The sequence below is a fragment of the Sceloporus undulatus genome, chromosome 4, assembly GCF_019175285.1.
Source record: "Sceloporus undulatus isolate JIND9_A2432 ecotype Alabama chromosome 4, SceUnd_v1.1, whole genome shotgun sequence".
Taxonomy (NCBI): Eukaryota; Metazoa; Chordata; class Lepidosauria; order Squamata; family Phrynosomatidae; genus Sceloporus; species Sceloporus undulatus.
The window spans coordinates 222,521,103-222,801,684 of NC_056525.1; the positions used below are offsets into that span (position 1 = coordinate 222,521,103).

The 280,582-nt window shown below is 40.4% G+C and overlaps 2 protein-coding genes across 2 annotated transcripts; one reads left to right on the plus strand and one right to left on the minus strand.

Annotated features, from left to right (window-relative positions):
- Positions 1-40,667: 40,667 nt before the first annotated feature.
- Positions 40,668-155,681, plus strand: GRHL2 (grainyhead like transcription factor 2). Its single transcript, XM_042465969.1, has 16 exons — positions 40,668-40,739; positions 66,244-66,433; positions 67,251-67,321; positions 68,370-68,766; positions 71,878-71,933; positions 76,421-76,577; positions 77,330-77,441; positions 83,411-83,505; positions 109,991-110,149; positions 122,547-122,634; positions 122,735-122,871; positions 129,524-129,555; positions 131,334-131,425; positions 136,393-136,478; positions 148,565-148,629; positions 151,605-155,681. The coding sequence occupies exons 1-16, from the start codon at positions 40,720-40,722 to the stop codon at positions 151,717-151,719; spliced, it is 1,872 nt and encodes a 623-aa protein (XP_042321903.1). The 5' UTR covers positions 40,668-40,719; the 3' UTR covers positions 151,720-155,681.
- A 15,415-nt stretch (positions 155,682-171,096) lies between these two features.
- On the minus strand, positions 171,097-245,748 carry NCALD (neurocalcin delta). Its single transcript, XM_042465737.1, has 4 exons — positions 245,597-245,748; positions 183,978-184,374; positions 174,511-174,616; positions 171,097-171,211 (listed from the first exon to the last, which is right to left on the minus strand). The coding sequence occupies exons 2-4, from the start codon at positions 184,353-184,355 to the stop codon at positions 171,114-171,116; spliced, it is 582 nt and encodes a 193-aa protein (XP_042321671.1). The 5' UTR covers positions 184,356-184,374; positions 245,597-245,748; the 3' UTR covers positions 171,097-171,113.
- Between the last annotated feature and the right edge of the window lie 34,834 nt (positions 245,749-280,582).

Here is a 280,582-nt window from a genome sequence, read left to right on the forward strand (position 1 = left end):
GGGGGAGACTTTATCAGCCGGCTTTGAGATTGATTGAATTAATTTAGGTTAAGAGCGAGGTGATGTTATAAGGAAAGGGCGGCTATTTTTTTGTATTCTTCTCCTGCTAATTTATATTGAGTTAAAATAAGTTTAAATAATTCTGCTGAAAAACTTCATAATAGGTTTCATCTTAGAGTCAGAAATCACTTGAAGGCACACAATGAAAACAACTTGCTCAGCAGCCATCAGTGATAGTGCTTTCATACTATACAGTTATTGAGCTATGGTTCATCTTTAATTGTCCGGGAATGCTGCCAGCAGAACCTTGACTAGCTGATAACAGAGCCTTAGCACAGTGGAAGTGAAAGTAAGCAGACCTTGCAAGGAACCAGTCTGAGAGCAGTCCGAGAAAACAAGCCGAGTTCAGAATTCCAGAAGTCCAAACGTTCCAAGAGTCAAGCCGAAGTCAGGATACCGAGAAACAGCGTTGGTCAAACAGTCCAGGTCAAAACAGCCAAGAGATAACAAAGTCCGGTCCAAGGTCAAGGTAACAAAGATCCAGATATAGGAGCTAGTGCTAGCAGCAATCACGCCGAGAGATCATGCAATAGCAACCAGCATTAGTCCTCTCTCCACTTAAGTAAGGGAAACTCTCCCTCGTGCCACCTGAGGCTGGTTGGCTAATTGCCTCTCGGCAATTCTCTGTGATCTGCGCCTGCAAGCACTCTCTGCTCTTCTCTCTTTGAAAGAAGGCACCTGCATGCAAGCTTCGTCCCCAGAGTCCCCACTAGGCAGTGGTACCATAGAAGGTCTCTCTTCGGCACTAGGACCTGGTTGAACCTCCTCCTCTGGGGTTGGAGGATCACAGCTGGGACCTGGCAGGGCAGGAACAGCACCTGGTGTTGCTCAATCAGCCCTTGCTCTGGAGGAGGCTCATCCTCCTCCTCATCCTCCGAGAGCTGATCTTGGCTGGCCATGACATTAATTGCCATGGGTGCATCCTATGGAATCCTGGGATTTGTAGTATGGTGAGCTACTACAGTTCCCTGGCTGAGAATTCTAAATACAGTGGACCCTTGTTATACGCTGGGGTTTGGTTCCAAGATCCCCCGTGTATAAAAAAATCCGTGTATGCTCAAGTCCCATTAAATATAATGACATAGCACAATGGTGTCCCTTATAAAAAATTGAAAATCAAGGTAAATTTATACTTTTTTGGTACATTTTCAAACCGTGTATGCTTGAATCCGTGTATAAAAAATCCATGTATAAGAAGGGCCGACTGTACCTCTTTCTAAACTGCAAATCCCAGGATTCCATAGGAGTTCACAATGGCAGAGGAATCATGGTGCTATAATAATTCCCAAGGACTCATCATTTGAACTGCTGTTGTTAACTGTGATAATATGAGATCTGTGTGTGCTTGTGGGTACTCTGCGTGTGCACTTGAACAAACCTTGCAGGTTGCATAGTAGTAGACTTGCAAATATATTTGGTTCTGGATTGGGCAATCAATTGTCCATGCCTCATTTGAGATTCTCTTGCAGTGTTCAGTGTTCATTCCTTGAATCATCAGTTTTCCACTTATAAAAAACCCACTTGGGTCGCTGGGATTTCTCTCTCCATATATGATTGGAGACTATGTTGCATAATTTTAAGCATGATGTTGCTTTGCGTGGGGGAATTAATTATTATTATTATTATTATTATTAACCTTTATTTATGAAACGCTGTAAATATGCTCCTATATTTGCTGCATTTTTTGTGCCTCCTTTTCTGTGAATGGGGATGTATATAATAATAATAATAGTAATAGTAATAGTAGTAGTAATAATAATAATAATAATAATAATAATAATAATAATAATAATTCATCTATATTTTCCTGCCTCTCCCAGGTGGAACATATTGATCATTTCCAGTCTATTGGCCATCCTTTTGTTTTCCATATTTGTTGGCATATTTTTGTGAGGCTGCAAACCCCAGGATTCTGTAGGATGGAGTCATCGCAGTAAAAAGGGTGTCAAACTGCATTATTTCTAAAGTGTAGATACACCTGAGTCAGTTGCTGGGTGGATGAAGGGAGAAAGCAGCTACACAGCCAAAGAAGAAGAAAGTGCACATACCTTCAACGGGGAGGAAGAAGAATGATGCAGGCTGATGGCGAGAGAAGAGCAGGGTAGCTGCCTGAGCTGGTGGGTGGATGAGTGAGAGAAGAGAAGAGAAAGAACAGCAATGTGTCTGGTAAGGAAAGAACAGGAAGAGCAGTCACTAGGACGTTTCCATCTACCATGAGGCTGGACATGCCAACTACTCACAAATGTAACAGAACCCATAAAGCACCCAATAGCCTGGGGCTGGCTTATCTAAAGGACTACCCTGTTCCAACATAAATCTGTTAATCAATTCAAATGGTCTTTCTCTTATGTCCCTGCCTTTTCAGGTTAGATAAGGCCTTTTTTGCTGGTATCCAAACTAGTACCCTCCCTAAACATGTTTATTTGGCATTGTCTGTTTTCTTTTAGGTGGAAGGCATAGCCCATCCTGTTCTCCTATCTGAAGACATAGGCTGAAGTCTAGAAAGCTCATGGTACAAGTTTTTTTCCCTTTCATTTAACCTCAGCTACAAGATCTCTTTGCATATATTTTTAATGAAATTTGAAATCACACACACACATATATACACACAATTGGTTTAGTTATTATACCCATATTTGTGATTTCACTGATGGTTCATATTGTATCTTTATTAGATTCTGTCCTAATGTATTTAATTTATATCCCATCTTTCTAGAATCTTTCCTGGTACTGATGCCAAGTTAACTGGGTAGTAATTGTTTGGGTCCACTTTTCCCCCTTTTTGAAGATGAGGACAACCTTTTCAACAGGGAGAAATGTAAATTACTACTGTGTGTGTGTGTGTGTGTGTGTAGTGAAGTTATAGGATCGGGGACACCAGGCTTGACAATAGTATATGTGAAAGGGCTCTAGGAGTTCTAGTACACCACAAGTTGAACATAAGTCAACAGTGAGATGCAGTAGCTAAAAAAGCCAATGCAATTCTTGGCTGCATCAATAGAAGTATAGTGTCTAGATAGAGGGAAGTTATAGTATCACTCTATTCTGCTTTGGCCAGGCCTCACTGGAACACGGTATCCAATTCTGGGCACCACAATTCAAAAAGGATGTTGAGAAGCTGGACCATGTCCAGAGGAGAGCAACGAAAACGGTGAAAGGTGCAGAAACCATGCCTTATGAGGAGGGACTTAGCTGGGTATGTTTAGCCTGAAGAAGAGAAAGAAGGCTAAGCAGTGATATGATAGTCCTGTTTAAACTTTTGATGCAAACTTGTTTTCTGCAGCTCTAGAGAATAGAACATGGAGCAATGGATCCAAACTACAGAAAAAGATATTCTTGCTCAACATTAAGAAGGACTTCCTGACATTAAGAGCTGTTTGACAGTGGAACAGACCCCCGCAGAGTTTGGTGTAGTCTCTTTCTTTGGAGGTGTTTACACAGAAGCTGGAGGGCCATCTGTTGCAGGTGCTTTCTTTGTGTCTTCCTGCATGGCAGGCAGTTGGAATGGATGGTCCTTGAGATCTCTTGCAGCTCTGTTATTCTGTTCGCCTTATATTGGATCCAAAGTGGCTTATAAGCAATTAAAAACAGAGTACAGCTAAAAAAAGTATTTGTATAAAAGTTTTAAAATAATTAAAGAACAGTTTGGTTAAAAACGTAATGAAAACAAAACACACCACCATCAAAAGCCCTATCTGCTGTAAGAAGATAGGCCAAAGCCTGAATGAATGATGCCATTGTCAAGAAAAGGTGGTTTTAAATTGTTAAAGTTAAAAATAAAAATTCCAGATACAAAATACTATAATATTATTTTACTGATACAGCAACTTACATGTTTAGATGTATGTACAGTCAGCCCTTCTTATACATGGATTTTTTTATACACGGATTTAAGCATACACGGTTTGAAAATGTTCCAAAAAAGTATAAATTTACCTTGATGTTCCATTTTTTATAAGGGACACCATTGTGCTATGTCATTATATTTAATGGGACTTGAGCATACACGGATTTTGTTATACACGGGGGATCTTGGAACCAAACCCCAGCGTATAACAAGGGTCCACTGTATGTTGTATGACAAACAAGAAACTGATGAAATGTGCTCTTCTCACAAGACAGCTTAGGAAACCTCCCATCAAGCATGGCTGGTGTTTATACTGGCTATGGGATGTTGCGAACTGTAGTCCAAAATTGTAACTATACCGGCTCTCTGTATCAACAGATTCTATGTGTGCCTTTATGCTGTCTCCAACTGAAGACAAGCAACCCTAGGTTTTTCTGGCACTGAGAGTGTGTGAATTGCCCAAGGTCACTTAGTGGGTTTCCATGGCCGAGCCAGGATTCAAACTCTGGTGTTCCAGTGTCCTAGTCCAAAGGTCAAACCACTACCTCATATTGGCTCTCTACACCATGCTGGCTGTTGAAATATTTATGATTTTATTATTATATTTCAATACAAGTTCCACTTGGATGATCCTAACTTCTTTCTGATTTTTCCTTCCCTGAGATCTTCCTGAAGTAAACAAGCTATTTTTTTAAGAAAAAAAACAAACAAAACAAAATCCACAAAAGAGTGATATCTTTATTGGCCAGCCAAATGCACAAAACACAAATGCATGGATGTATCACTCTTTAGTGGATTTTGCATTTTATTTTATTTTGCTGTATGTCCAGCAAGACTACCCCTGAATATGTATTCTGGAGGTAATCTTCGGTGCATCTGGGAAAGAATGTAGAGAAAAGGAATAAAAACTGGTCGAGACCGCATGATACAACATGCAGAACTCAGGTATGCATAATGAGAGGTGAGGAAAAATTGGCAAAGCAGGATGGAGCAAAGTTAAAAAAGTGCCTCGGGGAGTTAAAACAATGATTTGGAAGTGTTATGCAATCATGAAGCATTAACTACTGGAGATTCTACAGGCCTTGATATTCCACAGAGCTGTGAAGAATTTCCTTCCAAACCATGTTGAGTCATCCAGTAATCTTCTATATGGGCTTCTTTTGATGTAGCAGCATTTGTTGCTCATGTATGGATCTTGTTTTGCTTTGGGTAAAACAATTGTGCAATAGAAATGGAGAACCCTGTTCATCTGCCCACACATCCAGGAAATATTAAACAAATTCTCATGTATGTGATTTCTAGGTTTAACAGTAAGCATGAAGTGTTGTGTTGGAACAGTTCTGTGATATACAGGAATACTGGCTTGCAAAAAGATTTATTGTTGTTACTTGCCATCAAATCAACCTCTGGTGACCCTGTGAATAAGACACCTCCAAGATCCCCAGTTATCAACTGCCATGTTAAGGTCTTACAAACGCAGAGCTGCACCTTCCCTGATTGAATCAATCCACCTGTAGTGGAGTCTTCCTCTTTTCTTACCACCTTCTGCTTTACCATGCATCACCATAATTTCCAATGAGTTATGGCATTTTGTTATATGTCCAAAGTACTACAGCCACAGTTAGTCATTTTTACTTCTAGTAAAATGAAGTTCAGTTTTCATTTGCTCTAAGACCCATTCATTTGTCTCTTTAGCAGTCCATGGTATAGGTAGAATTCACATGGCTGAGCCTCATTCTGATCTCAGAATGAGTGACCCATGGCAGCATCGGTAGGATGCCTGTGCAGACAGCTGCCACTGTGCAAGAATGAAGTAATAAGTAACTTTTTAAAATGTTATGGAGGAGGTATAGCCCTTTTCTGGTGCAGAATATACCAAACATTGGACCTTATCAAATTATACTCTTAAAATGGGGCTAGGTTGCTTTAACAGCCTCCTGCTGTATTCTGAGGTTTGTAGTTCAGTGAAGCTTAAGAGCTCTCTGGCTGAATATACTAAATGCCCCTTCCTAAACTCCAAGTCCCAGAATGCAACAGGGGGCTGCCACAGCAGTTAAAGCAACCTAGGAATTAAGAGTGTAATGTGATAAGGTCCATTGTCTGGACTACTTGAACCAGAAACAGGGGTTGGGACATACAACATCCAAACAGGCTGACATGAGAACTGGGGTGTGTGTGTGTGTAATGGGCCTTTTAGCCCATGTAGACAACAACCTGAGTGTGGGCAACTGTGGCCAGATATCACTGGACAGCAACTCCCATTAACCCCAGTCTATATAGTCAATGATGAGAATTGTTGTCCAACAACATTTGGAGGTGGCATACTGTCCACTCCTGATAAGCACACATAAAGGCCAGCTGGCTGTAGTGGTCTGAGCATTAGACTATAAGACCAGAGCCTGAATTCCTGCTTGGCCATGGATGCCCATTGCGTAACTTTGGGCAAGTCACACTTTCTAGACCTCAGAAGAAGGCAAAAGGTAACCCCCTCAGAACAACTCTTGCCAATCCCCCCCCCAAAAAAAACAAAACAAAACAAAACCCTCCTGATAGATTTTTCTTAGGGTTGCCATAAGTTGGAAATGACTTGAAGGCACACAACAACAAGGTACACACTAGCATCATTAGGTGTGAGGGGTGCAGCCTGCACTGGGTGACACCTCAGAAGAGGGGTGCTACCTGGTTGGGCCCTCCTCCTGCTGTGGAGGTTTTCCAGCTTTGGCATAGTGGTCACTTTCTCCTCAGGAGGAGGCCACTGCCATGGAAAAGGAAAAGGGCAAGTGTGCCCTTCCAGGCTCTGCCACAGTGGTTGCTTCCTCCTCAGGAGGAGGCTGCCATTGCACTGAAAAAGAAGTGCAAGCCCATTCTTTTGACTACCACCCATGGTAGCTCCCCTGGCAGTCCTCCTGCACTAGGTGACACCAGGGGTGTGGATGCCACTAGGTACACATTGTTTTGAATAATATTTGAAACATTGTAGTCAGAGGGAACTGAAGTACAGAAAGTACAGACAGTGGTGATTAGATTTAACAATAACCAATTGTCGCGCTCTAACATAACCATGCTGGCAGTGATGAACTAATTAATGCATATCATGATGGTGGTGGGGATCCTTTAGATTATTTTCTCCATTAAATTTTCTGTTGTTTTATATTGTGATATTTTTTAAGTTCCTTTCTTGAAGAACAGTTACCATACGGTCAGTGGTAAATGTTTTGGAAATACTCTATTTTTTTCATGACAGATTTCTGTCTAGTATTCAAACAGCCAGAAGTTGTCTTCATGAATTAATCATGTTGGACAGAATGTGGTCCCATTTAGGACTGTTGGTAGTGTGTGTGTGTGTGTGTGTGTGTGGACACATTTGTATGGGCAGATTATTTGAATACCTGGATTTGAATTTGCCTTTATATTTCACTTCTTTATACAGTTGGCTTTCTACATTTGCGGCTTTGACTTTTGCGCATTTGATTATTTGCAGTTTTGATTAATGTGTTTTCTCTAGGAATCTCTAGGTCCTGTAGAGAGCATCTCTGCCAGAAGTTAACCATAGAGAACCTAGAAGTTCCTAGAGAAAATGCTTGTAGGTCCTCCAGCATGATTCTATGATCACCTTCTGGCAGATGTTGACCATAGAGTTGTAGTGGAGGACCTGGACATTCCTAGAGAGGTGTTCTCTCCGGTAAAAAAAAATAGTGTTTTTTTTATTTGCAGTTTTTCCACATTCACAGGGGTCCTTCACCCCTAACCCCAGCCAAAGTGGAGGGACCACTGTAATCAAATATTTTATTCTGATACTGTATGACAATATCACTTCATTCTGGTTTTATATTATGGTCACTTCACCTTTACAAAAGACTTGAAAATGAAAAGAGAAAAACAGAGAATATTCCAATTAGAAAAGTTTTAATTTATTTATTTATTTCATTTTTATGCTGCCTTTCTCTCAGAAAGGGACCCAAAATGACTCACAAATAAAAACATTTTAAAAAATTACAATAAAAGTTTTTAAAACAATTACAAACATCAAATAAAAACAGTATAAAAGTACATACATTAAAAACTACAATACAAACCCCTTATAACAAACACCCGATATGAAAGCCATCTCATGATTATGTATTAAAAGGCTGCCTGAATATATTGATGCTTAAAGTCATTTAGTAAAGAACATAAAGAGAGAGAGAGAGATGTTGGAAGGAGGAAAGGTCATTTTATTTTATTCTAGCAAATATCTGTATATATCTAGAGAACAACTTTTGCATCAGGAAAACAAATGTATTGAATGATGGGAACTCTTCCTAAACCACAGAGTGAAAGACTACTGTATCTCTATATCTATGACCAGCATATCTATCAGTTACTTACAGAAATACTATGGAATTCCTGGGGTCATCCTAAGTCAACCGGTGACTTGAAGGCACACACTCATACAGAAAATATGCTCTGAGGCACAGACCCAGTTGTCTGGCTTTTAATTCTTTCCCTCTCTGCATAAGAATGGAGGCCAGTAGGCGGTAATTGTTGCCATGTCTAATCCCTTCATTGAGCCTAACCTTAGGCAGTAGTGTAGGGGAGGTCAGTGCTGTTAAATTCTTTGTTTACACTGCGGCAATGATGAGATTGAAACCGGTGGGATGTCTCTTTGCAAAATAAAAAGAACACTAACGAAATAAAAACTGATGTTATTTGAGATTTCATTGTGGGTGGATTATCATAGCTCTGAAGTCAGCAATAAAACTGATGATTTCATTGTGAAAGGGACAAGCAGGTTTCAGTAAAGGGGGTCAAGATTCTCAGCAAGGATACTTGTCATTGTTATTAAGATGACAGTGCACTCAAGAAAGGGTGTGGGCGAAACAGTGCACTTTAGGAATATTTGCTATACAGTTGGCCCTCCATATCCACCCATCCTTTATCCATGGATTCAAGCATCCATGACTTGAAAATATTAAGAAAATTTATAATTTCCAAAAAGCAAACATTGGTTTTGCTGTTTTATATATGGGGCACCATTTTACTATGCCATTGTATTTAATGGGACTTGAGCATCCACAGATTGTGGTATCCATGGGGGAGCCTGGAACCAAACAACAGCAGATACCAAGGGCCCACTGTATTTGATTTTTATACCTCATGAAAACCTCAGTAATATTATCACTCTGGGTCAAACAGTTAACATGTCCACTTTTGGATTGTTTTCTTTAATAGTATTTTGATTCTGCATTGTCTGAACTGGGCAGCAGATTGCTGCAAATACTGTATTTCACAATACAGTACAACATATTTGGTGCAGTATCTTCTCAGTGGCTGCTCCCTGTCTGTGGTATTCCCTTTTATAGGAGATCTAACTGGCCCCCTCTCTGCTTGCTATTCATTGGCATGCAAAAACCTTTTTATTTAGACAGGTCTTTGGCTCTTTCATGTGGCAGAAGGTTCTTTTAATGGTATGCACAGTGCTTATATCGTTTTAGTTATAAATGTGTTTTAAGTGTTTTAACTTGGTGCTTTTAATAAAAATGTTTGTCTAATTTTAAAATTTATAAGTTTTTTAGCTTTACTTTATTGCAAATCAGCATGGTGTAGTGGCTTGAGCATTGGACTATGACTCTGGAGATCAGGGTTTGATTCCCCACTTGGCCATGGAAACTCACCAGATGACCGTGGGCAAGTCACACATTCTCAGCCCCAGAAAACACCATGATAGGGTTGCCGTTAGTCAGAAACTACTTGAAGGCACACAACAGTAACAAGCCACTTTGAGTCCTGTGTTGGAGCAAGGTGGGATATAAATAAAATCAACCCAATCAATAATAAATGTAAAGGATGGGAAAGCTGGCCATGCTGGCTAGGGATTCTGGGAGTTCTGATTCAAAGAAAGTTACTTTCTCCAGCTCTGCTTGAATTTGTTGTTGTTGTGTGCCTTCAAGTTGTTTCCAACTTATGGCAACCCTAGGGTGAACTTATCATGCAGTTTTCTTGGAAAGTTACTACAGAGGAGGTTTGCTTTTGGCATCCTTTGAAGCTGATAGTGTGACCTGGCTGGAGTCAGCCAGTGGGTTTCATGACTGAGCGGGAACATTTTAGTATAAATACTATAAATAATTACATATTTACAGGCATACAAATATCATATAAATGCACCTTATTTTGACTGTATGGTGGTGGCTCATAGCCAGTTTTTATTCTGGTTATGGCTTTAAAAAATGACACAAATGACTTAACCAGCAAAAACATCAAGGGACAGGTTTCTCTTTCTTTTTTTCCTTCATTAGTTCACAGGATTGATGGAGCATGTCTAGAGTTGTGTTTAGAAATATCATAGGAATGATTCTGAAAATACTGCAGTAGTCCCAAAAATAAATTCTACAATTTACAATTTGCTCTCCTTTCCATAACCTTCAATATCAGCTGCTTATGATTGGTAAAGGCCAGTCTAGCAACTTATCATAGCATACTTATACAACTGACTTCATGTCAAATAATCATCCCCATATGAATTGATCACCAGCGTTCATCAAAATTTGTTCACATTTTGAGCAGATCTTAAAGTTATTACTGGATTTATTGCAAACCCATCTTGTGTAAAAACTGTCCCTTTATTCTTGGAACTAATCACTTTTCCTCTTCCCAGCCCAGTCATTAGACAGAATGTAGTGGCTGCTTCCTCAGGCAGAAGATCGACATCACAAAAAGGTAGCAGTTAGTTGTATAATTTATTTTTATTGTTTCTATTTTTATTGTTTCTAACCATCAAAACAGAAAGAGATGCTTATGAGATTTTCTGTCTCATGTGCCAAAATTATTCAGCTGACTTTGGGCATCCTGCACTTTGTGAGCTGGGTGAGGATGCTATCTGCTTCTCTCCTTTGAGCTTGACATTGCCTTTGACCCTGTTCCCAATCATTTTTGGGACTCTACATCTCAATCTGAAATTTAAATAGTTTTGTACCCTTTAAACATGCACATTTTATGTATATCTCAATTGACATTTTTATGATACCACACCCTGGTAGCGGTGATCACAAATTCCCAAAATAATATAAAATAAAATAGGTGGGGAAAGACTCAAATAATTTTTTAAAATGAACAAACTAGTAAGAAAGAAATATTTCCTGGAATGAACAGTTGTGCATGAAACCAAGGGTGTATCTACACTGCAGAGTTAAAGCAGTTTGACAGCACTTTAACTGCAATAACTGTATCATACAGCATCTTGGGATTCGTATTCAGCCTGGTCTGTCAAAAAACTCTGGTGCTTTACCAAACCACAATCCCAAGATGTTCTATGATAGAGTAATGTCAGTTCCGTCCATTGATGCCCCTTGTTGTGGGGAGAGACTTGCCACTAATAATAAAAATAAAATAATAAATTTATTATTTTTTATACCGCCCTTCCATAGATCAGGGCGGTTCACAGCAAATACAATAAAACAATTAAGAACATAAAAACACCCCTCTCTCACTGACCCCTCCCCCTGGTAAAAACCACCACAGCGGCAAGACAGTCCTCCTCTCCACGTCCCCTTTCCTCTCCCTCACTCCCCTCCTCTCCCCTTGTTCCCCACCTCTACCCACTAACCCCGTCTGCTCCCTCTCTCCTATCACCTTCCTCTGGCCGTTCGCGTCCTCTCTCGATCCACCTTTCTCCTCTTCAGCTCGCTATCTCCACGCTCGTCGCCTCTCAGCTCAATTCTCCCCTCTCCTCTATCCATCCTCTCTGCTCCCTCCTCCCACCGCGTCCTCTTCCGCCTTCTCCCAATCCCGCGCTTCAACAGTCCTCACCTCACTCCTGCCTGCTTCTTCTCCTCCCTCCTCTCCCTCCTAGTCCCCTCCGCTTTTCTCCCCCCCTAGACTCCTTCAGCTTCTCTTACTCATCTACCATTCGCTACATCTTCATCTCCCTGTCCTCACGGCCCTCTCGCATACCCGCTCTTCCGCGCCTCTCCGCTCTCGACTCCCCCACCTCCTATCCGGCTCCTCCGCCCACCCTCTCACACGCCTGGCTCCCCGCCTCCGTCCATCCCATCCTCCTCGCCTGCCCACTCGCCCCCGTCCGTCCCTTCCAAATCGAGTCGCAACCACTACAGCTACGTCACACTCAGCTCACTACCCGACCTTCCCCTCTCCCACCATCTTCTCATCCGCCCCACTAGCCTCGCACCTTTCCTGCCCCCACTCTAACCCCTCGACTCCCTCCCTCCTCTTCCCCTTCCCGCCCAACGCTTACATTCCCTCATCTCACCCCCCTAACCTTAACCTCTCCCTCCCGCCGCTCGCGATCCTCTCTCCGTCTTCTCCCTCCCCTTCACGTCCCACCTCCCTACTTATCCTCTACACACCTCCGCCTCGCCGCATTCTGGGAGCATGCTTTCCCAGGTGACATGGGGGGGGCAGCGGCAGAAGAAGTCCTCCACCCAGCTCTCAGCCGGCTCCCCGATGTTGCTGGGTCTGCCTGATGGCTCCCTCTGAGGCCGAGATGACAGTTGAAGAGGGAGGGACCCTCTTCCTTCAGGCAGTCCTGATGTTGCTGGGTCTGCCTGATGGCTCCCCGGAGGCCGAGATGACAGTTGAAGAGTTTATGAAATTGTGGACTATGCGGGCGGTGGTATAATAGCCACTGGTAGGGCCCCCATGCCAGACTGGTCACAAACAAAGAGTCTGACCCAAGAGCGCCAAAGGGCAGGATGGGCTCTCTAGCCTATGGCACCATCCTAGGAGAAGAAACTCTAATCCCAAACCTGGGCAGATGAGTTCGTCAATCCTGTAAGTCAACCACAAAGAGAAGGAAACTCTAATCAAACCTACGACCTGAGGACCTTACTGCCACCGCCATGCTTGTCAAGGCCACAGCAGATGAACCTCGGGTTTAAAGGGTGAGGCCAGTTCTGTGCATGGTGCTCTCCCACCAGAAAATCCATGGCACACTCGAAGGATCAATCCACAACTCAAAAGAATGTCAGTTAAAAGTAGTGTCAAACTGCTTTTTTTTTTTTTTTTTTTGCATTGTGGCTACAAAGCAATAGTCTTCCAGATCTTCTTCTGGGTTTTTTTTTAAAAAATGCTTCCTCTGTAGAGCTGGAAACTTACTTTTTGGGAACAATTCTTCCCAGAATATCCTAGCCAGCACAGTCCATGGCCAAGTGGCTTGGAATTCTAGGAGCTGTAGTTCAAAAAGTAACTTTTCCAAGCTTTATACTTATTTCATAAATCAAAACCTTGCCACCTTTTTACTTGAGCTAGTTAGTCATTCAAAGACTCTGCTCAAAAAATCTGCTGCCAGAAGGACTGGCTCCTCTCTTCCCTCCTACTTCATAACAAGGAACATGTTCTAGCTCTCACCCTAACCCTTGCATCTTCTGGAATGAGATGAATGGTTGTGGAATCAGCTCTATTTTCTGCTTTTTATTTCCAGACTATTTGAGGCACTGCTCCTTCCAATAGTAATACAATCTTAAGAGTTACATATAGAGGAGGTAGCAATTCAGTTAAGATCTAAGTACATGAGACTTCTAAAAAAATGCAGTTTTAAAACCTCCTTCTGAAACTTGAATAAAGTGGACATTCTACTGCTTTAGTTACTGAAGATAAAGGTTCAGATGCCTGTCCTCTGCATGGTACCAATGGAGGGCTAAACCCAACTGGTTAAACTGTAATTTGGAACAATTTGTATTTTAATTCAGCAAACATTTTGGAAAGATGGCAATTCTTTTAACAAATATGTAAGACAAAAACATGGCCCATAATTGAAAGGCACAATATACATCCATTCCCAGGTAAAGGGACACAGGCCTGCTGCAGTAACCACAGGACCATTGCATAAATTTCACATGCATGCAAGTAATATATAAAGTGAGAAATGTCAAATGTCCAGCTGGGGTCAGTAAAGGAAGAGGCACTTGGGATCATATTGCAAACATGTTGAATAATGAAGCGCAGCAAAGAATTTCAGAAGAAAATCAACTAGTGCATCTGTTCATTGGCCATCTAACTGAAATTTAAAGTTTAAGCATTTGGAAGATCAAAGTTTGAGAACCATTGCTCTAGGCCATGTAGTTAGCCAAATGTTGTTGGACTGCAACTCCCATAGCCAATCAATCAATCAATCAATCCTGCAACTGACACTACTTCATGCCTAGAAAACAACACAGGACCTCAGAATTGATGACTATATACATATCACAAGCATATCGCAGACACAGTCTTTTTCAACCTAAAAAGATACAGCGGTTCTTTGGTATCCACTGGGATTTGGTTCCAGGACCCTCCATGGGTACCAAGGACTGTGGATGCTCAAGTGCCAATATATACAATGGCCTAGTAAAATGGTGTTCCTTATATCAAATGGCAAAATCAAGATTTTCTTTAAGGATTATTAAAACAATATTTTCAAGTCATGGATGTATGAATCTGTGGGTGCAGAATCTGTGTATATAGAAGGCTGATTGAATAAAGCAATCCTATATACCTTTGAGAATGAGAAAAATAAAATTCTAGCACTGGAAATTTATTTTTCTGTTAGTCTCAAAGGTGCTACAGGATTCCTTTAAATTTTAAAAAAAAGCACATTAAAATATGTCTTCTGTGGGCAGAGCAGGGTCCTGGTACCTCAGGCCTAGGCTGCATCTGCACTGCAGAAATAATGCACTGCCATGGCTCAGTGCTATGAAATTCTGGGATCTGTAGTTTTGTGAGATATTAGCATTCTCTTTCAAAGAACTCTAAATGCCACAGCAAACTACAAATCCCAGGATTCTATAGCACTGAGCCATGGCAGCTGAAGTGGTGTAAAACAGCATTATCTCTGCAGTTGCAGATGTAGCCCTAGAATGTTCAGTCTACCATTTTGTTTCATGTGCTGGCAAAGGAAATGACTCTGTGAAGCCTGCAAATAGAGATGGAAGGCTTTGAGCCAATCTGGATTTTTAATTTCAGCTGTTGTGGCTAATAACCACAGACATATTTATTTGCCAGGAACCTGTTTTACCTATCTTTAAAGCACCCAAGACAGAAATCATCTCGATATCTACTGGTGTATAATCGTATAAATCTATGCTCTATGCAAGAGCTTTTCTCCCTTGTCTGTCCTGACAGGCACTAGGTATGGAAAGGGAGGAAAGACAGACAGACATGGGGGAGGGGGGATTCCTTATTATCTTCAGATTCCTTATTATCTGAAGTGAGAAAATGTGCCTTTTAACAAAAAATCAGATAAACTTCCTTGGTTAAAAACAGACCAGATAGAATAATGGGAATGAATGCTTCAAATCTGGCTTAAAAGCAGATTTCATTAAGCACAAGCCATTGTGGTGAACTCTGCTTTTAGAGGGAGAATGTTTACATTAAATTTCTGCCTTCTCCTAGCCATTGTGGGTTTCATGTTGGAGCATGCCAGATGAGTCCTCTTACATCTCAGAAATTTTCCCCTCAGCTCTTCCTATAACCATAAAAGCACTGGTTTAAAGGCTATGAAAGTACATGGGAATGAAGCAAGCAGTACTACTACAGAAAGCTTGCAAATCGCCATTCACTTAGTTGCTTGTGGCAAGTAAGGTCCACTACCCAGTGGCTATGTGGGCTGTCATGTGCAAAATTCATTTATTTATTTTATTATTTACTAATTTTACAGAGAATCTTTTAGCCATAATGACTCCCAGTGGCTATTAATCAAAAACAAAATTAAACCAATTCACAATGACTGCAACACAAGTCTATAAAATAAAATAAAGGTTAATTAGAATATAGTTTTTGTTTAAAATAGATATATCTCACTCTTCTGTGCAAATCAATAAACTCAGCAAGACGTAACAGAAGCTTTTTTTTAAAAAAAGGAAAACATGTGATAAATAAAAGAGCAATAAAAATAAATACAGTCAGCCCTCCACACGTGTGGCTTTGCAAGATTTGATTATCCACAGATTTAATTTATATATTCTCTTTAGGAATCCTAAGGTCTTCCAGTGTGGTTCAGCTGGAAGTCACGCTTGAGGACCTAGAGATTTCTAGAGAAAATATTTCTCTGGGCATTTGTAGATCCTCCAGTGCAATTCTGTGGTCAACATTTGGATGATGCTGGCCATAGAGTGGCACTGGAGGAGCTAAATTCCCAAAGAGGTGTTCTCTCAGGGGAAAAAACAACCACAGTGGTTTTTTATTTGCGGCTTTTCCACTTTCATGGCAGAGGTCCTGTGGAAATGTGGAGGGGCCACTGCACAATCTGTTTTCAAAGCTACTGTATCCAAATAGAGTAACCATTCCGCATGGAATCCCATCATACATCTACTTTCCAATGCAATTTCACCTCTTGATGATTAGGGCTATCTACATCTAAGTGTATGATATTAATTGCTGCGGACTTTTGCAATTCTCTTTGACCCTTGTCCTCATTTTTCTCTGTAAATTTGCATTTGTTCACCCTCTCTCTGCTGAAAATGTGTGGCCATCTAAATTCATGGAAAGCAGATGGACAACTGCACAATCGATAATGTGTATCCTTGTAGACACTCTGGCAAAAGCCATCAAACCTTTTCCTGCAGAGTTTGTGGAGTTATTTTGACTCCTCAGGCCAAATTTCTATGAATCCCACATGGTGGGATCACATTCTATTAGAATGAAGAGTATTTTAATCATGTAGACAAGCTCTTTGAAATGTTGATGCATGTTGAATTAGTTGTGGATTTAGTTGTGGATTTCTGCATGGCACGAAGTTGGATAAGAATGAGATGGACCTTGTGGTCCCTACAAACTATAAGAGTCTAAGATTGGCTGGCTCCACTCTTGGAACACATCCACTATTTCCAACCAACCAACCAACCAACCAACCAACCTTTATTACAGTTTATAAGTAGCACTGTAAAAGAGAAAGCATACACCAACATTAATTAAAACAACTTGGCAATACAAGGAATAAAACAGATTACATTTCCAAGAGGGGGAGGGGAATGGCTTGTAGAGAGGCTTGCTGAATTGTGTATGCAGCAACACAAAATTTAATGACACTAAAAGTAGCAGATGCATTTTCATCAGAGAGCAGGAAAGAAACATAAAAAAGAATTGGAACATCCTGACAATTGAATTAAGGCAGATCCAACACAAGTTTACACAATGTTGCAGTTTAAAAAGAAAAAAAAAAAAAGATGGCTCACTATTTCAACTTGCCCAGAGCCACAAGGACACATGTGATCTTAGAAGGGGATTTTGCTATCTTTTCCTAATTATTTCCTACCATCAACATGAAAAGAATATAAGAACAGCAGTGAAATACTGTTAAGTTTTGAAGGGCACTAGCTCTTAATGACATCACAACAAAGGAGTTTTTTTTTAAAACAGCTGATCTTTTGTAAAAGCCAATGGGCCTTAAATATCTCTTCAAGCCACTTCAAAATACTTTGCATTACAACAAAGATAGCAGCGCACAACAATGTATTACTGCTAGCAAAATTAATTTTCCCTCAAGCTATTCTATGGATTATAACTGAACATGGAGGAAATGTTGTTGTTGTGTGCCTTCAACTCATTTACAACTTATGCTGAGCCTAAGGCAAATCTATTGGCATGATTTGTTCAGAGGAAGTTTGCCATTGCCTTCCCTTGAGGCTGAGAGCATGTGACTTGCCCAAGGTCACACAGTGGGTTTCATGGCTGAGCTTGGAACTGAACCCTGGTTTCCAGAGTCATAGTCCAAGACTCAAACCAGTATGCCACACTGACTTTCGAAACAGCAGTCTCTCTGCTATTTTGCTAAAATCCATTCATGTAGGTTGGCCAAATAATGTAGGTCTTTGACCGAGATCCGTCTGTCATACAGTTTACATCAAGAAAAATAATAACTGCAGCATCAACAGTTACATGCCCTCTGAGCTTGGAAGCCAAGCAGGGTCAGCTCTGGTTATTACTTGGATGGGAGAACACCAATGAACACCAGGCGCTGTAGGCTACATTTCAGATGAAGGAACTGGCAAAACCACCTCTCAGTATTCCTTCCATGAAAAAAAACAAAACTATGAAATACATGGGGTTGCCATAAATTGACAGGTGACTTGGTCTAAACCAGCTGGCCTGCCATAAACTTTATTATCTCACTAAGCAGTGTTGCAAATAGAGATGCAACTGTAACTCTAGTACTATGATGCTATCTTTAGGAAGCACAACATGAAGGTTCTTAATGAACTCTAGCTGCATTAGCCAGTAGTGAACCACTTGGAAATTTTACCTTTTCTGGACTAGTCCACAGAACACACACTCAAAAGGGCCAAGAATTCTCCCTGTATGCTATTGTGCTGCATCCTGATGGTTACAACCCATGAAAGGATTATAACCCATGTAACTGAGGATGGAGCTGATGACAAAAATAGCTCGACATTTGTGCCTTCAAGTCAACTCCAACCTATGGCAACCCTCTCATATGGTTTTCTTGACATGTTTTGTTCAGTCTCCCAGAATCCTTGTACTCAAACCACTAAAACATGATGGTTCAAAAACAGTGTAGGCTTAAAAATAAGAATTAGCCTTTACCACACATCTATTTATACATTCAATTTCCATTGGGATGCTCCAAATTTTATTCTATTTATGCATTGCTCTGTAGCAACATATTTTTTTGAAAAATCAGTACTTTTTTTAAAAAAAAAAGAATCCAAATGTACATGTACACCTTACTTAAGATAGATGTGTTCCTGAACACTCCTTATTTAACAGAATATTTGGTATCAGAGGCAGAAATAATGTGGAAAAAATAGGGATATGTTCCTCCACCACTAAACAACAACAGAGTAGTTCAACATGTTTCAGCTACCTCACAAATCTAACAATATGCAAATGTGAAATGAAACAATCAGGTCTGGTAAGCTTTGCATAAGCAAACAAAAGCCCTTTGAACCTTCTAAAGATCACCTGAAGGCTTCTTCCAAAATGCATCTAGGGATTTTCCTTCCACAACCTCTACTTTTCTTATGATTTCCATTTCAATTGCCAAACTCTGATTTTTTTTAAGTATGTAAACCTGTCTGAAGTTTTTTAAGTATGTAAACCTGTCTCTGCAGCTACTTCCAGTACAGACCTCAAGGCTTACCTGACCTGGTTGTTTCATTTCACATGTGCTTATCGCTAGTTTTGAATTAAAAGTTTGGTGAAACATGTTGAATTGCTCTTCTTTTTTGTGGTATAGAATCTTATTCCTGTTCTTTCCATGTTATTTCTGCCTCTGTTTCTGTTAGAGAAGTAATACCAACTAATAAATTTACTTCATTAATCGAGTAAAGGCATTCTAAATGCATTTATAATCTAAGATCATCTATAATATAAGATATACATACATTTGTATAATTGTGTCTTTAGTTTATAGTTTAAATTACTCATTCCTGAGAAAGGACTACACTTCTATTTCAAAGGGAGATGTTAAAAATTATACATTTTTAATAATTGTTCAAAAGTTAATTTACAAAGAGTTAGTTTTTTTAAAAAAATCTGAAGTGTGTGTGTATTTGTTTTGGTTTTAAAACCAAGTACAAAATGTAATGGAGGAAACAACCTTAAAGAAGTGTTCTTTTTTTCCTAGTGTATTCTAGAAAAAGTGGTAATAAAATGCACTCTTTTCCAGCTGATGTAGCAAAGCAAAGCAAATAATCACTTCCACCATTTCTTCTGAGGCAATTAAAAGGTGAAGCCAAGACTCAAGTGGGTTTGGAGAGGCAATATTAAATGCACCAGTGGTTCATTTAGTTTCTAAAATGTACATTTAGAGAAGAGCAAACTTCCCCACCCTAACAAATACTGTGTAGTCCAGAATCACAGGAAAGCTGCCAGGAAAAGAACCAGTGCATTTTCAAATATGCTAGAGAAGACTTTTATGGAAACCTTGGACTACCAAAATGACCAATACATGTGTCTTAGAGCATAGAACCATAGAATGATAGAGTTAGAAGAGGCCTCAAGGGCCTTCCATCCCAACCCCCAGCCATGCAGGAACTCATAATCAAAGAACCCCCAACAGATGGTCATCCAGCCTCTATTTAAAAACCTCCAAAGAAGGAGACTCCACCACACTCTGAGGCAGCATATTCCACTGTCTAACAGCTCTCACTATCAGGAATTTCTTCCTAATGTTGAGGTGAAATCTCTTTTCCGGAACTCTCCCTAGAAGTCAGAATGACCAAGCTGAGGCTTTCATACTTTGCTCTGAGAAAACAAGACTCATTGACATGTAATGACATGACTTATTAGTCCCAACTAGAGGAAGCCATTGAATTAATCTACATATCCACTCACTAGTCAACAACTGATTCAGTGGGTCTACTCCTTGGATCTCAGAACAGGGGAAGCAAGTGGACTGAAACCCCCACACCAAAATCAGACTGGGAAGGTGGCATCCCCTGATGATCTGGCCAAATTGATCCACCAGATCAATTTACTTGAAGGTCCTCAGGAATTATCAGTCAGAAGGGTATTAAATAACTAAACAGCAAGGACTATTAAGACAGCCATTTCCCTTATTATTCTTAAGAATAATAACATCTGCCTGCTATCTATCCTGTATACACTTACTTTGCAATAAGATACACTGAACACATGGAGCACACTTCTAAGTAGTCATTGTGCTTTTAAGATTTCAGAATATTTCAGTAATACTGAATGGGAAAAGCTGGTTGGCAAGTTTATCAATAACCTGCCTGCCAATGCCGAGTCCCTCCCAGCTTAAAAACAGTTCCAGGAGCTGTGGTCTACTCTAGTTTGGACTAACAACAGGATTCAAGCTATAGTCCCCCAAACAACATATGGATAAGTTCAGACCAGCCATGCAAACTTTTAGATTCAGGGGAAATGTTTACAGGCTGGTGAAAGATGGGAGGAAGAAAGTATCATGTATGCCCTGTGTATGGTATACAAAAAGTACGCTGAGATCACAATTTGCACAATCATGAGCCAAACATTTGTTCTTCTTACCAGACTAGAAGGAAAAAAAGAGGGGGGAAGGAAAGAGAAAAAGAACCCTTGTGTGGCTGCCCCCCCCCTTATCTTCCCTGCCACTATTTATTTTGCTTCTTTGCCATGCAAATAACCAACCATCTTCCAGGGAGGCTCAGCCCAGCCCATTTGTGCCCTGCAGCCATAGCTGTGTCTTTTAGGAGAAAATTGATTCTTTGGAATGCTGTGTGTGCACATACTTATCTGAGCCCTACAGCCCACACCTGCTGAACAGGTAAACCAGATCCTCAGCAATGGGCCTCAGCAGCGACATTCCATCTTGGCAAGCTATTACTCTCTAATTGCTACCTGTCAAACAGGTAAACTAAGCTTTTGGGCCAAGTCCAAACAAGCGCATGTTCCCACGAAATCCTAAACCTCCCAACCTTTGACCTTAACTAGTGCAGGCTACAAATGTTTTTAACCAGGGTTAGTTGCAAAATTTGGTTGAGCTCTTAGGCTTTGTTTCTGTCTGTGGCAAATGCATTTTTTAAAAAAATAAAAATAAAATAATGATCCAGCCTTACAAGCATTCCTGTGGCAGAATGTAGCATGATTACAAAATGCCAGTAAGGAGCAGCCATTTGCTAAATGGAATATGAACAGACATCTTCAAAACCAAAGCTCTTTGTATTGGTGACTGTAGCTACCAGCAGCTTATCCCACATCTGATTCACTGAGATTGCCTAAAGTGCTGTCAAGTTCCCTGTGGCTAAACAAGTTCTGCTAGAAAACAACTTTTGGGAAAGGTGGAACAGGCACTTCTTGTTCCCTTTCTTCCTTCCAGTTCAGGCTTGCCCTGCAAGTAGCAAAACAACAGGATCAACTTGCTCTCAAGAACTGGGTCTTCAAGCAGAGGTTATGCAATCGCTAAGCTATTGTACACTTAGTTTAAAAATGAACCTCAGAAGAAGGGCTAGAATCCAACTGTGGCATCAGGCAATTGGGGATAGTAAGCCAGGCCCCTGCCTATAGAAAGCTTTATTTGCAAATGTAGATGCTAGTTAGTATTGTTGTGTGTCTTCAGGTTGACTCAGACTTTTGGTGACCTTATGCTAGGCTTTTCTTGACAAAATTTATTCAGAGGTGGCTTCTCTTTGCCTCCCCCCTCCCCCAGAGTGTGACTTGCCCAAGGTCACCCATTGAGTCTTCATTGTTGATCAAGGATTCAAATCCTGGCCTCTTGGAGTCCTAGTGCAGTACCCATACCACTACACCAAGCTGGGTGCTAGGCAGGGAGCAAAAGGTCTTGAAGACAGCAAGATGTATTGAGGCAAGGTTTTATAATGTGGTTTTGTTAGTAACAACTGTCCAAAAGAATGTTTAAGTTCAAGTCCTTATTCAAGACTGAATCCCAAGAGTAACAAAATGGGTTCTTTTTGTTATGCCTTTGTCACTCATTTCAGCAGAGCTTGGAATGTTTTTTTAGAAGCAATATGTTGTTTTTAAGATTAATTTTTTTTTAAAACGTGAACAACTGAAGGTTACTTTTAGATTCATATTTTCAACTATTTTTTTAAAATTAGAAAACTAGCAATAAAAACAACTCCCCCCAAGTCAACATCTTGGAAATAGTGAGGAAATGTTTACATTGAATAATATAAAATATAATAATATTATTTACTTATACCCTGCTCTTCAGCCAAAAGGATATCAGAGTGGCTTACAAATATACATAGAAATTCCCCCATTTTGCTCTCACTACCTTATTAGCTGTTTACTGTTTAACCATATAGGGCAGACCACCCACTACTACTACAAGAGACTCAGCTCACTTCATAGGAAAACCAATAACCTTGAACTAAAACCTGGAGACATATTAATCAGCTTTTGATGTGGTCTCCCTGTTCACCAAAGTCCCCATAATGGAACCATGACACTCATCTGACAGATTTTTCCATAGACATCAAGCCCTGTTCGAACATGCCTCACACAAGCTATTTCCAGTGGGACAATGGATTTCTATGAACAGAGAGATGGGTAGCAATGGGAAGTCCTCTAAGCCCAGTGATAGCAAACTTTTACATGGAACACTCTGAAACAGCACCAAAAAAGCCACAACGGGGTTCGAGTATGTGGATGACACTTTCATCATCTTGGAGCCATGGAAGAAGACCTGGCTGTATTCCTGACCATCTGAACAACACACCCAACATCAATTCACTATGGAAAAAGGAAAGGAAGGAACACTGCATTTTTGGATGTCCTTGTCACCGCAAACCGAACCTACATTTGGGTCACATAGTATACTGAAAACCCACACAACAGATACCTGCACAAGAACTCCAACCATCACCCAGGACAAAAAAGAAGCACAGTAAAACACTGGTAGACCGAGCAAAACGCACTGCGAACCCCACTTCTTGGAATGGAACGGAAGCACCTAGACCAGGCTCTACAGCTAATGGTTATTCCAGCTCAGACATCAAAAGGGATACAAGCAGAAAAACCCAGAGGAGTGAAGATAAGCAGCCACCCAAGGGAAGGTATTTTTACCTACATCAAGGAGTAACAGACAGAATAGGCAAGTGGTGAGGAAGCACAACTGCAAATGGTTTACAAACTGACAAAGAAAATCCAGCAAATGCTTTGCTCAGCCAAGGACCAGAGAGACCCTTTCAAGCCGCAGGAGTTTACCACATACCATGCGGCTGCAGACAAGTCGATATAGGGACCGCAAACACAATGTGCAACAAGAATCAAGGAACACAAGAGACACTGCAGACGGGGCCAGCCAGAAAAATCAGCATAGCAGAACAGTGCACAAACCATCCTGGGCATAAAATACTGTTTGAAAACACTGAAATTCTGGACCATGCCAACCACTACCATGTCAGGATGCATAGGGAAGCCATGATATCCACAAGCACCTGGACAATTTCAAACAGGAAGCGGAACCCTAAAGTAAACAGGTTTGGCTACCAGTCCTGAAGATAAAAGATCACAAATGCAATGAGAACCCCCCAGCAGACATGAGCACTATCAAGCAGACATTAATCCTTGTGCAGACCCTCACACCCTGAGGCCTGCCATTAGAAACAAAACAATATATATGCAACACTTCTGCCTTTCAGGTCACACAATTATATAGCCAAGTCCTTTCCAGGCAAACATTCTCTGAAGATGCCAGCCACAGATGCTGGCGAAACGCCAGGAAAAACTCTGCTATAACATGGCCACATAGCCCGAAAACCCACAAAAACTATGTTTAACGTGTCATTACCCTGAAAAGTAACACATTACATCAATGTCATTGCTAGTATCCTGTTACTTCCAAGCCCTCATTTGGAAGTGGGAGAATTTGCTTCTTAGGCGACAGTGAAAATCCTCTGGGTAGATAGTCACCCTATTTGTTCAACTTGTATGCAGAAATATCATATGAAGAGCAGGTTAGACTTGGGAAAGGAGGAGTGAGATAAGAGAAGGAACATCAACAATTAAGATATGTAGATGACACCATAATACTAGCAGAAAACTCATAGACTTGGAACAATTACTAAGAGTTCAAGAAAAAAGTGCAAAGGCAGGATTACTGCTGAGTAAAGGAACAAAAAAAAAAATGACTGCGGAAGTCTAAATAAATTCAATCTAGACAATCAGAGAAAGCTTTCTCTGATAGAGAAGCTTTCCCGTATTTGGATACAATATTGATCAAATGGAGACTGCACTCAAGAAATCAGAAGACTAGGAATGAGAAGGGCAGCTATGAAGAACTAGACAAGATCCTAAAGTGTGAAGATATGCAACTGAGCACTACTATAGAATCATTCAAGCCATTGCATTTCCATAACAATTAAAAACAGATTCATGACAGGTAATATCTCGCTGCCTGATCCTTGAACTTTCATGAGCTGGCATCCTGTTAGTGACACCAAGGTAAAGGTTTTCCCCATTGACAAGGTTGTCAAGTCGTGTCCGACCATAGGGGGCAGTGCTCCTCTCCATTATTAAGCCGAAGAGTCAGCATTGTCAGAGACTACTTTGTGATCATGTGGCCAGCAAGATTGCACAAAATGCTGTTTACCTTCCCACTGGAGTGATAGCTATCTACTTGCATTTGCATGCTTTCGATTTGGCAGAAGCTGGGACTAGTGATGGGAGCTCACCCCATCATGCAGCACCCGGGTCTTGAACTGCCAGCCTGCCAATATTGCAATCAACAGAGTCAGCATCTTAACCACTTGAGCCACCAGTGGCATATGCAGGTGTAAACTGTGCTATGGATGTGAAGGGATATTGGGGGAGGGTATGCATAATGATCATATCTATCTGATAGCAGTATGTGGAGTTGTGCATGTGGGACTGTTGCACATGTGCCAGGAGATCAAAGAACACAGATTAAGGTGTGACTGGCCATTGCCTCTATGCATTGTTTTTGCACATTATGTATTGCAGTTACACAACGGGTTGCCTGCCATTTGCATTGCCTGTTAATGCACACATGTGTTACATTGATATTCAGTATAGGGGTTGTGTAATGAAACTCAGCTGGCAGATATTTATGTTATGGTGAATCCGTGTAGGATCTCAGCCTTGATTTTGCTTTCATAGGAAACTGCCTTACACCATATCAGAACACTGGTCCATCTAGTCTAGTATTACTGTCTCTACACTGAGCAGGCAGGGTTCCAGCTTTTCCTAGCTCTGTTTGAAGATACCCAGCACTGAATTTGGGATCTTCTGCACACTAGGCAGGCACTCTACTGCTTTCATAAATGTATTCATTGGCTGGCTGACTTTTTGGAACTATGGATTCCTCTAAAATGTCCTGTTAGCTCTTGGGAAGCCAATTATTTCTGAGTAGCTCCTGCGTGGATGGGAGAATGTTGAAATGACCCAATGATACAGGGAGGACTTCAATCACTGGGTCGTTCCACTGAATCAGCACTGTGCCTGGATGGTGGTATGCTGGGTGTGTGGGAAAAACCCACAAGATCAAGTCCCACTCTTGCAGTTGGCTCATTTAAGTGTCTCTTCAGCTATGCAGGAACCTCTCATGGAGAAAAACAAATAGTCTTGAGATATCTTAAAGATTTCCAAGTTTTCTACTATAATTTCCTGGCAGAGCTGTATCAGAATAAATGCATTAGCCTTAAAGGTGTTACAAAGCTCTTTGGTGTCTCTGCTACAACAGATTAAGATGGCTACCCCTCAAATTGTCTAATAGAAGAATAACTCTTAAAGGATGACTAAAAGAGGACCTCAACTGGGTTTTGTGTTTCCTCAATTTACGATGAGTGAAGAACTTTCTACAAGCATAGGAAGGCTAAATCACCCTGTGAATTGCAGACAGAATTTTTTTGCTGCTTCAGAGACTAGGACCCGGAACAATGGATGCAAACTAAAGCAAAAGAGATTCCATCTCAACATTAGGAAGAACTTGCTGACAGTAAGGGCTGTCCGACAGTGGAACACGCTCCCTCGGAGTGTAGTGGATTCTCCTTTCTTGGAAATCTTTAAGCAGAGGCTAGCTGGCCATCTGTCGGGGATGCTTTGATTTGGATTTCCTGCATGGCAAGGGGTTGGACTGAATGGTCTCTTCCAACTCGATTCTACTGTAAAATATCAGACATGATAGAAAATGCCTAATGCTCACACAATTATGCCAAATCAGAACCTACAAAACAACAGCTCTTATGTAACTTCCCTCCCCCATTTTTACCAAGGATCCAGACTATTACTTGTCTGATGCCTTGCTTCATTCAAACAAAGACTGCTTTGTAATTTTAGGCCATCTTTGCTGACATAGCAATAGCGTTAACTAGGAGAGGCTGACATACACACTATTTTTATAGAGATAGGATCAAAACCAAGCAAGCTTTCAGACTTTTTAATAATGGAAGATAGAGTTGTATATTTCTTTCTTCATCCATGAATGCTTATGCTGGTGGCTGAAAGTCAATGTGAGGACTTGATAGTCGTTTTTTGGAATTGTCCTTATCCAGTGGTTCTAGCGGCAGTGCAGATAATCAGATTATAGCAACATTTAGACAAATGAGAGTTCAATATAATTCATAATATTCATAGAGGAGTCACTTGTATATACGTTTACATATGGGTGTGGTAATTTAAGCAAACTTCTAAAGTGTAATGCATATGCAAAAGTGAAAATGGAGCATATTTCTGATTTTTCCAGTAGAAGAAAAGTAAGGCTTGTTTTCAACATGCTACTTAACATAGAATAAACAAGATCTGTGCACAGTAGGTTTATATGTCCAGTGCTTCATTTACAGACTTTCAGTTCTTATAGTGCTGGCAAAGCATGAACCTTGGCCATGTAAAGCCAGAGAGGTAGAGACTCCTGAACTTACAATTTGTTTGGATAACAGTAACACTTGTAAATAGGGTATCTCACTAGTTTGCAAGTTCACTGGAGGTCAGTCATTCAGGTGCTGGGAAACACAAGAAATCTTTCTGTAGGCATGAGCATCTTATTTTCATGAGGATATTTTAAAAATTCTGTATTGAAGGCTAGTGAATAAAAGGTTTTTCCTGCCTCACACTTTGGGATTTAGATTCTTCTTTATATTTTATAAGTTCTGTTCTTACACTATGAATCATAGAATCATAGAGTTCAACAAGACCTCAAGGGACATCCAGGAACAAACAATCAAAGCACCCCTGACAGATGACCATTTAGCCTCTGTTTAAAATATGAAATTAAAAAAAAACAAAACAAAATAACAATTTGGATTTTCTGGTAAAAAGCATTTTTTTTGTTACTGTTCCACAATTTTAAAGCTGCATAATGTCTGTGTAAGCTTTTAGCATCATGTCTAAACATATAGTTCATTGTTTTGCTCATTGTGTAAAGCAACACACTTTTAGTACTCACATGACACTACAGTTTTTGTGTTGCCAAATTTGCTTGCTTAATTGGTCTTAGCAACAGTAATATTTGAGCACCTGGGGCCTCTCCAAGTGTGCTAAGCTTGGTTTAGGTGGGGACTGGGAGAGGCACAGTCAATTGTCAGCCGCTAATTAGTGACTCATCCTGCCTAGTGAAATTCCCACATATCATCAAGGCACCATTTAGCAACTTTCCAATTAGCATCCCAACACATTGGAAAATATGAACTATCCATGTTTCCCTTCCCCAATTCCCTGGGCTGACATGGAGTAATCCAATTTGCAACACACAAAATGCTGCGGCTAAGAATGAGAGGAGACAAATGCTATGTGATGGTCAAAACTTGTTTTATTTATTTTTTTAGGAAAATAAGACCAAATAAAAGTTTAAAATGTAAAAGTTTAATTTTTAAAAAAATACAAAATTTTGATCATTGCATAACACGTGGGACCTTGTCTCCCTTCATTCTTACATTGTGAATATATGCTTTCCAGGTTTTTTGTTTGTTTGTTTGTTTTCTTCCCAATCTTTGGCCTTTAGGTGGTATGAATTCCATCTGAAGCCAGTCAGATCCCACCCACCTGTCCTGCAACTCAGCTCAGCTGTAGTGTAGGTGGAGAAATGTTGTTCCCTTTGCTGGGTGCTTTTTGGTTACCACTCTAGCAGTGAGTAAACAGCAAATCATGGTAGAAATGAATGATGAGTGGGAGTACTGTATACTGAGACAAAGAGGAGACTATGCATGCACATATTAAGGTGTCTTAGGAAGAGAGTATGTCTATTTTTGTGTGTGCAAGTACATGCATATAAGCCTCCCCAGCTCCTAGCACATACAGGATTTGGGCCTTACAACAGAAAAAGTTATGCATCCTGATCTACAAATGTGAAACAGGACATGGCAGCCATTAACCAAGGGAAGTCATTAGACTCATTTCTCTTCAATTGAGAATTTGTTGCAAGTTCCAAAGGTTGTGTTAACCTGTTGTAAATTGGAAACAAACAAAAATAGTCTTACAGTGAATGTCTCTTCTAAGTGAAGCTTAATTACATGCCGATCTTCCCTATGTAACTGGAGGAAAGCCTCCCCGCTTCAACACAACACTGGGTGGGAAAAGTTTTAAATACTATAGAATCACAATGCATGGAGGATAGTTGTGAGTCATAATCACCTGACCACTATTTAACAACAGCGAAACTGGAATGCAAAACAATTTGTTACATAGATTCTCCAGGTTCAGATGCCATAATGCCGGTTTTTAGAAGTTGCCAACAGAAAGGAAAGAGTTTGTGCCCTCATATTCTGCTGGTGAGCTTCCCAGAGGCATTATCTTGTCTGATATAGGAAGCAGGATACAGAAGTACAGTATTTGGGGGTTTTGTTTGTTTAAGCAGAGACTTTTCAGCATCCACACCAAATCACAATTCCCAAAATTTATTGCAGGAAAGCTACTGTTAAGACAGTTCAAAACCAGAAATGATACAATTAAAAAAGAAGATGTGGTCAAAACTGTGATTATCATTGGTTCAATTAAGTGTTCCCCTCAAGCCTAGGGTTCATACCATGTGCAACTAGTGATCATGGAGTCTGCAAACCTCACAAGTAGAGGAAATAAATACAGGTTTTTCCTTCTAATACTGTACCTGAGCCACTTTCCTGATTTCCAAAGGCCATTATCCTGTATTGCTTTCCTGAGGTAAGGATTACACTTACTTGGAGATGGGATGAGGAGTGGCAGAGAGAGGAAGAGGACTACAGAAGGAACCAGCTGCTCTAGTGTTCATAATAAACACTAGAAAATAAATAAACTACACAGATAAATAAGTCTGTAGAGATGTGTATACTGACTAGGAGCCATAGCGTAGCTTCAGAAGCTCTAGCTTGTTCGTGATTAACAGTGAGAAGTCAGGTTCTTCCACTGAATTCCAATACTGTATTATGTTATGTGGATTCAAAGCCAAATGAAACAAAGCAAGGTAGAAAACATCAATCTGTTCTTTAGAACTTCAGAAGAGGTACCACATACTTTTTCCTCCAGAGTAAAAGTAACTTTTACATTTTATAGTCTGCAGTAGTTCAAAGGCAGTAATAACCATATTAACTCACTTGGCATTGATATATTAGGTTGCAAGAGCCCAGGCTTTTGCATGATTGCACTGACACCTCAATATTAAGTAAATTTACATGGAGGAAATTTGATTTTGTAGTATGTGCAGCTTCAACAAAAGCAACAGGAAAAATAATGGAGGAAAAAGCTAATATCTTTGGGTGATAGCCAAAAGGTAATGTTGTGTAAACACTGAAGGAATACACTTTGTTCATGCATGGAAATTCCAAGTAAAGCTTGATGTAATAAAATATATTCTAGGAACAAATACATATTTTTCCCTCTTGCCTATACTGCTAGATATTCTCACAAGAGTCTAGCACAGAACATCTTGGTATTCTCAGCCATCTAAGAATCCCCTTTAGCCCAAGCACTGCATGGTCCACCTATCACTGTTATTAGGATCGACCCCTTGTTCCTGCTGTGTGGTCTTATCTACATCATCTCTCTCCACCTTACTTCATTTGCCATTTATATTAGATCCAGGCTTATCTTTCCAGATGGCTGAAACAATATTCAACTGGGGCCAGAGGCACTTTGACTTCTGAACCAGTGTTGGGCTATTGTTAACAGCAGCTGAAAAGCAATTTCCGAGAAAACGAGTTGTTTTCTTTTAAAAAATAAAATAAACTAAGCAGACCTCACCAGTGTGCTCTACTTGGCTTCAGCACATCCCTTCCTTTACTCTTACCTGCATGAAAAGTGCCCAGTTTTAATCCCCATTAGAAGATATTTTTTTCAGCAAGGAGCAAATGAGAATCTACAAACTTTCTACCAGCTTCCAGGAATTTATCTACCATGGAAAAGTTCAGGCAAAGCTATTGATAATGCATATGTTTTGCAATCCTCCATGCCAGTATCTCTCTGCATATGGATACTTTCTATGGCCTGATATAGGCGCGTTACAGACCGCCCAAAAGCGGGCGGTCTGCCGCTGCCGTAATTAGCTACGCCTAGAAGCCCCAGTGGCCAGACTGCGAGGCTTCCCGGCGCAGCTAAAAAGAAGCACCAAAATGGCGCTTCTTCTTGGCACCCAGAAGTGGCGCCACGAGGCACGAGGTGCGCACTCGCGGTGTCACTTCCGCCGCGCCACATCCAGACACTGTGTGTCCGAGATGTAAAGATGGCGGTGCCCATGTGGATGGGCGCCACCATTTACTACGCACTCCGCGCGTACTAGGGACAGGACTGGTTAGGAAGGTAAGACCCTTCCTAACTCTAGCACGCCCCTTTCTAACCCTAGTATGCGTGGAGCGTGTATTAAATGGCTGTTTGTAATGCGCCATAGACAGGCCAAAATAAAGCTGCTTCTAGTCACTTTGGAGGTATGCTGTTTCAATGATACATGCGTCCTAAGAGTCCGGAAGCCGCACCAAAGCCACACTCTAGTCCTAAGGACTGGAGTGCGGCTTTGGCGCAGCTTCCAGACTCTTAGGATGCATGCATCATTGAAACACCATACCTCCCAAATGACCTGAAGCAGCTTTATTTTGGCCTGTCTGTATAGGGCAGGGGGTAGGCAACCTTTTTGAGCCGGGGGCCAGGTTGCTGTCCCTCAGACAACTGGGGGGCCGAAGCCAAAAAATAAATAATTAAATATTTTTCCCCCAAAAAATTAAATAAATAAATAAACCAGGACAAATGTAGGACAAAAATTTCAAATGGAGGGCACTTTTTTTTAAAAAAAATGGAGGACACGCTAAAAAATTTGCTGATTTTAAAAAAAAATGTTAATATAAATGAATGTTTCGGAGGCTTCTATAGACAATTTCCCCTCTTGCCCACCGCTTGCCCCCCTTGCCTGCCGCTTGCCCCCCTTGCTCGCCTCAAAAGGCCCCACACCCTCACACGAGAGGCCAAAGGCTCCGGCAGCAATCGGCGGCAGGACCAGGCTGGGGCCGGTCCGAAGGCCTTGCCGGGCCGCATCCAACCCGCAGGCTGCAGGTTGCCTACCCCTGGTATAGGGCCTTTGAGAACATTTTCAAACAAATCAATCCTACATGTGCATTCTAACATCGTACACTTGGTCAGCATAAACCACAGCATTATAGTGAAGATGTGGTATGCTTGTGTGTATGTGGGACCCATGTGACCTCCCTAGTTCATGGGTAAGATAGGCATGAAAAGAATAACAAAGAAATAAACCCTTTTTCAGCAATTATGCTCCAAGGACCATGTCAATGAAAAGAACAGCCATCAAAGAATAAATTAAAGCATTTGACAATAATGTCTAAATGTCTTCCGCCAGTAAATAACCCTAAGACAGAGCTATGTGTTTGTTATTGTGCATCTACACTCTGGCTAGTCAAAATAATTCTAAAACCAACATTTTCATGAATATGACAGACTTCCAATTAGAAAAATCTAGCTGTACCTGTAAATCATCATGCTTCTCACATATGCTGTTGAATGGCAGAAGAGCATTGATAGAACTGAAAAATATGCAGTGATTTCTTACAATTATCCTAAAACAGTAATATTATTGGGAAAAAAATCTGATGTATACATTTATAAGTTCATGCTTCTCATTATATGGTTGACATGGAAGTTATGAAACAGCAAGCCAGATGCATAAAATGGGTATAGATGAATATCTTTGATGGCAAGTTGGTGCTTAGCAATAATGCAGTAAAATGTGTATGCTTTTTCTATGTGAGGTACAAGATCATTGTAACTGTGGATAGTATCAGGCATAAGAGTACAGAGAACTGTTCCTTGTGACCTTCTTGGACACTTGAATTGGCTGTTTGTTACTCCGGAAGCAACAAAAAATAGATGCATGTGAAGGATGCTCCAAAGTGCATTTATTTGTAAACGAGACTTGTACATCAGGTTGCTGGTAAATGAGGGGATTGTGTAGAGTGCAGATAGGTCCCATCCCTTCTCTGTGCCCTATGGGAAAACTATGTGGGCTGACAGAAAAAGGAAACACTATTATCAGCATAAAAATACAGCCGGTTGCTGCAGGTGCTATGGAGCTCTTCAGTCTCTTCTGCCAGCCCCTAGTAGGCTAGTAACTTTTATTAGCTTCTTTACAAACCTTAAGTAAACATAGAAACATATTCACGTAGACCATTGGCTCTTGATGTTCTTGGAGAATTATAGAAATGGGGACAAAACTACCACTTCTCCACCCTGTTTAGGTAATTAATGCCTTGTCTGATGAATTCCACAGAAGCATACATTTAGAATATCTGTAGGACAGAACCATATCAAACCACTTCTGCTTATTTTATTGAACTCAAACTGTCTCCATGAAGCAACAAGGAAGTTTGGAAAATTAAAAAATAAATAAAATAAAAGTGGAAGCACAAGGAGAAATGTGGCAGGTGTAAATAGCCTTTGTTTATTCAGAGGTCTTTACTTTTTATACTGGAAGCAAATTCTTCTATACAGCCGTTGTTTATTTACAAAGCATCTTGAGGCTTTATTCAGTTTAAAGGGAAAATGTTTGACCTGTTCAGACTGCAGAGTAGATGCACTGCAGCATTATCAAACTGTGCTCACCATCAGGGGGACCAAAGGTTCCAGGGAGTGTAGTTATTCTCAAGAGTACCAAAGGACAATTAATACTCCTCCACAATAAAATGCAGAACTGGTCTCTATGACAGGACACTATATAGCCTGCATAAACCATTCTCTTTCCCATCCTGAGCTCTCCATCTGCAGTAGGGAATAATAAGACTCATATACCACACAGGACTGTTGTAGAGATTACACAATAATGAATACAAATCTATGTAAACATCAATACTCTACAGATGCTAAACATATGATGTCAGCTTTACAAACTAACGCACAATGGAAATGATCCCATGGCAAGCTCACACATAAATGTTGTAGTTTGGAAGTTTAGAGTAGAGCGCAGTTATATTTCAAATATTTTGATCAAATCCATTTCTTTTCATAGAAAGGATAAGTGTATAACTGTAAAAGGCAATCAAACATGATCAAAAGTGTTGACCCTTTCCCTGTAAAGGGTCTACATGTCCACACAGCATTTATTTATTTAATATCCTGCCCGCTTCCCATTACAGAATCCAAGGTGGGCTACAATACAGATTAAAACAGTATATAGATAAAATGAGTCACAATTGTAACAAAGAGTTTTGAGTATTACTTGCATAAGAAAAACCTATAAAATGCAGGGTGTTGCCATAAGTGAGCAGACAACTTAAAGCAGGGGTTGGCAACCTACAGCCCGCGGGCCGCATCCGGCCCACAGGCACCGTAGGAGCGGCCCCAGGCCGGCCCTGCTGCCAATTGCCGCCACCGGCGCGCCTGTTCCCCGCCCCTCAGGGCCGGCTTCTGCCCTCCCTGAGGGGCAGGGAAAGCACTGGGGCAGCCGGAACTGGCTTTTCCCCGCCCCTCAGGGCCGGCCTCTGCCTGCTCTGCGGGGCGGGGAAAGCGCTGGGGCAGCCGGCGCTGGCCTTTCCCCGCCCCTCAGGGCCGGCTTCTGCCCGCTCTGAGGGGCAGGGAAAGCACCAGGGACACCGGGGCTGGCCTTTCCCCGCCCCTCAGGGCCGGCTTCTGCCCGCTCTGAGGGGTGGAGAAAGCACTGGGGCAGCCGGCGCTGGCCTTCCCCCCGCCCTGTGGGGAAGCCTTGGCCCTCCCAGAGCGCGGGGAGAGGCAGTGGCCCCGGGGGCCTGGGGAGAGGGAGGCGTGGGTCCCCCTCGTCCTTCTCCCCAAGCCTGCGGTTGCTCCACAACCATGGGCCTGGAGAGAAGGAGGAGGGGGTCCGCAGGAGGAGGAGCAGGAGCAGGGAGGAAGGAAGGAAGGAGCAGGAGGAGGAAGGAGGAAGAAGAAAGAAGAAGAAAGGAGCAGGAGGAGAAGGGAGGGAGAGAAGGAGGAGGAAGAAGAGGAGGAAGAAGTAGGAAGGAAGGAGCAGGAGGAGAAGGGAGGGAGGGAGGAGGAATGAGGAAGAAGAGGAGGAAGGAGGAAGGAAGGAGCAGGAGGAGGAGTAGGAAGAAGACATGCAGTCTTTCTGAAGGTGAGACAGTGTGACTTTCCAAAGTGCATTTCTGTGTATTTTCAGTGCTTTCAATGCTAAAAGGGCTGCTTTAACAGTGAGAGTGGTTTCGGCCTTCCCCTTCGGCCGAAAGGGCCCCTTGGAGCCCGTTCGGCCGAAGGAAGAGGCCAAGGAGGAGAGGGCAGGCACAGGCCTCCTCCTCCCTGCGGGGCTTTGGCAGCCCTGAGGTGTCCTTCGGAGGACACCTCAGGCCTGGCAAAGCCCCGAGGACAGGAGCAGGGGGCGTGCACCTGTTGTTCCTGCCCCTCATGGGCCCCTACTGGTTTTCTGGGAGGCAGCTGGGGGCCAAGGAAGGGCAGGAGGAGCAGGCGCGCGCCGGTCACCCCCTCTCCCAATCCCCCCCCCCTCTCGCCGTCTCTCCGACAGCTGGAGGTCGGGAAAGGGAGCAGAGAAAGCCCCGCCCCAGAGGGTGGAAGCCCCACCCCTGGTACGTGGCCCCGCCCCCGGAGGGTGGAAGCCCCCCCTGCTTCGGTCCCCCAGTTGTCTGAGGGACAGCAATCTGGCCCCCGGCTCAAAAAGGTTGCCTACCCCTGACTTAAAGGAACATGTATATGCACATACATTGTCATAAAGACTACTTGGTAGTCTCAGAGTAGTATTATTCTAAGGTGATGCAGAGGAAAGGTGTGAAGCTAAATAATACTTGGAGCTCTTGGAAAAAGGTTAGGATAAAAATGTAAACCCTTCCTCCCTAAAGCACCCAAAAAGCCAAATCACTGAAAAAGACAACAGCATTCTTTGTGTTCTTTAAATTTCTTTAAGTTTGAAATATTACTGGTATCTTTTCTTTTCTTTTTTTTTTTTTTGGCAGCAGATGTTGTCTTCTGTGAATTTTTTTATAGTGCTGACTGACAGAAAAACAAGACAAAGAAAACTTTACTTGCTGGTTAGAAACTTTCCTGCCTGATTTCAGGACTATGGCTAAAGGCACCTTGTAAAATATCCCCACAATTGTTTCTAAAAGACATTTTTTATTGGCCTAGTAAGAAACTAAGTAGCCCAGGTTTCCATGCGAGAGAGAAGAGACCCACTTTCTACAGCCAGCATAGAAACATGAGGCACTAGCCTTTTGGCAGACTGGTTTTAAAGTCAGGTAGAAATCAAAGACATACCCATGTTAGTCTGAAATACCAGTACACAAAGCACCTGAGAGATTCTGGTATTTGTCATCCAGAAAACAAACTTTTCCAGTATCTGGCACTTTCACATAACTTCCCCATCCTTCAAAGATGACCCCATATAATCCATCTCAGAGTATTCCATAACCCTACCAAGTACCAGGTAGCTCAAGAAATTAATCCAGGCTTACATATTCTAGAAAGAAAGTAAGATCCATCTTGACCTTAATGAGCCCTAAAACCCTCCAATAAAGATCATATATATTATATATACAATGAGGATAATAAAAGAAGATGCTTATTAAGATACAGGAAGGATTAACTTTAAGTGCCACCTGTTGCAAAATTAGCAGCTACATTTGTGTCTGGTGCTCCTAGCTGGAATCTGGCACAAGAGCTGACGGCGACATAGCACCACATAAGCACAAACATATGGTAAGCCTGCCTCTGTACAATCAGTTTGCAAACACCTGCTCTTTCGCACTGAACTTGCTAACAGCACTACTTTGATATAAATGCAAGCCTTTAGCCTCTGCCACCCCATAGATTTGTTTTAGCAGTTTCCACAACACATAATTTGACGTACCTGTAATTTGTAATGTTCCTTAAACCCTACTTGAATACCTGATTGTCCTCAGCTGGCATGTCCAAACAATACTACTATTTGAGCAAAATATGTACAGTTGAGGCAAAGCAAGTTGCATTTTAACTTGGCTCCTTTCTGTCACAGCAGAATTACAGCTGTTAGTAAGAGAAACCATCCAAAGTCAAAATAAAAGAAATAGCTGTGGACTGGAACAGTAACTAGATTTTTCAATTTGTACCTAAGGAAGTCCTACTCTACTGTATTTAATGAGCCTTACTTCCTCTTAACTTGTGTTTAGGCTTGCAGACTTGGTTTAGCTGTTCTTGTAAGCATCAAACAATTTTTAAGTGGATAGACAAAGCTTTGATCTCTCTCAGAACTCTCTCCAATTACAAGTTTAGTTCATTGTTGAACTCATTCAGTGTCAAATATGCAACTAACTTAGCAAGGACTTGATAGATGTCTGCAAAGAACAAACATTTTTTTTTACCCTGGATAGGACTTTCTTGCTTTGCAGATTGATTGATGAACAACCAAAATATTTAACTCAACAGGCAGCAGGATCCTAAATTTCAGTGAGACTTGCATCCACACAGTGTGCTTTGGACTGAACTATTCTAAAATTAAACTTATATTATTTGGAAATATGATATTGCAATAAGAACTTACTTCCACATAAAATGATGAAATCAACAAAGATTTCATTTGAACTACCTACATAAGAACTGTCTGTCTCTGGCAATCCAGAGTCCCTTGTAGTAACCCAGTATTATGCCTCTAATAGTGATCAACCAGCAGCCTCAGGAAGTTTACAAAAAGGATGTATAGAGGTCGAATTTCCTCTGTTTACCTCCAACGTATATTTGATAACGGAGGATTCCATTTATCTACAAAGACTGGTATCACTGACACTTTTTCTCATGATGGTATCTAATCCTTTAATTTGAAAACCATCAAACCTGTGGCTATCATCCCTTTTGATGGTAGTAAATTTCACAATTATTTCTGCCTTTTAAGCCAGCCCATAAAAGTTAATCACTCACAAAACATTTTTATTAGCCCATCTAACAATGAACACTAGCTTCTGTCATTTGAGGCACACCAACAACCAGAGAAGAAAACACATTCTCAGGAGCTTCCCCGATCCCTTTGGCTATTCTTAATCATCATATCCCAGCGGGCAAGAAAGAATACACAGTAAAAAGTTGAAACTTTTTCATTTCAGCTTCACTGCAATCAGTGGGGCTTGCCCTCAAGTAAGTTCTCACATAATGTCAACATGAAATATTTATGACCACGCCACTGGCCAACACCTAAGCCTGTATTAAGATGGGATGTCTTGAAAGCATTTACAAAAAACAGATTTGCAGTCAATGAATATGCTTGAAGGCAAAACAAGTGCAGATCACTGCATGTTAGTGAATACAGTGGACCCTTGTTAAACTCTGGGGTTTGGTTCCAAGATCCCCCATGGATAACAAAATCTGTGGATGCTCAAGTCCCATTAAATATAATGACATAGCAAAATGGTGTGCCTTATAAAAAAATGGAAACTCAAGGTTTGATATTTAAAATTTATACTTTTTTGAACATTTTTAAACCATGGATACTTGAATCCGTGTATAAAAAATCTGTGTATAAGAAGGGCCAACTGTACAATGCCCAGGAACTAGACAAAAATCTCGGCAGTTTCCTTGATGCTTTGCTTTCACAACACCCAGATCTGCATAGGGCACCACTGCCTTCAAAAAGAGTCACATAATTATGTATTCATTTTAAGCTTCCGTTGACTTGCTCTCCTTTCTTTCGCTCAGTTAGTCTCAAAGGTGTTACAAGATCCCTTTGCGTACTGATTTTCGAGACCAACATGGCCACGTCTCTGAATTCATTTTCAGTTAGTCGCCCATCTCAGAGGCCTGTTTCCAGCGAAAAAGCAGCAGGACTAAAAAACGTGTAAAATTAATAGTCCCTACATTTTACCACTGAGGTTAGAGACCCAACAAATAAATGACAGGTCTTTAAGGGAAGAGACAGTATATACAATTACTTTTAAAAAAATAAATAAATCTCTCTTGAGTTAGAGAGATAGACTGCAAAGTTTTCCCCTGAAGAAAAAGGAAGAAGGTAGATAAATCTGATTTCCTTTTCTCGCCTTTGCCCCCAAGCACCCAAAGTCCCCAGAGCAAGCAAATCCATACAAAATGAGGCTTACAGTTGAGGATAGGTCTTAACTGGAGCCTTTTATGGTCCTGGGCAGGCCCATAAATCCTGTTATCACTGGTTTAAAACACACACTCCTTTATTCTCTTAGACACCAACCCAAACTAGGGTGTGTAAAAAAAGAAGCAGGTAACCCTTTGTGGAAGAAAGGTGGCTGAAGCTGCCTGTTTCAGTCACCCTGCCCTTTCTTTTATAGGTCCATAAAACTGGCAGGTGCTTTGGTGTGCTGTCCTTCTGGAGCAGGGCCACCAGACGTCCTCACCGCCAAGGAGGACAGGGCCCCCTAAAATGTAGGACCTTGAAGAAAAATGTGGGACCTTTCCAAAAGAAGGGCTAAAAACACTCATTATAAACATCAATTCCTGCTTCTTAGTCCTGCTCAAAATGGAGGACCCTTTGAAATTCCTCCTGGGCAGAAGGTGGAAATGTAGGGCAGGTCCTGGAAAAAGGTGGATGCCTTTGCATGGTCACCCTGTTCTGGACAGAAGATTGGAATGTAGGACATGTCCTGGAAAAGGAGGACGTCAGGTCACTCTGCTCTGGAGTCCATGTGAGTTGGCCATTTCTCTCTCTCTCTCTCTCTCTCTTCCTCAGGGTTGGCAGAGGAGAGGAGAGAGACTCTTCTTTGGGCTCCTGAAAAAGAGCTCCTCCAAGTCGACACCAAGTTCCCTCAGAGCTGTTTGGATGCCAAACCCTTGAGTCCAGATAAACGTCTCTCTGGGGTTCATCTGCATTCCAAAACCTGAGTCCAAATAAATGTTCCAAAAGCTGAGCACAAATAAACTCATCTCTGGGCTTCACCCGATTCCAAATAAACTCCTTTCTGGGGCTCACCTGACTCCCCAAACCCAAGTCCAAATAAACAGCCCAAAACCTGACTCACCTTATTATTATTATTATTATTATTATTATTATTATTATTATTAACCTTTATTTATAAAGCGCTGTAAATTTACACAGTGCTGTACATACAATCTTTGTAATTAGACGGTTCCCTGCCCTCAGGCTTACAATCTAAGCCTGCGTCCAAATCAATTGCTTTCTGGGCTTCTTCACCTGAGTCCCCAAACCTGACTCCACATAAACCCCTCTCTAGGGTCCACCAGAGCCCTAAAACCTGACTCCAAATAAAGTCCTCTCCGGAGTTCTCATGAGTCCTAAAATCTGGCTCCAAATAAGCTCCCTCTGGGTTCCCCCTGAATCCTGCTGAGACCCAAAACCAAGGTCCAAACAACCCTCCCAACCCCTGACTCCAAACCAGCCCCTCTCTGGGCTGCCCCTGGCCCCAACCTCCCGCAGAAGAGGGCCCAGGTGTCCTGGGGCGCTTTCCCTGCTGCAGCCGAGTCCCTCCGTCCTGGGGCTGCTTGCCCTGTCCCTCTCCCGCCCAGAGGCTCCCAAGAGAAGAGAAGAGGGGAGCCTGGCAGCCCGGGCCTGCCTTACCTGTGCGGCGGCGGCGGCGCCCTCTTCCAATGGCTGCTCACCTGAGCGCGCGCTCTGCCCAATCAGCTCCCTCCCTCCCTCTCTCTGTGAAAGAATCCCAAGGACTCCTGTGAGAGGAAAAGGTCCCTGGAGGCGCCTTTAGGTCTTGCTGTCCTCCAAAGAGAGAAGGAAGCCAGCCAAGGGCCCAGCAGCCTGCGCTCTCTCCTGCTGGCGAGGGGCGGGGAGAAGGAGCAGGGGGCCTCCCTTACCTGCCCTGCTCCTACCTCCCTCTCTCTGGGGCTGGCTGAGGGAGAAGGAGTAAAGGGGGGCAAAGAAAAGCAGAATTACCAGTAGCTCTGGTTCTGCCGTCCTGGGAGCTCGCTCTCCTTCCCTCACACACACACACTCTCTCTCTCTCTCTCTCTCACACACACACACCTTTACCTGCACAGACTTGAAAGTCCAGTTTCCCCAGCAGAGACTGAGGCACCTGGAAAAGGGGAGAGAGTTCATTGGATCAAACATGTCACAAGAGACGGACAAGTAAGTGATCACCAGCCAGCTTGGCTCCCTTTTTTTGCTGCTCCTGAAAACGGATCAACTGGTTGGTTGTGTTTTCTTTTTCCCTCTCTTTTTTTGTTGAAACAACAACCATCTCGGTGGTGGACCTACTGGGATCACATTTCCTCCTCTAGGCAAGGCGCAACAAGGAGCCCGAAGAGAGAGCAACTGGATTCCACCTGGCTTCTCCCACTCCTTCATTATACAAATATTAACATTATTATTATTATTATTATTATTATTATTATTATTATTATTATTATTATTATTATTATTGCTGCTGCTTCTGAACTTTAGGGATTCTTTCCCCAAACTGATGGGAAATCTTTGCTACTTCTGCTTCTTCTTCTTTATTTTTGCAATGTAGAGCAGGAGGACCATGGCCTTCCATGGCCTTCCAGGCCTGAAAAGGGACACTCTCCTTGGCTTTTGTGGTGTGCAAGTGCAACAAAAGGGCTTTTATACTGGATCAGAAACGCCATCTTCTCTCTCCCTTCTCTCCTGGCACGCCTGTGCATGTGTTGTGGGACAGGACAAAAAAGAAAAAGGACAAGATGGGACTCTGTTCTTGTTCGTTTCAAACCATTCAGGAAAATAAAAAGACATCTTGTTTTTATAACTGGAAAAGAACCATATTTGCAGAAAACAATGGCATAGGTGGGTTTTAGCCCAGTCTAGGGAGAGGAAGTGATTTCGTGCCAAAGTTTCGCTCCCCCTCCCCAAGAGATTGCTTTTCCGTATATCTGTCTATGTATGTATGTATGTAAATCTAACAGGAAAAGAACAAAAAATCCACGTCACTCAGGGCTCCCGTTACCAGATGAAAGCGTCCACATTCTCTTTCTTAAAGCGCAGAATGCTAGTGATTCACGAAGAACAGAAAATGTTGCGTTTCAACCCAACTCCTTTTAATAATACTGAAAATCACAGATAGCATGCACTGTAAGGTTGCCTTGAAATAAGCATGTCATGTTCAGAACAAATCAAATAGCACCGAAGTTGTAAAAGTTTCCTTGAACTTTTTATGGGCCAGTGCTGAAGGACATCATGGTCTCAGGACTTGTGTGTGTGTGTGTGTGTGTGTGTGTGTATACATAAAACTAGATTAGCCATACACAATTCCCTCTCCTTTTGCTTTCCCCAACTTCCAAACATGTGCAAGGTGAACAAGACAGGAAGGCTTTCACAGGCATCTCCGTTCTCCTTCTCCCAGGGTTGTGTTAGTCTTCCTTTTCTAGCAGATGTTACTGGCTCCTTGTGGCTTTGCCTGGTGTCTTCAGATCATGCCCATGAAGAAGGGAGAGGGCCAGCACCTTGTAGTGGGTTGGGTCTCCAGGTCTGCAGTAATAGAGTTTGCCTTGAAGCCTCCTTCTACCATGCACATGTGCCCTGAGAAGGAAGACCTATACTGGAGTGGTTGCCCTACAGCTGTTGATCCAGAAAATATACTGGAAACAGGGAGGAATTTAATGAAAGAGTATACAGTATTACTCTAAGGAAAGTGGTGCTGCTGACTGCAGACTGAAGGCTCAGGATCTGCCAAATTTCTAGCATGAGAAGGTTGGTGGTAGATGGGGACGATTGACTTGGTTGGATATCCAAGGAGAGGCACATAGAGTTCTATAACCAGAAAATAACAGTATTTTTGAAGGATGTCTGTTGAAGCGGGGGCAAGTTGTATGTTTACTTTCTCTCTACCCAGTGTGAGAACATTAAGCTGTGACCAGGACAACTAGTACATTAGTCATGTTGCTGTTTCCTACTTTTAAACTAAGTTCAAGAATGCATTTTCCTACCATTTTAATTCATGATGACAATGACACCTTGTGCTAGAGGTTGTGAGCAAAAGAGTGGCGATGGGTGTACTTTGATAATCTAGAAGAAAAGGGTATAATCCTGATTATTACCTCTTTTGACACTTGGAAGGAGCTGGTTTTGTTCTGTAGTGGATGTTCTTTTTTTGTTACAAAATGGGGTGAGCCCATTATATTCCACCAGGAAAGGCAATTGTTTAAAAGATGGATTTTGATCAGTATCTGAGATATTGTGTATATACTTCCAGACATCTTCAGTATAGTTTACTGGATTGAGAGTTTAGTCCATTTTCATAGAATACTGTATAGAGTTGGAAGAGACCACAAGAACCATCCAGTCCAAACCCTGCAATGCAGGAAATTTCAAAATCTGCTGTAGACGCGAAGCAGCAGGCTTTGTTTTTGTCTTTTTTAAATACTGTGTATTTCATTCTTTGTAAACATATTAGACAAGCAATCAAAAGTTTTGGTTTAATGTCAGAGCTAATTTGTTAAATTAAAGCTGTATTCCTATGAACAATTACCTAGTACTCTGTCCAACTGAATCTGTGGGACGTTTCTGAATAAATATACAGAAGATAGGTTTGCAACACACAAATATGGGCAATTTATTTGACATAAGTGTTTTTACAAAGTATTGAGTTCTCTTTAATGGGGGGAATGTTTTGCTGTGGAGTACACATACTGTATGTAAGTGCTAACATTTTGAAATTAGACTATCAGGTACTTGACATTATTTGCATGTGGCCTGAAACACTTTGAAATATTTGTACTGTATATTCTAAACTTCAATAGAGAGAGAGAAAGAGATCGTTAGATTCACCACTAATTTAGGGTATTTTGTATCAGTTACCCTTTGTGTTTTGGGTACTGTATTTTCATATTAGCTCTTAGATGGATGGCTGTTTGTAAGACTTCTGAATTTATTTTGGAGCAGCACTGAATTACCTGAGGGATGAAGGCAAAGCTAGATAGGATGCAGTCCTTGCTAAGTTTGTACCTGCAATAGACATCTGATGCATTTGTCAAGATGCAACTATTCTAATATGAACATTGTTTCAGTTGAATCCTCATCTTTATTTGCTCTTGAAAAAGCCTTCTAATTTGTTTTTGTTCTTTTTGGTTTGGTGATATGGACCCTATGAAAACACACAGTGGTCTATAATTCCACAAATCTGATGTGCACTGCTTTGTAATCACATTCAAGATGGTTCCAGAGTTTACTTTGTGCCAGTTAATTTTTTTGCAATTTTTATCTGATGTTTGGAGATACATCACTCCTCATGGAAACTATCCGGAAAGAACTGTTAGCATAATGGGAAAGAGAGTGGTGAAAACAAAGGCCAATTCATAACAGCCCTCTGCATCAGATCATTCAATCTGACTAAGGTGGTGTTGTGATGTCACTCATTCCCTCTGCCCATTAGCATGTGATGAGACAAACTGGATTATATTATATTACGCCTACTGAGTACTGATGAAAAATGAACTGACCAGAGCTTGGAAAAGATTTTTTTTTAAAAAACTATAACTTCCAGACTTTCCTTAGGCAGCCGTAGCTTTGCTGGCTGAGGGATTTTGAGAATTGTAATCTAAAAAGGCAACCTTCCTAATCTCCAGAAAAGACTACTAGCCACCTCTTGGTGTTCATGGAGTTATACTAGCATTGCCATGTTTTTTCTTGAAATAATTTCATAGTATTAAATACTGCCTGATAAATGAATTTCCATTACTGTGCCTGCATGACAACAAATCCTAAAGGGCTTATCTGCATTAATCTATTGTAACAAAACTGATATGACAAATCCTGCATCTGATGGATTAGGATGAAGTCCGTGAAACTTTCTGTCAGATAAAACCTGTTTGTCCTTCAATTGCTGGTAGACTCGTCTTGCAGCACCCTCAAGCAGATGTCACATTTATCAGTCTTTAAAGTGCTTTAAGATGTCTTGATGCTGTTTTGCATACAAATGCTGGGGAAAGTTTTACTTGCTGAATGTCTGCTTGCCATTCAGCTGTTAAGGACACAAAGACCCTGCCCCAAATTTGGCAATTAAAAAAAAACTGTCATGAAGTAACAACAGAAAAAGATGACTCCATTGCCTTTCTTTCTTTCTTTCTTTCTTTCTTTCATTCTTTCTGCTTCTGAATAAATAAGAGGATAGTCCTGTAAAGATATTCCACGGGCATTTTGTTCTGACATGTCAAAATTGTGACATTTTGTCAGAATTATCAGAAGAAATCCTATAAGTGATCTCTCTGGTTACAGAATAAGACGTTGCTTATGTAGCCCAATTGGGACTGGGCCCATTCCTGGTTGGCATTCAGCCTGTGGTTTGTATTTTCACCTTTGCTCTTACTCTTATGTTTTATTCCTGGGTCTCAATATTCTAATATTTAGACATTTTGTGGGAGATTTAATCATTTTTGTTGTAATACAGGGATTTTATTGATTTTTAAAAAATGGCAAAGTACTCAGAGAGCATACTACTAATTAGGAAGTATACAAAACAAAACAAAACAAAACGCCCCCCCCAAATATTTTAAGTGAGCAGATCCTAGAGATGCACAGATTACATGTCCTTGAGCCTTCCTTGTCCTTCCAGTGTCAGCTCTTGCCGACTTGGCAGTAGCTGCCTATCCTTAATGGTGGCAACTTCTTTTTATCCTCAGAATCGGCCACTCCTCCCATCTCCCCATGCTTCAATCGAGATCATTCTTGCCTGTAATTTGGATTCTGCCACCATCAAATTAAATGTTCCTGGTGCTCACTTTCTCTTCTTTCTCCTTTGGTGGATCATAAGTCTGCAATGGCCTCTTATAAGTGTGATGTCGCCTCTCTTACATAATTCAGTTTGGTCCTGATTTTCATACTTTTTGAACTCTAGTTCCCAGAATCCCTAATGTACCCTGGTTGGTGGACATGATTCTTGTAGTCCAAGAAGTAATTTCTCCAAGTTTGGAGAGGGCATCTGTCAGGTCAGGCTGCTCAACTGACTAAACTCTCCATGGTGTTCCCTAAATCTTCCATTCACTGACCATAAGTTTCATCTAAAGTATATGTGACAGGGAATACACATCTTGAAAGAGTTGCCTTTGTATATAGCCAAAGCTCTGGAAAAGTTACTTGTTTGGACTACAACTGCCAAAATCTCCCAGCCAACATGACATGTTCTCTTTCCTCTCTGTTGACTTCTAGACTGTAACCTTCTCAGGCAGAGAAATTTCCTCATGTACCTGTTATGGCATCGGGCATACTGATAGCAAAATGTAAACAAAGAAGATTTTTTTAAAAACTGCATGAGGATAACTGAACAGGGACGCGAGTCATAGTTTTGTATCATTTTACTCACTATGATAGAAAGTTAGGGATGCCCAACCTGTTCCATGGAGATGGGATATTCTTGTAACATGGACAGTCATTTAAAATAAAGGTTTTTACTTGTTTATGAGCAGGAAGCAGTTCTGTGGAATGCTGTTTGTTGAAAGAATGCTGGAAGGTAGATACACCAAGCAAAGGTTGTTGGAGGATCCTGAACTTCAGTTGTCTTAGTTTGGCAGAATTATTTATTAGGCAAGGTATGAGTATGTGTTTCAGAGATATCATTGAGATTGTTATGGAACTGAAAGTGAAGTTTATGTAGGAAAGCCCTGAAATAAATAAATAAATAAATAAATAAATCTTTAATTTATATCCCGCTTTTTGTTACTACAATTGAAGCGGTGTACAACATTTAAAAAATACAATATATACAATTTCCACACACACCCCTTAAAAAAGGATTAAACAATTCTATCCATTAAAATTACAGACAAAATTTAAAAACAATAATACAATAATAAAATAATGGAGGGCAGAGTCTTCACTTATATAGCTCTGTGGAGGGATCTTGACGTGGCCAGGTTCTATTTCGGGAAGGCCTGCTGGAAGAGATACGTCTTGACAGCTTTCTTGAAGCTCTTTAGGTTGATAATTTGACGGATCTTGTCCGGCAGGCCATTCCATAAAGTGGGAGCGATCGCGGAAAAAGTCCTCTGGGAGGTCTCCATCAATCTGGTCTTTGTGGACTGCAATAAATTCCTCCCAGAGGATCTAAGTGCATGGGGCGGATTATACGGAAGGAGACAATCCCTTAAATAGGTTGGGCCCAAGCCATGGAGGGCTTTAAAGGTAATGACCAACACTTTGTACTATGCCCGAAAACTAATAGAATTCAGTAATCTCATGGAGGGAAAAAGAGTGAAAGCAAAACAGGATGAGGGTATGTAATGGACTGTTGGCATATTTGCTCTAAAATCAGTACTAGGGTGGACATATTCACACACTTCTGTCTGTTGGATTTAATTCCTCACCCCAACCCTGTTTTGATACTGTGTTCCTTAAAGGCTAAAGTGGATTCATGATCAGTGTAAAATTTGTTGTTACTATGTGCCTTCAAGTTTCTGACATATAGCAATCCTTAGGTGAACCTATCATAAGGGTTTTGTTGGCAAAAGTAGTTCAGAGGCTTATCATTGCCCTTTTCTGAAGCTGAGAGTATGTGACTTGCCTAAGGTCACCCAGTATGTTTCATGGCTGAGCTGGGAATCGAACCCTGGTCTCTAGGGTCGCAGTCTAACACTCAAGCCACTATGTCATGCTGGCCTCTGTGTAAGATTACAACTTAATAAATTTATTAGTCCTTAAGGTGCCTCAGAGATCTGGCATGGTATAGTGGTTTGAATGTGGTACTTTCTCTGTAGACCAGGGTATGAATCCCTACTCAGCCATGGAGGTTCAGTAGGTGACCTTGAGAAAGTCACACTGTCTCAGCCTCAGAGGAAGGCAAATACTCTCTCTGGACTAATTCTGCCAGAAAATCCCCTTAGAGTTGACGTAAGTCAGAAACAACTTGAAGACACACAACAACATGGTGCCACAAGATTGTTGTTTTCTCACAGTCAACATCATTTAACTTTTCTGTGGAGGAAGAGATTAAAATTTCAGCACTAACTGCAAAGGAGATGAACAGCAATATGCTTTCCAGCGTGTTACAAATGCCACTATTAACTCCAGGGCTAGACCTGCTATTTGGACAGGATGAGGTGATTGCCTTTTGTGGTTGGCAGATTCTGGAGACAGCAGTGAGTTGGAGGAAACAATTTTGTGCCATTCAGGCTCTCTAATACTCTCTAATCTAGCCCCTTCAGGTAACATGGAGGATAGTATGCCTTTGTACATTTTGGAGAAATACTGATCTGCCAGTCCAGAACTGGATTCTTGAATTTTTTTGTACTTGGAACTAGAAGACTGCCATCTTATTCGTTGCCTCAGCAGCAAAATGTCCAGCAAAAGATTGTGCTTCCTGTAATCTGCCCTTATTTAATTGGTAATAAGCAAAGTGACCCTCCCCACCTGCTCGTCTAATAATTACGTTAATTAATGCTGATAATTTAGTAACCTAAAAGCATAGCCCCAAAGGGTGCAGGCAGTCTGGAGAGAAGTATATCAATCCCTTTGAGTAGTCTAAGAATCCAATCCACCACAATTTCCCAAATAAATCAAGTTTCTTGAAGAAGGTAATAACAACAACAACAATAACTTTTATTTATACCCCGCTTTTCTGCTACAGGAGCAATCAAAGTGGGACAGAATAAAAGAAAATACAGCTGCTTATGGTTAGTGGTCATGTTTTACTTTGTATGGGACAACCATGTATTGAGCAGCTTTCCAGTCTAGGGTGGGATACAGACCACCCAAAAAGAGCAGCCTGCCAGTGCCTGGATTTCTGCCGGAGGGAAGCCTCAGCCACCATACCACAAGGCTTCCCACTGGCGGAAAAAGAACTTACAAAAAGCAGGTTCTTTTTGCGTTACACTTGCAACGCCCAAGCATGCAAGTGGCGCACTCATGACGTCACAAGCGCGACGCGACATGTGGACGCTATGCATCTGTCACGTCGTAATGGTGGTGCCCATGTAGACAGGGAGCCGCCATTTTGATGCCGCCAATACATACAGGGTTAGGGAGCGTGTGCATGGTGAGCGCTCCCTAACCCTAGTGATGCTGCTGCCATGCCACATTTTGCCAGTCTGTACTGGGCCTTAGTGTGTTTAACAGACAAAAAAACCTAAGTAATTCCCTATACGCTTGGAGAGCAGATTAAGGATGCAACTGCACTGTAGAAATTATGCAGCTTGACACCACTTTAACTGTCATGGCTCCATCCTACAGAATCCTGGGATTTGTAATTTAGTGAAGCACCAGAACTCCTTGTCGGAGAAGGCTAAAGACCTTGTAAAACTACAAATCCTAGGATTCCATAGGATGGAGCTACAGCTTTAAGTGCTGTAGCTCCAGCCTATGGAATCCTAGGGTTCCTAGATGTCAAATTGCATTATTTTTACAGTGTGTAGACTGCCCTACTAAGCAGACACACAGGTGTTGCATTCTCCCTCATTGTAGTAAGATGTATTGTATTTCTATTTAAATTATGGGAATTATTTCACAATATGCTTTTAATCCTGTAAATCAGCATATTCAAATTTTATCGCTGACGATTTTTTCCCTCGGCCTCCTCCCCCTCTGGCAGTGCGCAACTGGGAACCCTCCAACATTGTCAACCTAGAACTATATGGATTAGTCTTAATATTGTAAATATACCTACTTTGAGCTATAAGGTCTGATGGAGTAGCCAAGGTGTCAAAAGGAGAGGGAAAGATGCTCCTTTTAAAATGCTTTTTAATCAGGGAAGTCTTTAGTAGCTACTTTTGGGGGAAAGGAGGACTTAGAAAATTAGTTCTTAGACTACAACTCCTAGGTCAATGGGGGCTGGAGAATTCTGTGAATTATAATCCAAGAAGTCTCATTTCCAGCTCAGGGGGACCTCAGATGAGTTTAGCTGCCTGAAATAGTTACATATGATGTGTATACAGGTAATTGCTGTGGTTTACCTCAACAAGGTGAAGATTTATAGTGATGTATCTGTTTTCTTACCAGACACCCATGAGAAGTTAAGGACTTATATAACATGTGGAGTTTCCCCTGATAATGTATTTTACTTATTCTGACCAAAGTCTGTAGGTGTACATTATATAGTTAAATAAAAAGCTTTAAATTTTGGCACAAAGTTGACTAACTAAACACCTTGAAGTCCTAATATATTAAGTAGAAGGAATAAGTGTGTACTTAATTCTGACTGACTAAAGGGGGTTTAAAACTACTTGCCATTGGCTACATCCTGCCTGAAGCTGAGTCCTGCTTTTTGCCGAATAAATCATACTTACTCCCTTGATATACACTTCGGAAGTTGTGATGGAATTTCTGTGGATTATGAAGAAAGTTGTAGGAGCCAAAATAGATAGGTTTTCCATATAATCTTTGATAAAGTTTTTTTTAAAGGCTGTTATGGTTTTTAGTCCTGTTTTAAATTTCTATGTATGTTCCTCCATGAAAATTATTCTATATACTCTATTATGGAGGAAAGTCTCAGATTTGGCACATACAGAGAGTACAAGAAGGTTAAGAGGTGATATGATAGCCCTGTTTAAATATTTGAAGGGATGTCATATTGAGGAGGGAGCAAGCTTGTATTCTGTTGCTCCTAAGAGTCCGGAACAATGGACGCAAGCTCCAGGAAAACAGATTCCACCTCAACAACATTAGGAGGAACTTCCTGACAATAAGGGCTGTTGACAGTGGAACACACTCCCACAGAGTATGGTGGAGTCTCCTTCCTTGGAAGTCTTTAAGCAGAGGCTGTATGGCCATCTGTCGGGGATGCTTTGATTGAGAATTCCTGCATGGCAGGGGGTTCAACTGGATCGCCCTTGTGGTCTCTTCCAATTCTATTATTCTATGATTCTATGAATGAAAACTGCAGTGAAGCAAATATATATGATATGACTGACCTAAATCTAATAGTTAGTAGATTTGCTGTTATTGCCACCAGGTCAACTTCTATTTATGATGAGCCTATGAATGAGAGACCTTCACCATCATATTGAGCCCTTATTTTCTTGCTTCAGCAGAACACTAATTTTACAGAGTGATGGACAGTGTGGGTGTGTGTGGGAAGACAGCAAATGCATACAGAAACACACACGAAGAGAATATATCACCCCATACAACATACACATGAATACAAAATGTGAAGCAGAGACAAAATGTGTGACATACAATAAAGAGATAATACACCTTGCTCAATGCTTGGTGTCCCCAGCCTGAGAACTATCTCAGGGTTTATTCTTTTGCTTTCTCTGTTTATTGTTGCACAATAAACTCTTTATTTTTGGAAGGCACTAAAGCAAAAGCACCTTCAAAAAGATACTGGATAAAAAGCCCTTTGATTTTGCATTCACAGTAAAATGTTTGCTTCTTGCAATCTGCCATCTTTATTTCCCCCCATCCTGCTCCACATGTCAATTGCCACTGTGGGTATTTTGGAGGAATAAAGAATATGGATGTGGGAGACAAATAATATAGTCTGAAGTGATTCTGGCATTCTGATTTATTTTAAAATTAAAAAAGAAGCAGAGGGAGTAAGTGCCTCATGGGTATCAAGGGAAGTGTTCAGTGGCAACAGGGCACATGTTACAGTGCCACATGGAAGATTGTGGATTTAGAAGCATCATCGAGGTGAAGGGAAGTTTGAAGGGGAAGCCCATGGGCAAAGCAAAAGTTACTGAGATTTGTAAGTGCATGAATTATTTACTCAGTCTAATATGGAATCACCTTAACATAATGGACAGAGGTGATCTTTGGTTATCCCTCACAGCAATAAAAACGGATATGAAAAAGCTTGTTTCTGATTATAAAGCACAAGGGTCACATTGATCAGGAAATACTTAAAGTATAAATGTCTATGTAGTTGTAGTTTGTGTAAATTATAAAATTATAAATACAACATGTTCTAAACAAAACATTTGAATAGCTACCTTTCTACCAGTAGGACAGGGCAGCCACAGGAAGAAAACAAGGTTGGAAGGGGGCCACATTCGAAAAAATGTTGAGAAACATTGCTCTAGAGAATAGGATCCAGAGCAATGGATTCAAAGTACAGGAAAAGAAATTCCACCTCACCATCTCCTTCTTTGGAGGATTTTAAACAGAGGCTGGCCATCTGTTGGGGGGTGCTACAATTGTGTGTTCCTACATGGCAGGGGATTGGACTAGATGGCCCTTGGGGTCTCTTCCAACTCTATGATTCTATTATTTTAAACAGGAATGAGCTTGTAATAAAATGCACTTGAAGAAAACTTAAGGAACTTGCTGGGATTTAGACTCAGAGCGAAGTGGAGAGGTTCCTTGGTTTGAGTCAGAACTATGTGTGCCTCAAGCTTGAATGAGTTTCTTTTGGGACTACAACTTTGAGAATCTGTCAGAGTTAGCACCCAGAATCCCAGACAATCAACCAGTCAGCTTGATTGATATAATCAACAGCACTTTATTGATAGATCCAGAATCAGACATGTGCCTCACTCAGCTTCTTAGCTGAGACTGACCACACCCTCCCAAAGACAAAGTAACAGAATCCCCAAAAGCCAAATCCCCTCCCAAGCAGAAACCCGCCAAGCGAAGCCCCTCCTGGTTCCCACAGAAGCGAAATAGAATACTAACAGGATTCTAACAGAATCCTTCTGATTTAATGGCCATGTAGTCTGGGGAATTCTTGGAACTGTAGTAAAAAAAAAGCAACTCTCCCAAACTCTGTATATGCCTATCATTCTCGTGATTATGTCCAAATAGCATAAAAGATTTGCTTAATTATTTCAGTATATTTTGAATTCTAGGAGTCGTATCTAGGGATTAATATTTTTATTTACCTTCCGACAATAGTGTCTTCTTATTTGGCAAATAAAATAAAATCCTGAGGGAGTAGCAGTTTACTATCATGTCAGTTCATGTCCATTTAATTTGGCTTGTCTTTGTATATTATGAAATACTCCAGGCATTGGGAAAGAGGGAGCAAGCAGCATAGAAGATATCACTGCAAAGTCATGTTCTTTCTTTATTCTGCACAATGCTGGGGTCAGAAAAAGGTTTGCAGAGCGAGACAGCGTATCATTTTAAAAAGTTACAATATTCTTTAATGTTAAAAAAGAACGCAAATAGACAAAAAAGCATATAATTCCCTGTTCTAGGGCAACTATACTTCTTTTTATTGTGCATCCAATGTATATTCTTATAGGATTTGTTGTTCTTTAGTTAAGATAATAGCAACAATATTAACAAAAGTGTGACACTGCAGAATACTAGGATAAATCCCTGGCGTGAAGAATACACAATTTCCACAAAAGGAAACAATAGAAAAAGAGAAGGAAAGTGTTTATTTCAGACAGTTTATTTTGTTCTGTGACTGAAGGGGGATTCATCTTAGGTTTGCCTTGGTGAGATTTATTCAGAAGAGGTTTGTCATTGCCTTCCTCTGAGACTGAAAGAGTGCGAATTGTCCAAGGTCACCCAGTGGTTTTCCATGGCTGAGCAAGGATTCAAACTCTGGTCTCCTGGAGGCTTAGTCCAAAACTGAAATCACTACACCATACTGGCTCTTGTATTTGTTTTAGTTATATATTTAAGCTTCGGTTGAGTTCCTGAATACTCTTATTAGTATACTCAGCTTCAGAGGAAGGCAAGGGCAAACCCCCTCTGAATAAATCTTGCAAAAAAGAAAACAAAACCCATGATAGGTTCACCTTGAGGTTGTCATAAATCAGAAACTACTTGAAGGCACACAAGAACATGATCAATATATGAAACCAGGCTATTTTTAAAAAAAATAAAACTTCATCTGCACTTATTTAAATCTGAGGGTTCTATTGTATTAGGTGTTCTGAATAATGTGTACTGAGTTTAGGCTTCATGAACTGGAAGGTACAAGCTAATTTAACCTGGCACAATAATACTTGGTTTCTTGCCTGGAGACTGAATCTCACAAGTTTACTAATATGTTATATTGAACTTGCATATCTTGAAATTGTCAGAATTCTAACTCCCTTATATTTAACCTGAAATAAAAATATTCACTTAGACTTCTTTGTGGTTAAAAAGTTCACTTCTTGCATAAAATATTTGAAAGCAGAACTTTAAAATGTTGCTTTTTGATCTAGAGTTACCAGATTCCCGCAGTCAGCACAGCTGTTCTTATCTCCACCCTACATAAAATCAGTTTATTTTCTATAGCTCCTATTTATTTTGAACTGTAAGCATTTACAAATCAGGTGCACTGGAAGAAATCCTTTAAAAAGTGTTCCTGTTCCGTCGCTATCAGGATAAAGAAATTTGATTTTATCCCTGAAGCTATTTTGACTGTTATTTGATTAGTTGGAACCCTTATGTCTAACACTTGTCTTGCCTGAATTCCTTTTACAGATTTAAAGATTTAAACCTGATTCCACCAAGTGAGCTGCATTAAAAAGTAACAATGAGCAGAGAGTATATGCGGTCACTGCCAGACAGAAGGTTTTGTCAGTGTAATGCATACTTCCTACAGTTTAAGGCTCACAAGCCACATTGCCACTTTAGTTATGCCAGTTGGAAGAGCAGGAGTGTTCAAAGTGCAGTCCACAGGCTGCATGCAAACCCCTATGTTTGATTTTGTGGCCTTCCAAGGTCCAACATTTTTCATTTCTTTTCCAAAAACTTTAAAGAAGCCTTTTTTAAAATAGGAAGTGAAGCAGAAATGACTTCCTTTTCACCTTCTGTTGTAAAATGGAACTCTCCTGGCAGTAAAACATCTTAAAGTGGGTCAAAACATTGTGATGTCCCCCTATGCCCCTAAAGGGTATTTGGGGGGAATTTTTTTCATGAGTTTAAGTGGTAGAGAAGTGACCCTCCAAGATCTACTGGGGGCAGTGAGGCCCACTCCCCCGACATCTCCACACCTGATGCTATAGCCCAGTGCTTCTCAATTATTTTCTGTCATGCCCCCCCCCTAGGAAGAAGAAAATATTTTGCGCCCCCCGCGTGACTGTAAATAGTATCATTTGTCTATAAAATTGTTATAAGTACACCTCTGCATAACAGAGTCTCGCGCCCCCTTTACAGAGCCTCGCGCCCCCCCCTGGGGGGCCCGCCCCACTATTTGAGAAAGGCTGCTATAGCCTGAACCCAGCCCCTTCCAAATGTGTTGTGCTATAATTTCTGTGGCCAGTGCAATTTGGGCATGTTGGGAATTAATGTTCAACACCTTTGAAGAGTGCTGCTTTGGGGAAGTGAACAGAAGTACAGGATATCTTTATTTATTTACAATATTTATATAACACTTTTAAACCAGGGCATAGGGTGCATTCACACTGCACAGTTATAGTAGCCTGATACCATTCTAATTGCCAGTGCTCCATCCTATGGACTACTGGAATTTGCCATTTGGTGATATACCTACAATTATTTGCTAGAGAGCTTTAGTGGACTTCCCTGTAGTGCAGCATTAGATCTCTAGGTGTTAAATGAAGTCCTCTGCCAGTCCTGGGTATCTGCTTCTCAAGGGCCCACAATCTTGTGTTCTTCCCTTCTGGTTTTTGTTACTGCCTAAATGGGATGTTATGTTCAACACACTGGCATTTTCATTTTCATTTCTGAGTCACAGGGCAATCTCTTAGTAGTTATGTGCACAGAAAACATACCCACAAGGAATGTAAATTTACTTTGCCCCCACATGCAAGAATGAATGCTTTTAACAATGTTGTAACTTTGTCTTTAGAACTGTAATTCTTTTTGCTAAATATGACCTTTATGTTGAATTCTAAGATCAAATTAAGACATGGGAGAGTGATACTAGAGATGTTATCAATGGCTAAGATCTGTTATGCTAGATATTGGAAGAAAGGAAAAATACCAACTAAAGAAGAATGGCTAATTAAGGTAAAGGAAATGATGAATATGGATATGCTTACAGCACTAATACAAGCTAAACCAATAGAAAAGGTAGAGAAAGAGTGGTGGCTCATAAGAAAATATCAGGCTAAGAAATGGACATGCTTAGCAAATACAGAAGTATAAAATAGAGAGAGAGAGAGAATAATGACAATAATAGCAACAAAGAAAAATATAAAGACCAAATTCTTGATTGATAAAAAAACAAATAAAATGGAATTAAGAGTAATAAGGATATGTAAAAGGTAGCTGAATAAATAAATATCAGAAAATGATGCAAAATAATAATAATAATAGTAATAATAATAATACGTTTTATTTGTATTTTCTTGCTTCTCCTGATGGATCGAAGCGGGATTACATCAGGGTATATAATACAACAATACAGATACAAATGCAATTACAAACAATTCCAGTAACAATTATTAAAAACAAAGTATAAAAACAATAATCTGTCTAAAAACATGCAATATGCAATTTTAAGTAATATACATAAATCTCATGTATATTATGGAAAAAAGAGAAAGTCTGGAATATTATTTAATAATAGGGAAAGACAACCTATCCAGAAGTTTTTTGTTAGTTGATGTTGTTTTAGTTTTGTGTGTGTGTGTGTGCGTGCGTGCGCACGCATATGATGAGATGTGGGGAAGAGAGGTTGTCTATGTTATGTAAGTATATGTATATGTAATATTTACATAATATCTAGGTATAGGATGGGAGGGGGAGGGGAGTTAGGTATATGTTGAATGTATTTTAATTGTACAATAAAATAATAATTTTAACAATTTTTCAGCCCCCCAGGGGCATCACTAAGGGAGTGAAGGGGTGTGTGGATCACAGCAGATGACACCCTAAGGGGGGTGGTGACACGACCGCTCCCTAAACATCTACCTTTGGGCAGAAATGGGCTGCATCCCTTTAAAACTCTGAATAGATGGTGTACATGAGGTGAGGCTCAGTGGGAAGAGAAAGGAGAGGGCCCAAGATTAAATCTTGTAAAAATTTGAAAATTTAATTTTTTATTTACTTTTTTTAAAAAAAACATTCTCAAAATTCTTCTTAAATTTTCTTTAAAGACATTACATCTGACCATATTTTTGCCGTAATTACATATGTACATGCAAATACATTTAGGCTATGCATGTGATATAGTAATTTAAAGGCATACTTTTAATTTTGCTAGTTGTTTATGTCATAACTATTATGATATGCAGTGATAGGCAGGAATTATGATTTATGAGTAATATTAGAACAAAAAAAATACTTAGATTTCTGTATGGTGTGGTATGGGAGGACATCAATGGGAGGGGAGTTGACACCATGAGTTTCTGCAGCAGGTGATGCCAAATGTAATGAAGCCATTGCATCCCACTCTGCAGGAGTACAACCATTTCTGTGCAATTTTCAAGTGCTTTTTGTACTTCAAGACTTTAAGGAAAATTAGTCTGCACAAAAATGCAAAAGGTTTTTCTGTGCAGAAAGCATATATATTTTTCATATAACATACTGATTCCTGTGCAAAAATACTGGGGTTTATGCATAAAGCAAGCACATGCAAGGAAACTACATATTATTCTTATGAAATGAAATCCATGTATTTGTGCATATGGCATAAAATTAAAGCAATTTACAGAAATATACCAATTTCTGTGCAAAAGAACCATATGCAATTTTCAAGTATGTGTTTTCTGTAAAGAAGAACCAATAGTTTTGGACAGGAATCAATGCAATTCATGCAAAATACATACCCTCCCCCCCCAAAAAAAACCCTACCTGTGCAGTAAAACCACATTTTTTGTGTGTGCAAATAAATTTTACCCAACAAAGAATTTCATAGCTGATCTTCTTTTCTTCAGCAGAGTGTCTCATGAGTCTTGCTGAGGATGTGAATCTAACAAGAAGTCTTCATTTCCCTAATCAATACATGATCATTATCTTTTGGGGTATAATGGAACACTGTTAATATCCAGAAACTCTCAGACAACATGGGTAGTGAATTTGGGGAATTGTAGTCCAAAATAGCTTATTCAGGCTCTGCAGCTGGGATAACTGGGTGTCACTGATGTATACAGATGTGAATATACAGAAAAGTGGGTTCTTTTCACCCATCCACCCCAATGCAGGGCCAATGACAGAGGGCACTGATGCCTCTACACTTTAGAAAGCAAATTTGTATTACAAAATCTTAATTTTCCGCTATTTCCTATTTACTTGATCACCTGCTCTCTCCCTGGGAAGGTGGATGAGTAGCAGTAGAAATGTGGGACATTATCTGCAATTGGAGCCAGCTCTAGCAGACTAGATAGCCATCCATTAAACTAGAATATCTCTTTAAATAGGTACCTGTTATTTGCCATCAAGTTGGCTTCAACTAATGGCAACTCTACAAATGAGAGACTTACACAAGCCCCAGTCATTGACAACCCTGCGAAGGCTGTTTGCTCTGCAAAGCAAGGGCTGTAGCATCCTTGATTGAGGTCTTCCTTTTCTACTGCCTTCCGCTTCACCATACATTATTGTCTTTTCCCATGAGTCATGTTGTTCATAAGTCCAAAGTATGACAGGCTCTGTTTAGTAATTTTGGCTTCTAGTGAACGTTCAGGCTTCATCTACTCTAGAACTTACTTACTTATCTCTTTAGTAGTTCTTAGTGGTCTGCGGAATCCATGAGAGTCAGCGTGATGTAATGCTTTGATTACTGGACTACATCACTGGAGACTAGGGTTTGATTCCCAGCTTGGCCATGAAACCCACTGGGTAACCTTGGGTCAGTCACACACTCAGCTTTAGGGGAAGGCGATGGCAAACCTCCTCTGAACAAATCTTGCCAAAAAAACCCTGTGATAGGTTCGCTGTAAGTTGGAAATAACTTGAAGGCACACACAACAACAACAGCAACAACAACAGCTTATCCATAGAATTTTCCTCCATTACATTTCAAATAAACTGATCTTCTTCCCTTCAGCTTTTTTCATATTCTAGTTTTTACATCCATACATAGAAATCGGAAATTCTATGACATTAAAAACAAAGACAGTGAATGTATTACCAGCTATGCTTAATTTGATAAGGGACTTCTCTATAGACATTAATAGAACTATGTAGGATGCAAGTAGAACAGGAGAAATTGATACTTTTTCCAGTAGCATCAATGTGCATCTCTCCCTGCAGGGCTGTGATTCAACCAGCTCTCCAGCTATTGTTTGATTACCATAACATACAGCATTCCTCACCACTACTTATTCTGGCTAGGGCTGATGCAAGTTGATGTACTTAATCTAATGCTTTGAAAATTAACTAATTAAGAGTTTTTTCTTAAAAGCCCTTGATCTCCCTTCTGAAACTGCCAGTTCTTTCTCACCCGCCACATATTTGACAGACATGTAAAAATTCTTGTGCATCACAACTATCATCCCACTGCTGCATCCATCAGTCAGTAGCTCAGGACGAAGGAATCTTCAAGAGATTGACTTTCATGTTGCTTACTAGCTGCTTCTTTTGCTAGAGAGCAGATTTAACAAATCCAAAGGCCTGAAGGGGCACAACCTGAGCAGTCCCTTCATTCATCTCTGCTTTCAGAGTTCTTGGTTGGAACCTTAAAGCGCGTGGTGGAAGCAATGTCTTTCCTTGATTTGTAAAAGCCCACTACTCTTGAACACTCCCCCCACCCCACCTGGTGTCTTATAATTAACAAGTTTGAGAACAAGGGTGAAGAAGGAGATTAATCCTGGCTTCTGGGCTGCATCTGGCTTTAAGGTTGCTTAATTTATAGATTGTTATCTGCCTCCTTGGTCATTCTCAGTTAGCCAACATCAAAGCCAATTAAGCCTACCCTGGAGGAGAGGTCAAATCTAGGTTGAGTTTAACCTCAACAAGATAGCTAGCCTTAAAAGTTTTTGGAGCTTTTTTTTTTTTTAAGATATTTGTAAACAGCAGGGAAGCACTGTTGGATGAAGGTTAAGTCATGGTTCATTTTCTGTTGTTGGCAGAGCTGTTGAAACACACCAACTAGTACCACTGAATGTATAATCATTAGTCTCTCTCCCCCATGTTTTTATCATCTCCTCCCATGCCTTATCTCCCTCCCCCATATTCCTTCTGCCACTCACTTTGCGGAAATGGTACCTATAAAAAGTTATGTTAGATAAGCAACAGCGTTGGCTCTCTCTTTTCAAACATCTAAAGAAGTGTGTCTGCATTCAGGAATAATAGTGTGTGTGTGTGTGGGGCAATCAACACCTTACTTTTAAAGCAAAATACAATCAGCAAATTGCTTTTATGGCAATATATTTTATAATTATGCACAAGTGTTCTCTTCAGTAATAACAATAATAACATTCTGTAATAAAGGCAAGCAATGTCCCATGCCTAGAAAAGTTGAGCTCTTTTATTGTGCACAAATTATACCAACTGTGCAAAGTTTTAAATTTTCACTTTCTATCCTAGGCCCACCATAGCACTACCTTTCCCTGGTGCATGCTTCTATGTGGCAAGAGACTATGGCCTGTTACAGACTGCCAAAATAAAGCTGCTTCGGGTCTCTTTGGAGGTATGCTGTTTAAATGATTCATGCACCCTAAGAATCCAGAAGCTGCACCAAAGCTGCACTCCAGTGCTTAGGAATGGAGTGTGGCTTTGGCGCGACCTCTGGACTCTTAGGACCCATGCATCATTTAAATAGCATACCTCCAAAGAGACCCGAAGCAGCTTTATTTTGGCAGTCTGTAACAGGCCTATGATACTGGTAACAGTATTGCTGATAGGATATCCTGCATCAGACAGGCTTTTGCTGAGCAGCCAGAGTAAACATATCAAAATAGAGAAAGGACATACAGTCAGCCCTCCTTATCCATGGATTTTTTTATCCACAGATTCAAGCATCCACAGTTTGAAAATATTTTTTAAAAGTATCAATTCTTGATATCAACCCTTGATTTTCCATTTTATACAAGACACACCATTTTGCTATGTCATTAATATTTTGTGGGACTTGAGCATCCACAGATTTTGTTATCCATGGGGGATCCTGGAACCAAACCCCAGTGGATAACAAGGATCCACTGTATCACTTTTTCTGACAAAGACATATCACTGTTGTTCACCTTACTGGTTTGCTGTATAAAAATGTTGTTTTAATCAGCTGAGTTGTAAGGTCCTTTGCAATGGAGGTTTTGTTTGTTTGTTGTTAACCACTCTTGAGTTGATCTTGACCCATGGCGACCCCATGGATGAGACATCTCTAGGGCTCCCTGTCCACACTGTCTGTTCACTTCCTGCAAATTCATACCTGTGACCTCTTTTATAGAGTTGATCCATCTAGCAGGTAGCCTTCCTCTCTTTTTGCTTTCCTTTCCTAGCATTATTGTTTTCTCCAATGTGTTGTGCCTTCTCGTGATGTGTCTGAAGTACGACAGCCTCAGTTTTGTCATCTTGTATTCCATGGAGATTTCTGATTTGATCTGTTCTAAGATCTATTTGTTTGTCTTGGCTGTCTGTGGAATCCTCAGCACTCTTCCCCAACATTATTTTCTTAACTGTCCAGCTCCCACATCCATACATGGTAATAGGGAATACAATGGTTTGTAAGATGCTAACTTTTCTGCTCAGTTGTATATCTTTGCATTTTAGGATCATTTCTAGTTCTTTCATAGCTGCCCTCCCCATTTTTAATCTTCCTCTGATTTCCTGGCTGCAGTCCCTGTTTCTATCCATATTTGATCCCAGGTATGAGAATTCTTTTACTATTTCTATTTCTTCATTGTCTAGATTGAATTTGTGTAGATTCTCCGCAGTCATTATTTTTGTTTTCTTTTGTTAAACAGTAAGCCTGCCTTTGCACTTTATTCCTTGATCTTTCTTAGTACTTGTTCCAGGTCTGTGATGTTTTCTGCTAGTACTATGATGTTGTCTATATATCTTAGATATTTGATATACCTTCTTCCTGTTTTCACTCCTCCTCCTTCTGTGTCCAAGCCTCTTTCTTACAATACATTCTGCATATGAGCTGAACAGGCAGTACAAATCTAGTATATATAGACAATGGGGGATCACAACTCAAGAGAAGAGGACAAGCCTTGCATATAGGAGAGCAGGGCAGAGTCCAGATTTAAATTCAGTCACTAGCATCTCCAGTTGAGAGCATCAACTAGCGGCAGTGGTGTCCCCAAGCCAGGTGTCAACCTGTGCAGGGGCAGCTGCCAGGGGGTGGGTGGTAGGAGCCAAATGAAGAATGTCTGATGAAAAGGTCAGTGAGCTTCAAAAGCTTGAATCTTGTATTTTGTGCATTTTAGGTGATTGAATAAAGATATCACTGTTTTGTGGATTTTTGATATTTACTGTAGATTGAGTGAGTGATGTTCATTTTTTGAGCGCTTGTTGATTGCTGAAGTTGGAAGCTTTCACTAGAGGTTCTTCCTTAAAATGATAGTTTTTCCCAACAGCACTTGCAACCAGTCAAATGGAAATGTGCTATATCTTTAGTTCAATCTTGATAGGGCTGGAGGAAATGTATTGTATTCCATTCTTTCCCCATTGTGGAAATATATGGCAACAGCCTCTGTGGCCAAGTATAATGCCAGCCTTTGATCCTGTACTTTTGTGTGTTTTTGTGTCAGACACCTGATCTAGGAGCAAGAGATTCTGGGAAGTTAGGGCCATTTCATTCCAGACAATCATCTGTATTAATAGGCCGTGTATCTCTCCCCTCATCAAGTGATGATGCTGTGGTTGTTCTTTGTGTAGACCTTAGAGACAAAAACCAAGAAACCCTTGTTTTGTTAGTTACTGTTGACTTTTGTGCCTCATTTCTACTTTTGAAAAGCATTCAGAAGCTGAATTAAGCTCTTAGGAGTGATCATAACAAGGCCAGGCACACTAAAAGGGTCTTATATGGTTTCATATGTGTGTATGAGTGCCTTCAAGTCACCTGTCAACTTACGGTGACCCCATGAATTTTATAGGGTTTCATAGTAGTCTATTTTCCCTTGGGCTCAGGTGTGATGCAGATTTGCCACCTGTTTTTAACTATTGTTTCATTTGTATATAAGTTAAAGGCTAAAATATTTGTAGCAGTATTTCTGCCATGAAGATAAATGGAGAATAGAAACAGCTTTTAGAGAACTGATCCCGTTAAGCACGTTATGAGACTTGGATGTAAAGCCACCAACAAATACCAAGTGCTTTAGGTTATATTTCAGAGGAAGGAACTGACAAAACCATCTCTGAATATTCCTCACCTAAGAAAACCCTAGGAAATTGATGGGGTTGACATTAGGTTGACAAGTGATTTGAAGGCACATACCACATAAGGTAACTATTTCAAATTGATTTACTCAGCAATACAAAAAAAAAAAAAAAATCCCAAGAACTAATGAAAATTAATAACTCATTGTGCCTTCTAAAGTGAACTTTTCAGGCACAATATGTATTTAGGGTTTCAGCTTGTGTTTTAACAGTGTACTTAGTATTAATCAAAGAAAGATGGGGGGGACTGGGAGGTTCCCACCAACTATCAGCGTTACTTCAAAATATTGGGGAAGTTAGCTTTTGCAAGAAGCTTGATAAACCTTGGACTCTTTGCACCTGTTTATACCAGTACTAACTGAGGAGAACTGCAGGTTTGAGGTAAATTAAGAGAGTTTTATTTAGAAAATATGCAGAGTGCAGTCACACACACAAGAAAGCAATTCACACAGACACAGCATTCAGAGCTAACTGAAATGGAAAAACAGAAAGGTGATAGCAGAGTTTTAGAGTTTTGCAGTGAAGTGGTAATTACCTGTCTGATGAGTAGACCATGGAAAGCTGGAGTGACTCAGACTGGAAAGTCTGAGGGTGACACAAAACATACAGAGTGTGGATGTGTATGCCACCTGTGTGCCCAGAGATTAGGATTTGGAACCATATTTATACCCAAAATATACCCCCAAGTGGTGAATTATCTCACCTGGTAACAACGGCTGGATGTCCTATCCCAGGAATTGACAATGGGATTCCAGACAGGTTGATGCACTTAATTTTAGTGTGACAAAAACAATTATTGGATCAGAATATTCGCAGGATGGATGGACAGAGAAGTTTGGCTGGGAGCACAAACAGAGATTTGGTAGAGAAGTTGGCTTACTCCTTTGGGTGCAAGGAGATCCTTTGTCTCAAGTTGTGAGAGAAAATGCAAATGACTTGAGGGAAGGAAAGAGTGCTTAATACACCCACTTAGGACCCTATTGCAAGGAGTTAAAATAGTGGCTTACCTTTCCCAAATTCAGTGCTAATTTGGGAGGCAGCCAATTCCTATCACGCATAAATTGCTGCCCAAGTCCATTCCGGATGCAGCCAGGGTCGTCTAAGACACTTTTGCAGCCATTTTAGAAGCCAGCTAAGACAACCCTGGCTGCATCTGGGAGAGACCCGGGCAGCGATTTATGTGTGATAGGAACTGGCTGCCTCCCAAATTAGCACTGAATTTGGGAAAGGTAAGCCACTCCTTTAAGCCCATGCGATAGGGTCCTTAGGTGTCATTGTCCCATTACCTGGATGTGTACATGCCTTGGGACATGTTCCTTTTTTGCTGGGAACCTGACTTCATGTTCCTGAAAGGTTGTTTATCTCTCAAAAACATGCTATCTCTAGATATGAGATATAAAATTATGAGGACCCCAAAATATTGTGCAGGCTATGCAGAGGGTGCTAACAAAAAGTCCAATTATTTGTTTTTTAAATTGTTAAGTAAGGACATAAGAAGAGACATATTCAGACAAGAGGCTTGTCTAGCCCAACATTCTGTTCACTAGTGGCCAGTTAGTTATCTATGGGGAGCCCACCAGTAGTATAAGCATATTGCTTCTGATACTGGAGGTGTTATATTGCCATCCTGATGAAATACAATATATAAAGCAAACTATATGTAATTGAAATATAAAAGATTATAAAATTCCAACCTTGGAAAACAAAGATGAACAAAGCTTACCAAATAAATAAAAATAAATAAATAAATAAATAAATATTGTGATCCCTTTAGGGTTGTCATAAGTCAGAAACGAAAGCACACAACCACAACAAATAGCATGTCTATATTCATTACTAAATTGCTTTGATATTGTTACCAGTAGAGACCCTTTGAACCAGACACTTCAAGTTTCTTAGCTTATTTCCTGTAATGCCCTCCCTAGTAGACAGAGTTATATCACCTCCAGAACACCCTTTCCTATCACTCCTATACCGTTTTATCTGGAGATGACTGTATGTTTTTCTCTGGTCTCTCCATTCTGCCATTCTTTTATGATCAATATGTTTTCCTTTAAAATGGGAATGAGAAACATGCAGCCCTCCAGGTGTGGTTGGACTGCAGCTGTGAACAGCCATAGCCAGCATAGCCAATGTTGAGGAATACTGGAAGAAAACATATGGAAAGCCATATAAGTTCCACCTATGCCTTAAAAGCAAGGATCCCAGCTCTTCCATTTTGGCTTTGAGATTTCTGTCACACACACACACACACACACACACTTCAGTTGTCTCTGTCACATGCATTTCCCACTTAGGCCTCTTTGATTGGCTATCATATCTGGCTGAATGGTCATATCCATGTCCACCCCATCCCTGTTTGGGCAACATAATTATTTTGTGTGTGTGTTCATACATTGACAATGATTCCAGCCAAAGTGGATACTTCTCAACTCCTGTTGACCTTCCCCCAATGTTCAGTTTAAAAACTGTTCTGCCACCTTTGTAATTTTACATACCAGCAGTTTAGTCCCAGCCTGGTTCATCCTTTTCATATATGCCAACCTTGTCCAGAAAAATTTCCCAGTAACTAACAAATATAAAACCCTTCTTCCTAAACCAGTGTAATCTGCTACACTGAAACGCCTTGGCTTTACCTGTTTAACTGGTGCCATGTAAGGAATAGTTAACATTCCAGATGAAGTTCGTTTGGCGGTCTTCACTTTCAACCTCTTCTTTAAAACCTCCATTTGTCTTAAAGGACTTAATTGTTATAATCCCTGACATCACTGCTGTCAATGCACACCAAAACAATGGACTGCTCCTAAGCCTGGTTTGAGTGTTGAATTAGGACCCAAATTCCCATTCAGCCATGGAAACTCACTGGCTGATCTTGGACAAGTTGCATTCTCTCAGCAATAGCAAACCTCCACTGACCATACTTTGCCAAGAAATCCCTGTAATAGGATCATCATAAGAAGAGATATAACAAGAACAGCACCTATCTATTGCATGACAGTTTATCTATATCAGTGCTAGTCTTAGTGGTGGTCCGTGCTGGTGCCAGTCTGCAAGTTATTTGCTGGTGCTTTGTGGCAAGTTACCTGAAATAAAAGATACTGTTGTAGTCAATGGGCACAAATATGATGCCAGTCCCTGCCACATTGGAAAGTAAACCCTGCTAGTCTCTGACATCAGGTAGCCTGAGAAGCACTAATCTAGATGACATGTGATGTTTCCAACCTTTGCATCAGACAAGCAATTCACCATGGGATCCTCAAGCTCATCACATTTCTAGCTGTATTGGTTTAAAATGATCAAATCACCCACTGCTATAAACCACAAGTCCAACAGAAGTGCATCCTTGGCATGAGGGAATATTTAACCATATTTTTTTCTCTTTCCCTAAGACTCTCATTTTTTAAAACTACTTTTATATTGTTTGGGTTTTGTGTTTGTGTGGGGGGGGGCATGAATGTGCAATCTAAAATAAGGTGCACCACTGAAATCTGAATAGGATTTGTGGAATTGGAAGGAAAATATTTTGGGTATCCTTACATGCTTTTATATGTGTCTGTCTGTTTTCAAACTGTAGTAAAAACCGGCTTGTGACTATAGTGCCGAGTGATGCTCAGTTCAATACCAGAAGAGCCTACACCAGTGAAGATGAGGCTTGGAAGTCCTATCTGGAGAATCCCTTAACAGCGGCTACCAAGGCTATGATGAGCATCAATGGGGATGAAGACAGTGCTGCTGCCCTTGGATTACTGTATGATTATTATAAGGTTGGGAGCTCACATTTTGTACTTTGGCTTCCTAGAAAACTGTGTCCCTGAGCAATTTAATCCTCTGTTGTTCAAGCTGCTCTAGTTTCTACTGCATATTCAGGCTCACATTAAGATGCTGGTTATTATTAGGGGGCATTCATACCTACGCTTTTGTCCTGTGGAGATCCGGATCTCTGTGGTGACGCAATACAGGATTGATGTTCCCACTACGTTTAATGCGACCGAATTTCTCTGAGGCAATGTGCAGCTTCATTTCAACATGGAGGCACCACCATGCCTAGGAACAATCCCCACAATCTGGATCAGTTTGGTAGCATACTTGCACAGCCAAAGATCTGGATCATTCTGGACCTTTAAAAAAGACATGCTTAAGAACCCAGTGTCAAATACACTGGCTTATGGAGGTTTTTCCATGCCCCCCCCTGCAAATGGTGCTGGGTGTATTCAGGGCCAGTAGGAACATCGTGGAAATAACCCAGTTTCACACCGGGTTATTTCTGTAGTGTAAATGGGGCCTTAATAACAAATCCTTAATGATTTGGATCAGATTCTTTCAAGGGTTACATTCTCCTGCACAACTGTATCTACAGTTTATGGTCATCCTCCAAGGTTTTGCTCTGTCTCTTAGTCTTCACTTGGAAGACTTCCTTGGAAGTCTCATTAATTAAATATGACCTACCAGCCACCAGCCCTACCATACATAATCAAAGCTCTTCTGGCCAGTCTTGGCCTTAGGGAAACATCCCCCCCCCTTTTTTTTTTTACAAATAAACATTACTATTGTACTCATCTAACAAGTATCCTCTTGTTTCAGATTCCCAAGGATAAGACAAGATCATTGTCTGTTAATAAAGTGAGTGATAATCAAGAAGAACAGGATAAAAGGTATAGTATTTTTGAAAATAGCACACCAAGAAAATAAATATAAAACAAACAGTCTGATTGGTTATGGACAGAAAACAAGCATGATGCCTTGTGATTATCTTTCTTCTCACCCTCCCACCCTTGAGTTCCAAAAAACACCATGAAGAGGAGGCTGTTAAGGAAAGCAGCTGTGACACATAGCTCAAAATAAAATTAGTCAAACTTTTCATTTTAAATCAAGTAAATGACAAGCAAGGGGAGGAGGGCAAAAGGGACAATTTGTGAAGATTATGGAAGTCTGCAAGCAAAGCAAATGACTTCCCAAAGTGCTATAATATCAGGTCCACAAGAATTTCTCCTAGCTCATGTCTTGAGGTTCTCTATGGAAGCCATGTATCACAGCTTCCCCTCAACCCCCATAACTAGAAGACTAAACTTGAGGGAAGTTTTCTTAAAGACATTTAAGGCTGCATTTGCATTGCATAAATAATCCAGTTTGGCACCACTTTAGCTGCCATGGCTCAGTGCTAAGGAATTCTGGGATTAGTAGTTTTGTGGTATATTTAGCCTTCTGTCAGAGAGCTCTGGTACCACAACAAACTACAGATCCCAGGATTCCATAGCATTGAGCCATGGCAGTTAAAGTGATGTCAAACTGGATTATTTCTTCATTGCAGACGCAACCTAAGTAAAAATCAATAGGACTTAAATAAAAGCATTGTTTATTCTTCTTTGAGACCAAGCACAAATAGTTCTTCTGTCAAATAATTGTGTGGTTCAGAAAAATGCTCTTACAGTTCATTCCCACTTACCACATAAAAATATTTCAGTACTATTGCTCTGCAAAATTTGTAATGCAGAAACTCCATATATATATATATATATATATATATATATATATATATATATAATCATCATAGTCAAACCTTGCCAAAACACAATAGCTTCAGTATTTAGATACATAATAATAAAATCAAAATACGGTAGGTTAATTTGAGGAAGTTCCATCCCCCTTTCCCCACATTTTTAAACTGAGTGCATTATTTGTTTGTTTCCTTTTTTCACTCAGAAACTGTCTTTCCACCAGTGAAACTCAGAGTAACCTGAACAACAGCAGTGAAAACAGAGTGCAAGTCTTGAAAACTGTGCCAGTAAACCTTTCCCTGAATCAGGAGCAGCTGGAGATTTCCAAAAGGGAGCAGTTCAATTCAAATGTATCTGGAAGCCCAACCTCCATTTCTGTGACAGGAGTTATGGTAGTGAAAGCAGAAGAGTACACACCTATTTATATGGCTCCATCTGTGCATTATGCACGGGGAGAAAATGAAGAACACCGAGGAGTTATATTTGAACATGCACATTATGAAGTGCCAAGCATCACTGCCCATTCAACGTATGTGAAAGATGATCAGCGCAGCACTCCAGATAGTACTTACAGTGATACTTTTAAAGATGGAGGGGCAGAGGTATGTTCATTGGTTGGGCACTGTTGAGTGTGGAAGTTCTTATTTATTTAGTTGTCACATATGGGTCCAATGTTTCCTCAAACAAGCTTCTCCCATTTGATCCCCACACAATATGAGATAGGTCAGACTGAGACATAATAACTCACAAAAGGCCACCAATTGAACTTCATGACTAAACAGGGATTTGAAATAAAACCTTTCCTCAGCCCATAGTGGATAAGAGCATTCCAATAGCCATCTTCAGAGAGTCTGCTCTGGGTCCTCCATTATGGAAGATGAACCAAGAGGCAATCAGAGAGCCTTCTCAGTATGTATGCCTTGTGTTAGTGCTTGGAACGGTTATTTATTGCAAAAGCTAACTTTTTGGTTCTACTTTTTTATACTTGATGCTTGTTACTTGTAGGTAGCATGACACAAGATGCATTACTTTTTAATAACTTAATAATATCACAGTCATACCAAAAGGACACAAGCCAAAATTTTGAGATAATGTTACAGGTTAGCTATATATTTTTTTAAGTAATTGCATTATCCATTTTTGTCCTCAAAGGTAACATAGTAGTAAGTAAGTAATATTGTTACTTGTAACACATTTCGTCTAAGTTCTGTCCCAGCTATGGAATTTTCTCACCATGAAGGTCTAACTGAAATCAACATTACTATTTTATTCTCCCTGACTCTTTAGTGTATTATTTTAATGCTATAATTGATCATGTTTTACTGGTGACTTTTTGTATTTTGTCCTGGAAGTTTTAATGAATGTATTATGAGTAATTTGTTCTTTCTCATATAGTTGCCTTGAATCCCATATTGAAAGAAAGGAGAAATATAAAAGCAATATAATACAGAATAATTCTCAGTAGTGGAATAATGAAGAGATAATATTGTTCTTCTATCTTACATTATAACTTTGTGTGTGTATTGGAAATAACAATAATATATTATTTTACTTATCAAATTCATCAGTAGGCATGATATTATATTGTTTTACACTGAGGAAAACAGTCTTTAATATCAGCCATAAATTTTATTATCTGGCCTGAATAATGGCTTCTGAAACGTAGTGCACAAAAATGCTGCTGAGGTTGGTCCACAGGGCAGAATTTCAGAGCTCCATAGCTTTGAGGGGCCCTCAGATCTAGTCGCTGTGAGCCCAAGTGTCCTTTAAACTTTCCAAAGAGCTACAGAGTGAAATTTTCTTTGTGCCTGGCACCTTCTTTGTCTAAGTGGTCTATAGTTCTATCTATGGTGCGTTACAGACCGCCGAGAAGCAGCAGTCTGCCGCCGCCGGTTGCAGCATCCGGGAACTGCAGCAGCCAAATGTGCTCCTTCTTGCGGCCCGGAAGGGACGCTGTGAGGCGCTAGTTGCGCACTCATGGCGTCACTTCCGCCGTGCGATGTGCGGACACACAGCATCCGCTACGTCAAAATGGCGGCGGCCGTGTGGAATGGCCGCCGCCATTTGTTACGGACTCAGTCCGTAATAGGAGTAGGGGCGTCTAGAAGAGACGCCCCTTTTTCAAACTGGGACGTCCTAAGGACATCCGAAATGGCGGTCTGTAACCCACCTCAGTGTCCCTTTATCCTGACAGTGCCACTGAGTCAGTGTTGTTAGTCTTATATGGGTAGAGAAGGCTTCCTACTACCAAAGTTATCACTTCAATGAAGACAGAACTGTGGGGACATGTAATAAGGATGTGATGGAGGTGGCAGATCTAATGGTCTCATTCCTGTTCTTCCTTCTATCTCTCCCATCTAATTTTCAGAGTTTGGAAACTCTGGATATGGAATTTGTAGTCAAAACAATAATTTTTCCAGGATTTATGTTTTAGTTTTCTAGGGATGAACATGTGAATAGGCTTTAGGTCAACTCCAAATTTTAAACTGAAGAAAATACTAAGGCAATTGAACATTTTGGATGTAAGTTATTTCCCCATTATCCTTTTTTTACTTCTGTGATCTCTTTTCCCCCCAATATGGAAGTGAATGCCTTTTCTAAAATGCCTTCTCCTGTGCCTCATGTAAAATCAAAATATGTGTCTGGCTTCAAAATTAAAAAAAAAAAACTAAGTCCAAATTTAGTTGTGCTTACATTAGAACCATTAAAACCAATGTGACATCTTGTTAACTGCCATCAAGTTGACTCATGACAAACCTATGAGTGAGAGACCTGCAAGTCACCTTATCAACAGCCCTGCTTAGGCCTTGTAGAATCCGGACCATGGCTTCCTTCCTCATTTCCTACTGCATTCTACCTTACCAAGCATTATGTGTCCTCATGATATGGCCAAAGTATGACAGTCTCAGTTTAGTCAGGCTTGATTTGCTTTAGCATCCATTTATTTGTCTTTTTAGCAGTCCATGATATTCGTAAAACTTTCTCCAGCCCCACATTTCAAATGAGTTGATTTTCTTCCTATCAGCTTTCTTCACAGTCCAGCTTTCACAGCCATATGTAAAAATGAGGAACTACAATGGCATGGACAATCCTAGTTTTAGTATTCATTGATATATTTTAATACCTTAGGCTATTGTCTAGACCTTTATAGTTGGCATTTCAAGTCCTTGACTGCAGTCTCCATTCTGATTAATGACTGAACCAAGATATGAAAAATCTTCAATTGTTTCAATGCCTTCATCATCTACTTCAGTTATGTGACTTGTTATTCATGACTTAATTAAGCCTCAGTGATTTGATCAAATATATCCTAAGCATGACTAAGACTGGAGCCAAGCCACTTTAACCATATGTAAATTCATGGAAAATTAACTCACAGATAAATCAGGTAATCATATGAATTATCTTTTGACTGCCATGACAATGTCAGCAACTCACCCACTTTTGGGGTGCCGGGCCTGGTCTTGAGTCTCCCGTCTTCATTTGTCATTTTCAGGCATTAAAAAAGGGTTCAAATTCTTGTTTGGGGGGAGTTCAGCTATGTGTGTGTGTCTGAATGACAAATTGTGAATATAACATTTATAATGTTTAGCAACATTACTGGCGACCATTCCTAAGTGTCAGGTTTTGGCCTGAAAACCTCAGGGCCTGAGATGATCCTGAATTGGCAACCCCTATCTACCTTTGATGCATACTTCTTCTCCTTCTTCCAGAAATATCGCAGTGGTTCTGTGGGACCTGAGGAATATATTTATGAACAGACAGCCACGTAAGTAATAGCAGTTGGTGAATATTGGAAAAAATGGATTTATGGAGTCTGTAGTGTAACATGTATGGCAGACAGGACTCCAGTTTTATTTATCTTATAAGTAGTGGTCACTGCTTTCATTCAGAACATTTTGGTTCCCTCCTTCAGAATCCCCCCTCCCTGTTTTCCATTCACTGACTCACTAACCAGTGATACCAGAATTGTATATTTTTATATTGTATATTTTTTCATTAAAGAGAAAGAGCTGAAACTTAGTATGTGTGTTATTTGGGAGACAATAATTACAAATAACTCTGAAAACTTAGCATTTTATTTCCTTCCTGTCAAATTGAGATAGTGGATGTCACTGATACATTTAATGGACAGTATTTGTATCACATAATGAAACGATGAATGCAGTTGGCCCTTCTTATACACGGATTTTTTATACATGGATTCAAGCATACACGGTTTGAAAATGTTCCAAAAAAGTATAAATTTACCTTGATGTTCCATTTTTTATTAGGGACACCATTGTGCTATGTCATTATATTTAATGGGACTTGAGCATACACGGATTTTGTTATACACGGGGGATCTTGGAACCAAACCCCAGCGTATAACAAGGGTCCACTGTACCTTGGATATATGCCTGCCCAATGGGGATTTTTCCTTCACTTTGTTCCTGGATATTAGTTGAAACCCCCACTCTAAAGACTGGCCTCCTTCCACAAAAAATAAATAGATAAATAAATTGCACAGATGAACAGCAGGGAGTGCTTGGGAGTGGTTTTCCTATATTACTATACCATGCGACTGCAGTTGTGTGTGGATTGTTCTGCATTGATATAAGAAAAAGGAGACACCTCCTTAACTACTCCTCATTGCCCCCTCCTTAAGAAAAGGAGTGATGACCAGGTGGAAATGCATGACTGGATCTATATACATGGTTGCTATATTTACACACTAGTGTGAATTGCCCCATGGAAAAGTACACTAGCTGGGAAATAATAACAAAAAAGGCAAAAAGCTATGCAGGGTCAGCCCTGGTTAGTATTTGGATAGGAGACTGCCAATGAATACCAGGAGCTTTAGATTATATTTCAGAGAAAGGAACTGGCAAAACCACCTCTGAATATTCCTTGTCAAAGAAAATTCTATTAAATTCATGGGGCCGCCATAAATTGACAGGCAAATTGAGCACACACACACAACCTCTATCAGCAGTTGTTTCATATATGGCTAATGGAACATAGAACAGAATCACATGCAAATGTAGAGAAATTATATCTGTTGATTTCCCCTCATACTTTTAGGCCTCATGGCCATAATACAAATAAGAAATTGGTCTGTATATATGACTAAATCAACAACTTGTGCATTACGAGATATTGCAAAATTGGTCAGGAATATAATGTCTGAGTTTGGAGTACTCTCTGTTCTCAAATGGTCCAAATTACTATTGATTCAACAATGGTCAGGATTATTTCTTCAGACTGATTTTAGTTTGCAGTAAGAATTTAAAGACCTTTCCCCATTTTTACTGGTGATAATTACTGAATAATAAAACAATATATCAGTAGACCTACAGAAGAATTTAAATTAAAGATTTTTGTTTCAAACTTTTCTGATTTTTTTCTGCCTTAATTGGAAGGGCTGAAGAGTTTGCAAACAAATCATATTAAATATTGCATTTTAATCATAGTAAATATTGCATTTTAATAAGATCAATTAAATTGTATTATTTTTAAGAGCTGTTAGTCTCTTAATGAGGTACCATAAGGTCAGAATCTCTATTGTACTTATAGTGACTCCAGGTTCCATTAGCCACTACAAGCACTTGTGACTATAGAGTCATATCCTAGCCCATGACTTACATAGCATAAGCAGCAACAGACCCTAATTGTCTTTGGTGTAGCTCTACCATGTGCAGATTCAGACTTTATAATCAATTGGATCCAGATTTCATAATCTAAGACTGTAATTGTTTACACATTGATTTGTGAATATGTCTCATTGAGCTCAGTGCCATTACTGCCTCTCCCACCGTTCTTCCTCAGAGAAAGAAGTGTGGTGCCTCTAATCCTGGAGGTACAATACAGCTACCATGCGTAGTAGCTATTAATGATCTTTTTCTCCATGGGATTGTCCAATCCCCTTTTAAAACTGCTCAGCTTGGTGGTCTGCTCTGCAACAGGTGCTAGTGAATTCCATAATTTGGCAATGCATTGCATACAAAATACTCCCTTTTGTTGTCCTGAACCTTCCACCATTTAGCTTTATTTGGTAAACCTTGACTCTGGTATCTAGTGAGAAGGGGTAAAAAAAAAAACTTCCCTGTATACACTTTTAATACATCATATATCTAAGCTTAAATGCTGAAAATGTTGTGATGTTACTTTGTGGGTCTCTGTTTCTTTTTCAACTCTTCGCTGTTTCATTTTTGAGATGCAGTGGCCAGAATTTTAACCAGAATTTCAAATATGGCTGCACTATAGACCAGTGTGGTGTAGTAGTTTGAGCATTGGATTGGGACTCAGGAGACCAGAGTTTGAATCCTGGGTCAGCCATGGGTGATCTTGAGCAAGTCACACTCTCTCAGCCTCAGAGGATGACAATGGCAAAGCCTCTCTGAAGAAACCTGCCAAGAAAACTCCATTATAGGGTCACTTTAGGGTCACCATAAGTTGGAAACTATAACAACAATAATGATAGATTGGTACAAATGCATTATGTTATAGGCAATGTTCAGTCCCTTTCCCAATTTATTATTTTATTTTATTTATGGTATTTATACCCTGCCCTTCAGCCCTAATGGCTATCAGAGCGGCTAATTAACCATATCATGGAATTTACCTTTTTAAATAACCAACAGAATATAGATTGTGTGTTGTAATTCTCCTATCTACTACAAGCCCAAGATACTTTCCTTGACAGTTATTGCCTGCTCAGATACCATCAGTATATATGTGTTTGTGCAGAATGTATCTCTTTACAATTATTTACACTGAAACTCATTTGCCATTTTACTAGCTGTTTACCCATTTTAGAGAAATGCATTTGAAGTTCTTTGCAGCCCCTTTTTTGTTTTTACCATCCTAAACAATGAGGTGTGGTCCCCAAATGTGATCACCTGAAGGGACTTCACTTCTTACCTCCCTGCATTTGAAGAAATGAGACCCTTCTGGTGTGTGCTCTGCAGACTGGATTACAAAGGCATTAGCTGCATTGCCTCCAGATAAAGAGAATATTTAAAAAGTGGCAAAGTATATCCTGTCATATAAACTTTTAAAAAAGAAAAAAAACACAAAACTGTTTTTAAAGCAAGAGAAAAAGATAGTTAACTCCATTATCATCAATATTAGACATTTTGTCAATTCAATTTTGAAAAATATGACATTGCTACTTAAATAATTTTTCTGAAGTGGAGAAATGAACTGTTCAGTGTGGTAGCTTCTTCCTGTGCCATTTTGTCTCTGGGTTTGCCACAGATTGAAGAGCTTGGGAAAGTTATTTTTGGGACTGGAGACTGCCTGAATCTCACAGCCAGCAGAGGCCATGGAGTTGTCCTGTCAAAAGTAACATTTCGAAGCTCTACACTTAACTTGGTTTCACATAGCCTGTCTTAACACCTTGAGATAGCAGCTCCCTTTCCTGTGGCAATAACAGGAGCAGTTTTTTCAAAGTTCAGTTTCTCACAGCAGGAGGAGCTGCAACAAACTATTGTAGAAGAAAGATAATTGAAATCTTTTCTGTCTTCTAACTCTTCCATTCTTGCTACCATCCAGTGCAAGCCCTTCCATCATCATCAGTGTTTTACTTGTCTATAAAAGCAGGTTTCCAGAAAATGCAAGATTTTTAAAAAATGACAGCAAAAATTTAGGACTTAGTTCTGTAACATTATTTGATTATTGCAGTTGTGCATCCCAGTCTTTACCATTATCCTTATTTATACCATTTATCATTATTTGGAAAGAGGTATGTTCTTGGCCAGCTCAGAAGGTTTAGATATCAGAAGCAGATGACAAGGCAGACCTCATTTCTATCTTTGATTTAAAGACGCATATTGGAACTGACAGTATATTTTACTTTAAAGAAGGAAGGGCACAGTGTCCCCCATTGCACCTGAAAGTGGCAGACTATGTGGCATGCCCAGCTTTGCCTTCTAAGAGAAAAGAATGGCTAGGGGACTCAAGAGAAATGGAGCCAATGTTATAGTGGCAGCCATCCAGCCACCCAGTCATTTGTGTTTTCATCATGGATGACATACAGAAAAGTGTTTTCTCTGTCAAATTGTGGAACTACGTTTGTATTGTTCAGGTCCAGCTCAGTACAATAGGTGTAGCATCTAGTTGGGTATTGTCTGCAGCCTTCTGTATGGATGTGCTTGGTACTGTGTGATATCAAGCAGCTATGATATCTGAATTTTAGATCATAAGGGTATTGTGTTCTTGTTTTGAAAAAAAATCCTTGTATTTGAGTGTTTTGTTCTTACTCTTTTCATACAGCAGCACATTTCGGTACACTTTAGAAGCCACTAAATCCCTACGTCAAAAACAAGGAGAAGGTCCAATGACCTACTTGAACAAAGGCCAGTTTTATGCTATAACTTTGACTGAGACTGGAGACAACAAATGTTTCAGACATCCCATCAGCAAAGTCAGGGTATGGCTGCTTTTTTATGAGATTGATAATATCAGTTCTCTCTTGTATGTGCATGTGTTTGTGTGCATGTTTTTTTCCATGCTGCCTCTCTGAAGCATTCTTCTTGTTAATGTAAACTCAATGCTGCCTGAAGGTTTAGAAGGCATGCAATTAAAGCAAGTTTTATTGAAAAAACAGATTTTCTGTAGAAAAATGTTTTAGACTACTAACTGCATCTCAGTTCCCATTTATTTAAAATATTTATTTAAAATATTTATTTCAATAAAAGATTTTTTCTTTTATTTCCATATGCTATTTTATTTTGAAGTATTTGAAATATTTACATGTCATTCTTCATTAAAAAAATCTTCCCATATAGCTTATAAACAATGAACAAGAACAAATGCAAGGCCACTACAATATTTACAAAAAAAAAAAAAGGGGGGGGGGAATCTACAGAAAGCAGCTAAGACAAAACAAGAGACGTAAAAGACCCCCAAACCACTAAAAATTCTTAGTTAAAACAAGCTTTATTATGTGCTTCAAAATTTGGAGAATTAAAAAAAAAGGTATGGTTCATAAGGCAATGGAAGATGTTTAAGTTTGGTGTGCAGAAAACGCTTTCAAGAGGGATCTTCCACATTGAGGCACCAGAACTGTGTTTAACATGTGATTGAATAGTAGAATTTAAAAGACTTAAGAATGATTTTTTTTGTAAGCATTCTTCCTTTAGTCCCATAAATCATCTGATTATTGTTCCATGGTTCTTCTAGAGTGTGATCATGGTTGTGTTCAGTGAAGATAAAAACCGAGACGAACAGCTGAAGCACTGGAAATACTGGCATTCCCGGCAGCACACGGCCAAACAGAGGGTTCTTGACATTGGTGAGTGAGACAGCAGGCTTGGGAGCGTCTGTGGACATTATCAGACAAGGGAAATTGGAAGTATAATCCAATGGCAATCTGAACACAATCGTGGGATTTAAAGTTATTGCGTGATAGACTACCACACACAATTTCAGGCAATGGGAAGTCAGTCTGAGCGCAATCATGGGGTTTCACATTATTGCGTGAGAAGTGATCACATGCAATTTTGGGCAATGGCAAGCTATTTTCAGGCAATGGGTAGTCAGTTCAAATGCAATTCGAATTCACGTAAATTCACTGAACTAGCAAATTCACATGAATGCATTCTGGCCCCACTTTCTTTTCATTCGAAATTAAGAGAAATTCCTTCCATGTGATAAACTCCTGTGTTCACTGGAGCCTTTCGTTGGACTGGAAATCACTAGCAGAGAAACAAGAACAACCACTTCCAAAAACAGATTTTTTTTCCCCAGGTGTAGGGATAATCAGGTAGTCCTGGACAATCCCAACTGGGTCACTTTGTGCACCAGTGCTGTAGTAGGGCAATTGTCAACCCTTTCCATACCTTCCAATATTTCACAAATTATAACTGGGAAGCATGTGGCCAAGCAACATCAGAGTGTGGTCAAGATGGCAAAAGGTATTAACGAGGAGGAAGACACTATCTAGGAGAGGCTGCATCACTTTGCTTTTGCCTGAGGCTACTGAGTTCCAATCTCTCCTCTCTTCCTGCTGATTTAATGGAGTGCAAACTATCTGTGAAAGTGTGGGAGGAGGAAAGATACACTGGGACATTTTCAAAGCAGCTGAAAAAGTGCATTGACAGGCTGAATCAGGATGGTTCCTATCAAATCAAGACAGTCAGATGGTATGTGTTTTAGAACTGGGATTTTACTTTAACATGACCTGACAACATGAGGTCCCAATTTTAAACTGCTTAATCTCATGTTTATCCTCTCTGCTCTGATACTTAATACTGTCTCTGACCCCATAAAGACAAGCCTAAATAAAGCTGCTTCGGGTCACTTTGGAGGTATGCTATTTAAATGATGCATGCGTCCTAATAGTCCGGAAGCCGTGCCAAAGCCATGATCCAGTCCTAAGGACTGGAGTGCAGCTTTAGTGCAGCTTCCAGACTCTTAGGACACATACATCATTTAAACAGCATACCTCTAAAGTGACTGGAAGCAGCTTTATTTTGGCCTGTCTGTATGGGCCTGTTTCCTACCCATTTTTCTCTCTGTTTCCTTTCTTCATCTCTTAACAACAAATACATATGTAAACAAATCAAAAGATCATGGTGATAGTGCCAGCAGTATAAACTCTGTGTAAGCCAGTTGCAGGCCCTGATCTGCCAGTTGAAAGCCCACACTTTCATTGATCTGTAGCAATCTTCATTATATAACCGAGTGTGTTTATCTGTGTTTGTAGAAAAAGAGAGAAATGAAGGATGCTTTGAAAAAGCTGAATATAAACCACAAGAGCTTGTGCTATAATGAATCTTTTACTGTTAGGACCTTATCACTTACAAAAAGAAAGTGACTAACTCTTGCCGGGATACAGTCGATTAGGGAATGAAGTCGGGAATTATCGCATGAAAAATGCCACCGGACAACTGCATTCTGGCTGCATCCTGGCTCCCAACTACACTCAGCTGGCCGATTTGCAAACACGGTAGCTTCCTGTGTTTGCAAATCAGCCAGCTGAGCATGACTGGGAGAGGGATGCAGCTGGGAGGCAGTCGCCCAGTGGATTCGGCAGCATTTTTCGTGGGATAATTCCCAACTGCATCCTGTAAGTGACTGTATCCCGGCAGGTGTAAGTGACTTTTTTTTGCCCTGCAATAATCTCCTTTGTTGTTTCAGTAGGTTTGTATTTCTGTTTTATGTAATATTAGCACCCTTCCATATCATACATTCTTCCTGCTACCTTAATCTGCCTTCAGGAAAATGACTGGTGTTCTTTACTGAAATAGGCTTAAAAGTTGGAAACACTCTGAGGAATAGGCCATCAAGCTTCCAGCCTCCCTTGTTAGCTAACCTTTCCCTCTCTTCCTTGTACACATCTCTTCTATTTCCCTTTGAAATGCTTGTCAGTTCAGCAGAATTGCACTCTTTTTTGCTTTTTCAGAGCCAAAGATCCCCAGTTGTGGTTCAGTTTCCCTAGTCTTCATGATTCTTCTCACTGTTCATGACATCCTGTTACATAGTTGAAGGATACTGTCATATCCTACCCTCCCTTTTCCCTTAGGCTGTACAAATCAAGCCTCTCCTTTCATAGTGATTCTTTTCAGTTTTTTGATCTCATCTTAACTCTTGGCTGTGGCGACCAAAGGTAGCCATGGGACTGAATCTATTGTTACTTTCAAATAGAGCACATCCCACTAAAATGAATGGGATGTATTAGTCACCACTTATATAAGTCTCGTTGGTTTTGGTGGGTCTGCTCTAGTTTGGGATGGCATTGGATTTAGCTTGTTTTTAATATGGTTTAGAATAACACAGTTATACATTTGGGAGAACATTGTGGCAGTGGTGGCTGGTGGCTCCCATGTCTGTGGAGTGGTGAATCTGCTCTGGGTTTTAACCTGAATTTCAAAGAATCTATCCAAGGTGCTGAGCTGAATTTGGAAATAGTTTTCAGGACTATGTATAGCTTCTTTTAAAGTTCGTCTTAAAACCTGGAGCAGATTATCAAAGGTCTTTGCAAGATCTTTTGATCCCACCAAATGCACAGCCATGCTTGGCGGGAACATAAGCTTCTCCTTGGCTGTCCTCAGACTCTGGAGCTCCCTTCCTAGGGAGACTGGGGTCTAAAACACACTGTGGAAATAATCCTGTTTGAGACCTCTTTAACTGCCTTGGCTCAGTTCTTGGGAATCTTGAGAATTGTAGTCTGTTGCAGCATCAGAGCTCTCTGACAGAAAAAGCTAAATATCTCACAAAGCTACAGTACCCAGGACTTTCTAGCATTGAGCTAGAGTTGTTAACGTGATCTCAAACTGGATTATTTCTGTAGTGTATTTTGGACCTAGTATGGCTTTTTATTTACTGTCTTTTCAGTGGCAGGCAAAGACATTTTTATTTCAGAAAGCTCTGGGGATTTGATTGTTTTACAAGAAAAGGGCTTTTAATGATGCTGTACTGCTTTTATTCTTGTTTTAAAGTTAATATTCCATAGGGTTTTAATATTGTTGTTGTCAGTTTAATATTATTTTTGATCTCAACTTCTAGTATGTTTCTAACCATATGTGTTTTTATTGTAATCCTCTCTATTTTTTAAAGCCACCTTGAGTCCCAGTTTGGGGAGAAAAGACAGGGTATAAATAAAACTCTAGTTCTCCAGGTGTTTACAACCTCAGTTCCCAGAGTTCCTGGATGTTGGCCTTACTAGCTGGAACCTCTGGGAGGTGAAGTATAAAACATTTGAAGAATCAGTGAAAACCACTGATCTGGCCCACATTCCTGCTTGACAAGGATCTGCAATGTAGAATGCAACAATTCATCTTTGACAAATTGTTATTTGGAGGAAATCTTGGTAGGAAAATAGATAGGATAGTTGAACCTATGGGGCATTTTTGGTCTCCTAATCATAAGCTAGATATTGCTAGTTTTATGTCTTCATTGGGTCTGGATCAAATCTTGTGGCCTATAAGATACTTTTATGAAGAACTTAAGAACAACTCTGCTGGATCACACTGAAGGCCAAACTAGTTCAGCATTCTCTTCCCACAAGGCCAACTAGATGTCTATAGGATGCCCACTAGTATGGCACAAGAGCAATATCTCCCTTCTGGTTGTGTTTTCCAGAACTAGTATTGAGTGCCATAAGGCCTCTGAACTTGGAAGAAATATATAGCCATAACGTATACTAACCCACTGATGGTCCCATCCTCCATGAATTTGTATAATCTACGTTCACATATGTGCTTTCTGAAAAAAGTGTTTCTTTTTATGTTTTCCAAATATCTCGTCAGTAAGCTTCAGTGAATGATATCACATTCAAATCAAGTACGTACCATGATAATTTTTTTGGAGCAGTTGTTCACCACAGTGAGTTTCCAAGGGATTCAGATATCACAAAAAATATTGTGGAGGTTTTAAAAACAAAGCAATTTAAGCATCCCTATTCCAAAGAAATCCATGAGTAACCTATATCCTATGCCAACATGAAGAGAAATATCTCTGCTGGCAGATAAAAAATCCCATTCTCTTACCACCACTTGATTTTAAAAAGAAAGAAAGAAGAGAAAATATGAGCTGTAATCAAGGAACAATTAAATCTGCAACCATATTTACGTGACAGATATCAGTCAGATTTTGGTAGAAAATATTCACCAGCTTGTCTGTACTGTAGGCAGGATGCTGCCTGAACAAGTAAAACAATGCACTTGGAATGTCTAAAGCACTTCAGGGCACAGAGTTCTGTGGAATTTTCAAATGGGAGATTTTGCTTTTTAGAGGATGAAAGGAAGGAGATCAAAATGCTGGTCTTTCAGACTTTGTAGACCGGAATATCCAGCCCCGAGGTTATCCATATCAGGCTTACCAGCTTCTTGTGCTGTTGTCTACAAGATAAGAGAGTACTTCTATTTAGACCTCTTTTAAGACAGAAATTTGGACATCAACTAGTTGTAGTGGAAGGATTTTTAGTTTCTATGTGTGTGTTACATTTTAAATGCTTCTAACTGTTTTTAATTTAATGTTTTAATATGGTAATATATTTTTTTAAAAATTTGCTTTTATTTTTCTTACTATTGTGATTAATTTTAGTTATGTTCTTTTTTAATCTGTGTTGTAAGGTAACTTGGCTCCTGCATGAGTAGACAGGATATTAAATTTGAAAAAAATGAAAAGTCAATAAATATCATTTAAACTATAAATAACCTAATTTTAAATCCCTGGTAAAGAACTAGATTGTGCTTATAATAAGAATGATGCAGCATTTTTATCTACACAGTCACTAATCATGTGTAGTATTAAGATGATAGCTTTTCAGCAACACAGACTAGGTCGGTAGAAGATGATACTGTCAGTCACCTAACAAGGAATGGTATCACAGCCTCCTTGACAGAGTTCTGAAAAATTACTTTTTTTGGAGTACAATTCTGGGAGCTATAGTCCAAAAAGGTAACTTTTCAGATCTCTGTACCTCCTTTTATCCATGTGCGCTATGACTCATGTTGTTGGTGCCTCCTTCTCCTCCCTGATGCCCTACTGTGCTCAGGGAGGTTCTTCCATCTACCTGTCCTCTAATATCAGGTGTGTGTGTGTATGTATGAATGAGATAGAGGAGCAGAGACCAGGAGAAGGCATTTGGGGTTGCCCCTTGCTTGGTGCAATGAGTTGACTCCTTAGCATGGCATGGAGGACATGTGGAAGGCCACACATCTTTGAGCCTACATGGCTCTGTTACTTTTAGATTATAACTTCCCAGAATCCCTAGCCAACATGCCCACTGGCTGTTTTGGCTAGGGGATCTGTAGTTTCATTGAGGTAACATTTCCAGGCTTGGCTTTGCACCAGGATTAAAAGCTGGTTTGCAAATCGTGAATTCAAGCTCAGCATGATTAGCAACTAACCATAGTTGATTATGGCTGTGCAGGTGTAAAATCTGATGACTTCCCATGTTTCCCCTCACCCCACAAAGCTTTGTTTTGCCATGGCTGGGTTCTCCATAATGTTTCCCTATAACAAAAACTGTATTTCCTCCTACAGCCTAAACCTCCAGCAAACCTCCAGTTGACTAAAGGCACTTAAAATCTGATTCTGTCATGGTTAAATGAGCAGGAAGCTTGTTCACTTTATTTATTTGATTTTCTTTACTTCAGCAGTAATTTCATTGTAGCTTACAAAGCCTGTGTGACAGAGTAATCATATAAACTCCACAGCAGTGCAACTCAAATAATGTGGGATGTGACAACTTGCCTGAGCATAAGGAGAAATAATGTTTTAAAAAGCATCCATGATTTATTCTGTTTATTACAGCTGATTACAAAGAGAGCTTCAATACCATTGGGAATATTGAAGAAATTGCCTATAATGCTGTCTCCTTTACTTGGGATGTCAATGAAGAAGCAAAGGTAAGATGGCATCCTGCAGTAGACTTATTAAATCATATTCGTGCTGCACTATTAAAGAAACATCTTGAGGGGGAGAGAGGCCTGGCCTGGAAGACAAAGAGCCCTCCTCCAACCACCATCTTGAGGGGGAGAGAGGCCTTGCAATTTTTTGTATTGTGTTGCAATTTTACTGTACACCGCTATGATCATTGCGGAATAGCGGTCTATAAATAAAAACTTATTATTATTAAAGAAACATCCTTGCAAATAGGTCCTGAGACAGCTGCATGATATATATTCCATATGTATCCCATTGCAAGGCAAAAAGTTTGATGTTTGCAAGCTTGGAAAATCTGAGCACTATATAATGTGCCCTTGCTATCTGCTGGGGTTTTGTTCCAGGATCCCTTGTGGATACCAAAATCTGTGGATGCTCGTCCCATTATATACAGTGAGGTGGTAAAATGGTCTCCCTTATATAAAATGGCAACATAAAGGTTTGCTTTTTTAATTAAAAAAATTCATGCAGTACATAGCTGAATCTGTAGATAGGGAGAACCAACTGTACTATAATTTGAGGATGGTGGTGGTGTGGAGGGGCTGTTGTCATTTTGTTGTTGCTATTGATAAAAGATTGGATAGCAGACATCCCTCATGATCTACCACATAACCTAGAGACCTACCAGTGGATTCAGATATACTTTCTGCCCATCTCTGTTTTAAATTAAAGCTGAGAAATATCTACATTTCCAGTTTAACTGACATTCAGGTGAACTGTAACTTGGCAACTATTCCAAAATTATTTTTTTTGAAAGGTCACCCAAGGGTTCTCTTCCATTAGGAAGGTAGGAAACTGTTTAACATTGAGTCACACCAGTGGACCATCTGGTGGCCATGATAGTTGTCCAAAAATAAATAAATGCAATATTTGTCATTACTGCTTATAAAGATTTTGGACACCTTTCTCATTCCATTAGTTATCTTGGCTTCTGCTTCTGGTCAGGTAATAATATTCCCTAGGCACTAGGAAGGAGAAGAACAGAAAATCAACAGGCATCCTTGAAGATGTGGTTTCCATTACATCCTGTATAGAGTAAAATAAGCTCTGTAATGTAGCAAGGTGAATCTTTTAATTAATGTTTGTCATGTTCTTTGCACTGCTTGGCTCCTTTCATCTAGGAATCTTGCAATGTTTCTCATAATTATTACTACAAATTGAGAGGATTCTGTGAATGCCCATAGCTTGGAGGAAAAGGTGAACTGGCACCTTCTGCCAGGTTCATGTAAAATGCGAGTGGAAACCATAGTCCCCTTAACTTGGCAGCTTATTGTAACTGAAACCCCCTATGTGCACTGTTGGCCTTTGGGGCAGAGATAGTGGCATCACTCAGGGGCACGGGGGATACGGATCACACCAGGTGACACCCTAAAGGGGTTGAAACCACTGCTCCTCAAACACCTTCCTTTTGGCAGAAATGGGCTGTGGCATTCATCTGCTTCCCTTTTAAAATGCTTTATGGGAGTAGGGTGAGTGGGAGGAGAAAGGAGAGGCCCCAGAATTTTTTAAAATTCAAATTTCAAAATTTAAAAATTTGAAAGTTTTTTTAAATTGAAAGTTTTATTTTTTTATTCTTTTAAATTTTTCTTTTAAAACATCACATTTTAACCAAATCTTCACTATGCATATGTAAATACATTTAAGTTGTGCATATCATATTGTAATTTGAAGGTATAATTTTAATTTTGCTAGTTGTTTATGTCACCACTATTAGCATTATACTCAGTGCTATATGGGACTTACAATTTACGAGTAACATTAGTGCAAAAAAAGCATTGTTAAAGATTCTGTATGGTGTGAAACAGGAGGAGGTCAATTGGGGGTGGGTGAAACCATGAGTTACCACACTGGGTGACACCAACCCTAGGGATGCCACTGGCTGAGGTAGTTTCTCCTGAGATTTTTAGGTCAGGGGGTGAGGCCATTTTCGCTAAATCCATAAATAATGTCTTGTCACTTTCTGGTTTAGAAAAAAAAAAGCCAACAGGTCAAGGGAACTGAAAAAGTTGATTGAGGGCTCTTCTAGATTGGTCTAGAGAAGCCTGGGTTCTCCCAACATAGTTCCTTCAGTTTTGTCAGATGTTATCACCTCTATATTGATTTCTTTTAATGTTTTTTTTTGGGGGGGGGGGTTTGTAGCAATTTCTTGGTTCTGCACTAAGACTCAAAGAGGACCCTTTTTCAAATGGGAACCTTTCTGTTTCTCTGTAGTCAGCTCTGATGGCAGCTTCTTCTCCTGAGTACAGGTTACACATCAGGATAATCAAATATAGTGGTACTCCCATTTCTTTGAGAACATTTCTTGAGAACATAGTTTTTCATGGTCTCTACATTACTGTAGTCAATGAAGCAAGAACATGCAAAGTTTCTTTTGGAATTCCCTGGTGCACTCCATTATCCATCGTATACTGGGTAATTATACTTCTAAAGGAGCCCAAATGTTCCTCTGTTGGCTGCTAAAAGGTTTTGTATTAGGTTGCAAGCTATTTTTTTCCTTCCTGCATGGAAATTGTATGCCCCCTTCGTAGGGTTCTACAAATTTACTTACTACTAAGATCTCATCCAGAAAGGCAGAAAGTTCCTGGAAGTATTGAGACTTTCCAGTTCTTTTTGTTTTGATTTTACCTGCATATATCTCCAGGCTTGCATCCCAACTGTTTCTTGAAATATCCCTACTTTCTCCCTCCACTTGTGTCCCTCCTTTCTCTCCCGCTGATCATATGCCACATCTAGATTCATGCAACATTTCAGAAACTGATTTTCAGCTATTTCCACAGAGTCTTCCTTACAATTTTTCAGGCATTACTGTCAAAATGCTACAGTTTGTTAGCAATATTAAACCAGTTAAGCATTAGAATAATTTTGTTTTAGTGCTAACATTTCTCCTTCCCTTACTTGATCTCTGTCCTGGAAATGATAGCTGCATTTTGCTGGCAGTGACCATTTTAGCTAGTTCTGAAATAATACAAACAGATGGTCAAGTAGAGATACATTTCATTTTGGAAAATACTGAGTTAATTTAAACTGACCTGGAAAGCAGGGATGAAAAGTCCTTGAAAATGCCAGGAGTTCCCAGAAAATCTTTCAGGATGAAGAAAATGTCATGTGGCTTTCCAAAGTAAAATTGGTTTGTACAGGAACAAAACCTGAAACTTTGGACCTTATCACACTAGACGAATCCCGCTCAGAAATGGGATTTAAAAGTAGAAAAAACCTGCAAATGGAAGATGTTTTTCAGACAATGTTTTTTTTCCAAATAGCAATAACACGAAAATAAAGCAAATGGACAAAAATGACACCTTTTTACATTTGGGAACATCCTGAAAGTAAAAAAGGTGTTCTTTTTATCCATTTTCCATTTGCTTTATTTTCACGTTATTGCTGTTTGGTGCAAACACATCTGAAAAACATCCTGAATTTGTGTTTTTTTCTACTTTTAAAATCCCATTTCTGAGTGGGATTTATCTAATGTGATAATGCACTTTGGTGCTGAACAAATGGCCTCTGTGGAGCAGCTTGCTGTTGCCTCTTTGAACACTGGATTGGGGCCATAGCAACTGCACGTTGTGGCCCCAATCTGGCAGTTTGCTGGCACAAAAAGAAACAGCAAAATGCTGTTTCTTTTCAAGCTGGCAAAAAACCACCCTTGCTGTGGTGGCAGCACTTTTGCTGTTTCTTTGACACAGCATGTATACCCATGTTGCCTGCCTGGTCAGGTGGGCAGTGTGATGGTGGCTTGGGGTGGTGTGCGGTGTGCAGTCGCCATGCCCCCCACTCCACCCCAACAATGGCTCATAGTGCTGATCTGTTCAGCCCTTTTCAGAGATTTTCTTTCTGTTTGGAGACTATGCTGTATTTTTGTCACACTTTTAAAAATGACATTTTTAAAAAGAAAATATTATTCTTGTAGTATCCTCGCAATAATGGAAAATTAAAAGATGGAAGTTCACCTTCATTAAAAATGTTGCAAGACTTGAATTTTTAATTTTTTGTGTATGCAAATTTATTTTCTGTCTCTATTCATAATGTAGAATAATTGTTTTAGACTCACTGACATATTTCCTTAAATTTATTTTAAAAGATGTTGGCCAGCTGTTTCTTAGTGAGGCTGTATCATTAAGATCCCCCTCGCCCCGGTGTCATGCTCTGTGTTCTCATTAGGAAGTATGGGTATAACATAATTCCCACTGCATTTGTCTATTCCAAATGACCCATTTCAACCATAAATCCTAAATTCCACTAGCATGTAAACTATGGCTCCATCCAATTCTCTGATTCTACACAAAAGAATACTAATCTGGCATTAGAAATTACAGTATTCAAAACTCAGGAGGGAACACTTTACCCTGCCTGGACACTCTGCCTTTGACCTCCAAGTGGCTATTGTGAAGCAAAGAAAACTTCAAAAGGAGGAGAGAGAAAGAGAGAGGTTGCTAAAAGAGTCAGAGTGCTTTAGAAAGTTTCAGAAGACTGAATCAGGACAACAATTTCTTATCACACCAGACATGTGAATCCGCTCACTAGTGCCAGACATTTGTGTTGTCAGCAACAGTTTTGTGAATAGCTTAAGTTTATAATGTAATTGTCACTGTCAGTACTTCTGTGTTTAATTTGCCTGTGACCTCACTATCTGCAGTTCTTCACCAAACATATATGCTGCATAAACATGACTGAAATTCTGAAAAACATTTCATGAGTCTGATGAAACAAGCAAAGTTCACAAAGGTTCATTCTGTAATAAACTACTGATGTTTATGGTGTCAAAGGATTTTGTATAGTAGTTTAGTTACATGCCAAAGGAAGGTGAGGAGATAGAGGTAGCTGCAGTTTTGAGAAATCATATTCTTCTTTTTGGTGGTTCCTTTGTTAGATTTACAACAGCCACGTTTAAAATAACCCTCATAGGGATTATTTCTTTTACTTCAGTGAGCTGAATTAAGTTTGCAGTCCGGGTCAGGATGACCCAGGTTACAATGGTGTGAAGCAGAAATCCTCTAGAAACTCAAATCTTAATAATTGATCCCTACACACAAAATTGAACAAATTTAAGTACAGACTCCTTCCATAGTAGTTGCTACTATGGCCTTTTGTTGTTTGAAAAAAATACAGCCTAATGGAGGGAGGGTTGAAAACTATGGAGTTTAACTCTATTGTTTCCTTAGTCTGATTATTGGACTCTATCATATGTTTTACATAAGACTGCCTTTGAAGGATCCAATTAGTCTAAAATCTAACCCTTCTGCTAGGCTACTAGTTCAAATAGTGGAAATGTATTGCATCAGTAGTTCACAGGCTCTTGGTCTATTTCTGAGCACAATTAGAAGATCTTTCCATTAATTGTTATGTGCTTTTAAGTCAATGCTGACTTAAAGCAACCCTGTCATAAAGTTTTTTGGGGAGCAAGATTTATTCAGAGGAGGTTTTCCATTGCATTTCTCAAAAGTAAGAAAGCGTGATTTGCCCAGTCACCCAGTGGGTTTTTGTGGCTGAGAGGGGATTCAGTTCCAGGTCTGACAGAATCCTAGTCCAAAACTCAGACTCTGACTCTCATTCCATTATTGCCATGTATAAAATGGGAAATGGACATAATTTTTTGTGGGTTTTTTGGGCCATGTGTCCATGTTCTGGAAGAATTTATTCATGATGTTTTGCCTGTATCTATGGCTAACATCTTCAGAGAACGGTGGCATGAAAGTGTGTGGGGAAAATGAACATTTCATATAAACCTGCTCATCACTGAAGTCTGGAGGAATTTGCTATCTGCGGTGAAGCAGGTAGCACTATGAAGAGGGACTTTTCTCACATTTGGAATACTCTTCTCATGGAAGCTTTCCTGGAGTTGCCTTGATGGTTTGCTGGCACCAAAGAGATTTTAATTTTCTCAAGTTTATAATTGCATTCTGTGATAACTGGGTTTTGTGTTCGTATTGTATTCTGTTCTTTTTTTGTTGCTGTACTGACAATTTGTTGCTTTGGGAATTATTCTTCTTAAATAGCAGGATAAAAATATCAGTAAATAAATGAATACATGACATGTTTGTATTTTATCATGGTACGGTGTGGTGAGCATTAATGGGCCAGGTATTTTAAGAAGCATAATCTTTATAATAATAATAATTTGGGATTGCATGTAGAAGGTTGAAAAAAAGCTTCCGTTGAACTATCTGAATCAATACTGTACATCATTCTGCACTGTAATGTGATCACTACCCCATGGTTGGCACTTTGTTGGTTAGTCCCCAGTTAGTGTAGATCCATTCTATCAATAGTGGAATGGTGAGTGAACATGTAGGGTAAATCGAATTGCTTCTAGGGGACTGCTATTCTTGTCAAGACTAAAATAGAGTTAAGGCCCATATGTGCTAGAACCTTAACGTTTTTGGATTGCAGCTTCCAGAATCTCCCCACCAACATGGCTACTGTACTCCAAAAAATAACTTTTCAAGGCTGTGATATATGCAAATGATTTATCATGCTTGGAAAGTCACATGGAGAGAAACTTCATTTCTGGGCATGAGTGCATTGCCACTAACCTTCTCATTTAAAGCTAAGATTCCTGCCAGTGGAGGTTGCCTTTCCCTTGGCAAACATTTCACTACAGAGAGCTCTAATTACAGACTCTTCTAAGGGTAGTTTTTAAACTGGCTCCATTGTTCTGACAGCATTTCTCTTTTTTCTCGCACTTTTAAGATTAAAATGAATTTTGCTTGTACAAAGACTTCTTTTGCTGAAATCAAGATTCAAAACAGAATGTGCCAGAGCAGCTGCCTGAAACTGGAGGACAACTGATAGACAGTTGGAGTCCATCAGCCTATGTTGGAAGAAGCAATCTTTAAACTAGAGTTCTCACAATTTTCCTCATAGTGTGTTTTTAAGAGGACAGTGAAGGATAGTCTTTGATTTCCTAAGTGTTCAGAGCTTGGGAAGGTTTCTTTTCTGGACCGAGTCCCAGGTAGAAGTAAGACCACGGAATCCATTGCAATATGTAAATCATAGAATTACAGAATTACATTGCAAGAGATCTAGGGTCCAAAACACACTGCAGAAATAATCCAGTTTGAGGCCGCTTTAACTGCCCTGGCTCAATGCTAGGGAATTCTGGGAACAATAGTTTTGTGAGACATTTAGCCTTTAGAGAGCTCTGGTGCCACAATAAACTATAGTTCCCAGGATTCTCTAGCACTGAGCTAGGGCAGTTAAACCGGTCTCAAACTGGATTATTTCTGCAGTGTGTGTTGGACATAAATTGTCTAATTCGGCCCACTGCCAGTAAAGGAAATACACAGCTCTAGAGATCAGTCTTGGACATGCAGCATCTATTTAAAAATCTCCACCTTTTGAGGTAGTCCATCCCATTATTGACCAGCTTTTACAATCAGGACTTTATTCCTAATGTTGAGATTTCTTTCTTGTAATTTTAATCCATTAGTTCAGGTCCTACTGTCTGATGAGCAGGGGGAAAAGCCATCTGAACCTCTCAATCTCATCTTCTCCAAGATAAACGTATCCAGCTCCCTGAACTATTCCTCACAGTACTAGTTTTCTTGTACCATTTATGAACTTGGTTGCACTTCTTTGGATGCATTCCAGCTCATCTGAGATCTGATCAGAACTGTGGTGCTGTTACATCTATTGATTTGTACGCTACAGTGTCCAATTGTTAACATTAGTGAACATTCTTTGGACTTGCTGCATCAACCAGCTAAAACCAATCTAACAACAGAATCATCTAGTCCATAATTTACCAGTTTGTCTGCAATAATGTTATGGGGGACCTCATCAGAATAATTACTGAAATCATGATCCACATGATGTTGTATCCACAGTAACAAAACTAGTACTGTGAGGAATAGTTCAGGGAGCTGGATATGTTTATTTTGGAGAAGATGAGATTGAGAGGTTCAGATAGCTTTTTTCTGCTCTCCAGAGAGTATACCGCTGATCTACTGATCTTGTAACTCTTTAGAAAAAAATAGAAAAATTAATAACTTATTTTTGAGACACTAATGTTGTCTCTTAGTACCCTCAGCATTTTTCCTAACAGCTCATAGGTTGATTTTTGGATGATCTGTTCTGGAACATTTTCTAGTATTGACATCAAGCTGACTGGCTGGTAGTTGTCTATGTCCTCTTTCCTCCCCCATTTGAAGATGGAGATAACAGTTACGCACCTCCCATCTTCTGGGACCTTGCCTCCAAAAATTCTCTTAAGAATAAAGATAAGAGGTACAGCAATTTCACACAAGAGTCTCTCTTTGACATCTTTATGGTGTCATATATATGACAAGTACCAACCTGGTGTCAATACCTATTGCAGCTACAAGTTCCCTTAGTAATGTTGGGTGCAGGTGATTTAACCCTACAGAACTGAATTCATTCAAAGTAGCTAGGTGTCCCTGTTCCTTGGAAGCCTGAGTTCATTCTGAGCTTTAGCACTCTGGTATCTTCACCCAGCAAATACTGGCTATTTTTGTACTCAAAGTCGGTGATGCATCCCTTTCCCCATTTCTTATACATGCCCTTTTAAAATGTCATTTTATCTGAAGGCTCCTTAAGCACCCACCCTGGTTTCTTTAGATGTTTTTCACTTTTTCCTCACTGGAATTCTTTACTATTTTCTCCTCCCAACATAACTTAAAACTTCCATGGATCTCATTGGTTCAGGCTTGAGGAAGCAATTGGATTTAGGTCTTGGACTTCAGTTCCCAGAATCCATGAGCCAGCAAATATCACTGAGGGTTTTTCAAAGAACACTCTGGCTGTTGCCACACTGCAGAATTAATGCAGTTTGAAACCATTTTAAATGTAATGGCTCTATCCTGTGGAATCCTGGGATCTGTGGTTGTGGCACCAGAGTGCTCTGACAGTGAAAGTCAGATATGTTACAAAACTACAGGGGAGCAGAAAAAAGGAGCCCTGGTGGAAGGAGCCCTGGTGGCGCAGTGGTTAAATGCCTGTACTGCAGCCATTTATTCGAAACCACAAGGTTGCGAGTTCAAGACCAGCAAAAGGGCCCAAGCTCGACTCAGGCTTGCATCCTTCCGAGGCCGCTAAAATGAGTACCCAGACTGTTGGGGGCAAATTAGCTTACTTGCTAATTAGCTTACTTGCTGTTCACCGCTATGATCTTTGGAATAGCGGTATATAAATAAAATAAAATAAAACAAATTAAATTACAGATCCCAAAATTCCATAGCATTGGGCCATGGCCATTAAAGTGGTGTCAAACTGCATTAATTCTGTAAGTATAGATGCAGACCCAAACTCTCCTCTAATTCTGAGCCCATGCCATTATTAAGAAAGAGATCCATGGAATCGTCATAAATCAGGGAGTTGAAGGTGCACACAGACACACACATTTTGCCATATATATAGCAACAGAAAGGTTTCAAAAGGAGATGCCTGTGTGAAGCTGCTGTGTTAGACTCCATTTTCAGAGCAGGGTTAATAAGTAGTTGCCTCTCTTTTTTATGTTTATGTATAGTATTTATATTTCATTGTGAATCACCCAGTAAGAATAGATCACCTCTACTGCTTGGTTATCTTTATTAAAATGGAGATTTGGGTTTATTTCTCAATAGAAATGCAATATGCCCCTCTTCCATAGTGAGGTCATGACCAACACTTTAAATTGTGCCCAGAAATGAACTGGAGGCCAGTTAAGCTGTTTTAACAAGGGAGTTATATACTCCCTATAACTGATCCCAGTCAGCATTTTGGCTGTAGCATTTTTAATCTGCTGGAGTTTCTGAACCGTTTCCAAAGGCAGCTCCATTTAGATTACTTAGAATAGGAGCCAGAGTGATGTAGTGGTCTGAGCACTGGAGATCAGGGTTTGAATCCCCACTCAGCCATGGAAACCCATTGAGTGACCTTGGGCACATCACATTCTCTCAGCCTCAGAGGGAGGCAAAGGAAAAACCCCACTGAATAAATCTTGCTAAGAAAACCCTGTGATAGGTTCACATTAGAGTTGCATAAGTCAGAAACGACTGGAACTCACATAAGAACAACATACTTAGAAAGTACCAAGGTATCCTGCGAAGACTGAGATTGAGGATTAAATGAATTTAATTTGGTAGTATAGACAGGCAATCAGACTACCTTGGGAATTATCATTCAGGGGAGCAGATTAACAAAGTCTTCAAAGTACTTCACCAAACTGCAAATTCCTGGATTCTTTAGATTGGAGCAATGATAATTAAAATGGTATGAAACTACATCATTGTAGTTTAGGTACACCTTAAGTGTGGATCTTTCTGTTCATGTGAGAAAAAAGGAGGTGCACATCTTAAGTCAGCCCACATTGTCTTACACTTCTGGGCCTTCTACCTTCACTTTGTAGTAACATTCCCAAGTGTACTGAGTGTTAAGTAGAAAAAGGATAATAGAATTCGGCAGCTGGGAGGGGCTGCAAGGATCCAGTGAAGGACAGAGGGAGAGAATACCTACTACTACATGAGAGATATAAAGCATCTCTACATGGGTGGGAAGTTGGGGTGTGCAGAGTAGTATACCTCCATGATGTACATTATATAGTCCCATCCCTAATGTCCATGCTTACAAACCACATTAGTAAGGAGGGCACATTTGCTGTACCTATGAAGTTTCCTTCACATAAAGGTCTATGTATAACCTAGAACCCTGGTTACAAGCGTTAGAGTCAGGACAGAATGACTACTACTACTACCAATAATAATAATGAATGAATTTCTAAATCACTTTTCCCCAAGCTCAAGGTGAGGTCCAACATAGATAAAAACACCTAAAACCATTTAAACACATTGTTAACACACATAATGATAGGGCACATTAAAATAATCTAGAGCAAAATTAAAATATCCCATTTTAAAACATATTGTAACATATTACCATGTTATGTGATGAGCAATATGGCATGATTGCACTATACTCTCCAGTATTTCACAGATGAACTGTGAACAGATTCAAGTCCATGATTATGTGTGGCAGAATAATTCATTATTTTTATAGATAATTTCAGCCTCTGATGCTTCTGCAAGAGTAAGGGGACTCTACTATGGGAAGATATTGTGTGTATTTCATTCCACATTGTCAATTCTCTTAATGAAATAAGGTTTCTGTTAAAATTCAATACTGTACTTTAAAAATCTGTATTAAAACAAAAACTACAAATAAGCATAATTACCAAAACAATTCCAGTATTTGCCCGAGAGATGGGGCTCTTTAATTCTCATCTAAAATAAGATGTCTAAAACAAAGCACCCGGGTTGCAATGCATTTAGGATCTGCATTGTACACAAATGATTGAACAGGTGTCCAACTAGCTTTCACTGCAAATTGAGTTTTTATGTAGTTGCTGGGGCGTGGTGCAGGGTTGAGGAAGCTTCTTAAAGGGAAATGTAAACATTTGCTGGAGACATTGGTATTGAGCTGGAACAAAGGCGTTTACTTTGTATGGAATTTATAAGGTAACGGATGTCAAAAGAAACTATAAAAGCTGAACTTACTCTTCACAAAGCAGTTCTGTTTATTTAAAACCCTGCCCTGTGTCCAGCTTTCAGGACTGACTATATTATCTGAAAGAAACAGGAAGAAAAATAAAGGACAAAAATATAATTTTTAACGTACTTTTTTTAACTTGTAAGCTAATTTGAGTCACAAAGTGAGGAAAAGGTGGGAATAATAATAATAATAATAATAATAATAATAATAATAATAATAATATACACTTTGATTTCTTTTAAAGCCTGGAAATGAAACTCTCTAGGCTATGTTTTTAGCAAAGTCCTGCATGTTATAATTGTTTTAACATATCAACTGCTGGAAATAGAAAGGGCTAAATCCAATGTCAGTCCAAACTAGAAATTAATGGAATTTATGTTATTTGTGGTTAATAAGTCCTTTTCATGACAAGGAGCTTACCCTTGTTAGAACTAACATTGGGTTTCTCAGAGCTTACAAATATTCCTTATCTTGGCTGCAGCACTCAGTATTCCGTAGTCACTGTGGCCATGACAACTGCAAAACAGTGGTAGTACAGGTCCAAAAAAATAACTTTTGTAAACTGTGGTCTTATTATTTATCCTTTGATCAGCCTCCTTGTTAACAAGCTCCTTACTGTTCAGAGAGTTAGTTGCACAGGTTGGAACAGGTCTTTCCCAGAGCACCACCTGGTGGAGGGGAAACATGATTTGAAATGCTTGTACACTTGTTCAGTCTTCACTAATTAAGGCACCTTACAGAACAAACATCATTGGAGATATAAACATCAATATCAATCCCAATAAAAGAACATTTTTGCTTCTAAGCATTCCATGACTTCAGATGTAGTCACTAGATTACAGGGGGAAAATATTCTTCAGTTCCAATTAGGTCTTTTGAAGTTCCCTTAGTCCTCTGCTGCCTCCCCTGTCATTCCTTCTGTTGTTGTTTTTGTTGTTGTTGTTATATCACCTTTTCTCCAAAATTGGGACTCAAGGTGGTCAGAACAAAGGTGATGGGTACCAAACAGGGTAGTGGCCAAAATAGGACCACCAAAGAACAAAAAATACTTCATATTTGCAGAAATAGGGAGTGGGAACCACCAGACCATTGAGAACTGAACATGCCCAGTAGCCACAGAATGCAGAGCATTACTGACATTAGAGATTATCACACTGGCAAAGAAGATGGGAGGGGAGCAGTATGCTCCCATCAATGTCGTGCGATGATGCAATGATCGTCGCACAGTGTCATGGTTATCCCACAATTATCCCAGGAATAAAGAGGAATTCTAGCACCACTTTTTATTAACAGAAAATAATTGGGGGATAATTGCGATGTCACATGACATCGTGAGATCGCATTATGGCATGATATTGACAGGAGCATACCGCTAGGCTCCCATCTTTTTGGCTGGTGTGATAATCTCCATTGTTGAGTTGAAACTTTCATGAGCCTTAACCATTATAACCAGTGGTTGCAAATGCATGGGAGATGCAGTCCAGCAATGTACGGAGGGATGTACTCTGCCTACCCTATTGTAAAAAAACATTGGAAAAGAAAAATGGAAAGGAGTGGGAGAGTGGGATGCCCTGCTAGGACAGAAATACTTACTGGCAGGAACACTGAACAGTCTTTTAGAAGGTATATGGGAAGATTTTGTTGCAAATCTTAGGGTTTGTCTATGTGGATGATTTATTCCGAATTCCTCCTGGATTCACTATGTCCTGTTTATACAATACAGGGCCAAAACCCCCAGTCAGGTCTGGACTGTCTTCATGAGGTCCACACCTGATTTGGGGCTTCCTCCCCTAACCTGCATTTAAGTAATTCACCTTTTGTTGTGAATTTTCTGCTCTTTGCAGTGATGACAGCAGGTGCCTTTTTAGTCACAGTCCCTGTGAGCAGCCCATTGCTGTGGGTGCAAGTCACTCTGAGATCAGAACAAGGTGCTCTGTGCCAATAGCATGGATGGATGCCTCGTTCTGTCCTCAATAGTGGCACTGGGCAATGAATGAGGGCTGTCTGAGAGCTGAAAACTCACAGCAAAAGAGAGTATTTGGGGTTAAGAGATGCATTTGGGGCCAGAACAGGGACGTAGCTAGGATTTTAGGAAGGGGGGGTCCAGACTAAGTGCCACCATTATAATGGGGCTTGGGTGCAGCGGCGCAGCAGCACACACCATTCATTTTTCTAATGGAAGGGGGGGTCCGGACCTCAAGAAACCCCCCCTTTGGCTACGTCCCTGGCCAGAATACTCCAGGGCAGCCCAGAGTACTCTGACAAGTGTAGGCCTGCCCTTAGTTGTAATTTAATATTTCTACTTCAGTCTTATAAAGTTCCAATGTATTCAGTGAAGCTTGTTTTGTAATAAGTGTTTTAGGGGCTGCAGAGTGCATATATGTATTGCTCCTCCATTACCCTTTACCATACCCCTTGTACATAATTGCATTTCCCAAAGTGCAAGATTAATGCAAAGCAAGGTAAAGTATAAGATAGGTCCCTAGATGATAAAGGACCTTTAAATAAACAAAAGGCTGCATTTCATTCCCCCCCCTCATTTTTAGAGAAGTGCACTTTTATGTGTAAAGCTGTGGGATCTCTTAAACTTGACATAATTTTGGAACTCAACATTTCTTAATCCAGCACTGAGCATGATTCTGCATAGATCTTCCAGAGACTATTTTAGAGCATGTACTTCTGAATGGGAAGGTCTTTTAGGGTGGACAAACATCCATTAAATAAAGAAACAATGTTGTTCTACTCATTGTCTCTGGGCTTCTCAAGGACATCAGTTTGGCAATTGTGTGAACATTATTTTTTGTTAGATAGGCCTCTGGTCTGATCCAGCAGCAGGGGTGTCACTAGGGGTGTGTGGGCCACACCAGGTGACACCTTAAAGGGGGGTGACACCATTCCAGTCCTCCCCAAATATCTGCCCTGTAGCTGAAACATGTATGCATCCCTTTAAAACATTGGAGCTCAGTGGAAGATTTGGCGTGAGTGGGACTCACTGTGACAAAATAGGAGCAGCCTCAGATTTTTTTTAATTTTATTTTTTTACAAAAATAAAATGCTAAAACTTTTTAAAACTTTATTTAAAAACATCACATCTTACCAAATTGTTAATCAAATGAAAGTATGTAAATACATTTAGGCTGTCCATATGATATTGTAATTTAAAAGTATAATTTTAATTTTGCTAGTTGCTTATTTCACAAATATTACCATTACATTCAGTGATATATGGGATTTATAAGTAACATAAGTACAAAAAACATTACATGATTCCTCCTTCCTTTGGCCCCAGAGAGCATAGCTGGGCATAGTGGCAATACACTTAAGCTGTGTTAATCAGATGGGTCTAGCCAATCTTTAAATTTTGCAAATGGAACTTCATTCATCTCTCTCATGTGTATATAGTGCGCCCACATTATACACGGGCATGCCTTACGCGGATTCCAGCATACACGCAGGAAGAAGCCTCGGCGCATCCGGAAGGGGCAATTATCTTCAATGGGGCTCGAGCATATGCGGAATTCCCCTTACGTGGGGGATTCAGAATGGATCCCCCACGTAAGGGAAGGGCTCACTGTAGTAGATATGGGAGGAAGTCAATGAGGGGGTGACACCATGAGTTATCACACCAACCCTATTGACACCACTGTCCAGCAGGGCTCTTCATATATTCTTAAGGCTGTAGGCTGAATTTCTGACAAAATCATATCACAGCAACATGAAAGACCATGAGGAAAGAAAGTGGAAGTTCAGCCAGATAATAGTGCCTTTCACATGTGTGCCTTACCACATCATGTTGTAGTTCTTCAGTTCCCTTCCCACAGAAGACAGTTGTAAAAGTGAGTTTTTTGTAGCTGGAAAAATCTGTTCAACAAAAGACTTGCTTTTATTACCATCTGCTGTGGAAAGAGTACTAAAATACTACAACATCATGCAGTAAGGCACATAGAAAGGTGCTACTATCTAGCTGAACTCCCACTCTCTCTGCATGCAATAAGGTTCCTGGTCAGATGACAAATCAAGACAAGCTGAGCCTTGGTTGCAGGTGGGAAAAGTTTAACTTTCTAGAGGTTGGGCCCTTAAGGAGAGGCAGGGAACCTGTGGTCCTTTAAGACTTCAGTTCTCATCAGCCCTTACCATTGGCTATGCTGGCTTGGGGTGATGGGAACTGAAGTCTAAGCATCTGATGGACTGCACATTCCTCACTTCTAGGCTGGAAATGGGTAAGTGCCTAGTTTGGTACAATACAGAGTCCTATTCAGAGCTTTAAAATGTGACTTTTTTGAGGACAACACTTCCTATAATCCCCCACTGAGCGTACATAACAGGGATTCTGGGAGTTGTCAATGATGATGAAGAGAAGCTTTTTCCAAGCTCTTTTCCTCTGTTCCTAAACTGTTTGTTTGCATTTAATAATAAACTAGTCTAACATAAACTTATCCTTTTAGCAAGTTTAACAGTTTAAATGTGACTCTTTTTTAAACAAGTGATTTTTTTAATTTAAGAAAATGGTAAAACAATATGGCATTTTAAAAAAACTGGTGGCCCATAAAAATTCTTTCCCCAAACACAACAACAACAACAGGAGGAGACATCCTGGCTGGAAAAAAAATTGTGAAATAAATTAAAAACCATTCCTTTGGAGCATCTGTTATTAAATATAGTATTTACTCTTTGTGTAACACATTTTTATTCCACACTTCATATCATCTTTGAGACTATGGGTTGGGTTCATATTTGTAATTTCTGTGAATAATTTGCACTCTCCCAAAAGTTTCATGCATCTATTGAAGTGTCAGGGCAGGACATGATTGCAGGACTCTTCTGTTTTTGCTGCTCAATTGTATTGCAATATTTGGATGGAAATCTGAAATAACTGAATAAAAGATTTTAAAAAAAACAGGTAGCAAATTTATATTAGAAATCCCACTATAAGGTATTTACCTTCTTGTTCTCTCCGAAATATATAACTGAAGGTACCACTACCTTATTCAAGGTGAAAAGAGCCCTCTACCTATTCCTGGAAAATGACGCTTGCCTCTTCTCCAGCAGCCCCTCTCTTTTTGAACTTAGCCAGCAAGGACAGCCCCTTCCTCAGGATTTCCCCACTCATTGGGCCAAACCAATAACTCTAAGGAGTTACATAATGCTTACTTTTATAGATATGGCAGTGATATCACACAATTCTGATGCTGTCTCATGCTGCTGCATTAGATAAACATATCCAATTTTGTTTTAAAAATTAATAATAAATAAATAGTTACTTTTGAGAATGTGCTAGTGAAGTTAATTTTTGAAAATAGTAATGATATCAGAAAATAACTACTTGTGGGATGTCTAAGAGATATAACTGTGGCTAATTCCTTTTTAAAAGTAACTTTCTAAACTCTGTGAGGAGAAATCTGAAGTTTGCGTTTCCATTTTTCCAGTGTAAATGGAAGTCTGCTAACTACTGGGGTCTAAGCTACTTAAAATTCAGTACAAAATAGAAAACATCAATAACCAAGACACGGCTGCAATTATTTAAAATAATCATATTTTTTATAATTGTCATTTATAAATTATTAAAATACAGAAACCAGAATGAGAAAACATTCTAATAGAGTTGCATGTTAATAATTAACATAATCAGGAGCCAGTTTCTCAAAAGGCCCAAATGCAGCAAACATTTCTTTCCACTACAAATTATACAAAGGTATCTAGTCTTACGTAAGTATAACAGAGGGGTCATTACCATACAATCCAGTTAGTCATTTAAAAAAACAAACCAAAGAAGTACTTGGCTAAAATCTTTTAAACAACCAAATAGGTGCACTTGGTATGTTCCAATAAGAGATAAATAAATGAGGATTTGCCCCCACACTGCCAATTCTCATAGATCTCCAGTGCCCCAAGCAAAAGTCCACTCTATCTGTGATTCCATCAGTACAAGTTGTCTCTTTTTCAAATACCAATGAACTTGCTGTCTGCCTTAATCTCTGTAATTAATGCCCAAGCCCTGAAGAAATGGTGTTTGGCTATTGATCGTTGAGAGACAGTCACCTACTTAGATGTTTTGGTTATCCCTACAAATGAGATGCCATAAGATAGCACTGGCAGTATCTTTTCCAAAGCAAGAAACAGAGTTTTATGTAGTTACCTATTTGGTTTGCCAAAAGGCCCAGATCCTGCTTTGGAAGATTCCTGGGTAAAACGCCTTTGGTGGACTGCTTCTTCCTTCCTTTGGCCCCAGAGAGAACAGCTGGGCATAATGGCAATATGCTTAAGCTGTGCTAATCAGATGGGTCTAGTCAGTCTTTAAATTTTGCAAATGGAACTTCACTCATTTCTCTCACGTGCTAACATTAAGAGCAATCTGCTGTCCTTCGGCTGTGTAGGACTACTGTTTTCATAATCCCTGATTGCTGGCCACTGTGACTAGGAGTGATGGGAGTTGGAGTAGATTTGGCTGGTTTATTGATAGCATGATAACAGAGCACCAATTTCTGCTCTCTTCATACAAGCTTCTCTCATTCTGGATATCCATCACTATGTCATAAAAGTGCCAGTATATCAAAAATATATTTTATTGTTGTTGTTAATTGCCTTTGAATATACTTCAGCCCATGGCGACCCTATGTACGAGAGGCTTCCAAGTCACCCTATCCTCAACTGCCATGCTCAGCTCCTACAGACTCTTGGCTGTGTGTGGCTTCTTTGATTAAGTCAAATAAATTTGAATTTGGTCTTTCTCTTTTCCTACTGCCCTCCACTTTACAAAATGTTATAGTTTTTTTCTAGTGAGTCATGTTTTCTCATGAAATGGTGAAAATATAATAATATAACAACAACAGCAATAATAATAATAATAATAAATTTTATTTATATACCGCTTTTCCAAAAAGATCATAGCGGTTTACATAGAGTTTAAAACCAATTACAAAACACATCATAAAATAGATAAAACCAAGAGTGCTAAATACAATATACAATCTAAAAACATTCATTCAATCAATAGGGTGAGGTAGAGAGTCAATGGGATCAGAGTACACGACTTCATTTTCAAGGAGGGAAGGCTTGACAGAAGAGGAAGGTTTTAAGCCTCTTTTTAAATGTTTCCAGGGGGGGGGGGGTGATAAGACAGAGCTCGTCAGGAAGACTATTCCAGATTTGTGGGGCTGCTACTGAGAAGGCCATCTGGGAAGTAATAACATATTTAGAAGGTGGAATTTCCAACAAGTTCTTCCCAGTTGTTCTGAGTGTGCAGGGTGGATTATATGGGGAGATGTGGTCCCTCAGGTAACTCAGGCCCAAGCCATGTAGGGCTTTATAGGTAATAACCAACACCTTGTATTGCGCTTGGAAGTGAATAGGCAGCCAGTGCAGATCTTTCAGAATAACCTGGACGCACTGGTGACCAATCTGGCCGCCATATTTTGTACTAACTGAAGCTTCCGGGCTTGGTACAAGGGTAGCCCCATGTAGAGCGCATTACAGAAATCCAAGCGAGAGGTTACCAGAGCATGTACCACCGTTTCAAGGTCCCTTTGGCCCAGGTAGGGTTGCAGGTGGCGTATCAACCAAAGTTGATAGCAAGCACTTCTGACCATCGCATCTACTTGAGATGTCAATTGCAGGGACGAGTCCAGAAGTACTCCTAAACTGTGAACTTCGTCCTTCAGGAAGTGTGACCCCTGGGCCTGGGGAACCTATCACCAGTATTTCCGTTTTCTCTGGATTCAAACTGAGTTTGTTTTCCCTCATCCAGCCCATTACTGACTCCAGGCAGGCATTCAGAGGAGAGACGCCATTCTTAGTCACTTCATCAGTCGGTGACCATTGTTTAGACATCTTTACTTCCAGGGAGAATTCAGGCCTGATTTGCTCTAGGACCCATCCATTGGTGTTTTTAGCGGTCCACAGTATTCTCAGAACTGTTTCTCAGCACCACATCTCAAACATGGTAATGTACTGTATTTAGGAGTTGATTTTTCCCCCTATGAGCTTTCTCCACTGTCCAGCTTTAACAACCATACATAGAAATGGGAAACATAATGGCATGGACAATCCTAACTTTGGTATTTAATTATCTATCTTTACACTTCAGGATCTTGTCTAGTTCCTTCATTTCCAAGTCGTAGTCTTTTTTTTTTTTTTTTGAATTCTTGACTGCAGTCTCAGCTGTGATTGATGATTGAGCCCAAGTATGAAATATCTTCTTCTTCTTCTTCCCCTCCTTTATTTATAAAGCGCTGTAAATTTACACAGTGCTGTACATACAATCTTTTTAATTATCTTGAACTATTTTGATCTCTTCATCATCTTCTTTAAAGTTATGTGGCCATAATTTTTGTTTTCTTGATGTTCAGTTATAAATCTGCCTTTGACCTTCTTCAATAATTTTTCCATATTTCTGATATTTTCTACTAGTATTATGGTGTGATCTGCAAATCTTAGTTTGTTGATGTTCCTTTCTCCAGTTTTCATGCCTCCCTCCTCTGAGTCCAATCCTTTTTTTAATTTAGTGTTCTTGGCATACAAGTTAAACAGATAGGGCGATATAATGCAGCTTTGCCTGCCTCCCTTTCCAATTGGAAACCTTTCCATTTCTCCATATTCTGCCCTAATAGTAGCCTCTTGTCCTGAATACAGGTTACATATCAAGGTAATAAAATGTTGTGGTACACCTGTTTCTAAACCATATTGCTGAAGACCAGACATCTCTATGATAATAAACAATATTATCTGGGATATTGTTGCTCTGGGCATCCAAACTGTCCAGATAAGTGACGATCAGTTGGTCATCTTACTGAAAAAATGTAATGGGGCATTAACATAATCTGAACCATGAGACTAATTGAAACTAAAAACATATTCAAGGAATTTTATGTCCCTGAGTTCTTTGCTTGTAAATTGTCTTTCTTATTTAAATGCCCTCCACTGCGTCCAAAGCAGCCTAATAGGGTAGTGCACCGAGGTATGAAATATTTACCCAAATCATTGATCTGCCTGAACTTTAATCTCATTCTCTCAAGCCCCAGTGCAAAATAACACCGTCTTAATACTGATATGACAACTTTTTACCTTTATGTGTGTGCAAACTATTAATTATTGTTAAAGAGCCTTGATATATTACCATATCAGGAAGAGGATACTCAATCTTCTAAAATGATAGTCTGTTACATTCAGTACACTATCATTGCTCTGCTTCTTTGCTCTCCATCAAGATAATGTTGCTGCAACTGATTTTATTCCTTTAAGTCACTGCTATGTCACCTTTCCAAAGCTCAAGAAAGCCACCTGAAGGTTTCCTGCTGGAATTTCCCTCTTGTTAATAAGATTTAAGATACGGTTAGCAGATGATAGTTTGGTGGCTGCCAGGACTATCGGAAATAATTTGGAACCCAATGAAATAGTTTCAGCATGGCATTCGAAGTCAATCTGGCTCGGGGTGGGATTTATTAAGAGCACTTACTGGCCGCACAAGACATTTACGCAGCTGCTGATAATCTGTTCCATATTATGCTCTGGAACAGATATTCCTGCTAGTACTACTCTTCCCTCATATACAAAATTTAAAGTGAAATAACTAAAATCTTCCTAATGCACTTCGCTCTGCCATACATTCAGGCAGCAGACAGTTCCATGTGTTGAGGCCATAGCTAGCTTCCTTGAGGCCATAGCTGTGAAGGGAATGATAAGAGGTGAGGGGGAGAGTTCCCAAGTGGAAGAAATAGCTCCTTGAATGCTAGAGAGAAACTGAGAAAAAAAGCCAAGATGGAAGAAGAAGCAGATGATCAGAAATGAAAAGAGTTGCATAACCAAAAGACAAAACTGAAGTAGTGCTTATGCCACAAAAATTTGTTAGCTTTCTAAGGTGCAATCCTGTGGTACCTGGGAGACAGGTTTTGTATTATAGAGATCTGTGGATCCCTATGCCCATTTCTTCTCTAGATCTTGGGAAAGGTAACTTTTCAACTACAGTTCCTAGAATCCTTCAGCCAGTGGCTATGCTACATGGAGGATTCTGGGAGATGCAGTTCCCTAAAGTATCATTTCTGATGTCTGTCCCCTCTCTTCTTGCATATATTCTCTTCTTGGAGTGTTGCTATATGCTTGCAAATCTGAATAAAACAGCTTTTATTTGAGCTCTTCTCCTTTCTAATCAGTTAAAGTTCAACTTTGTTGTTTGTAAGCGTGGAGTGCCATGATACCATCAAGCACAGAAATACTACTGTGCTGTTAACTCAGTCAAGCAAACAAGCTGAGCCAACTCCTCCAGAAAATACTTGATAGTAATATCAACCCTAGTAATCAAATGAATGCTGCCAAGTTCTCCATGCAAGCCACATTAGTTTTACCTCCTTGTAGGTAAAATTGGCTTGTTTAAAATAGAAAAAAAAATTGAATCATAGAGTTGGAAGAGACCCCAAGGGCCATCCAGTCCAATCCCCTGCCATGCAGGAACACACAATCGTAGCACTCCCCAACAGATGGCCAGCCTCTGTTTAAAATCCTCCAAAGAAGGAGATAGTGAGGTGTCTTGTCAGTCAAACCAATTTTCCTTACCCTCCTTTTCTGAATAAGTTAGTTTCCATGAAAATGTTACAAGTAGGAAATGAGTTCTTTCTTTATGGCCCCTACAAAATTATATGGGCATTATCAATACTCTCAGCCATAGTCAGAAAGCTAGTATAGTACAGTGAGCTGAGTGGTGGGCTAGAACGCTAGGAGACCAAGGTCCAAATCCCTACTCAGCTGGGCACACCCACTAGTTGACCCTAGACAACTCATACTTACGAAGCCTCAGAGAAAGACAATGGCAAACCTTGCCAAGAAAACACTATGATAGGGTCTACATACATCAGAATTCACTTGAGGCACATAATAAAACCCATTGACCAAATCAGGATCAAGTTTCATTAGAAAATAAGAAAATGCACCAGCCTTCACCAATTTTGTGTCCTCCAGAAATTTCACCCCACCGCCCCAAGGTCAATTATTACAATGATTAGGTATTGTGGGAGTTGTAGTCCAAACATGTACACTGACTGGCAGTGACTCTGCAGGCCTCCAGATAGGAGCATCTGTCAGCCCTAGTTAAAAATACTAGGGATTTTTTCTGGGACGTCTTCTATGGCAAGTATGTGCTTTACTACTGAGCCATAATCTTTTCCCCCTGGGGAACATGGGAAGGATCAGTGAGTGGGATTCTGTTCCAGGCACCATTGTCAATAGGAAGGAGCAGAAAAAAATTGGACTATCACTCCAAGTGACTATGCTAGCTAAGAGATTCTGGGAATTATACTTAAAAAAACACCTCTTCTAAGGTCTGATAGTGTGATCTTTCCTGCAACAAGCCTTTGGATAAATTATATCACATCATTGAGCCATCTTATCAATACAGTTGGGCCTCCACATTTGTAGCTTTGACTTTTGCAGATTTGATATGTTCTTTCTATGAATCTCTAGATCCATGATGGCAAACCTATGGCATGTGTGCCCCCTCTGGCACGCAAAGCCATTTTTGGGGACAGGTGGAGAGATGGGAAGGCAGGGGAAGAGGAGAAACAGGCACTCACCTGTTCCTCCTCTTCCCCCATCCTCCTGTGCCTTTAGCTGCCTTTAACCTCTCTGGAGACACCTAAAGACGCAGGAGGGCAGGGAACAGGCGCACACCTGTTCTTCCTCTTCCCCCGCCCTCCCAGGCCTTCAGCTGTCTCTGGGGAAGTCCTGCCCCCAGAAAGCAGAAGTCCTACCCCCCAGAAATCCTGCCCCATGGCACCGGGTAACACCCAGTGCAGGAACGCCTTTCAGTTTGCGCACTTGGTCTCTAAAAGGTTTGCCATCACTGCCCTAGAGCCTCTAGCACTACTCTGCTGGAAGTTAACCACAGAGTCATACTGGAAGACCTAAAGATTCCTAGAGAAAACACTTCTCTAGGCATTTGTAGGTCCTCCAGTATAAATTATGTGGTTAGGTTCTGGTGGATGTTGACCACAGAGTTGTACTGGAGGACCTAGTGATTCCTAGAGAGGTATTCTCTCAGTTTTAAAAATGTGGATTTTTATTTGCTGTTTTTCCACTTTCATGGGGGTCCTGTGCCCCAATCCCAGCAAATGTGGATGGCCCACTTTGTTTAAGAAGTTTTGTAAGGTCTATCTTTTAAAATTGGTGGGAATTGTGTGGCCCTCCCAATGTTATTGACTGGCAACTCTCTTCAGCCCTGGTTGATAGCACCTGTGTAACCAATGATTAGGAGTCCAGGTAGTTGCAGTCCAACTGTATCTACTGTATATAGCTGGTTGATAAGAGGAATATTGGATATTACTACTTTCTTAAAATATTTTTTCCATTTTAGATCACCTCAAAATGTAGAAGAAGGTGGGGTTAGCAGTTATTTAAACAAAATAAATAGAACAAATCCCACAAAGACAATATATTTTAATTTTTAACATAGTATTTAGATCTAAATAGCAATCTTTTGACTTATTTAAGCTGAAGAATGACATGTGCTCAGTGACATGTACCAGCTGTTCAGTGACATGTGCCTTGCTTATATTATTATTATTATTAACCTTTATTTATAAAGCGCTGTAAATTTACACAGCGCTGTACATACAGTCTTTTTAATTGGACGGTTCCCTCCCCTCAGGCTTACAATCTAAAAAGACACGACACAAAGGGAGAAGGGAAAGGTGGTGGGGAAGGGGCCTCTCTAGTAGAATAATACATATAAAATACATAGCAATACAGGAAATGATTCAATAAAACAGACAACAAAAGAACATCAAATAGCAAGTGACAATTATGCAATGCCTGGGAACGCTGCCCTGAACAGGATGGTCTTCAACTCCGTTTTGAAGCTGGTTAAAGAAGTGATGGTTCTTGCTCGCGGGGGAAGAAGGTTCCAGGAGTGAGGGGCAGCGAGTGAAAAGGGGCAAATCCGAGATGAGGCAGATGAAATCCTGGGCTGGGACAGCAGACCTTGACTACCAGAACGGAGGGCCTGAGTGGGAAGGTGAGGAGAAAGAAGGTCTGATAAGTAAGGAGGGGCCAGCCCATGGAGGGCTTTAAACGTTGACAGCAGGAGCTTATACTGAATGCGGTAAGGGAGGGGGAGCCAGTGAAGGGATGCCAACACAGGAGAGATATGGTCACAGCGGTGGGCGGAAGTGATAATGTGTGCAGCTGAATGCTGGACAGAAATTAAAGGACGGAGGTGAGAAAGAGGAAGCCCAGCCAGGAGGACGTTACAGTAATCGTGAGACCACTAGGGCACGGACCAGGATCTTGGCAGTAGAGGTGGAGAGATATGGTCAGATTTTGGCAATATTGTATAAAAAGAATCTACAAGCCTTGGCTGTGGTCTGGATCTGAGGGATACATAACAGAGAAGAATCAAAGATAAAACCAAGACTCCAGGCTTGCTGAACTTTGCAGTTGGACTACTGGAATGTACCCTACATGGGGCTGCCTTTGCAAATTGTTCAGAAACTTCAGTAGGTCCAGAATGCAGTGGCCAAAATGTTGACTGGGATCAGTTTTCAGGAGCATATAACACTCTTGTTAAAGCAACTTCAATGACTAGCAGTGCATTGCTGGGTACAATTCAAGGGGTTAGTTATGACCTATAAAGCCCTATATGACTTTTGTTGTTGTTCTGTGCCTTCAAGTCATTTCTGTCTTATGGCGACTCTTGGCAAGATTTGTTCAGAGAAGGTTGGTCATTGCCTTCCCCTGAGGGTGAAAGTGTGTGACTTGTTCAAGGTCAGTCAATGGGTTTCAAGGCTAAGTGGGGGTTCAAACTCACATCTCCAGAGTTGTAGTCCAACACTCAAACCACTATGCCACGCAGACTCTCCCTATATGGACTAGGTCCAAATTATTTGAAAGATAATTTCTCCCTATATGAACCTGCCATAACGAAGATCTTCAGTGAAAGGCTGTTTCTTGGTTCCACCACCATCGCAGGCATGCTTGGTGGAGACATGAGTGAGAGCCTTCTCAGTGGCTGCTCTCAGCCTTTGGAACTTCGCTGCTCTGCTTTTACCAGCAAGCAAAAACTTGTCTTTTCAAGCATGCTTTTACTATGTAATTGCAACCAGGGAGGCTTTTTATTTGGGTATTGGCTATTGTATGTTTTTAATGGTTTTATACTTTTAGTGCCGCATGTTTTTAACGATTTTGTATATTTAACTGATTTTATTGCTGTGATGTTTTTAATTCAGTTTTAAAAGTTGTGTTGTTTTTAAAGTATCTTTTGTGAGCCTCCTTCAGTTCAGTTTAGGAGAAAGGCAGCATATAAAAATAAAATAAAATAACGCTGTTGCATTTTATCTTCTGTGAGGCAACAAATTGATTAAGACCCCAAACAAGTTCCAGTGGCAGCTTGGCAGAGTTAGAGTTAAAAGGTGATTGGGGTCATTGTGCCTGCAGTGTTATGATGTAGCATCCCTGAGGCAGATTTTAGGAATGGTACTTTTTCAGACCATACCCCTCACAATTCGTCACCCAAGTATGGTTAGTGACTAGGAGATTCTTGGAGTCATGAAAGGAATAACTTTTCGAAGGTCTGCCTTGAGGAAACAATAAAGGTCAAGCAACTGTTGGCACAAGAAACAGGAGCTGATTTTTCATGTATTGATTTCACTGACTCACATGGCTGCACATTTCTTGTAAATTTGGCTATAGGCTTCTAGTAAATTTCTTTTATTGATTCTAATGAATCCATTGTAAAGTAGTTGTACTAGTTGAGTCAAAGGAGCCATTTTGTCCATGCCAGATTGCTTTTGCTAAAATGCTGAATTAAGCAATGATTAATTAAGGCAAACTAATTTCCATTACATGGAAGTTGATTTTTCAAGGGTTACTGCAAATGGAACCTTATAGATTAATGAGAGGCTGCACTTCTTTCAATCTCATTTGTGGTTAAAAAAAATCATATCTTTATAAGCACAATTTCTAACTCTTTTCCTCTCCAATCAGATTTTCATCACAGTGAACTGCTTGAGCACAGACTTTTCTTCACAAAAAGGAGTCAAGGGTCTCCCTTTGATGATTCAGATTGATACATACAGCTACAATAATCGCAGCAATAAACCCATCCATCGTGCTTTCTGTCAGATCAAGGTTTTCTGTGACAAGGTAAGATAATGTGTATGTGTTCGGCACCTAAAAATACTGATTGCTGAACATAGAAGTGGTGACCAAGAAGCAGTGTAGAAAGATTATTTCTTATGTTGGCTGAGGTATTCTGGGAATTATAGTGCAAAAGAGTAGTTTTCCTAACTCCTAGCAAGAAAACTTTTCATTTAATAATTATTTTAGTTATTAAGTACAGTACTTGAATAGTTTCATCAGTTTAAGTCACATTTATTAATTTTATTTTCATTTTGTTATCCCCCTCCTTTTTTTCATTTGTTCTTTTCCTTCTTTGCCAGCATGACTGGCAGCACTAGTAGGCCTCATTTTGATCACCATGGCGAGTTACAAACCGCCATTAGGGACGTCCCGAGGACATCCCAGTTTGGAAAAGGGGCGTCTCTTCTAGACGCCCCTTGCCCTATCACAGACTCAGTCCGTACAAAATGGCGGCGCCCTGTTCATACGGGCACTGCCATTTTGACGTAACGGATGCTCTGTGTCCGCACGTGGCGTACTGTAAGTGACGCCGCGAGTGCGCCCTTTGGCACTCACAGTGCCTCTTCCGGGGCCTGAGAAGGGCGTGTTACAGACCGCTGAATTGCGGCGGTCTGCTGCCGGCGCCGCTTGCAGCGTCTGGGAGGCACAGCTTCTAAACCGCTGGACTCCCGGACGCTGCGAGGAAGGAGCGCGGAAATCGGGCTCCTTCCTGGGCCCCGGAAGTGGTGCTGCAAAGCGCAAGGCGCGCTTTTGCAGCGTCACTTCCACTGCGACACGTCTGGACACTAGGCGTCCAAGACGTCAAAATGGCGGCAGCCGTGTGGAACAGCCGCCGCCATTTGTTACGGACAGAGCCCGTAACAGGAGTAGGGGCATCTAGAAGAGACGCCCCTTTTTTAAACTAGGACGTCCCAAGGACGTCCCAAACGGCGGTCTGTAACCCGCCAAGGAGCGCGATTTCCGCGCTCCTTCTATGCAGCGTCCGGGAGCCGCGCTGTTTAAAGGCTGCGGCTCCCGGAAGCTGCAAGCGGCAGTGGAGTCAGACCGCCGCTTTTCAGCGGTCTATAACCCGCCTTAGAATCTCTACAACCAACCCCTGTTATCTTCCAAGAATACCTTGGCAGTCCCTTTATATTTTAACTGCCCACCTGCCTGTCATGCCCCCATCCTGTGGAAATTTTTGATTTGTAGTTTGGTGAAGTATTAAGCAGTTCTACATTTTCTGAGTTACCTTTTCAAACTACAGTTACCACAGTTGAAGAGCTAGTGTGGTGTAGTGGTTTGAGCATTGAACTAGCATTCCAGGAGTCCAGGGTTTGAATCGTTGTTCAGCCATGGAAACCTGCTGTAGGAAATATTTGTATTTATATTAAGCAGTGCAGTGTGTCCCATGCAGCTCTAGTATAAAATATATAGGACATTCTGGTAAGGTTAAAAAAAGAAAATCTACACGCATTGTTGCAAGAAGTCCATCAGAGATGGGAAAGTTGCCTGTACTTCTGCTGAAGAGTCCCTAATGCTGACTCTCATGTGTGGATGTAAGAGCCATCCTGAGGCTGAGAAGCTTTATGGACAGTGGTGTCACTAGAGGTGTGTATGTGTGTGAGGGGATGCGAACCACACTAGGTGACACCCAGAAGGGGAATGACATTCAGTTGGGCCCTCCTCTCTCTTTGGTTCAGGAGGGGCACACACACGCCCTTCCCAACTGCTCTATCTCCAGGCAATGTCACAGAGGAGGGAAGAACAGGATGGTGCACGCAGGCCCTTGCCAGCCTAGAGATGGAGAAGAGGAGGGACACAGGCATACCCTTTTCACACCAGGTGACACCATAGCTAGTGACATCACTGTTCATGGATGCTTCCTTCTCAGACAAAGGGTTGTAAAACATTAACACTAACTTTTGGAAAGAAGGGGGGAAGTGATCTCTGTAGGCAGGAGGCAGAAAAGGCTTGACTTACATAGGACAGAGTTAAAAACAAGATGTGCATTACATAATTTCCTCCCTACCTCTAATTACTAAAAAAACACAAGTGTTGATGTATATTTACTTCCAGCACCCACTGAATGGCCTTGGGCAAGCTACCCTGTAATAAGGTTACCGCAGGGTTGCCGTAAGTCAGAAACAACTTGGAAGTGGCACGACAAAGTCTGCAGAAGCAATTTCTCCAAGTTTTGCATTGAGGTTTTTGCTTTTGCTTCTGGCCTTGCAGACGTTGTATTGCAGTTAGATGCTGCATCCCAGCCCATCCATGAGGAAGAGAGGAAACTGTCCGGTCCTGGTTGCTAAGCAACCATGAGTTCCTGATGTGGGCAATAGGAGGAATGATGAAGCCATAGCCTAAGAATTGCCTCCCTGATTTCTCACTTTGCAGCTTGGACATCTCTGTTACTTAGGGCAAACCCAACAGATTAGGAAAATAAGCAAATATCGTTGTTTTTTAAATCAGTTTTCCCCTCAAGTAAGGAATCTGAAGTGCTATACTTTAATGGCATTTTTAGGTCAAATATTTTCAGAGATCTGAAGATACACTGTTAAAAGCTCAGTAAATATCAAAGATATGAATACTGCTACTGATCCCTCCTCCCATTTACCAGTTTTTGAAAAGTAATGAGGGGAAGAAAAGAAAAAGATCTTAAAGAGCCTGATGTCATCAAGGGTGACCTATTGACAACAGGGAGCTAAGCCTTTGAATTATACATATTCATCACTTTGACTATCTATGCGTTTAATTGATATTTCACATTTCATGGTTGGGGAGCAGGAAATGAGTGTTGACTGATCTAATCAAAACCATCTTAAAAGTAGGAGAAAAAAGAACACAGGCATAATTAAAATCTTATCAAACCTGGAGCCTGTATGGCTGACTTTTAGAAATAGGATATACAGTCTCCCATGGTTAGATCTGAAAAAGTTACCCTTTTTGACTACAAGTCTCAGAATCCTCCAGACTATTCTGGCTTGGATGCTATGGGAACTATAATTTTAAAAAGCAAGCAAACAAACAAACCAAACCAAAACTTTTCCAGTTCTGTCTAAGGTTGACCTGATGCAGCAAATGTCAGGAATTCTTTCTTCCTGAAATCCATTCTTTGGCTTGTTCTTGTTGATTGATTGATTGATTTTCATCTCTTATGCATAACTTATCATTCCTCAACTTAGAGCCTTTCAGATGTGTTGGACTACAATGCCTATCCCTTTGTCAATAATATTGCCTTAAAATAATACTTCCCTTGTGTTATGTGTGTTGTTTGCCTTCAAGTTGTTTTCAAATTATGGAGACCCTAAGGTGACCCTATAGATTTTCTTGGTGAGTTCCTACATGGGGAGTTTCCCATTGCCATCCTCTGAGGATGAGAGACTGTGAGCTGCTCAATATCATCCAGTGGGTTTTCATGAATGAGTGGGGATTTGAACCCTGGTCTTCCAATGTCCAACATTCAAACCACTACACTAGCTCTCAAAATACCATTTATTACCAAGACTTTGCTGTTTATTGATCAACAGGAGCATTTAGATGATCACTGAGGGCAAACACCTAACAAAGACAGTGCAGGGTTTAGTTTATGCTGCACTTAGAGTTAAATGTTGAGAGCATCACACTGATATGGAGTATTATTCTCAAATATGTAGAACTGTTTATCTAGTAAAAGTAATTTTCTAGTAATTCAGAGCTTGGAAAAATGTTTTGGACTACATCCTCAAACAGCAAGATTGTTGTCTTTCCAGGTTGCAGGTTGATTGGATCCTCTGACTTCTTGGTACTTGGGTTCTCTCTTGGCTGCAGTTGTGAATGGAATATGAATGTAATCCATATGTTTGAGGCTCCTGATTTAACCAGTTGGTTGTAATGGAGAGGCTGTAGGATGTACCCCATTTTAAAAAGAAATGTTCTCTAAAGAGCATTCTACTTCAAGTTCAGTTTAATAATAAAGAACCACAAGAAAGAAGAGCCCATCACCAGTGAAAACCTAGACAGAAGACTGGACAGGCACATAGGTCATCTGGTCATTGGGATGCAAGGTGAAATCAATTTAATGGTCAAGTAGAAGAGGGAACTTTAGCAGGTGTTGCTTGTCACTCTCTGCCCCACTGTGGTGAAATGTATTGTATTTAATTATTTCAAAATCTATACCTATATTTTTGCACCTGCTAACATTAAGAAAAGAAAAATAAAGACCAAAGATGATTTATATAACTTTGAAGTAGACAATGGAAACATTGAAATAGTTTTACATGTCTTGGCTCAGTCACTAATCAGACTGCAATCAAGACATTAGAAGACAAGGACTTGGAAGGGGAGCTATGAAGCAACTAGACAAGATCCTGGAGTGTTAAGACATAACATTGAAAACTAAAGTTAGGATTGTCTATGCCTTTGTATTTCCAGTTTCTACATACGGTTGTGAAAGCTGGTTGGCAAAGAAAGCTGACAGGAAAAAAATAATAATTGGAAATGTGATCCTGGGAAGAGTTCTATGGATACCACAGATTGCTAAACAGACATAAATGGGTCTTAGAGCAAATAAAGCCTGAGCTCTCCCCAGAAGCCAACATGACTAAACTTAGGCTGCTGTACTTCCTAGAAAAGACAATAATGCTTGGTCAGGTAGAAGGCAGTAAGAAAAGAAGAAGACCACATCATGATGGACAGACTCAACCAAGGAAGCCATGGCCCTGAGTCTGCAAGACCTGAACAGGGTTGTTGATGACAGAGTAACTTGGAGGTCTCTCATTCGTAGGGTCACCATAAATTGAAGTTGACTTGTTGGCAATTAGCAACAACAATATACCTCTATATTTCCATGTGGAGATATTGTGTAGATCTGTGCCTTCTTTTCTTTCTTGGTGATGAATTTTCCTTTCCTTTCCTTTCTTTTCTTTTTTGGTGAAGTTTAAATGGTCATCCCACTTAAGCAATGATGCAAGGACCAATGAGTACAATGTTTGGAGTTTGACAGCCAACATCTAACAACATCAGTTTTAACTCTCCATCTAGAATTGTGTAGTGTGAAAGGGCTCCTGGAATCCAGCAGGAGTCACTTGAGTTATGCTGGTCTCAGTTTGAGTGTGTATGGCTATTCCACTAGGTTACTTATGCCATCTAGTGGTACAGAATAAAAATAATACCTGCTTTAGTAAATAGCTACCCCGGCCAGCATGGCATAGTGGGTTGAGCGTAGGACTAGGACTCTGGAGATGGGGGGGTTGATTCCTCGCTCAGTCATGGACACCCGCTGGGTGACCTTGACTACATCATACCCTCTCAGCCCCAGAAAACCTCGTGATAGGGCACCTTAGAGTCACCATAAATCAGAAATACCTTAAAGGCACACAGTGACAACAACACATAAAGGCACCAGATCCTGCCTGCTCTTAGAAGCTAAGTTGGGTCAGCCCTGGTTAGTACTTGGATGGGAGACTGCCAACAAATGAAAGATGCTGTAGGCTATATTTCAGAAGATGGAACTGGCAAAACCACCTCTGAGTTTTCTTTGCCTAAGAAAATGCTATGAAATTCTTGGGGTTTCTATATTAAATTGACAGATGATGTGAAGACACATTCACAAGATGGATGGATACCAAAAGTAGCAAAAAGGAGTAGGATACCCTGAGGTGTTCCCCCATCCATGCCTCAAATTTATCCTCACAACAGGCCCTTGAAAAAGAATTAGGTTGTGAAACTGTCAGTCCCAAGATATGTTTGCTTATTTTGTTTTGCTAGTGCTACCTACCTACCTACTTACCTATTTACCTACTTTCTGAACACATATTCAAAATGGCTTGCAACTGAGAAATAGAGAAAACTCAGGAGTAAAATCATAGTAGCATAGACTGAACAAAGCTTTATATCCATTTTGGAATGCAAAGAAAGTCAGAGTTCTTCATTTCTACAGACAGATTGTTGGTTCTAAAATCCCTACATTTTAACTAGTAATATTTGGGCTGCATGAATAATTGAAATAAATATATGATGTTTTTATAACCTATTCCATATAGCATATCTACAGTATATATTTCATATATTTCTATACAATATTTCAGAAATATGTGATTTGATGAACAAAAGTGAATGAGAGGTTTGACAGTGGCGACAGTTAAGGCTGCCTTAATCTGGTTTTGGATCCTCTAGTAAACGTGCCCAGTGCTGGGAGATTTTGGGACTTGTCATAAAATGATGATGATCATTATGATCTTCACTGTCATGAATATTATGATGATGAAGATGATGATGATGTTTCCAGGCTCTGTGTGGAATCTGTTGTTATTTGGACAATCACAAGTGCAGATGCCCTTGACTGTGCCATATGAGGCAGCTGCTTGACAGCCTGGTACTGAGATTTGTTTCTCTTCAGTCTTAATCAAAATGCCGTTAATACACTTTCAACTTCTGGTGAACACTTATTCCTAATTATCGTAAAATGATAGAATTGTTTAAAGCCCCTTAAATAGCATTAAGTAGGTTGTCAAGGAAACATCAGCCACAACACTGAATCAGTGCAAGACCTATTACAGGGAGTAGGCTAGAATTATTGGTGAGGGTGAGCTGTTTTTATTGCTTATCAGGGTCTGTTAGGAATGCCATGTATTTTCATATTAATTTAATGTCCCATTCTCTTTTTGAAAGAATTCAACATTTCAGCACTATTTTTTTCTAGTAAAATAGCCATTGTATCCTCCCATCTTGTAAACAAATCTTCCCACCTTGTCAAATGAAGAGACCATTGAGGAACTAAGCAGGTCATGTGTCTAAAGCTGGCTTTAACAATAAAAAAGCCAATATGCAAAAGCACTCCCAAGTAATCCTATTGTAATGTAGTGGTCTGATTGTTGGGCTTGCATTCTGTGAGACCAGGATTCAAATCCCTGCTCAGCCATGGAAACCCACTAGATGACCTTGGGCAAGTCACATTCTCTCAGCCTTAGAGGAAGGCAGTGGCAAACCTTTTCTGAATAAACCTTGCCAAGAAAATGCTATGACTAGGGTGGCCATACATCAGAGGTGACTTGAAGACACATTACAACTACCACCACCAAGTCTTATTGACCTTAAAGGAATTTGCTTCTTCCTTCTAGGCTGTGCAGAAGAGTGTCTCTCATTCTAGGTACCTTAAATATATGAATGTTCCTGCTACCAGACAGATATTAATAGTATTTCAATATAGAGCCAGACAAAGCTACAGTATTTTAACTCCTGAACATAGCGCAATTGGAAGATGTATGCATCAGGGTATGTCGATCACTTTGAAGATAGTAGCCAAAAGAAGAATGTGTTCCATATGCAATAGAATCCTTATCTTAAAAGAACTCTTGAATTTGGGATAGTCTTTCAGTATCTTTATTCAAAATAAATTCAGGCTAAGTAGGAATGGTCCAGTTTTTTCCTGCTTCCTTGTGACTTAATCTGTTAATTTGAACTGTTTCCGCATGTACTTCCAGGTGATTTGCAAATGCCTCTATATACAGTTTCTACCTCCCAATGTATGCCAGTGTGGTGTAGTTGTTTGAGTGTTGGACTACAACTCTGCAGACCATGGTTCAATTCGCAGCTCAGCCATGAAACCTACTAGGTGACTTTGGGCAAGTCACACTCAGCCTCAGGGGAAGGCAATGGCAAACCTCCTCTGAACAACACTTGCCAAGAAAACCCCATGTTACATTCACCTTAGGGCCTCCAGTTCAAAAAGGGCCTGCCTTTGTCTTCCTCTCAGCCTGAGAGAATGTGGCATGCCAAGGTCACCCAGTAGGTTCCTATGGTCAAGCAGGATTTTGAACCCTGATCTCCAGAGTCATAGCCCAGTGCTCAAACCATTACATCCCATGGCTCCCATGGACAAATGAACTTGACAAATAATAAAATTCAAAGGTTCAGCCATTTCAAACACAGCAGAAAAGAATCTTTGGCTGTGCAGAATTGCATCGCATAGTGTCTTAAATCCAAATGGTTTCACATGGTTTCCCATTGACTTATGTCCCATTTTCTATTCAGGTTCAGTGAAAATGAAATGCTACAGAAAGGATAGCTTATTCACTAACTTGGCACAAACTTAAATAGCAGTGCAAAGTGCAAAGGGGGCGGGGGGATGCAAGCTGAAATTACACAGATATTTAATGACTTTGGTGTCACACTGGGAAATCATCATTGCAAGGTGATGGATAGATAAGATCTTTAAGATTATTGCAGTCTACAATGATAAATAAAAGGTATTTACCCCCCCCCCTCCATTGAATATCCCAAGCCTTGGAAATTGGAATGGCCCTCAGGAAATCGCACTGCATGGGTGGTTGGAAAAACTCACTGCTAATGCTGCACAAAAGTTTTGGTTTAAGGCAGAGATAGGCATTCTTTTACATACTAAGGACTGAATTCTTTTTGAAGTTAATATCTTTGTGGGTTCACTCTGGAAGTAGACAGGGCTGGAACTTGTGATGGATGGGGCCAGCAAAAGCAGTTTAGAAGTATTACTTGTGAGGATTTCAACTACCAGAATCCTCTAGCCAGCATGGCCAATGATGGAATCTAAGCATACTAGTACAAAAAACATCACTTTTCAAGTTCTAGACAAAAATAGGTAAACCAACCCCTCTTCTCTCTTTCTTTCTGTCTTTTAATGCATGCCCTTCAATATTTCACAGATTGAAAACTAGGATATATGTGGCCAACCAATGTCAGAATTTGGTCAAGATGACAAAAGTTATTAATGAGGAAGAACAAAGAAAACTAGGCGATGCTGCGGCACTTTCTTTAGCCTGGGACTAGTGGGAAGGGCAAAATTATGCCCGTTTCTCTCCTCTCCCTCTGATGCATTAATTGAGTGCAAACTCCTTTTGCACTTTGAATTCAATTTGAAGCAATTAAAGTAAACTTAGAAGAAAGGTGAGAGGGGGAGAAGAGAGAGAAACTAGAACATTTTAAAAGCACCTGAAAACGTGGGATGATGGAAGATTAATTGGGACTGTACCTGCTAAATCAGGAGAGTTTCAGGCTATGTTAATGGTACCTTTTCACCCTCTGTTTCCATGCCACCTCCTTCTGTCTGTCCCACTCTCTCTTTCCCCCATACCACAGACTGCTTAGGAAGGGACAGATCACTCTTGCAAAGGATTGATCTGATAATTTGTAGAAGGCTGTTGAGATTAGGATGAGAGCCATGTGAGATCAAACTGAAACTGCATGAGCCTCTGGGCTATATGTTGCCTACATCTTGAGCCCTTTCCTTTCACACTACACAATTATTAGTGCTATTATTCCACCTCAGCTGCCATGGTTTTATCCTATAGTATCCTCAGAGATGCAGTTTAGGGAGGCACATTTAGAATTCTCAGCTAGAAAGCTCTTGGACCTCACCAGACTACAAATCCCAGGATTCCATAGGATCCAGCAATGGTTAAAGTAGAATCATAGTGCTATGGTTATGTAGTATGAAAGGCCCCCTGGTTTAAGAAACTGGAATCATATGTGGTTGATACAACCCCTTCCCCACCAATTGTGGGATATTTGCTTTTATCTTCATTTGTGTACATGAGTCATTTTGCTCCTCTCCTCTTGTCCCATTTGCTCATTTTGTTTCTAGGAGACTTCCAATTTATGTGACAGTTTCCTTGTTGTTTTAGAAGTGTTAGTTGGTCCCAATGGGTGTTGATCTACGTGGCCATTTTATTGTACTGAACAGATTGCATTTCTGTTTCATTGTGAAGTTTTCTTTTAGGCACTTAAATAGAACCTCCTTGCTCTTTAGTATTTACATAGTGGTATGCAGTTGTATAGTAATGTATTTGCATATCATGAGAGTAGTGACTGCAAAATTGCTTTTAGGCCTACTGAATCAACAGAGGTATGTCGTATAGTACCACAGGAGAGATCTGAGTTTTCAAAATAGCTGTTTGCAAGCTTGATTTTAATAGCTTGCAAGCTTCAGTGATGGTCTAAAGTACTGCTTTAATCCTTCCAGTTGCAGGTATTAATATGTTAACACTGAAAGCAAAATTGGGGAAGGTCAGGGAGCAGATTAAAGGATGAATGAGAGACTGGAAATGACGCTTTTTTGGACAAGAACCCCAATCTTTCCCAACCAGCATGTTCAAAAAAGTAACTTTTCTAAGCTGGGTACCAGATGGAAATGAATGCAGTGGTTTGATTTAGCACAACTATTCTGTTGATATATGAGGAAGTGATTCTTGTAGATATGTTGCCCCTTCATTTTATTTCCCATAAAGACTTGCTTAGTACCTGCTAAATATGGTGGCTATGAAACAATGTTCCAAAGCATATTTGTGTCTCTTCTGTCTTACCAATAGGGTTTATCTACCTTTAAATAGGAAATAAATCCACCAGACTGGGAAAATCAGAAGTATCTGGATGAAGATAGCCTCCAAGGGTTGCAGAGATGTAGTTTTGAAAACTTTCTGCATGAAAATGCATGTAGGAGAAAAGAGGGGAACAAGGAGCAATGATGTGTGTATTTATTTCATGCCATACATACTGGCTTTCCAGTGGCATGCGATTGGCCTATGATTGTGGAAAATAGGATCAGCGATAGGGAAAGTTATTTTTCTTGGATTATACTTCACAGATTTTCTGAGATAACTTCATCGGTGGCCATGTTGGCTAGGGGATTCTGAGAGTTGTCCAAAACCCTACATTTTCCAAGCTCTGAACTGGTTACTGAACTAGATGAACCTTAAGTATAAACAAGCAGAATTATTCTCACATTCTTAGAAAATAATTACTGCGCTTTGCTCTGTTGCAGGTTAAGACAAAAGCATTTGTGTTGTGGTGGCTGCCAAACCCTTCCTAGGACAATTATATCCTGTAAAACTAACTAGGGTGAACTAGCGACTCAGGGAATGGTAGCAAAATCCCATTGGGAAACGTGATTTAAACTAGATTTAAACTTTTTTTAAAAAATGCAAATGTGGGAAGTTTATAAACTGCAATGCTGCTAAAGTGAAATAACACAAAGTTAAACTTAAGGTAAAACAGAGAAAAATGGTAGCTTTTTACTTTTGGGAAGTTCCAAAAATAAAAAGCTGGCGTTTTTCTCTGCTTTAGCTCTGGTTTAACTTCGCGTTATTTCACTTTAACAGTGACATCATCTGATAAACTTCCCACATTTGTGGGTTTGTTGTTTTTTTCCTTTTCACTTTAAATCTAGTTTAAATCCTGTTTCCTAGCAGGATTTCACTAATGTGATAAACTCCAGGTTTTCCAGCTTGGACTAAAGAAACATGAATTCCCATGATATAGGTCTTTGAGGTTTGCTGGGGTTTGCCAGTTGTTGTCACTTCTAGGTCCATTTTTCCCATTCTTTTGGAGGACTGTTTGTAGCAGTTTCTTGGAACTACACAAGGACTCTCAATTATTATTATTTTTAACAAACTGTTATTTGCTGAGGTGGTCCTGTGGTATGAAGGGCAAATCTTCTCCCTTGCTTCAGGATTCAAAAGAAACCCGACTTCAGTATGGGAATAGAATGTTGCAGCTGGCATTGGGAATTGCCTAAAAATAGTCTGGAACAACAGAAACATTGTTCATATATTTTTAAAAACTGAGAACCACAGCAACAAATACAGCTACATCCAGACACTTTTGCCCCATATGGATTAAAATATCCTAATGGCTACATAAAGCTATTGTGCCCATATTTAATAATCAATGGTTTAGTATTAGGCGTGCCGTATCATTAAGTAGTGTGGGATTTAGGGTGTTCTAAATAGGCAGCAAATTATCAGCGTCTTGTTATAGTATTTTTCCTGTGAGGGATTTGTTGTAGGTTTCTATGTGCCTTCAGGCTGACACCAATTTATGGCAACCCTATCAGAAGGTTTTCTTGGCAAGATTTATTCACATGAGATTTGCCATTTATTTCATCTTAAACTTAGAGAGTGTGGCATGCCCAAGGTCACCCAGTAGGCTGTCATGACTGAGCGAGTGTTTGAACCCTGAGCTCCTGGAACCCTAGTCCAACACTCAGACCAACATTCTCCTCCTAAGGATTTAAAGAAGTATTTGTGGGATTTTCTGCCTCGTGTGCAAAAATAATCTGGCTGGATATAGTTACTGTGCACCTTAATTTAAGTCAGCGTGGCACACCATTTCTTTCTTCTCCTTAGGAGACAAATATCTTGGGCTGTGCCTATTGTTCACTTTTAGTTCTTATTAACCATATTTAAAAATATAATGTATCAAGTTCCAGATTTGATCCACACCATGAAGAAAAATGTGGTTCTTTCACAACAGGCATGTGGTGGTGATAGCCGAAGATCTAGATAACACCTGTCTTTAGGAGGATATTTGGCTAAACCAATTCAACAACTATCAGCCATTTGTCCCTGTTAAATGGAAATCTCACATGCAGTAGACTCATTTATTTTTATATCTATGCTTCTCATGACAGGGAGCTGAGAGGAAAATCCGAGATGAAGAAAGGAAGCAAAACAGAAAGAGAGCAAAAACTCAATTATCTCAGCCCCCATGTAGTAATGGTGAGAAACATATTCCCTTCCTTTTCATCTATATTTGTGTTCAGCCATAATTGCAATGCTAGCCCAGTCATTAACTGTACCCTTGTTCTCCTGTGAGCAGCTGAAGGAAAACTGACCACAGCTCCCCTCCAAAAGAAAAGCGACATCACCTACTTCAAAACAATGGCAGACCTGGAGTCCCAGCCTGTTCTGTTCATACCAGATGTTCACTTTGGGAACCTCCAAAGAGCTGGGCAGGTAAGTAAGGGGGGCAAAGCTGGGGATGCATAGAATCTTTGCAAGCTTTGTGGTTGATACTTGTGGAGAAGGGTATCTTTTCACATCTACAGCAGAGTAGTTAGTTCAGCAGTGAATGATCATGATCATGGAGCAGGCACAACCCAGCTAGAGTAATAAATAAATAAATAAACAAACAAACAATAACATTCTGTTGATATCAGTAGGAGAGTGACACAAACTGTCAATAACCAGCACATCTTTGGAAAATTACTTTAAAAAAATAAATAACTGCCAGAATTTCCTGGCCAGCCAACAAAAGGTATTATAGAATCATAGTATCACAGTATTGGAAGACACCACAAGGGCCATCTAATCCAATCTCCTGCCCTGCAGGAATCCACTGCTAAAGCAACCCTGAGAAGTGTCCAATAATCTCTGTTGAAAAACCTCCAATGAAGGAAAGTCCCTCACTTTCTAAATCGGGCTGCTTCAATATCAAATGACTCTTACCATTGGAAAGTTCTTATTAATGCTTAGCTGGAATCTCTTTTCTTCTAATTTGAATCCATGGCTTCAGATCCTACCCACTGTAGCTGCAAAAAAGAAGCTTACTCCACTTTCTGCATGACATCATTTAAATTGTTTAAATACATCTGTCATATCACCTCTCAGTTATCTCTTCTCCATGCTAAATATAACCAATTCCCTCACTGTGAAGTCAAGGGCTTTCATGGCCAGCATCCATAGTTTTTTGGGCTAGGTGGCCATATTTTAGCAGAGTTAATTCCTGACATTTCTCCAGCATCTGTGGCTGGCATCTTCAGAAAATGCTGGCATGGAAGAGAGTTCGATATATATACACACTGTGTGACCCTGCGTAGGGAAGAGTGATTTCCATGTTAATCTGTGTATTGTTATGTTATTGATGGCAGGGCCTCAAGGTGGGAGGATAGTGCAAGAGGATTTGTGTCTGCTAATTGGTGATCATTGTCTGCTGGGAAAGCCCCTGACCCTGGGTGGTTTCTCATTTGCATTTGCTGAGTCCTGATTTTGCTATTTTTCAGGACTGGTAGCCAAACTTTGTTCACTTTTAGGGTTTCTTCTTTCCGGTTGGAATTATCCAGATGTTTATGGATTTCAGTGACTGCATTCTGACCTGATAGTTGTTAGCATGGTCCAGAATTTCAGTGTTATCAAACAGTATTTTGTGCCTAGGATGGTTTATAACATGTTCTGCTACTGCTGATTTTTCAGGCTGACTCAGTCTATACTGTCTCTCATGTTCTTTAATTTGTGTTTGTACACTGCATTTGGTGGTCCCTATGTAGACTTGTCCACAGCTACATGGTATGCAGTAAACTCCTGTGGCTGTGAGGGGGTTTCTCTTGTCCTTCACTGAGCAGAGTGCTTTTCAGCCCGCTTTCATGTGAAAGTGATTTACAGAATGGGCCATGGACAGGATAAAGATGGGGAAGCAATCGTGATCCTATCCTGTCTCCCATATGATAAACTCCTTAGATTAAAATTAAGCTGAGTTTTGGCAGGTTGGATCAGGAAATGGATCATAGCTATGTCATTGTAGCTACGTCTCTCATGCTGGATATTGGCCATTATTTAAAAAGAGAATGAAACAATCTCATTTAAAAATAGTTTAAAAGCCAAAGATTATTACAAAGCCAGAGCTGTTTAAATTCTTGTATCTAGCAAAAGAATGTTGGTGTTGCTGTTGTTGTTATTGTTGTATCCCTTCAAGTCATTCCTGACTTATGGTGACCCTAAAACAAATGTATCACAGGGTTTTCTTGTCAGAATTTGTTCAGAAGGGCTTTGTTCAGGTAGGCAACCCTGTCATGGGGTTTTCTTCGCAAGTTTCTCCAGAGGAAGTTTGCCTTTGCCTTCCTCTGAGGCTGAGAAAGTATAACTTACTCAAGATCATCCAGTGGGTTTCCATGGTTGAGCAGAGATTTGAACCATGGTCTTCCAATGTCCTATTTCAACAGTCAAACCACTACACCACACTGACTCTCAGCAATAGAATATAATTAAAAGTAATAGCATTTATATGGAGCTTTTGAGATTGCGTTTCAAAAACTCAGTTTAATTCTGTTTTAGGTAAGCAGTAAATTTACTTTGATTCATCTCATGTCTTTATGCACATTAACTTAGAATAAGAGTCTAAAGAACATTAAGACAGACAAAATGATGAGTTGAATGATCAGCATCCTGACTAGGATGCTCGGTGTAACAAAACTTAAAGTGACAAGGGTTGAAGTTTACAGTTAATTTATTTTAATCAGCCTCCATTTAGAAATTATTAGTACTTTAGGCACTGTGATGCTACCTGTCAGCTACAAAACTATTTGCTAGCACTGAAGGGAGCATACGTAATAGTAGATGTCAACACAGTGGGAATGCCAAGGGAAAGTGAATTTCCATTACAAATCCTTTTAAACTAGAATCCTGCTTTAAGGTAAGAAATGTATATTGTTTTCTCATGTAAAGAACAGATCATTTATAATTGTTATGACTGGCATGCTAGCATACTATACACATCTCTCTAAGACATGTCACTATTCAGTGTTCCATCATTATTTGACCCATAAACGACTATCCAATAATTTTGGGGGATGTAGCTTAGTGGTGGAGCATATGCTATGCATTCAAAAATTAATTAATTCAATCTTCAGCTAGGGCTGGAAAAGTTTTCTGCCTGTCATCAGGACTGTGATGGTGAAATTTGAAGTGCAAGCACTCATCGAGACAATCCCTATAGCTAAGCCTCCAACTAGTGTCAAAGAATGGAGGCAGCTGCATGGATAAGTGTCAAGAAGCCAGTTCCACTTAGTTACTGTGATCTTGTTGCTGGCATAAGTGCACTGATATCGCTGATGACAGCCCAATGGCAAGGGTAAAATGGTTGCAGGTGCTGTGGCTGGTGGAGGGAACAATATGGGAAATCATCTAAGTAAGCGAGCAAGCTATTCTGTGGGCTCCCAAGCTACTTGTGGGCTGGAAACAGAGAATGGTTGTGACTTTCTCTCCTGTCCCTAGTGCCTTATGCACTGCTCCAAAAAGTGCCTTATGCTATATAATGATGTATCACAACAGTGTAAGTTACCAAAGGAATGCCACTTCTGTCTTCATTTGTAAGTGGGTCTTCATTGTTCATTCAAGACCAAGTCATTCCAGAATATTTTGCCTTACAGCAGGAATAGTTCCAAATAATGTGTACTTGCTGAAAAGATCCATCATCTCAGCTACCACCACCCTGCCCTCTGCTTCTCAGATAATTGGGAGGTCTAGAACTAAACTCAGAGGTGACAAGGAACCTTAACCACTACTCATCAGTATGGAGTCAAATATTGAGTTTGATGAATCAATGGTCTGATTCTCTCTGAGTTTCTACTAAGCTACTATCTACTGTTTATTTCATCTCTCTTCCAAGGAGCTTTGCATAGTTACTGTTGTCTCTTCCTGTTTTTTCCCTTCATCACAATTACACTGTGAGACAAGAGAGTGAACCATGATCATCCAATAAATTAGGTAATTTAGTGGAGATTTGAACACAGGCCTCTGTGGTCTTAAGTCTAGCATTCGAACCACAACAGCACACCAGCTATTTCCAATGTTGTGTTACATAGGTGCAGTTAAGTCCATTGATTTAACTGTGTACATTTCTATCTCTTTGTTAGAATGTAGCTGTACTGTTTATTTGGAACTTGAAAACAGACAAGATAGAGCCAGACAAATTACATATGGTTTTCAGATTAATTTCAAAAAGTTCTCTGTAAGTAAGGAATTTATTTCTGGCAAGAGCAGCCTGTCCAGACCTGCAGTCTGTTGAGAAATGAGAACGTGTGAGAGAACAAAGCCTGGAAAAGTTAGTTCTTCGACAGCTCCTAGCCAACATGATGAATTATCATGCTAGCTGGGTGTGAGAGGGTACTGGGGACTGCCATGCTACCTACTTACCTCCTCTGCTGTTTCTCCCAAACTGAGGAAATTGTCAGCTGTAGGACAGACCAGTAATCAAGAAAAGACAGATAGCTTGCACTCTGGCCTTCCAGGTGTTTTGAGCTTCAGCTTCCAGAATCCCAGAGCACTGGGCAAGAAGGCTGATACCTGTGGGAGCTGAAGTCTAAAACACCACCACCACCACCACCAACAACAACAACAACAATAAATATTTACTTATATCCCGCCTCTTCCGATTGAGGATCGAGGCAGGTAACAATAAAGTAAATACAATATACAACAATAAAAACAACAAGCCCCACAAAACCCTAACCCAACCCTCCCTCCCAACTATAAAATTAAAACAGTAAAAAAATGTTTAAAAAGTACAAACAATACATCAAAGTTAAAAACAAATCAGACATAAGAAAAACAATAAAAGGGGGATTCAATTGGTTCTGGACATTATCAATTGGGGAAGGCCTGCCGGAAGGTTTTTGTCGCCTTTTTAAAAGCCTTGAATGAGGATAAATGGTGAATCTCTTCCGGCAGGTCATTCCAAGCTTTTGGAGTGGTGACAGAGAAGGACCTCCAGGAAGTCACCGCCAGTCTGGTTTTTCTTCATTGTAAAAGGTTTTTCCCGGAAGATCGGAGTGTACTCAAAGGCTTGTATGGAAGGAGGCATTCCTTCAAGTAGACTGGACCCGGGCCATGTAGGGCTTTATAGGTGATAACCAACACCTTGTACTGTGCCCGGAAGCTAATAGGCAGCCAATGTAGTGATTTTAAAATAGGTGTAATATGGTTGAACGTGGATTTTCCAGAGACCAGTCTGGCTGCCATGTTTTGTATCAGTTGGAGCTTCCGGACGTGGCACAAAGGTTGCCCCATGTAGAGTGCATTGCAGAAATCTAGGCGAGAGGTTACTAGAGCATGTACAACTATTTCTAGGTCCTGCTGCTCCTGGTAGGGGCGTAACTGGCGTATCAGCTGAAGCTGATAGCAGGCACTCCTGGCTGTTGCATCAATCTGAGAAGACAGTTGAAGCGACGAATCCTGGAGCACCCCCAAGCTGCGGACACAGTCTTTCAGGGGAAGTGTAACCCCATCTAGAACTGGCGAACTTACCTCCATACCCGGATTGGGGTTACCTATCATGAGTACCTCCGTTTTATTTGGATTCAGCTTAAGTCTATTTTCCCTCATCCAATCCATTACTGACTTCAGGCAGTCATTCAGGGGGGAGATGCCCTCCTTGGTCACTGAAACAGTCCGAGACATAGAGAAATAAATTTGGGTGTCATCAGTATACTGATAACACCCGCCCCATGTCTCCAGATGATCTCACCCAGCGGCTTCATGTAAATGTTAAACAGCATTTTTCTAAGAACAAAACCAGGTAAATTAAACTAAATCAAAGGGCACAATCCAATAGGGATGTTTCCTGCAGAGGCCATTCAGGAATGAACAGGAGAGGCCTACACAGGATGGAATGAGTCAGTGATTTTCAACAAAGAGAGAAGTTCTTGGAATCATTACTTCTGGGAGGTGGTGCATTCCATTACTATTATCTCCACAATGCTACCCTATTCACATTCTTCATTAAGAGGTCTGAGAAAGTTGCATGTTATTTTACTCATTTTTGCAACACACTACTGTTCATTCCAGGGAGTGGCAGGTTGGCATACTTACCTTACATGCTGGCAGACCATGTGTGTGTGTGTGGGGAGGTTTCATTATTTAAAAGTTACCAATGGCATGGTGCTGTAGAGCAACAGAGGTTGTTGTTCTTAACTGCAGTCAAGATGACTTCAGCCTATGGCAACCCTATTAACGAGAGACCTTCAAGTCAACCTGTTATCCACAGCCTCTCTCAGGTCTTACATACTGAAGGCATGGCTTCCTTGAGTGTACCTATCTGTAATGTGGTCTTCCTTTTTTTCTACTGCATCTCACGTTACCAAGCATTATTGTTTTTTCCAGTGAATAATCTAATCTCATGCAATGTCCAAAGTACAATAGTCTTCAGTTTAGTCATTTTGGCTTCTAAGTAGTGTTCAGGCTTGATTTGCTCTTGAAACCATTTATTTGCCTTTTGGGCAATCTAGCAGTCCTCCAGCACCACAATTCAAATTACGGTAGTTAATTCTCTTCTTATCAGCTTTCTCTGCTATCCAGCTCTTGCAACAATACATAGAAACTAATAATATTAGATATCATTGAAAGCATCACAAGACCCAGGTCCTTTTCTTTTCTCTGTATGAAAATGGCTAAGCCTCTTCTAATGTAATCTGAATCAACACTTCCTGTGCTCCATTGCTTTGGAACACAGCCATATTTGCAGACTGAAAAGAGGCATTTTGCAGTGCAGTTCCCTTGTTAACTTTTAAAAAAAAATTAAAGAAGGGAAAACCAAATTTCTGCCACCTCTGACCTTCTGTCACCACCTCTCAACATGTTTAATGCATAAAATGTGTTTGGAGAGGAGGGCAGAATGACTGCTGTTATGTTCCTCACAAAAACAATAGCATCCTCCCCTCATTCACTGCAAAAGTAAGCCATTACAGGTAATGGCTTTTACTGTCCTCAGACTCTGAAAGTGAGCAAAGACAACATAGTGGCCTGTATAGAATTCTTTTTTTCTTCCATAGTTGTTCTGTGTAGCAACTCCAGCTGACAACATAACAATAAATCTGTTCTTTGTTCATTCCTACAGGTTTACTATAACACAGATGATGAGCGAGAAGGGTAAGACATTTATTGCCTTGTAAGTTTTGAAGTCAGAGTCCCACCCCTTAACAATAAAATATAATAAAGAACTGAAGATCTGATGGGAGTTTAAAGACAAATGTTTAACTTCATGTTTGCAAAGAATAAGTTTCTTTACCCTGTGACAATGCCCTTTGCCTTCCTATACTGTAGAAGCAAGTTGATATTTTTTTCACATATATTATGTGTCTTCATGTACATATTGGGTTAGTTATGTATTGCTAGATGATGTATGCTTTTTTAAAGCAAAATTGGGCTGCTAGGTAACCTAAAAATCTATATTTTGTAAAGCGAAAATTTTGTGAACCATGAAAATCAGGTGAAATTGTAAAGATATGCAAATTTCCCATAATTTATTTTATTTATTTTTGATAAAGTGATGTGGAAGGTATTATTTTTTCCTCACTCCTGGTCATTCTTCTCAGGATGTTAAGCCTATCTTCATGTTCCTAAAAGCAAGTATTTTACATAAAAAAAAATTAATATTGTCATGCCCTTGTTATTTCAAATAGTAATATGTTACAAATAAAGTACTTACCTATTGGCCAATAGCTACCTTCAGGTAGGTGAAACATAATGAAGCATTTTGTGCCCTCCCCATCCTGGCAGCTGTCAAACCCCAGAAGGGGCGAGAGTGAGAGGCAGCATGCTGTTGATATTGTTGCCCAAAAGGGAGAGGAAAAGGAACAAGTGTGTGTTCACAGACAGAATGCACCTTCCTTTTCCTTCCCCTCAGAGTCCAGACCAGCCACATTCTTATCATATGAACTTATTTTTCCCTCTGTCCTTTTCTTCTCCACTAATAAGCAGCAGGAAGCTGCCAAGAAGGACAATATTGGATGCAGCACAAAGGGCTAGAGAATATCACCTTGCACCCCATCCAGATGGATATGTGTGTAAGCCACATGTATATGCACATATCTCACTAAAAAGGAGGCCACTCATTATTTCCATGTTCTAAAAAGGGTATTTTAAGTATGGTCACAGTTTTCCGTGACAACATTTTAGTAAGTGGGCATGGGGGAGGCTTTGAAAGAGGGATGGGACTTCATTGGATGCCTTTGCAGCCTGGATGGGGAAACTGAGGGGTCAAATTCTGCCTGTGGTCCAGTAGTTTCCAATTCTTGAAATCAGTACATGGACCAATATTAAAATAATGAATGTATAACTTAGTATAATACATAGAGTCATGTAGTTAAACAGCAATTTCACATGTCTGTCAAAATACTAAAACTTTATTTAAAAAATCAGGTCATCTATTTGATAATTAAGAAGTTGGTGTCACCTTTGCTCTCACTTTACATTGTTGTTCTTGTGTTGTGTAATATCTGTTGATTTATTATGGTTGTGGTTTTCTTTAAACCATGTTTTTTTTATTCAAGCTACAACAAACAATGTGTGGAGAAAAATACATAATTTGTGTTAGCAGCAAGACAGAAAATATATGTGGTCACTTTTGTTGCTCTTCTGGAATTCTAGCAACGAACTCTATTGTTGGAAGTGCAGACTTGGTCACTGTAACCCTTACATAGAGGATGGAAACATTACTTTTCTAGATTACACTTCCCAGATTCTTCCAGCAAGCATATTCATTAGTCATGCTGGCTAGAGGATACTTGGAGTTAGAATCCCAAAAAGTATGTTTTCCATGCTGTGCTCTGGCATTGCATAGCCTCTCCTCCTGACTGGGAAGATTATTGGGTAATTTGTTCAGTACTATAAGTCTGATTTCTGTTTTTGTTTTTTCTTTGCAACAGAAGTATCTTGGCTAAACGGATATTCCGGCCGGTAGAGGAGGACTTTGTCCCACCACCATTAAAGCAGATAAAAGAAGAAGGAGCAAAAAGAGGTATTTATCAATTCTCGGGTACTTTGCCCCATTCCTTTGATTCACAATGTATTTGAAACTAACCCAAGAGAAAGATTTTTAAAATGAAATCAAAATATAGCTCTGAATAGAGATATTCAGAGAGCTGGCCTAAATACCCTAAAAGTACCAGATCCCATCTTACCAAGGCAGCCTTGGTAAGTACTTGGATGGGAGACTGCCAAGGAATACCAGTTGCTGTAGGCTATGTTTCAGAGGAACGAACTGACAAAACACTCGGAGTATTCTGTATTTAGGAAAATCAAGTAAAATTCATACACACAGAGACATATTCAGAGGTGGAGGATGGTCAAGAGTACCCTTCTCTTCAACCTGGTGTCCTCCAGATCACTTGGACTGCAACACCCACAAAAGCATAAAGAGCTAAAACAATTCCCACCCCTGATTTAGAGCTACCATGGTGTAGTGGTTAGAGTGTTGGACTAGACTGAAGAAAACACTAGTCCAGTCATGAATCTTTCAACCTAGCCTACCTCACAAAGTTGTTGTGAGGATAAAAATAGCCGCCCTGAGTTCCTTAGAAAAAGAATGGGATATAATTATAATATGCACGTATACAGGCATACCTCAAATAATAAAGCCTCTAACAAAGAGGCTTAATTTTACAAAGTCTTCCCCCCCCCCCGTCCTTTACTTTTTTAGCAACTTTGGGAAGTTTATGAAAGCGGCTGGAGAAACACATAAAGTTTTGGTACCAGGTTGAAGCAGCTTGTTAGTAGTAAATAGTGAGATAAAGTTTGAACAGAGAAAGACTGAGCTTCTGCTCTAGACAATCCTACTGTAGCTGTGTGTGCCTACCTACAATAGGCAAAATTTAAGCAGCTGCTGCTCCCTAATCCCTTACTGACCATGCCTGATGAGAGAAATGGAAAAAGATAAGCCTGCCTCACCAGCTGCCTCTAGTATATTAAAAAAAAAATCTATAATTTTTGGCCTACAAAATTAAAATGCCAAGAAAAGTGGAGACTGGTAAAAGAAAAAGTATATTTATTTATTTATTTATTTATGGTATTTATAGCCTGCTCTTCAGCCCTAAAGGCTCTCAGAGTGGCTTACAATTATTATTTTTAACTAGACAGTTCTCTGCTCTCAGGCTTACAATCTAAAAAGACACAACACAAAAGGAAAAGGGAATGGTGGTGGGGAAAGGGATCAGGACCAGCAGTTTTTCTCTCTCTCTCTGAGGCCTGGACCAAGGCAGATGGATTGGAGGGAGGGTTCTGCTTCTTAATCTAGGCCAGGCCTGACGGAGCTGGGCCTGCATCTCTCCCTCCATGGCCAGATGGCACCAGATGAACTAGAGGGAGGGCTCTGCTTCTTAGAAGGCACTTGGAAGGCAGAGGTCCAAGTAGCAGTAGAACCAGCAGCTTCTTCTTCCCCCTGGCCCCAGATAGTCACTGTGGTCCTTCCATTCTCTCTGCTGGGATGTTTTACGCTTTTCCCTCCCTCAAAGTCCACAGCAGTGGCAGTTGGAATGGAGGGAGGGTGCCTCATCAGCTGCTGGGACTGCCAACGATGGCTCTTCTCATCCCTGGATGCATTTGTAATAAGCCTTGAAGTGGTCTGTAGGAGGTTCAAGACATTTTTCTTTACATATGCAAGGCTTACCTGACCTCTGATTGTTTCATTTCACATGCAGATGTTAGTTTTGAATTTTTAAAAAATTGCTGAAACATGTTGGTTTAGAAAATTGTCCCTATTCTTTCCATGTTATTTCTGCCATTGGTGTCAAATGCTCTGTTAAAGAAAGTACTCAGGAACATGTCCTTTGCCAACTGAGATATACCTGTATACACACACCCTAATAATAATAATAATAATAATAACAACAACAACAACAACAACAACAACAACAATAATAATAATAATAGGTTTTATTTGTATTTTCCCGCCTCTTCCAGATGGATCAAGGCGGGATTACAGTCCGTTAAAACACATACATCAATATAAAATACTTTTAAAATACATCAATAAAAATAATACTGGGGCTTTCTATACAGCCCTTTGGGACGTCCGGAGGACGTCCCATTTTAAAAAAGGGGCGTCTCTTATAGACGCCCCTGTGCCTAGTACGGACTCCGTCCGTACAAGATGGCGCCGGCCCTTCTACATGGCCGGCGCCATCTTTACGTACTGGACGCATAGCGTCCAGACGTGTTGCGCCGCTTCTGACGTAGCGAGCGCGCCCCTGGCGCCTCGCTACGTCGCAAACGCGACGAAAAAAGAAGCTCCATTCTGTACCCCGCCACAGTTAATCTTAAAACTGAGCCCTCGTCAAGTGGTAATACAGTAAATTCAATCAGTGGTCTGAAGGTGACACTTACACAAGGTCAGGTGGATAAGCTCGCTGGAAGAGATCCGTCTTAAGTGCCTTCTTGAATGACTCCAAGGAGGTAATAAAATAGATCTCCTTCGGAGCAGCCGCTGTAAAGGCTCTCTGGGAGGTCAATATGAACACGTTCTTCCCAGTTATTCTGTGAATGTGGGGCAGATTGTGTAGGGAGAGGCGTTCCCACAAGTAACTCAGGCCCAAGCCATGTAGGGCTTTAAAGGTAATAACCAACACCTTGTATTGCACCTGGAAGCTAATCGGAAGTGAAGAGATTTTAAGACAGGTATATGGTCAAACCTGGATGAACCAGTGACCAATCTGGCTGCCACATTTTGAACCAACTGAAGCTTCTGAACTTGGTACAAGGGTAGCCCCATGTAGATTGCATTACAGAAATCTAAACGAGAGATTACCAGTGCATGTACCACTGCTTCCAGGTCCTTTTGGTCCAAGTAGGGACGTAGTTGGCATATCAACCGAAGTTGGTACCAAGAACTTCTGACTGTCGCATGTACTTGAGATGACACTTGTAGCGACAAGGCCCGGAGTACTCCCAAACTGCGAACTTCGTCCATTAGGGGAAGTGTGAACCCATCCAGGACTGGTTGACAAATCTCCATCCCTGGACTAGGGGTACCTATCGCAAGTTTCTCCATTTTCTCTGGATTCAGCCTGAGTTTGTTTTCCCTCATCTAGCCCATTACCAACCCAAGACAGGCATCCAGAGGAGAGATGGTATCTTTAGTCACTGCAGCAGTTGGAGACACAGAGAAATAAATTTGGGTGTCATCAGCATACTGATAACACTGCACCCCCTGTCTCCGGTTGATCTCTCCCAGTGGCTTCATGTAAATGTTAAACAGCATGGGGGACAGAATGGCGCCTTGAGGGGACACCAGATGTCAGCTCTCTTTTAGAAGAGCAGCTGTTCCCCAGCATGACCATCTGGAATCTACCCGAGAGGTAAGAACGGAGCCACTGGAGCACAGTGTCCCCAATACCTAACTCCCTCAGGCGTTCCAGAAGGATACCATGGTCTATGGTATCGAAGGCCGCTGAGATGTCCAAGAGCACCACCAGGGTCACACTTCCCCTGCTGATGCCTATTCGGAGATCATTGACTAAGGAGACCATGGCAGTCTCAACACCATATCCTGCCCTGAAGCTGGTTTGAAATAGGTCTAGATAATCGGCTTCCTCCAAGACAACTTGGAGTTGGAAGGCAACTGCCCTCTCGATCACTTTTCCCAAGAATGGTAGAAGGGAGACTGGTCTATAATTATTTCTTACCAAGGGGTCTAGGGAGGGTTTTTTCAAAAGTGGTTTGACCACTGCTTGTTTTAATTGGTCTGGAAATTTACCCTCCCTAAAGGATGCATTGATTATAGATTATAGTAGTGTCTTTACTGCATCACCTCCCTGGGCAGTCAACCAAGATGAGCAAGGATCGAAGGGGCATGTTTTCCTCCTTACACTTCCAAGAAGCTTATCCACTTCATTGGTATTTACAAACTCAAAATGATCCAGTTTAACATAGTCCACGGAGTCACTGGACACCTCTCTTACTGTCTCTGTTTTAATGCTTGCATCCAGATCAGCTCTTATCAGAGATTTTATCTGTGAAAAAGTCATTGAATGCATCACAGCAGGCTTTAGTTGGTTCCAAAAGTGGGTTCAGGGAGGGAGGCAATATAGTTAACTCTTTTAACCACCCTGAACAGCTCTGCTGGACGAGACCTTGCAGATGCAATGCATACAGCTTAGAAAGAGTTCTTAGTTTCTGTGGATTGTTAAAATTGCTAAATTCACTGGAATATCCAAAAGCAATGGAAGGGTTACTGAGTGCTGTTTAGTAGGTAGTTATTTTACATGGAGAAGCATTAACACATTGTATTTCCCACCCACCTTGCACTCCTACAATGGATGTATCATATGGGGATGTTGATCATGTACTTCGTCTCTAAACTGCAGAAACCATCAAATGCACCCTTCTACCAAAAACAACAGCAAAGCAAATGTCACAGGTGTGTTGTTTGTTGGTGCTGCTGTTACAGCACCACCATGGAGGTGATAGAGAGTTTATCTCTGCATGGGATAACTACAAGGCTCTGCCCAACTTTCCTTTCCCATTATACCAAACTTTTTAAACCACTTTTTGACCCACACAGAAAACTGACTTTTGATGAGAATAACTGTAGTGAAATTGCTTTACAAAATAGGGGAGTAGGTTTTGGTTACTTTCCAATATATTTGACACAAACTATGTCTCCCACTCATTTGCAATGGGATACAGTACTTCTGCAGCTTTTTAGAACTGCTCTGTAAGTTTGCGAAGTTCTGAGCGATAAGGATATTCCTAGATTCCTTCCTGGAGAAAGAAAAGGACATATTCCTTTGCTCTTGATATTTCTATATCAGCCAATAAGCCTTCTGTCCCATGAGATCCTTATTATGTGGGCAAGTTTTATTTTTAATATGAGTGTCTGGCTTTTTTGTCATTGTTTGAGAAGAATAATGTTCTATCCAAGGGAAAGTAATTCAGTCATGGGACTATTGTGTGTGTCACCCCCAAAATATCATTCTCTCCTTTTTCTAGTGCTATTATATGTGAGGAAAGAAGCTGATGAAGTGTTTGATGCTTTGATGTTAAAGTCCCCCACTGTAAAGGGATTAATGGAAGCAGTAAGTATTTGCCATTCCTATTTTACAGGTGTTCAAATGTATGTATGGTGATTTATTTTTGAGTAACATGCCTTTTTCCTTGACAGATGGGGCATGTGTGGAGGGATGATTTGTCTGTTGCAAGGATACCTGGAAGCTTCCATGCCTCATGATGCTCTATAAATAGTAAAATATCTCACCTCTTTGCAGAACTTCTGCTAATGAGGTTTCTGCCTTCTAGCAGCAAAGGTGGAAGACAGATGCAGCTTCCATCCATATCACAGTCCCCCAAATGCAGAGCTTTCCTTTTTTCCCCCTTTTTGCACGAGAATGCATTTAAGCAGGATAAATTAAAGAGATGCATGTGCCAATTTGTAAAAGCAGGAGTCAGTGTTACTGCTTCTTCCACTAGGTTACTAATGATAGATGCTGTAAGTCTGGTAAAGCCTCTCCTCTCCCAGACTCTGAAAAGGACAATGGTCATGTTACAACAAAATCCACAGCCCCTGCCATATCCAATCCCCTTCCCAGATGTTAGGGTTTTCCTGAAGACACGCAAAGAGGTGGGCTACACCAATCTATGCAGGAGAAGAGCTACTGACTTATTTCCAAATAGGCATGCACAGATTACAATTCCTGTGGTTATATATCTTTTTCTCAATGCTCTTTTAATAGGAAGCAGAAACCTGCTCCTGGTGATCTGATTCAACCAGAAATAGAAGCAAGTTTCATCCTCTTGGGTCTTTGAAATACCCTTTAGGACAGTGGTTTTCAACCTTCCTAATACCGCGACCCTTTAATCTAGTTCCTCATGTTCTGGTGACCCCCAGCCATAAAGTTATTTTCATTGCTATATGTAAATATGTGTTTTCTGATGGACTTAGGCAACCCCTGTGAAAGGATTGTTTGGCCTCCAAAGGGGTCCCAACCTACAGGTTGGGAACCACTGCTTTAGGAGATTGGCCTTTGGTGTTGGGAATGGACAGCTTCCTTATACCTCACAATATGATCAGTTAGACAACTGGGAATTAATAAAACTCATTGTTGTGCATTAAGCTAGGCACTTCTGCTTCTAGTTCATAATTTATTATACTGTTTGTTTATTTTATTTATTTATATCCTGTCTCCCAGGATAGGGACTTTAGCTTATACTAGCTAGAATGTTTTTTTCAAATTCAGTTCCAATGTTTTTAATCCCTGTCATTGAGAATTGATCTTGGATTTATGGCAACCCTATGAATAAGAGATCTTCAAGAGACCCCTTTATCAACTGCCCTCCTCAGGTCTTATATACTCAGAGCTGTGGCTTCCTTGATTGAGTCTACCCACCTGTAATGTGATAGTCTTTTTTTCCTAATGTTCCCAATTTTCCAATCATGATCTTCTTTTCCACTACAGTAGTCCCTCGGGTTACGAAATTAATTCGTTCCGCAGCTCCGTTCGTAACCCGAGTAATTTCGCAACCCGAAAAGGCTTTTTTTAGCGCTGGAAAGCCGCTAGCCGCGCTTTGCGGTTTGAATTTCACGCCGAAAAAAATTCGTAACCCGAAAAAAACATCGTATCCCGGAACAGTTTTTTCCAATGTAACTTTTTCGTATCCCAGACATTTCGTAACGCGATCAATTCGTATCCCGGGGTACCACTGTACATCATGTCACCTCTTGATATGTCCAAAATATGAAAGTCTCAGTTTAGTCTTCTTCTAGGAAGAATTCAGGCTTGGTTTGCTTTAAAATCCACCTACAGTATTTGTCTTCTTAGCAGTCTGTAGTATTCATAAAATTCTTCACCAGCACCATATTTCAATTGAGTTGATTTTCTTCTTGTCAACCTTCTTCACTCTCCAGAATTCACAACTATATGGTGAAAGTGCAATACTGAAATGGATAGCAAGTGTTTTCTGTTATAAGTTATCTGGGAAAACAATCTTGAAAGGCAACCAAGAAATATTTTAAATACAGGCTAAATCCAGTGTCACATAAGAAGATATTCACTTGTGCAAGGGAGTTTCTGTTCCTCCCTGGAGTGCTCTTCATGCCCTTCATGTGCTCTTGAGGGGTACATGGGGCAAGGGGGATCTGCCACTAGGGACCACCGCACTCAAAGAAAGCCTCTGGGAAATGGAAACATTAAAATACTACCTCTGAAAGCTTGGAATGTTGTTTTAGATGTGCTATTTGTTACTTCTTAACCTTTTTCAAAATTAGAGAGAGAGAAACTGAGCAAGAAAAAAGTATTACTCACTTCTCATTGTTTTAATGGTAGAATATTAATGACTTAACACATGCCTTTTGAATTTCTTTTGAATTTAAAATGCACATAAATACACAAAAATGGCACCCCTCTCTAGAAAAGCAACAAGTAGGATTTGTAACAGTTACCAGCAATGTATAAGGTGTTAAAAGTAAGAGTGTTACCAGTCATTTAATTTCTTTTGTTCTGTAAACAACATAGGTAACACTGTTACCTGAAATATAACACTTGATCAGTAACAGTGTTTCTTATAAAGCATTCCTTCCAAAAATATCTATCTCAGCACTCTGACCAATAAAAATATATTTTCCAGCTCTACTCTGAGATGTCATCAGGCCAAGTACATCAGTGTTCAGATCAAATAACACTACATACTTAGCCCTTATCTGAAAAAATAAACAGAATAGTGAAAGTTGATTTTGTCACTCAAGGACTCCACCAGGCCATTTTGGGTGATGCAGCATGCCATGGTGACTGTCATCTGGTATGACCTGAAGTGACATTAGACCTTCCTAGTTGCTTTTGGAGGGAATTTTGGAGGTGGGTGGTGGTTGTTGTTTTTACTGTTTTCAAGTGCTACCCTCAACATTTTATTTAAACTTGTATTTATTTAGTGCTGTTGTTGTGAACTGCATTCAAATTGACCTGGTGAACCCATGAATCAGCCACCTCTTAGACACGCGGTCCTCAATAGCTCTGCTCAGGTCTGCAGACTCAGGGTCATGTCCTCTTTAAATAACTCTCCATCTGATATGTGGTCATCCACTCTTCCTACCCCCTTCCACTTTTCCAAGCATTGTCATCTTTTGTTATGCCTTCACATGCCTTCTCATGATGCGTCCAGTGTAGGACAGCCTCCATTTAGTAATATTGGCTCATTGGGAGAGTCCTGGCTTGATTTGTTTTAGGACTCATTTGTTTGTCTTTTTAGCTTTCCACAGTTTCTGGAGAAATCTTCTCCGGCACCCCATCTCAAATGAGTTTATTTTTCTTCTGTCATCTTTCTTCACCATCCTCTCACATCCATACATGGTGATGAGAAAGATGATGGTATGGACAATCTCAACTTTAATTTCAGTTGTGTATCTTTGCATTTCAGGGTCTTGTCTGATTCTTTCTTAGCTGCCCTTCCGATTCTTAATCTTCTTCTGGTTTCTTGAATACAGTCTCCATTCTGATCAATGTTTGATCCAATGTATGGGAAATCTTTATTTCAATTTTCTCATCGTCTACACTGAAATTATGTAAATCCCCTGTGGTCATTATTTCTGTTTTCTTTATGCTCAGCAGTAAGTCTGTCTTTGCACTTTCTTCCTTGACTTTCCTTAGTAATTGTCCCAAGTCTTTGCTATTTTCTGCCAGTAGTATAGTGTCATCTGCATATCATACTGTAGATATTTCTTCCTCCAATTTTTATGCCTCTTTCTTCCAAGTCTAGGCCGATTCTGTGTATGATCTTTTCTGCATACAGGTTGAACAAATATTTATGATTTAATAAGAGTGTGTTTTAAACCAAAAACTTTCAGGTGGGCTTTGGGGCTTGGCGATGGGTTGCATTGAGCCTTTTAAAAAGCCACACATTTAAATTGTGCATTTGGTGTCCATTTCTGTGACTGTATGATGTCAGTGAAATACGTGAAACATGAGACTTAAGTATTTATGTGTCAAGTACTGTGCTGGGCGAGTGCCTGTGTTTCAAGATTGTTGTTTTTGTATTTGTTTCTGTTTGTGTAAACAAAAATACTTTCTTGCAGTAATAGCTATTTCAAAAAAAGGAAAAAGAGAAAGAAAGGAATCCAGACTAGTTTGTCCAGGGACCAAATAATGTTCTTGTTACCCTCTAATGACCTTTTTCCAGCAAAGACCATAGTCTTTTAAAGACTTCAAAAGGCCCCAAGGTGGAGTGGGAAGCTAAATATTTGAACATAATTCCCCCCCCCCATAGCACTCTGTATTAATTTATTTCTTCCTCTGCCACCCCTCCAGCTCAGAATAACTCACTAAATATGCATGTAATGCTTTTAAAAACATTTTTTATATTTGTAGTCACCAAAGATATGCTAAGATTTTATGGGCTCCCTGTAAAATGAAAAGAGAAGCCAATTACACAGGATTCACTTCCAGTGTGTGAAATTCCTTCAGTCCTTCGCTATGGATCCTCTTTTCATATTTCACCAATTACCAGTAATGTCAGAAAGGTTAAAGAAAGTGTTTGAATACACTCCATTCAGGTTGTTATAAACATTATCTCCTGTTTTTCTTGCCAGCAATATCAGAAATGTAAGATAATCGTGTAAATATATAATGTGATTTCTTTAAGAAGATCCCAAGTGACAGTCTTGACTGTAGCTTTTTGTTGTTGGTGGTGGTGTAATTAATTTGGAAAGCCTCTCCTTCATGTTGCCATAGGAGCCTGGTAACAGGCATCAGTGTTTATGGAGGGGGCACATCAACCTCGTTGTCTAGGAGAATATTGTCCACCTCCACTCTGGAGCTGCCCTGGAAATATTTTGATCCCTGCTAATGTCAGTGTTAATGGATGTTCCCTGGAAACAAGAAGGCTGAGCATTCAAGGTATCTTGAAACAATGGGAAAGAGAAGAAGAGAATAATTTTTTTAACCTGTTTGCAAAACATGGCTGAAAAGGTTCAGCAGAACTAACACACACACACACACACACAGTCCAGTTCTGTAAAGTGACCAAAGCTGATTCCATTCCATAGCCAGATCTGAAGCCAGATAGAAATGGATCTAGATAATTCACTTCATCCAGGAACCTCTGGAGTTGGGAGGCCACCACATGTTCCAGAACCTTAATCAGAAAAGGAATATTGGAGACTGGCTGATAGTTGTCTACTGTAGTTGGGTTCAGGGAGGGGCCTCACCACTGCTTCTTTTAGAGAAGATGGAACTCTTGCCTTGATGCAGTGAGGGCATTCACTACTCCTGTTACCCACTCAGCCACTCCCAATCTGGCTGCTTTTCTAAGCCAGGAAAAGTGAGGTTCAAGTGCACATGTGGTGACCCTCACCTCTCCAAGGATCCTGTCCACATCCTCAGTCTGTACAAATTGAAATGAATCCACTAACATGAGACAAGCCTGAGACAAGATTACATTTACTGGACCTGTATCAATGATAGCATCCAAGGTGGAGCAGATCCAAGCAATTTTATCCACAAAGTATTGTGCAAACTATTCAAACTATAACAGAATGCTGCTAAGTTGTTGACCTGCAGTTCCCGTGGGGAAGAGTGTAGAAGGCCCCTGATTGCTCGAGGCAACTCTTCTGGTTGACACCAAGCAATTGCAATGCTGGCAAAGAGATTTCTTTGTTGCCACCACCACCCGCAAGGAGTAAACTTTCCAGTAAGCTCTAGGCCATGTTTGATTGGGCTCGCTCCAAGCTTTCTGCCATCAGTGCTTTAGTCTCCTTCCCCACTGTTTCATTGCCATTAGCTCTTTAGTGAACCAGGGGGCTTGCTTGGCTCTACTCCATGGGAGAAAAATGTTAGGTGGCAGTACAAGAGAATCCCTGTTCTGTCCCTGTCACCTATCTTCAGACAAACACATTCAAACCCAGCAGACTCTGGGATGGGGCACTGGGTGAGGAAGATGGAATCCTGATAGACCCCTGCAACTCTGCCTCCCCACCCACTAAGCCTTGTATGCTACTGTACAGAGAACCCAGTCAGACAAAGCTGGATGAGACTACTTCCCCAGATTCTTCCATCCAGGTCTCTATAATGCAAGCCAGGTCAGTATGCTCATCCTGGATTAAGTACTGGATCAAGGATGTTTTCCCGTTTACCAATCTGGCATTGAGCAACTGCGTTTTCAGCCCATGGGGCCTGTTGCCAGGGCTGTCTAGACTGACAGGTGTGACAGTCTTGGGGGAAACAACCAACCTGTGATTCTCCCTTCTTCCATGATAATAGGACTGTCTCCCCACGCCATATCTCCCTCTGCTCAATAACAGTAATGGCTGCTATCTAAGCTATTCAAGAAAGATTCACACATACCCACCCAGCAACCACATCAATTATAGTTCTGATTTACCCCAGAAGTAGGGTGGAGGTAAACTGATAAACAACAACAACAACAACAACAACAATATGATTTATTTATATTTCCCGCCTCTACCTGTGGATCTAGGCGGGATTACAACAAAAATAAAATTGCAATAAGACAAATAGGCTTCTTCAGTTTAGTTGTGGCTCAGTAGAGGGATAAATGTACCTGAACCCTCTCCCCAAATAGACTCAGAACTTTAGGTCCTACCCAGCTGTTGGATACAATTGTCAAATTAGCTTTCTTTCTGTGGAATTGGGGTGGTGGTGCCATTTTGTCCTTCGCTTCTGGAACAAAACAGTTCTCAACCTGCCCTGAGAACTGTTGACAGAAGAGGTCTGAGAATTCCCAAACCCTTTGGAAGGTTCCAGTAGCACAGTTTATCATCTGCAGTACTTTGCATGTGATTTGTATTCTGTAGCTGAAAATGACAGGCATAGGCCATGATGGTTTGTCAGCATGCCATTAGGTATTGTAGAGCTGGGAGATGTTACTGTTTGAACTACAACTCCCAGAATCCCCCAGTTAGCTATCTTCCTAATATACTATTATCTCAAGTTTTATTTCCTCTCCAATCCTATTCAGGCAATGTGGGCTAGAAAAGATAGCAAACAAGAGCCAAAAAGAGACCAGTCATGGATTACTTTGTACTGGCAGATATTCCTGGCCTCAGTGATAATGTGGTTTTAGTTTGCAGGGGAAGTGTTTATTCTCCCATGCATATTTGTTTATCTTTTTCTAAAAATATACATCTAATACCCATGAGTCTTTCTTCACAATTATGCAATTTCAACACATTCTTAAAACCTTTAAAACATCTCTTGGAAAAATTACTAATCTGGACAAAATCCCTGGATTCTGGGTCACAGTTTGTAGTTCCAAAAAGTTAATTTTGAAGTCTCTGTAAAGTGCACATTGAGACACACTGAAATAATCCCAGGCAGCATGGATCTCAGGAAATGGATCTATTTCATAGAGCCCCAGATACTACATTACCTCTTTTGCTTATGATTAAAAACAAAAAAAAAACAGCCTAACTAGGGGCCCATTCACACTAGAGAATGATAGTACTATTATTCCACTTTAATTGGCGTGGTTCTGCCCTATGGAATCCTGGAACTGGCAGTTCAGGGAGCAGCATTTATAATTCTCAGTCAGTGTGCTCCAGTGCCTCACCCCAGAATTCTGTAAGCTGGAGCCCTGGCAGTTAAAGTGGAATAATATTGCTATAGTTCTGTAGTGTGAACCGATCCCTGATTTCTCTTTTAATTGGGGCTATGTGTTTCACTTACAGCAGAGAGCTTACACTCCATTGAGCCGCAGCCCACTGGCCCACATTTCAGGCAAAATTCAAGCTATCCAAGGTCTCAACTCTCCAAAAGTGTCCACTACCAGCAGCATATGAGAGGTTCTAACTAGACAAATTATTATTATTATTATTATTATTATTATTATTATTATGAAGAAACCTTACAGAAAAAAGCAAGTGCTCTACAATAACAAATGTTTGCGTCTGAGCTGCCCTGCCTTCTCACTGGATGTAAACCTAGTCATTATTTTACCTCTGGTGGAATATAAGAAATACTATGAAAAACTAATGAATAAGATGCTGTTGTTTACACACACAGGCACATACACACTTCCTTGAGGCTGGCAGTTTTAAGCTTATTGTTTTAGAAGCTGCAACCTACCAAGAACATGAATGCTAAAGGGAAGTTCCATTGTTTACAATTTGCATGAACTGTGGGAGTTTTCCCTTGTTTATCACATGTTGATCTGTGCCTTTCCATGATAGTTGATTGCTTTTTCTTATATTTAGCATTTGCTTCATCCCCCCCCCCACTTATAGTTATGTCCCAGAAAATGAGGCAGTTGATCTTTACTATTATTCTTTTTTTCCCCTTCTGAGAGACAAGAAAGTTCTATGGCACCTTAGAAAATAAACTGTTACAACATGAACTCTTATAGGAAACTGTCTGTTTAATTAGGCTTTTTAGATGGATTAAAGATAGGGCTGTTGTACATAAAACATGGATTTAGGAGAAGAAAGCATTTCATCAAGTCAAGGAAAGAATAAGCTTATGGTAAAACAACCTTAGTGCCCTAAGCACTCAATATTTCATGCATACAGCATCCACTCAGGGACATCTTTGTTTCAGCTGAGCCAGAACTTTCTCTGTAGACTTTTTCCACGACCTGAAAAATGCAATCAAATGTTGTTTATGAATTCTGATTCCAAACTATTCCAGTTCTCTCTTTAAAGCTTTCATTGTAAAGTCAAAGGCAATTGTCCAGGCAAACTGAAATGTTCCCCAGGACGAAATATCAAGATAATGGGAGAAACATAAGAGAGTGTCAGAGGTTATACAACCTAGAAAGATTTTTTAAATTTTAAACACATAATTTTTTGGGAGGAGGGATTAGAGGGGTTCATACTTTCCTAGCAATGTAAAGTGTGATGTTTTTCCACACCAGATCCAGAGTCACTCCTCTCTAGCAATTCGGATTGAGGTTAAAACGTCATGTTTTTCCACACCTGGTTGCCTTTCTGTTGTCCTTCTGAAGTGAGAGAGAAGAGAAGTCAGTTTGATTCCAAGCCAGTCACGTGATGCGGACTCAAGCAAAGGGGAGTGAGTGCACATTGTATTACCACACCAGAGCATACTGTGAGGGGTCAACAATTTGAATCGGCCCCCTTGCACATGCTCAGTGGGGCTCTGGACGCTGTCCTCCTTCCCTGCCCCTTCCTTAGCTGTCATCCTTCATGGGGTCTAGGGGAAGGCAGGGGATGATGGGATAGCTCTCTGGGGGTTGCTGGGACCAGGATCAGGATGCAGGAGCAGTCAGGGGATGATGGGATAGGTGGCTGGGGGTTGCTGGGGCCAGGATCAGGATGCAGGAGCAGTCAGGGGATGATGGGTTAAATGGAGAGGGGGCGAGAGGGGGATGCAGGAGCAGTCAGGGGATGATGGGTTAGGTGTCAGGGTGAAGGAGAGGAGCAGATGGGGTCTAGGAGAAAGCAGGGATGATGGGATTGGTGGGAGGCTGAAGGAGTGGAGCAGATTGGGGTCTAGGAGGATGCAGGGGATGATGGGATTGGTGGGAGGCTGAAGGAGTGGAGCAGATTGGGGTCTAGGAGGATGCAGGGGATGCAGGGGATGATGGGATCAGCTGGTTGGCAGAGAGGAGGAGATGGCATGAAGGAGGAGGAGGGGGATGACGGAGCAGGACGCAGGGGCCAAGGGGGGGTGGCATCGGAGTGCTTTTCCCCACCAGACCAAATCGCAGTGCAATCGAAGGCAGCCTGGAAGTGAATTCTCTGAAGCCACTTTTTTCCGTTTTAACCAAAATGAGGGGTGACTTCAGAAATGCTGCTGAAGCAATTCACAAGGGGCTCCCATAGAAATCAATGGTGTCTGATAAAAAGGTCACTTTCCAAGGTGAAACCGCGTTGTTGGAAGTGCAATCACTTTGGAAGTGAGCTGGAACTGAGCCACAACACCACCAAAAAGCTCCGTGTGATATACTCCCCAGTTTCCTCCTCCTCCTCCCACAGTCTCCCTCAGGCTTCAGCTTCCTTAAACTGCTGCAAACTGAATTCAGAGTGCAAAAGTAGGAGAGAAGATGGGGTAAAAATAAACTGGAGAGGATGGGGTGGAATTCTACTCTTCCCAGTAAACTTGGGAAAAACCAAACTGCTGTAGCATCTTGTAGCTTGTAAGTTCTGCCTTATTCTCAACTTTGTCATCCTCACCATACTGTGATGTTGTTGTTTGGTTATACATGTCCCAGTTTTCAGCTTTGAAATGTTGGAAGGTATGGGAGCTGCATAATTCACATTTGCTATTAGTAGATTGCAGATAGTCACTACTAGCAACTAGAAAGCACAATCAGGCAGGCAGGTGGGGAATGAAACCACTGGTTTCTGCAGCATGTCTAATTCTTTAAAAGCTAAATCCATTGGACTGGCTTAGCGCACTGCTGATCGAAATCTCTTTGATTTTCCAGCTAGTACTTTCATGGCAAAAAGTCTTTCTCCTTTATTTTGCAAAGAGTTTTGCAAAATTTCCAGATCAAGAACAAGTGCATGGAGTCAGCTATGTTTGGCTGCTCTGTGAATGTCTCTGCATGCATCTCTTATCTCCTTTCCCCTTTTATTTGCCCTTAGGCTGAGTCATAAGGAAAAGTGTGAAGTGAACTCTAATTAGCTGTCTGCATTTGCAACCAGGAAACAGCTTTGAAAACTGCTTTTGTGAGAGAGGTTTACTGGAAGCTATGCAGAATGACTTGTGGTTATGCTGTGAGTAAAAGAGGAAAAAAAGAGCCCAGTACATTATTAACTGAGGTTAAAAACAAACAGTACATTACTAGCTGAGTATCTACAAGTGGGATCTGAGTCAAAAGTCCCTGCCTTAATTGTTACTGTTCCAGATTCCAGACACTCTGTTCTGTCTTACTACCACTCCATTTTCTGTTTTCATCTGTAATATTCAACATTCCATTGCAAGTTTAGCACTAAGTCCTCATTGACCTCTTTGTTGGTTTTGCCCTCTCAGCACACCCTTAGATTTTGTACCACCACATTTGTAAACCTTGGGGTTTCCCAGCTCCTCTCCCTTGTGTTTCTGTGTAGTGGTATTTTGGTAGCATAAACATACCTTTCAGCTATCCCAATTTGGCTCAGACAATAGTCATGTTTAATCCTCTGTTCCCTACTTTTTCAGCTTCTTTTAGAATGTCCCAGTATCTCTCTCCTCCTCCTCCTGTACCTTGTAAATGGATGCCAGTTTGCGTATCCATGTGTGTAAGATTTAAATTTCGATCCGCGTATCAATGGGAACCTGGCAAATCAACATTTATGTAATCTTTATTGATTTGATGGGTATGTACATTTCCACTGAAGCAGCAAGAAAATGCTTCTATTCCATGGAAGCCATGATTTATGTTTTATGAATATATAGTCAGTAACAATTATAATGTATATTATAATGTTCTTTTCAAGAATGTTTACTCATATTATAGATAATGGGTTTAAAATATGAGAAAGTAAATGAAATACAGTAAAGGGAGGAGGCAAATAAAGAGACAGAATAAGATATCAAAAACATGAATTGGGCAAAATAAGAGAAAGTGTAGAAGGTTCTGACTGGTGTAGGAAATGTCTTCTCCTGAGCAGCCTTGAAATCTGGTATTCTGATGGTAGGATTTATCCTGGGCGCAAAAGTAAATTGAAATTTAAAATTAAGTTGAAATGTGAATGTATCCCAATCTTGGGTTATTGTTTCACATGTCTACCTGTGAAACATATGAATGATATGTGAATTAACATATGTTAATATTGTTAATTAATCTCCATTCATTTTCCAAGGAAATCTGCTTTGATCTTAACAGTTTTCATCTTGCAAAACTTTTTTCTAACTTAACAATAGATTTAGAGGGAAAATGCTTTATGTCAAGTGAATTGAGACTTCTTAGAAGAAAACCATACAATTTGTATGGTAGATATATAATATTATTTGTACAGTGTCAGGCAGCTCAGATGGTGTTGATATGATTGAAGTTCCATATGTATGACTGCAACCTTATATATGCAAAAGTCACAATGTACTCTGTAGGATTTACTTCTCAGCAGACATACTCAGAACTCCATTGCAAATTTCCCCATTAAAATTGGTGGTGATGAGAAAGGCCAGTTAACCACCCTCTTTAATGGAAGATGGTGATACTGTGTGGAGTTTGTTTTTTTAACAGATCTCTTTTTTTTCTTTTTTAACTTTAAATGTAGATTTCTGAAAAATATGGCCTTCCAGCTGAAAAGATCACAAAGCTTTACAAGAAGAGCAAAAAGGGGTAAGAGGAACCTTGTGATTCAAGTTTTTGCAAAAATGCCTTGCAAGTGCCAAAGCAAGACATGGGCGTTTATCAAACGGGGTTTTTCCAGCTCAGATCCAGGGTGACTGCGAATCGAGTGATGCGAATTCACATTATAATGTTAATGTATTTTCACACCTGGTTCCTTTCAATGGGAGCTCCTCCCGTGGTGCTTCCGCGGTGCTTCCAGACTGAATCCTTACTGGCTCCTCATTTTGGAGAGTTCTCTAAATAAGTGAGTTGACAGGATTCACATTCAAGCTCGCTTCAAATTCACTGCGAATTGGTCTGGTGTGGAATGACACTTTGTTTGTGCTCTGGTACACCACTGCAAAACCCTGGGTTGCAAATTTCCCATGATGCCATGCTGCAATTTTGCCCCATTTGCTTCCGGTGCTCCCCCCGAATGAATGCATTCACGTTTTAACATGGACAGGAGACATGCTGGCGAGGAGGGGGTAGATCGGGGGGAGAGAGAAAGGGAAAAGAGGGGGCAAAGAGAGAGAATGGGGTTAGTAAAGTTTCTAAAGGACTCTTTGGGGGTGGGGGGCAGGATGTCCTCCAAAGTGGGGCCAAGGTGGAGGCAGGATTTACTTCCAAATAGAACTGCAGTTTCTACACTGATTATTGTGCAGTGAAAGAATTTATTAATAATAATAATAAATCACTGCAAAACAACAACAACAACAACAATTTTGCCAATGGGTGATACATTTGTATGAAGCAGAGGGCATTTAGAAATAGGTGACATTCCCTATCATTCACGTGAGGCTAGGGATGGAGGGTAGGTCCAGATGACAGATCTAAAGGGAAAGAAACAGAAGGCTGGAGAGAGAGATGGAACTCCCAGAATTCCATAGCCTTGAGCCAAGAACCCCACAACAAACTCCAACTCCCATAATAATAATAATAATAATTTATTTTTAAAATGATAATAATAATTTATTATTTTAAAATAATAATATTAATAATAATTAATTTTAAAATAATATTAATAATAATAATAATTTAAGTTATTAGTTTGCTGAGGCACCAGAGCTCTCTGGCAGAGAAGGATCAATATCTCAGGACACTACAGTTCCCAGAATTCCATAGCAATGAGCCAGGACAGTTAAAGTGAAGTCAAACCGGATTATCTCCCCAGTGTGGATGCAACCTAAGAGAAGGCAACTGTTACAAAAGGAAGGAGAGATGTAGATGAAATAGATGAGGAGAATGACATGAGGATAGATGTTGATGTGGCTGAAATGGATGGGTGCTCTGACACGGAGGACCCCTTTGAATTTGGCTGCCAGGGATGGGAAAATAGAAGGGAGGAAGAAAGGTGAAGCTGTCATTCACGTGAAAGTGGAACCAGGCTCCCTTCTTAACCCTGGAAGTGCAAAGGTTCAAGATGCATCCAGACCCCCACTGAGCATGTGCAAGGCTCCCAGTTCCAATTGTTGAATCCGCATGGTATGTTGTAATACAATTTGCACTCACTCCACTTTGCCTGAATCCGCATCAGGTGACTTGCCTTGGATTTGATTCCCCTCGATTCGGAAGGGCAACGGAAGGGCAACCAGGTGTGATAAAACACTCACGTTATAACATCAATTCACATCGTTCGACCCACAGTCACCCCTGATCTTAGCTCCAATAACCTCCGTGTGATAAATGCCCTTGATTCATTTGTGCTAGCTAAGTGATGATGAAGCAATTCATGCTTCAAATATAGCATTCAAACACTACAAGTCAGAGGTCAGAGTAATGACTGAACTGTGTGGTTTCTGCTAATTACGCACTGCACTTTACAGCTATAGAAATCTTGGTACAAGTGCTGACTCAGACATATCTTATAGGAGAGGGAAGGTGTCTAACGTTACTTTGAAATGTGGGAGCTGCTGCAATTCTGTACCACGCAGGTCACATGGCAACCCCAGGGATCACAAGGGATAAGCCCATGTTGCAGCTTCTCCCCTGTTTGGTATTCTCACACATTAGGCGAGCAGTTTGGAATAGGGCTAGAGTTTGGGTAATTACTTTTTACGAGTAATCTGTCTACATTTGCTTCTCATGTCAGTGTTTTAAAAGTAACGCATTGTGTCAATCTGGCTGCTGTGTTTTGAACTAACTGAAGTTTCTGAACTTGGTACAGAGGTATCCCAATGTACAGTGCATTGTGGAAGTCCAACTTTGAGGTTACCAGTGTATGCACTGCCATCTTTAGGTTCTCTAGCAATAGGTAAGGCGCAGCTAGAGTAATAGCCAAAGCGGATTTCAAAAATACACCATGACAAAAAGGAACAATACTGTTCATTCGTTCATTCATTCATTCATTCAATACGTAATATTTCCTAGAAACTTTTAAGAGGGATTTGGGAGCACTTTTTTCCAAGTTTCATTCCATTTCACTATCCATATTAACACTTTTTTAAAGAAACAGAAAAGAAATGAGTTCTTCACCAAGGGTGGAAGAACTGTGGCCTTCCAGAGGTTGTTACTCTGCACTTCTCTCTGCCCCAGACTGCATCAGTGGTCAAAAAAGTTGACAGTCCAATTTGTGGAGTGCCATAGTTTACCATGTTGCATGAGAGTTGGGAGGCAATCACACACACACACACACACACACACACAGTGTGACCCTGGGTGAGGAGGAGTGATTCCCATGTTAATCTGTGTATTGTTCTGTTGTTGATGGACTCCTCAGGGTAGGAGGATATGCAAAAGAGGATTAGTGTCTGCTAATTGGTGATCATTGTTTTGCACAGTTTACACAGAAAGAAATACTACTGTGTTCAGTGGGAATTACAGTTTGTATCCAAAGCTGAAACTCCAGAAAGTAATATGTGGCACTATGGCCTGTGTCAAAGCAATAACACAAATGACAAACACAAATGTTCAAAACAGTTACACACATTCAAAAATCCCTTTGTCCATCTGAATTTTGCTAATGTATTGCATTTTAATTGCAGGATCCTGGTCAACATGGATGATAACATCATTGAACATTATTCCAACGAAGACACTTTCATTCTAAACATGGAAAGCACAGTGGAAGGCCTCAAGGTTACATTAACGGAGATCTAGCCTAGATTATTGTGCAGCCCTGGAAGTCACAGCATTTCACACTTATATCAAGGAAAGGAATGTTCCACTAAGGCCCCAAAGACTCACTGAGGCTAAGAAGAGAGGCTGTTACAAAACTCCACTAACTACGTTGTTCACGTTTAGCAAAGGGGATAAAAAATACCTCTTAGTTACTGACAAGTGATTTTAAATCAAGATGTACCAACATACCATCACACCGTTCCTTATTTATTGCTTCCCACTTTGCAGTATGTAAATAATCTGTGGACCCCAGACTTCATGATCCTAACCACTGCAAGGAAGAAAAAATGACTTTTTTTTAAAAAAAAAGAAAGAAAGTTTGATACAATGAATTTTAAAAATTACATCAGTTCAATTAGTATTTGTAATAAAATTACACCCTCCAAAATAAATAGCTAGAAGATCTGATAGTATTTTTTGTGCAGAGCTAGTGATGGGGAAAGTAGTTTGATTATCTTCCCCTTTACTAAATTCGTATCGAGTCCTGAGAAATGTATAGCTTAGTCACATGCCTCCAAGTGTTTCTCTGTACGTGGCAAATAAGGACTGTAGTGAGATGGCAGGTAACTTGCAAGAAAAATGCCTTCCATTTCAACCTCTGTACATAGTGTTTATAATATGTAATAATATATTTTTCCTGTGTATGCTGAATTGTTTACTGTCACTCTGTTTTATGGTGGGATTTGATGCTGATAGGTTTTTTTTGTTTTGTTTTGTTTTTTTGCTGAGAACAGACCTAAATTGAATGGTTAATTCCAGCTTGAGTAGACTCATTGAAACAATAAGAATTTGGTAAGTCAGCACTTATGTCAATTCATTTGGTTTAGTGGGTCTGCTTTAGTTGGAATTAACAGTTGGAAACAGGCTAGACGTTTCAGAAAGATGACCATATCTTTTCTATGGAACCCCTATTGGAATATCAAAAGTTCTCATCTGGCATTTGCTCCACAAACTAATGCAGCATTAAAACTTTTCTGGTCTCATTCATCCTGAAACACCCAGGTGATGTGCCATGTTGCTTCATTCTTCCAATTCCTGAATTATGTATCCTTTATCTTCATCCTTGAATTTTTCTGTTCCTTTTCCTGATGCATTTAGCAGCATGAAGCAGCTCAAATGACAGCAGCTCACGTCGTCATAAAATCATATAAGTACAAAGGCAGCATGGGTCTCCTCCATTTCCCTGCTTATTTCAGAATCTATAGTGCAAAAGACAAATTCAGCATCCCTGATGGATAGTCATCCAGCTTCTGGTTAAATGCCTCCAGCAAAGGAGAGACCATCAACTCCCAAGAGTTCCACTAGAGTTTTGTTAAGAGGTTTTGACTGAGGGTTAGTGAAATCTCTTCCCCTGCATTTTCCATTCCTTGGTCTTAGTCCTGCCAGAGAACAGATCTGCTCCATGTTCTCTATCTTCTTTTGATATGTATATGAAGACCACGATCATGCCTCCTTTAGTAGAGGAATAGAATTGGATCAGGGTAGCTGTGGCTTGTTATCTTGTTGTTCTAAGTGAAATCAAGTAACAGCAAAGATGCATTCATGTAGCATTGTGGATTTCAGGAGGATTTGGAGTGATGCCATCTGTTTGTCAGTGCAAGTGGTAGCAAAAAAGGGACTGCATACTTATGGGCATGTTATGGAAGGAGAACTTGCATACAGAGGCTTATTCCCCCCCCCCCAGTGGAACTGGAACAGTTTGTATGCCAACCAGGAAGCAAGGAGGCTGGCAAGGTACTTATTTGTATACTTGAAAGGATGTAGGTGGTGCCCCATAACTGCTTATGGTCCTTTGCCTGCCTCACCCTTCTTCCTAAACACCTTCAGCCCCCCCCCCCCCCAAAAAAAAACACTCCTTGTGGCTCACCTTGTCACTAGTTGTAGTCTCCTGGTCTACAAAGCAGGAATTCAAGAAGAGCTTTTTATGAATGACTCCTCTGTGGATTTTGTTTATTTAGTAAAATGGACTGGCACGTCTCAATGGATCACATGCTAAAATGTAAATATAATAATGTACATACCCTTTTCTTGAATTGGGTCTGAATGTACATGGAAGTCCAAGTTGTAGATTTTAGGTTTTGTGGGATTATGGTATTCCCCCTCTCTTATGTGTATATATTAGGCAGATTTTCATTGCATTCATGAGACTGCTGAGGAAGGACTACAGCTGAGTGGTGGACATCCTCCTTTGTAATCTGAACTTTCAAGTTCAGTCCACAGGATCTCCAGTGAGGGCTGGAAGAGACTGCCGTGAAGAGCTGCAACTAGTCAGTGCTGGACCACAATGCCAATCTTCCTGGTTGAGGATGATGAGAGTTGTAGTCCAAATGCCTGGAGGATGCCAGGTTGAGGAAAGCTGCTTTCAGACAATACGGAGCTAGCTCAGCCAGTAGTCTTAATTCAATTTAAGGCAGTTTATGCCACCTGCTTTCACATGACACAATGAAATAAAGAGAAGCTCTCAGCAAACTCTCCCCAAACATAAAAGCATCCCCACCGCTTTCAGATACTCTGTTGTCCATTAGCTTCCTTGAACTAAGAGTAAGAGAACTGCATTGCCATTTATTTTTGGATTTGTTTTAAATTCCCTTAGGCCTGAAAATGTGAAATAGAATGTGAAATGAAATCCTTAAAATTCTTCCTTATATAAGCTTTGAGAAGCTGAGCGTAGGATGCTAAATTGAGAAAATGACCAGGGGGATGTGGCTTTTTGGAGGGGGAAATGTGAATAGATGTAAATAAGTTCAAAACACATTTTTAGATTAACCCATTTCAAAGCCAAATGAGACAACCCTAAAATGGTGGTGTATAGGGAAATGTCTTTTAAAGATTTGTGGTATGTAGATTAGTTTGACCTACATTGCCAGAGAATTTACTGACACTTATGCTCTTGTAGCATCTTGGGCCCTTTAGATTTTTCCAGGCTGTGAATGATAGGATATTCCGGATAAATTCAAGAGCATCACTGGTCATAGTTTGAAGGTCACTTTATTTATTTAGGTCAAAATTTTATATTTCTACATCCGACCAATATTGCTTTTTTAAAAGCTGAAAAGGACAACTCAGGATAGTTGCCCTGAAGCTACAGTGCATGCAAGACACTATTAGAAATAAACAGCCTCATGATTTGTGTATACAGTATTTGCAAAAGCATGACTGTTCCTTGTTGTCAGGCAACACTTTAAGTGCTGATACATCTGTAACCAAGCATATTCTGATTGAGCCTTGCTTGAGAACTGATTGAGATTACAAAACCTTTTGATGGCAAGCTGATATTTTCTGCCTTGAGGAACTGCATGGCAGGATGGAACTGAAAAGATACTTTGAAGGAGAGTGGATCAGGGTATGAGAAGTAGAGAAAATTAACATCTGGTAAGGAGCCTCTGTTTGGAAGGGAGCTGACATCCTCAGAATATGTGAGAGAGGAGAAAATAATAACCTAACCTTTCTCTTCTACAGTTCAATACTTATTAAGCTGGCTGCTTAGCAGGTCACTGAATAACACCTTTAAATAACATAGCTGCCACACTATAGTGATGTCAGCATGTCCGTCCAACCAATTTTCATGCTGTGCTACAACTCGTGTCTTTATCTGGTTATGGCAATTGCTAGGGCAATAAGATCTGCTCCATTACTTTTCCTCTGTGTGTGCAATCGTTTAACCTTCTGGCATTTTTGTTTTTTTAAAATCATCCTTTTGATGGTCATGGAAGAAGAAGAATCTCCCCCAAGCTTAGCCATTGTTTTCTAGCTTTTGTTGTTGGCAACAAATGCCTATTTTTAAATACAAATGACTTTGATATGTATACAGAAACATTTGATTTATAATTGAGCCATTTTGCCAACATTTCCCCCTTGTTTATTTTCCTGAACCTGTTAGAAAGCTGCAAAAGGAATGCAGTTGCTTGAGTTCAGTTCCCTTAATAAAGAGGAAACCGGGGGGGGGGGGGGGGGCCTGTGGTTATGAATTCAGCTTTCAAGCTTTTAAAGTGTATAGCATTTAAAATGTTTGTCCTTCTAGTAACCCTTTACCCTTTCCTCTCTCCCTCCCCAACATCTCTCCAGGAAAATGGTGACATGATACAAACAAGAGTGTTTGTGCCAAAAATTCTGTGTGCAGTCCCCATCTCTGGAAAGCAAGGAAGTTCTATGTTTAAACAGTGTGTGCTATTTTATTCTAAGAAAATAGTCATGTAACTTAATAGTTTTTTTTAAAAGGGGGGGATGGGAATCTATAAACGTATAAATAATACAGGTTTATTTTATTTTTTGTACAATTTTTAAGAAGGAAATAAATATTCATAAGCTATAAACACTTGTTGTTTTTCACGTCTGGTACATGGTTTTACTGTGCGTAGAATCTTTACTCACATATATTCAGATAGGATTACATTGTATGTGACTCTCCCACATACCTTGCGTTTGGCCCATGGTCCTTCATTAACACAGCTTAGGAAGGTTACTTTTGTTCCTAAATCATGTCAGCAAGAAAGTGAGGCTTTTCTCTTGTCTCTTCCAGCCATGAATCAAACCTGCCTTAGTAGACATGTTTACATATTGTGTAAGCAAACAAACAAAAAATTAAAATTCATCCAGGGACCATACCCTGCAACATTTTGCAGATGAAAACCAGGACATGTCTGGCCAAGCAACATGAGAGTGTGGTCAAGATGGCAAAAGTTGATGAGGAAGAACAGACAAATTAAGAGAAGATGTAGCAGTTTGCTTTTGCTTGCACCTACTGGAAAGGGAAAGGTTTCATGTTCCCCTTCTCCTCTCTCCCCACTGAATTAATTCAGTGCAAACCACTTTTGCACTTTGCATTTAGTTAGCAGCAGTTCCAATAAACTGAGGACAAAAGGCAAAAGTGGGAGGTGAGAAAAACTGGAACATTTTAAAAACAGTTAAGTAAGTGAGAGCCTTATGACACAAGAAAACAAAGTGGAAATGGAGGAGTTAAGTGCACAGCTTAAAAAAGCGACTTACCACTGCCAAATTCAATTCTAAATCAGGATGTATCTTGATATTACCATACACATTTTGCTGCTGGTGGTGGTGGTGGTTAAATAAATCCTGGTTAACCTCCAGCTAGAATCCAAGCTCAGACGGCTGATTTGCAAAGCCGGGAGCTTCCCAGTTTTGAAAAGAAGCCGTCTGAGCTTGGATTCTAGCTGGAAGTTATCTGGGATTCACCCAGCTGGGGGCGGCAAAATGTGTGTGATAATATCAAGATACATTCCAAATTAGAACTGAATTCGGCAAGGATAAGTCACTTTTTTTAGCTGTGTGCTAAACTCTGGTGTCAGAGATGATCAGCTTCTTGGTGCCTTCCCACATGACATCGTAGTGCTTCAGTTCTCTTCCTGCACGAGATGGTTGTGAAACCATGTTTTGTTAAATGGAAATTGTTTTGCTAGAAAAAAGTTGTGCTTTTACATCCATCTCCTGCAAGAAGAGAACTGAAGCACTAAGCTGCTACTCTCCAGCGTTCTTCCTGCTTTGTTTTCCTGCGTGATGAGACAACACAGGATTAATCAGGAGGACTCTCTCTGCCAAATTGGGACAGTTGGCAGGTATAGTGTACTTGGAACTGCAACTAATTATGATTTCTGAGCAAAATTCCAAGCTTTGTTATTTCTAACTAACATAACTTACAAGGAGGGGAAGACCATGTATGAGCTTCTTGAAGGAAGGGTGGAATAAAAGGTAATAAGCATCTCCTATGATTGGAGTAGCTACTTACACATCAGCCCCTCCAGAACAAGAGGACAAAAGGGAACACCATTTTGCACAAGGTTTACTCATACTAATTTGTGTATGTAGAGACACAAATGTAAAAATAATGGCTACAGTTAAATAGAAGTGCAGTAGATCTTCCCATAGTGGGGGAAGTGGTGACCTGTGTGTTTGCTCAGTCCAGGTGTTCCCTGTGAATGGATAACTTCAGAATCCCGTCAAGGTTTGCTCTTCTCATGACACTTGGGCAGGGCAAACCTTCAAATACAACAGGGGTAGCCAACCTAGTGCCCTCCAAATGGCTTACATTGCAATCATCATAATCATGGCTACCCTAGCTCTGACAGGAGAAGACATCATAGCACTGGCAAGGTAAGAAATAAATAAGGTATACATGAATCTTCCCAAATGACTGCTCCCCTTCCACAACACAATGGAAACTTCCAGAAAACCTAGCTACAGCAGAATGTTTATTAGTAGGCAAGAACATTTAGGAAGTGTTGTGTAGGACTTTTTAGTTGCAAATCTTGGGTCTCCACTGTACACTGGTTTTGATAAAGATTTTTGAGGTTATGTATCCATATAAGAAAACAGAATAATAATTATGCTCAGGTGCAATCAGTAATTCCAGTATGAAAAAAAGCACCAGGTCACAAAACAGTTTACAATACAAAAATTATTCAAAATCTAACATTTAAAAACAATATTTGTTCAGCAGTAATACAGTAAAAAAAAAACTTACTTCCTTTAAATAATACTGTTCATATGTTTGGCACTGTAAAAGACATTGTCACAAATACATATCTTTTCCTTTCCTTTTTTTGTTTTTTGTTTTTAAACCAATGCTCTTTGCTGCTTTTAAAATGTTTATATGCTATACCCACTGCACTATAATTTCACATTAAAAACATATTCTTTTTTGAAAGAACAACAACAAACAGCAATGACAATCAGTTGCCAAACTGCTGTGTGGTAAGTAATAACACACCAATTCTATTAAAAATCTCTCTCTCCCTAATGGGATGGACCACCATCTTTAAAATTTGATTTTTATGCTGAATCTCAGGCCAGCTCCACTTATCTCACACAACCATAAATCCACATCCCTTCCAGTTTGTGAAATAAAGATTGATAATGACTTTGACCTGTGTTCCGAGTAATCTCCAATAAAGCAAAACTGTAGATTTAAATAATCTTCCAGGTATGAAGTTCAGTTCAAGGGAAGGTAAATATATTTAAGTCAGTGTTAAGGACTGCAGTTCCTCGAATCTTACAATTAAAAGGGAGAATTTGCAAGCTGCAGTCAATAACAACAACAATCACAATTGCTGCCACCATGACTGCCACTATTAGCAAGGAGGAACTAAAGCTCCAAGCCTAACCTACAGTCTGCTCAGGGACTAGGGAACCAGACAGAAGCTGGTGGCATTTGTATGTAACCTTGCATGGTCTTTTAGTCTTTCCAAAGAAAAGGAAGGCCTTGGGGAGTGGCTTTTTGTCAGGACCTGTCACTTGTGGGAAACTGCTGGTCCCCAACCACTTTGGCAAAACCCATAGGCAGCAACCTGCTTGCTTTGGCCCCACCGGTACTGAGTCCTGCTCAGTGTCAGATCCCTGCTCTAGACTTGGAAACCAGCTTGCCACTGTCACTGCAAAGCAGAGGTTCTCAATCTTTGGTCCTTCCACTGTTTTGGACTTCAGTTTCCACAAATTCCAGCCAGCATGGCAAATGGTCAGGGATTCTGGTCAAAAGTAGAGACCCATTGTCCCAGAGGATCTGAACAGTATTGATATGAGGCACTGCGGGAAATTAACCCAACAGAAAGCCTTCCTAGATGCATCCACTGCTGTTAGGTAAATCTGCCATGGGTCACATCTTACCACTGCCCTGTCTCAAATCAGTGCTGTGAAATTTTACTTTTTTGGACTACAGATCTCACTGCCCATTCTGACAGGGCTTTTCTGGGAGCCATAGCTTTTTTTCCCTTGTTGTTGAAAACCTGTCTGAAATTTGGATTGAGACTCTGTAAACATGTGGGAGAGGTGTCTATGAATCTTACCAAGGGATCACATTTTCTCCAGCAATGACCACTGAGTAGCAAAGAGCAGGCATGGTTTAAAAAAGAAAAGGAAAAGCATCAGGATTGTGAGATAATTACAGATAAAAATAGAATTTTCAAGCAGATTATAACAACAAATCCCAATTTTATAACTACAAATCCCATTTTTAAAATAAACAAACAAGGAAAGCAAGTTTCCTATACAACCCCAAAACAATTGCATCAGTGTGCAACTAGCAACAGGGAAAAGAATCAGTTTAATGAACATGCAAGTCAGTGCACTGTTTCTATAAGCCGAACACTAATGTAAGAAGTGAGTTTTAAGTGGGTTTCCCCCCATTATGTTCACAACAAATTTGCTACTACCAACACATACTAGGATCACATGTCAGTACTGTCTTAAAAATGCAAACCAACACAGGTAAGACTTTCACAGAATCTGCATACCCTATGTATACGGGGAGGGAACATTTCAACCAAATGGAAACTATTGTCAACATAGATAAAAGTCACTCTCTGAACAATAAATATGGGTGCATTTGTCAGTATAAGAAAAGTTTATTCCTTTCACATTGAAAACTCTAGAAATGTCTTAGCAAAAAGCATTTAAAAAAGGAAACAACACTGGCCATGCTTTGGAATATTGACATTACTAGCATCCATCAAATCAACTCTACTTTCCCACTGAACACTGGTTTTATTCTACAGGTTTCACCCATCATGCGGAACATTTAGAAGCAACATATACTGTGATCTGATCCAAGAAGGGAGATACATCCATGTCTATGGAGGAATTCCGCAGCTAGATCAGGAACCATGCTACATAGATAGGATAGTGACAATAAAGGTGCAGTTGCCTTCCAGTCTGCAAACAGAGGTGTCACTGATTTGCAATGTACCAAGAGATGCATAGCTGACTTGCAATGCACATTCAGATTTGAGACATAATGGGGCTACTGCTTACATCAGACAGTACCCCTGATCCAGAGCAAGCTGGCTGCTAGCCCATTCTGCTAAACATAAGTTTCGGATATAACAGGGATGTAGCCAAGGGGGGGGGGTCTTGAGGTCCGGACCCCCCCTTCCATTAGAAAAATGAATGGTGTGTGCTGCTGCGCCGCCGCGCCCAAGCCCCATTATAATGGTGGCACTTAGTCTGGACCCCTCCTTCCTAAAATCCTGGCTACGTCCCTGGATATAAGTTTGTCAAGAATAAGTTGGTGCATTGCTTTTGACTAAACTTAATAATGATCAGCTTTCTTCTGGACTGGGACACATGGGAATGGGGGTGCATGTTCTTGCTATCCATGGAACAGAAATCTTGCAATCCATGAAGCAGCTTGCCTTTTATCCTTATATTTGTTCCCAAGTCACTTTGCATTTCTGAAATTTCAGCACTGACAATGGTGTAAGAAAATACCTCTCTGAATATAAGAACAAAACTCAAGGTTCATCACCACTAACCCCTTGCTTTACCAAATTTTGAAAGGATATAGTGAAATTAGCTACAGAGACAAAGGGAACTGTACCTGCCATTAGCATTCTAGATATCATATTTACTTGCAAATGTTAAAGCAGACCAATCAGTAGGAAGAATTAAACATGACTGCATTTTCTTTGTGGCGTGAATGCAATAAATTAGTTCCAATTATAGCAAATTCAATTAGTCAACTGTTGAATTTTGAGTTGACATGTAAGTAAGTGTTATTGATTCAGTGTGTCTACTCTAGTTGGGATTAACAATAGTATTCAGGTGTGCACACACATTTTCTACAACTGTGTAAAAAAAAGCTAAAATTTTGACAGTTAAGTTTATGTTCACTGGACAGACTCACAAGCAAGAAGAGGGAGGGAGGGAGGGAGGGAGGATCTTCATTGCAACTTTCTAGCCTTTAGCCAGTCAACCTATTTTAAGCACAAAAATGAAGCACAACTCTAATCACACAGCCTCTAAGCTTTAAGCTTTAATGGCACACCTGCAACAACAGCATCCCCTTCCTATTTTACCTCTGAGGATGAATTCTCAGAGACAACCCTGACCTGTTGATTTTGTGATGTCTTGTTCTGTTGAACAAGATCTAGATGTCTAGTTCTTTGCTGAACTAGAGAAGGACATATCTCATGTTCATTCAGTAATTATTCTCCTTGAATTCCCACTTGTATCTTTTTTTCTGAAACAGTTTGAGCATGCAGGCCTTCATGTTAAAAAAGAGCTGTGTCTCACACTCTTGCAAAATAACATAGATGAAATGTTTTTAGTAGCTCATCTTCTATTGGTGTCTTTTAAAACTTCTGTCACTGTCCAGCTAGTATGTGTGTGCACACGTGCCATGAAATATATATCTATAATGGAACAGGTCAGTGAGCCTTTTAGTGCATTAGTCTGTCAACAACAAATTCCTTCATATCCCATTTGGAACACAGCTCTGTGCAGGGATAACTGTAAACTCCATACATAGCTTGCACCGTATGAGAGTTCTACATGCAGCTTCTGCTAAATGTATATGTTGCAAACTATGGTTTAATATTACATACTAGTCTACCCTGAATTTGGAATGTATCAAGTGGCCCATAGGCAGGTTTTGTTATTGTTGTGTGCCTTCAATTCATTTCCAACTTATACACACCATAAGGCAAACCTATCATGGGGTTTTCTCGGCAAGATTTGTTCAGAGGAGGTTTACCCTTGCCTTCCCCTGAACAGTAGGTTAGAAGCAGGCCAGATAAGGATGGGAGTTTGCCAACATGATTCCTGGGAGGAAAAAAAAAGGTCAATTTCCATTTTCTGCCTTGTCTACCTATAGTCCTTCATCTAGATGATCATCTAAGTTCTTCCTGATTGGGAACAAAACTGGTTGCTTTCCTTGAATTGCATTGATTCTACTAGCTTTGTAGAATTGATACTCATATAAAAATGTTTAAAAGTCCAAGCATTGGGAGCTCCAGTAGAAGCAATATTCCATTTTGTGGAATCAAAAACAGTTGTCACATTCAGCTGTGGGTCATTTTTTTAAGGTTCCACTAAAGCTACATACCTCTTTTTGGATGCTGCTTCAGGACAATACATTGCAAAAGGGGTTATCTTCACATTAAAAAATAAAATCAGATGTAACATCAGCAGAGGAAAATAATGTATTATTAGAGTTTGGAGGGGGGGTGTTGTTCCATTTGCACAAGCTGTAGAACATTTGTTCTTGTGATTCCAAGGTTGTACAGTTGGTTGAACAACCAATTCTGCAACTGGTGTCTTGACTTATTTGACTTGTATCCCTGCTTCCTGCCATAACTGGGATTCATATTTTAGCATAAGTTGGGTAACTAGAAACTGTGTAGGATTTCTTCTCTGCCCCTATGTGCCTATTCTAACTAGGTGTCTGAAACAGGGGCAGCTGGTGGCACCCATGTCAATGGAGTGGTAAATCCACACCAGTTTTTATTCTGAATTTTAAAGAAGCTAACCAAAGTGTAGTGGTTTGAGCTAGGACTCTGGAGACCATGGTTCAAATCCCCACTTGGCCATGGAAACCCATTGGGTGACCTTGGTCAGGTCACACTCTCCCAGCCTCACAGACAGGCAAAGACAAATCTTGCCAGGAAAATCCTGTGATAGATTCATCTTAGGGTCACCATAAATTAGATAAAGCCTTGAAGGCACACAACAGCAATTCAAGGGGATGAACCCATTCTGGAGATTCAGCAACCCACTGACATGGAATCCACCAGCTGTCATGGTCTGTGCACTAGTGGAATGATCCCATGAGAATGACTCAATTGAAATCTGTACTTTCTTGTGTGAAAACATAGAAATAAAAGCAAAAGTGAGAGAGGATGATTTCAATCTACCTCCTTCCCTGGTGCAACTTCCCACAGCATTGCAGAGTCCCCAGCCTTCAGGAGTAGGCTTTTAAGAAAGTGCAAGTGGCTTCTGTAAGACCACAGAGGCAGATAAGTGCGATTCCATGAGCAGAAATCCCTGAGCAGATGTCAGGATACCAGCCATTACCTTTAATTTTCAGGCAGCTAACTTCTTCTATTCCCTATATTCCAAGAAGTCTGCAAATCCTGAATACTGATGGAGTATTATCCGGAGTCAGTAAACTAGATTTTGTGTGCTAATAATTTTGACTGATTTGTTTGCAAAGCTGAGAGACATGATCATTTTATGTCTTTTTTTCATTGTCTGCATATCCATGGAATGGAAGACATTTATGCTATCTTAAAACCTTCTTGGCATGACCTGATCATTATAACCCATGCCTGCTTCAGTTCATTTCTGGTGTATCCATACTACATTTTGATGTGATGTCACTTTAATTGCCATGGTTTTGATAGTTTCATCATACAGAATCCTGGGATATGTAGTTGGTGAAGTACTTAGAATTCCCTGCAAGGGGGTTCTAATGCTGTCATTCAGAGGACTAGGCTACAGACATTTTTAGTACATAAATCCAAGTCTCCCACCAAAACAGAAACCCTAGGTTGCTATAGCCTGGAGTCCTATCAATTCAAGTGAAATCAAACTGCTAAAACAGCAGTACAGCTATAAACCATCTTGGTACCTATGTGTGCAAAGCTAATTAAATGGACCAGCCTAGAGCTGAGAAAATGTCTACAGTTTGAAGAATAGCCCTTTGTTGCCTCAAAGTTTGCTCAGCACCATCTTAAACACTAATTTTGCTATCTAAGGCCCAGTACAGACTGTGGAAAAGGGGCGGTCCACAGCTGCCTCTTTCTGCAGAGAATTGGGGCCAGGGCAGCCATACCAGCAGCCAAGAAGCCACAATCTGGCACTTTTCCAGGACACGGAGAAGTAGCAAAATGCCACTTCCCCAGGGCCTGGAAAAGGAGTGTCCTTGGGGCTTCATGCCCCTGGACACCCCGGGAGCCAGAGCCCCTTTCTCCCTGGCGTCATTCCCGCAGCTGTTTGGTGGCTGTGGGAATAAGGCACGTGCCCAGAAGGAGCTCTGTTTTGGGGCTCCTTCTCACATTGCAGCCAGGCTGCCATAAGTGGTCTGGTCAGTGCGAAATTGTCACACATGCGCCGTGCTACTTGGAGATGGCGCATGCATGATGTCATAATGGCGGCACCCATGTATATAGGGTGCTGCCATTATTGTTCCACCAGCACGTACTAGGGTTAGGGAGCATGTACATGGTGTGCACTCCCTAACCCTAATACCGGCACTAGTACGGCGCCTGTTGGCGGCCTGTACTGTGCCTAAGTAAATGTCCAGTTCATCAGCTCTCTTCCTTATTCCCAGAAACCACAGCCATCTATCAACAGAGCTTTGCAAATTTGGTTTTTTGGACTACAGCTCCTAGAATCTCCCAGCCAGCATGGGGCTATCTCTGGTTATTAAGAGCCAAATTAGAAATAGCATTTGTCAGTGGAGGGATACACATATATGGGCCATGGTACGATGAGATAGTCCTCATTAAAGCACCGTATCTCATCTGATCTTGGGATATTCCATCTCTTGGAAGCTAAGCAGGGTCAGCCCTGGTTAGCACTTAGATGGGAGACCACCAAGGAATACAAAGTGCTGGAGGCTACATTTCAGAAAAAGGAACTAGGAAAACCACCTTTGAATATCCCTTGCCTTTAAAAAACCCTATGAAATTCATGAGGTCGACATAAATAGCTTCCTGTCCTGGTCATTCACAAAAGAGATCCAACGGTGGCAGTGTGGGAAGGTTGTTTATATAAGATGGAAACTTCAGTTATGGAAGGCTTAACATGACAAATGTCATGTCTTTTTTCAGCATTAAGCAGCACAATTTGGAATCAACTGAGTGGCATTTTGACTCCCAGGGCTTTTTCACACTTCATAGTTATAGAAGTATGATAACACCTTAACTGTCTTGGCAGAATCCTGTGGAATCCTGGTATTTGCTGTTTAAGGAAGGGCATTAAGAATTCATATTGAAAGATCACTAAAGCTGGAATCAGACTGAAATATGAAATGTTCACTTTCATTAAAGCTCACTCAACTGCAAATCCCAGGATTCCTTATGGTGTTGCAATGACAAGGTTGGGGCAAGTGGAAATGGAGAACTTTGCAAGAATTGTTTCCATACAGCCTTCAGTGGAGAACTTCCCTCAATTTGTCTCTTATGTGAATGAAAGTGAGCATTTCATATTTCAGTCTGATTCCTGCCCACTGAATACAGTAGTCTGTCTACTGAATAAATATTTAGTGTTTAGGATTGGGCTGCAGAAATATACATTTCTTCCCTCTTGGTTCAAAATGTCTATTTCTGTTTTGTATAGCCACTGTTAGATTTTCACATTTTTCTTCCTAACGGCCACTATTCCCCCCTATTAAAGACCTGATTCTACACTTCTGATTTTCAATAATCAGAGGAGAAACTAAGCCCACTGTTTCTAAATGTGGTAACTAAGTTCTGGCTAAATCATTCTCTAAGCATTATGTCAAATGGGTGAACACAGCTGCTTAAACAAAAGCCAGTATTTTAAAAGAAACACCTGGCAGCTTTTTTTTTTTTTGAAAGGACGAATTGTGAGTAAAAGCCTATGTGTGCTTAACCAGTTTCACTGAGTTGATTTTACACCTTGCAGTTTGTAGCATGATGGCCTACACATGAAAACAAAACTTCAAAATGATTGTTGAAGCTTCCTTGCAAATCAAACCTTTTCCCCATAAACCAGAACTCTCTATGGATGGGTCACTGCAACCTATTTTTGTGAATTCCCCCTAAGCATTTATGTACTGGATGCACGAAACTGTCAGGGCTATAAGCAAGGATCCTAAATAATCCAGTCTGAGATGAACTGATCCACACCTCCTGCAATCACTTAGATTTTGCATTTCTTTGCATTTTATACCATTATCAAAATATAGTTCAAAAATGGTATATACAGTAGTTTTAGTAATGTGTAAATTTCAAAACTGCTGCAGCAAAACCTAGAAAGGCTGCATTCAGTACCCAAAATCCTATAAATATGCATGCCTGCATGGCCATTGTCTATAGCTGATGTTTCACTGACCTTCATCTCTGGGTTGTGTGGTGCCATTTGGAATACTGTATACAGTTTTGGCTGTCTATCTCAAAGAAGAAAAAGAAGAAACAGGAGAGAACTAGAGGAGAACAAATTAACACTGCAGCTGTAACTTCAATTGGACTTACTTGAGTAGACAGACACAGGATCACATGGCAAAAAGAGTCGAAGGCTTGGAGCATGTTCCCTTTGAAGAAATGCTCCAGGCCACAATCCAGAAGTAATCCTACTTAATTTATTCTGAAACCAAGGGGGCAAATTATTTAAACTAAACTATGACTGGCATTTTCTGGAGTAAGGCTGCTGCAGATGGAAAGTGTTTACCCTTGAAAGAAGGTGGTCAGAGGAGGTTACAAAAACAACAGAGTAGGAATAGAAAGGATATTTGCAATTTTTCATTCTCAGGTTGAAAAACAAGCTTCTCAAAAGCTGGGAACCTCTTTAGAGAAGAATAATAGATGAGCAAGCATTTTATACAACTTTGGTCCAAAACACATTGCAGAAATAATACAGTTTGAGACCACTTTAACTGCCCTTGCTCAGTGTTAGAGAATCCTGGGAATTGTAGTTTATTGTGGCACCAGATCTCTCTGACAGAGAAGGCTAAATGTCTCACAGAACTACAGTTCCTAGAATTCTTTAGCACTGAGCCAGAGCAGTTAAAGTGGCATCACATTGGATTATTTCTGCAGTGTGTTTTGGACCTTTATTCTGGTATGTGACATCTCAAGGTGTTGTACAGAAAAAACAGGGATTTCCTTGGACATAAACTGTTTTCTGTGCAAAAAATACATTTCCTACATAGAAGATCCATGTTTTGCTCAAGTACTTGTTCTCTACAGAATAAGTTCTGACCAGCACTTTTGAGTGTTCAAATAAAAGGAGAATGTTGTAAAGGAGTATTCATTTTCTCCTGTAGAGAGAAAAACTACTTCGTGAATTCAAAGGCTTTCATGGTCGGCATCCATAATCTTTTGTGGGGTTTTTGGGCTATGCGGCCATGTTCTAGAAGAGTTTCTTCCTGACGTTTCTCCAGCATCTGTGCCAGCCTCAGATTCTGGCAAAACGTCAGGAAGAAACTCTTCTAGAACCAGGCCACATAGCCTGAAAAACCCACAAAAAACTAAAAACCACTTTAATTATTCATCCTCGCATGTGAGGATGAAACAGTCAAAGATTTACATCCCCACAACAGAGGTGGATAAAATTATAATCAGTATAGAGAGGAGAAGACTTTTCTCCTTCTTGTGATACTAGAATCCAGTGACATTACTGGCAGTAGATTTAGAATGATAATCAGGGTATCAGTCCTACCATTTGGCAGGCTGAGTCTACTGGCTCAGGCAGCAGATGCTGGAGCAGGGGCAAGGAAGGTACAAATGCAGTTGCACAAGAGCACTCCCCTATTTTTTCAGAGCAGACCTCTGTGTGCCATGAAGTCCCACATCCCTTCAACTGCCCTGCTGTCTTCCAGTATAGTAGAAGAACCTGTCCTATTGTCAGTGTTGGACAAAGCTTGAACTGCCAGACCCATTGGCTTCTATACATGGAATGGAAATGAGCTCCATTTGTCCTTTGCTGAAATCTGGCATAGCAAGTGGAGGGAGCAGCATTTGAACATCTGCTTATCTTAGCTAAGCAAGTGCTAAACAAATGCAAGAAGAGGAGCCAGTATCAATCCATATACCAGTCTTGTGCATGTGCACCAAATTCTCAGTAGTGGCCAATGGATACAGACCTTTGCCATTTTCCCTACATATCTTACAGCGGCTGGTAGCCTTCATGTCAGTGGGGTGGTGGATCCTCTCCAGGTTTGAGTCTGAACTTCAAAAGAGGTAGGGGTAGAGTTAATCCCCTTGGATAGATCCTTTAAACTTGAGCTAAAACCTGGCAGTAAATTCACTACCACACTGTCACTGTCTATATTGGTGAAAGATATGGAGCCTTGGTCTACACAAATGTCCATACACAAGGTCTCTGTAAACCTAGGTACATTGCAATACACCAAGAGCTCCACACCACCATCTTGTTCCTTTGCTATGCATCAAAACTGCTGGCTGGCAGAGACTGTAAAACAGATGCTTCTAGAAGGTTTACACTGTGCTTATTCTCTGACTCCAATCTCCCTGTTCTACCTATGGTTTGTAGGAGGGAGGGAGGGAGCTGCTTTCAGCTAAAAGGGATAAAGCATTCAACATTTCTCTCCTATACCTTTTTTGTATATATTTTTTAAAAATACTTTAATATATATGTATATATATATAAATATATCACAACTGGTACAATTTCCATGTTTCAGTAGAAACCTAGAAGCTATACCAAAGCAGGATCCCTACAATTGTATATCTAAAACAGTACTTGGTGACAGTGCTCCCTTCCCCATCATGCATGGACCCTGGTGCATCATGAAAAATTTAGGATGATCCTTTTACAATCCATTCACACAATCACTTTAAAGGTATGACCCAGATGGTCTTGTGAACATGCAACCACTGAGTGAGACCACATGAAAACTGGAATGCAAAGCAGGTTTGAAACTCAAAATTAGTAGTTTCACAGGATCAAAAAACCTGTAATGTGTAAACTGGCAGGAGGGGGGGAGAGACTTTGGGATTGGTCAAACCCAACTTCTCTCATATCAGCGTTTCATTCCAGCTGTTTAAATTGTGCTGATATTTTAAGACTTGAAAAACAAGTGCTTGAGCTGAAGTGACTTCTCACTTCCCACTGTTGCTTTTCATCCACATACAATATGTCTCTCCATGCCCCATTCTCTCCATTATGGCAATTTCCCAGTGCAAGGCAGAGCATATGAAGAGGAAAGCCAGTGGGTTGGGGCAGGGACAATGGGAGCTGGCGATTTCCCGCTGCTTCTCCTTTGAAAACAGTGCCTTCTTATTTTTCCACTATTCTTCGGTCAACCAGCTTCAAAGCTCAGACATGCAGGAGGAAATGACTTTAACAGGACGTTTGTTGAAGAAAATGGACAGGTCTTTCCCACCCACTGATGCATACACTGCAAGTACCTTCTTCCTGCACATCAGTTCAGTCATATGTTAGGAAACATATGCTTTCTCGAAAGTGGTGGATTCAACTGATTTGCCTCAATTTCCATTTTTTTCAAGTGAGAGAGAGACTTTCCCAAACTATATTGATCTTGCTGTTTTCCTATCACTTTCTTCTAGGAGAATGGTCTTCAAGGTGCAGAAGTGGCTTTGTTATTACTGGTCCATCAAAACATGCCTTCCCACTTAAAGTTTGGTTTCAACATGCTTCCAGCTTTTATGTACAACTGTTTGCTCCCAAATGGTAATAAAGGAACAAGATTTAAACTTCTGCTTGAAATTCTCTTCTGTTCTCTCTCACCAAATGCATATCTTGCTTTAGTTTTTTTTTGTGGGGTTTCCAGGCTATGTGGCCATGTTCTTGCTTTGTTTTGTTTTTAAAAATTCCAGCTGCATAACCTGGTAAAGACAGTAGAACAAAATCTTCCTTTCCTCCATTCACCTTGCAGATGCACTCTGAGCATGACAGTGAGTGCTATCACTGCCATTAAAGAGTGTGTTGTGTTCTTTGTGGAAGTCATGACTCGGTACTTTTTAGCAACTAGCACCTACCATGACTTCTTGGTCCTGCCTTCTACCCTAGTCTTACACCTTTACCATTCTGCATGGGTAAAATTTGATCCAGTGGTTCCTTAGACTGTGGCATTCCAACTGCATGGGCAAGCTGCCCCCCCTGCAAATGATTAGAACAGCAATAAACACATTTCATTTGGTTGCTGTACTAGGAATTCAGGGATGAATTTTGCCCTATCTCTATGCCACAACCAGAATTCTTCTTTTTAAATAAAGAGACAACAAAAAAAATCTAACACTCATGTGGTAGCACAAAGCCTGGAAAAGTTACTGTTTTGGACTTATATCACCTGGGATCTCTAGTCCAAAAAGTAACACTCCTAAGCTCTCTACTAGCATTAAATGGATTTGAGTATTAATCTACTTGAAACTGGATCTGTATCTGATACAAACAGTAAGTGCCCTCCTTCATTCATTGCAATGCCAGAGAATGTTCTCTAGCATTTCCACGTATTGAAACAAACATGGTAGGCACTTCTTGGGTATTGCTCCCATGGTGACCTTAGAGACCTACAGTGTTTGAAAACTGAGCTCATGTCCCATCCTTTACTTTATTCCTTTTTCATTCAAGGAAAACAAAACGTAAGGCTATCCTAAACATGCTAGGAAGTAAGTACTGTTAAAAACTTGGTGGGATTTATTCCTGGGTAAACATAGGACCAGGCTGCAGATCTTTACAGCAACTTTTAAAAATCAACGCTGCTGCACCAGCTGCGCTCTTGGGTTTCCAGAGTGAGTTCGGGAGAGTGCTTAGTGCAACCTCTGACTGATCTGCCACAAAGAAAGCTAAAGATGCCATAAAAACAAGGCATAGATGGCCATACAGAGGCAACACCACCATGAAATGTTGTTTTGGCAAAAAAGAAGAGAAACAAACAAACAAAAAACCAGAGACACAAAATAATCCAAGCAATTGCTTTAGAATTGCCCAGCACTGCTGGGATCACACTGAAGGAGACGGACGATGGACGGATCACTCTTGGCTCCTCGAATAAACTCTTCCAAAGAAAGTTTTCCTAGAAAATAAATAGAGAATGCTAGTTTGGAGAGCTAATATAAGCATAGCATATACTTTACTTAGAATTTTTAAAGATGCATGACTTTACTTTTTCTTCCAGTCTTGAGAAAGGCTGTGCATCTTGCCTCACAAAAGCATCACACGGGCTTCTTTTTTCCATGTGCATAAAAAATTCTTATCAACCAAATACACACTTTCCACTGTATTTGCCCCCCTCAATATAAATGTTGTTTGTGGTTATGTGAAGCGCTCTCATTCATTTTAAGTTTGGAGAGTTCCCTTATGAATTAAAACAAAGTGTATTCCCCTAACATAACAATCTCTTTGGTTTTACTGTGAGTACAAGAAATCTTATTATGGCCTAGCTGTTATAAACATATGAACAAGCAAACATGGTCCTATTAATCACTGTCCCAAAATAAACTTCTAATCCAGAGAAGCAGCGGATAGGATAGAACTTGGAAAAGTTACACTGAGGTGGGGAAAACTGTCAGGTGGTTTTATGTTAGCATAGCTCCTGATTACACTAGCAAACTAGTTTTTCCAACATTGTATAAAGATGTATGCAGTATCTCCTTGTGTAACAATTTTGCTAGGCTATGCCACGGCTGCAGGACAGCTTCTGGACTCAGCTCCACCCCTCTGACCCACTGACTGACCATGGGCTACACTGGAAAGCTCCCTCACACCACTACCTATGTTCATCCTTCCTCCTTGGGCTTGTCTACACTATTTCTAGTGGATTAAAATATGATTTAGCCACATGCAATTTGAAGGACTTTGGGCTTTTCACAGTGTTGATGGTGGTGGGAACTGCTTAAACTCTGGGGGAGGAAAAGATTTTGCAGTTTTTACTGGAGTATCCAAGAGTATCTGCAAGGATGCACATTACTGAATGTGTGGCTGTCTGTTTGCTTTCAAATGGCCATGCATTTCCAGCAGAGGGATGGAAAATAGATATGAATAGATGCAAATATTCACAGAAAAGTGAGGACAATTAAATATAGATGCGAATGGGTGAAAATCCACAGCAGTTTGCATAATACACTTACATGTAGGCTAGCCCTCTATTGCTCAGAGTTTCATGTAAGTATACTGGAGAAACTCAACATACAACCAGCTTACAATATAATCTTAACCAGTGATTACAGTTTCCAGAATCCACAGCCACTGGTCATGCTGGCTGAAGCATTTTGGAAACTGTAACATGTCCAGATTCTGGGATGGTTTTTCAGGTTGCCCATGGATATTTCAACCCATCCTGTTCAGAGAAGCATTCCCAGGCATTGCGTGACTATTATTTGCTATTTGACATTTTTAATTTGTTGCCTGTTTTATTGAACCCTTTCCTGTATTGTTATGTATTATTTATATGTATTATGCTACTACTGGTAGCATAGAAATGGCCTTGCAATTCAGGGCATATGTAAAAGTAAAGGGGGGGGGGGGCACAGAAAGCTACCTTAATACTATTTTGTTTAGATGAATTATCTGGCTAGGTCAAGGGTGGGTCACATGTGGTTTATGGACAACATGCACCCCTGGCTGCAGCTTTTGGCTGTTTTTGTGACCTCCTCCCACCCCATTTTTCACTGCTTAAAAAAAATGTTACCAGCACAACCATGTTTTTAGAATGCTAAAAGACACTTTCGAATCTTCCTTCACTTCTGGAAATGTTTCTAGGCAGAGCAACAAGAACAAAAAGTGATAGTCTAGTCTGGTACTCAGCAGATGGGAAAGGGTAGTCAGGTTCAGCCTGTGCTATTGTGGCCCCGATGCTCACCTGAGCCAGTACTCAAATCAGTGCAGAGCTAGGTATGTGTTTACACACCCGTCCCCATGCTGACCCTGGAACCACTACCAGCACATGCATCTTACCTTTCTGCACTGTCGCTGGTAATGAGAAGCTCCCCATCACCACATCTGATGAGGAAACAGGGCATTTGCTGCAGCCATGTGTCCAGGTGTCCTGTTTCTACATCAGATGTGGTGATGGGGGGTTTCTCTGTACCAGTGATGGTACGGCAAGGTAAGGAGCATGGAGGAATGTTCATATAAACAGCTGGGGTTTGCAGCAGACTTTCTAGGAAACCTACAGACTGCCAAAATAAAGCTGCTTCGGGTCTCTTTGGAGGTATGCTATTTAAAAGATGCATGGGTCCTAAGAGTCCGGAGGTCACACCAAAGCCACATTCTATTCATAAGCACTGGAGTGCAGGTTTTGGTGCAGCTTCTGGATTCTTAGGATGCAAAGAGACCCGAAGCAGCTTTATTTTGGCAGTCTGTAACAGGCCTCAGTGGGAAGCAATGGGTCAAACTGATCCAGGGTAAAGGCTGTTTCCACTGGATCTATGTCCTGTTTGGCAGGATCAGGCTTGATTCTGGTCCTGGAGTTTTGGCCTGTGTTATATGAACTGGGCAATATGAGGTTGGGGAGGAACATGGGCCTTTTGGCCTGAGAGGATAAACCCTTTTTTATTCTGTACAATTTTATGCCCTCGCATAGGGGGGCATTCTCAGACCCTTCAAAACCACTGAGCTGCCAGTTTTGCTTCCTCAAGCTCATATTACCTTAAAAACCTACTAGAACCCTAAAACATGCCCTAAAATTGGCCAAAATCAAACCTGAAAGTGTTATCACTCATCTCCTATTTTAATTTTAGCTGATTTCCAGCTGGTTTGTTTGTTTGTCTATTTGTTGGGGAGCGGGTTTTTGGCAGCTTTTTAAGATATGTGGAAGGTTTGGGGGTCCCAACTTGCTGTGCTTTGCAGCAGATTTGAGGTGGAAAGCAGCCATAAAATTGTGTGTGTGTGGTTCTGAGTGCTTTGGCTCCCACCCGCTTTTCATTTGGCTACCCTTGCATTACAGCTTTAAGCTACAGATAGGGATTCCTGGTGTCTTATATTTCACTCCTATTACTTAACTGTAAAGCATGGAAATATTTTATTATGGATTATAGCTCCAATAATGTTCAAGTCAACTGGGCTAGTGGCAATGCTGGCTGGGGGATTCTGGGGAGCTGCATTCAACCCTTTCCAAAATGTTTGTAAATTCTGCTTAACTGAGGAATGGGCCACTCGACAATTTTGGAAACCTAACAATAAGCATGGTTTGGCTTCTCATGGTTTTCCCAGCAAAGCAATATAAACATTCAGCATTTCACAGATCCTTGGAGGCCAGCAGCTTATCTACATATCAGTCTCTTGCTTCTGTTTACTCCCAAGTGTTTGATAGGAGCCCAGAAAAAGCTAGAGCAAGTATTAAAGGAACATGCACATATATCTAGAGATACTTACCATCCCGATTAGTGTCCATCTGGCGGAAGATTTTCTCTGTCCTTTTCTCTGGTGTCGATTCATCTTCTGGCATCTTCATAACTGAAGAAACCATTTTGTAGATTGCCTAAGAAGTAGGACAAGAGAAAGACTTTATGATGGCTAAATTCCACAAACCTCTTTATGGGAGGAATGGGGAACATTAAGAGCTACAATGATGAGCAAATTTTGTATTTTATATTTTGAATCATCTAAATACAAAACATCTTATCTGCCAATAAAAATAGAATAATAAATTAATAAACATTTGCTATCCTTTTGTGACACCCAAAATCTGCTCCCTGGGGCTACCAACTCATTCTGTCTAATAGAAGAGCCAGCCCAGGTCTTAACAATCCCTAAATAATTATACTGACTATTGATCTATGTTCAAATGTAATATAGGACCAAGAGAGACATTTGTATTTTTAGTAAGCATTTATCCATCAGTTTAAATTGTAAAAGGTAGGGATAGGGCAGTCATTACTGTTTTTACAGTAAAAGGAGTATGCAAGGGAGAGGCACACAGAATTTGGAAAGTTACTTTTACATTTCATACTGATTTTTAAAAGTAATTAGTTTGCATTTAAAACAGTGTTTTAAAAAGTTGCTCATCGTATTTTTTAAAAAACCCAACAAACAAAACCTTAGGATTGATAACAGGATGATATAAAACTTGAATTTTTTTTGCCAAAATAAGTCTTAAGAAAAAACACCTTGCAAACACTAGTCAGAACACTTGATCATGGCTACGTTACATAATTTCAATATGCTGAGCTGTGTAGAAGAGATGCAATGCAAAGAAACTAGTGAACTGTGAAAATATAGAACAGGACACTGACAAGAGTTTCCTGAGGTGTATCAGTGAAACAGATATGATTCAACACCCCTTGTAATTTATTTGTTTATTAATTTTTTACATTCAAAATCTAGTACACACCCAAAATCAATATAACATGTATTTAGGTGATACATTTTTTAAAAATACATTCAAAACGTTTTTTAAAAAAGAAAAAAGAGAAAAGAGAAATAAAAAAGCTTTTTTTAAAAAAAAAAGGAAATAGTTGAGCTCTGTCCTCTCAGTCTTAACTGTAATGAGAAAAAAATAAACAAAAGAAAAAGGAATATATTATTTTACTATTACAGAACCAATTAACTAATCCAACAGCATTACTAACAACCATATTCAGAAATTATTGCATTGTTGGGTTTCTTATTGCTAAAAAAAAATCCTTAAATGATTTGCTCAAATTTGGAAACAGGACTGTTCTAACTATTAGTCCATTCTGCCATCGTTGGTATTTCAGTCCTATTTCCAAATTGATCAAACAGTAATTTTGCTACATGTATCATGTACTGAAGGGGCAATCTGTATTTATTGTCCTATTCTCTTTCTATAATACCCAGAAAATATTTCTGGTAACATTTAAAAAATCTACCTTTAAATTTTTTTGAATTAACACTTTGAATTACGCCAAAATCTTTTTGCCTTCATGCAAGTCCATCGCATATGGAAAAAGAAGCCCTCCTTAGCTTGACAACCTCAACATTTATTTTAAATATTCTTAATCATTTTTAACAACTTATCTCAAGTTAGATACCAGCTATATATCATCTTACAGAAATTTTCTTTGAAATTACTACACAAGGTAATTTTACAACATTAAACCACATTTCTCCCCATACATCTATTTGAACATTAAGCCCAAAATTTTGAGCCCACCTTACCATATATTCTTTTACAGGTTCATCTTCCTGTCATTTAATTCACTACATGGTCATCATGTATACGTAACTCTGTACAAAGGTTATTTTCTCCAACCTTTATTGCAACATTTCTCTTGTCTTTATTAAATCAGTCCTTAAAGTTGCATATAAGCAAACCAAGTAAGAGCTTGACCCTCTTCAAGAAGCATTTCTCATTATTTAAACTTCCAGGCATCTTATTCATAATGAAAAGGCTCAGAGATATTTACACCAGTGAAGAGATCCTGGACATCAATCATGGAAGCCAGGTGGAGAGCATCTGGATAAGAATCAAAGGGGAGAGAAACAACAAGGATGTTACGGTGGGAGTCTACTACAGACCCCCAAGTCAGACGGAGGAATTGGATGATATCTTTCTAGAACAGATGACCACACAGTCAGAAAAGAGAGATGTAGTAGTGATGGGCGACTTCAACTATCCTGATATTTGCTGGAAGTCAAACTCAGCAAAATCCTCAAGGCCTAACAAATTCCTCACTTGCCTGGAAGACAATTTCATGGTCCAAAAGGTGGAAGAGGCAACAAGGGGGTCAGCTATTTTAGATCTGATCCTAACCAACAAGGATGACTTGGTTAATGGGGTGCAAGTAGTGGGATCATTAGGTGGAAGTGACCATGTTCTCCTGGAGTTTGTAATACAGTGGAAAGGAGAAGCCAGGCATAGTCAGACACGCATCCTAGACTTTAGGAGAGCGGATTTCAGTAAACTTAGAGAAGTATTGAGGGCAATTCCATGGTCAGAAATACTAAAAGATAAAGGAGTTCAGGACGGATGGGACTTTCTCAAAAGAGAGATACTGAAGGCACAATTTCAAACCGTTCCAGTGAGAAAGAAAAACGGGAGGTGTCTCAAGAAACCAGGATGGATGACTAAGGAACTTTCAACTGAGCTGAGTTTGAAACGGAACATGTATAAGAAATGGAAAAAGGGGGAAATCACAAAAAAGGAATTCAAAGAAATAGCAGGGGTAAAGTCAGAAAAGCTAAAGCGCAGAATGAACTCAGGCTTGCTAGAGAGGTTAAGAACAATAAAAAGGGCTTTTTTGGATATGTCCGCAGCAAAAGGAAGAAGAAGGAAACGGTAGGGCCACTGCGTGGAGAAGATGGCAAAATGCTAACAGAAGACAGAGAAAAGGCAGAATTACTCAACACCTTCTTTGCCTCAGTCTTCTCAGAAAAGGCAAAGGGTGCTCAACCTGAGGATAATGGAGCAGAGGACAGAATAGGGGAATTTCAGCACAGAATAAGTAAAGAGATAGTAGAGGAACACCTTGTTAATCTAAATGAATTTAAGTCTCCGGGACCAGATGAACTCCATCCAAGGGTATTAAAAGAACTGGCAAATGTAATATCGGAGCCATTGGCAATAATCTTTGAAAACTCCTGCAAAACAGGAGAAATCCCAGCAGACTGGCGAAGGGCAAACATTGTCCCCATCTTCAAAAAGGGGAAGAAAGAGGATCCCAACAATTATCGTCCAGTTAGTCTGACATCAGTACTAGGAAAGATTCTGGAGCAGATCATTAAACAGAGAGTCTGTGAACATCTAGAAGGCAATGCCATAATCACAAAAAGTCAACATGGGTTTCAGAGAAACAAGTCATGCCAGACAAACCTAATCTCTTTCTTTGATAAAATTACCAGCTTGGTAGATGAAGGGAATGCTGTGGATGTAGTATATCTTGATTTCACTAAGGCCTTTGACAAGGTTCCCCATGACATTCTTGCAAACAAGCTTGTAAAATGTGGGCTAGACAAAGGAACTGTTAAATGGATCTGTAATTGGTTGACCGGCCGAACCCAAAGGGTGCTCAACAATGGCTCCTTTTCATCCTGGAGAAAAGTGACCAGTGGGGTCCCACAGGGCTCTGTCCTGGGCCCAGTGCTATTCAACATCTTTATCAATGACTTGGATGACAGAATTGGGAGCATACTTATCAAATTTGCAGATGACACCAAATTAGGGGGAATAGCTAATACCCCAGAGGACAGGATCAAGATTCAAAATGACCTGAATAGACTAGAAAGCTGGGCCAAAGCTAACAAAATGAAATTCAACACGGAGAAATGTAAGGTATTGCACTTAGGGCGGAAAAATAAAATGCACAGATATAGGATGGGTGACACCTGGCTGAATGAAACTACGTGTGAAAGGGATCTAGGAGTCCAAGTCGACTACAAGTTGAACATGAGTGAACAGTGTGATGCGGGAGCTAAAAAGGCCAATGCTATTTTAGGCTGCATCAATAGAAGTATAGTGTCTAGATCAAGAGAAGTAATAGTGCCACTGTATTCTGCTCTGGTCAGGCCCCACCTAGAATATTGTGTCCAGTTCTGGGCACCACAATTCAGAAAGGACATTGAGAAACTGGAGCGTGTCCAAAGGAGAGCGACAAAAATGATGAAGGGTCTGGAAACCATGCCCTATGAGGAACGACTTAGGGAGCTGGGGATGTTTAGCCTGGAGAAAAGAAGGTTAAGAGGCGATATGATAGCCCTGTTTAAATATTTGAAAGGATGTCATGTTGAAGAGGGAGCAAGCTTGTTTTCTGCTGCTCCAGAAAACAGGACCCGGAGCAATGGATGCAAGCTACAGGAAAAGAGATTCCATCTGAACATTAGGAGGAACTTCCTGACAGTTAGGGCTGTTCGACAGTGGAATGCACTCCTTCCTCAGAGGGTGATAGAGTCTCCTTCCTTGGAGGTCTTTAAACAGAGGCTGGATGGCCATCTGTCAGGGATGCTTTGATCTGGATTTCCTGCATGGCAGGGGGTTGGACTGGATGGCCCTAGTGGTCTCTTCCAACTCTACGATTCTATGATTCTATGATTCTATGATTTTAGAACCATCACCCCACATTTTTAACCCATTCTTTCTTTTAAAAAGCTTCCTCTGGTAAGGTGTCTAATATTATCTTAGGGGGAAAAATCTGTGCTCATCTTTATACCAAATTTATAAAAGATCAAATAAGCAAAGCAATCCCTAAACCCTAAAAGTCACCTTGCAAAGACTACAGCACTTGCATCACTGTTTTTTTCCAATCCCTTAAAAGACAGGTGTAGTATTATTGTACATAATACAGAAAAAATACATTTCATCTAGGCTTAGGTTACATAGAAACTTCATTAAATTTTAACAAAATTCATTTCACTTCCTGAAAATCCCTTATTTTTTTCACTTGATTTGGATCCGATGGCTGTTTATCGAGGCACAGATCCATCTTGAAAACATTGGTTGATTCATTTATTCATTTTCTTTCTCTGGTTTTACCCAAGCAGGATCTTCCAAATCAGGGTCGACATTTTGCCTTAATGCTTGAATACAAAATCTAATACAAACCATCCCTAGTTTTTGGAAAAATCAAAACCAGAAACCACTGTCACATGTATATTTTGCAAACATTAAGGCACTGTTGTCTATACATTGGGGGGAAATGCAAATAAATAAGTAGCCTAAAATTTTATGAAGTTGCCTGTTTATTCTCCTTTGTTAAACACCATGAAATTCTAATACTTAAGATTATTTAATGGGAATGTTAATGCTAATGCCCCTATCTAGATAATACCATTGTTCATGAGTGGGAAGCATAGTAACCAAAAGGTGATAAAAGGTAATCCTGGATAGAAACAGGTTAGCTGACAAATGACAAAAGAACCTTCAGCCCTTCAAATAAAAGAGATTGGGATCATAGAATCACAGAGTTGAAAGAGACCTCAAGGGCCATCCAGTCCAACCCCCTGCCATGCAGGAAATCTAAATCAAAGCATCCCCGACAGATGGCCATCCAGCCTCTGTTTGAAGACCTCCAAGGAGGGAGACTCCACTACACTCTGAGGGAGTGTGTTCCACTGTCGAACAGCCCCTACTGTCAGGAATTTCCTCCTAATGTTGAGGTGGAATCTCTTATCCTTTAGATTGCATCCATTGCTCCGGGTCCTAGTCTCTGGAGCAGCAGGAAACAAACTTGCTCCCTCCTCAATATGACATCCCTTCAAATATATAAACAGGCCTATCATATCACCTCTTAGCCTTCTCTTCTCCAGGCTGATTTTAAAAGCTATTAGAGCTGATTTTAAAAATGCTATCAAAAAGGCTGGACTTATTTTTGGGGACTAGCCCATATCAGGATATGATAGCTCTCTTTAAATATTTGAAAGGATGTCATACTGAAGATGGAGCAAGTTTGCTTTCTGCAGCTCCAGAGAACAGGAGCCAGAGCTACAGGAAAAGAGATTCCACCTCACTTCCTGACAGTAAGAGCTGTTCATCAGTGAAACACAGTCCCTTGGAGTGTGGTGGAGTCTCCTTCTTTGGAGGTTTTTAAACAGAAGCTGGTCGGCCATCTGTCGGGGGTGCTTTTATTGAGTCTTCTTGCATGGCAGGGGGTTGGACTGGATGGCCCTTGGGGTGTCTTCCAACATTATGATTCTACAATTCCAGCACGTAATAATAGAGTCCATAATACAGCAATAAAAATATCAAAGTTAGTCCTGCCCCATCAAACTGCACTGATTTTAACCATCCTACTCTATCTGGAACTACTTCTACATTTTTATCATTAACATTATGAATAAAAGGTTACCAAATTTTAGAAAAAGCAATAGAACTTATAATATCACAGAGATGACATTCCAAGTGACATTCCGCTAACCATTACCAGGCTGTTCAGGCAGCTGCTCCAGTAACTGTTCCAGGCTATTGGCGGGGCGTAGAATTGGGCCTGGATGTCAGATCAGATTCTAATCCATGAGGAAATAGGGAACTACTTGTATAAGGAGGTATTGGATACCTCCTTAAGTAAATATTTAAAAAGTTAAATTTCCCGAATAACTGAGTTATGTCAGTGTAATGGCCCAAAAGGATTACAGCCTGGGTGAGCTATTAACTGACTCCCTTGTGGTGTTTTTCCCACTATTTCCCATTATCTGGAGCAGGGGTAGGCAACCTACGGCCTGCGGGCCGGATCCGGGCCGGCGAGGCCTTGAGACCAGCCCCAGCCCGGTCCTGCCGCCGATTGCCGCCGGGGCCTTTGGGGGGCAATTATCTATAGAAGGCTCAGAAACATGCATTTATATTAACATTTTTTTAAAAAATCAGCATTTTTTGTGTGTGTCTGTCATTTTTTGAAAAAGTGTCCTCCATTTGAAAATTTTATCCTACATTTGTCCCAGTTTATTTATATATTTAATTTTTTGAAAAAAAATATATTTAATTATTTATTTTTTGGCTTCGCCCCCCCCCGCCCCCCCCCCTGCTTGCCCGCCTTCCCGGCCCCCGGCTCAAAAAGGTTGCCTACCCCTGATCTGGAGAAATGAACAGCCAGTATATTTTCATTGAGAATTGCTATGCTTATGACTATGCTGTCAAAAGTAAAGAAATTCAACATTAAGCTTGGAACTCCATTTTTATAATGAGAACAACTCCAAGAGCCTAATTAGCTATGAGAGCCAATGTGAACAGCAAGACTTCATTAAAAATTACATGTTCAGAAAGCTTGTTAGAATTAGTTATCCATGGAGGCAACTTTGTTTAAGTGAACAGTGTCTGGGTCTGATCAGGACTGGATAGGATAGGGACTATCTGGAAATCCATAAATACCAATGCCTGAATTCCGTAGAAGAAAAGCATTGAGATACATAAAGTCATTGGACACTCACAAGCCAGGTGGAAGAGCTGAACTCTAAATTAGACACTGGGCTCCAAACTAGTCTTGCTGTGAAATCCAAATATTGGAGTTATTGTAACATCAGTGTGGATGGTACTTAACACAACAGAAGAAGATTGCCCCTTGGTTCAAGAACCATACCATTCAAAATGTGACATAGGGAAAATTAAAGAAAAAGGAAATGAAATTTACTTGTGACATAGTTTTTAGAAATGTAAAGAGCTTATATATACAAACACGTCTTAAATATTTTACTACCAGTTCTGAAAATGAAAATATTCAACAATCCTTTCCACTTCTTTTTTCCCAGGAGGAAAAAAAGCTTTGAAAAAGTGGAAGGGGGCATTTCACCCAAAAATCTCTCCCCCCCCCCAATCTTAACATCTCTAAGTACACTCAATACACCAGCAATGAATACACCAATACATCAGCAGCCACCATTCGTTCCTATACTCTAGTAGGGTACCAGAACATTCAACAGTATTTGATTAATTAAACTCCAATTTGGAAGCAAACACACCATATTTCCTAAGGCATAAAAAGACACACAGCACTTTGTTTTCTGCCTGTCCTAAGAGCATCAAAGAGCCACAGTGTAGATTGGCCACAGAACAGTAAAACCACTCTTGCTTCTTTACAGTTGTTAAAAAAATACAAATATGTTCAATACACTGAATGCAGAGAAGAGCAACCCCACCCCCAGTGGAAAAGAAATAATGTTCCACAGCATTATTATCTATGCCATTCTTAGTCTACCCTGCCCCATTTTAACCTTTCTACACCACAGTGAGGATAACTGGTCCAAGATTACCCACTGAGTTTCATGCAACCCCCTTTCCCCAGTATATAGTCCAGGACTTTACGCACTAGACCACATAGACACTCCACTGAGTATACCAGTCATGCATATACTCAACCATGAATGGGAAGAATCACAGATAATGACTGCCATTCTACTTCACCACAGCATAGTGTAAATATCTTCTAGTGCTGTATGCCAGGCTAATAGTATGGAAACCTCACTCCTGGAACCTCTTCCCCTTACAAGCACGACTCAACACGTCTCTAACCAGCTTTAAAGCCAAGTTAAAGACCATATTGTTTAGTGAAGCGTTCCCAGGGAGTCTGTGATTGTGACCTGGATGTTCTGATGCTTGATTCAAAACAACAAATAGTGGATATTTGTTGTTTTACTTGTTTCTTATGATGTTTTTAATTTGTTGTTTTAACTTCTAGATTGTACGCCATAGGCAGGCTTTTATATATTTTTGATTTTACCTGGTTTTGTACAGCGCTGTGTACATTTACGGCGCTTTATAAATAAAGCTAATAATAAAGCTAATAAGGGAAAAGCAAGACTACACAACAATGTTCAAGAATGGGTTCCATTGCAAAATGTGCAATGTACTCGTTTGCACATCCACATGTATAACAGTTCCTGATGCACAACTTTGCTTCCACAGTCATCAGCTGACTACAACTGTTGGCCAGTGTTGAAATTTCTGATCCACATGCATTCAGCAACTTATACTTGTAGATGTCACTAACAGGACACCAGCCTTTGAGTTATGCAGACTAGTCCACACACGAAAGAGAGAATTCTAACTTTGAATGCCCAAGAATAAAGTTGAGTTCCCATTGGCGAAAAGCAGAGATAGAAATCTCTCCTTTAGTCACAATGATAGATTTCCAGCTGTTAAAGCCTTAGAATTTATCAGCTTCATGTTCCAAACCAAAGGAAGTAAGAAACACTTTACACAGAGAAGCCAATTGCCTTAAGTGATAGGTTTTCAGAGAGATGTACAATCAAAGCTCTAAGCAAGTGTAGTTTTTTTGCCTTCCACTGAAATCAGTAGTTAAATGTCAAACGGGTTTCAACATATTATTATACTAAAGGGCACAGACAGCAGGCCAAGTATACTGCAAAATTTATTACTCCTTCATTGTTTGTAAAACTAACACCAGCATTTTTGTAAAAAGGAAAGAAAAAATAAGCATCACACAAATGGCACATACCTGAACGATTTCCAGCATCTCTGCCTTGCTGATGTATCCGTTTCCATCCAGGTCATACATGCTGAATGCCCACTTCAGCTTTTGCTCCAATTTCCCTCGAGACGTTACACTCAAGGCTATGATAAATTCTCTGAAGTCTATTGTTCCATCGCCATTGGCATCAAATGTACGGAACACATGTTCGGCAAATTTAGAAGCGTCCCCATATGGAAAAAAATTCCCATAGATTTTCTTAAATTCCTCCATGGACAAATGCCCACTTGGGCAGTCTCTCAGGAAGCCCTTGTACCATTCTTGGATCTCATGTTCTGTAAAGTCTGTGCTTTCTAGCAAATCTTGCATGACTTCAGGGCGCAACTTGCTGTTCTGTTTCCCCATGTTGGTGTCAGAATCTTATCTAAAGAAAGGAAGGAGAAAGTGAGTTAATGTCTTGTTTACAAAACTAAAGATTAATGATGAACACTGTGAGTCTTAGAGTAGGAGGGAAACCAGGAGGGGCCTGGAACATTGTGGGAGGCTCCCCTTTAAATCATAGCCTCAGTTATCTATCTGCAAGAGGATCACATTTTAACTGAGGTGAATTAGAAAATACAGTGTGTTGCACACATAAACATGTAACAGAATGAAAATTAAGACATTGCCCAAGATTCTGTATTAGGACTGCATAGTGAAATAATATGCATGAAGAGTTACATATTAATTGTGCAGTGCAACCTCTGTGATGAATGATATTGTTACACAATAGAACCAAGACATACAATGTGTAGCTGGACGCACAACCAAATATGCAAACAAACCCATGTGCAATCTATATCCACTGCATGTGCAACACTGTTTCCACAAGGTCAAACTGCGTGGAAAGATTATGCATTTGACAAAAATGTCCAACTGCTTCCATAGAGAAATTCATGTATGTGTAAGACGCTGGCATAATGCCAGCCTTATTGTATAGAAGTCTTCCTTTTCACTGTCTTATGTATAAAACCTGCCAGAAAACTAAGGTCTGCCTTCAAGATCTTGTTGGCTATTTTCAATCAATATGCAGAATCACCTCTCTCTTGCCCTTTGGTCTCTCTGGACCTTTAGCAATCTCATCTTGCAAGGGGACACCGCATCCACCATATGGACATCCCTCCCTTGTCCTACATCTTTTTTTCCTGATTACTGAGGACAGGTATAGTTTTTGTTGATTTTTAGGGCTATGAGGCCATGTTCTAGAAGAGTTCATTCCTGGTGTTTCGCCAGCAGCTGTGGCTGGCATCTTCAGAGAATGAGAACCTTCAACTGCACATTGAGGGCAGCTGTTTACACATCACTGAAAAAGCTGAAAATCATCACTAAAAAAAACCAGGAATCAGATTTCCATAAAACTTGCATGTCTATATGTGGAGATGCTAACTTGAAAAAGAATCGCTGTAATTTGCAAAGAATTTCAATACATCTTGAACTATGTGACCTGGAGCCCGTTCAGTTAGAGCATGATGATTCCACTTTAACTACCATGGCTTCTTCCTATGGAATTCTGGGGTTTGTAGTTTGGTGAGGCACTACAGTTCTTAATGTCCTTCCCCAAACTACAAATCCCAGGATTATATAGGATGGAACACTAACAGTTAAAGCGGACTCATAGTGCTCTATGAGCATTGGACTAGGACTCTGGAGAACAAGGTTCAAGTTCCAGCTCGGCCATGTAAAGTCACTGGTTGACCTTGGACAAGTCACATTCTCTCAGCCTCAGAAGATGACAATGGCAAACCCCTTCTGAACAAATCTTGCCAAGAAAACCCCATGACAGGGTCACCTTAGCATCACCATAAGTTGGAAACTACTTGAAGGCATACAACAGGGGTAGGCAACCTTTTTGAGCCGGGGGCCGGGTTGCTGTCCCTCAGACAACTGGGGGGCCGAAGCCAAAAAATAAATAATTAAATATTTTTTTTTTAAAAAAAAATTAAATATATAAATAAACCAGGACAAATGAAGGACAAAATTTTCAAATGGAAGACACTTTTTTTAAAAAAAAATGGAGGACACGCAAATAATTTTGCTGATTTTTTAAAAAATGTCAGTATAAATGCATGTTTCTGAGGCTTCTATAGACAATTGCCCCCCAAAGGCCCCGGCGGCAATCGGTGGCAGGACCGGCCCGCGGGCCGCAGGTTGCCTACACCTGGCATACAACAACAACAAGAACATAGTGCTCAAATTAGGTAGTGTGAAAGAACCTCTAGTGACTGCTCTGTGTACTCAGTCTGCTGTTCTGGTGCCAACAGCTGAGAATCCCCGCAGGTAGCATGAATCTTTCAACTAGCCAGTTTCAGCACTGAGTTATTTGTTCTGGGAGATGCCCAAAAAAGAAAACCGTTCCCAGCTCTACATACAGCTGATTATGTAAGGTTCCCAATTGTATGGAAGGCCCTAAGAGTATACAGTTGTACACACACTGAAACTCGTTTTTTCGTGTGTGTCCTACAAAATGCATGCTGACTAGTAGAGGGGAAACAGGTCCTTTGACATCAGGGATGGAGATAACCCATACCCATACTTTCAATTCCTGTGTCTTCCATTGTATGAAAGGCATGATTGACTGATGTAGTTCATCCTTTGCCTCTTACATTCCTTCCACAGCCTATATGGCTATATCTAAAGATAAATCTACTGTCTTTATGCTCTACCTGAGGAGGGCTTTATCTTAGTGGTAGACCAAGTACTTTGCATATAAAAGGTTCTCGGTTTGATCCTCAGTATTACTGTCAAAGATTCCCATCTGAAACCTCAGAGAAGACTCTCACAATTCCTGTAGGTTAGCCTCTCCAGCCCGCAACTCCCAGTAGCCCCAGCCAGTATGGCACATAATCTAGGAAGATGGAGGTTGTAGTAGACCAAGCCATCATCAGGGATGCATACAACTGTTCCACAAGCTATTAAGGTAAATAGACCCATGACCTGATTTCATATAAGGCAAAGGTTGGAAGAACTATGCTCATTGGGGAATTCAGGGGTTTATAGCTCCAAAATGTAACTATTTCAAGCTCTCTTATAAGGCAACTTTGCAGAGTCTTTCAATAGCCTCATTTAAAGAACAAAAGTTGTTGCTAATTCTTATTAGGCATCACTTGGTCTAATACCATCAATTTGCTATTGAATATATATCTTTATATTTAATAGGTGTTATTTCAAATACCAGCAGTATGCTATATTCCTTCCAAGGCTCCCATCCTCATGAGATTATTCTGCCCATGACCTCTAGTTCTATTACTGGTAAAAATTAAAGTTAGAGGATGTAATTAAGATAGAAGTGTACAGTTGAAACATGAACAGTATTTTTATCCTTCTTTATGCACTTTAGAGGCCAGATACGAAACCAATTAGTTATAAATGGGATCAGTCAAGAATCTTTGAATATCTCTTAAAAGAAAAAGAAAATTGAGTAATAACATAGAATAGCATTTGTAAAAGCAGAAAGCAATTTTTAAATTAAATTATTACCAATATTTGGGTTGAAAAAATGGCTAAAAGTCCATTGCCACACAAACCTTATCTCTTTCTTTGATAAAATTACCAGCTTGGTAGATGAAGGGAATGCTGTGGATATAGTATATCTTGATGTCAGTAAGGCCTTTGACAAAGTTCCCCATGACATTCTTGCAAACAAGCTTGTAAAATGTGGGCTAGACCAAGTAACTGTTACATGGATTTGTAATTGGTTGACCGGATGAACCCAAAGGGTGCTCAACAATGGCTGTTTTTTATCCTGGAGAGAAGTGACCAGTGGGGTCCCACAGGGCTCTGTCCTGGGCCCAGTGCTATTCAACATCTTTATTAATGACTTGGAGGACAAAATTGGGGGCATACTTATCAAATTTGCAGATGACACCAAATTAGGAGGAGTAGCTAATACCCCAGAGGACAGGATCAAGATTCAAAATGACCTGAACAGACTAGAAAACTGGGCCAAAGCTAACAAAATGAAATTCAACACGGAGAAATGTAAGGTACTGCACTTAGGGCGGAAAAATGAAATACACAGATATAGGATGGGGGACACCTGGCTGAATGAAACTATGTGTGAAAGGGATCTTGGAGTTCAAGTAGACCAGAAGTTGAATATGAGTCAACAGTGCGATGTGGCAGCTAACAAGGCCAATGCGATTTTAGGCTGCATCAGTAGAAGTATAGTGTCTAGATCAAGGGAAGTAATAGTGCCACTATATTCTGCTTTGGTCAGGCCCCACCTAGAATATTGTGTCCAGTTCTGGGCGCCACAATTCAGAAAGGACATTGAGAAACTGGAGCGTGTCCAAAGGAGGGTGACTAAAATGGTGAAAGGTCTGAAAACCATGCCCTATGAGGAACAACTTAGGGAGTTGGGGATGTTTAGCCTGGAGAAGAGAAGGTTAAGAGGTGATATGATAGCCCTATTTAAATATTTGAAGGGATGTCATGTTGAGGAGGGAGCAAGCTTGTTTTCTGCTGCTCCAGAGACTAGAACACGGAACAATGGATGCAAGTTCCAAGAAAAGAGATTCCACCTCAACTTTAGGAAGAACTTCCTGACAGTAAGGGCTGTTCGACAGTGGAACAAACTTCCTCGGAGTGTAGTGGAGTCTCCTTCCTTAGAGGTCTTCAAACAGAGGCTGGGTGGCCATCTGTCGGGGATGCTTTGATCGTGATTTCCTGCATGGCAGGGGGTTGGACTGGATGGCCCTTGTGGTCTCTTCTAACTCTACGATTTTATGATTCTATGAGTCTATGAGTCTAGGAAATATTAGTGCTATGAAATTTAACCATGAAACAGCATTTTAGTGTCAAAATCTCAGCTCAAAAGGCTGGTTTAATTAGATTTCCTAGGAGGGCCTGCAATGGAAATACGTCCCAAATTTCATGTTTCAAAAATGGCCCCTTCAGATACTATTTATTCCTCAGAGGTTAGGGTCATCATCTCTCTAAATCTGATGGAAATAAACACAGATAATCCAAGCCCTTGAATAAGTGAAAGCCACAAAAAGTGAAAAGTACTGCCCAGTGGGAATGAGTGCAAGAACACTGGATTTCTCCCACCCACTCCCTGGCATACTCTTATCCTCTCAAGTTATTTATAGGTGAGTTACTTCTCAAATTATATATTTATTGGTTGATTTATAGCACACTTCTCCTTTAAAGAGGCCAAGGATGAATAACCCTATGAAGTAGGGTAACCTGAGAGATCACCCATGGCTGAGTGGGGATTTGAATCCAAGACTTTCCAGTTCTAGTTTGACTTCCCTACCCATGGCACTAAACTGGCTGTTAGGGCTTTATGTGATTTCAATCTATACATTCGGCCCTTCTTATACAAAGATTTTTTTTATACATGGATTCAAGCATCCACGGTTTGAAAATGTTCAAAAAAAGTATAAATTTCAAATATCAAACCTTGAATTTCCATTTTTTATAAAGGACACCATTTTGCTATGTCATTATATTTAATGGGACTTGAGCATCCCCAGATTTTTTTTATCCACGGGGGATCTTGGAACCAAACCACAGCGTATAACAAGGGTCCACTGTATTTTGTTTGACACGATTTTAACAGAAAGTTACAGTAGGATAAGAAGTGTGCCTGTCATTGTGTGATTAAATGCCTTTTTGTCTGTCTGTCCCCTCAAAACTGGGACTGAAAGAATCTTTCCTGGGTCTCTGCAACCAGATTCTCACAGCACTGCTAACCTGACAGAGCTCAATTTCTCATTCTCTTCTTGATACTCCCTTGCTTATTCAAAACTAATTAATTCTCCAGGTATACCTGTCAGTTTCACAGTATAGATGTCCAAACAGCATTTGCAATGGACTAAACTTTCCAAAACCTCTTTGGTAAGGAAACAAAACAAGGAAACCGAATGCCTTTCAGCAGCCTAATGGCAAGACGTCAGATATAACCCATTACAAAAGCTTACAAAGTAAAACACTGGACATATGACCTCCGCAGCCACAGAAACATAAAGTAAGCTGATACCTGCAATTGTGCCTGCCTGTATTGGTAAGTCAGCTTGGTTACAAAGAAAGCCTGAATCGTATAGGATGTAGACCAAAGATCTCACTTGATGAGAAGAAAGCACTTGAGATAGGTTTGGGGATTGTTTTTAATATTTTGCCAGTTCCCTCATTCACATACAGTACCTTGCACCTTCATCCTTCTCCAGCTGGTGCCAAAGAATGTCACCCCCACCCGTCCAGTGCTTTCATGGGAACCATACTCTGTCAGCAAGCTCTGGTGCCACAACAAACTATAAATCCCAGGGTTTCATAGGAGGTAGCCCTGACCAAGTTGCTAAGCATTGTCACATAACATCATTTAAAAGGGGAGAGGGTGCTGTACTTGTATTTATATCATCATCATCATCATCATCATCATCATCATCATCATCATCAATCAGCCTGTTCAAAATCCTATTCACACAGCATCCCCCAGACATGTAATACTACAACTCTCATAAACTGTATCTAGCAAGCAAGCTAAGGATAATGGGATCTGTGATCCAACACATCTAGAGGGGACCAAGTTGGAGAAGATTGACCTTTTTAAGTATTGATCCCTCAATATTTACTTCGTTTTATCTCCATAATGATCCCCAATGAGGCTTCCATGTAAAAGCACTTAGCAACACTGCTATGTTTTTTGTATATATTGTCCTCTCTACTCCTCCCCCCCCCCTTTCATATATTTCCATTTAACACTCTTCTTTTTTCTGAATTGGATAAAAGCTTAAAGTTGCCTGAGGATGAATAACTCTTGCTAATTCTTACAAAGCATCAAGTAGTCTAGTATAGTCAATCTGCTACAGAATCTACATCTGTCTATTTAATAAATGTTATGTCAGATACCAGCAGTATCAGATGGTAGATGGATGGATGAATGGATGGGATAGACAGATATGTCATGTGTGTGTTGTTGTTGTGTGCCTTCAAGTAGTTTCTGACTTATGGTGACCCTAAGGTGAACCTATCAGGGGTTTTCTTGGCAAGTTTCTTCAGAACAGGTTTGCCATTGCCATCCTCTAAGGCTGAGAGAGTGTGATTTGCCTACGGCAGTGGGTTTTGATGGCTGAACAAGGAACTGAACTCTGGTATAGTCCATAGTCCAACGCTCAAACCACTACACCAAGTTGGCTCTCAGACAGACAAACATACTGAGAAAGAAAGAGTCTGTAGGAGTGTGTGTGTGTGTGTGTGTGTGTGTGTGAGAGAGAGAGAGAGAGAGAGAGAGAGTGTTCTCCAACAGGCTCTTCCTTTCTCAGCTAAATAAAATTCTCATGTTGCCAGGGCTTGATTATTATTGGAAACCCACTTTAACAATAGGCAGTGAATGCTCTGTTCCTTATTGTGTGCATCACAAACATGTGCCCTATGAGGTCTTGGTTTGTAAGGCAGGAGCTGTATTTGACAGTTAACACAATGAACTGATACAAAGGATGTGTGTAAATATTTCACAACAGGATTACCACTTCAACCTCTTCAATTTCTCTTATTTTCATCTCTTTGCTGTTTACAAACAGTAGTTATTATTACCAGCTGCTCTCTTCCCTTTCAGAGTCCATTGAACAATGCTATAGCTAACAAATGGCAAACAAAGTCCAGAGATATGCAGTGCCTAAATGTAAAGTCTCAGTCCATTAGAAGGACTTCAGATCTAGAGTGGATTCTCCACTCAATTCAACAGTGCTGCTTTAGTTGCCAAGCAAACATTTTCAGAGAAGAATTCAGTTGGCTTATGAAAAATATACTTTAAGCAGCTCCAAAGTGCAAAATTCCAAAATGTAATGGAAACCTCTAATTTAAACATTTCTATTTTTATTGTGTCTTTATTACACTGGTAATACTCCTACGTTCCTAGCAACAGACATTCCCCCACCATACTTGGCAAACCAAAAGAACTTGTTTTGAATGAAGAAAATAACCATACTGAAAACAACATGATCTTTGCAAAAACCAGAAGAAATAAACAGAATTAATATTTGGGATGGACATGCACCCACATGCACAAATCATCAACATAATGAATATAACCCCATCACTGCCATTTATCAATATCTTCCTGAGCATCTACCTATAGAGATGATGGTTTTAATTGATTGTTCACAAGTAATTTAATTAATTTGATATGCTTTGAGCACTGATTGCACTAGCAGAGCTCAGTGGCTGAGATCTTACATTAGGGAGGGAGAGGGGAGGTGATTCAGACCATGAAATAAATAGCAGCTGGACTCTGCTTGGTAGTGGAAGAGAAATGAGGACATGCTCATGGATTAAAGAAAGACACCTTTTCTTCCCTCAGGAGCCCAGAATAGCCACATCTTCACTGTTGGAATTCCCTCTCCCTTCCTTCCCTCTGATAAGAAATATCATCATCAGCCCATCCCAGGGCTGGATAGCTGCCTGGAGTGGAAGCTTTGGGGATGACATAGAAGGGCAATATAACAGTCCCTTTTACCAGAGCTATGGTCCTACCTGCAAAAGCCCTCTCTCAGCTTGACCAACTTTCAGAGTTGTTGTAAGGATGCAATGAGAAGGAAAAGAGTCAGATACCCTGTTCCAAACTCACTGGAGAAAAAACAGGATATATGTAATAAAATAAATAAATAATAAGCTATGCATAATCAAGATTCTAAATCATGCAGAAAGCCCCCATTCAAACAGTAGATGGTAGGTGTCAGATATTCTTCTTCTCCAACCAGCAGAGATGGGTGATAGGAAAGGCAATTGTGACTACTTCTCCTCTTAATGTGATAGGATGGATCCCTACTACACAGGGTTCCTGTTCCCCAGATTTATAATCATTCATTTATGCTATTTCTGTACCTCCCCATATACAGGTTGAGTATCCTTTATCCAGAATTCCAAAATCCAAAATACTCCAAATTCCCAAATTGTCCACACGGATGGCTGAGATAGTGATACTTCTTCTTTATTATTCAGTGCATATAAACTTTGCTTCATGCACAAAATTATTAAAAATATTATGTATAAAATAACCTTCCATCTAAGTGTCTATGCCTTACTCATAGTGAGTGAGACCCTTGGTCCACATCAACTTGAGGCACTTCACCAGGGATTTTGACACAATTATTTTCCCGATCTTATCTGGAGATCTCTGTTGCCATTCTTGCATGTATGGTGGGCCATTGGTATCCTTTGGGGTTTGGTTTCAGGACCCCCCATGGATACCAAAATCCGTGGATGTTCAAGTCCCATTAGAGACAATGGATAGTAAAATAGTGGTCCATGTATAAAATGGCAAAATCAAGGTTTGCTTTTTGGAAATCATATATTTTTTGAAAGTTTTCAAGCCATGGATACTCAAATCAGTGAATAAAAAACACTCTGGATATGGAGGGCCTTATATTAGCCAAGTTCAACCCTGCTTAGCTTCCAAAATCTGATGAAACTGGGTGTGTTCATGTTGGTGTGGTGGTGGCTGGTGGAGGAGGTTGGATAGAGATTTAGTAGAAGAAAGATCGGACAAAAACATTTGGTTTTGCATTATACAGCACCAGCCAATCTTTAGCAGACTCTGAGTTATAATTTCACAGTTGCTTCATAGTTTATTAATAGAGCCCCTGCCCAGAGGGATTTTGGGAATGTTGGCATGTATAATTTTACTCTGTATAGAATTTTTGCTCCTTATGTAACAAAGAGCTCCGAATAGTTACTTTCTCAGTAAATAATTCCCAGTATCCCCCAGCCAGCATGGCCATTGGGAGCTGACATCCAAAAGAACAACTTTTCCCTCTGCCACTGTTTTAATTGCAAACATTTTTGAATGTTTAAAAAACATTGCCTTTGCTATACTTTATACTTTAGTCATGTTTCTTTTGTTTATATGTAAACCGTAATCATTTAAACATAAGCCATCCAGAAAACTTTGTACAGGTTGTGTCTGCCTTATCCAAAATGCTTGGGACCAGAAGTGTTTTGGATTTCAGACTTTTTCAGATTTTGGAATATTTGCATATATATAATGAGATAACTTGGAAATGGGACCCAAGTCTAAACATGAAATTCATTTATGTAACGTATACACCTTAAGCCAACTTCCCATGCTCCCCTGAAGAAAATCCAAACAGGATCAAAAGCATATTCCTTCAAAAACAAACAGAACTAAGAGATGTTTATGGATTTGCACATTAAATAGGGGGGGGGGGCTTTGTCCCTTTAGATTTTCTCTGATAGAAATGTGCTACTGGCAGCTGCTCCATGTTGTCGCTCACTTTTCTTTCTCATTCTTTTCTGTCTTCTCATAGGGAGGTGCAGAAAAGGAAACAGACAATAATCCTCTCATCAGTTATACAGTAGGCGGGAGAGTTAAACATTGGGATTACAAACAGTCTCATATCAATATGTTTCCAGCTATTACTGATATCACTGTGTCAGTCCCAGAGCTTGGTGCAAGTTTTTTTTGTTTGTTTGTTTTGTTTTAGGGTAGGGAGCAATTCCAGAATCCCTGTACCAACATGATCTTTCTCCAAACTTTGGTCCATCTCTTCAGTAGAGTTTTGTTTTAGGGTGGTAGATGACCCAGTAAAAACTCAACTCAACATCTCTTTAATGCTACATGGGCTAAAATGACCCTTCAAACTTTGTATATGGACTAAGGTGCAAGAAGCATTTAGTATTTCACTAGTATTTAGAATATACAGTAATTAAGAAGGGACATCATAGATGGTCAGGGATTCTTGTTCTGTGCTCTCAGGTTATTTCTGATTTATGAAGAACCTAAGGCGAACTGTATAACTGATAACCTATGACAGGTTTTTATTGTTTTGGAATTGTTGGGGTTTTTTGAGCTGAGAGTATGTAACTCACCCAAGGTCACCCAGTGAGTTTCCATAGCAGAGTGGGGAATCAAACCCTTGTCTCTAGATCATAGTCCAACATTCAAACCACTACTGCTACCCCAAGGTATTTTGTTACCTTGTGAATAGTAAATGGAATAAGAATTCTGACCTGCCAAATAAAATGTCACTCAGTTCGCAAGTTTCTAACACTGCAACTTCAAATTATTGTTGAGCTTTTACAAATACAGTTTAAGAGTCTGAACAAAAAGGACAAGTAAAGTTGGAAACAATGGCACACAGCCACAAAAGTGAATGCGAACAGAGTTTGGCTTTATAGGTGATAACCAACACCTTGTACTGTGCCCGGAAGCTAATAGGCAGCCAATGTAATGATTTTAAAATAGGTGTAATATGGTCGAACTTGGATTTTCCGGTGACCAGTGTGGCTGCCATGTTTTGTATCAATTGGAGCTTCTGGACGTGGCACAAAGGTTGCCCCATGTAGAGTGCATTTCAGAAATCAAGATGAGAAGTTACTAGAACATGTACGACCATTTCTAGGTCCAGCTGCTCCAGGTAGGGGCGCAACTGGTGTATCAGCCGAAGCTGATAACAGGCACTCCTGGCTGTCGCATCAATCTGAGAAGACAGTTGAAGTGACGAATCCAGGAGCACCCCCAAGCTGCGGTCACAGTTTTTTCAGGGGACCCCATCTAGAACTGGCGAACTTACCTCCATACCCGGATTGGGGTTACCTATCATGAGTACCTCCATTTTATTTGGATTCAGCTTAAGTCTATTTTCCCTCATCCAATCCATTACCAAATTCAGGTAGTCATTCAGGGGGGAGATGCCCTCCTTGGTCACTGAAACAGTCAGAGACATAGAGAAATAAATTTGGGTGTCATCAGCGTACTGATAACACCCTGCCCCATGTCTCCGGATGACCTCTCCCAGCGGCTTCATGTAAATGTTAAACAGCATGGGGGACAGAATGGCGCCCTGAGGGATGCCAGATGTCAGCTCTCTCATAGAGGAGCAGCTGTCCCCCAGCATCAGCATCTGGAATCTGCTCAAGAGATAGGAACGTAGTCACTGCAAAGCAGAGCAAGTGATTCCCAACTCTCTCAGGCGTTCCAGAAGGATACCATGGTCTATGGTATCAAAGGCCACTGATATGTCCAAGAGCACCAACAGGGCTACACTTCCCCTATCAATGCACAGATGGAGATCATTGACCAAGGAGACCAGGACAGTCTCCACTCCATATCCCGACCTGTTCACACTAAAAAATTCTTATACTTGCTGTGTTCACACTTTCTGCTCTTTATCTTTAGATATTTAAACTCTGTTTCCAAATGCTCAATGGAAGTTTTATGTTACTGCAAAACTAGAGATTTGGAGACTGCAGGAAAATTTCATTGTGGGGGCAAAATTCCTATAGACCCAGCGGAGAGTGAGCCCCAAGCTTCCCCCATCGCTACACTTCTACAGTGGAGTAACAAACATTAGTACAACTTTTGTAAGAGCTATTTTTAGACAACATATCCCAGAATACCCAGTAGCATGCTGTCTTTGTAGGTCAGTGAAAAAAAAATACTTTAAATCATACCACAAATGTTCTTGGACCCACCAGAAGTGGTGGTTTGTCTTCCAACAGCCCACTCCACCCCTCAAATTATGACTTCGAAGTTGGATTTCTGGCCAACTTTTTGTGGAATTTCAAAGTGCTGTGGCCTACTGCAGATCCCAAGAGGCAAATATTGGCCCCTGTGCTCACCCCTACTTTGACAATTAACAGGCACTTTGTGGTATAGACATTCATGGAACAAAACCCACTTCATCAGACAACTGGAGCACAGATCTTGGTAAAGATACATTTGGACTATGTCTCCCAAAAGCCCCCAGCTAGCCTGATAATGTATTTTTTCCCATCTTCTGAAAAAAAATTCTTCCAAGTATTATGCTCATTTGGCAAATGAATAAGGACAGGCAGACAGATCCAGGCAGACACAGCAGTTCAGAGGAAACAATGCTATAAACTGTGAAGTTTAAAAAGGCTGGAGGATAATGTCTTTATGCAACACATGTCACAATCAGTCTGTTAGTCTTTAAGGTGCCACTAGACCCTATTTATGTTTTCCCAGAAGAAAAATACAATCCATTCCTCTAGGCATTAAGCAAATATAGTTCCTCATGAGAGCTTAAATTAGCATTCATGACTTGGTGCAGTTACATTCTGTCATGGGAATATCAACAATATCCTTTAAAAAAAAAACTCTGGGTAGAATCCTTTTGATGGCTTATGTGCACATAAGTGTGGTTTATATTTAGCTTCTAGGGAAGGTTCAGGCCTGATTTGCTCTAGGACCATCTATTTGTCTTTTTAGCAGTATCTGCAGACTTTTAGATAGTTGCCATTTTTGCAGTTAAGGCTGCAAATGACAGGAGGAAGATTAAGGAAATGGGTTCATCCATTGCGCTTGACTTTCCTGGTGTGTATCCTATATTCAGGATAGGAAGCTAATATGGACAGAATATCAAGAAACAGAATGGTCCCCAATCAGAAAGGGGCTCAGACAAGGTTGTATTCTATCACCCTATCTATTCAATTTGTGTGCAGAAAATATACGCAGGTTTAGACATAAAGGAAGAAGGAGTGAAGATCAGAGGAAGGAATGTCAACAACATAAGATATACAGATGACAACATACTACTAGCAGAAAATCTCAGAGACTTAAAACAATTGCTAAAACAAGTAAAAGAAAAAAGTGCTAAGACAGACTTGCAGTTGAACATTAAGAAAACAGAAATAATCACCACAGTGGAGCTACAGAAATTCAAAATAGATGAGGAGGAAACTGAAATAAAGACTCCTCATACCTCGGATCAATCATTGATCAATATGTGGATTGCAGGGAAGAAATCCGAAGAAGTTTAGGATTCGGAAGGATCTCAAAATAGGTTCAGTACCTTGGATAGCTCCTTGAAAGCTCTCCCAAACCTACAGTGCATTCATTCTGTTGGGTACAGCAACCTTTGCATTCTGAGAGCTTCTAGGACCTTAGGAATGCATGCTTGTGGTAATCTCCTGTTTGTGTTACTCACACACACCCTCTCTTCCTGAAGAGCACACCTTTCTTTGTCTTTTTTTAATACCCCCTTCATCTTTTCAACAACCTTTTCTGGGTCTGGTGGAGCTGCTGGGTGAACAGCAAAGGAAAACCAGTCACTTTCCCATCCATCCAGCGGCACCGTCTCACCAGTAAACTAGGTGACACACAAATTACAAAATAAATGAACTATTTTTTTAAATGAACACAAACATTTTAAAGATATCTAAAGAAAGAGAACCCACCATCTCTCTAGGAAATTGGTTCCATTGCTAAAGCAAGCTTAGTATCAAGAAGCTTCAATGTTCAGTCAAAATCTACTCTCCTGTAACTTCAAGCCACTAGACCTGGTCCTACCCTCTGAGGTAGCAGAGAACAAAGCTGGCCCTTCCTTTCTATCCCTTTAGATATTTAAATCCCTTGTGGTATTTAAAGAGTGCTATCATGTCACCCCTCAGTCTTCTCTTCACCATGTTAAACAACCCCAGCTCCTTTAACTTTTCCACATATGTTTTGTTCTCCGTACCTCTTACCATCTTCATTGCCAATGTGAAGTAGAAGGCTTTCATGGCCGGCATCCATAGTTTTTTGTGGGGTTTTTGGGCTATGTGGCCATGTTCTAGCAGAGTTTCTTCCTGACGTTTCGCCAGCATCTGTGGCTGGCATCTTCAGAGAATGTTTGCCTGGAAAGCACTTGGCTATATATATTGTGTGACCTGGAAAGGCTGGAGTGATTTGCATGTACAGTCGGCCCTTCTTATACACGGATTCAAGCATACACGGTTTGAAAATGTTCAAAAAAAGTATAAACTTCAAATATCAAAGCTTGATTTTCCATTTTTTATAAGGGACACCATTTTCCTATGTCATTATATTTAATGGGACTTGAGCATACATGGATTTTGTTATACACGGGGGATCTTGGAACCAAACCCCAGCGTATAACAAGGGTCCACTGTATATTGTTTGTTGCTAATGGCAGTCCTCAGGGTGTGAGGGTCTGCACAAGAGGATTAATGTCTGCTTAATTAGTGCTCATTGTCTGCTGGGAAACTTCTGATCCTGGGAGATTTCTCATTTGCATTTGTTGAGTCTTTATCTTGCTATCTTTCAGGACTAGTAGCCAAACCTTGTTTACTTTAAGGGTTTCCTCTCTCTTGTTGAAATTGTCCAGGTGTTTGTGGATTTCAATGGCTTTCCTGTGCATCTTGACATGGTAGTGGTTGGCATGATCCAGAATTTCAGTGTTTTCAAACAGTATTTTATGCCCAGGATGGTTTGTAACATGTTCTGCTACTGCTGATTTTTCTCTCTGGCCCAGTCTGCAGTGTCTCTAATCTTCCTTGATTCTTGTTTGCACACTGTGTTTGGTGGTCCCTATGTAGACTTTTCCACAGCTGCATGGTATGTGGTGAACTCCTGCGGCTGTGAGAGGGTCTCTCTGGTCCTTGGCTGAGCGCAGCATTTGCTTGATTTTCTTCGTCAGTTTGTAAACCATTTGCAGGTTGTGCTTCCTCACCACTTTGCTTAACCCTAGCACCGTGCGGCGGCACTATAATGGCGGCGTCCCATCCATACAGGCACCGCCATTGTGACATAAGCAACGCGAGGCATTTACACATCGCCACATGTCACTCTGGGCTCTTTTTCCTCCGGAGGGAAGCCACACAGTTTGGCAGCTGTGGCTTCCCTCCGGAGGGAATTAGGCCGCCGGCAGCCCGCTCTTTTCAGGTGGTCTGTCCCCGCGCCTAAGCTTTCATTAATGCAGGCTAAAATAGCATTCACTTTCTTTCCTGCAGCATCACATTGCTAGCTCATGTTCAGTTTATGATCAACAATACTCTCAAGGTCCTGTTGACATGTAGGACTGCTGATCCATGTATCTCCCATCCTAAACCTGTCCATTTGGTTTTTGTGGCCCCACAAGGACAGCAGCTGCAAAACTAATATCACAGCATGAAAAAAGAAATCCATAAGACAGCTAAAAATCAGAATGTAATCACCTGACACCAAGAACATTGTAAAACATAAAATGAAACTATGTGAGCATATGAACAAAATACATTTTTTGGTCTGTGCCTCTGAATTTTAAACATTAGAAGATCAGCTGATTTTATAGAATCCCACTGCTACCACTTGACAATTACAGAGAAGAAACAAAGCAATTGCTGAACCATAACACTGTGTTATGGGAACTTACACACAACTTTTGTACCTTCATCTGTTTCACTAAAGGGCAGGCCAGGCATGAGTGTTAAAAATCACAGCAGGGGAGCTAGCAAAATCCCTCTCCTCCTTCCAGCTGGCTGTGACTTTATGCTATGCCATTCTTTTCAAAAGGAGTCTGTGTATTCAGGCCACAGTGACAGATGGCTTTAAAAAACAACAACATTATTCCTTCAGCTAGGAACCTGAAGGGAGTTTAGAAAAGGAATTTAGAAAATTCTCAGAAGGGCTCTTCCAAACGGCTAAGGATCTGAGGGCTCAGGAGGATCCAAATATTGGGATGGAATTGTCTAGCAAGTTCTGATAGAGAACCACAATCTAAGACCATCTTTCCAGACCTCTTATTGTTATAAGATATTGCAGTCAGTTCCATGCAGAATGAATGATATTCATATCCACAGTTTCTGCCTGCTGGCTTTCCTTTCTTTTTCTGGTCCTTGATGATTCCACTGAGAGTGTTCGTTTGCAAGGGAGGCTATGTATCAAACTAATGCAAATCCTTGCTATGTATGGTGCATGATTTGGCCAGCTTCTGGATGTAGTAGAGTTGCACCCCCACATCACACATACCCAGAGCTGAAAAAATTGTGGGGTCCCCCAAATAACAAATCATGAACCCAGAATCCTATAGGAGGTGCTATTTGCCATTTTGTGCAATCCTACCACCTCTCCTGGACAAGGAAAGATCATTTCTTTTTATAAACTGGAAGTGACTGGCTGGTTATTTCCAATTTCTAAAAACAAAGAAAAAGCCCTTTTTGTTATGCTGGCTAAAGGATTCATGGAATTATAGTTAAAAAACAAATACTTTTTTCAGGTTCTTCTTGTAAGAACACTTAAAAGCCACAAACCTGGCCTTTTGGAGAGAGTGCAACTCCATTCAGAACAAGTTCTTCACGAGTCTATGTGTCCTGTTTTGCAGAAGACAAACATCCAGTTGAAGTGTTGTCTGAGAAAGATCCTCTCATTTTAATGGTTTCAGATCCTGGGGCCTCAGATGTCATTGAACTACAATATCCACCAGTCATGACCACTGCTCATTTTTCCTGTAAGATGATGAATGTTGCAATCAAACATCATCTGGGAACCTAACAATGAGAGTAGTTGTTCTGTTTCAAGGGCTGTTAGGTCCTGGTCTAGTTTAGAAAGTAAGAATCAAATGACAGGGAAAGGGAGTTTAAAATTGTCTATCAACAATGAGAAGCTAGACAGAAGACTGAGCAGGCACATGGATCACTTGGTCACATGTGGGCATAGACACTGGGTCTGTATTTAAATTACACTAACTAAAGGCATGCCTAAGTTATCAAAGCATCTGATAGAGAAGTTCCTTTTTATAAGGTTTAAAAAAACACCCACCCAGCTTCTCATTCCTTCTCATCCTCTGTCTAGCTAGACATTCATGAGCAACATTGAGAGGATGGTGAAGGAGGGTTGGAGAAACATAGACTTTTTGTGTTGTGTTCCAGAAGCATGACTGTAGAAAGTAATGCAATAATGTCTGAGCTGAGAAAGAATGGCATTCTATTCTAGATGATCCAAATGTAATTGTGTGTCAGCCTACCACAGGCAAGGTAACCAGCAACTGCCTCCAGAATCCCTTACCAAATATGTTATGAACAACAACAGATCTGTATGTTTGTCATCAAAATGAAAATCATAACAAAAGTGGAGGTTGGTGAAAGACAATATCATCATGGAATGCATTTTGGAAGAAACCTCAAAGTGGTCTCTAGAAGGTTCAAAATGTTTTTGTTTCTGCAAGGCTTATCTTCCTTTTTGTGAAGTATGAGCTTATCCCTATTTTTTCCATGTTACTTCTGCTTCTGCTATATTTTTCTTTTAAAGAAGTAATGCCCAGGATTGCATCTACTTCATTAACCAAGGTATGTCTAGATTTATCTAGATTCTGCACAAATAATTTTATGCCATCTGTCTCTTTTTCAGTGATGCATTTCCTCTTTTTTGTCACTGTCATTTCCCTAACCTGTTTCTGTCCCCAAACCAGAGCTGAAACCATACTGAGAAAGGATCCAAATATTCACCTTCACCTAAGAAAACCTACAGTTACATTGCCACTACCTGCTCCAATATCTTATAAAAAAAAAGAAGGTTGGACATTGGCCAGTAAAGGCTTCATTGGTTCAATGGCTTTCTAAATAGGAGTTGAAACTTAACGTCTTTTCAAAGACTCATTTTCAAATTCCCCCAGCCTTGCCCAGGCAGCACTTATCAACCAAAATAGTGATTTGAGTTTTAGACTATGACTCTGGAGACCAGAGTTCAATTCCCACCTTCTCCATGAAATGCACTGGGTGACTTTGAGCAAGCCATGTGCTCTCAGCTTCAGGGAAAGGCAATAGCAAATTTCCTCAGAACAAATATTGCCAAGAAAACTCCAGATCTTGCCTTCGGGTAGCCATACATGGGAAATGACTTGAAGACACACAACAACAACTAATGAGAGCTCTGGAAAGTTACTTTTTGAACCATAGGTCCCAGAATCCCTTAGCTAGCAGGGCCACTGGTGTCTTCTGGGACCTGTAATCCAGAAAAAGTAACTTTCCCAAGATTTGGGGCTAATCAATAAGTGGTTGGTCTTTTATCTTCAAAATTCTTGTCCACATTTGCAGGCAAAACAAAATGAAATTCTTCCCTCAACCAGGACATGTGGTTGCCTTAATCATCTCATTACAATATGCTCTCAATTTGTAGTCCAAGTCATCACAGTAGATTTCTGAAGGTTCCTCCTCACTGCCCTAGAGTCTCAAGTTGTTAGCTGTAGCCTAACAAGCTCACTGCCAGCCAGAATACATTTCTCAGGCCAAATTCTTATGCACACATATCAAGCAGCATGCTCCATTGAACACACTGGAGCACTCTTTTAGCACATTTGACTAAACGTTCATGGACTTGCACTTAGAGATTTCAAGATGCCAGAGAACACTGTTGTTTTTGCTAACATGGAAATTGCCTTCTGAATATCTGTTGTGTGAGATAGACATCTTTTAATAAATTAGATACGTTCCACCCACTAGCCCTTTTAAAAACATGCATTAAAAATCAGCACAACACTTTTGAGCAAATTCACAGCACTGTGAACCATATATGCCACACTGAAGCAGCTAGAGGTTTGACAATAATAGTCCATTTGCATGAGCTAAAGCAATATTTTGCACTTTGCCAATGACAGTGATGGATTGCTGAGTTATTGCCCTTAAGCTCCCATTAGTATGGGTAAGAGATACACAACTGAAATCACTCTGAAAGCCAGTTTTCTATTTTGTAATGAGTTAAAGGGCCACCCAAACCATTCAGAAGCACTTCTGTAACCATTTGTATCTGCTGGCTTCTTATCTCATTGTCTATCCATCCTCTTTCTTCCCCCACGCCTCCCTTTACATTTATTTCCTTCCATCCTTACTGCATTTTATCTCTCTTCTATTGCTATGTGCTTTTATTCTGACTCTGATTATGGCAACCTTATCCTATGATTTTCTTGGCAAGGGGAAATGCAATTTGTCCACAGCCACCCAATGGTCTGAGCAAGAATTTGAACCCTGGCATCCCAGAGTCCTGATACAACATTCAGAACTGTGTCCCTTTCAAGCATCTCCAACATTCTTTTATGTGTTCCTGCTCATAGGTGTAACTCCTATACTCCTTTTCTTTTCTGCACCTCATGGCACTCTTCCCTTGTATGATGGGGAATCTGTTTCCTTTGTTTCTCTGCTTTACAAACTCTGTACCCTATAAGTTTCATTCCCCCCCCCCCGTCTCTTTCCTCCTTGTCAAAACAATATTTTGTGTATCAACTCAGAGGTAAGTTTCACTGCATTGAATAAGGCTTACTTCTAGGTAACTCTGTATAGGAATATAGCCTGAGACTCCAACAGGCTTGCTATTTCTGTTAATCTACCATTAATATGATCACCACATTGTCTCTACTCCTTCTTAATGTGTTTGGCCACAACAGTACTGAAGAGTTCCATCCTTCAGGCAAGCCATTCCAGTTAAGGGATAGACCAAAGATGAGAATATGAATACACACACACACTTGCACAGCCCTAAGGCTTCTGTATGGTGTGGTATGGGAAGAAGTCAATGAGGTGGTGAGGTATGGGAAGAAGTCAATGAGGTGGTGACACCACGAGGTACTGCACTGGCACCAACCCTAGTGATGACACTGCTCCTGAAGCAGTCTCTTTCACTGTAGACCAGCTCTTAACGTTAGGAAGCTTCTGTAAATATCCGATGGAAATCTTCCTCCCCTGCCTTTGCAATTTCTTGGGTCTAGTTCTGCCTGCCCTCTTGAGAAACATTATACATTTACTCCATCTTCTGCACAGCCGCTCTTCAGATATTTGACAACAACTATCATGTATCTCCTTAATCTTTTGTTCTCTATGCTAAAAGTAGTCAAGGGTTCTTTTAACCATACGTTGGCAGGACTTGGTTTCTAGACCCACCAACATCTTTGCCCTCCTTTGGTTATGCCCAATTTGATCATGTTTTTCTTAAAATGTTGCTCCCAGAATACAGCACTCCAGGAGGGTATAGAGGAGCATAGAATAAAGTGGAACTGTTGCTTCTTATGATATGACTGTGGTGATTATGGTAATGCAGCAGAAATTATATCCTCCCCCGCCCCCTTTAGCAGATAAAGACGGGAGGACATTTGGTTGTCAGGCCTTACGGTGCATAGGGTATGTTTAAGGCCAATGAATGCTTCAAGAATGAAAAAATATGCAAATTTTACTGTTTCTTTGAAAGTCAGAACCAAGACTCCAATTTTCAAGTGTTCAAAGAAAAATGTATCCCCTCTTTCAGTTCTGAATGTAATACAGATTGAAACTCACTCAGGACACACAATAATATATTTGTTCTGAATATGATTCAGAATGATCAGTAATACATTTCATCCATATAGACACATCCTACTGCAAATGCTCTGTTTTGAAATGCTGAGTAATAGCTTGAAATGGTTGCCTGCGTTGAATCTCCTGCTATGAACAGAAGATTCACAAGGATGCATTTCATCTGGCAAATCTTATTTACAGTTCCACAGTAATTACAACTCTTAACTTACATTGTGCCTTGGTCAACACACTTCACAAAGGTAATACAAAGTTTAATAATCTAATTAAAATTAGCCTCAAATATGTGAACAGAGAAAATGATAACAAACAGAGCAGTATTTTAAAAACTAAAAAGGAGTTTTGCAGCACCGCAAGATGTAAAATGGCTCTAGGTACACGATAGCAAGAAAACCTCACTAGCATGCAATTTAACTTTGCATACCTACATTTATTCAAATATTTATATCCCAGCCTATAGCTGAAAATGACAGGGAAAAGTATAATCAACAATATATATAATACTATATAATTTTCAATCCCAAGACCATCTTGTCCTTCCCTACCACCAAACTGAAAGAGATCTCCACTGATGGATTTTCCTGGATTGCTTTCAGGATTCTGGTAATTTAGGGGGTGTTTAAAGGTGAACTGATGCTCCTGGAAGCCTCTAAAAGTCATGCTAGGTCATTCTGGGACATTTGGGGACAACAAAATTCTTGAAACAATGCCTCCCAAAGATAAGGGCATTATTTAATCTGCTCAACCATAGAAACCCATTGGGTGACCTCGGACAAGTCCCACACTCTCAGCCCCAGAAAATCCCATAATAGGTCAGAAATGATGTGAAGACACACTATAACAAAGATGGAGGGGCAGGGCAAGGCAAGGCACTGGCGGGGAGGCTTTGCGGTGGGGCAAGGAAACCTAGGGGTGTGCAAGAACAGTACTGAGGGGACTACATGCAGCTTGTGGAAGTTCCTTTTCCCCATCCCTATTTTAAAACAATTTAGCACATTATAAACCAACATCAAACCATCAAAATACAATGAGGCCAACATCAGTGACAACGAAGATGCCATTCCACACTCATAACTTGGAAAAGTTACTTCTTTGCTATAACACCCAGAATCCCCCCTGTAGCATGACCACTAGTCAGTGGCAATACTAGCTGAGGAACTATGGGATTATAGGATTTACAAGTTTAAAAAAAGTAACTTTTCTAGATCTGTCCATACCCGAAGTGCAAGAGCTGGAAAGACTCTTTCCTGTCTCTCCGCATGATATAGCACTCCCTCCCAACAGTGGATACAAGACAGGGGCCACCTGCCCACTTCCGCTCCCCTGAAGATGCAAATGACCAGGCAAGTATATATAGGGAGTATAATGCTTCCAAACATTTATCTCTCAATGGCTAATGACAATTAATAGACTTATCTTTCCTACGTTTCATTAATCCTTCTTTAAAGCTGCCTAAGCCAGCAAACCATGCCTTTTTTTTCTGGCAGAAAATTCCATAAATTAATTACCTATTTTTGTCAAGAAGTGCTTCTTTTTGTCAGGCTTAAATTTGCTGCCAATCATTTTAATTGAATTCTAGTATTATGGGGAGAGAGGAAGGGTGACTCTATTCTCTGTATACCATTAGTAGTTTAAAAATCACTATCACTGATCCTTCCCTTGCTTATTTTTTTCTTAGAAAAAAAATTGGAAAGTTACTTCTAAAACATAATTCCTCCCCATTAGCCATCACAGATTTTGTTTTATGCCGTTACTCAGTATAACTCACTGCTGGGCTAGGGATGAAGTGTTAGGGGACAACCAAAGCTAGACCAAAGAATGCACAGCACAAACATCACTAGAACTGTGGCCATAATTTTATGGGTTACACAGCTGTCAGAAGCTTGGCTCATCATAGGACAATGGAGGCAAGCCATTGCCCGACCTGCCTGTCAATTGATAGAAACCACATCGCTAGTCTGACAACTGGAATAATAATAATAATAATAATAATAATAATAATAATAATAATAAAATTTTATTTATATTCCGCTCCTTCCCAAGATCAGGGCGGCTTACACATAGGTTAAAAAACAATGGTGCCATAAACAATATAAAAAGTACACTACACAGGCAACCATACAATCAATAAAACAATCAATAAAACTAACAGAATAAAAACCCTTAGCCCAACCTCTTGGCCACGGAAGAGGAGGGAGGCCCACAGGATTTTTAGTCGGGGAATGCCTGTTGGAACAGGAAGGTTTTTAAGTCCTTCCTGAATTGGGCCAGGGTGGTAGTCGAGCGGAGCTCGGTGGGCAGCGTTTCCAAAGGGCTGGGGCAGCCGTGGAGAATGTCCTCCGTGTGGTGGAGGATAACCAGCCCCAGGCACCTTCAGAATTGCTGCCCAGACGTTCTGAGGGTGCGAGCGCGAATGTAGGGGGAGAGGCAGTCCTTTAGGTATCCTGGGCCAAGCCATTTAGGGCTTTATAGGTAATCACCAACACCTTATATTGAGCCCGGAAGCGAATGCCCGGAAGATTCCTGGGATACCAATAATATGGAAGCACATGGGCGTCTGGGAGGTAGGTGGGATGACACCCAAGTAGGGTTGCCATAGTGCCGGACCTCCAACCGGGAAAATGTAGGACAAAATTTTCAATGTAGGACACAAAATGTGTCCTACATTGAAAATTTTCTCCTACATTTCCCCGTGATCGTGGCGGGGAGTGGAAGCCAAGCGGTGAGGGAAAGCCTCCACTTAAGGAGGCTTCCCTCCCCCCCCGCCTCGGCCCCGGGCTCGCTGCAATCGGAGGCCAGGATCGGGGCCTCGCCTCGTTCCTGGCCCCCCTCAGGGACAGGAAGGAGGCGGGAGAGCGCCGGCCGGCGCCCTCGCCTCGTTGCCTGGCCCCGTGGAGGCCAGGAAGGGGAGGCGGGGGCTCCGCCTCGTCCTGGCCCCGCGAGGCCAGGAAGGAGGCGGGAGAGTGCCAGCCGGCGCCGGGGCCAGCCCTCGTTCCTGGGCCCAGCGGAGGCCAGGAAGGAGGCGGGGAGGTTGGCGTGGCTGCGCCCAAGAGGCGCCGCCTCCCTGCAGCCTCCTCCGCCCCAGGCCTCGCTGCCCTCCTTTTCCTCCGCGCGGACATGCGCGGCGGAGGAGGAGGACAGCGAGGCCCCGAGGGTTGCCTAGCAACCTCGCTGCAACCGGGCTTTTCCCGGTTTTTGGCTGCAACCGTGCCGTGACTGGGCAGGTGCCACCAAAACCGGGAAAAACCCGGTTGCAGCCGGGTTATGGCAACCCTAACCCCAAGCAGAGTACCTCCTTCAATGCCTGCACCTCCAATATCCAATAAAGAGGTCCAAAGTAAACACAAGCCCCATCTCCCTTAACCAAACAGATCTTGCCCATTGTTAAAACAACAACACCATCAAAGTTATGACAATGAAAGAAGAAAGACAAATATCATTTTGTCTAAGGCATCTGAAACACCAGATCAAGCCATATCCAGATGCTGAAATAACTAGGGAGTAGAAAGTTGTCTCTGAGAAACTGACGAGCCTGACTGGCTGGGTTGCCTCCCTGAGTGGACCAGAGGGAAGACTTCTCTTCCAATATCTATCCAAGGGGAAACCTTTCCTAGAGACAGCCAGATAGCCTCAAATTGGCCAGCTACTGAGAGGGCCTCACCAAGATGTAGATGTCTGAGAAGACCACACAACCAATAGAAGATAGAAGCAACTTGTACTCACCACTTTCCCCCTGCAGCTGATAAATGGGGCCCTGGGTGAGTTTGGGACAAACGCTGGCATTATTTGGTTTGTGTGTGTGTGTGTTTTTAAACAACCTTAGGGTTGAAAAGAGAATGACATAAAAACATGGAAAAATCTGATTATAATGTCCCTAAAGTACCCTTTAAATGTAACATAAACTGCTGGCACACTGCAGAATTTGTAGTGGGGTTTGTAGATTGTTGTGACACCAGAGTGCTCTCACAGAGAAGGCTAAGTATCTCACAAAACTATAAATCCCAGAATCTGATAGCAGTGTCAAACTGCATTAATCCTGCTGTGGTAGGATTCAAAGGGATAGCCATGTCTGGAAAATCAGTATGCAAAGGGATCTTGTAGCTCCTTTGAGACTAACTGAAAGAAGTGCATGCATCTGAAGAAGTAGATTCAAGTCTACGAAAGCTCATGCTACCAACTTCTTTCTTTCAGTTAGTCTCAAAGGCACCACAAGATCCCTTTGCATACTGATGCTGCTGTGCAGATGCAGCCTTCGGCAAGGTGGCAAGATACTGCTAATGTCACAATTAAGGTGATTCATTCTAACTTTGTTACATTACTTTTGAAATGTATTTTTCCTGCCAGTCCTTCATTACAGGTGAGTGTGTTCATTGTAAGTTAACTAACCACTTGCAAGCCTTCATTTTTTAAAATAAATAATAGGCCCCAACAGCAGAAGCCTCTTCTTGTAGAGAACAATTTGAACAATTTGCTTGCTCATTTCTGCATCTCTTTTTGGAAAAAGAACAAGGAGGAGAGAGAGGTGTGATACTTTACAGGGCAGGAGTACTTGAATAACACAGGTCAGAACATTATTCTACAATATGAGTTTTTATTTATTTTAGATTCCACCTTTCTCCCAAGGTTGGAACACCAGGCATCCCTCCTGACTGGCCACTGCCAAGCGATTGAGGTAATGCCTTTGCCAGAATGGCTGGAGAAACCCAGGAGGTTTTCACAAATCTCCTGGAGGAGGGAAGATCTGTGAGGTTAATAGGCAAAGCTGCTTTCTCAAGAGCTGAATGAGCCTTGACAAAATGTTCAAGCCACAGATCTGCTTCCCTGCTGTGCGGCCAACGTGAGGTGTAATAAAAATAAATCTATGGCTACCACATGACAAACACATTTCTACTGAAAAGGGAGTTAGACTGAGCTGATTTCCCAATCAGGCCTGTAACAGAACTGGGACCAAAATGCAAAGGAGATCAAGACTCTTTTAACGTTAAGAGTTCTGCTACCTATAATCATTTTAACGCCACAGCTTTTCTCACTCTGTTGCTTAATAAGCAACACTGCCCTGTAATCTATCACATCTGGAGCCCACTTACATCACGGAATTATAGCACTGTTATTCCATTTTAACTGTCATGGTTCCAAGCTATGGAATCCTGTGATTTGCAGTGTAAGGAGGGGAAATTTAGAGTACTTTGCCAGAGAGTTCCAGTGCCTTGTCAAACTACAAAGTCCAACATAGGCAGTTAAAATAGAATAATAGCTCTATAATTCTGTATTGTGAATGGCCCCCTGGTCATTCTATAATATGGGAAGACCAACTCTGCTTGGAATATTTCTTTGACTAGGGGAGTGATAAATGGGTTGAATATTGTTCTGCACTCTTACAGAGAGGAAGTTCTGACTTCTAAGTAAATGTACACTGCAGAATTAAAGCAGTGTGACAAAACTTTAACTGCCATGGGTTCATCCTGTGGAATCCTAGGACTTGTAGTTTGGTGAAGTATTCAGCTTGGTCTGTCAGAGAACTCTGATGCCTTACCAAGCTACAAATCCCAGGATTCTGTAGGACAGAATCATGGCAGTTAAAGTGGTGTGAAGCTCCTGCAGAACGGATATACCCTGTGTGCTGAATGTGTGTTTACGCATGTTTTCTGTCTGATAAGAGATCCCTCAACCACCCAAATTCCCTTTTATAGGGGCAGTACAGATGAGAAGAAAGGGACGGCCAAAGGCCATAGCTTTCTTCTCCAGATCATTGCCGTAACAACCACATGGCTGCGGCAACAATCCGGCTTAAAAAGGAGCTCCGAAACGGAGCTTCTTTTTGCACCATCATAAGAGCTGCAACACAGCCCTTATGATGGTGCTTCAGCTATAGCTGTTTGGGTGCTCTGGCACCCTTAAGTCATGAGGCTGTGCCCCGTGTGTACGGGGCCGCAGCCTTATGATGTAACGGTGCCGATATTAGGGCTCGGCAAATGTGGACGCTGAGCCACACCAAGCCCTTATATCGCTATTGCTGCCGCCACGCCGCTTCATGCCGGTAAGTACTGGCCCCTACACAGCTATAAAAGATATAGTCCAGTGCTTGCCCAAGTAATTCTGCTGCCTGATTCAGAGTAGCCCATGAGGATGCTTCAATAATAGATGGACAGTAGTCAGAGCTTGGAAAAGTTACTTTTTTTATTATAGCTCTCAGAATCCCATGCCCAGCATTGCCAATAGGCAATAAAAGCAACTTCTCCAAGCACTAACAGTAGTCAAAGCCACCTAGATTAGTCATAATATAGAAGATCCCACAAGTGCTTCTCTTTATACTTGCCAGTGAAGATATAACATTAAGTAATTTGAAAACTAAAAAGTGTTGGGTTGTTTTTGGTCACATTATGAAATCATATATCTGCTTCTTTCTATTTTGTCACAGGAAGCTGCACTGAAAAGGGAGGCACATGGTATGTGGGAAGAAAGTGTTATTCAGTGCAATAGTACATAACTACTTTCCATCATTTAGTATTTCAGACTTCACAAACACGACTGCTACTACCATTAGCTTGATTTCTATATCACCTCTGGGTAGCTAACACTTTGAATAGCCTTTGATTTAGAGATTAATCAAAATGGAAGCCTCTCATATAAATCTTTTTTAACAGAGAAGAAAACCATGAGACTGAACTTCATACCATCTCATCCTGCCCACTGCTTAAACTAAGAACAGGATACAGTTTTAAATGCCTAGTTACAAGAGAATGAAGTTACAAGCTTACATTTGATTGTTATACTTTCACCTAAACATTGAATAGGCAGTTTATTCTGTATAATTTGGAATTTGGATGTCACACACACACTAGAAATTCTAGTTATACTATGACCTCTGCCATGTGTAACAATTTTGCACTGCAGCCCCATACATCTCTACTCCAAAGGAAATCACAGTGGGTTCAATAAGTCTTATTCGCAGTCAGAAGGATACAGCAAGATTGCAACCCTAATGTATTCAGATTATTCCTTTTTTAAATATTTATTGGAACATTCTGTGGATTTGCAACATTCTTCCATGAACCAAGCTTCTATCAAATAATAATAAACCTATCACAGCAGGATGTAAATGGCTGATACCAAATTCAGATCATGAAACGTCTTCTAGTTATCAGCAACTGCAGAAGTACCCATTTATGGGGCTACTGTCTGCTATTTAGCAACACACGGGAGAGACAATTATTGTTAGCAATGTATACCACCATGGGAGAATACAAGCTGACATGGCATTTGCAAAGGAGAGCCACAAATCCTAGCTGGTATCCTAGCTGGTACATCACCACTCACTCTGCAGGGATATCACTTTAGGTGGCCGAGCGACTTTTGGAAAGGTAGTTCAACACATCTGGAGAGAAATAAATTGGGGAAGACTACCCCACATATTATGGCAAGGGATCATTCAGCCTGAATGCCAAATTCAGTTTCAGGAAAATTCTGGAAGGCTTCATTCCAGTGATGGGCTGTGGCAAAGACAATCATAGAATTATAGAGTTGGAGAGACCACAAGAGCCATCCAGTCCAACCTCCTGCCATGCAGGAACACTCCATCAAAGCATACCCAACAGATGGCCATCCAACCTCTCCTTAAAGACCTCCAAGGAAGGAGACTCCACCACTCTCCAAGGGAGTGTGTTCCACTGTCAAAAAGCCCTGACTGTCAAGAAGTTCCCCCTAATGTTGAGGTGGAATATTTTTTCCTGTAGCTTGTATCCATTGTTTCTGGACACATCTTACTACTAATAACTAAGGGCCTGTCTGCATGATTTAAGTACTCTTCATTTTATTTGAATAATTTATGATCTCACCATATGCACTTCGGAGAAATCTGGGCTGAGGGGGGGGAACAAAAGCTGGGAAATCACCCAGCAATGTTCCCATGTAGGCAGGGCTGTGTCCATCTGGGAAACACAGAAGATAGGGACCCTGTGAAGGCAGGATTCAGACCCAAAACATGAAGTTCACTACTCTTGCAGTGATTGCAAGGGAAGGTGTGACATGGAAACTCTCCTTGTGATTAACAAACTCCGCTTGACACACTGATTTAAACATAGCTGCTAAACCAAGCAATCAACAAATGGAAGACACACAAATCCATCTTGCACCAGGTCATGTAGCCCAACAGACAGGGGTACAATATCTTTGGCCCATCAGATGTTTTTGAACTACATTTGGTATACTCTCATGCCATGGGCCCTGCTGCTTAGAGCTTCCAGCAGCTGAAGTCCAAAACCTCTGGGAAAGCAAAAGTTTTCATCTCCTGTCCGCAGGTTGTCTTTCTCACCCCCTGCTAGTTGGCCTTTTTAACAAGAACTACCTGAGATTTCACAGAAGATGACAGGGATGTTTTGCATTCAAGATGCTCCACTGCTAAACAATGGCTCAATGGCCCTGAGCAACCTGTTGTGAAGTCCTGCCCTCCTTGCTAATACATCTTCAATTCCTAGTGACTATCATATCTTCACCCCACAATCAATCTGGCTTTTGCCTCACATTATACATATCAGTGGCCACCAACTAACCTCAACACCAGGAGGACTACAATCATGATTTAAAGTTCCTGTGAAAGACTATGAATCTGATTCTGATTAAGCCAATGTCATCTTTCAGCCCTGCAATTCCTGGGAGACCAGATGTGATAAAACACAGTAAATTGCCTCAATCCATCAGCAAGAGGCTGTCAGATCAGTCTAAGCAAGAGAAAGATTTCTGCATGGAAGCAGCTCTCCTCTGTATTGCTGATCTGGATATACACTATCCACAGTACAATCTCTAACTAAACCAAATTAAACTGGCAGCTTGCATCTTCTGCAACATACAGGGGTGCAAAACTCAGAGCCCAAATTACACTTTTGAACTACAAATTCCAGAAACCCTCTAGCCAAAAGGGCCAGTGGCCTGGGAAATTCTGGGAGCTGTAATCTAGAAAATAACTTCTGCAAATGTTCACAAATCTGTATCTGAATTCACCAGTTTTTATACATGGCCAGATGTCTTAATCTATAGGATGGAGTGAGTCCATGACCTGACTTATCTTACTATTAGAACTGGGCACATTCATGTTATAAATGGTGGGTGTTTGGTTTCATATTCAAAGTGTTATTAAGACTGTGTTTACCATCCTTCCAATGAATATTAGTCTTTTAAGGCTCAATTTTCTTTTCTTTTCTTTTCTTTTTGGATTGTAAGTAGATGTGTTTTCCTCTCACCCTTGCATGGTGTGCAGAACTGTCTTCACAACTTACCTTTGGCTTTTATTGAATCAGCTGTCAGTAGAGAAATGAATAAACAAACAAGTCAAAATGCACATGAAACAATTTTACCATGCCATCTGCAAGCTAATGGATTGAAGAATAGCGTAATTATACATCTGCTATTTTACTCTTATTAATGACTGTAAAATAAGAACAATATGGTGAAGGTTGTAGTCATGGCAACAGACTAGAGTACCCTAAGAAATAAGGAGAAAAATGCAGTAAGTTTTCAAGGTAATTTTTTTTATTCCCTATCCTCCAGATGCAAGAAAGATAGCACAGAGGGGTAAATGCATATGGTAACCTTTCAGTTTAACATAACAATAAAACAATTTACTTTGCATTAGTAGATTACTATGACAATGAAATAGGAACAGTATTACTAGTCATTCAGTTTCACAGTTTATCAGGTGTTAGTGAATGGAATTTTAGACTCTCAATGATTCAGATTCTATCCAAGAATTCAGAAATAAGTGAGGTATCATCAGATCAGATAATGTGGTGTGTTCGAAATCAGTTATCTGAAGTCATGTTGTCACTTTTTGTAACTATGCTACTGTGATCCTATCTATGGCAATTTGATTCAGATATTTTATCAGTCCATTTGGTATAGTTGTTGTTAGGGAGAATTTATACATTAAATTAGAAAAAAGTTTAAAGCTTTGCAAAACAGAAATACCACCTTGTGGCTAGAGCAGATTCATTCAGACAACTGTTCAATGATGATTTACACAGGTAAATTGCATGAATTCAATGCAACTACTCAAGGCTAAAAACAAGTTTTAGTCTTTTGTGTGATAACAGAACTGTGCCACAGCTAACCTGTCAGGGATGATGGGAGTTGTAGCTCTTCACCTCTGGCTTAAACTCACCACCTTGTTATGCACCGCGCTGACCAGTTTTGGCCAGTGGTTAAAGCTTTGCTTTAAAAGCAGCAGAGTTACAGAGAATAGGCTGAAGACCCTGACAAACTCTCCAAGCCTCTCACTCTTGCTTCCACAGAAGTCTTCATCTTTCTTCAGGATCCAGCTGGCTCTTGTAGCTTCACCCAAGACACCAGACAACTCAGTAGTCTTATATAAAAGATCTACTTTATTCTACTATATACAGCTCCAAAACTATCCAACACAACAATACTACTCACTACTACACACAAAATACATTGGGATGTACTGTATAGTCATTATTATAGTCAATGCATGGTACCACCCACTGTTGTCTGTTTCCACCCAGTAGGCGTGTACATCATTCTCATTGGTTCTCTTGGTTCATCCTACAATTAATGATTTCATCATCTCAGCCTTGACCACTTAACAATTGTCAGGTGTGTCCAATTATCCACTTTACATTTCTTGTCCTTGGCATTCAGGACTTCTTAATTCCATTACCTATTACACCTGTGTGGTTCTCAATTGGCTTCTGCTGAGTCACCCTGACTCTCACATACATGTTTTATTTCATTTACTGTATAACCCATGTTGCTTTTTTCTTAACATAACCATCATGCTTCATTCCTCTGCATCTATAGTGATTTAAAGGGAAAACAAGATACAACCAGTCCTCTGTATCCATGAACTCTGCATCCATGGATTCAACCATTCATAGCTTTCAGATATTTTTTTTAAAAAAAAATCCAGAAAGAAAATCTTGATTTTGCCATGGGACATCATTTTACTATGCCACTGCATATAATGGGACTTGAGCAGCCACAGATTTGGTATCCACGGGGTGTCCTGGAACCAAACCTCAGTGGATACCAAGAGCCAACTGTACATGGCCCCATGTTACATATTAAGCATACACCTAGTTTGATATCTGGTTGTAGAATACACTATGTGCTGTATAGAGTTTGCAAACAGAAGGGGCCCTTTTGCACCACACAATTGTAGTGCTATGATTCCACTTTAAATGCCATGGCAGCATCCTATGGATTCATGGAGTTTGTAGTCTGGTGATGCTCTGCAGTTCTGTAGCTGAGAATTCTAAGTAATCCATCCTAAACTGCAAATCCTAGGATTCCATAGGATAGAACAATGGCAATTAATGTGGAATCATAGTGCTATAATATTCCAGTGTGAAAAGGCCCTAGGTTGTGAATCTCTAATATTTCCAAGAAATGACAACATCTTAACAGTACTGGGAAAGACCACTGCTCATGAGAGTAGGGAAAACACATGGTAGTCAGAGTACACCTGGGTGGCCAACTCGTGGCCCCTGAGATGCTGTTGGACTAGCTCTTCTATCAACCCTAGTCAGAATGGGCAAAAGTGAGGAATGCTGGGAGCTGCAGTCCAACAATATATGGAAGACTGTGTGCTCCCCATTCCTGCAATCAGAACTTGAAAAAGCTATGACTTTGGCCACGTTGACTAGGGAATTTGGGGAACTGTAATTCAAAAATTGAACTGTTCCAAGCTCTGCTAGGTAGTTTATTACTGCACTTGATAAATTAATGATCTGACCCAAGATAAAAGTTGTTTCATATGTTGAAAGGAAAATGAGGATAGCATGCACAAGTGTGTGTGTGTGCATGTGTGTGTAAGAGAGAGAGAAAGAGAGAGAATGTTTTCTGAAATGAAAAAAATGAAGTCATTTGTTACCTCAGTTTGACCTAAATGGAGCGTGCTTTGGATAACTTTTATTTTCACTAGAACCACTGCTCTGGTCCCTTTGCTTTATATTTTACTTTCACATCAGAGTTGTCAAAAGTTAGAACAGATGTTTAAATGCATAGGGAAGGGACTTTTTATTGCTGCTCTATTTACTTCCTCTTGTGAGATGACTTCCATTTCCAATCCCTGATTGCAACAAAGAGAGCATTCTAGCGGCTTAACAGCTACCTGGGGGAAGCTTGAATTTACTGCTCTCCTCAAGCATTATGAATCAGGAGAATTGTGGACCCTCAGCCATCCTCCTTCACTGCATAACTGAAGCTTTTGTGATTTACAAAATTAGGTCAGCAAATGCATTGGCTTAGAAGCAACAAAAAAAAGCATAGTGATGCTTATAACACAAACTCATTCCATCAATAAGATGGCTGATTTTTGCATGTGTTGCTGTGCTTGTTTTCTGGCAAAGTACCATTTGTAAAACCATTGATCCCTTCCACTTTTTTTTACACATTCAAAAAGTATTTCCACTTTTATGTAGGTTTTTCCCCCCTTTAAAAAATAACTGCAATTGCAGCTCTGAGGAAGTTTAAAAAATCCAGTACTCTGGACATTTTGAAAGCGGGGAACTTAAGGGCAATACGTACAGCTGTCCACATTTCTGAGAGTCTAGCCTGGGCCTCTGAGCCTTGGAAGCCTAGGTCTTGTTTCGTTTCACTCACTGGATAGGACCACACAGGAAAGGAAATGTGGTATGTGCTAAGAGGTCTGGAACTAAATCCCTGACAGTTCTTCATTCTAAAAATAAAAGACATTTTTCAGCTTGAGCTGTCTGTTGCTGTGTCTGCCTTTCCCGTTTTGCTGCTCCAGCATGGCAGGAAGTGGAAGGACCAGCTGTGTTTGTCTCTGAACACCACAGAAACAGAAAAAGATCATTCAACACACAGTCTGGAGTAGAACTGAAAGATTTTACTGGCCAATATGCAATGGATGCCAATAATTGTGTTACTCTGTACAGTAGGCCCTCTACATTCGCTAGAGCTAGGGTCATCAGGACCCTTGTGAAAGTTGGCGGGGGGGGGCACAATGCAAATAAAAGTATATAACTTCTTTACCTGTTAAGACCACCTCTCTAAGAAACGCTAGGTCCTCCAGTGCAACTCTATATTCAACATCTGTCAAACGCTGACCACAGAATCATGCTGAAGGACCTACAAATGCCTAGAGAAGTGAAGTCGAAGGCTTTCATGGCTGGCATCCATAGTGTTTTATCTAGGAACATCTAGGTTCTTTAGCACAACTCTATGGTCAATTTCCAGCAGAATTTCTCTGGAGGACCTAGAGATTCCTAGAGAGAACATATTAATCAAATCCTCAATCAAAACCACAAAAGTCAAAACCGCCGAATGTAATCTGCATCTCTATGGTGTGGATGTGCCTTCAAGTCACCTGTTGACTTATGGCAACCCCATGAATTTCATAGTGTTTTCTTAGGCAAGGACTACTTAGAAGTGGTTTTGCCATTTCCTTCCTTTGAAATATAGCCTATAGCACCCGGTATTTGTTGGCAGTCTCCCATCGAAGTACTAACCAGGGAAGGCCCTGCTGAACTTCCAAGTCTCTGCTTAGCTTCTGGTGCCATATATATACATCTTTGCATTGGCAAATTTAATTTTCTAGTAGATTTAACTCCTAGCATACACAACAATTTGGAGGATGCATATGCTCCAAAATTTCATTCATGAAAACCGGTACACTTTGGCCAAAAACATCAGACTGTGGATAAGATGGCAAAAGTCAATAATAAAAGAGAAAACGCAAGCTATGGGCCGGTACATACCAGCGGGAAGTGACGTGGCAGTGATACTAGGAGTCGGGAGCACGCAGCAACCGCATGCCTGCGAGCCCTAGTATGAACGGATGGCAACATCATGATGCCCTCCTGTCCATATGGGGGGGCGCCATGATGACACTGCGCAGTGTCCGGACGTCACTTCCAGGAAGTGACATCATGGCAGCACCATTTCTCATTTATGGTGCTGCCAAAAAGAAGCCGCTTAGAGCCGTTTCTTTTTGGCAGCATGCCATTGCCGCTCGGTGCACCTGCTGTGGCACTGACAAGCAGGAAAGATGGGCGGCACAGAGCTGCCCATCTGTACCGTGCCTAAGAGATGCTGTAGCAGTTTATTTTTGCCTAAGCTTACTCACAGTTTACTGACTGCAAACTACTTTTGCACTTTGAACAATTTTTTTAATTCTATTTTATTTATTTATTTTATCGGATTTATACCCCACCTTTCTCCCAAAATGGGATTCAGGGCAGCTCAAACAATTCAAATAAACTGAGGACAAATGGGGAAATTGGGTGGAGGAGAAACCAGAATCTTCCAAAAACAGCTGAAAAATGGGATGACAGAGGAATAATTGGGACTGTCCCTGCCAAATGAGGACAGTTGGAGGATATGTAGTTGGCTACAATAGGTTTTCTTGTTTGTAATCCACAAAGAAGTTTGATTTATAGAAACATCAGTCATTCACAAAACAGAAGAATCAGTCATAAAACAGAACTTTCTTCTAAAGACCTTCCTGTTTTTCCCAAGGTAAACCATTTCAATGGCCAGCTATACCCATTCCAGTGCTAGGTAGACATCAGAAAGTGATTTAACATTTCTTTCTGTTATCATGGCCCCTCCCTACAATGGCCAGACTTTTAATCACTGAAAGCAAATGAATGAAGCCTAGCACTGGAAGTGCAAAAACAACATTATGTAAGAGGATGATCACAAGCCAGAGAGAAGTGAAAAGGTCAAAAGAGTCAGCATGTTGTGTCACTTCAGGCATTAGAGAAGCATTAGGAGCTGCAATGTCATTAGTACAAAATTTAATTGAAATCAGGATTTAACGTAATCTCAAACAAAAACACAGCTGGCTAGCCTTAACCCCGGCACCAACTCAGTTTATACAATGCATTGCCCAATTCTGTAGAAACGATGGGCATAATCCAACCAAAGTTTCAGCACTTTGAGGTCCTGTGGAATTCAAAGGCAGGGAGATAAACCTGTGCTTCACTCTGCAACTGAAATCAATAGGACTGTAAAGCATTTTGGCTGGATCATATCCAATGCATCTTTAACTGCGATCCTGTAAGCCCACCTTTCTATAATCTTTCACATATCACTAAGGACAAACTGAAACAAGCTGCCAGTTTCACCTTCACAGGAAATGAAATGGGTAAAGCTTGGGAAAGTCACTATTTTTGGACTACAATGCCCAGAATTGTATCATGAACTGGCCATGTTGGCTGGTTTAGTCTAGGAGTTATCATTCAGGAAAGTTATTTTCCCATGATCTAGAAATGGAGAGCACATTTTGGCTAATTGGGGAAGCAATCTGAAGGCACAAGGTGAAACTCAGTGTCCTCTGGCAGAACTTGTCCAGTGGGAGTATCATCCTCCCACAGAATCCCCCATAAAAACATTGCTATAGCACCACTTGCAATGGGCAGGGAGACAGAAATAGTGGTAACCAGCCAGGTAGAAGACAGTAGGAAAAAAGAAAGACCGCATTCGATATGGATAGACTCAGTCAAGGAAACCAAGTCTGCAAAACCTGAGCAGGGTGGTTGGTGATAGAGTGAACTGGAAGTCTCTTCTTCACAGGGTAGCCAGTTGAACGTGATAGTAGTTAACAGCAATAACTCTTACCATTTACAATACATGATGCTAATTATTTATGTCACAAAGAAATATTTAAATGGAAAACCCAGAACCTAATGAAATTTTACAAAACAATTCTCAGTTACCTGGTTAACCATTCCTCAGCACTCCTTTGCTACTGGAAGTTCCCATCATTTACAGCATAAATGTTTTTGATATTTCCAGCAACTAGTTGAATAGTATTTGTTGATCTTATTTATGACAAACTGAGTTAAATATATTTTCCTTGTCATTATGTGCAACAAATATTCTCTAATTGTTAGTAATGTAATGAGCAATACTAATATGTTGGGGACTTTATAATGTAATGTCCAACACTAGACTGTGTTAGATATTTAAAAATAAATTTTAAATAATTTAAAAATAATTTAAGTAAGCTTAAGTCTAGAGATGTAAAATTTTGAAACCATGGGTGGAAAAAACAGGGGGGGGGGGTTCTGAAAAAAAATCAGGTATTTTCAGAAAAAAATGAAAAAATGCAATAATAACACAGATTGAAAGTCTTGCTTTACTTTAGGGATGTAACATGTGTTACATATAACTTGATTTGGTATAAAATTATCATGTTTGGTATATTAAAAGTATAGTTTACTTAGAAAATAATTACAAATTGGATTTACTTTTTTATAGTTTTTTCCCCCCTTGCAAATGGAACTGTCAGTTCCTGAACTGTAAAGGACACATCAACTGTAAGGAACTTCTTTGGTTTTAGCAAATTATGAGAAACAAAAGATAAAACAAAACAAAACCGGTAAGAACAGAAGAACCCACCAACATTTGTCGCTTTTAGTTCTCCATAAAGGCAGGCATGAAGACTTTATTTCCATAAAAAGAAATGAGAACAGGATACTAGAACAAAGAATTACAATAATATGATACTGTTCATTAGTGCTTCCCAGTCTACATAATATAGGGAAACTTGCATTTTCTTCCTAATGTGCAGAGGGCCAATATCATATCTCTGGCCATTGACTTCTACTGTTTCATTCCTTCCTGGAAACTTGCTATAAATTATCAGCTAATGACTCACAAACCAGCATTAGTCCATGGACCATCACTGCTGTATAGACTTACATAAAAGTCTAACTGCTACAAAGTTTTTAGAAATAATGTGGGGAAATAAAAATTTGAACATTGTGTCTCAAACATTCTCTTCTGCTTTCTGAAAACAAATTTCCACAAACACTATACAATCCCCCCCCTTAAAAAAAAATAAAGCTTTGGTTGAAAAAAAATGGAAAAATTTAAATCATTTTTCTGTTGTTTTTCTGGGTCTTCACATATTTACCTAAGGCAAATAAATTGAGTGGTACTTAGTATCAATTCAAATCCTGACATTAAATTACAGTATGTTGAACACAGGAGGAGATGTGCCACTTAAGTCTCACTGTCCAAATTCATTAATTTATCCAGGGTGCAGGAGGGTGGAGAAAGTTGGCAACAATGATCTGTTTAGTAAAAGTAGTTATCAAAACAAGTAAATGAACCAAACTGATGCAAATGTTTCAGGGAGAGTGTAATTGAATTATCCAATGTTCCTATTATATATTCAAAACCCAATTAGTTTAAGCATGCTTTATAGAGAGAGCTTCTCTGTTGTTTAACAGATTGTACTACTGTCCATTTGAGACTTTGGTATTTAATATAAAACATTACTGGCGTGTGAAACAGAGCAAAGAACATGCTTCAGTGGTTTAAATATGGGTTATTCACTTTTCCACTGTTGTTTCGCTAATGGAGAAAATGCTTTTAGAATGCCTTTACTATTCCAGACATTGGGAAACCTTTTGGGACAATTTACAGTGGTCCCTTGGTATCTACTGAGGTTTAGCTCCAGGACCCTCTATGGCCCCATTAAATACAAAGGCATAGTAAAATGGTGTCCATTATCTAAAATGGCAAAAATCAAGATTTGCTATTTAGAATTTATATATTTGCAAATATTTTCAAGCCATGGATATTGAATACGTGGATAAAAAAATTGTTGCTATGTATACTTCCAAAGTACTATAAGAAATGGGAATGCCTTTGCTTGTTCTTAGGCATTTTAAGATAATTTTGACAATAAGTTTTCAAGTTTTGTGTAATGCTCTTGTCCTAAGATGTTTGTCTTTAAGGAACTGGAAGCAGTGGAAAAATGGATAGCACAACTGGTTTGTTTCATGCTAGTTTAAAGCAAGGTTACTAAGGGAATGCAAACACAACAAAAGCCCAGTACAGACCGCCAGGGTGCGACGTCCTGGTGACGGTAGTAGGGCTCGGGGCCGCGCAACACCTGCACAGTCCCAAGCCCATTACAGGACCGCTCCACCCACATGGGAGGTGTGTGCATGATGTGTGGGTGTCACAGCACCCACAGGTCATGCAAAGGAAGAGATGTAAGGGTTGTGACGCAGCCCTTACGATGTCCCAAAAAGGAGTCGCTCTAGGCGGCTCCTTTTTTGGTCTGCAGCATTGCCGGGTGGTTTGGTTGCTACAGCGATGCTGCAGACCAAAAACAGATGCCTACAGACTGCCCTGAAAGGGATGGTCTGTACTGCCTCCAATATGAGTTCTAGGTTTGAACAGTTTTCAGTGTCTCACTCTTTGCAATGGTAGACATTTGGGGACTGAAGGAAATTTTCATTTGGGTGGAAGAACTGAAAGTGCTGTTTATGATCCATAAAGCTCTATATGGCTTAGGTCCAGACTGTTTGAAAGACCTATCTGCCAATATGAACCTGTCAGAACTCTAAAATATTCAGGGGAAATGCTTTCTCTCTGTACCACTACCATCATGAAGTGACACAAGAGAGAGTCTTTGCAGTGTCTGCTCCCACCCTCTGGAAGTTCACCTCGCCAGCAGGCAAAAACTTTTCTCTTCAAGAAGGCTTTTAATATGTAACTGCACCCAGGGAGGCTTCTTATTGGAGTGTTTGCTTGAGTATGTTCATAACAGTTTCAACTTGATCTATTAATGTCATGATTTTAAGTGTGCTTTTAAAATGGTACTGTTTTAAATGTCTTTTTTTGTGAGCTGCCTTGGGTCCAATTTAGGATAAAAGTGGCATATAAATAACTAATTATAATAATATATTTTTATTGAGAGGCAAAGCCCTCCTTCTCCCCCCCCCCCCCACACACACAATTACACCTCTGGTGGACAATAAAAATGAACAAGATCAAAATTATTGTTTGCTTCTTTTGTAGAATCTCATCATAGAAACTTAACCTACAAATGTGGCATTAATTGGCCCCAGAAACACTGAAGATGAAAAGTAAAATCTTTTCTGATGCTCTTCATATTAGGAAAGGGAGGGGACCATATCATTTTTTCTGAGTGTGTACATGTTAACAAAACCATGTAATTTTTTTTTACAAAATCACCCATGGCAAAATCAGATAAGCTTGATTAGCAAGGAACTGTGGTTACAAAGAGACTATCCTTTGCACATTGGGCAATACTGACAGCATAACAGGAAGAAAAGCTTTAGCAATATGAAAAACATGACGAACAATGTGTACTAACACTGATGAAATTGAAGGTCAGCTGACTAGGTTTTATTACCCGATTTATCATGGTCATGTATGTTTTCAGAACTTTCTTCATTCCCATGGAAGCTTCTCTAAACAGCATCATTAAAGGAGTGGAGGGGCATAATTAGTATTTTTAAGATTTTTGGATTCAGAAGGATTAAAAGGGATGTTGCTTTCCCTGCTGCCATTAGACAGTGGGCCTTTCGTATCCACTTGGGTTTGGTTCCACAATCCCCCATGGATACCAAATTCCATGGATATTCAAGTCCCATTAAAAACAGTGGCATAGTAAAAGTATATCCCTTATATAAAATTGCAAAAGAAGGTTTGCTTTGTGGGATTTATACATTTTAAAACATTTTCAAACCATGGATGCTTGATTTTTATCCATGGATATGGAGAGCTGATTGTAACAGAACATGGATGGATCACTGACAACATGTTAGATCATGTATAGGGTAAGGGTGAAGACTCTATGGCGGGTTACAGACGGGCAGGGGAGGACGTCTTGGAGGTGTATTTAGCTGAATGCGGAGCCTCCAGACGGCCCGCCCCGGGGGCGTGCTTCAGGTGTTGGAGCTTCCACACGGGGGGCAGTGAAGACGCCTCACCTGGGTCCGTTTCGGACCCGGAGCTTCCATACCGCCGCCTCGGAGGACGCTGCAAAAAGAGAGGCAGCTTCCTCACGGGCGGCCCAAACTGCGGCTTTTTTTTTCTTTTGCCGCATGAGAAGTGCGCAGCTTCGCAGCTGCAGCGCTAAGCAGCGGCGGCAGAAAGCCTGTCTGCGCATTTAAAGCACCCAAGCCCCTTTAAACTTTTTCCCTGTGCACTCTAAAGCTAGGCAGGAGTGGTGTGAGGTAGCAATGTCCAAACTCTGTCCTTCCAGGCGTTTGGACTTCATCTCCCAGAATCCTAGACCACAGGGCAAGGTGGCTGGGGATTCTGGGAGATGAAGTCCAAACGCCTGGGAGGACAGAGTTTGGAGATTGCTGGTTTGGGGACCAGTGAGCCAGGCATGGTGGGAGGAGAGAACAGGAAGGGTAGAACAGAGTAGATAGGGCTGGGAGGGAACACATGCCCTGGGAGGCGAAATGATGTCTATGGGACATCATGGGACCTAGTGCCTTGTCAGTGTTCCCTGCCCCTTGATCCCAGGCCCTCTCTAGTTGCCCTTTGCCTTTGGGGGCAAGTTTAGAGGGCATCAAAAGGTCTTGGGCACATTCAAGCTCCGGGGTCTCTTTTTTTTTTCCTTTGCCGGCTGGCGAATGCGCAGCTGCGCCGGGCTAAGCAGCGGCGGCAGAAAGCCTATGGGCACATTGAAAGTGCCCAAGCCCCTTTAAAACAATGGTGGTCTCCTGCCAGCTGGTGATCAGCTGGTGTTGGCATCCTTGTCCGCTTGCACTTTGCCAGTGTCAGCAGCATCATAGATGCCTCCTCTCCTTTGGTCCCCGCGCTCCTGCTGAATCTGCAATGCGCAGCCACAGCTGTCTCCGCTGCCACCGCTGTCCCCCTACCATCTCCCCTCACCTCCTTTGTACATATGTCAATATTTACAGTTTTAGCGTTTTTTATTGTTAGGTGAAAATGGCAGAGGAATGTGTGTAGGGGTGCACTTTAAAGTCCAAACTTTCCAAGCAGCGCATGCGTACATGTTGCTCTAGGGTTAGGGTTAGGGTTAGGGTTACGAGGCTTAAAATGCGCCGCAGCTGTGCCTCAGCTTCCACAGCTGCATGGCAGCAGACGTTGCAATTAAAGCCTGACTGCAAACTGCGCATGTTCCAAGACCCCAACTCACTATGCGACGGAGCTTTTAAATGGGCAACTTAAATTAGCGGCGTAGCAATTCTGGTGTACCGGTGCAGCAGCTCTCATGGCTTCTTCCCCTTCTCGATATGTGTCAGCATTCAGGTAGGACTGCTCCAGTTTCTGCAAAATGTTTGGCTTGGACCATATAGCTATGAGGTCAGCCGTCTCAGTATGAGACCAAGACGTCCCCCTGCCTTTCTTTGGGGTGCTGGTGGATGGCTGAGCCATCCTGCCTGGTGGCAAAGGGGAGCCGCCACACAGCTGTGCCAGGAGCAGCCGAACTGTGCCCGTTCCCAGGTGAAAATGGGGCAGGAATGTGTGTAGGGGGTCACTTTAAATCCCAAACTTTCCCTTTTCACTTTCTACAACCAAAACATCCGCCGGCAAAAGTTACAACTTCCCGCGGTTCTAGCAACGCATGCGCACAAGTGGCTCTAGGGTTAGGGTTACGAGGCTTAAAATGCGCCGCAGTTGTGCCTCAGCTTCCACAGCTCCATGGCAGCGGACGTTGCAATTAAAGCTTGGCTGCAAACCACGCATGTCCCGGACCCCGACCCATTATGGGACGCAGCTGACACGGAGCTTTTAAACCGGCAACTTATATTTGCAGCGTAGCAATTCTGACGTATCGGTGCAGGGGCTTACAGACGGAGCTGCGCAGGTACGCCGCAAATCAAAAAGAAGCGGGAAAAAGCAGCACCTTTTTAAAGCCGCTTCTTCCCGCTTGAGGCATGCGGGGGGGCGTGTTCATGACGGCATTCAGGTAAAGCCCGTCTGAAGGCTCTACCTTCATGACGTCATGAGTACATCCCTTTTTGCCTGTCTGTAACCCGCCAACGTTCCTCAGATGTTGCTTGACTCCAATTCCCATTAGCTCAAGCCAGAGTTTGGACATCACTGCTTTAGAGTATTTAAGCTCCACCCAAGCCATCACACCCCATGATAATTAATGACAGCAGCTGGAGGCTTTCAACATCTGGAACATTGCAGGTATCCAACACAAAAATCTTAAGATCACTACCAAGTAGGTTTATAGTCCAAAGCTAATGAAGGGAGGCGGTGTAGAGACTTAGGACTTGACTACACAGTTAAAATTCTCCACATTCCAATCAAACAGACAGTGATCCAGCCACAGGTGATTGGGAAGAATTTGAGGGTGTTTTTTTTTTGGGGGGGGGGACAACAAACTCCATGAACTCAACTGCAAAAGGATTCACGGATATATATATTTTTTAAAAACAGAGTACCTATGAGTATCTGCAAGCAGGCACATTACTGAATGTATGGTGATCCCTGTGCTTCACAGGGATTTACATGACTGCATATTTTCAGCAGAAGGAGGGCAAATAGATGTGAATTTGTGCAGGGAAATTAAGATGATTAAGTGCTGATGCAAATGTGTGAAAATCTGCAGCAAGTCATATAATACGTTTATGTGCAGACTAGGATGAATAGGAGCGTTGGAGCAGAAAACAGGAGTTTGTGATGGGCTAGAAAAGAAACATGTTTGAAGGAGATGTAATATATGGCTGTACATGGCTAGACTGACAAATTAGAATGTCCTTGGTAAAAGGAGAGATAAAAAAGAAAGTGAAAATAAGAGAACAAAAGAATACAGGTTTAGAATTCCTTATCTGAAATGCTTGGGACCAGAAGTTTTTTGGATAGTAATGTTTCATCCTCGGCATTAATATGTGATAATTATTTTTCTTAAGGACAACATTTCTAATGGCTAATCTATTCTGTTTAAAAGCTGACAGACAAGATTGGCATTAAGCATGTAGGTGGCCAAGGCTACTAGTGACCATAGGCCATGAAATGTATTAGTGGCTCTCAACCTTGGGACCCTAGATCAGTGGTGGCGAACCTATGGCACGCGTGCCAGGAGTGGCACTCAGGGCCCTCTCTGTGAGCACATGTGCCGTTGCCCCAGCACAGAGTTTGCCAGAATTTGTTATTAGAAAGCCAGAGGGACATGGCACTTTGCAATAAATAAGTGAGTTTTGGGTTGCAGTTTGGGCACTCGGCCTCTAAAAGGTTCACCATCACTGCCCTAGATACTGGACTGGTTTCCTTCATCTGAAGTCCATATGACCAGTGTTGGTGGGAGATGCATTCCAACAATATCTGGAGACCCATGGTTGGGAATGACTGTAGAATACTAACAAAAGCTGATCCTTCTAAAAGATCTGTCTTAATTTATATTATTTATTTCAGCTTATTGGTTTTATTTATATTCTTCTTTTCTCCCAATGCTAAGGCCCAAGGAAGCTCACATTATAATTTTAAAACATGGTTAAAATTTTAAGGCTCCAAGGTCATTTTAATCCTAGAAAGAAAAAAATACAAACTAATGCAAGAATATGAGAGGTTTCCCAGTAACATCACAATTTTGCAAGATCATTCTTGCGGTGGTAGCAGTACTCCTAAGATTGGTGGAAATGGGAGCAGCAGAGGTAGAAAAATGGTTGGAGAGCTGCCTGGACCTGCAAATCATATGTGGCCCAACCCTGGTCTAGCGGGATGCCACTTGACTTAGCCAGTGAGTCAACACACATATGCTGCACTTCGGAGATCTTCCTATTCATTCTGCTAGATAAGATACTGGACTCTTGTCACAAAGTCCTGCCCTGCTGGTATCACTGATTTCTGTTACCATTTTATTCTCCAGGTCACTGCTTTTGAGTTCTGCCCCTTCAATATTCCAACTTCTTTAGCTCTTTCATTCCTGGTTGAGCCTCCTAGCATTCCTGTCCTCCTCGCATTTCTGTTGCACTCTTTCCCCCACATGGCTTACATCCCCTCTTGACCTTAAGAACTGTGAAGTCAGAGTGTCATCTCTCATTAGATTCTTCTTGGCTCTGTCAATTCCTTCTTTCTTCTGCTCCTTTTCTCAAATCATTCTACATGCAATGTGTATTTTCAGCCAAACATGCTTGAGTTTCCTTCCTTTACCATCCTTAATTCTCAGCTAGCCCTACAAAGCTATTCCTACCCCTAAGATCTGTGTGGATTTTGGCCCAATCCAAACACACAGCTTTTCCTTTCCCTACAGAATCCATATGCACACATTCTGAGAACAGTCTCTTTTCCCAACCAATAGGAATCTTCACATGTTCATCTCACATCGGGTGAGTGCTCGGGTAATACTGCCACAGGTTTGACTGCCACAAACATAGTATAATATAAATGAAAACCATCTGTTTTGTAGGCAGTTACATACAACAGAGTACGAGCTAACAGTATACACACAATAGGGTATGAGATAACAGTACACCCAGGAAAGACTTTGATACAAGAACTGACAATAAATCTTGCACGACTCATACTGAGAGCTCAGAGCCTAAGATGAAGCTCATTGTTGAGAAATGAATGAAAATGTTAGAAAGTACAGATCTGAAGGAGCACACACTCTGGTCTCATTCATCAGTCACAGAACGGGGAGGTTAGATTTCTACCTCCCAGGAAGAACATCACAGGAGGAAGAAGATCAATCTGGCCCTATCCATCAACAACCAGTGAAGAAGCAGCTGCAGGGAGTTTATTCCCTCCACATACACCCAAACTTCCATACCACACAGAATACTTGGCTCACATTACCAGTTGCTGTGAGACTCTAGGGCAGAAAGAAAGCACACTCTGTACCCATTCATCACCTGTGAGGCTAAGGATTGCTAGGTCATGCATGGATGTGGGAAAGGATTTTCCCCCTCCTTTTGGTCTCATACTATATTGCAATCTGTTGCATACTTCCTTGACAATAACAAGATCAAAGTGTGGTTTATGAATTGTCAAGACTGATATATAAATGAATAAATGTATGTCTCATTGAAAGGAAGAGGCTGTGGGTGAATCTGACAGAACTAAAAGAAAAGATAAGTCAAGGAAATATTCAAGTATGCAAAGCTCAGGAAAGTTAATTTAGGACTACGCCTCCCATAATCCTCTAGGCAGCATGGGAGGGTGTAGTCCAAAAGAAGATCTTTTCAAGCTTTATTCCAAGAGACAGTAAAAATATGTCTGGAGCTTCTCTGCAGCCCACAGTGTACATTTTTGCAACAGAAGGTCATAGGCTATAGAATTTCTACAGATTTTACATCCATACTCAAGCTCTCTTGAAAAATCCAATACTAATTTAATGTACCACAAAACACTCTTTTTCCCTTTACAATTTACTGCAACCAATTTTTCTCTCAATAAAAGTCTTTTTTTTTAGTCTTGTAAGATCAAGGAGACTACATTCTATCATACATTTTTAAAGGGTCTGCTCTGCTCAGACAATGTTCACTGTTAACTCTATTAAAACTGTTAACAGCAAACTTCAGGCATAGTTGTTATAAAAGTGTTAGGGAAGGTCTAGTCTGAACTTCTCAGCTTTTGCTTGTGAGTGTGGGGACAGTTTGAATTGTGTTGACACATGGGGACTATTCATATGAAAAGACTGGTCAGTTGCCTAGCACATGAGCGTGTTCATCAGCAGGTGCCATAATCATGGGACCATTAATATTTTGGAGGATTAAAGTTCCCAAAATCCCCCGGCCAGCAATGCCAGTGGCTGCTGGATTCTGAGAGCTGTAGCTAAAAAAATAAATAAAATAAAGTTGGGGGGAGGGGGAACAAAGTATTTATTTCCAAACTCTGGTGCAAAAATTATACAGGTGATGATGTGTATTTTGGAGATATGGAGAGGGGAATGTGAGGAACAACAACCATAGGGACAGCCAATGGTGTGCAGTGGTTAGAACATTGGACTAAACCTGGGAGAGATCCAGGTTCTAGTCCAGGATGGGCAAGATGTAACCCTCAGGCCCCCTCCAATACCTCAGCACCTCCAACCATGAGACATTTTTATTCCCCAAACAGGAAATTGTACCAGGGCTGGGATATAGTGGTGATTTTGGGGTTAGTCCTTGTCCTACTCCAGAATAATTTATATTTATCTTAATGTTACTCCTACTCCTGTAAAAACCTCTTACTCCGTTACTCTTTACTCCTACTCCCACTCCCCAGCCCTGGGGAAATGCCCTGGTTGATTTGCAAGGGGTGTGTGTGTATGTGTATGTATATGTGTAAGTGTCTCTCTTTGTCTCCCAGTCCCTTCCCCAGTGCAATATAATAAAATTATTTTTTTGGTGTTTGCATGTACAAAATAATAACAGTAATAAGGAGTAACAAATATATTTTTATTACTCCTTATTCCTACTCCTACTTCTGTAAAAACGTCTTACTCCTTTACTCCTACTCCTACTCCCCAGCCCTGGATTATATTCCACATAACTCCCAGATTTGCCTTTTCAACAGAATTCCCCCTTGGCCTTTTTTGTTGTTGTGTGACTCCAAGTCATTTTTAACTTATGGTGACCCTAAGGAGATCATAGGGATTTCTTGGCAAGTTTCCTCAGAGGGAGCTTGCCATTGCCATCTTCTGTGGCTGAGAGAGTGTGACTTGTCCCAAGGTTACCCACTGGGTGTTTATGCTCAAGCAAGGAAACTGAACCCTGATCTCCACAGTAGTAGTCCAACACTCAAATCATTACACCATGTTGGTTTTTCCAACCCTGCCGAATTGGGAGACAGGGAGGAACCAAAAATGAGTGATCTCTCACTTCCTATTTCCATAAATGGTTCCTTTTAGTAAAAGACATGTGGTGGTAAAAATGGCAAATAGTGGTCCCAGACCTAAATTTGTGGGACATTTATTTTTGTAGAGCGTGTAGAGAATTCAGAGGGGTCAGATGAATCTGGGAGCAGACAAAATAGCATCAAGAACCGTAGAAACTGTCCACCACTGCTCTTGTCCCACTAGGCCATGAAACTCTTTGGGAATTTTTGTTTCAGTCACTTTCACTCTGATGTACTTCACAGGTTTGTAGTGAGAATCATGTGGCAAGTCGAAGAGCCGAGTGCACATCCTTGAGCACACCAGATAAAAGGCAGAATACAAATATAACTAATAAATGGAGAGGCTACACACACCCACACTCCTCTCTGGAAGAACATCCTGGTGAGAGGAGACCAGCAACCACAGGAAGTTTGCATTCTTTTCTGGGTCAGAGATAAAGGGCTCTGTCCCTTGGACGACAGGAGTGAGTGGGAAGAAATTCTGGCTGTTGACACTAGCAGCTAGAGTATTACATTCTGCTGAGTAGTTGCCCCACTTCTAACTAAGCAAAAACACCAGCAAAGGAAGATCAGTGTGACCTTAGCTAGAAATGAATGGCTCTTTATAATGCTTCACTTCTTTCTTCCACTCCTAAACACGTGCCCTTTTCCTTCCATTCCCCTTGACTTGCAGATTTTTTTCGTGTCTTTTTAGTTCAAAAACCCGAGAGTAATTGTCTGGGAGACCATTACTTGGGGATGGGATGGAATAGATAGACTACAACGAATTCATATAATCAGTCAGTATGAATCCAATTCAAATGAGGCTGACAAACCAAAGTCAGCTGGCTTGGACTGATTCCCCCAATTTGTGTGAATTTGTCTTAAGTAGGTTGCATACAAAAGAAGTGTCCCCAAATTTTTCTGCCTTCAGATAAAATGTCTCACTTGGACTTGCCAACAGGAGACAGCGTATATAAGGACACAAACAAATTTGCCAGTGGGAATTCATTAGCAAGGTCAACATGGTTTCTCAACAGTTTGCCCAGCAACTGTGATGGGAGTGGGGGAAGCAGACTCCAATAGAAGGCAGAGCCAGGCTTTATCGCCAAAATATAATTGCTCTAATTGGACCTGGACAAACCCAAATGGACAAAGCTGATGATTGAGAAACCTGCAATAATGCTGCTACTCTGCACAAAAGAACAGCACAATGAGAGAGGCAAGAATGAGGTGGGAGAGTACGTCAACAGCCACAGCCTGTTTCCTCCAACATTTCACAGAGGTTACTCCTTTTGTTCATGCTCCTCTTTTCCAGAGGTTTATTCAGATGGTGAAAATAATCCAGGTAGAACCTGGGTTGAATCTTTGTTGTTCACATGTATTTCAAATGAATCAGATTAAGGTGGGGGGGAGGGGGAGCAGCCAAAGAAAAACAATTAACCTGGAATAATCGATGTTGGGCTCCCCCTTCCTGAGTTTTTCTAAAAGATTTGTAATCTCAGCTGTGTGAATAACCAATGCAAATAGACCCAGGATAAACTGGGATAAAATTCTGCATGCCTTGAACATGCTTCGAATACATTTGCATCATTGAATCCATCTTTATTTGAGTGCTATCACATGTGAGCAACCAAACTCAGAAAGATGTGCATAGATGCAGTTCCATAGTGTGAACAACAAATGCAGAATGCGTGAATGAGATTATTCACAGAGTCGTGCTAAAAGCAACAACATGTAAATGACCTCCAGGTGTCTGAGTCAACAGTTCCCCTAATCCCCACTACCAGCCTAGCTGGCTGAGTCTTATGCAAGTTATATTCTCATACACATGAAAGTCCCCAGAGGCCCATTCATACTACACAATTACAATTCTACAATTCCATTTTAACTGCCATGGCTACATCCTATGGAATCCTGGAATTTGTAATTTTGTGAGACATAAAAGTGCTTTGGCTGAGAAGCCCCCTCCTTGCACTGCAAATCCCAGAATTCCATGGGATGCTGCCATGGCCATTAAAGTGGAACACAGCATTCTAATTGTGTAGTGTGAATGGGCCCCAGGTTTCCTACCCATGTTTCTACATGACTGCCAAAGAAAGCTAGCCAAAATGTCAGTTCGGATTGAAATTTCCATCTTATATTTTCCAGCCAGAAATATAAATACTGGCAACAGAATTGTGTTACACACACATTTCTAACAGAATGTAATTGATGCTTTTACTTGACTGTATATAATGATATTACATTCCTATTTTTCCAAAAATAAAGTAAACCAGCATGAAGCCCTTCCAGGCAGATTCCCAGTTCTTCTGCAGCACCTGCTAGAGCTATTATGTTTAAGAGTTTGCTGGTGTTTCTCAAGCTCCAGAACAAATGCTCACATTTCTATTTTAAACATTCCCAGGAAGATACCACTGAGCTACTTCTAAATTTGCAACTCAGTAAAAACTTAATGGTTTGGGAAGTTTTCTTGTTATCTTTCAATCACTTTTATGTTTCACATGGGATTTTAGTAGGCCTTTAACACAATTCATAAAAGCAACATAAAAACATAAAATAGTATTCTATGCCAACACACCATTACATCATAGGGTTTTCATATCCATTTTCATATGATTCCTCCATGCTCATCTAAGAGCTCCAAAACTGGTTGCATATTGTATGCCAAACATTCCTAAATTTTAGTTGTGCTACCACAACCACTAAAATCAGGCTGAAAGTAAAAGATCCTACCATTAACTACCATGCCATATCTACAGCTGAAACCTTTCCAGTAGAAAACATCAGGCTGAAAGCCTATTAAGGAAAGAGCTTTGATGTTCAATAAGTTTTCACGGAAATAAGATTTATCCACAGGATGCCGATGAACTGGAAATTCAAAAGCTGCAGAGCTATCACAGAAAGGAAAGGAATTCCAGAAGATTACAGTCCCTCCAATAAAACACCAACATCAAATATAAGATTTCAGCTCCTGTTTTAAGGGGAAATGATTTTTTCATAAGGGTTCCTTTGGGAAATGCTACATTCCACAATTCCTGAACTCCAGTTCATAATTATATTTCCACAACATATTTCTGGCTGAAATACAAATTCAATAGCAGATGATTTGATTGGGATAAAAGAATTATAACTTCCTTCAAGATTCAGTGCCCATGATTGTTTTGGTGATAAACACAAGTGATATATACAAACATGGTATAATGGTCTGAGTGTCTTGGGTGGATATTTGGATTCCACATTTGTTTGAGTCCCAGGAATACCAGCTCTCTTACTTGTAACATGACATTTTATCCCAGGCACACATAAAGTGAATGGAGGGGCATGTTAGTCTAGCCCCACATGGGCTCCTGTCCCCCAGTTCCACAGCACACACACTTATCCAAGAAAGGCAGCGGCTGCTATCAGTGCAACCCAGTAGTTGTCCTTGTGGGATGTCCTGGCCTCCTGCCCCATCAAAGAAACATTCTTCTCCTTCACTAAATCTTGGACACTTGTCCCAAGAAGGCACTGTATTGTTAGATGCAGAGACCTCCCTGCAGAAAGGGGGGGTATTTTTGTGCGCAATACAGTGACTGCATCAGTTCAAGGTGACAGAAGCAGAGCTGCACATAGATCTGCCCCTTTGGTTCCACATTCAGTTGCATAACATTGCCATTCAACTCAAGGGTGGCATATCTTAACCAAGACATAACTCTGCATGTGAATAATGAGGCTATGCAATGTCACCATAGAATCACAGCCTCTATGTGTAATTCCTATGGTGCAGCTAGCAATTACTGGAGACTGGTAGTCATGAGGTTACTGATGGATGTGCCACTGGAGCTGATGGAGTTTGGGGTCTCTCCACACTCCAGAGTAGGGGTAGAGCTTTTTATATCACAGCTCCCAAAACACCCCTCCCCATTAGTATCTTCATGAGATTTTTCCATGCATCTTCCTCCCAAGTTCTCTTCATCTCCCAGTAATTACAAGTTCATTGGCTTCTTTCCTGTAAAAACAGGATGTGAGCATTATTGGAAGTACAGTTCCTAGTTGGTGGCTAGGTGGCTCCTGCAGGGATGCTGGGCCATCATGTCTGTCATATGAAAATTGGGGGGGGTATGCAAAAATGGTGTTTTGCACACAAAAAAATGTTTGCACCAAAATGTGTATTTTTAAAAGAGTGGGTGGCCCCAGATTCTGCTTTTTGCACAAAATGATGATTTTGCACCAAAAAAAGGTTCCAGAAATACATGGGAAGGATATGTAAAAATCATGGGGTTTTTTGGTCAAAAACACATGTTTTGCACACCCAAAAATCATATGTTGCCAGGTAGTGTTATTTGTGTAGAAAATGTGAGGGTTTGGGTCCAAAAACACCCACCACTTTTGCACAGAAAAACCCCATGTATTTCTACACAGAGTAATCTGCTGATGCACTTCAGAATGTATGAATGCCAGGCAAAAAGTACATGGAAATATTCATTTTTTCCTATATTGGAAAGAAATACTACAGAAATTATCTGTTGTTCCATGTGAGAAAAAACAGTTAAAATTTGCACCCCCTTCCCAAGTATGTGTGTGTTTGTATGTACCTACCTTCAAGTCACTTGTCAACTTATGGAAATCTCATGATTTTCATAGGGTTTCTTTAGGCAAGAAAGGCATTTTGCCAGTTCCTACCTCTGAAATACATTTGGCCCCCCTTATCCACTGATTTTTTATCTATGATTCAGTCATCCATGGCTTGAAATATATTCTAAAAAGCAAACTTTGATTTTGTTATTTATGTAAGGGATGCCAGTTTACTACACCGCTGTATATAATGGGACTAGAGCATCGATGGATTTTGGTATCTACAGGGAGCGGAGCAGTCCTAGTACCAAACCCCAGAGGATACCAAGGGCTCCACTGTGTAGCCTACAGCACTTGGTATTTATTGGTAGTCTCCCATCCAAGTATTAATGAAGGCTGACCTTGCTTAGCTTCCAAGATCAGACAGGATCTGGTGTCTTTAGGGTATTACACTAACAATTACACTAACAATTTATCTTCCCTCTCTTTCCATCCCCTGCCTGATGTAATGCATGCATATGGTTGCTCTGGTGAGCTGCAGAAAGAACGTAGCCCAAACAGATTCTTTTTCTATTTAACCGTTGAAACTATCAAAGGCGGCAGAAACCTCAGACCCCTGCAGAACAGTCTTTTGAGGAAAAAGAACGCCAGAAAATTCCAGTTTGATTTTTGCAGCTTATGTTCCTAAAGACCATGAGGTAATGATGGAATTTGCCTCCACTATGCTTCCGGCATTACATCTGGGATTGATTTATAACAGCCTTCTCCCAACTTGGTGCCCTCGAAATGTTTTGGATTACAACTCCCAATACCTCATCCAGAACCTGAGCTAAATGCAGCAATGTTGTGACTCGATAAGAGGCATCTTCATACGTATCTGAAAAAGGAGGGAGGCAGTTTACATACTGCCAACAAAGACATGAAACAAAGAACCAACAGTTACCAGGAAAACTGTGTGGAACATTTCAGCCTGGTTGTAAATTGTGTCAGTTTTGACAAATCCAAATAAATGAGACTACAAATTTGTATCCAAAGATTTATTAAAGGTAAAAAGAATAAATATACAAAGCTGTGATTTGTAGCAGTGATGAAGAGCCTGGATGAGAAGAAGAGGCAGACAGTTTCTTCTTGGACTGCGTGCAAAGAACTGACACGTGCAACTTGTATTAAGACTAATGGGAGTGGCATGTGCCAAATCCTTGTATAACCTGGGGAGTAAATAGTGTCAAGGAAGCTGTACAGAAAGGGAGAAAGGAGATTGTTTTAAATTATGCTGAAAAGGAGGTAGAAGACCACATTAGCCAATGAGAATGAGCTGAAGGAGAAGGTCCCAGATCTAAAATAGAGCAATTAAGGGCAACAACCAAATTAGGACGATCCAAAATGTCATACAATAGGAGCCAAATAATGTTAGGAGGTGTACTTGATCTGAAAGTCAATGAGAGCCAAATTATGCATTTTCTTGTTGCTACTCTTGCAATGGGGTGTGGGGAGTCATGGCAATTCTTTTTGTATATACATTTTTACCTTTCTTAGGATACAAGTGAAATTATCTAGTGAAAAGATTTCTACAGTAGTCTTTTCTCCTCATTTTCATGGGCCAATTTGGTCTTCTATCCCCTTTTCTGCATAATTGCAGAAAATGATAGAAATTACAGGGGGTGGGGGAGGCAGTCTGTGTTGGGAATGAAACAAAATACAAAAAGACATTTTAGAGTGAGATTAAGTCAATCAAGCTTTCAAGATTTATGCATTTTGGGCTCTCCAGAATTTTCATACATTTTGTGCTTTTGGGAGTAGGCTAATAAAAGTATTGTCCTAATATGGATTATGCATGATAGGAATAACTGCTATTTCATATTGAGATTCAGTCTATAAAAGAAGTGTGTAGCTCAGAATTTACACAGACAAATCACTGGAGTGAGTGAAGGTTTTAGCCCCAGTTTTCCTCTGCCACATTAGCTTTCTATATAAGCTTTCTATATAAAGAGTGTTATTGCCATGAAGAATATCTGACTGAATTTTGGAGCTGTACCATGCTTCTTTTTCTCCCTCTTTCTAAACATGCAGGCTGACTCTTATCTCTGTAGCCACATGTAGTGGAATTCTTTTTAAACAAGTGAATCCTGGCTGGAATTTTATGAGAAGGCATCCAGGCATCTTACTGCGGAAGCATGGGCAAAGAGAAGAGGTGGAAGTCTCAGTCTTGCATCTACTTTCCATGCTTTCACTCAAATGTCCAAACCAGAGTTTGTCTATCTCATCTCATGACAAAACATGCAGAGCATGTGCATCTAACTAAGAAAGATGTGCAAGATCTGGAGCCCTGGTGACGCAGTGGTTAAATGCCTGTACTGCAGCCATTCACTCGAAACCAGAAGGTTGCGAGTTCAAGACCAGCAAAAGGGCCCAAGCTCGACTCAGGCTTGCATCCTTCCGAGGTCGCTAAAATGAGTACCCAGACTGTTGGGGGCTAATTAGCTTACTTGCTAATTAGCTTACTTGCTGTTCACCGCTATGATCTTTGGAATAGCGGTATATAAATAAAACATATTATTATTATTATTATTATTATTATTATTATTATTATCTGTAACATAGGGCAATTCTGCCACATTGTCCAGAATTTCAGAACCCTTGGAATCACAAAGAGCAAAAAGACCTTTTGCGGTGCAGTGGCTGTATTGCTTTGTCACAGAAAATACAGGGTTGTTGGGGGGGGGGTTAGACTTTGTGTTGCTAGAGAATGGAGCAGGAACTCATGATCCCAGCTAGGTGGAGGATATTTTGATCCAACTGGTGTAGGGAGAGATTCTCTTCTTTCACAGACATTGAGATTATTGCCAATGCAGACTGTCTAACCTGTAGACCCTCAACAACACTACCCTCTCCTCTAAATTAGTAAAAGGAAAATCACAGAACAATTTACAGAATTTGAAATTATTTTATGATTTCTTCAATCTAAATGATAGTGCAAATGAAACCAGATTTCGTTTTTTTGTTTTTGTTTTTTTAATTAAAAAAATCATATAAACCTCAATTTAACCACCACCACCACCACCACCACCCTGGATTTTCCCTTAAAAAGCAACACAGAGTGATCTTCATTCCTCTCTAGATTAGTTCAGAAATCATAAAAGGTAGTTTTCAATTTTGGGATCAACCCAAAATTGCTCTTAAATATTAAATTGCCCTTAAATGCAAAACAACTGTTGGTTATTTTACATGATTGTAGTAGCAGTGGGAAGCCTCTGTAGCAAAACACTATAACTAAGATGAATTATATGGGAATTGTAAACACACTTGGTGCTGGCAGAGCAGCAAAATGATCACCAAGGTTTCACAGGCACAAGAAATTTTAAAAGGCATAGCCTATATTGCAAATAGAGCTTTGTGCCCAAACTTCTGTCTAGATGATGAAGGCTGGCTGTGTCCTCAATGGAAGCAATTACTGTAGTTTTTATTTCCCATCATTTTTTCAATATACTGTATTGTCTCACTGGTTACATTTCAGCAAACTACTTCTATACAATAAACTAAATGTGGTTCACCATGGACTAGTAAACTAAACTTATGTTTAATACTGGTTGGTCAGTTCTTCTAATGCTTGCTAACTGATTTCAAGAACTGTTACTCAAATCAGCAGTTCATGTTTAACATTAAGCAATTTTTATTAAATTTCACATTATGAATTGCTACCATGACTGTTTTAATTTTGTTTGGACTGCCTCTCGCTCATCATAATGATCTATCAGAGAAGATATTTGGTCTTCATTTATATATTGTGTTTCTGCATTTCTGTTATACCTTACAGCCAGCACAAAAAGAAAACTGAAGAGATGAATGGTTTACATAATCATGTATAATTTAAGTTTTGAAATACGGAGAAAATATCTTATCTAGTTTTGGTATGTGCATTCAAGTCAACATCAACTTAAGGTGACCCTGTCATAGTGTTTTCTTGGCAAGATTTATTTTGAGGAGGTATACCATTGTCTTCATCTAAGGCTGAAAGAACATGAAAAACCAAAGATCACACAGTGGGTTTCCAATGTTAAACAGGCTGCTGCCTCACCACAGAATTAATGCAGTCTGAAACCGCTTTAACTGTCATGATACCATCCTAGGGAATCCTGAGATTAGTAGTTTGTTGTGCAACCAGAACTCTCCAATAGAGGAAGCTAAATATACATCAGAATTACAAATCCCAGAATTCCATAGCATTGAGCCATGGCAGTTAAAGTGATGTTAAACTGCATTTATTCTGCAGTGTGGAGGCAGCCCAAGAGTCCTAATCTGACTAACACTCAAACCATTATAATTAAACGGGCTCTCTAATCTGATCTAGTCCTACCATCAGAAACCAAAAGAGAATCAAGCACACTGAAGTACGATTACCCAAATAATCATATACAGGTAGTTATCATTCAGTTATGGTCACATGCAACAACCACAGAAATACAATGTGGCTCCCTATTAGCATGGAATGTGGGTGCTATAAGAGCTTACCCATCTGAATTGCCCAGTCACATAGACAGGTTGTTGCTTGTACTAGTTAGTCCATAGATGCATAGCCCAAATACTTGGAAATATTACTTTTGTGGACCATCTCCCAGAATCCCCCAGCAAGCATGGGTAGTGTGCAAAGCGTTATAGTATACCATGTGTGCCATGCAATCTGACAGAGCAACAAGAAACATCCACATCTGATCCCCACTATAAAGAGTGTTTTGCTGTTGTTCTTAGTGTTGTATGAAATAACGCAACCATCTACAAATTTGTAGACATTAATAAATAAAAAGAGCAACAAATATATACAGCATAGTAAAGTAGATATCTTTATAAAGATATGCAACATAGTAAAGGTGTATATCTTTACAAAGATATATACAGCATAATAAAGATATACAACACAATACAGTAGAAGGTTAACCTTTAAAAAACAACCTGTTGCCTTAATTGATGTGCCTGGAAGAAATCTCACAAGTTTAACTTCCCCATTACTTTAGTCCCATTCCAGGGAAACAAAAGTCTGATTTGGCTATGCTTTCAAAGATATAGCTGTGTTAGTCTGTAGAATCAGTATGTAGAGAGATCTTGTAGCACTTTTGAGACTAACTGTAAGAAAGACACTGGCAGCATGAGCTTTTGTAGACTAAAGTCTACTTCCTCAGATGCATGGGCTATGTTTTGTAAACCTGCTGAAATCTACAAACATATTTTTCTCAACACATGCTTAAGGTTTAGGTTGATGACAGGGCAAAAGCTGGGAATGTGGAGAAATTCAGGGCTCTAAGACCAGTACTGGCTTTCCCAGTTGCTCCAATTTCCAAAAAGCAAACCTTGGTGAATCACCTTAACAGAATGCATTGGTTCTTGTCACAAAAAGCACCAGCCTCATCTTAAGAGTAGAGGGCAGTCAACAGCCACTTCAATTTCAGCATGTTTCTTTTTTCTCTCTCCCCCCCCCCCTTCCCCCCCCCCCCCCCCGAGGTACAGGTTGAGACTCCCTTATCTGAAATGTTTGGGACCAGAAGCATTTTGGAATTCAGAGTTTTTTGGATTTTGGAATGTCTGCATATACATAATGAGATATCTTGGCGATGAGACCCAACTCTAAACACAAAATCCTTTTATGTTTCATACACACCTTATATACATAGCCTGAAGGTAATTTTATACACAATATTTTATTATTATTAACATATTATTTTTAATAATTTTGTGCATGGAACAAAGTTTGTGTACACTAAATCATCAGAAAGCACAGGTGTCGCTATCTCAGCCACTCATGTGGACAGTTGGGATTTTGGAATATTTCAAATTTTGTAATTCCAGATATGGGAGACTCGACCTGTACCTTTAGACCAGTGGTTCTCAACCTGTGGGTCACAACCCCTTTGGGGGTTGAACGACCCTTTCACAGGGTTTGCCTAAGACCATCGGAAAACACATATTTCCGATGATAGCAACGAAAATAATGTTATGGTTGGGGGTCACCACGACATGAGGAATTGTATTAAAGAGTCATGGCATTAGGAAGGGTGAGAACCACGGCTTTAGACAGTGCTTGGAAAAGTTATTTGGGGGGACTATATCTCCCATAATCTCTCAGCCAGCATGGCCATGGCTGAGAAGCTCTGGAAAGTGAGCGTTCCAGATACAAGTCTTCTCAGGAAATATTTTATTTTAGACCTTTACAAAATGTGTGCTACTCTAGGGATACAGGGAAGCCAACCCTCGGAGTCTCAGCTGCAGATTGCGTTTTGATTCCAAAGTGTGAGTTTACAAGACTTGGCGGTAAGCCCAACTGTCTGAGCTTTAATAAATGTTGAGCTACTTCCTACTACTCCTACATTCCCTGTTATGATCTGGGGCTTAAGCAGAGGTCTGCTTCAGAGCAAATAATGAGTTGAGGGTGTAATGCAGCTGGACTATTCTTAAGGAAGCAAAAGACTGTGCATTTAAAATAGTGCAGCAGTTGAGGAAGTTATAAGGAGAGACTGCTGTATAAACTTGCTATGCTTGAAGGCAAGTATTCAAAGGGCTGTTTCTCTGCAACTGAACAAACCCCTCTACTGTTCCAGGGCATAAGGGGTTCATAGTCCAGACTTCACATCTAGGAACTGATTCATACACACAGGAGGGTGTTTAAAAGGCTTTGATTTTCCTCAGAGGGATTTCATAAAGAATTTTAAGAGATCTGTAAAATTACACTGGCTGTAGTAATATACTTTAAACTGCTGCTGACTTTCAGACTATTTTGCTGCACTTTCAATGGATGCAAAAAATCAAGTGGCCCCCAAACCTTTCTTTTCATTGAAGAGCAAACCACCAGAAAACAACAATATTAAAAACAGGTTTGTGAAAAGAGTACAGAATTCCACAGACAGACGCTAATATGAAATGGCAATATGTCCATACAAGAGTGATCAATGCATTAATTTCTCCTCTGCTCAGAACATCACATCTGTAGGCAACTATCGTTCATATTAACCCCACTAAAGTGAGACCAAAAAAACCTATATGCAATCTTTATTCAAAATAATGTTTGCTTTAGTATATTTTAAAAAGCATCAACTACATTACTTGCATTCATCAGGTTTATAGTGTCTGTGTATCTGCCTTTTAAAAAAGTGAACTGCCTTAAATAGTGCATACAGATCCACAGGAAATTTTAAAGATACACTGTCTCTGTTTAAAAAAAAGTTGTATTACTGTTAATAACAATTGGTTACAATGAGACAAGTGGTGAATCGATACCATTGCTCTCTAAACCGATTCTGGAAACAGACATCAATAGGCACAGGCGAAAATCCATACCAACTACCATTCAGACAAAGCCCAGGATATATCCAAAGTTTTGATCACAACAATTCTGTCTAGGATGGTAAGTTTATTTTCCCACCAGCGTTTCCTCCTTAACCCATGGACCAGAGACATCAGTCTGTTATTTATTATTATTATTATTATTCAACATGAAATGTGGTTCAAGGGAGAGATCTTTTTTTAGAAACTTACTTTTTTATTTCCTCCAAAGAAGTTGTCAAAAAGCAAAGCTGCAAGTGGAAGGAGCAGAGAGGGAAGCAGCTGGAGAATTCACTATTTTGGATCTAGTATCTCTGCACATTGCAAATCATGTTTTTGGGGGGGGCTGGGACCCTTTTCTTCTGCCTCAATAGAGTTGAAAAAAGAAAAAAAAGGCCTCTCTTAATGTTACAGAATCTAGTCTAGTAAAAGGAAAAATAACTGCATGCAATGAACAGCATTTTGGCTCAACTGATTCCTCCTCACCACAACAGTCACACAGGTTACCTCCCATGGAAGTCAATGGAGCTTCCTCCCAAAGATGCCCTTTGAGCATTAGGAGTAGAAAACCCATGGAAGCAAATCCCACTGATATTGATGGGAATAATCCCTAAATTTTCCTGTTTCACAAACAGTGGAAAGTTGTTGGTGCTGCATCCACACTGCAGACATCATCCGCTTTGCCACCACTTCCACTGCCACCTCTGGTGCCCCAACAAACTATAATTCCCAGAATTCCATAGCATTGAGCTATGGCAGTAAAAGTGGTGTCAAACTGGATGAAGTCTGCAGTGCAGATGCAGCTGGAGAGAAGCCACTTCCCAAATGGTCCTTTTTATTATTTCAAAATAAAATCAGATTATATATATATATATATATATATATATACACACACACATACACACACACACATACATACATACATACACCTGGACCAAGACTTGTTCATAAATCTCCCTAGAAAGCTGGAAATACAAGGGTGGGGAGATTTTGATGGAGAAATGGCTCACGCCTTTCTTTCCCTGACACTCTGCCTTAATCCTAGGGCAGCTTCCAAAGCCCAACCTTCCTAGACTCCTTAGTGCTTTCCACGATTTCCTTTCCACAGTTCTCCTAATCCGGATTAGATTTTCTTCTGCTGGACATAGAAGCCTTTTGCCTGCAAAATTGTGGTCCCAACTGCACAACACTGTGGTTCCAAATGCTCAAAACAGTGTTCCCAACTGGACAATGCTATGCTTCCAATTGCACGACAATGTGGTCCCAACTCCACAGCATTGTGGTCCCAAATGCACCAAACAGTGGTCCCCATTGCATACCACTAGGCTCCAAACTGCACAAAATTGTGATCCCAATTGCACAACGTTGTAGTCCCAATTACACAAAATTGTGATTCCAATAGCACAACGTTGTGGCCCCAATTCCACAACACTGTGGTCCCAACTCCACAACGTTGTGGTCCCAAGTGCACCAAATAGTGGTCCACACTGCATACCATTTGGCTCCAAACTGCACAAAATTATGATCCCAATTGCACAACGTTGTAGTCCCAAATGCATAAAGTTGTGATTCCAATAGCACAACGTTGTGGCCCCAATTCCACAACACTGTGGTTCCAACTTCATAACGTTGTGGTCCCAACTGCACAAAACAGTGGTCCCCACTGCACACCACTGTGATCCAAAGTGCACAAAATTGTGGTCCCAATTGCACAGCATTGTGGTCCCAATTCCACAAGGTAGTGATCACAAATGCACAAAATTACGGTCCCAATTGCACAAAGTTGTTATCCCGACTGAACAATGTTGTGGTCCCAAATGCACAACGCTGTGGCTCCAAATGCACCAAACAGTGGCCACCACTGCACACTGTTGGGATCCGAATTGCACAAAACTGATCCGAATTGCACAGCTTTGTGGTCCCAATTCCACGACGTTGTGGTCCCCACTGCACATAACAGTGATCCCAATTCCACAAAAGTTGTGGTCCCAACGTGCACAACATAGTGGAAACTTGCAAACACACACGCATGGGAGGGAGGAAGCCGGCAGCAGAGAAGAAGGGATGAGAAAGAGGGAGGGAAGGATGAAAGAGAGTGCTCAGCCCAGTTTAAAAGGAGAGATAATAAATAATAATAATAATAATAATAATAATAACCACACACACACACACCCTGCTATTGTAGCCCTTTTTACCTTATATTGCAGCAAAATGCACTTCTTTAATAGTCCATGCTCCAGCAGCTGGGGAGGAAGAGAGCCTGAGAAACAGAGAGCAAGAGCAAGGAGCTGCAGAGGCAGAAAGAGGGAGATACTGTACAACTGAGCAGCAGCAGCAGCAGCAGCATCCACCCGCTTCTGCTGGCCTCCCGATGACGTCAGAGCCTCCGTCACAATGGCTGGCTAGGCAAACCCAAAGAGTGTCCGTCGCCCTGGCAACCCCGGCCCGGGCCTGGCCACGCCTTTCCCCGCCCTCTTTGCTTTCGGACCCTTCCTTCCCTCTTCTTTTCCAGGACGCGTCCTCCATTTCCAGGACGCGTCCTCCATTCCCATCTTTTCTGCCCAGCAGGAGTCCCCAAAGGTCCTGCCATGTGGAGCAGGGATTGACATTTCTAGGAAAGGGTTTTGAACTTTTCTTTGCTCCTTGCCCTGCATTGCCACTTTCTCTGTCCAGGAGGCATCCCAACATGTCCTCCCATTTGGAGAAACATTCAGGGGCCATTTAACAAATGCAAACAAAAATCAATCAATGATATCTTTTATTGGCCGACCGAAATGCACAATATCCTTGCTGCAAGCTTTCGAAGCTCCACTGACATCTTCATCAGGCAAGATGCTGCATCCCATTTGGAGCAAAGCTAAGAAGCTGGGATTGACATTTCTAGCAGGTTTTGAGCTTTTCTTTGGCATGCCCTACGTTTTTCTGGAGTGTCCTCCATTTTGAGCAGGACTGAGAAGCAGGAATTGGCATTTCTAGGAGGGTTTGGGGCTTTTCTTTGGCCACGTCCTACAGTTTCTTGGAGTGTCTTCCATTTGCAGCAGGTCCGAGAAGCAGGAAATGCAAGAAAAGCTGAAAGCACTTCTAGAAATGTCACTTCATGTTTCCTAGTCCTTCTTAAAATGGAGGTGGTTTTGAGATTCCTCCAGGACAGAAGGTAGAAATGGAGGACATGCCCTGGAAAAGGAGGATGCCTGGTCACCCTTGCCAAACCACATTAATTCTGCAGTATAGATGCAGCCAGAAAGTGAGTGCTCTGGTTAGTACTTGGATGGGAGACTGCCAAGGAATATCACCAAAGAGTACCAAGTGCTGTCAGTTATTTTTAAAAAGAAGGCAATGGCAAACCACCTCTGAGTATTTCTTGCCTAAGAAAGCTCTGTGAAATTGATGGGGTCTCCATAGGTTGACAAGCAACTTGGAAGGCATGCATGCGCACACTCACACAAATTTAAAAACACATGCTCTCATTTATTTATTTATGTTACATAGTTATAAACTGCCTTTCTGGAGTGGGTGTATGTTCCTTTAAGTTGCCTGTTGACCTATGGCAACCTATGAATGAATTTCATAGGGTTTTCTTCAGTAAGGAATATTACTCAGAGATGGTTTTGCCAGTACTTTTCTCTGAAATATAGCACTTGGGAATCACTGACAATCCCCCATCCAAATACTAACCAAGGCTGACCCAGCTCAATTTCCAAGATCACCTACCCACAAATCTATTCAAAGACATAGCTGTGTGAGTCTGAAAAATCAGTACGCAAAGAGATCTGTGCAAAAGAAGTTGCACCATAAGTCTTCATCACTTGAGGGAAATCGGGAAAAATCGGGGGTTTAAATAGCTATTATCCCATGCAAAACGTGATGTCACTATTAAGATTTTCACACAACGTCACTATTAAACAGGCAATAAACAGCAATAAATCATTCACAGGGAAATCCCAAATATGATTTGTTGCTGTTTATTGCCTGTTTATTTCCTGTTTAATAGTGATGTGTGTGAAAATCTTAATTTGCAATATCGTGTTTTGCACTGGGTAATCACTGTTTAAACCCCTAATTTTCCCCATGTGATAAGGTCCATAATAGACTTGTTCTATTACCTCAGATACCTGGCCTGAACACAAATCTATAGTATAGGAACACCTTTATTAAACCCACCAATGAGGCACAACAAGGAGGCACAAGGAGGCCCCTAACACCCATGAATGTGGAAGGCCAACTGTATACTGGAAGGAGCTTCTAGCTTCTCTATATGGCAGAATGTTCAAATGTCTGCCACTTCCACCTCTAAATATTGCAAAGTGGTATAGCTGAGGAACAATTCTGCCATCTCATCTGCCACAAACCATTGCTCACATTTTTCTTTGTGTGCTTTTAAACAAAGGACAAAAGTTATGCATAATAAAATAGCGGTTGTAGATGTATGTGTTTATTATTTATGTAATAATCATGCATCTAAAATGTAGAAAATGCTTGACAGGGCAACATTTTCTAATGAGAAGAATGCTTTTTTTAAAAATAATAATCTTATTTTGTTTTCTTTTTAGCTGCATAAATCTGCATCACAACTCAATGAGTAACTTGCTCTTTTGCTCCACCAGTATATTTAGAAAGCCATTGTAAGATTTCTTGTAATAGATCAAGGAAAGAGAAAGTCAGAATATTGGCAGGGAGAGAGAGTGGATTTAACAGAATACAGCCAATCTGGATTTTATACTAGCACAGTAAAAAATATGAGTTTCCTCGATGGGAAAGAAAAAACACACTTCATTTTACCAAACAGCTAAGGCACTTCAGGTCATGCAGGCTTTGAAATAAAAGCTGTAAAACAATACATAGGTTTTTCTCTCCATTTGTTGAATATTGACTATAAAGGAATGATTGTTTAAATCATCTGAAGTGGAAGGTAATTCTCCACTGAATACAGCATTATGAGAAAAGTCCCAAGCTATCCATTTTCTTTCTCCTCTTTAACACCGCTCATATCTGTTGCCAGGGAGGGAGCCATAATCATTCCATTTTCAGAGATAAATAATTTGTTATAGACTGGCTTGTAGCTGGATTTTTTTTTTTCTTAAAAGGAGAAAACTGCCCTCTCTTAAAACAAAAGAAAATATAACAACAGCAGCAGCAGCAGCACTTATGACCAGTGGCGATAGGAGCTCTGGGAGCAATTCCAAAAGAACTGACAAAATTTCTGAAAGAAATTGTTATGGATAAGTCACAACAGCACAAAGTGAAACTACTTGGTACATGCCACATTCTCCACAGTATTGTTTAGTTTCTTGGATAGAATTCAAATCATTAATGGTTCAAAATTTCAAAGAGTAGCTCTTTGTAGACTGTGCAACCAAGGAGAATGGGGATCCTGTGTAGCCTTACTTTCCAGAAGAAATATTCCTAGCCAGAGTTCCAGCCAGTTATTCCTGCCCTCCTTGGTATACGGACCAAGTATGGGGAACCCCTTTCAATCCATATATTGTAAACTCCCCCCACCCCCACCCCCACCCCACACACCTGTTTGACCAGATATCCTAAAAATATCATCTATCTATCAAGAGTGAATTTGAGTGGGCATTTTACAAGTACAGTGCGCCCTTGGATTTGGTTCCAGGATCCCCATGGATATCAAAATCTGTGGATGCTTAAGTCCCACTAAATACAGTGGCATAGTGAAATGGTGTCCCTCATATAAAATGGTAAAAACAAGCTTTCCTTTTTGAAAATTATATATTTTGGGGAATATTTTCAAGCTGCGGATGGTTGAATCCATGGAGAAAAAAAATTGTGAATACAGAGAGCCAACTGTAGTACTGCAATAAGAAATCAAATAACTGATTGATTAAAATGTCTAACAGATTCAATTGGTGCCAAAATTAGTTAGGTAGCATATTTTTAAAATAATGAAACTGTTAAAAAAAATAGAAATGTGTATACATAATTTAACATTTTGATGGAACTGTATCAAAAGCACAACATAAAAGAGGCATTTCCCTTTTTCTCATACATTGAAATATTATTGGTCATAAGAAGAACCATCTTGGATCAGACCAAAAGTAACTTTAGTCCAGCATCTTGTCCTCACAGCAGCCAACCAATTGTTGTTGTGGTTATTTTATTTTATTTTATTTATATCTGGCCTTTCCCCCAAAATTGGGACTCAAGATGGCTTACCATTTAAAAAAGAACAATACTGCTAAAAACTTACAAAAAGTGAACATTAGAATGGAAGTAAACTATTAACAGCATAAAAGCAATTTAAAACTACGCTTAAAAAGATAAAAAGCACTTAAAAAGATAAAATGCATTTAAAAAAATAAAATGCTCTTAAAAAAATAAAAAGCAATTTAAAATAGTTTAGTTTTAAATAGTACAGCATCTCTGGACCAAAGCCTGTTGGAATAAAAAGGGGTTTGCCTGCCACCAGAAGGACAGTACAGATGGGGCCATTCTGGTCTCCCTGGGAAGGGAGTTCCCGAGTCTAAGGGCAGCCACCAAGAAGATCCTGTTCTGTTAACCTGCCCTGGTTAATAATGGCAGGAGCTCTTTGTACCAGTTGACGTTTCCAAACACTCTTCAAAGGTAGCATTATGTAGAGCACATTACAGTAATCCAAAGAATGTACCACTGTGGTCAGATCTGGTATCTCAAGGAACAGATGCAGTTGCCACACAAGCTTTAAATGTGTAAAAACACTCCTAGCCAGTGGAGAAGCTTGAGCCTCATGTTCAAAGCTGAGTCCAAGAGTAAACCAGAACTGCTAATCTGCGTCTTGCAAGGGAAAGTAACCCATCCAACCCAGGCCAAATTGAATCCTTGTTCCCTGGTCCATCTTTCTGTTGAACAGGAAAACCTATGCCTCCTCTGGATTAAGTTTCAGTTTGTTAGCCCTCAACCAGCTGCCTAAGAGAAGCTCACAAGCAGAACATGAGTGTAGTGGCAACCACCCTGTCATGTTTACCAGCAATTCATATTCAGAAATGAACGTCCTCTTATAGTAGTCCATCCAGCTTTATATGACATCCATACAATGACTGGCAGTATCTCTTCCAGGTTTTCAGTAAAGGTTTTTCTGAGAACTTCCTGGAGATGCTTGGGAGAACCTGGAATCTTTTTCATGCATATCGTGTGTGCTTCCTCTGGGTTTTAGCTATTTCCTGACAAAAACAGTTGCTTCTTCAAATAATGGCCACATAAAGATCTGTAGATCATCAAAAACAAAGGAGGTGTGTTTCTCCCACTACAGCTTTGCCAACATGGAAATGTATGCAGATTTAATCAAGATTGATTAAAACTCATGCCATTTATAAATTTATTGAGTTACTTTGAAGTAATTATATGCTCCACACACACACACACCTTTTTTTTTACCTACATCTATGTCATGATGTTAGCTCCCTGGTACAGATATTACCTACACTTGCACATAGAACTTGGAAAATTTACTTTTTAATTGCAATTCCGAGAATTCTCCCACCGGCATGAACAATGGCCATGCTATCTGAGGGGTTTTGGAAGTTATATTCCAAAAAAAGGGATTTTTCCAACCCCTGTTTATACAGTTGGTCATCTTTAAAGTGCAGTTATTACTCAAGGTTTCTGAATAACCTTAAAGTTCCCATTCTGTTTTGCCAGCAGTGGGGCTTCTGATCACAGCACACCGCACATCACAGTTACATAAATCAGCCCATGAACTGCCTGTTTTTATTTTAAGAAACAAGTTGGCAGCCCTTGTTTTGATGCTATGTGTAATTGACCACATCCAGTAACAAGCATGTTATGTTATGTTATGTTTCCCCTCTTGCTTCTGGCATAGTACTTTCCATTACTCTAAAGCACTTAAAGACAGATTAGCCTCTGGCAACAAGAAACAGTTTTCCTATTTTAAAAGTCTCTGTAGAAATGTTGCAACCAACCCGCTCATGGGTGGCCAATTGCAGCATTATGTATTTATGCATTACATCTGCTTAAAGTCACATCGACTAGCTACAGTCCTCCCAGTATTTCTTAGGTCATTTCATTCCCACTGTCTTTAATGTAGCAAGTGCACTGGCAATGCGACCAATTTATCACAACAGGTCCAGCAATGAACTGGTTGTGGGAAGAAAGGGGGAGTATTTGGATGGGTAATCTCTGTTGACTACAACTCCCAGAATCCTCCAGCCACCATGGCCACTCTCATGGGATTATAAATCTATGATTCTATGATTATAAGAGTCATAAGCCAAGCAAGTAACTGTCCTAAATGCTGAAAGAAGTCCACAATAACAGTGCAGGTAGACCTCAGTTAACAAAGAAGATGTGTTCCTGGGCATTACTTCTGTAACAGAAAATTTGGTGCCAAAGGCAGAAACAGCATAGTAAGAATAGGAATAGATTCTTGCACCACAAAAAAAGTAAGATACTGCATATTGCAATTCAACGTGTTTCAGCAAACATTTTATCTAAAATTAACAATATGTACTGTAAAATGAAACAACCAGATCAAGTAAGCTTTGTATAAGTAAACAAAAAATTATTGAACCTTCTAGAGATCACTGGAAATTCTTCCAAAATGCACCCAGGAATGATTTCTGTCTTTTATCAGTCTCCGCTGTTGTTATAATTCCCATTCCCATTCATACCCCACCTTTTTCCTGGGATGGGATCCAAGAAAGTTTTATAGTTTACAGTCTGTTGAGGCAAAGAAACTCTCTGACTCGGGATTCCTAACATCCCTCCCTAAACTGCAAACCCCAGGCTTCCATAGGATGTTGCTTAAAGTGGAATCATAGTGCTATAAATGTATAGCGTGAAAGAGCCTCAGAACTCTGTTGTCCATATGAAGGTAAATTACCTTAGCTGTTTTACTGTATATTCCATTTGTGCATAAGACTCTTTTTATGTGTTCAATTGACTTAAAATTGAGCACATTGAATTAAAATTACCACACCGAGCCACTTGGATCACTAAGAAAGCCAATACCTTGGCAAAAATCTGAAGTTTACTTGACTATGTATAGTATGTATGAGAACTGAGAAAATGATCAGAGGAAATTCCTATTAGGAGAAAAGGGAGTAACTGGTATCTCTCTTGATGATTCCTATCCTGACCATTCACTATGACTCCAAAGGCATTGCTAAGAGTGACAAATATAATCTGTATTGAATTTGGATGCAGTCACCAACTGACTTGAGCTTTTTCCTGCTGGTACTGATCAGATCACAATATTCCTGTGCCTTACTTTTCTTTGAATCCTTTTCTTTTTCACTAGAGACAGTGATATTTTGCTTTTCCACTTTGACTGGAGAAATAAATTCCAGCTGTCAGAGTAAATCATAAGAGTTGCTTGATTTCCTTCCTTTTCATTTTTCAGCCAGTACTAGTCAAATTACTCTGAGAAGAACATCACATAAGAAATTGTGCCTCTTCCTTCTTACATATGGGGAAATCATTCTGAAAAAACACAGTAGTGTACGTTATTTTGATCAGATGTTTCATTTATTCCCCCCAACCCTTACAGAAATTGTAGATAAAATATCAGATTGTGCAGGACACACAGAAGAGAAAGCAACCAAAAGGGAAAAGGGGGGAAGACCCATGTGGTATCTGGTTTGAGCTTTTAAGTGAATGACCATTCCCCTTCTTAGATGTCAAAAGGATATCATTACCTATTATGCTCAAAAGCTAACAGCTTTATTTTGTGAAATATGTTAGGCCTGAGGGTCATAGAATCATAAAACAGAATAATAGAATCGTAGAGTTGGAAGAGACCTCAAGAGCCACCCAGTCCAACCTACTGCCATGCAGGAACTTACAGTCAAAGCATTCCTGACAGATGGTCATCTAGCCTCTGTTTAAATAAAGATCTCCAAAGAAGGAGACTCCACCACTCTCCAAGAGAGTGTGTTCCACTGTCAAACAGCTCTCAATGGTCAGTCATGCATTAACAAACCTTTTAATTCTGAACTTAATCCTCACCATCTTTACACAGGGCAACATCCCTATATCTGATATTTACTTAGAAGGAAAATGAGGGATTTGTTCTAACACTCGTTCCTTCCTCCATTCCTTCCCTTCCCCTTTCTCTGTTTGTGTATAAAGAGCAACAAGCTCTCTCCTAGCAATGGCATTTCCTTCATTATCTTACTTAGATTTACTGCATCGCTCCTTCTAAAATTATAAGAAGGAAACCCTTATTTCCAGCCTGTTTTAGGATATGTTTGTACCAGCTGTTCCTCCCACCCTCACTCCCACTCCTCATTTTGGTACAAGAATATACTTCAAATTGAGCATTGCAGCTTACATCATATGACAAAAATCTCAAGGTTCTTTATCTTATGGAGTGGGAGTGGGAGTGGGTGTGGGTGGGGAAGATAAATTATCAGGGCTGTAGAGGCACTATATAAAGCCCAGAAAGCTTGTCACACTGCCTCTGGAGGTTTCTCTGGCAGGGTTCAGAGGGAGCAAGCAGAAAGGGCTTTCAACTCGAGGAGGAAGCTGTGATAACAGCAGGTGTGACTGCAAAAATTACTTTTTTGGAATACAGTCCCCAGAATCTGGCTGGGGAATTCAGAGTTGCAAAACAATCAACTTATCTGAGCTATGGAACAGAGTGGTTTCACAAGATGAGTGGGACTTTTAGGTTTCCATTCTTTAGAGCAGACGATGAATCATGGAATCACAGAATTATAGAGTTGGAAGAGACCACAAGGGCCATCCAGTGCAATCCTCTGCCATTCAGAAACTTACAATGAAAGCACCTCCAACAGATAGCCATCCAGCCTCTGTTTAAAAACCTCCAAAGGAGACTCCACCACTTTCTGAGGGAGTGTGTTCCACTTTCGAAGAACTCTTACTGTCAAGAAATTTCTCCTAATGTTGAGGTGGAATCTATTTTCCTGTAGTTTGCATCCATAGCGGCATGTCCTAGTCTCTGGAACAGCAGAAAACAAGATTGCTCCATCTTCAATATGACAATCCTTCAAATACTTAAACAGGGCTATCATATCACCTCTTAACCAATTCTTCTCCAGGCTAAAGATACCCAGCTCCCTAAATCTCCCCTCATAAGACATGGTTTCCAGACCTTTCACCATTTTGATCACCCTCTTGTGGATACTGTCCAGCATGTCAACATCCTTTTTGAATTGTTGTGCCCAGAACTGGACATAGTATTCCAGGTGAGGCCTGACCAAAGCAGAATAGAGAGAAACTAGTACTTCTCTTAGTCTGACTCTAGACACTATACCTTTATTGATGCAGCCTAGAATTGCATTGGCTTTTTAAACTACCACATGACATTGTTCAACTTATGGTCTAGTAGGACTCCTACATCCCTTTCACATGTCATCTTGTTAAGCCAGATGCTCCCATCCTATATCTATGCATTTCATTTTTTTTTCTGCTTAAGTGTTTATCTTATATTTCTCCCTGTTGAAATTCATTTTGTTAGTTTTGGCACAACTTTCTAATCTATGAGCAATGTATAACCTGTCTGCAGTCCCTACTAACTTTTTCAGACCTTGGTAATGCTTGGCAAAGTGGAAGACATCAGGAAAAGAGGAAGACCACAGCAGTGGTTCCTAAATTATGGAATACCCTACCGGAAGAGATCCGTTGTATCACTACCTTAGAGGCCTTTAAGAAGGCACTCAAAACAGATCTCTTCCGGCGGGCTTATCCAGCAGACTCCATATAAAAGCTTATGATGATATTCCACTCTTGACTATGGCCATTGGCTACTGATAAATCGATTTTTAGAGAACTAATAGGAATTGGTAAATTCAATATTAGTGTTTTATTGACTGTATTTTGTATTATTGTATTATTTTATTGTTGTAATCCCGCCTCGATCCTTGGGAGAGGCAGGAAATATAAATACACTCTATTATTATTATTATTATTATTATTATTATTAGCTATATTGATTCACTCAAGGAAGCCATAGCCCTGAGCAGTGGCATCACTGGGGATGGTGTCACCTAGTGCCGTCCCCTCCCACCCTCTCTCCTCTGCTGCTTCACTCACCTGTTCCCCGGCTGGTTGGCTGGCTGTCCGCCATCTGGTGCATCCTCCGCACTGGCCTTCTTCAGCCCTGGCACCCTGGCTTGCTTGGTGAAGGGAGCCAAGGCAGTGGGGAGGTCAGCAACAGCAAAAGTGTATGCATCCCTTGGTGTATTCACCTTTTTCCTTGCTGCCCTGGCTCCCACCACCCACACCGCTCTTTCTGCTGTTGTGGCACTCTTGGCAGAGAGTGCCAGGGCAGTGGGGAAGTCAGGAGGGACATGTGCCCACTTCTGCATGGCAGCAGCACTGCATACTCTGCAGCAGATAGAGGGCCAGACTGAGTGTCATCCTGCTCTGTACTGTCACCCGGTGTGATCTGCACCTCCGCATACCCTAGTACTCTGCACTGACCCTGAGTTTGTGAGACCTGGACTCATTGATGATCAGAGTTCTTGGAGAACATTGAGAGGTCTTGAAGTTGACTTGATAACAAATAATAAAAACAACATCTATCTGCTGCATTAGCCACTGAGTTTTCTTCTATGATTTACACTCCTGGGAGCCTCCTGAAAGTGCACTTCAGCTTAAAAACAGAGCCTGTACTGCCTGTGCACTTTTTTTCAACATACATTGCTGGGAGTTCTGTTGAGTGGATGATGAACATAGGCTACATCCCTCCATGTTTTTTGAGGGGTGCAACCCTACCAGCCCCAGAAATTGCCCACCTCACTGGCAGCACAGAAGAAAAAAAATGCCCTTCCTATCTAGGAATAGCAACTGCCACATTAAACAATTATCATCCTTTGCAGTGGTATAGACCATGTGGATGGCAATTCCCTACCAGAGCATTCTCTCCCTTCTTTTTCAAGATTCTTTTTAATCCTTTTAGGTACCATTATGCTCCCTCACACTGTTTCAAAGCAAATGAAAATGCACTCCCCTTCCCCCCAAAAACCTACCGTATATCCCTGACCAATTCACGGATATCATCCTCACCAATCCTTATAAACAATCAAATGGATTTATGATGGTGCTATATTTGTATGCATGTCCTTGTCAAAAAGACATAAATCTCTCTACTTCCAATAAAAATAATTATGTTGTAGCACCGGTTTGTCACCTATGATTGATTATCCCTATAGTTATTATTACAAGTTTATAAAATAGCAGGAAATGTAAATAAATTGCCATGATGTGATTTAAGCTATAATCAAGTAGCATTTTTATACCTTGCTTGGAAACTTTCTCTCTCTCTGTCTCAACTGCCATGGCTCTATCCTATGAAATCCTGGGATCTGTAGTTTGTTGTGGCACCAGAGGTCTGTGACAGAGAAGGCTAAATGTCTCACAAAACTACAATTCCCAGAATTCCACAGCACTTAGTCATAGCGGTTAAGGTGAGGTCAAACTGGATTATTAATTGGCATCCCTATGTCACACATACTTATGTTCTTGCAAGCAGACCTGGACTTACTTTATTGTCCCCCTCCCTGACATTGCACACAGCAGACTTTTGGGGAATTTACTTTTTTAAGACTGCAGCTCCCAGAATCTACCAGTGAGTGACTACGCTAGTTAGGAGATGCTGGAGTATTAGTTGTCCAAAAAAGTAACTGTTACAAGCTCTGGCACACAACCTGCTCTTTCCAAATCCCACAGAACCTGAAATTCCTCTCCTGCACATTTTGCCCTCCAGTAAATTTAGTGACACCTACATAGATGTCTGTGGGTCTGCTGTTCAAAAGAAAAATTACCTTGTATACCTAAAAGCCTATAATCCAGAGAGGAGGAAATATAAATATATGAAAACATCCAAGAAAAATATCCAGAACAAATACAAGAATTGGCTTAGTATAATGGTTAAGGGCACAAATTACAGAGCAGGTGATAAAAGGAATGGAAAGTGTTGGGCAATCAGCACAGACCTGCAGTTGAACAGTTGAATGCATTTTCAGTGAAGTACTAGGCCAGCAAAACAGAATTGCACCTAGTAGGTGTATTGTATGTGCCTACTACTTGAGTAGAGATAGAAGAGACATAAGCCAAGGAAAAATTAAACCAGGAGAGAAAATGAGGAGGTAAAGGGGGAGAAGGCCAGACTGAGCCTAAGACATTTTTGTTGCCTGACAGAGCAACAAATTATATTAAGGTGAACAGTCACCTGGACCACCAGGAGAATGGACCTTCCTCTCCCCATACATCTGATGCCCGGTAAAGTAGGTTTGGGGAAGTCATGATTGTGGCAAAATTGTGACAAAGTAGTTATCATAAATATGATACAGTTATGGATGATCATCCATTTTCCTTTTCCAGAACATGTCCTACTGTAGTTTTGTGAGAGATTTAGCCTTATCTGCTGGAGAGCTCAGGTGCCACAACAAACTATATTTCCCAGAATTCCACAGCATTGAGCCATGGCAGTCAAAGTTTATCAAGCTGGATTATTTCTGCAGCGTGGATGCACCATATGGCACTTTCCAAAAGTGCCATTTCACCAATGATCTATAACTCTTTTAAAAAAAAGATTAAAGGGGGAAAGGGGATACTTTTTTGTTCTGATATGCTTTGAATTCAAAAGAAAAAGAAAATGTGGCAGGAATAGCCAGAAAATTTTGTGGCATACTCTTCTATAAACTTTACAGTTATATATGAAATATTTCTTTACAGTTAAACATTGTGTTTATTTTGTTAAATATGTTATAACTGGTTATGATTACATTATTGCACTGTACATCTGTTAACAAGGTCATGACAATTTGCTATTAAAGTATCAATTTTTGTCTATCATTTGTGCATTTTTAAATATTATTTTCATTGCTAATCGACAGCAAGCTTAATAAATTCTAGAAATTGCAATTTACCAGTCTCAAACCCAGCCTTTCCCAATATGGTATGCTCCTACAGTTTTGAACTGTAACTCCCATGACCCTCAGACAACATGGGTACTATCCTGGTTGAGGGTGATGACAGCTTTAAGTCAAACACATCTGGAGGATACCAGGTTGGAGAAGGCTGCTCTAGATTCTTCTCTGTGATGATATTCAGTATTAGATAAGGGAGTTTCTGAGGCTGAGAGTTAGTTTGTGAATTAGAGATGCTGAGTATTGATTCAAAATGTCTGTTGAAACCTTTGCCTGCAGGCTTTCATTGTGTAAACATCTTTTTATGTATTTTGGCCTTGAGACACAGAGTTTCACATCATCTGAAGTCCTCCATAAACTCATTCAAAAGTGAACTGATCAAATGTTTAATTTTTCTTATGTACATACGGCCAGCTGTAGAACACCTTCAATATCCTCTGCATCATTGTTTACCAAAATTTTAATTCTGTGCTGTAGTGGGATGGGGGAAGAACTGTCAGACAAAAGAAAACCAATGCATGGAAGTAGTTGTGTGTTTTTTTAAAGGTCCGCTTGGCTAAAAACAATTTCATTTTGTTTTCATAAGCACTCTGCAATATAAGTTTTAATAACCTCACAAGTGAAAAATGAAGAAAACAGCATAATTTGAAGCTGCTGAAAAAAGAGAGCGAAGATGAGAATGTCTACATGTGTGTGTCTGTGAATTTCGTGTTGCTAAGAGCCCAGTTTATCATTGGGCTGTTCACTTGATTGGTAAGGGTAAGGACAGGAGCAAACATAATAAATGAACGTGTCTAAATAGTAAAAGGAATGAGTCACTGCTGCACCCCAGAAAGCATCCAGGAAGCCAGAGTCTTTAGACAGTTATTTCTAGCTAGCTATATTGGTTAATATGCAAAAGAAGTCAACATTTACACTTTTATGAACATGCTTGTTATCTTTCATCCTAGGAATAGCTAACTAGATATGAAAGAGTCACGAAAAAATCTCCAAAGGTGGAAATGGGAGAGGCCATGTTGGCCAAGCTAGTCATTAGGACTAATGAAGGCAATTTCCTTCACTTATTGTCAGAAAGCCCATTTAACTGTCAATTAGACTGAAGCCCAGATGCAAACCCTCCCATTGCTCAATGAATTTGACTTCATTAAAATTACTTTCAAATGTGCCTAATTATATTTATGGAGCAATGAAAAGCAAAATACTGTACATCTGATTTGGGATGACGGAGAGGGGGTGATTAGGAATTTGCACTGTTGTCTGAAGAATATGTTGTCAGTAGATTGGGTCCAAACTTATTAATGCTTAGAACAGACTTACTGAAATCAATGGTTCCATTCATTTGTTCAGTCTACTGTCTTCATGAGTAAGTCTGGTTCCCACCCAATGTGTGTTGTTCATCTCTTCTGTTTATACCATGCTTCCAGGGCAAACCATTCAACACCATATAATAAACAGATAAAAGCTAATTGGAATACAATAAATTGGATTACCTGTGGAACACAATCCTATCCTCAAAAAACCTTTCTTGGAACTTACTGCTTGATAAGTGTGCATAGAATTGCTTCAATGGGAGATATGTAGAGTTTAATGGCAAACTTGCTGCCATGTAAGTATATATAATGAAGGTGGTCAGTCTGAAGTTGTGGACCCCTCAGATGTTGTTGAATGGCAATATCCACCAGCCTAGCTAGCATATTGTGAAGGCTAATGGGAGTTGCAGCCTGACAACATTTGGAGGGCCATGCGTAGGTCATCCTTAGTGTAAAGATTATCACCTCAGTTACTGACTCAAGAAGTCACCAAATGGTTAATTTGGGTAGCAGAAAATATTTATATGAAAGATTATCTGGTAGTATTTCAAATCTCTTTCCAATGGCACTACATTTTCACAGTGATGGGATTACATGCTGAGAGGCAAGAGACTAGACTGATGGCAGCAGTGCTTTTGTCAAACAGACTTTTGCCAAGGAGCCAGACTAAAGCTTGGTACAGACCACCCCAAAAGGACGGGCTGGCGGTGGCCTGTTTGCCTGCAGAGGGACACCACAGCAGCCAAACTGCCTGGCGTCCCTCTGCCCCAAAAAGAACCCGGAAAAAATAGATCTTTTTAGGATGGTGTGTGCATGTCAAGAGTGCGCCAATGGCGCACTCATGACGTAGGCAATGCACAGCGACATCTATACGCTGCACATTGTTTACGTCAAGATGACGCACCCGTTTGGACGGGAAGCTGCCATTAGGCCACCGCCCACACGTCCTAGGGTTCTGGAGCATGCGGTTGTCCCATGCTCTGGAGCCCTAGTATCGGCAGCAGCACTGCACTTTTGGCACATTTGTCTCGGGCCTAAATATGCCAAACAACTACTGAGCAGCAGCAGTACTGATCAGACTGTCCAAAATAAATCAAGAGATAGTGCCAGACGATGAGATTCCCAGGTCTGATGGCAGTCACAAGCTACTGGGGTACAACAAAGGACAACTACAGGTAGTACTATGGCTAATGATGCAACTGGACTCAAGCCAAAAGGATGTTTAGCTGTTGAAAGGCAAAGTGTCCCAACACTATGTATCCTAAAGTACATGTACTAAAAACTAATGAAGATACTAGAAAAACGTTTATGTATCAAAATATATTAATATGTATTAACACTAACATCTAATGATAGACAGCAAAATATTTAATCACAATACATATAGCTACCAATGAAATTGCTAATAAAAAGTCCAATATTGTCCAAATCTTCCAAAGTTCTACTGTAAACTAAATATGGCAGCAGCTAAATGTAGGGGGGAAATCCTCTTCTCGAAGAGTGCATACAGTTCTGTGGAATCTTTGTCATCAAATATGATTATAAGACAAATTACTAATCTTTTTTTTTAATTTATTTTATTTATATCGCTTATCCATATACAAATTCCATTTTCCCCAAATCGGTCCCACAGATCCCTCTGTTACATATTGAGACTTTGGCGTAGAAAGAACAACAATTAAAGAAAAAAATTGGAAAAACAAACATTCAACCAAACAAAGGGACAAAGTCAGGGCACCAGCATTTTTCCTTAATCGTTAGTCATATAAACATAAATATATGCTGGTGTGCTCAAAAACGCCGACCAACAGCACCATAAATAGTCTGCTATTCCTTGTTACAAATTATCAGTGAATCCACATTTCCTTAACTTTCCCCCATTTCTTTTGAAAGTGTTGCTCTGATTTCCCATTAATCAGCATTGTCAGTTTATCCATTATCATCAGATCATGTAGTTTTAAAGACCAATACTCCAGCATATGGGTGTTCCCCCCTTTCCAGTGCCTTGCAATAATTAAGCGAGCAGCCGTGACCATGTAAAGCAGAGTGCCAATTTGATCTCGATTTAATTTACCTTCCAGATCATCTGTAATGTTCAGTAAGAACAATTTAGGGCTGATCTCAAATTTTGTTTGCAGTGTATTCTGGATTTTAGTATGTAATGCTTCCCAGAACTCCTTTATCTCCCTACATAACCACCACATATGAAAATAGTTAGCATTTTCTTCCCCACATCTCCAACATTTATTGGGCTTATACTGTTCTTCATCTTTGACAGTTTGACTGGTGTCAAGTGCCACCTGTAAAGTAGTTATAATAATTTTCTATCAAGTGGGTACTTTTGGTAAACTTCTGGGTTTTGCCCCATGCTTTCTCCCAGGTGTTAAGGGGTATTTGTTCCCCAGTGTCTCTCATCCACCTTATCATACAGTTTTTTTTACAGTTTCTTCATTTAACTCAATGTTTAACAAGATTTTATAAATTCTTGATACCGCATGTTTTACATCTGAAAACATAATTTTTTCAATGTCCCTTAATTCAAAATCAAACCCCATTAAGACAAATTACTAATCAATGGCAGTCAATAAGAAACAATAATTCAGGTCAGGAATGAGGGAAGCAAGGTAGCACAGTTGTGTTTTGCATAATTCATGCTTCTCACATTCCATGTTTCTATAATATCTGTAATGGAGCTTTAGACTTTCTTTTCACTTCTGAGTCTTTCAACAGCTGAACCAAACACAACAGAAGGTTTCAATAACAATACTCCAGAACAATAGGGAGAGAACAGCAAAGTGTCCCAATACAATGTATCCCAAAGTACATGTACTAAAAATTAATGAAGAGACTAGAAAAACCTTTATTATCAAAATATATTAATATGTGTTAACACCAACACCTGTGCTACATTGCTTCCTTCTTGACCTGAATTATTGCCATTTATTTGAATGGCAATAATAGTGGTGACATTAACAGTGAGGAAACATGCAGCAAAAGCAGTCAAAGAACATAATGAAAAGTCTGAATGAATAATATTAATAAGATTTCAGGAAAAACCCATCAATGTAACCATAATAAAGTTTATACTCCAACTACAGAGGCAGAAGAAGGATAAATTGATAGATTATATGCTGGAGCTGAGAAAGATATTGACCACACATCATAACAGGACTTCTTGTTAATCACAAGTGATCGGAATGCAAAAGTAGGATTAACAGGAAACAGAGCAGAATCAAAGACTGTAGTAAAATTGGGCCAAGGATCAAGTAATGAAGCAGGAAATTGACTGGCTGAATTTTGCAAGGCCAGCAATGTCTTCATCACAAATGCCTGTTTCAAGCAACCCAAGATGTGACTGTATACATGGACATCACCTGATTTCCAATATATAAATCAAATAGACTATATAATTGGCATCAGAAGATAGAGAAGCTCCATTTTCTCTGCAAAAACAAGACAAAAAGCAGATTGTGGCACAGACCAAGAAAGACTAATATTAAAAATTAGAATAACACTACTAAAGAAGAACACAAAACAACTTATTGTGCCAAAATAATACCTGAAGAACATCCCCACAGAATTTGAAGATAATGTGAAAAATAGATTTGCACTATTAAGCCTAACTGACTGGGATCCAGAAGAACTCTGGACTGAAGCCAGTGACATTGTCAGGGAAGAATGTAAAAATAAATTATCACTAGTCAAAAAGAAATAGCAGCCTCAATGGATGACAGCTGAAACTCTTCAAACAATTCAGGACAGATGAGAAGCAAAAGTAAAAGGTGACAGAAATAGAGTCAGACCCCTGGAGAGCTACTATAATAATCAATGCAGAGAAATACACACGTTTTACATGCTAGTATTGTTTAAAATATTGATTTTAATCTGGAATTGTTTAAATAGTTTTATCTCTTTGCCACCCTGGAATCTTGTGATTATGGGGGGGGGGGGGGGGAGGTAAAGGAAAGAAGATGACAAAATTTGCCAACCACTCCAGTTTTTCTTATTCCCTCTGAGGTCAGCTGCTATCCTCACAGGCTGTTGTTGTTGTTGTTGTCATTGTTTGCCTTCAAGTCATTTCTGACTCGTGGTAACACTGACAGTCCTCAGTGCACCTTTCTCAGGAGGAGCAGAGATTAGAATATGACGTCTAATTACCATGAACATTCTGTTTTACAGTCGCTCAATAAACACTCAGAAGCATAATTTCTAATTCTTTCTGTGGACTGTACCTCAGGTTTTACAGAATTGTAGCTGAAGTCTTAAACATATGTGTTAGCGAGATGAGGGCAAGAAAGCATGAACACCAAATACTGTGAGAATTGCAGCAACACTTTGAAACTTGGCAACATAAAAACAGCTTCCAAAATTAGGCAAATCCTCCTGGGAGTCCTTTCTGGAAGAGCTGCCTAAAAGCAGTCCTGGATGAAGACTTTCACTCATCAGGGAGAAATGTTTTCTTCTTCTCATGTCTCCTGTAACATAGCAACCTTCAGACTTCATTTGTCAAAGTGCTAGGCCTTCCTGTCAGAATCAATGGAAGTTAAAACATCTCTCAGGACCAGGTTCTAACAGAATGGGACTATCAAAGCTATGCTGAAACCCTTCTTACAATATTGCAGCCAAACTCAGTGACATTCGTTTTCCAGGTACTGGAAAATAAAAGTCTTGTGTTTTGTTTCACCCAGAGAACTGAAGAAATTACAGTCTAGGGTTGTTTCTATGATGGCTAAATATAAATGGAAGCACAGTATGTTTGTATCACTCTGTTCCTCCTATTTCCATTTATATGGTGTTAAGAAACAACATGACTTTTTGATAAAAGAGCTGAGTCTTTGGCTGTTTTTTTTTGTTTGTTTGTTTGCAATGTCTGCATTCTTGTGTTGCTATTACACACTTTCTCAGAATATAGGTCCAAACTACATATTATTTTAAATGTATTATTTCACTTAACCCTCATGTGGTCTTCCAGAATCCCAGTTTGTTGCAGAATGTACATAGAACTAGACCTACAAAGTAGGCATTATATGACCTTGCACCTGAAACCCTCCACTGAAGACTCTCCAGCTTGTCAACATCCTTCTTGAATTATGGTACTCAGAAGTGGACATAGTATTCCAGGTGATGTGTGACCAAAGCAGAATAGAGTGGCACTATAACTTCCCTCAATCTAGATGCTATAGACACTTTGTCATATATTTCTCAGGAGTGCAGATGTGCTTGCAGCATTGTGGAAATATATGGCTGACTCTTTGTAGAACAAAGAAACAACAATCTCTTAGAGAAGAAGGAGAAAGGAAGGATAGCTTTAAAATGCTAATCAACAAATAGTCAAATAAAAAGGCAAAGGAGGATACTTGTGTCCACTTAGCTAGCTTCTATCTATCTCCTCCCCTTCACTGGTCAAGAATAAAAGCAATGATGCTCAACATCCAACAGGTTATAGTGAAGGTTGCAGGGAGACAACTCCCAAGGCATGTAGAAACAGAGGAGAAGAAAGGCTTATTTTGGAACGTGAAGAGGCATTAAAGCAAGATATGCATCACCATCATTCCCATCTGAAATCGAGACTCTTAAGCTCAGCACTTGTGCATTATTAATACATCAAAAAAGCCAGGAGCAAGGGAAGGGATGGGGAATATGCAATATATACTCAGACACAAGAGGCCATCTGGAACAAAGTTGGGAGTGGAGTGCCAGCATCACAAGCCCTTTCAGCATCATGAAGGACCAGGAGCAAATGGGGGGGGGGCCTTCAAGGGCTGCCAATAAATCTTTCACAAAGTCCAGCAGCAGCATACGGCCTGAGAAAACGGACCACATATTTTCTTTGTCATTAAGGCCATGTAGGACGCAAGACTTAGCAAGAATGAGGTACATTTTGCTTTCACCCAGCTTCCTAAAAAATGCTTTGGTTCCTGCATACCTTTCTTTCTTCCTCCTCCTGGCTCTGGGCTGCCATATTATGTAGTTTGAAGAGTTTTTCCCAAATTCTGGCCTGATTTATCCAGACTGTCCTCATATCCAGTTCTACAGTTAGCTGACCCAGAAGGCTTCACTTGTTCACTCTTGTTTGCCCTGTCTCAGGGACATCACAAGTGTTGCCCTCCAACTATCCTGATTTTGCAAGGACTGTCCCTGTTAATCCTCTGTTGTCTCACTTTTTCAGCTGCTTTTAAAATGTCCTGGTTTCTAACAGAATGTGGCTCGTGAAATAAGCCAAGTGAATAAAACTGTTTACAGAGGGGATAGGAGGGTAAAGGGCGGAGGGAAAGAGGGAAAGGAAATATACTAAAAAATAAGGTACAGAGAAAGAACTGCTAAAATTTGTTAAATCAAAAAACGTTTAGATGTACGGAATACACGGCATCAATGTATAATTACATAAGGTATTATTAATGTACCAATAAAATAAAATAAAATAAAATGTCCTGGTTTCTCTCTCTCCCTCCATTTCCCCCCCTTTATCCGTGTTGTTGTATGGTTTCAAGTCATTTCCAACTTATGGTGACCCTAAGGTGATCCTATAATAAGGTTGTCTTTGCAAGTTTCTTCAGAGAGGGGGTTTGCCATTGCCATCCTCTGAGGCTGAGAGAGTGTGACTTGCTCAAAGACACCCAGTGGGTTTACATAGCCAAGCCAGAATTCAAACCCTGATCTCCGGAGTCATAGTCCAACATTCAAACCACTACACCACGCTGGCTATCTCAGTAGTATGACCCTTGTATATGTGATGGAACACATGCATGTGTATAATGATGTAGAAAAAAAATTCAGTTGGCTTTGTAAGTTGTTTTGATGCATGTTGTTTATTGTGATAGTTTTAATGGTTTAATCACAGTCCATTGCTCAAACCACTACTTCCTTCAGTTGTTGCAAGCTGAGTTCAAAGTGTAAAAGTAGTTTGCATTCAGTTAACTCAGGAGGATGGAGAGGAGAGGAGTGGTGGGGTGGAAGCTTGGCCTTCCCTCTAGGTTCAGACAAAAGCAAACTGCTGAAACCTCTCCTAGCTCATGTCTGCTTTCCTCACTAATAATTCTTTCCTTCTTGACCACACTTTGATGTTGTTTGAACACATGTCTCCATTTTCATCTGTGAAATGTTGGAGGGTACACAAGTGCCTACTTTGCAAGATTCCATCCCCATCCTCAGTTCTCAGGTGTCGGCCTTACAATCTCAAGTAATAGGATGCTGCTTAGTGGGACAATCTATAGTCTGTATAATTAAAATATTAATTGTGGGATGCTTTGATTTGTAAAAAGAAAGTATGGTTATTAAATAGTCTGCCAAGATCCTCAGCAATTTTCATCTTGCCTGTGAGAATAAAAATTTGAGAACTGTTGGCTTACAAGATTCGTGGCTCAGAATGAAAGAGGGCAAGCTGTACTTCTAAATGCTGTACTTCCCCAACTCCACTCCTATCAAGCATGTAAGAAAGAAAGAAAAGAAAAACCTTATTCAGACCAAAGCTCCCCATGGTCCAAATGTCAAGGGAGGCACCCAGTTGACCTGAGGTCACCATATGTAAGATAGCAGAAGACAAGAAAATAAAGGCTTTCATAGACCACAGTCTGAGCATCTAATAGTGTAGAGAAACTAACATCTGCTCTTCTCTTGAAATATTGACCGAAAGGGTCAGATAATAGCAGGAGAAGACTGATATACCACAGCTGCATTTAAAGATATTGCTTCGCTGCTTGTGGAGATGAAAGCACATTTTTTGCTAGAATTACTCTTAAATAAAAGAATAGTGTTGCTTTACTTGGAGCAACATTTGCCTGAAACTGGGGGGCTTTCATGTTCTTTTCCTTGCATTAATTGTACTTTTTGACATATCTTCAATAAATCTCAGTCACTATAATGGAGTTTTTGTTTCTTTCTTTAAAAATAAAGCAGCACACACACAATTCAGCTTTCCCAAACAGAAACATACAAAATAACTGAGGAGAATGCATCTTTTAAGGAAGATAACAATGATGGGCTATTAATTAATTAATTAATTAAGGGTAGGGACCCAAATGTGCAGTGTGCGATAAACTCCATGGCGGAATGGAAGGATGTAAGTGTAATAAATGCTTCTAAACTGAAAGGAGAAATGGGAGGATTTAAGTGTAATAAATACCTTGGGGTGACTGTAGACACTAGCTTTGAAGAAACTGAAAAGAGTGGACAGAAGAGAACTTGTGCAAAATTAAGTGTGGCCTCCAGGCTTTATGTGATCCCCAGATGTTTTTGCAGCACCCCAAGAGTCCACATGCCAGGGACGTAGCCAGGATTTTAGGAAGGGGGGGGTCCAGACTAAGTGCCACCATTATAATGGGGCTTGGGTGCGGTGGCGCAGCAGCACAAACCATTCTATTTTCTAATGGAAGGGGGGGTCCGGACCCCAAGATCCCCCCCCCTTGGCTACGTCCCTGCACATGCACAACCAATATTTAAGGATGGTTGAAATATTTAGTCCCCACATAAACTAATACTGCTCCCAAAGTCTCTGGGGGAGCTGCTGTTAATAATTTCAACGTGTTTTGGAGTTTTGGAAGGGAGAAGTCATGTTTTAGATCTCTACAGACATCTTCTGGGGTGTCACCCGATGCAGGCTGCACCCCCCACAGTTCCCAGTGATGCCACTGCTTTCACTTTGTTCAAATCAGGATGTTCTTTTCCAGTCGCTTCCTGTTTTGATGAAAGGCTTGCATTAAGAAGGCCACTAAAGGCTTAAAATATGGTGAGAGGATCCAAAATGACCCTAAGCAGAGCCTCCCAGCTCTTGAGACTTGTGGATTTACAATTGGCTACTGTGGTGCCAAAAGGCTTTATTTTTAAAGGCAGCTGAAAAAGTAGGAGGACAGAAGATTAATCAGGATTAATCAGGACTGTCCCAGCCAAATCTGAAAAGTTGAAGGGCATGATACAGGGTTTGGGAGCAGGAGGCCTCCTTGCATAAAGTAAGCAGAAACACCTCTCTTATCCTGCCCCAATAAAACCCAATGTAATGTGTGGTATAACAAGAGAAAGAGACATCTCCTCTGAACTACAATTAATTAATTTAGCAAAGATTAATGAGAGGAGGTGTGCAAAGAGTGAAAAGGCAGGCTTGCTGCTGAACATAAAGAAAACAAAAATAATGACCATGGAATTTGAACCTAGACAATGAGGAATTCACAATAGTTAAAGATTTCTCGTACTTTGTATCAAACATTGATCAGAACAGAGACTGCAGTCAGGAGATAAGAAGAAGACTAGGAATAGGAAGGGCAGCAATGAAAGGACTAGACAAGATATTAAACAGCAAAAAAATATAATTGAGCACAAAAGTTAGAATCCTTCAAGCCACTCTATTCCCCATCACCATGTATGGATGTGAGAGCTGGACAGTGAAAAAAGCAGACAGGAAGAAAATCAACACATTTGAGTTGGCGGTGCTGGAGAAGAGTGCTGAGGATACCGTGGACAGCCAAAAAGACAAACAAATGAGTCCTTGAACAAGATTGAAATACCACTAGAAACCAAGATGATCAAATTGAGGCTGTCATACTTTGGTCACATCATACTATGGTCACATCACAGACTGATGTAATATGCTCCTTTGTGAATTTAATCACTGCAAACAGAAGAAATTGCTTCCAGTTTCTTTTTTAAGACCACATGAAAGTTTTATATTTCTTCCTATTTGGCATGGAAAGAGTTTGAGATTTAATAAGTTGGGAGGAGAAAGCAAAATCAACATTGTTTTGGGGTGGGGGTTTTTCATCCTTAAATGTGAGCAGCAGCAGGAAGGAAAAGAACAAGAAAAGATCTGTGGTATGATGTGAATTTTGCTCATGTTTTTGATATCCCAGCCATTATTACAGGAATCAGCAAATCCCACTATTGGTGCTGCTAATCGACATGGCACTAATGGGCATCTTTCTTTTAAGGTACATTCATGCACTGAGTGAAGCTATATCTGTCAACATTAACAGAGTAATTAAAAACTAGATGCAGCTATATCTCAGTTAACAAAAATGTTTCCCTGAGTATTACTTTAACAGAAAAGTTGGTACCAGATGCAGAAATAAAAGAAGGAAAAGCAGAAGTAGGACAGCAACTGTAATATTTCAACATATTTTAGCAAAACCTTTTATTCAAAACTAACAATATATTCATGTGAAATGAAACAACCAGGTCAGGTAAGCCTTACACAAATAAACAGAAACCATTTTGAACCCCCTAGAAACCACTTGAAAGCTTCTATCAAACTCCATCCAGGGATTACTTTTACTTTCACCTGCCTCCACTTTTCTTCAAATTTCCATTTTGCTGGCCAAAGATATATATACTTTATATACTTGGGGGAACGAATGATGGAAGCTGATCTGCCCTCCCCTTTTATCTCTGTTTTGCTTTTCATGCATGCTCAGTAAGGGATCGTGGGATAACTGCTGTTTACCTGATCTATTTTAGGGTGGCACACATACCTACAGCAGAATTCCACTCTTTGCCAGCTGAAGACTTTTTTATTACTATTATAGTGTTTATTGCATGCACACTGCTGCAATCCCATACTAAAATATTGTGTTCCTCAGCATCCTCCCAGTGCTGATGCTGCTTAAAAAGCTTCCGGCTAGACTGAAGATAAGGTGGAAAAGTGGGTGGGTGTAAAAAAAACTTTGCAGCTTGTTTGTTAGTCTTTGGTCCAAAACACACTGCAGAAATAACCCAGTTTAAGATTGCTTTTACTGTCCTGGCTCAGTGCTAAGGAGTCCTGAGCAGGAATTGTAGTTTATTATGGCACCAGAGCTCTCTGACAGAGAAGGCTGAATGTCTCACAGAACTACAGTTCCCAGAATTCCCTAGTATGGAGTCAGGGCAGTTAAAGCGGGCTCAAACAGGATTATTTCTGCAGGGTGTTTTGGACCTTTGTTAACTGTGGTATGCATGTTTCTTCAGCTGAACCTAAGCAATGTAGAGCTATGTGGGACAAATGTCATGTTGTAAGAAGCAAATAATCTCTTAATACCGAATGAGAAAAGCAAACTTCCTCTAAATCAGGACCAAAATTAACAGAATAATAGAGTTGGAAGAGACCACAAGGGCCATCCAGTCCAACCTCCTGCCATGCAGGAAATCTCAATCAAAGCATCCTTGACAGATGGCCATCCAAACTCTGTTTAAAGACCTCTAACGAAGGAGACTCCATCCCAGTAACAATTAGCTTCGCAGCACAGACTGTGTTGAGACTAGCTGGCATGTCCCTGCTCCCTTCTTCTGTAGGGCAAGGTGTTGATCCTGATCCTGTGTTGCTCTACCTAAGAATAATATTAAACACAGGTGTACCATCTGTAAACTAATAACAACTTCAATGAACAGCAAGAAGCCACTTAGACATAGGTTGTTTCCTTCAGGAAAAAAACTTAAATCACATGTTCAGAGGTTTCTGTCTCATTTCCTTCCTGAATATGCCTGAGTCTGATACTTGAACATTATGTATAACCACAAAAGCAGCAACGGATCACTTTTTGCACAAAACACTTAACCACTGGCTTCTGCTATTGACTGAACATTCAGGTGAACTAGGACTCCACTTATTTACTTTGTATAGTAATTGAATTTTTAAAAAGAAAGAAAAAGAATGTGTGTGTGTGTGTGTGTGTGTATCTGATTTTTAAATGATGAATATTTTTGCAGCTGAGATTCAGCAATATTTTGAAATATTTTGAATATAAGAATGGTCACTGGAATCCTACATCAGCTTATATTTAATTAAGCACTCAACTAAGTAAATTCTCCTGGCCTGATCCCTCAAAATTTGTTGGAAACACCATTCAAGCATGCTCTGATCATCAGCAAAATGGCCCTCCTTCTCCCAATGCAGCTGATTTCCAATTGGGTAGTCTTTCAAGGAATATTCCAGGAGGGAGGGAAGCAGGGAGGATGTAGACGGCTGGGAATACATCAAAAGATGAACACAGAATCCTAAAATTGGAAAAGAACTTAAAGGCCATTCAGTCCAACTGCCTACCATGCAGGAATAAACAACCAAAGGACTCCCAACAGATAACAATGCAGACTGTTTCAAAAACCCCAAAGACTTTAAAGAAAACAAATGCTGGAAGTGCAACAATGATGTTGGAAACTGGTATTATATGTGGTGGCTATGCCCTGAGATTAAAAGACTATGGGAAGAAATTCATGAAGAGATCTGCAAAATCTTTGAAATAAAATTTCAATTACTTCCAGAAAAATCTACCTACTAAATATGACTAATAAAATAACAGAAGCAGAAACAAGAAAACATTGGAAAACATTACTATATATGACCACTTCTGCTAGTATTCTTATTGCACAAAAATGGAAAACAAAAGAGATACCTACAATAGACGGCTGGTTAATAAAAACTTTAGACAACACAGAATTAGATAGACTCACAAATCTGATAAAGAAAAGCTCGGCAGAAACAGTGCATACAGATTGGGAAAAAATTAAGGACTACTGCAAAAAAAGGTGGTCATAAACATAACACATGTGTATTCAAAGCCCTAAAACAGCTTAGAGCTACAATAATTATAAACAAACTGAAAGTCACATAAAAAAGATACACTAAGAGGGAATTGTGGCAATTTTTTTCTTTTATTTGACTTAAAAAACCTAGTAGATCAAGTTTGAAGTCAAGGAACATTTCTCTCTGTAAACTAGAAAAATAGAATGAAGAAGAAATACTGTTACTTTTGTTCTGTGTAGAGTTGTAAATATGGAAAATGCAATTTGGGGGGAAAAACACCAAAGACTCTACTACTCTCCCAGGCAGCATTTTCCACTGTCAAACAGCTTTTCTTGCTAGGAGGTTCTTACTAATGCCGAGGGGGAATCTCTTGTCCTCTAGTTTGCAACCATTGCTCTGTGTCTATTCTCTAAAGCTGCAGAAAGCAAGTTTGTTCCATCTTCAGTAAGACACCCCTTCAGATATTTAAACAAGGCTATCATATCACTTCTTAACCTTCTCTTCTCCAGGCTAAGCATACCCAGCTCGCCAAGTATCTCCTCATAAGGCATGGTTTCCAAACCCTTCACTATTTCAGTCACCCTCCTCTGGACACGCTACAGCTTGTCAACTACCTTTTTGAATTGTGGTGCTCAGAACTGGACATAGTATTCCAGGTGAGGCCTCACCAAAGCAGAGTGGCACTATTACTTCCTTTGATCTAGACCAGTGATTGCCAGTATTTTGGACTTCAGCTCCCAGAAGCTCCAGCCCCCTTGGCCAATAGTCAGGAATTCTTGGGGCTGAGGTCCAGAACACCTGGAGGACCAGAGTTTGGCAACCACTGATCTTGACCCTATACTTCTATTGATACAACCTAGGATTGCATTGACTTTTTTAGCTGCTCCACGACACTGTTGACTCATGTACAACTTGTGACCTACTAGGACTCCTAGATCCCTTTCACATGCACAAAAGGTTTTGCTTTGGAGGTATTTTGTGCTTCCAGAAGAGGCTTTTACCATCCAATACCACTGCAACAAAAAGAGATTTTATTGGTGGTCCAGATCACACCTGCTAGTTTAACAACATCCTTGCTTGTTCCAACTGCTCCTTTTGTCTGTTTTTCTTACCAGGAAAAAAGTATTAAGGAAGAAAAGATGGAATAGGTGTACAACACTTTCTTATTGGTAGATCTAGGATCCCTCAGACTGGACCCACTCTTATAAAAGCCTCTGATTTATGGTAGTCTCCATCACACTGGAAGTGGAAACAATCCAATGAATAAAGGGATCAAGGTAGCCCAGAGGATTAGTGGGGTTTTTTTTTTTTGGTGGGGGGGTGTAAGCATAAGCCATTTCTTTACAGAGGGGTGATTTTTAGTTCATCCCCACCTCTCCCAGAAGCCTTAAAACTAAAGCCGGTGAATCAGACATAATTATTAAGAACAGAAATCACTGAAATGCTGTATCCAGGACACCCACTCTGTATATATGTGTGTATGTATGTGTGTGTTTATAAAAATACATATATTTTGATGACATGGTTATATGTATTACAAAATTCCTACCAAAGTTCTGCTGTGACCCCAAGCCCTGTTCGAAGATAGATTGTTTTACCTCCTAAAACCTCTTTCGAAACTAAACAATTAAAAAAAGCATTTGTTTTATTCTGCAGAGATTAATGAGATAATTGTGTTCTGAAGTCTATTTGGTTCCTACAAGCATGAAAAACTGTGTTCATGCAAATCCTCTGTAATTAGGGATGAATAATGCATGAAAATTGGCTACAACCAGAATGTGCCTTAAGCATTTCAGTGCACTTTGCAAAACATTGTCATTATGCATAAAGTGGATACACCCAGTGCTTGGTTACTTTTTTGGATTACTGTCAGTCATGCTAGCTGGGAATTGTAGTCCAAAAAAGTAACTTTGGATACATGTTCTTACATGGGCATCAACCATAACATACACTGCAATATGTCTGGCAATGAAGCAAAATATGGTGTTAAACATAAAACAAAATAAATCACGTTGGTGTATAGGGAACATTTATTGTCTACAATCAGCTTTTGATTGGTGGTGGTAGGAGCTGCCTGCCTGGTAACCTCTAGAGCAGGCCTGCACAACATACAGCCCAGGGGCCACATGCAGCCTGCTAAAGGATTTTGGGTGGCCCGCAAAGATGTCGAACAATTTCATGGCTCCTCTGCCTCTCAGCCTTCTTCCAAGGTGAGGACTGGCCAGAGGAGGAGGAGGAAGGGTGAATGCTCACCCCTGAAGGCTCATCCACCACTGGGCTTTCTCCCAAAGAGAAGGCCAAGTGATGGAGAAGGAAGAGAGGCAAATACTCACCCTTGAAGGCTTTGCCATTGCTGGGCTTTACTCCAAGGAGAAGGCTGGACAGTGGAGGAGGAATAGGGGCAAACACTTGTCCTGCAAGGCTCCTCCGCTACTCAGTTTCCTCCTGAGGAGAGGAGGAGGAAAACAGAATTACTATCAGTAATATTATTAATTAATTAATTAAAATCTATATGCTGCCAAAAGAAGTTTTACTTATTTTAATTTTGGCCCCTACCTACTGTCAAGTTGTGCAGGTCTGCTCTAGAGAAACTACCAATGACATTGTAAAATTACTGCCTTCTATATTCTCTTTTTAAAAAATTTCTGGTGCTTGTTGAGAGGTTGAAGAATAAACGGTAATTGCAGCATCAACTGCCCCTTTGTGGATGGGCAAAGTGCTACAAGGTTTTTAAATTATTATTAGAAACATTACCTTATCATTGTATTCAATGATACTTGCCTATATGAGTCTCAAGTAAGCTTTACAATCTTCAGGGGAGTCATTTTTCTCTGTCCCACCAGCTTCACAGGCACAGTTAGTGGGAACATGAGATAGTGGGTATCTGCTCCCACTGTTTGGAACACCTTTCCTAGGGAGGATAGGAGGCTAGATTAGGTAAGCAGGCTCCTTCATTGCTGTCATTTTGGTGACAGGTTAAGGCCTTTCTATTCCACCAAGCCTGTGGAAATTGATTGCTAAGAAGAGAAGGTCTCTTTATGATGATGTACAACTTGAAGGCATACAACAACAACAACAACAACTTTTTATAATAATAAAATAAAATAATAATAAAAATTTTATTTCTATCCCGCTTTTTACCAGGCAATCAAAGCGGCGTACAACAGGTTAAAATAAATCCATATATACATAATACCCCCCTTAAAACAAGATTAAACAATGTAAGATTAAAAACTACACTTTAAAACCGACTAAGCTAAATAAAAATCATCATGGGCAGAGTTTACTGAATGGGAAGTCTGATTTGTGGCCGAGCATTTTATTCTGGGAAGGCTTGCCAGAAGAGACCCATCTTAATAGCCTTTTTAAAGCTCTCTAGATTGGTGATTTGACAGATCTCATCTGGCAGGCCATTCCATAAGTTGGGAGCGGCTGCAGAGAATGTCCTCTGGGAGGTCGCCGTCAACCTGGTCTTTAAGGGCTGTAATAGATTCCTCCCAGAGGACCTGAGTGTACGGGACGGATTATATGGAAGCAGGTGATCCCATAGATAGGTTGGGCCCAAGCCATGTAGGGCTTTAAAGGTAATAACCAACACCTTGTACTGTGCCTGGAAACTGATAGGCAGCCAGTGGAGTGACTTCAATATTGGTGTTATATGGTCACTCCTTGCTGTTCCTGTGACCAACCTGGCTGCCATATTCTGTACCAACTGGAGTTTCCGGACTAGGCACAAGGGTAGCCCCATGTAGAGCGCATTGCAAAAATCAAGTCTTGAGGTTACCAGCGCATGTACTACAGTTTCAAGGTCACCCTGTTCCAGGAAAGGGCGCAGCTGGCATATCAGCCAAAGCTGATAACAGGTGCTCTTGACCGACACATTCACCTGATTCCTCATCTGAAGCGACGGGTCAAGAAGCACTCCCAGACTGCGAAAACAGTCCTTTGAGGGGAGCGTGAGCCCCTCTAGGACTGGAGGTTGCAGCCCAATCCCTGGTTTGGGGGCTTATGTAACAATGGTGGCGACTGTGTACACAGGGCGCTGCCATTGTTATGACGCTATGCCATTTTAGAGTTAGGGACCATGCAGTTTCTGTGTGGTTCCCTAACCCTAAAATTGGCGCCAGCACAACGCTTCATGCCCATTTGTATCAGGCCATAATTACTAATATTCCAGTGATATTTTTTGAAACTGATAAAAGTTGCATAAAGATCTCCAGAAATCCAAAACAAAAGAAAAAGAAAAAGGGAGGGAGGGAGGGAGGGAAGGAACAAAAAAACCCCAGAAATAAATAAATAGTCTATATAAATCAAGAAAAAAGTGTTGGCAACAGTGCAATAATGCTCAGCACTGAAGAGTCAAAATGCTTCACAGTGGGCAGTATTAAGAGTTGCCCTGATAGGAAAAGTAAAACTCATAAGGGACATTTCCACCTTTTAGGAGGGCCTGACAGGGACATTTCCTCCTCTTCTCCTTCCCAGAATCCTCTAAGATTTTTCCAAGAATGTAGCTAGATTAGATTATCACCCTAACTTTCCTATCTTTAGAACGGAGTTCCTATAATAAAGCATTTACTTTGTTTTATTACGCCATTGATGTCTCTTCTCCTTAAATCAGGATTAACCACTGCAGGTACTCTATCAAAAAGGAGGAAAGATAAACATAAACTTAACAAGTAGAAGGGTACAGAAAGAAAACATATAGTTTTAATTGCCATCGCTCCATCCCACAGATTCCTGGGATTTGTAGTTTTGTGAGGCACCAGAACTCTGGCAGAGATGTCTAAAGACCCAGTAAAACTACAAATCCCGGGATTCCGTAGGATAGAGCTACAGCACTTAAAATGGAATCAGACTGAATTATTTCTACGTAATAAATGCACTCCAAACATTTTAAGTGCCCATCATTCTATAATTCTGAGCTAGAGTCCTGTTGGTTAATTCCAGCTAAAGTAGACCATTCAATGAATTGTTGAATTGTAAGTCAACAGATAGGTAAATCCTATTGATTCAAGTAGGGTTAAGGTTAGTTTTTCATTTTGCCCATTTTTTTGTGTGAACTTCATTAATTTCATTCTCCAGGCAAATGCACAGATTGGAATACCAAGTGCAAACCTCAGCCAAACATTGTGTATAATGAAAACTTCACATGAAAATGATCAAACTTAAGTTGAGGATGTGAAACTGACACAAACCCATTCATCCATCTCTCCCTCCAAGCACACTGAAGGCTATGAAAAGAAATCTGGAATACTAATGTCTTCTGCTTTTTTCCACCTCCGTCATGGCAAACACACAGTCCTGCCTGAAAACAGATGTACATTTCACAGACTAAAATACAAACACACATTGACTAAATCTTGTCAGGATGTCTAAATTCTATGCAAGAGTTTCTGTTTGCCACCTATTCAACAAACACCAGTTTTATTCAGCGAATAACAAATTGACCTTCAATCTAGAGAAAGAACCAAAGCCAGATCCTAACTTCCATAAGGGAAACCATTAGTTGTCATTTTTTTCATTGTCGTAGTATGTTGTTCTTGTTGATGTTGTCGCTGTTGATAGGCAAACCTATCATGGGGTTTTCTTGGCAAGTTTCTTCAGAATGGGGGTGCCATTGACATCCTCTTAGGCAGTCAGTGTGTGACTTACCCAGCGTCACCTAGTGGGTTTCCATGGCCAAGCTGGGATTCAAACTCTGGTGTCCAGAGTCTCAGTCCAAAACTCAAACCACTGCACCACACTGGCTATCTCAGTAGTATGACCCTTGTATATGTGATGGAACATGTGCATGTGTGGAATTGTGTAGAAAATCTTTTCAGTCTGGCCTTATACGTTGTTTTGATATGTATTGATTATTGTGATAGTATAAATGGTTTAATTGTTTAGTTTGGTTTTAGTGATATTTGTTAACCCTGAATTCTATTTTTCTAAGAGAATGTTGGCATAACATTTAACAAATAAAGTGATGCAGACCTAATTGTCACTTGGAATATCCATTTCACTTTTAACCCCAGCACCACACATCTGTTCTAATAAATAAATAAATTTTACACACATTTTCTTGAAGGAAAGCCTCATTGAAAACAGGAGAACTGGTGAATGCACCTAAAATATCACAATGCAGCACTGTCATCCCACCTAAACAATGGACAACTTTAAAAAGTTTTGGTATGCACATGCAGAGACAAACATTTTCTTTTTTAACCATTCATATCCAGATTTAAATGTTCAGGGCCTGAAAGTGTCAGTTACTCCTGCAATATTCCTCTGTCCAACTAAGAAGATAAGAAAATGTAATAATGATGAAATGGGAGAAAGAACTGGTATTATTCTTCCCAGCTGCAGAGAACTATTAGAAGACTCACACACAGAGAGAGACACAGACACACAGGCCAAAAAGCAAAAACTTCTCAGAGAGACAGCAAGTGCTAAAGAGCTAAGTCGAGCAAGGAGAAATTGAGCGACGAGTAGCTTAAAGTGTGAGCTTGTTATAAAAGAAGATTACTAAGCTTAGTGTCAGTGTACAACAAGCAGTTGCTGAGAAACAGAGTTGCCAAGCCCTCATTCAAGGATGCTTCCTACTAGTACTTAAAATGCTGCAAAGCAACAGAGATGTTGGAGCTGCCACACCAAGAAGAGGAGACACAGAGAAAGGACCCCAGCTTCCATAACATTTGCATGCATTTAAATGTCCAGATGCAAACTTGGAAATAATTATTAATATTTAAACAGAACTGTAAAGAACTAGAAGAGATTCTAAAATGCAAAAATATACAACTGAACACAAAAGTTAGACTAGTGCAAGCCATTGTATTCCCTGTAACCATGTATGGATGTGAGAGCTGAACAGTTAAGAAAGAAGATAGGAAGAAAATCAATTCATTTGACATGTGGTGCTGGAGAAAAGTGTTGATGATACCATGAATGGCCAAAAAGACAAACAAATGGGCCCTAGAGCAGATCACGCCAGAAATCTCCCTGGAAGCCAAGATGACAAAACTGAGGCTGTCATACTTCAGACACATCATGAGTCATTGGAAAAAATAAAGTGGAGGGAAGTAGAAAGAGAGGAAGTCCACAGGCTAGTTGGATGGACTCTATTAAGGAGGTCATGAGTATGAGTTTGCAGGAATTAAGCAGAGCAGTGGAGGACAGGGAGTCTTGGAGATGTCTCATCCACAGAGTTGCCATGGGTTGAGATCAACTCAAGGGCAGTTAACCACCACAACAACAAATAATACAGTTAACAAAATGGAGAATTCTATGGATCGAGTGATCTGCCCCCTTTGCTATCCCTTTTCAGAATTCTTTTCCTTAAATAGCACATGGACAGGCAGCGCATCATGTTGTTGCTATTACCCTTCAAGCTCACGCTGACTTATGACAGCCATTCACTTCTTCTTAAAGAAGCTAAGCAGGGATTTAAACCCTAGTTTCACAGAGTCCTAGTGCAACATTCAAACCAGTACACTATGCTGCTTCTCTAGAGAGCTGTAGTGAAAAAGAGATGGGTTTTTTGTTGTTGTTTTTGAGAAAAGACACAATATCTTTTAACTCTGCTATCAAATGCAAACTTTAGTCAGGATGCTGTTTAGACAAGCAGCCCATGATAGTCTCCCGTACAATAAGGCACAGGGCAACTTGGGTCCACTTCTTACCTTATTCCTTCACCATAAAAAGTTCATCATAGGATGGAAGCAATAGTTAGTAAAGGGAGTGATTTAATGTCTTAGAATCATAGAATCATAGGTGTTTATCATACAGAGGTTTTTGCAGCTTTTTGCAGCTCTGATCTGAAGCCACTGTGGGTCCAATGATGCAAATTCACGTGATAACGTGATGTATTATCTCATGTGATTGCTTTCTATGGAGGTCGTTCTGAAGCGCATCCACAGTGAATCTGAAGTGACACCTCAGTTTGGTGAATTCGGTAAGAAGCGAATTCACAAAAATTGCTTCTAAGCTCACTTCGATTTCACTCCAAATTGGCCTGGTGTGGAATACAACTTTGCTTCCATCCCGGTACATCCCCCCAAACCTCCAAGGTCCCACATTTCCCATGATGCTGTGCTGCAATTTTGCCCCATTTGCTTCCGGTGCTCGGAAGGGTAGATTTAGATGTAGATGACAGGGATGGAGGGAATGAAACAGGAGGCTGGGGAGAGAGATGGGAGACCATTGGAGGCTGGGGGGAGCAACAAACCCCAATTCCCAGAATTCCATAGCCTCAAGCCAAGGACCCCACAACAAACTCCAACTCCCAGAATTCCATAGCATTGAGCCAGGACAGTTAAAGTGGAGTCAAACTGGATTATCTCCCCAGTGCGGATGCAACCTAAGAGAAGGCAACTGTTACAAAGAGAAGGAGAGTGGACTGGATTCAGGAAGGTGGTACTTTAGGGAGCATGGAGAATAATTATAATAATTATAATAAAAAAACCAATTGTTTTTAAAATAATAATAATAATTTATTTTAAAATAATAATAATAATAATAATAATAATAATAATAATAATAATAATAATAATAATAATA

Coding starts and splice junctions, on each gene's coding strand:
- GRHL2 (XM_042465969.1), top strand. CDS start 40,720: ATGTCACAAGAGACGGACAA. Junction 40,740..66,243: donor ATGTCACAAGAGACGGACAA/GTAAGTGATCAC, acceptor TTCAAACTGTAG/TAAAAACCGGCTTGTGACTA. Junction 110,150..122,546: donor TCAAGGTTTTCTGTGACAAG/GTAAGATAATGT, acceptor TTCTCATGACAG/GGAGCTGAGAGGAAAATCCG.
- NCALD (XM_042465737.1), bottom strand. CDS start 184,355: ATGGGGAAACAGAACAGCAAGTTGCGCCCTGAAGTCATGCAAGATTTG. Junction 174,617..183,977: donor AGATGCTGGAAATCGTTCAG/GTATGTGCCATT, acceptor CCTACTTCTTAG/GCAATCTACAAAATGGTTTC. Junction 171,212..174,510: donor GATGGACACTAATCGGGATG/GTAAGTATCTCT, acceptor TTTATTTTCTAG/GAAAACTTTCTTTGGAAGAG.